We start from the raw sequence: 275,192 nt of genomic DNA, 5'->3' as shown, positions 1-275,192 counted from the left end.
TTAGATGATTTGGGGGAAGCCCACTCCTCTTCCCCTGCAGGGCCCTGGGGCTTTTTCTTGGTGAGGTGCGTGGCTGCGCCCCCAGTCACCCTGGCCCGCTGTCTAGGCCGCGTCTTCACTGGCTCAGTGTGTCTTCTCCCAAAGGCCTTTGACTACAACCTCCACAGTCCTGAGGGGGCGCTCAGCTTCACACTACCCCCTGCTCAGTTGCAAGTGAAGCCAGATCCTGTGGGAAGAAACTGGGAGCCACCCACTTCACAGCCCGGCCAAATCTCAGCTGGGGCAGGCAGGCTTGGGAGAGACGCCCTCAGTGTGGGAGCTGAGCCCTCAGCGGACGGGGGACGGCAGCCTCTTCTGGTGTGGAACCACGGCCTCGAGGGGCTGCCGGGCCCAAGGGAGGGTCTCCCTCCCACACGCGGAGGCTAAAGGGAGGAGGAGCCACCTGGGTCACACTGGCCTGGGACTCCTGCCCCACCCCTGCAGCAGGTGGCGCCTCTGGCCAGGAAGTGCTGGGGGACCGGGGGCCCTGTGCTCCTCGGCCAGGTCAGGTGCATTCTCTGCCTTGAAGAGCAGGAGCTCGCGCCCTTCGGTTCCACTCCACTCGCGCCCCACTGAGGACTTGGCACTCAGTGTCTTGAACAGCTATTTCATTTGCGCATCAGACCCTTTCTGGAAGCTTTAACTGTTGGCCATAAGATCTCCACCGGTGTCACAGGGAGGTTGGCCGGTGGAGCCCCTCGTGCTTCCGTTCTGGAAGTCTGTCTGCTTTGCCTTCTTCTTTTGCCCCGTTGCAGGGTTAGGATCTGCGGCCTCGTGTTGAAAACGGGCACAGCAGCGGAGGCCCTTGTCCTGGCCCGGCCTTAGCGTTCAGTCTTCCGGCTCCCGGCCCGGCATCGGCTTAAGGTTTTTTGCGAATGATTTTTATGGAGGTAATTTTAACTTGCTGAGAAATCTTTTACAATCGGAACGGCTGTCGGATTATGCGATTGACACAATCGCATAATTTCTCTTCTCCAGCTTGTGGGCTTGACGGGTTCCGCTGAATGATTCTCACGTGCTGAGCCGCCCGTGCACACCTGGTCAGAGGTGTGTGATTGTTCTGTACATTGTTGGATTGGATTTGCCAATATTTGATTGAGAATTTTTGTGCCTAAGTTCATGGGAGAGATTGGGCTGTAGTTTTTTGTTTGTATTTGGTGCTGTCCTTGCCTTGCTTTGGTAATAGTATTTAACTCTGTCTCGTGGTACACCTGGGTGGCTCAGTCTTTAAGTGTCTGACTCTTGCTTTGGGCTCAGGTCATGACCCCAAGGTTGTGATCGAGCCCCAAGTCGGGCTCCATGCTCAGCATGGAGCCTGCTTAATATTCTCCGCCTTTCCCCCCCCCCGCCTCTCTCCCTCTCTGCCCTTGTCCCCAGCTCATTCTTTCTCTCTCACAAATAAAAATAATAATAAAATAAATTTGTCTCAGGAAACGAGTTAAGAGGCATTCCCTCCTCTTCTGTTTTCTGGCAGAAATTGCTTTATTATTTTTTTTTATTTTTAGTTTATTTTTTGAGAGAGAAAGAGAGAGAGCAGGGGATGGGGCAGAGAGAGAGGGAGAGAGAGAATCCCAGGCAAGCGCTGCATCAGCACAGAGCCCGATGTGGGGCTCCAACCCACAAACCATGAGATCATGACCTGTGCCGAATGAAGAGTCAGATGCTTAACCGACTGAGCCACTGAGGCGCCCTGGGCAGAGATTGCTTTAAGTTGATGTTAATTCTACTTTAGGGGTGCCTGGGGGGGCTCAGTCGGGTAGGCATCTGACTTCATCTCAGGTCACGATCTCACAGTCTGTGAGTTCAAGTCCCATGTTGGTCTCTATGCTGACAGCTCAGATCCTGGAGCCTGCTTCGGATTCTGTGTCTCCCTCTCTTTCTGCCCCTCCCCTGCTCACATTCTGCCCCCCTCTCTCTCTCAAAAATAAATAAACATTAAAAAAAATTTTTTTAATACTTGGTAGAATTCCCCAGTGAAATCATCTGGGCCTGAAAGTTTCTTTGGGTGAACTTTTAAATTAAAAAGTAATTTCTTTCGTGGTTACAGGACTGTTCAGATTATCCATTTCATCTTGCTTGCTCGAATTTGGTGGATTTTAATGTTTCTCATGCCTCTGGGATTTCATGCGTCACTCTGGCGCTCCCAGAACATCTCACCTGCCACCCGGGCTTCCTGCGGCCCCCTTGGGCTGACATGGAACTAACCATCCAGCCCCCAGTGTGCTCCTGGCCCTGGTCATCTGTGTCTGCTCTTTTAATGTTGGCAGCCTCGTTAGAGGTTTATCTATCTTACCAATTCTTCAAAGAACCTTTTCTTGGTGTCATTGATGCCCTCTCTTTTCCTGTTTTCCATTTCACTGATTTCTGCTCCTGACTTTATTATTTCCTTCTTTCTGCTTGTGTTGGTTTTATTTTGCTCTTTCTTCCCAAGTTTCACAAGGTAGGACCTACGATGACTTTGAGGCCTTGATGACTCTTGGCACTCGCAGACCACACACTTTGATGTTCCGTATTTTTATTTTTATCCTGTTGAGTTCTGTGTTTTTTTTTTTTATTTTTTTGACGTTTATTTATTTTTGAGACAGACACACGCACGCAGAATCTGAAGCAGACTCCAGGCTCTGAGCTGTCAGCACAGAGCCTGACTCTGGGCTCGAACCCACGAACCACGAGATCATGACCTGAGCCGAAGTCAGATGCTTAACCAGTTCTGTGTTTTTAAAAATGCCCTGGAGCACTTGCAGTTTGAGCAGGATCATTTATAAGAGTGTGGTTTTCTTCCCAGTGTTTGGAGATTTTCCTCTTGCTGATTGACTTTGTGGGAGTCCATTGCAGTCTGAGTACAAACCCTGTGATTTCAGGTATTTTAGACATGTTGACGTTTGCCTTACGGTCTGGGGTTTGATCTGTCTTGGGGAACGTTTCCCACGTTGAACACAGGGTCACTCTGCGCTGCTGGGAGGACCACCCCGCAGACCGCTGCGGGCAGGTGACGTGACTCCCTTACATCCGGCTGCTTTTCTGTCTAGAGGTCCTGACAGTCAAGTCCAGTCCTCCACCGTTCCTGCAGACCCACCCCCTCCTCTCAGCTCGGTCAGCCTCGGCCTCATGTGTTCCGAGGTTCCGAGAGCCGGCGTGTGTGGCTCCATTACCCATAACGTGGGTCAGTCTGTCACCGCCTACCCCTTTACCCCAAAGTGCACTTTCTCACATATTGACCTAGCCACCCCTGCTTGTGGTTGTGTGCTGTGTGTGTTTGGTTACTATTCATGTCATTTTCTGTTATTTTCTTCCAGCACAGCTGTCACTGGACTTGAAGTGAGTTTATTATAAACAGCATGTAGTTGTCTGGCTTTTTTTTAATGATTATTTAACTTGAGAGAGAGAGAGAGAGAGCGCGCATGCGCACAAACGCACACACAAGTGGGGGAGGGGCAGAGAGAGGTAGACACAGTCCCCAGCAGGCTCCACGCTGTCAGCACAGAGCCCACATAGGGCTCGGTCTCACCGACCCTGAGATCATGACCCGAGCCGAAATCGAGAGTTGGCCGCTTAACCAGCTGAGCCCCCAGGCACCCCCAGTCTTGCTTTTCTATCCACTCTGCAAATCTTTGCCTCCTGATTTGTGAATTTATTTTTATTTATTTATTTATTTATTTGAGAAAGAGCACGAGGAGGGGAAGGGCAGAGTGAGAGGGAGAGAAGAGAATCCCAAGCAGGCTCCACACTGAGTACTCGGTACAGAGCCCCACTCAGGGCTCAGTCTCACTAACGCGGTGAGATCATGACCTGAGCCGAAACCGGGTCAAAACGAAGTCTTGGATGGACGCCTAACTGACTGGGCCACCCCGGAGGCAGCAGGGTTCTCAAGCGTTGAAAGAAAGTGTCGCTGGAGAAGGAAGGCGCTTTAGCCACAGGTACACACCCCACCTGCCTGGAAAAGCATGCCTGTTGACAAAGGAAGGACAGGACAAGTGAGCACCTGGAGGGAGGAGGGGTGGGGCCTGGGAAAGGCAGAAATGCTGCATGACAGGGGCTGGCTTGAGGGGAGAAGTGCACGGGGGCTCTCTTCGGTGCTCCCTTGGGTCTCTCAGCCGCTTCCCTGATTTTGTCTTCAGCGCTAGACGTCACAGGTCAGGCGTCCCGACGTGGGTTGCCTTAGGGTTTGAGATTTGCTCAGCTGCTTGAAGATATGTTTCTATTCTTTGCCTACAAGCTTCAGCTATCATTTCTTTGAATACTCTTTTTCCTTAGTTTTTATTTTATTTTTTCCTTATTTATTTTTGAGAGAGAGACAGGGCATGGGCAGGGGAGGGGCAGAGAGAGAGGGAGACACAGAATCCGAAGCAGGTTCCAGGCTCCGAGCTGTCAGCACAGAGCCCGACACAGGGCTAGAACTCATGGACCGTGAGATCGTGACCTGAGCCAAAGCTGGACACTCAACCGACTGAGCCACCCAGGTGACCCCCTCCCTCTTTTTTTAATGTTTTTTATTTTGAGAGAGAAAGAGAATCTCAAGCAGGCTCTGCACTATCAGTGCAGAGCCCAACGTGGGGCTTGAGATCATGACCTGAGTGGAGATCAAGAGTTGGTCACTTAAGTGACCGTGCTGCCCAGGCACCCCTGTTTTGGTTGTCTCTTATTCCCTGCATTTCTTGTTAGATTAATCAGGAGGAACGGAGAGACCAGCCTATGTCCAGACTGGAAGCCCCTCGGGACTGCTGAAGGACTTTGGGTTTCTGGAAAATCTGTGTTGTCCAGATGGTAGGGGGTCTGCAGGGCAGTGGGAGCTAGGAGGGGGTCTGCCAAGGCAAAGGGTGAAGGGCCCTAGAAGGAGGCAACTTAGGAAAGCCTGGGAGGTGTGGATGAAGGGTGTGGGGGAGGAGAGGAAGAGAAGGGGAGCCCATGGTGGGGGGGAGAGGGAGGGGGACGAGGGGACGGGTCGCCGGCATTGCCAGCAGGTGACAGGGTGCAGGACGCAGAGAGCCAGCCCCACGCTGCGTCTGGGGTCGCGCCAGCAGCAGACAAGGTGGGGGACACTCCCCCCACCCCCACCCGCGACAACCGCCGCTCTGATTCCCTGCCGGCACCCAGCTCAGGGGTGGTGACAATGGTCATCTGTGTCCCCGGGTCGGAGCCTGGCACTGGGCGGGTGCGAGCGCGGGAGGGCCTGGGTGGGAGTGAGGGCACAGATCAGGGAGGCTCGAGAGCGCTGTCGCCCCTGGGGTGTGGCCCGGGCGGCCTCCGGGGCGAGGAAGGCGTGTCTCCTCTTCCTCCGCCCGAGAGCCCAGCGGCGGGGGGCAGGGGGACCGGGGCGGGAACTGGGGTTGGCCTCGGCTCCCCCTCCCCCGGGGCCGCCCGCCCCGCGGCGCTCCCACCGGTTTCCCTGCCCTCCGGTTTCCATGGAGCCGGGAGGCGGTTGCCACGGAGACCGACGGCGAGGACCAGCCAATCAGCGTGGAGCTGCGGCTCCAGCTCACCTCCGGGATGGAGGCAAGGGGTGGGGGGCGCAGGAGGCCGGGCACCAGGACTGCGCCGCCGCCTCCCCCAGAGCGCCCAGGCCCCCGCAGCCCGAGTTCTGGCGACCGTTCCCGCCCCCGCCCCTGCCAGTTCCCGGCTTAGGGGTGATGCTCCATGGGGTCGGGCTCCTCCCGTTAAAGACGGAGATGCTGCGGGAAAGGCGGGGCCGCGCGGCGCGGAAGGAGGGCGCAGCCTGGGTCGGGGGGAGGGAGGGAGGCTGCACCCCCACCCGGCGCCTCCCCCCAGCACGGCCCTCCGCAGTGCTCGGAGCGCACGCGCACGCTCACTCGGGGCGCCAGCGGGCGGGGCGCCTCTGACATCATCCGCTGACCCCCACCCCCCGGCCGAGGGGCGGTGGCCGCGCAGGCTCGCCCTGACGGACACACGGACAGACCGGGCACGGAGGGAAGGGCGCGCGGTCAGGCCATGCCCGGGGAAGCTGCCCGCGCCGAGTTGCTGCTGCCGGAGGCGGGCGGGCCCGGGCCCCGCACAGGTGAGGTATCGCTCCTGCGTGCGTCTCGGCCGCCCTCCGCCTCTCCCCGCCTGTCCCTCTCCGTCCTTCTCTAGCGAGCCCCCTCCCCGTCCCCTCCCGGGTCCTTTTGGCGTCCTGCCCTTTTGAGCACCTGAATCCTGACCCCCCCCCCCCCGCCCTCACCCAATGCCCCGCAAGTCCCAACTCAGGACTGCGAGGAAGGGCGGGGGGGAACCCGGGTGTCCTCCAGGAGCCAGAAGAGACTCGAGGGGCCTCGTGGGGATCATCCCCCAGCTCTGGGGCTCGCGGGCCCACCGCCCGCCCTCTGGGCCGCCGCCCCATTGTCTTCGAGGAGCCCAGGGTCAGGCAGTCCTGGGCGGCTCAGGTCTCAGCTGAACCCTCAGATGCCTGAAGGCCGCCCCAGCGCCGGTGACTGGTCGGGCCTGGGTCTGCGGAGCAGGACTGGAGCTGGAGCCTGGGGAAGGCAGAGGGGCCGCTGTGAGCCGGGGTGCCCTGGGGGAGCAGAGTCTGGGGAACTAGGGCCGGGGCGCAGGCCCACATCCTCGGAGAGGCCGGGCCAGCACTGCTGGTGGAGGCTGAGGGGGTCTGCCTGGGTCTGGGAGGACCAGCCAGGGTGACCAGCCGGAGGTCAGCCATGTGTGGGTCCTGGAGGGCCATGGGCACCTTGCTGTGGATAGAAGTCACCCAGCAATGTGACCAGTCCTGGGCCCAGGGGCCCGGTCTCCCTCTGGGGTCCCGTAAAGTGGATGGAGGCTAGGACTCCCCAGACCTAGGGTCTCAGGCTGGCTCTGCTCAGGCCGCTTGATGACCTTGATGGTTACAAAAACCTTTGACCTTTGGCTTCCCTTCCCCTCCCCCCTTGGCCCAGCTCTGCCCTCTCCCTGCCCCAGTGCGGGTTGGTAAGGGCACCACACTGGCTCGGTGCCAAGAGCCCCGACTCCACCCGACCCCGCCCACCACACCCACCTCCAGGCCCTGGGTGTCTGTCACACTGCAGCCAGCTCATGGACCCGCTTCTCAGGGTCCCCCCCCACCTGAGAATCCCAGTGGTGTGGCCCAAGGGCCCCGGGCTCAGCCACGGCTGCAGGCCCGAGGGTAGGCCCGGGAGGGGGCTGCCCCTTCGTGAAAGTTTCCTCTCTAGTCCTGGCAGATACTCTACTTTGCAGACAGAAAGCCAGGGCACAGAGGTACTTGGGGGGTGATCGCAGGTGAGCGTCATAGAGCAGGACCCCCAGAGGCAGCCTCCCTAACACCGCCAGGGGACCCACTCGTGTGTTCCTGGGTAGGGGGGGGAGCCCTTCCAGCCCCCCGTGACCCCCCAGGGCCCGTCCCCACTGCAGCGCTGCCTCCACCGTGTGCTCCAGCCCAGGGCCTGTCCCGTCAGCTCTGGGAGCAGGTACGGGGCGGGGCCGGCTACGAGCAGGCAGGCTGGCCTCAGGTGCCCACGGGGCAGCGAGGAGAGGGATGAGGAAGAGGGCCCGGGCCCCCGCGTCACAGGAGCTGTGAGGCCTTCATTGTCCCAGGGCAGTTGAATGCGGAGGCCTCTCCCTAGAGGTCACGAGAGGTCACAGACTGAGGGCAGGGGGCCAGCCAGCCAGCACCCAAGGAGACGGGTACCAGCCTCACCCCTGCGGAGCCTCAGAGAGAAGCCCATTAGTGTGTTCGGCTGACCTCCTGCCACTCCCCATCCCCCTGTCGCTGCTGCGCTGCGCCCCACGCCCCACGCCAGATGGTGCGGCCCCAGGTCACTCTCCCGCCCGCCCTGCACTCCACACCCTGTACCCTCCTCACGCCCTTCTCTTCCCACAGAGTCATCCTGTGATGTGGCCTCGGCCTCCACCCCTAGAGGGGACCGGCTGGAGCACTGTGCCCTGAGCCCGGGTCCTGGCGGCCTGGCCCTCGAGTTCCTACCCAGCAAGCCGGGCGCCCGGCCCCCGCCGGAGGGAGCCAGCTGGGATGCGGGGCCACGCGGCACCCCCTCGGCCTGGGCGGTCCCCGCAGAAGGCAGCCCCAGCCCTGGGCCACCCGAAGCCCGGCCCGCCGGGGGTCCCCCTCCAGCCACCCTGGAGCCCCGGATCGTGATGGGCGAGGAGACCCACCGGGTGCCCCCGCCACCCAGGGCAGCCCTGCCAGAGCTCAGGGACCACGAAGGTGGGCATCCCAGCCTGAACCCACCCTCCGAGTTGTGTTCTCAGGGTGACCCTCCTGTGCCTTGCCCTGCCCCAGACCCCGACTCCTACTTCACGCCTCCCTCCACCCCCACCGAGACCACCTGTGCCCTGCTCCTCGGCGCGGGGCCCCGCAGGGACGCCCGGGACACCCAGGCTGAGCTGGGGGACTCGCCGCCAGCCTCGCCCTCGGGCTCTTACATCACAGCGGACGGCGACAGCTGGGCCTCGTCCCCGTCCTGTTCCCTGAGCCTGCTGGTCCCGGCCGAAGGGCTGGACGTCCCCTCAGGCTGGGGCTTCTCCCCGCCGGGGTCTGTGGCGGACGAGCAGGAGCCATCCCCTGCCGGGCCCCCAGGGCCCCCGTCCCCGGAGTCCAGCATCTCGGCAGACAGCAGCTCTTCCTGGGGCCAGGATGGCCACTTCTTCGAGCTGGACTTCCTGGCCAACGACCCAATGATCCCCGCCTCCCTCCTGCCTTTCCGGGGCAGCCTCCTCTTCCAGGTGGAGGCCGTGGAGGTGACGCCGAGGGCCCCTGAGGAGGAGGAAGAGGAGGAGGAAGAGGAGGAGGAGGAGGAGGACGGCTGGGACTCTGCAGGGGACCCAGCCGGGGAGGGCGAGGACGACAGCACGTTCGCCTCCTCCCTGCAGTCACTGTCCGACCTCTCCATCACCGAGGGCATGGACGAGGCCTTCGCCTTCCGGGACGACACCTCAGCGGCCTCGTCCGACCCCGACTCTGCCTCCTACGCGGGGGCAGATGACGAGAGGCTGTACAGCGGGGAGCCCCATGCGCAGCCCGCCGCCCTGCTCCAGGACGGCCCTGGGGGGCCGCCCGCTCCTGGGATCTCTGAGGGAGAGGCCGGCCAGGCTATGGAGGGCCACGAACCGGGTGCCCAGGAGACAGGGGCAGTCCCTGCTCCTGCCCTGCAGGAAGCCCCAGGCCGCCCCTGGGTGACCTTGCAGGCCTGGGGGGAGGAGGCGGGCTCCGTCCTGGGCCCAGCGCCTGTTGCCACAGACACACTTCAGCCCCTGCAGTTGGAGGACGGCGCTGCCATAGGCCTGGCCCCTTGCACTGCCCCGGAAGAGGGGGACCTCACACCAAGCCCAGACTCTCCGCAGACCCTGAAGCAAGAAGCAGGCCAGGACCCTGACTCTGTGGCCCCAGCCCGGCCCCCACAGGACACAGGCCTCCCCTTGGGCCGGGCGCCTGCCGCTGCGGCCAGGCTTCAGAAGCTGCACGTACACACCCCAAGGATCAAGCCTGTGGTCACCGCAGCCCAGCAGGAAGGACAAACAACCTTGGAACCGAGGCCGGCACCTGAGGAGAGGGACACAAGACACGCTGGAGGCCCGGAGCCTTCGGCCTGGAACCAAGCCCAGCTGGAAGGCGTGGAGCCAGCTGCAGACACTGGTACACTCTGGGCCTCAAGGGGAACTGCAGGCACCCCCAAGTCTGCCACGGAGGCTGCACAACCCCCACAGCCTGCCACGAAGACCCCAGAATGCCCCAAGGTTGCCACGGAAGCCCTGGAGTACCCCAAGACTACCACAGAGGCCCCAGAACACCCTGAGCCTGTCCCAGAGGCCCCAGAACACCCTGAGCCTGTCACTGAGACCCCAGGACACCCTGAGTCTGTCCCAGAGGCCCCAGAACACCCTGAGACTGCCATGGAGACCCCAGAACATCCTGGGCTTGCCACAGAAGCCCCAGAACATCCTGGGTCTGTCATGGAGACCCCAGAACACCCTGAGTCTGTCACTGAGACCCCAGGACACCCTGAGTCTGTCCCAGAGGCCCCAGAACACCCTGAGCCTGCCACAGAGACTCCAGAACATCCTGGTTCTGCCACGGAGACCCCAGAACACCCTGAGGCTGTCACAGAGGCCCCAGAACATCCTGAGCCTGCCACAGAGGCCCCGGAACATCCTGGGTCTGCCATGGAGACCCCAGAACACCCTGAGTCTGTCACTGAGACCCCAGAACACCCTGAGCCTGTCCCAGAGGCCCCAGAACACCCTGAGCCTGTCCCAGAGGCCCCAGAACATCCTGAGTCTGTCATGGAGACCCCAGAACACCCTGAGTCTGTCACTGAGACCCCAGGACACCCTGAGTCTGTCCCAGAGGCCCCAGAACACCCTGAGCCTACCATGGAGACCCCAGAACATCCTGGGCCTGCCACAGAGACTCCAGAACATCCTGGGCCTGCCACAGAAGCCCCAGAACATCCTGGGTCTGTCACGGAGACCCCAGAACACCCTGAGTCTGTCACTGAGACCCCAGGACACCCTGAGTCTGTCACAGAGGCCCCAGAACATCCTGGGCCTGTCACCGAGATCCCAGGACACCCTGAGTCTGTCACAGAGGCTCCGGAACATCCTGGGCCCGTCACTGAGACCCCAGAACACTCTGAGCCTGTCACAGAGGCTCTGGATCATTCTGAGCCTGTCATAGAGGCCCCAGAACGCTCTGAGCTTGCCACAGAAGCCCCAGAACACTCTGAGCCTGTCACAGAGGCTCCAGAACACCCTGAGCCTGTCACAGAGACCCCGGAACATGCTGGGCCTGTCACCGAGAGCCCAGACCACTCTGAGCCTGTCACAGATGCCCTGGAACATTCTGAGCCTGTCACAGAGATCCTGGAACATCCTGGGCCTGCCATGGAGGCCCCAGAATACCCTGAGGCTGTCACAGAGGCCCTGGAACATCCTGGGCCTGTCACCAAGACCCCAGAACACTCTGAGCCTGTCAAAGAGGCCCTGGAACATTCTGAGCCTGCCACAGAGGCTCTAGAACTTCCTGAACCTGCTACGGAGGCCCTGGAGCACCCCAAGACTACCACAGAGGCCCTAGAACACCCTGAGTCCATCCCAGACACCCCGGAACATCCTGGGCCTGCCACAGAGGCCCTAGAACATTCTGAGCCTGCCACGGAGACCACAGAATGCCCTGAGGCTGCAACTGAGACCCGGGAACAGCCTGAGCCTGCCACGGAGACCCTGGAACACCCTGAGCCTGCCACGGAGGCCCCGGAACACCCAGAGCCTTCCACGGAGGCCCTGGAACACCCAGAGCCTGCCAGGGAGGCCCCAGAACACTCAGAGCCTGCTATGGAGGCTCTGGAGCACCCCAAGACTACCACAGAGGCCCCAGAACACCCTGAGTCCATCCCAGAGACCCCGGACCATCCTGGGCCTGCCACAGAGGCCCCAGAATACCCAGAGCCTACCACAGAGGCCCTGGAACATTCTGAGCCTACCACAGAGACCACAGAATGCCCTGAGGCTGCAACTGAGACCCGGGAACAGCCTGAGCTTGCCACGGAGGCCCCGGAACAGCCTGAGCCTGGCACGGAGGCCCTGGAACAGCCTGAGCCTGCCACGGAGGCCCCGGAACACACTGAGCCTGCCACGGAGGCCCCAGGACACCCTGAGCCTGCCAAGGAGGCCCCGAAACACCCAGAGCCTGCCACAGAGGCATCGGAACACCCTGAGCCTGCCAAGGAGGTCCCGAAACACCCAGAGCCTGCCACAGAGGCATCAGAACACCCAGAGCCTGCCAAGGAGGCCCCGAAACACCCAGAGCCTGCCACGGAGGCCGCGGAACACCCTGAGCCTGCCACGGAGGCCCCGGAACACGCTGAGCCTGCCAAGGAGGCCCCGGAACACGCTGAGCCTGCCACGGAGGCCCCGGAACACCCTGAGCCTGCCACGGAGGCCCCGGAACACCCTGAGCCTGCCAAGGAGGCCCCGGAACACCCAGAGCCTGCCACGGAGGCCCCGGAACACCCTGAGCCTGCCACGGAGGCCCCGGAACACCCAGAGCCTGCCACGGAGGCCCCGGAACACCCTGAGCCTGCCACGGAGGCCCCGGAACACCCTGAGCCTGCCACGGAGGCCCCGGAACACCCTGAGCCTGCCACGGAGGCCCCGGAACACCCTGAGCCTGCCACGGAGGCCCCGGTACACCAAGAGCCTGCCACGGAGGCCCCGGAACACCCTGAGCCTGCCACGGAGGCCCCGGAACACCCTGAGCCTGCCACGGAGGCCCCGGAACACCCAGAGCCTGCCACGGAGGCCCCGGAACACCCTGAGCCTGCCACGGAGGCCCCGGAACACCCTGAGCCTGCCACGGAGGCCCCGGAACACCCTGAGCCTGCCACGGAGGCCCCGGTACACCAAGAGCCTGCCACTGAGGCCCCGGAACACCAAGAGCCTGCCACGGAGGCCCCGGAACACCCTGAGCCTGCCACGGAGGCCCCGGAACACCCAGAGCCTGCCACGGAGGCCCCGGAACACCCTGAGCCTGCCACGGAGGCCCCGGAACACCCAGAGCCTGCCATGGAGGCTCTGGAACATTCTGAGCCTGCCACAGAGGTCCTGGAACTCCCTCGGCCTATCGTAGCAGCCCCAGAACCTCCAGAACCTGCCAGAGAGGCCCTAGAACGCCCTGAGCCTGCCGGGGAGGCCATGGCCCCACCCACTCCTGTCTCTGCTGGAGAGGAAGCAGTGGCGGTCCTGTTGGCACCTGAGCAGGGAACCCATCCCGGGGCCCGTGTGCGCACTGCCCACACAGCTGGGCCCTGCTCAACCCCGAAGGAGGCCCTAGGGGGTGAGAATTGCCGGGCTGGGGGCCTTGAGCCAGCACCCCAGGGGGCTAGGAGGGCACATCCTGCCGCTCACCCTGAGGTAGGCCAAAGAGCAAACCAGGGGCTTGGGTTTCCCCTTGCTGTGACCTCGGAGGCCGGGCTGGGCTCCCGTGCAGAGTCCCCACTGAGGTCCGCACCCAGGCCAGGCAGGGGCTGCCCCAAAGAGCCTACCCCACACGCACCAGCACCCTGTCTGCAGCGGGAGCCCATGCCAGGCCCAGGAAGTGGCACGTGGGCGCAGGTAGCACCAGGAGCCCCCAGCTCGTCCCCAGCACAGTTCCTGGAGAGCCCTGCCGGAGGCCCGCCCAGCGTGCCCCGGGACAGGGTCCTCGGCCCCGAGCCCTCTGCTCCCCATGTCCCCACAGAGGCACTCCTTGCTCCCTGCCCTTGCCAGGGCCCCAGGGAAGACTCAGTGGAGGGCAAGGAGCCCTCGGGCTCTCCGGGCCTCCAGCCACCACGGGCAGGAGCCCAGCGGGCAGCAGCTGCCTTATCAGGAACCACAAAGCCTCCGGGGGCCGGGCATCGTGTAGGCCTCCCGCCCCACTGCCCCCTCCTCAGCCCCAAAACGGCCCCTGTGGGGGACACCCATGCCAAAGACCAGGCCTGGAGGCTCTCGCCCCCCTGCCAAGTGCCTCCTGGCCCTCGAGGGCTCCCTGCCGCCGAGCAGCAGGATGACCAGGACAGCCTGGAGGAAGGTGAGTGGGGGGCAGGGGAGGACACGGCAGGAGCGCAGTCCTGAGCGGGGCACCAGAGTGGGTGGGTGGGCGGGCCATGGGGCCAAGTCAGAAGGCAGAGACCTTCTTCACACCTCCCCCCTCCCCAGACTCACCACCCAGGGCCCCGGGATCCGGCCAGGGATCGGCCCAGCACTCTGACAGCCATGGGGAGTCGTCAGCAGAACCAGAGGAGCAGGAACTGTCGGGAGCGCAGGGCGCACAGTGCCCGGCTCAGGTGCCCGGCCAGGGGGGAGGGCGCACCCCTGGAAGGGCACCCCCCACTCAGGGGCTCAGACCCTGTCCTCCCCAGGCCCCGGCCAGCGGTGGCAGCGAGGAGACCGTCGCCAAAGCCAAGCAGAGTCGCAGTGAGAAGAAGGCCCGAAAGGTGGGTGGGGGAGCCGGCCACTTAAGGGGACCCCTCAGAGCCAATGGCCGACGAGCCATCGAGTAAACGCAGTCCCGGACACCGGTGCGCAGCTGGGGCCCCATGTACGCCCGGGGCAGGGTGGGCCCAAAGCCCACAGAGGGTCCCCCAGAGTCGGCGGCAGAGCCCCCCTTCCCCCGTCGGCGTGCCGCCCCCCCACCCCAGCCTAGGACCCCCCCCCCCCCGGCCGATGCCCGGGTCTGAGCCCACTGTGCCCCCAGGCAATGTCCAAGCTGGGCCTGCGGCAAATCCAGGGGGTCACCAGGATCACCATCCAGAAGTCCAAGAACATCCTCTTTGTCATCGCCAAGCCTGACGTCTTCAAGAGCCCGGCCTCGGACACCTACGTGGTCTTCGGGGAAGCCAAGGTCTGGCCGGCCCGGGGTGGGGGCGGGGACTCGGGGCGGGGGCCTGGCTGACAGCCGTGCCCCCTGCTGCAGATCGAGGACCTGTCCCAGCAGGTGCACAGAGCTGCCGCCGAGAAGTTCAAAGTGCCCACGGAGCCTTCCGCCCTGGTTCCCGAATCCACGCCGGGGCCGCTAGTGAGGCCCGAGTGTGAGGAGGAGGAGGAGGAGGAAGAGGAGGAGGAGGTGAGGCCCAGGGACACAGAGGGGCCAGGGGCTCTCGGGGCTCTTCTTGGGGAGGGGGCAGCCCCAGAACCTGCCTGCTCACCTCCCCCCACCCTGCCCAGGTGGACGAGGCAGGGCTGGAGCTCCGGGACATCGAGCTGGTGATGGCGCAGGCCAACGTGTCGAGGGCCAGGGCCGTGCGGGCCCTGAGGGACAACCAGAGTGACATCGTCAACGCCATCATGGTGAGTGGCCGGCCCCTTCCCAGACCCCTGTCGCTGGCCCTGCCGGGCACCTCCCCAGCCTGCCCTGTCTTTCTGCATTTCCCACAGGAGCTCACCATGTAGCTGCCGACCGCCACCCGCCCGCCACGGATCCATCCCCACCCCCAGCTGTGCTGCTCAATAAATGGGTGTCTCCTCAGAGCCTCTGCTCTTGCTCCAAAGTCCCGGGCAGGCTGCGGCCACATGGCATTTGTGAAGGGGAGACACTTCCTGGACCCATGCAGAGCCCCAGGAGAGGGGAGCGTCTCCCCTCCCAAGTCCTACAGGGTAGAGATCTGTCCCCTGTGTTCGTAAAGGCTGGTGTGACCACCCGCTCATGTCCCAGAAATGGTGGCCTCCCCGTGCCCCTGGAGGGTGGGTGTCCTCTCCCTCTGTCCCCAGAGGGCAGGGCTCTGTTCCCACATACCCCAGAAGGTGGGGGTCTTCCCCTCATGTCCCCAGAGGACAGGGATCTTTGCCTACACATCCCAGAGGACGGGGTCTATCCCTTATCCCCAGAGAATGAGGGTGCCGTGACCCTAGAAGGTGGGGCTTTGTTTCTGTGTCCCGGAGGGTGGGGGTCCTCCCCCAGTGACCCAGAGATGGAGGTCTATCCCCTGTGTTCCTGAAGGGTGATGGTCCTACCTGCTCATGTCCCAGAGGTGGTGGCTTCCTTGTGTCCCTAGAGGGTGGGTGTCTTCTCCCTGTGTCCTCAGAGGTCAGGGCTCTGTTCCCACATGTCCCACAGAATGGGGGTCCTGTGTCCACCCCCAAGTGGGGCTCTGTCCCCACGTGTCTCTGGAGGGTGGGAGTCCTCCCCCGTCTCCCAGGGGGGAGGCCCATCTATGTCCAGGGTGCCTCACTTGCCCAGAGAATGTGGGCAGTCACGAAGGCGTGGGCCTGGGGATGGGAGTTTCGGGAAGGAACCCCCAGACCCAGGGGCTCTGGAGGATCAGCTGCGGAAAGGCATTTGCTGGGGCAGTGGGTCCCCAAAGTCCTTGGCCCCTCACTGCGCCCAGAATGGCCATGCAGCCTCTCCACATTTTCTCCAAAGTCCAGGGACCCGCTGAGTGGGGCCACATGGGAGTGGGGCCCGCAGAGGGGAGGGAGCCGTTCCTGCCGTCCACACAGGACATTTAGGGCAGGGCCTGTCATGTGGCCACCTCCCCCACTCCCGCTATGGCCACTCAGACCCATAGTGGGCTGGGGAGAGGCTGGACCCGACTGGATGTCCCCTTAGCTCTGCCTGCCCGGGCCCACGACCAGCTCCCAGACAGCCCAGACCAGAGCCAAGAATGAGACCCCTCTTCGCATCCCAACCTGCTGCTGGGACCCCTGCCTCCCTGGAAGCTGAGGGCCCTCTCCTCCCTCCTTGGGGACCCAGCACCCACCCAGCTCAGCCTGGAGCTTCTTGCACATGCTGCCAGGGGTCTCCCCCGGCAGAGGCATCTCCTGGGTGAGGGGCTCTCCACCTGACCCTCCTGCACTACAATCTCCAGGCCCCGACCCCAGGGTGGGTCACCCCTGCTGCCTCCCCATGTGCCAAGGATACAGGAGGGGCCCAGCCAAGAAAGACCTAGGATGCAGTGCCGATGGCCCCCTGAAAACCAGGATCCTGGGCTCTCAGGGTGGAGAAAGGGGGACAGGTTTGGGGTGGGACCACCTGTGACAGCAGGGAAACCAAGGAACCGGGGACTCAGGTGAGGGGTCACACCAGCACCTGCTGCCCCAAGAGCCAAAGGGCAGCCACCCCAGGCCCCCAGCCCCGCACCCACCAGATCACAAGCACACCAAGACCACGGATGAATCGTTCACATCGCAGTAAACTTCTTTGAAGGTCTCTGAGGGTTTCGACAGGAACGTCGTGTGCAAAACCGAAGGGACCCCCAGGATCCCTCCAGGGACAGGCCCGTGCACCGGCGCCCCAGGGCGCGTCCTTCACAGTAGAGGGTCAGGCCGAGTCCCGGTCCATGCTGCAGCCCAGAGCCTCGATGTCGTTGCTGATGTCCGAAATCATGCGGTCCCACTCGTCCCCTTCCGAGGGCGCAGACTGGTCATCCGAGCTGCCCGTGGCCCTGTTCCCAGGGCAGGTGCAGGTGGAGGTGGAGCTCAGCGCCCGCCGGTACCTGCCAAAGCTGTCGGTGATGATGCCCCGGCCGTCCTTCACCCCGATGGTCTCGAGAAAGTTCTCGAAGTGCTGGCTGTCCTTCTCCGGGATAAAGGGCCGCAAACCTGTGGACACAGGGTTCGCCTGAGGCTCCTGCCCCACGTCCAGCCCCGCCCCCCTGGCCCAACAGACGCAGGGGGAGCGCCCGCAGGTCCTGGCTCTGCAGCAGGTGGCTGGCCTCCCATCCCTGCCTGGTTCTGGCTGCGGCTGCTCACAGGCCTCTGAGTGCAGAACAGAGAGGGTGGGCGGACCTCCCCCGGCACCACCCACTCCTCCGTGCGAGGACCAGACACAAAAGAACATGGGGGTGGGGGGGTTGTGGGTAACTGACCCCGGCGGGGAGGCTGGGGGTCGGCGAGAGCTCGGGCTGGATGTGCCAGGTGGCAGCCTGAACAAGTGCACCCTCCCTGGACAGTGGGGGGCAGAGCCCACATCACCGGCTGCCTTCTCCAGGCTCAGGGTTCAGAAGACACAGCCGAGGCCGTCATCCCACAGGGTGTGCATAGTAGGCGTGTAGGGCTACATGTCACCCACCCACCGCCTGAGCTCAGGGCCAGCGTCTCAACAAAGGCAGGTCCTTCTACCTGGAAGTGGTGCCTTCGCTTCTCCGCCCAGCGAACTCCTAGTCACCCGCCAAAACCCACTCAAGTGTCACCTTCTTGGAGGAAGCCCCCCCACCCCCAGCAGTTGCTCTGACCACGCACACAGTCCCGGCTTCCTCAGTCTGGCTCCCGTGGGCAGGTCCTGCCAGTCAACGGAAAGAGCCCTCCGGGCCGACCCACCCTGAGCCCATCCTCAATGGAGCCTCCCACACTCCAGCCGCACGCCTGCGGGACTCACCCAGCAATAGGAACTTGCGGCTGTCCCCATACAGCTGGCGCAGATTGATGCAGAACTCATGCACTGAGGCCCCATCCCGGTACTCGTGCAGCAGCGCCGCGAACTGCTGGATCTCCTGTGAGGACAGCTTGGTGCGCAGCTGCCGGGGGAGGAGGGCGGGGATGAGCGGCACCGCCACAAACCCCGCAGCCCCTTTCCCTCCACACTCGGCCGCGATCCTCCCACACACAAGGCCATGGTCCTCCCCCCTGCAGACGCCATCCTCCCACACACACGGCTGTGATCCACACACACAGCCGCGATCCTCCCCCACGCAGCCACGATCCTCCCCAGCACACGGCCACGGTCCTTCCCCTGTAGCCGCTGTCACCCCACACTCGGCTGTGCTCCTCCCCACAGCAGCCACTGTCCTCTCTCACACACAGCTGCAGTCCTCCCCCCTACAGCCGTGGTCCTCCCTCCCACAGCCACAATCCTCCCCACACACACGGCTGACTTCCTCCACACAGCCGCGGTCCTACCCCACACACAGCTGTGGTCGTCCCACACGCACACGACCGCATTCCTCCCCCCTGCAGCCTCTGTCCTCCCACACTCAGCTGCGGTCCTCCTCCCTGCAGCCGCTGTCCTCCCCCACAGTCATGGTCCTCCCCCCTGCAGCCTCTGTCCCCCCCACACACACAGCCGTGGTTCTCCCCCTCTGTAGCTGCTCTCCTTCACCCCCCCTGCAGCCAATGTCCACCCCCGCAGCCACTGTCCTCCCCCCGCCCCCGCAGCTGCTGATCCTCCCCCCTGCCCCGCAGCTGCCGTCCTCCTACAGGGAGGGGAACGCTGACTGAGAACCACGAGGAGCCCACCCGGCAGCCCTCCTCTGACCATGAGTGCGCCCTAAGGGTGTGGGCACACAGAGAAGTACATGAGGTCACCAGCAGGGTCCCCTGTCCCTGCTCCCTGCATCCCCCCCCCCCGCCCCCTTAGGCGCACCGTGAGCATGTAGTCCTGCAGCAGCTCAGTGGCAGTGGCGCTCAGCTCGCTCTCACTGACCGTCTTGGAGTGGGGCGCCGTCTGCATACAGAAGGACAAGGGCGACACGCCACCTGCGTGCGCGCACTCGGGGAAGGAGCTGCAAGGACAGGGGCCATGGGCACGCGGCTCCCCGCCTCTGCCCCGCCGCGCCCCACGGGGGCCCAATGATGGCCAGGGGGCGCCCAGCATGGCAGTCCAGGCAGCTGACAGGAGCGAGGGGCAGTGGGCGGGGTACTCACAACGTGCCGACTTCCGTCTCATACGGCTCCTTCACGTCCACCTTGGTGGAAGAGTCGTCTGCAGGGAGTGCGGAAGAGACTGCCGGTTACATGGGGAGGGGGCACGGAGACCGGCGGCCCAGTACCTGGCAGAAGACGCAGGCCCCTCCTGGGGGGTCCTGAGCCATACCACCTGCTGCAGGTCTGGGCCTGAGCGCAAGGCTCTGGCCTCGGAGGACGCACCAAGCGGGCGCCTGAAGAGTGCTCCCCAGTGGCCAAGGATAAGGGAAACGCAACTTGGGGGCGCCAGCAGCGTCCTCGAGGCTGTGTTGCCCCCTTTGGGTGAGGAATTGAATCCCAGAGGTCGGACGACCTGCCCCACATCTCACGGCCGCAGTGGGCGGGGGGGGGGGGGGGGGGGCGGGGGTGCAGAAGCCACAATCAGAGGTGGGTCTGACCCTCAGCCTGGACCCAAGGAGCTCCATGCGGGGACAGCTACTCGCCGAGGACAGAGGCGGCCCCCGGGGGCCTGAGACCCTCACACCGGCAGAGCCTGGTGCACAGCAGCTCCTCGGGAAACACTGGACAGATGACCTCAGGTCCGTGTGATGCAGATCATGAGGAACACGGACACCATTGTGTGCAGCTGGTGAGCTCTGAGAGGGGCGGGTGGGACAAGCAAGGGGCATCCCTGGCAGTGGGAACCAATGGACACCCTTGGCGTGCAAAACACAGATATAGTGACCCAGCCGTGTGCAGGTGAAGCCCGTCCCGTGCTCTAGCGCACCTGAAAATGCTCCACAGATACCAGAGGACGTGGCGGCTTCCAAGTGCCCACCACCCAGGCAGCCTTGGTCCTGGAAGAAGCCCTCACCCCGAGAGCAGCAAGGCCTGGGGGTCCTGCCCCATACCCACCCTCCAGCCCCCTGTGCTCCGAGCCCCTCCTGGCCCTCTGTTCAGAGGTCAGTGAAGCAACTGGCTGAGAGAGCGTTCCCTGGTCCCCAGTCATGCAGGACGCCACCAGGCTAGCCAAGGCGGGGGACCTGGCTGCCTTGTCAGGCCACGGATCAACGCCCGACGGCATGGCTGTTCGCCTAGGCCCACGTACCGCTGTGGAGAGACAGGTGGTGGGTGGGTGTCGAGGCCCCGTCAAATATGGCTCGGTCCAGAAAGTCGATGGTGGACTCTGTGTACACAATCTGGAAGACCTGCCCGAGCAGGGAGCACAGCTCCTCAGCAGCGACCTGCAACAAAGCTGGACCCTCCTGGGCGGCTTGCCGGGCACCTGCTTCTCGGGCCCTGGGCCCCCCACCTCTCAGCGGGTCCCCAAGGGGACCAGCCCACATCCAGAAGGCTCTCTGGACCCGAGGGGCCAGGTGCGTCAGCCGCCAGCCCCCATCTGCTGCCCGGGGCTGCCCAGGTCCCCTCTGCTGCCCAGAGTTCGGGGAGAGCACACAGCTTCACAGGCGTGTGGGTCCCGTCGGGGGCAGTTCTACCCCCGGTCACAGGGTGGTGTCTAGAGGGACCTGCAGTGGGGACAGGCCAGGGACACAGCCCCCTGAGAGCTGCCTGGCTGAAAGGCAGGCAGAGCTGAGGAAGGGCACTGATCAGAGGCTCCCGCGGCACCGCGGTCCCCACTAGTCTTACAGACATAAACTAAACTGATGACTACTAAAGAGCTCTCCTAGGCTGCCAGGTCTGAGGCAGCTGGGGGGCCCCAAGCCCACACTCGCCCCTCTCAGGGCACAGCTTGGGGTACGGGAGACCACTGCCCCCATAGGTCTTAGAGAAAAAGGGGTGAGGCCCCTGAAATAAAAAAGCAGCACAGCCTGAAGGCACCAGACTCAGTGTAGCTGGCAGGAGCCTAAGCAGGGCAGTGCGCCGGCATGTGGGAGGAGCCTGGACTGGGATGTGGGAGGGGCCTGGGTCATGGATGTAGGCAGGTTGTGGGAGGGACCAGGGCAGGTTGTGGGAAGGGCGTGGGCCGGCATGTGGGAGAAGCCTGGATTGGGATGTGGGAGGGGCCTAGGTCATGGATGTAGGTAGGACCTGGGCAGGTTGTGGGAGGGGCCTGGGCCGGCACGTGGGAGGAGCCTGGGTCAGGGTGTGGGCGGGGTCTAGACAGGGGTATGAGCGGAATCTGGATCAGGGTGTGGGCGGACCCTAGGTTGCAGCGTGGGAAGAGTCTAAGTCAGGGTGTGGGCAGAGCCTGCTCAGGGTGTGTGAGGAGCCCCCGGGGTCGGAGGAGTGTAGGGGAAGCCTGGGTCAGGGTGTGGACAGGGTCTGGGTGGGGGGCATCTGGGAGGAGCCTGGTTGGGGTGTGGGAGGGGTCAGAGTCTGGGTTGGAGGTTGGGGCGGGGCCTGGGTTGTGGGCGGGGCCTGGGTTGTGGGCGGGGCCTGGCCAGCTCTAGGAAGCTCAGGGACCTGGTGGGGATGGGTCTGAGTGCCAGGGCCCATCCTCTACCCACCTTGCTCTCGGTCGCCAGGATGACCAGGCAGCACGCCTCCACAGGCCCCACTCCACTCTCTGACAGGGAGACTGTGGTGAGGCCTCTGGAACTTTCTGCACACAGACTCTGGCTGGGGGAGATACCAGGGTCCTGGGCTGGGAAGCAACGTTGCAGCAGGTTAGGGCAGGTGTGGAAGCTCAAGAGCAGGCTCTGGGCAGCCCCTACCTGGCTCAGGTAAGGGACAGGCCTGCCCCGGGTATGCCCCTCCCTCACCCCCTCTAAACAAAGCGGGGAACAGGTGAGACACGCCTTCACCCTGGGCCGTTGCTCGGCCGCTGCTCACTGAGAATCAGCACCCTGCAGGACCTCCTGGCATCCCCGCTACCGATGACGCAAGCACCTTAGGCTGAGACACGAAATTGCCGATATTCGGCTGCTTTGGATCCACACAGAAGAAGGTATTCCCGGGGTTCCATTCACAGCATCACTGAACCATGGGCATGAACACAATTCCGACAGGAGACAGGGAAACTGAGGCACGGGGGCCGGAAGGGCCGGGCCCAAGGGCATGAGAGGAGCAGAGGCCAGGAGGGGGCCCGGCCTGTACACGCTCCCGCCCACATTTCTAACACCCCACACAGCACCTCCCCAAAGGTGCCCTGGGGCAGACGCAGTGGGGAGGCCCCCGTTGGGCGGCCCGGGAGCAGGAATGGGAGGTGGAGCCTCCCTGATGCTGGGGTGTCTGGGGGCAAGCCCACCTCACCACGGAGGACACCCAAGACTCACACATGGCCTGACACGGGAACCAGGCAGGAGCCACAGTCGGGACACCTGTGCCCACAGAGACCGGGGCCCTGTAGGGCGGGCAGCACCCCATGCGGGGCCAAGACCCACAAACGCCGCAGTGAGACCCCAGGGCTGCACAGCCCCACGTCGGCACCAGGCACTGCACATGTCCAATGTGACAAGTCCACCCTGTGGTGCGCACGGAGTGTGAACAACACACAGGGTCTCGGGAAGTACGGAGAAGAACACGTGACGTCTTAACGATGGTTGAACTGGTGACATGCCAGCACCATATCTGGGACACAAAGGACACCTATTTCCCTTGCTTGCTGTCACTGCTGTGACTACGAGGACAGTCTAAGTAGCTCCATGGCCGTTCCCAGGGACACAGGGTGTGCGGCCCCACAGTCAGGTCCAGTGCGCGTGTGCGGTCTCCGACAAGCCCACGTCCGGCCACCAGCAGCGTCCCCACCAGCCGTCCCGCAGCTGCTGCCTCAGATCCCCACCCGCCCTCACACATCCATGGAAACCCCTCCACGAGACTGCGCAGTCCGCTCCAGCCCGGTGAGCCTGGACGTCTGGCCCCCGCCCTCCGAGCCGGGCCTGCCACGCGCGGAAGCCCCCGCAGCCAGACGTGACCCCCACGCGCCCCTCCCAGCACCTGCGAACCCTGGACCCAAAGAGGCATCCAGGGGCGCTACACGCGGTAGGCACTTAACAAATGTCAGCTGCCCGTGCCAGCGTGCTGAGGGCCGCTCTGCTCAGGACCTCATACACAGCACACCTGGCGCACACAGGAGCCTCGCGGACGTGCAGGCTCACGGTCTTGGGCCTTCGCTGCAGGGCCAGCCGCTAAAATGACGAAGATGCCCGGGACACACAGACTCATTCTCTTCCTTCAACTCGAAAGCTCTCAAGTTTTCGTCTCACTTTGCCAAGTGTCTCCTATGGAGTTCGCTCTCTCCCTTTAGAAAAATCCATTCCCCATTTCCTAGCAATTGGCTCTAATGATGAACGCAGAGGAATGTCCCGCAACACAAGAAACCAGGGGGGCCCGGCTGCCCACCCAGCAGGCTCAACACTGGCAGGCGCTGCTCAGAGGCCGGTCTTCCCACCGCTTGTTGTCCCTCAGGATGCCGCAGACCTCGGGCCTCCTGCGGGACTGTCTGTCCCCAGGCAGGGAAATGGGCGGCCACAGCGGCACCAGGCAGCAGTGGCGGGAGCACTTCTAGCACCATTTCCTAGGCCGGCCAGCACCCCCATCTCCCTCCTGGCCCTCCGCCAGTCCCTCAACCTCTGTGCTCTGGTGGTTCATCTGTGAAGCGGGAGAACGGGACCTTCCTCACAGCTTATGTGGAGAGTGCATGAGATGATCCGGGGCCCACACTTTCTACTAGTTTGAGCCACACCAAACTGCCATTTTTATAAATTAAAATGGTTACGTATGGTTAAGTTTTGCATCATTCAACCTGAAATAATGCCCATCATTAAACATCAGACGCTCAGCTAAGGCAAGAATAAGCAGATGACAGAGGGGACCTCGATGCACAGTGTGTCAGATCAGGGGTGTGAGTATGAATGTGCCTGATGTGTGGGGTGTGTGGTGTGAACCTGTAAGGTGTCTGTGACATGTTTGGTGTGTGTGTGTCGTGTGAACGTGTCTGGTGTGTGCGAGTATATGTAGTGTGTGAGTGTGTGGTGTGAACATGTCTGGTGTGAACGTGTGTGACGTGAACATGGTATGTGTGGTGTGAACGTGTGTGGGAATGTCTGTGGTGTGGATGTGCATGGTGTGAATGTAGTGTGAATGTGTGTGGTGTGAACGTGTGTAGGAGTGTGTGGTGTGAATGTGTGGTGGGAACGTGTGTGATGTGCAGTGTGTGCAGGAGTGCTAAGCCACAGCCGCACAAGCAGAGGGCCTGTCTGTCACTCCCAGGGCACCCCCCACAAGCCGCTGCAGGTACCGTGTGGTGGCCCCACAGTAGGCCTCCTGGATTCATGGCGGTAACCTCCCGACTGTCCTCGAGAGCCGCCTACACTCAGGGGCATGTGTGAGAAGCCTCACCAGGATCCGGTCTCCTAAGAAAATCTCTCAGATGCCCCACGAACCACCAACCTCGGGTAGAAAAACAACGTTCCGCCCGCACTGCCTAAAGTGTACTCTGGGTGAACCACCTGGCCCCCCGCAGGCCCTGCCCCCAGGCGGCCTGGAAATGAATGGCTTCAGGACCCCACCGGCCCCCAGAGCACCCAAAGGAGCCCAGGACATCGGTACCGCGGCGCCAACCTCAGATTTCCCCGAGGGGCACAGCTCAAGCAAGACCGTGACTTTTTCCTCATGTCTCAGGGACTGGGTACCAGGCAGAGGCTGTGGCCCCTGGTGGGCGGCCCATGGGGAGAGCCCAGCAGGCGACACTGGGCGCCCATCCCCAGAAGAGGGGTGGGCTAGGTGCAGGGGGCGGGGGGCCCACCCCCTGGGGGCGGGTCTTAGGGCCCTCCTGACTCCTACAAGGACACGCACAGAACGTCTCAAGGACCAGGAGCTCCGTGATGGTGCGGTCTCACCTCTGCACCCAGCTTTGAGAAGCCATGGTCAAAGGCAGAGCCCAAATATTTGGAGGGCTGAGCTGAGGCGCACTTTGTGGCTGTACCACGCCCGCACACCTAGAGGACACTCCAGCGTCCCAGAGGGGGCAGCACCAGGCACAGAGGCAGGCCCACGGACCCCCAGGGAGAGGGGCCGGCTCAGCACCTCTTTCTCCTGGCCTCCCAGGTCACTGACCTCCGGCCAAGGCTGACCTCAGAGCTAGCAGGGCGGGCCGGAACAGCGACCCGACGCTGGAGGCACCGTCTCCAGGGCTCCATCAGATTCCCAGACTCACTACCGAGGACCAGGCCGCGGGCTGCGCCCAACAAGGACCCCTTGGCCCCACCTCCCAGGTCCATACCTGTCTTCAGGACCACCAGGTGTGAGGCGTCGTCCCGCACATAGGACACGGCGGCGATGTCATGGATGGGGACCCTGAGGATGGTGTCTTCCCCGTCCCGCCAGGCCAGCTTGACATTGTAGGCAGACAGGCTGATCACAGCATCGTGCTCCTGGGTCAGGTGTCCGGGGAGCTGGTGGGCTCTCTGGAAGGTACCACAGCATCAGAAGCGCAGGCCCGGCTGTGGCCCCGGGAGCCCCACGGCGTGTAGAGGCCGGGACTCGCCCTACGGCATAGCCACGCTTGCTCCAGGAGCTCTGTGGCTTCTGGAGCTGCCTGGGTTCAGATTACAGCGTGTGCTTTACCTATCTTGGAAACGTGATTTCCAGAAACAGCCCCAGGCCACAAGGAAGAATAAAGTTCATGTTCGGACAGAAACAGTCTTTATGGCCAAGAGCCAAGCGCACCCATAACATGACGGGACAGGGCCATCGCCCACGGCCACGGAGGCCCAGTGTCAGAGGACCAAGAGCTGGTGTCACAGTATGAGGGTCAGAGGCCAGAGCTAGGAGCTGGAGCAAAGGGAGGGTCAGAGGTCAGGGTCAGGGGGATGGGGTTACCTTTGCATTGTCTATGAAATGCAGGATTTCGGTCCTACTGGAGGGATTCAGGTATCCTGGTATGGACGTTAACTGACCTAAGTACTGAGAGAAAGCGAGGAGAGAAGCTGCTGTGAGGAAGGGAAAGGAAGGGAAGATCAGCCGGCGTGGGTATGCAGAGGGCAGAGCCCGGCCTCCGCCTTCCGCCACCAGGCCTGCTGGCCCGGCTCGGGGCGGAGGCCCCCCGAGGAAGCACACTCTGAGCTCCTGGGGAAACCCTGTTGGCGGAGGAGACGCTCCCACACTCCCCGCCGTCCTGCACTCTGAGCAGAGCGTTCTGTTCTCCGTGACAAGGGCCTTCCCACAAGGAGAACTCGCTTCCTAGCACCGGAGCCACCAGGGACGGGAACCCCCGACTCCGGCCCCCAGTCTTCTCTCCGGAAGAGGAAGCAAAGTGAGAGGCATGTGTGGCCGTGGCAGCACAGGGGCACAGGCTCGCGGGAGGGTGCAGGCAGACCAGCCACGGGATGAGAGTGCACCCCGCCCCCACACGTCGACCTCCAGCCAGATCAACACGCAACCTCACATGCATGGCGTGTCTACCTCCGTTCCTTCTACCTGATACATCCTGTCCAGCTTCCAACAAAAAGTCACAGGGCACGCTGAGAGGCAGAAACCCTGTTTGAACGGACAGGGCAAGCATCAGAGCCAGATGCAGACACGCCAGGGCTGTTCTCAGGAACCGCCAGACCCAGAGCTCAAAGCAGTGTGCCTGGTACGCTAAGGGCTCCGACAGAAAAAGTGGACATCGCTCATCATGGGTGATGTGAGCAGAGACACAGAAATTCCAAATATACATCAGTGGGAAACACGGACGATCAAAAACACCACAACAGAGATGAGGACCAAAGAGCGCCTTTGACAGATGCGTCAGCAGGCTGGACACGGCCACGGGAAGAATCGGTGAGCGTGGAGGCGTGTCAGCTAGAACGCAGAAAAAGAGGCCGAAGCATGAAGAAGATGGGACAGGATATCAAAAAACGGTACGAAAATGACAAGAGGTGCACCATACATGTCGCGGGACCACCAGGAGAAGAAGAGAAAGAAGAAATATCTGACGCCGGAACGACCCCCACACCAAACCACGGACTCGGAAAGCTCAGGGAACACCAAGCAGGACGTAGAAGGAGAAGAGAGGAGCGAGAAAAAGGAAAAACCCTACACCTCGGCATTTCATATTCACCCCATAAAAAATCAAGGCAAAGAGAAGAACTTAAAGTAAGCCATGGGAGAATAGTACATCCCTACCGAGGAACAGGCCGAGGAAGGACATCAGACTTCTCCAGACACCAGGCCCACAGGAGAGGAATGAAACACTCAGGTGTGGAAAGAATACCATCAACCTGCAACTCTGTATCCACTGAGCCTGTCCCTTGAAGCAAAGGGGAAAAAAAAAAACCTGTCTCCAACAAACAAAATTGGAGGGATGTAATGGTTACCCGGCAAGAGACGTTAAAAGAATGTATTCACAGAGTTCAAATAAAATCAGAGAAGGCAGAAAAAGAATAGAAGGCCAAAAACCAAAACAGAGAAAAGAAGCAAAGAACAAGGGCAGTGAATATATACAGCTACAAATATGATAGACACGAATCCAAGTGTCTGAATCATCACTTTAAATGTGGCAGTTTGCATATACCGATTAAAAGACAAAGACTGTCAGACTCAATACAAAATTCAAGACCCAGGAATGCCTGGCTGGCTCCGTTGGTAGAGCATGTAACTCTTGATCTTGGGGTCGTGAGTTCAAGCCCCAACTGGACACAGAGCTTGCTAAAAATAAAATTTTAATTCAAGACCCAACTCTAAGTTGACTACAAGAAACCCCCTTTAAAGAGGGGCCTTAGGGGGTGCCTGGGTGGCTCAGTCAGTTGGGTGTCCGACTTCAGTTCAGGGTCATGATCTCGCAGTCTGGTCTGTGAGTTCAGGCCCCGCGTCGGGCTCTGTGCTGACAGCTCGGAGCCTGGAGCCTGCTTCTGATTCTGTGTCTCCCTCTCTCTCTGCCCCTCCCCTGCTCTATCTCTCTCTCAAAAATAAACATTAAAAAAAAAAATTTAAGAGGGGCCTTGGGGGGGCTTCAGGGTAGCTCAGTCAGTTAAGTGACCGACTTCAGCTTGAGTCATGATCTCACGGTACATGGGTTCAAGTCCCACATCAGGTTTTGTGCTGACAGCACAGAGTCTGCTTCACTCCTTCTCTCTTCCTCTCTCTCTGCCCCACCCCAGCTTGTGCTCTCTCAAAAAAAAAAAAAAAAAAAAAAAAGTAAAACACAAAGGGGCCTTGGGTGGCTCAGTTGGTTGGGCATCCAACACTTGATTTTGGCTCAGGTCATGATCCCAGGGTCATGGGATCAAGCTCCATGCCTTAAGATCCTCTCCCTGCCCACCCCCTACCCCCCACCACTCCTCTCCCTGGTTTGTGCGCACACAGTCTCTCTCTCTAAAAAAAAAAAAATTTTTTTAAGTGGGGCCTTACATAATGAAAACAGTTCTCTAAGAAGATGTGGCAATCCTTAACATATACGTACCCAACAACAGAGCATCAAAATACACAGGGCAAAAACTAATAGAACTGCAAGGAGAAATAAATGAATCTACAACTGTAACCAGAGGCTTCAACCCCCTCTCTATCAGAAATGGAAAGACTCAGCAGGCAGAAAATCAGTGAGGACACAGGTGAACTCAACACCCTCAATCAACAGGATATAACTGGTATCTACAGACGACTTCAATGGACAGCTGTAGAGCACACATTTTTCTTAAGCTCACGTGAACATTCACCAAGGGGCAGCACATTCTGGGCCATCAAATACACCTTAAATTTAAAAGACTACAAACCGCACACAGTATGTTCTCAAATCACAATGAAATTCTTTGCAAGACCCAACTATCAAAATTCACATAAAGAGAAATGGATAATCTGAATAGGCATAATAGATCTATTACAGTAATTGATTCAATTTAAAACCTTCCAAAACAGAAAGCACCAGCCCCAGACACGTTCACGAGTGAATCCTAGCACACGCTGAAGGAAGAAATGATACCAATACTCTATAATCTCTTCTGGAAAATAAAACCAGAGAAAACATTTCCTAACCCATTCTATGAGGTGGCATTACCCTAGTATCAAAATCAAAGATCCTACAAGAAAAGAAAAACTACACATCAGTATTTCTCATAAACATAAATGCAAAAATCCTCAATAAAATATTAGCAAATTGAATCCAACAAGGCATAAAGATAATTACGCACAATGACTAAGTGGCATTTATCCAAGGTAGGCAAGGCTGATTCCAAATTCAGAAATAAATTAATGTAATCCATCACACATCAACAGACTAAAACAGAAAATCATATGATCATATCAACAGACACAGAAAAAACCTTTGGCAACATCCAACACCCATTCGTGACAAAAACACTCATCAAAGGAGGAACAGAAAGAAACTTCCTCAACCTGATACAGAGCATCAACAAAAACCCTACAGCTATCATCGTAACTAATGGTGACGTGCTTGAACATCACTTACATCAGGAAAAAGACACGGATGTCCCCTCTCACCACTGCTTTTCAACGCTGTATTGGAAGTCCTAGCTAAGGCAACGAGACAAGAAAAGGAAATTGGAGGTACAGACTGGGAAAGAAAAAATCAAACTGTGTTTATATGCAGAGCCCTCTCCGACTGGGGAACCGAGCAGGTAGGTTACTCTGAAGATCACCGAGCGCGAGCAAGGTAAACACGGAGTCGCCGAGCACAAGCAAGATAAACATGGAGGCTCAGGCTGGTCTGCCCAGGGCTATGCCAGGCAATCACCTGCTCACCTCCCCTCGAGGAGGAAACTGGTGGAAATGCACACCGCACACAGCAGCAGGTGCAAGTCGAGCGGAATAAACTTCAGAAAAGCTGCTTTCAACAGCTGTCCGTGGGTGCCGGGCAGCTCTGCAGGGAGACACACACTCGTTCTAAAATGTTTTAGGGGAGACCGGGCGGCTCAGCCGATTAAGGGTCCGACTTCGGCTCAGGTCATGATCTCACGGTTCGTGAGTTCGAGCCCCGCGTCGGGCTCTGTGCTGACAGCTCCAAGCCTGGAGCCTGCTTTGGATTCTGCCTCCTCTCTCTGCCCCTCCCCCACTCGTGCTCTGTCTCTCAAAAATAAACAAACATTTAAAAAAATTTAAAAACAAAACAATGCTGTGCTGGCAAGGACGTGCAGGACTGGAGCCCTGTGCACTGTTGGTGGGAAATGGTGTGGCTGCTGGGGAAAACTGTGTGTTGGCTCCTCAAGAAATGAAAAATCGAATCATAGTATTCCACTCCTGGGTCTACACCCACAAGACTGGAGAGCAGGATCTCAAAGAGATACGCACACCCACGTCCACAGGAGCACGAACCACAGAGCTTCAGGCTGGAAGCAACACGGGGTCTATCCACGCAACGGAAAGTGAGTTAGCCTAAGAAGGAAGGTGCACCCCGGGGCACCTGGGGGCTTGGTCAGTTAGCATCCGACTCGTTTTTGGCTCAGGTCATCATCTCAGGGTTTTGTGAGTTCGAGCCCCGTGTCAGACTTTGTGCTGACAGCGCAGGGCCTGCTTGGCATTCTCTGCCCCCCTCTCTCTCTGCCCCTCCCCTGATCATGCTCTCTCTCTCTCAAAAATAAATAAACAACAACAAAAGAAAACAAAACAAGGAAGGAAATCCTGCCATAAGGTGCAGGGTGGACTGTGAGGACACTACGCCAGGTGACATAAGCCAGTCACAAAAAGACAAACGCTGTGTGATGCCACTTAGATGAGGCACTCGGAGCAGTCAGAACCACAGAGACAGAAGACACAACGGGGGCTCCCTGGGGCTGGGGCAGGGGAGCGGGGAGGTGGCATGCGGGGACAGCTTCAGGTTTATGAGAGGACAGAGTGACGGAGCCGGACGGTGGCGGCAGCTGCGGAGCGGCATGGACGTACTCAATCCTCTGAACTGTGTGCTCACAGACGGCTGAGGTGGAAGACTTCGTTATGTGCATTTTAACACAACGGAGCCACAGCAGAGACTTGAGCAGACATTTGTCCCCAAGTTCACAGCAGCGCTATTCACAACGGTCAGACGAGACGGACACCACCCACCGCCCTGCTGAATGAGGGGTAATAAGTAAAATGTGCGTATACATGCCGGCACGCACCCAGCCATGAGGAGAGACTCTGACACTTCCAACAACACAGCCACAACTGGGGGACATGGCGCCAGGTGGACCGAGCCAGACACAGAGGGACACACACTGCGTGGTTCCACGTGTCGGAGGTCCCACAGCAGAATGGGGGGTGCCGGAGGCCGGGACGCTGGGGTTCCACAGGGACGGAGCTTCAGTTTGGGGAGATGAGAACGTTCCGGACACAGACGGTGGCAGGGGCTGCACATAAACGTGAGTGTCCTTTGTGCCACCAAAACACACACTCAAACGTGGTTAATGTGACAAATTTTGTCGTGTGTGTTTTACCAGGATAAAAAATGACCGCGTTAACTTTACTCACTTCATTTGCTAGAAATGTCTCGAATCACCATCAACATGATACTGGGTGTTAACTAGCACTCCTAGCTTCAGTGCTTGGCTGAAGTGAACGTGTCCCAGTTCCGCGTGTGCGGGATATCGCGGGGACTGCCCTGCCTCCCTGCAGCCGCGGGGGGGGGGGTGGGGGGGGCAAGGACAACGCTGCCCATATCCTCCCTTCCTCTTAGTGCCACCAAGCTTCAGACTCAGGCCAGCGGATCTCCAAAGAGAAGTCTACTTCCTTCCTAGGTGAGTCCTCATTCGAGATCTTCTTCGCGGTCGAGTGGGTCTTGGTGAAACAGGGTGGCCTGGCCAGTTCTCACCACACCCTTCCCAAGGTCCTGCAAGGTCCCTGGCCACCCCTGCAGGCCCGGCAGCTGGCCCATACCCACAGCACGCCCAGAGTGCCACCACAGCAGGGCCAAGATGATGAAGCGTGACAGACCGAGGGGACGTCTGACTGGCAGTCATGTGCCCGGTGGCCTGGCACCAGCGAGGGGCAAGATGATAGAGCCAGGCCGTGTCAGGCACCGCTGACCCCACTGCCTTCCCACCGCCCTCACGGGGACCACAGCGGTGTGTGCTGGCAAGCTCATGCTCCAGACACGGAAGGTGCTTCCAAAACTCCCTGCCGACGGGACACAATACAAGTCCATTTGCAGCTGACCCCAGGCTGGCCTCTTGACAACGTCCACCCCGTGCGGGACTCGATCGGCAATACCCCATGTCAGGCGGGGCCAGCCTGGCGGGAGGGCAGGGCTTTCACACGGGGAGGGGGACACAGGGAGGTGCACGTGGGGACCTAAATGTCTTCTCGATGCCCCAGGCCTGCAGAAGTGGCCCATCCCCACTTGTCGGAAGACAGACAACCCCCGCCCCCCACACACACACATGCACACACAGGCATGTACACACCCCTTGCTGGGCAACAACACTCAGGCCTCAAATGGGATGGGCACGTTTCACGACCCTTCACCCTCCCCGGGGTTTGGCCTCGGTCAGATCTCAACAGAACACGTCTGGAGACTGAACGCTGATGGGCTATGGGCCTCTCCCCATGGCATAAACGCCACTGGTCCGGCTGTCAGCAGCTCAGCAAGAGTGAGGGCCGCACTCAATAAAGGGGACGTTGCACTGTGGCTGTGGTGGCCAGGGCCCCCCGTGTAAGAGGGACCCCCAGGCTGCTGCTATCCCCGCCCCTTGGGAGGGCCAGATGGACACCCAGCTTTGGAAGGTGCGCTGGAATGGAGGCAGCGGCACCACGAGGGGCTCCGTGAAGGTGCAGGTGACCGCATGAGACACCCCGGAGAGAGGGGACGACAGGACTCAGGGAGCAGAGTCAGATGGCACCAAGCAGCCGGGGATATAAAGCCAGGGCACCACCTAGCGCGCATGCACAGCACACAGACACGGACCACACAGAGGACGTGAGCCGCTTCCAGACCAGAAGCGGGGCCAGAGGAGACGCAGTCCCAGGAGAAGGCACCCACAGTACAGGCAGACTCGCCGCACCCCGGGGCACCCTGGGACACCCTGGGGAACGGGAAACCCTTCACAGGTTTGGAAAGGCAGGTCTGGGACAACGCGCAGGGGCCAGGCCCAGGTGAGCACAGGGCGCGACCTCAGGGTCCAGACCCACGTCCCCTGTGCCGCGGGCAAGCAGGAGCTGCTGGCACACAAACGGCCGCGCAGAAGCCCCTGGAATTCATCCCACAGCTGTCCCTGGCCACAGTACCAAAGTAAGAACAGGTCGCTGCCACTCGCAAAAGCAGAGAAGTGCTGCCCTCCAGGCCCTACATGGCTCCAGGATACCGGGCCCCGCCTTGTGCCCAGCTCCTGCAAAACCACTGGTGCCTCGTACGTGGCTATGGCCGTGGCCCGCACAAGTGAACCAGACAGACTCTCTGTGAGAGCTGAGCCCAGCTCGGCACCAGCTGGCAGCTGCTCTTTGGGCAAACACATCCCACGCCCAAGCACGATCACGGTCTTACCGCAGAGCCCCAGGACCCCATAGATGCGCGGGGCTCCCCTTAGCTCACCCTATGGCCTCGCGATGCCCGCATGGAGCTGACGGAAGGCAGAGGCTCTAGCTTGGCTCGAGTATCCGGGAACATGCCAGCACACAGCAGTCCTCATCACGGCAGCAGACTCTGTGGTCCCGAAAGGCACCGTCCCACGAGGGAGCCAAGTCAGCCCTGGCATGTGGCCCAGGGACAGGTTTGTGTCAGCCGGCCCTGCCTGTTCCAAGTGACATTTCGTACATACAGGTGCGGGCTCGGGCTGTGGCTCCCTTGGAAAACTGAGCCAGCCCCTCGTCCCTTCACAAAGGAAGTTGTCCCCTTCATTCTTCCCGGGAGACACCGTGTGGAACTGGTGTCGATTCTCCAAACGCCGGAGAGAGCGCTCCAGGGAGAGCACGGGGGCCTGGAGGCTTCTGGATGGAAGGTTCTGGATGGGCCGCTGAGCATGGTCACCAGCTACAGCGCGATTCAAACCACCCTGTCCTCCTGCTACATGTGGCGGGGCTCAAGGAGGCGGTCCACCTGCTGGCCGCCATCTTTTCCACTTTGACCCTGGGCCCCGTGGCTGCTGTCCTCCGTTCTCCCTGTGGACAACGTGGTCCTCCCTGTCCCTGCTCATCAGAAGTTCCCTGATGACGTGTGGGTGTGAACCACTCGTGCTGTGTTAGGCTTCTCAAATCTCTAGGTTTGTCTTTTGCCCCAAACAGCTTCTCGGCGCCCCCTCCAGAACTCTAACGACACCCACACTGGGAGTGTGCTCTGGTCCCACAGCGGCCGTCCAGGGCGCTCCTCTTTCCCACTGGGCAATGAAGGACGCTCCGGCTCCCCCAGGGCCCCCAGACACCCTAGTGTCCCCCGGGTTCATCGGGGGCGAAAGTCCCTGTTCCCAGGGAGGGCGCGGGCCCCCATTCACCCTTTTTCGGTGACGGGGCAGAGCTGGGGCCTCAGGCTTTCCCACCATGTTTGTTCTTAGGTATTGTCTGTCCTGCTAGACCATCGCCTTCCTGGTCTTCGGGCCAGAGGGAGCGGCTTCTGTTGGGGTGTGTCCGCACCCGTGGGTGTCTCTGGGTTGCCAGCCTCTTCGGCTCCAAGCCTGGGATTCAGGTGGAGAGAGAGATACCAGGGGCCTCCTGTCGGGCCCACAGGCCGCTGAGGCTCTGCCCTCTGCCAACCTCGCAGAGCTTTCTTACTGTCACTGCAGGGATGACGCCCAGGACTTCGGTCGTCATGGTAAGAGGGACAAGGACATGCGGCAGAAATCCCCAACCTTACTCTGTGGTTTAATGCAGGCCACCTTCCCCAGCACCTGCTCTGCCCTCCTCACGTGGCTCCGACTCTTCCCAGTTCTTCCTGCAACCACACAAAACCAGCCTGTCCCTTGTCCTGGTGCTGCCGCGGCCAGTCCACACACTCTCACAGGGGTGTGGGCTCCTGCCTGGGCTGGAGCCTAGGCTCTGGGCCCACATCTCCACCCTCACATTGTGTCCCCTCCCAACGGGGGCCCGTGTCCCACGAGGTCACACTGGTGGCTGGCACGGGTCCCACCTCACGGTCTGGAGGCCACCTCTCCTCCACCACACCTGATGGGCCTCCTGGACCGACCTCTCATCTCCTCTGGCTCCCTTTCCGTCTCCTGTTGACAAACTTCCTATCTCTTCATCTTCCCATTATTCTTTCCTGGTGCCTCTCCTGATTTTCGTCCACAAGACACACACTGACATCCTTTTGTCCCAAAGGCTCTGGTCTTCAGCCCTTTATTTAAAAGTGGATCCTGTCGCCTCACAGTTCGCAGTATCTCCTCTTACCTCTTCCAGAACATTCCGCTTTCCCACTGTGTCCTGCACGGCTGCTGTCACATCCACGTTTGCTTGTGCCTGTCTCGGGCTCCATCCTGAGGTCACCTTTCCTCGAATGTATACGAACCTCAGAGCCCCTGACAGAAGCCGTGCATGGGCGGCGGGGCGGTAACCGGGTCAGCACGCAGACAGCAGACCGCGGGGACGCACCTTCCACTCTGTGCATAGGCCGGCTTGACTCCCCGTCTTCACTCTGGGTCGCCCAAACCCTCCTCCATGCCAGGTGTCCCCACGTCTGAGCCTCCCCAGTCCCATGTGTCTGCCGGGGACACTGCCCACCTCCCTGGTGACCTGACGGCCCGGCCAGAGTGGAACCCCCTCTAGGGACACACGTTGGCCCAAGGCCTTTCTGACCTGGGGGTCAGGCTGGACCGCCATGCATCCCCTCCGCACACCGTGCTCCCTCTCTGAGCACGGGGGCCATGGTCCTGGAGGAGCCCCCTCCACACCTCCCTGACCTTGAGGCCGCGGCCCCCCTCTGGCTTGTGTCCACCCAGCGAGCACGGGATTTGACAAGGTTCAGGCCGTGACCATGACACACAGAACACGCATGCCCGCCCGCCCTCGAGAGAAAGGAGGCGGCTGCTCTGGTGGAAAGAGCTGGAAATGGGGCCGGAAGGCAGGAGGCTGGAGCGTGGGCACAGTCCCCACAGGCCACCGAGGCGGAACAGCGGGCAGAGCAGCGTGGTGTGAGCGCTGGGCAGCACGTCCTGTGGCCGGACTTACCTTCACCTCCTTCTCGATGTAGTCGCTCAGCAGTCTGTCAGGCTCCACGCGCTCAGGCAGGGACAGAGCCACAGTGTGCAGAGGGCGCCTCTCTGTCACCTTCTCATGGGCTTTCTTATCTCTACTCTTTTCACCTTTTAGGAATACTCGTTTAAACGGCGACACAATCCCGGGCTGCGGGCAGAAACGGCAAGGATTGGAGTTCGTTATTCCTGAAGGCTTTGCGTTGCCCCCACAGCTAACAAGCTGAAGCCACCAAGCACGGTCCCCACGCATAGGGGCCACCCTCGTGGGCCTGGAATGCACAGGCCGAGGGCCAGTGCACACCGGGGTGGGGGCCCATCCCTCACCCTCTCAGAGACACGCAGGTGCACAGGGGGGCCATCCCTAATCCATCACAGACACGCAGGTGCACGCAGGCCCGTCCCTTACCCGCTCACAGACACCCAGAAGGACAAGGGCCCATTGTCCAGGTAAGTGACCTCATGGCTAAGAAGAGAACGGGAAGGGGGCCCCCCAGAAGACAGGAATGTAGTGCCACCCAACCCCCTGACACCAGCAGGTCACTTCACCCCAGGACCCCGAGCAGGTGTCATGGCCTCACAAAGGCTGCAGCACAACAGCCCCTTGCCCGCCCGCCTCTTCTCGACACGTGCACTCTGCGTTCCCTTCCCTCGTCCAGGGCCTCGCTGACCCCGGGTACTGACCAGCATGGGGCGACCCACACGCCAATCGGGGTCTCCCCTGGAGCCCAACCCTACGACCAAAGTCAACCCACAGAGCATGAGCAAGGGGGGTGCGGCCAACAAGTCAGCCTGACCTGGCAGCCCCAGGAACAGGCCTGGGGTCCCCTCCCTGTGACTCTGCAGGAAAGCCCCTCAACGCCTGGGCACAGATGCTCACTCAGTCACTGTGTCCAGCCAGCCCGAAGGAACGCAAACCAGAGAAAACCCACGCACAGCCTCATTGGGAAGCAACGTCCCATCAGTCCGAGAGGGCAACTCGCCAGCCTATGCGGCCTGGTGCCCAAATGCAGCCGGGACCCAAGGCCCAGCCTAGACCCACACTCACGGAAACAGCTGGAGGCCGACGCCACAGAACATTCCTCACAAGCTCTTGCTTCTGTGTCCGCTGTGCACGGGATAGGGCCGTAGGACAAATCCCACACAAATCCCACCACCATGACCTCTGAAGCTGTGAGGCTCCTCCCCAGCCTGTCAGCCTCACGGGCAAAGGTGAAGAGGGGCAAGGACCACCCCCCAGCAAAGGCAGGCAAGGCCTTGGTGCCTCTCAGCACACCTGCACCCACCAGCACATTCTGCTATGCAGCCTCACCCCCTCCCTGGAGCACCTCCCCCTTGCCCTGGAGCACTCCCTCCCTGCCCTGGAGCACCTCCTCCTACCCCGGAGCACCCCCTCCCTGCTCCGGAGCACCTCCTCCTCCCCGGGAGCACCTCCCCCTCCCCTGAAGTACCCCCTCCCTGCCCTGGAGCACCTCCCCCCTGCCCTGGAGCACTTCCCCCTCCCCTGGAGCACCTCCTCCTCCCCTGGAGCATCCCCTCCATGCCCTGGAGCACCTCCCCCTCCCCTGGAGCACCTCCTCCCCTGGAGCACCTCCTTCCTGCCCTGGAACACCCCCTCCCTGCCCTGGAGCACCTCCTCCTACCCTGGAGCACCTCCTCCTACCCTGGAGCTCCTCTCCCCTGACCTAGAGTACCTCCCCCTCCCTGCCCTGGAGCACCTCCCCCCTGCCCTGGAGCACCTCCCCCTCCCCTGGAGCACCTACTCCCTGCCCTGTAGCATGTCCTCCCTCCCTGGAGCACCTCCCCCCTCCCCTGGAACACCCCCTCCCCTGGAGCACCTCCCCCTTGCCCTGGAACACCCCCTCCCTGCCCTGGAGCACCTCCCCCACACCCGGGAGCACCTCCCCCACACCCTGGAGCAACTCCTCCTCTCCTGAGCACCTCATCCCCCACCCTGGAGCACCTCCCCCCTGCCCTGGAGCAGCTCCTCCTCCCCTGGAGCATCTCCCCCCTGCCCTGGAGCACCCCTCTCCTCCCACTCCCCATGCCCCCTCCATGGAAGGCCTCAGCGCTCTTGACAAGGGTGAGTAGAATAAGGAAGGAGGCCCACAGGGCTACCATGGAAGCTGGATGATGTCCACGCAGAGCTTCACGTACTTGTCTCTACTCTCATCTATATTTCGAACCTTCCATCTCACTAAGTGTCTTACATAAGGACAAGCACAGCTCCTGCCAGTGATTCAGCTGAGACAAGATAGATGCCTGGTGTCACCGGAACACAGCCACCACAGGCACATGACGGACTGAAAAGAGACAGAGCATCTCCAAGGAGCCCACCTGCTCCTGGGGTCTGGGCAGACCCCAGGGGGTTCCAGCCCCACACAGTTTTGGGGAGTGGCCGAGAGTGGGGGTGCTCTGGGTGAAAGCCTGGGGGCATCAGAGCAGGTGGGCACTGTGTGCAACTCCCACAGGGAACGGTGGGAAACAGTCACCCACAATTGGCCCGACACCAACAGTAAACTTCAAGTTGAAAACGACCCTGGAAATTTAGTAGAGCGAACACCACGTCTCACCAGCCCCACTCCAGGCGGGCCACACTGGACTGTGGCCACCGCCCTGGCCCGCACCCTCGTCATCAGGGCCCTTCCTGATCACTGGCTTCTGAACACAGAGCACCTCCCAGGCCCTGTGACAGGTGTGCACTGCCCCAGGGCTGCGGAAAAACTGAGGCAGCACACAAAAACCTCAACCTTCTTGAAACCTACAATCTGCACAGATGCTGACGTCTGTCCCCATACCACCTCCACTTGGCAGCCCCACAGAGCTCACACTCCTGGATCACAACCAGCTGCGGCACCTGGGAGCAACGGGAACTGACCTCTGAGAGGAGAGGTTTGCCAAGGTCAGCTTCTTGCCACGAAGCCCAGGCCAGATCACCAGGTGCACTGATCACACATGACCCACAGTGTTACTTTCAGGTTGAGACACAGCTCATAGAGTTAGTCTGCGCACATGGTCTGTGCCGCGAGGGACCCCGGGCCTCCCCCTGCAGCCCGCTCTCAGGGCAGGCCCTCTGCAGGTCGATAAACAGCACCTGTCTGGCCCCTGCAGGCAGAGGAAACCAGGACAGCCACATCCTACTGCCCAGGGGCCACCGTCCCCCTACTGAGCCCCACACCATCAGCCTCTGCTGCACGGGACCCCGCACAGGACCTCAGCACTTGGGGAAGCAGAAAGTACTAGCTGGTGAACACTCAGTGCCTGTGCTGACCAGCCAACAGGCAGGCCCCATGGGTAGATGACACAATTCTTACATCGAGAAGGCGCAGTCAGGCAGGGGAGTCAGCCCAGAGCAGGTGAACAGGCATTAAATCCACAATAAAAAATGTATGCCTGCTGTGTATCTCTGACAGAACCAGGGGACAGTGGTCTCTACTGGGAACCTACATTAATCTTAAGGTAACACATATCACCTGGCCGCGTGTGCACAACTCGGAGCTCAGTGTGCTCTGCACAAAGTCCCCAGCAGCACCGGAAGGGAGGGGACGCGCTGAGAACCGGGGGCGCCTCCATGCAGGTGCAGGCATTCTCAAGGACATATTGTATTTCATCCTTTACCTAATGATACAGAACCCGCCCCAAGTGCAAGGCCATGGCATCCTTAAGTTCAGCACTGAGCAAATGTGTAATGAGTACCTCGTTCGTGCCCGGCACTGGGGCAGCTGTGCACGGTGGTAGGGGCCATGCGGGGCTGTGGTCGACACTGGAGGAGGCACTGGAGCCAGAGTGGGAGTCAGGCAGAAGGCCCCGAGGCTACACTTCCGTCCAGCTGGGCACGTCAGCGGCTCCTGCCCGATAGACTCACATCTGCCCCAGGCGCATGCGGCTGAGTGGAAACCCCCTGCGGTGAGCGTCCAGACACACACACACAGCACCTTCATCTCACACCTGTGCTGCAACACTGCTCATCTTTTTTTTTTTTTAAGATTTTATTTTTCAGCCCCAATGTGGGGCTCAAACTAATGACCCCGACAGCAAGAGCCGCCCACCCTTCCGACTGAGCGAACTGGGCACCCCAACAGATAAGCTTTCTAAATCATCTTCAGTACTAAGTTCCTGCCAATAGGACACAGCCCATGCCCTCAGGCCTCCCGCAGGCTTGGGTCCCCATGGCTGCAGACATGCAGGCCACCCACGGACGTCACCCACAAGATCCTGGCCGCGCATGTACATGTGCTTTCTCTTCATCCTTTCCCTGATTCGCTTTCCAGCTCAGATCCTGGGTCCCAGCCGACCACCGTCCCCTGCACATGGGACACCTGAGGCCTCCTGCCTCTTGAGTTATGATGACGGCCCCTCCTCATCACTCACCATCCGCTACCAGCCACCACTTCTCAGACCCGGAAGCCACAGGAACCCTCCTCCCCTCTTCCCGAAGCAGGGGTGGGGGGGCCCGGGGCGGCCCAGGCCCACACCATCGTCCTTGCTGGCTCCAGCCCCACCGGGCAGACACCTACCTCGTTCTCCATGGGACACGGACCGGCCAGCAGGTGTGTCCGAACAGGGACTTCGGGGAGGAACTTTAGGGAGGGACTTGGGAAGAGCGCTGGTTCCTCCCTGCACTGGCCATTTGCTCCTCCCTCCTCTGCTCACTCCTGATCGTGATGAAAACACGCTCGGATGGCAGCCCTCCCCCCGAAAGACACATATGAGAAACAGGAAGATGGAGACCACAGCTTCCTTCTGCAAACCCACTGAAGCCGTTCAGCTCCGTCAACAGCATGAGAGGTGGGCAGCACGTCTAAGTGCCCGCAAAGCCTGAGAACAGCCACGGGCACGGACAGACGGGAGCGGAGCCACACCCTCACCGCCTCAGCGTGTCCAGCAGGGCACACGGGCGGCCTCCCCACGCTTCCAGCCGGGGCCGCAGCTTGACCGAACCGCATGACTGCAATCCTGCACCAGCGCGAACAAGAGTGAGTGAGCAAACCCAGGGCCCCATGGGGCTCCCCCCTCCACCGCTGGGGGGTGCCTCCTGGCCCTCAGCCTCCCCGCCCCCTGGGCTCCTGAGCTGGGGCCCCCACTGTGACCCTGAAGAGCGTGTCTCTGAGCAAGTTCCCGTCAACGTCTTCGGGGTCAAAGCCGCTCATGTGGAAAAGCGGAAGCCCATGAGCTGCCGGTGAAGGCCCTTGCACAGAACATTCCAGAACAGCCTGCCGACAGGGAAGGCTAGCAACTAAGCGTCTGGTGACAGTGAGCACGTATGCTCATTGGTCAACAGTCAAACTCAACAATTACAACAGGTTTGTTATTAGCATGAACCCAATCCACGTGCTGACTTTCAACAGCCTTTTGCCCATGAAAGTGGCCATTTCCTGTGATTCCATTTAGACTGTGGCAAAGTTCAGTACTTCCCGATTCCGAGAAGACCAAAGCTCCAAGGCGATCACTCTGTGCCTCAGTTACCACCCGTGCACCCCGGATGGAGAAGGTGCCACAGCACATGAAGGCTGCCGGATCAGACTGGCTGGAAGAAGACCTGGTCCTGGCTGGAAGGAGACCCGGTCCTGGCTGGACTGTCCCTTTATCTCCTTAGGAACTTGTGGCCGCACGCTGCCTAACCTCGGATTTCTCCTTCTTCCTCAAAGCCGCCCCCGCGAAGCAGGACCTCGTGGCCCTGGTCCCCACCTGGCTGATGAGAGCAGATGCGGGCTGGCCCCTTGACCCAGGCACAACTCCAGGAAGCCCTGGGAAGTGCCTACCTGCCAGGTGGCCTGCTCCCACACATACCACGGTTGCCTGCTGGATGAGAAAGAAACAGGCCAGTGAACACCTAGCAGACGCTGCAGAGAGACAAGGACAGACACATGCCCCTTGCAGGTGTCTGGGGAGGGCGTGGATGGAACCAGCCCACTAGTGGACCGTCCGGCCAATGTGCCCATGGCGCTAACGCTGAACCCCAATTAAACAACACACACCAGCCCCCAAAACAATTCCATTCTCGGTAGGGCTGTGACACAAAAACACCGTACTCAACGATCATCGTACTTTGAACTTCATCCATGAAGATCTTGTGGGAATCCGTTCCCTCTCCGTGTCCCTGATTTTCCCTCTTGGGCCACAAAACCAAACATATGCACTACCAGTCCCTTTTTACTGAAGTTTGCTTGCCCTGTCCTAGAACACAAAGCAAAACATGAAAAACAAGACAAGAAAGAAACACTACAGGCCACGGACGCCAGACCCATAGCCTGTAGGTGATCCAGAAGGGGACAAGGGCAAGCATAGGGTCAAGGGCAGGTATGGCGACCCAGAAGGGGTCGGGAGGGGCATGACAACCCAGGAGGGAGGGATCAAGGGGGGGCAGACTGGAAGGGACTCAAATTCTGAAGACAGTGCTAAGACACTGGCTCTACAGACTTGGAAAAGACCTTGTACGAAGGCCGACTGGGACAGATGGACCCCAGACACGCAGACCCAACATCATAAAACTGCAGGGCTCCAACAGGGGACTTAAAGCGTTCCGACAAGAAAACGTGGAAGGGCTTCCCGTTCTGGAAGGAGCTCAGAAGCATCCCTGTCAAGCTCTGTGGAGCAATTATTTTGAACCTAGAAGTTCATACGAGGTCAAACTGTCCAAGTTCAGGCAGAGCAAGGTCAAGTTCATATGTGCAGTGCTGGGGAATGTTTATACCCCAAAACCTCTTGGGGAGAGGAGAGGAGGGGGATGAGGAAAGGAGGGGATGAGGAGAGAAGGGGAAGGGGGGGTGGGGAGGGGAAGGGGGGAGGAGGAGGAGGAGGGGAGGGAAAAGGAGGGGAGGGGGAGGAGAGGACGAGGGGAGGGGGGAGGAGGAGGAGGGGAGGGGGGAGAAGGAGGGGAGGGGGATGAGGAGAGGAGGGGATGAGGAGAGAAGGGGATGAGGAGAGGAGGGGAAGGGATGGGAGGGGAAGGGGGAGAAGGAGGAGGAGGACATGTGAGAGGAGGAAGGTGGACACCAATGTCTGACCAGGTCCTAGCACTTTGGGGCTCATCACAGCGACCACAGAGCACCTGGCATACCCCGCCCTCCCCGCCCCCATGACAGAAGCTGAGCACAAAGCTAAAGGAAACAGGCTGCTCCGGAGTTTGCTCCGGTCATCCTCCCTTCTCTCTGGTCACAGCAGCCACAGCAATGCTGATCCTTTACCATCACCCAACGTAATTGAGGACAATCCATGGCCATCGCCTTGCGGATGCTCATGTAGCCCACCCTCTGGCCAGTGGCAGGGGACAGCTTGGGGGAGACCCTGGGGACAGCTCAGGGGACAGCTTGGGGGATGGCTCAGGGGAGAGCTTAGGGGAGAGCTCAGGGGACAGCTTGGGGGGAGAGATCAGGGGAGAGCTTGGGGGACAGCTCAGGGGACAGCTTGGGGGGAGAGATCAGGGGAGAGCTTGGGGGACAGCTCAGGGGACAGCTCGGGGGAGAATTTGGGGGACAGCTCGGGGGATGGCTTGGGGGAGAGCTCGGGGGAGAACTCAGGGGACAGCTCAGGGGAGCAGCTTGGGGGACAGCTCAGGGGAGAGCTCAGGGGATGGCTCAGGGACAGCTTGGTGGAGAGCTCAGGAGACAGCTCGGGGACAGCTTGGAGGACAGTTCGGAGCACAGTTCAGGGACAGCTCAGACCGGGGAGGAGCCACCAGGAGCACTACTGCCCCTGCAGGAAAGCACTGAGGTGTTCGCTGGCGCTCGTTCTGGGGACTTGGTGACAGAGAGCGAGGAGATGAGCTTTTTGCATTTAAAGACCTTAGGAGCTCAGAGTGACAGTTCCAAATCCATCTGGTCACGGGTCACAGATCAGCTTCCTGGGAAGGCTGTGCCCCAGCCTCCATGACGAGAGTCCACACGTAACGATGCGAATGCAAGCACACTGCCACTTTATCCTCAAACACACACAGCAGGTGCAAAATGACACCAGGGTTATTACCAATAAGACGATCATAGAAAACAACTTGTTTAGGGCTTTTTTTGTAGGTCTCGTCCTTGGTGCAGAGCCCACTGGGGGCATGCGTCAAATGTCCATGGTTTAATTACCTCAAATAACTCTTCCCTGAGAGGTTATCCTTTTTGTTGGTTTACACCCGTTTTTTTAAGTTTATTTATTTATTTTGAGAGAAGGTGGGGGCAGAAAGACAGGGAGGGGCACAGAGACAAACAGAGAGAGACAGAGAGAGAGATGTCCCAAGCAGGCTCTGCACTGCCAGCCCAGAGCACACAGGGCTCCATCCCACAAACCGTGAGACCATGACCTGAGCCAAAACCAAGAGTCAGACGCTTAACCGACTGAGCCACCCAGGTGCCCCTACATCATTTTTGATACACATTTTGCTTTTCGTTTCCAAGTGACATTTTAAGAAGCTTTTACTCAATTTGTAGTATTACAGAACATTGGATGGTTGCGGTCATGAGGCTTATGCTAAGCAGTCCCACTCTCCTTGCCTCCAGGTGACCACTTACAAACTATCAGAGTGAGTACACCCACACGCACGTCCTGGGGCCCGCTCACAGGGCTCTCTGGTCATGCTGCCCTGACAGCCGGCGTGTGGGCGCAGCGCAGTTTGGGGAATGCGCACCTACACATGGCACGTGGCCACGATGCACGGCTCAGGGCACAAACTGCTCCCCACTGCTGCCAGCAGGTCCCTGGGCGGTCCCCGGAAGTGGGATGCTGGCTCAGTCAATGCCACGGCGCCCTGTCAGCTGGGAGGTTTCCGCGGACCTGGGGGGGAGGGACTGATGGCCAGAGGTGCTCTCGGTTTGCATTTCTGTTCTAAGGAGTCTGAGCTGTGTCTTCACACATCAAAACCCTTTTGCGTTTCTCTTTCCATGAGCTGTCTGTTCCCACGTCTTGCCTGTTTCTCCTCTCAGCCCCGGGCCTCTGCTCTGCCTTCCATGTGTTATTTACGAGATGTTCACCTTCCCTGTTAGAAGTCGCAGGTCTTGTCCTCTCCACCTGTTTGACTTTTTACTCTGCTTATGCGTATGTTACGGCTCAACTAGTTTGTTTCTCACTTCAGTCTCTGTCCATCTGCTGTTCGTCGGCACAGAGTACGAAGGACGCACGCGTTTTACCCTTCTGTGTGCGGCCCCGCGCCTGCGGCAACTCCTCGGGGGAGCGTGAAGTTGAGTCATTGGGCTCCAGAGAAGAGACGGGTGGCATCTTCGCGGGGTCCCGGGGGGACCAACACAGTCACGGGGCCGCCATCCCGTCCAATCACGAGACGGGTCCTGTTTCCGCCAGCGTTGGTCTGTTTCAGGAGTCTGTCTCGCGGACAATTTCGGCCAGGTCTGCTCTCAGCCCAGAGCACCCATGGGCGGGGCCCCCTCTATTACAGGCCAGCGGGCCGAGCAGAGCCAGCGACACAGGCCCCCCACCGCCCACAAGTGCCCGTGCTGACGTGAGCGCTGGTGCTGGGGTGCTTGGCAGACAAGGCTTAGGGCACCAATGCCGCCACACGGTAAGGCCGTCACCCCTAGAGGGGCCAAGACACACGACGGAGCCCAAGTCGGGCAGAAGCCACGGTGCATGGAGCCCCCAAACGGCAGGGCTGTTGCCCCCACGCCACCCGGCTAAGTAACTGGGCCTGAACGTGCCGCCACCACTGCTGGCCCCTCATGCGCCCTCTGAGGAGACAAGGAGCAGCCCGTCACCGTCTGACCTCTCCATTGGCTGCACGACGCCCGCACGTGCCAAGTGACGGTCGGCCTCATTCTGGGGGGAGTCCTGGCTGATTGATAGCCTCCAGAGAGCACAACCTGCAAGGGTACCAGGCGTTTCCGCACTTCTGCCTAAAGGGCAGGTCGTGACAAAGGCGAAGGCAATGGCCCAGCTTCCCCAGGTCACCCCGAGCCACCTGGACAGGACCACGGACAGCCCCACACAGGCGGGCCCCACGGCCACCAACAGCAGAGGGGACACCCAACATCGCACAGCCTCTTGGGAGACACAGGAGGCTTCGTCCACGTGTGGGTTTTCCACAGCTTCCTCCCAGTGTGGCTGGAGGTGAGCAGCTCCCCACCACCCACCAGGAACCAGTCCCCCCGTTTCCACCCCCCTCGTTCCCTCCCTATGCGTGGCCCTCATGACCTCTTGTCTCTGCCCCTGATGATGCCAAGTTCAGGGTCACTTGGAGGCGAGGGTGTCACTGTCTCCTGCCTGATCCCCCTCTTTCTCTGGCCCGGCGTCAGCCTCAGCTCACCCTCCCTTCTCATTCTGCCTCAGGCAGCAAGTCCCCAAAGGACCAGAGCACCTTCCAGAAGCTGCTGCACATCAGCGCCACCGCCCAGCTGGAGCACCCTGAGTACACGGGCTCCCTCCTGCCAGCCTCAGACTGGGCGCCCGGGCTCTTGGCCTGTGATGGGAAGGCCACAACCCTGCAGAAGGAACTGTGGGACACCCTGCGGGGGCTGCTGGGGAGCCCCAGCAGGGGCAGCTTCGCGGTGGCCACATGGTACGTCTGGGTTCTGGGTGAGGCCCTCCCCGCAATCCCCTGGTGGTGGGCATGGGGCTCGTTCTGTCCAGGACAAGGGACCAATAAGGGGTGCCACTCCTTCCGTGGCCAAACCCCAACAACGGATGAAGCAAACCAGGGGGTCAGACAACCATGTCCCACAGCTGAAGGCAGGCACTGGGGACACGAGGCGGGCCAGGCGTCCAGGACCTCCCTGTAAAAGTCAAATCATGCCCCTTCCAAAATGCTGTGGCACTGAGGAGATAAGCACGAGTTTCTTATGATGTGTAGGATCCAGACACTCAGGAAGAGCTCTGGAAATGAGGGTTCCCAAGCAGGATGCTCCGGGAGATCCGTGGCTGTCGCATGGTGTCTTCTCTGCATGCCCCAGGTGATAAAACACCGCTGACAGGGTGTGCTGCAACCGGGTTTTCTCCCTCTGGTAATTACAGCAAAACTTCAGCTATAGGAGCAAATTTACGAGAACACTTCACACAGACGCAGAAGGGTCACCCCAGAAACAGGGTCCGCGGATGTCTCTTTGTAACAGGCATTAAAACACAACAGAATCTTCAAGGGATGCCCACAACCAGTTACCCTGACGCCTCCACCTTCTTCCAGGACAAGTAACTCCTCACAGGTGAGCTCCACCTCCTGCTTGTCTCTACACAGGCCAGATGTAGCTACAGAAATCTGTGCTGGTCACCAAGGAGCAGCCCAGCAGGGGCAGGCAGGGTGGGCCCTACTTGTCCAGCAACAAAAGGACCACGTGACAAGGTGAAGATAGCAAGGAGATGGAAGAAGGGCCCTTCAGAGAATCCACTCATTTTGCAAAGTGCACATCCTGACCCACCGCCCTGTGCTCCTTCTAACAGCACTCTCTCTATTTCATGGCACTAAAAGCTCCCCCAGCAGATGGTGAAGGAGTTCTGGGAAGGCAGTGACAGTTCCCCAGAAAGCCCTGCACTCAGTGAGCACTAAACCAATGTTTGCAATGAATGAAACCAAAGAAATACAACTGTGCACAAACACAGAAAAGAACGCACATGTAAGAAAGCCACCTGAAAAGCTCTAATGGTTGTTTCTAGAAGATGGGATTTTTTTTCCATTTATTTCTTAAATATATTTTGCTACTTTTTCTCAGCTGTGCGTTTTTCATTTAAGTTCATTTTGGAAAATAAATCCCCAAATTATTAGCAAATACCATTTCCACCTATCGGCTTGACAAGCATTCAACAGTCTGATCCAGAATCAAAACCTGTACTGCTGTAGGGAACAACTTACAGGTACCTACTAAAATTACAAATGTACGTAAGTAAGCCTTCCTGACGATTGCATTTTGGGGAACTAATCCATGGAGACAGTACACACGTGTGAAAGGTTAGTAGACAGCCAATCTCTGCATTTTCTGTTGGAGCAAAATGACAACGTAAAATTCTATAAATAGGCTACTGTTCAATTATGAATCCTATTAATCCAAGGGAAAATGCCACCGAGCCCCAAAGAGGAGTAACAAATGCATAATGAAAGCTCTCCAAAAATACACTGTCAAGAAAAATAATCCACAAGAGGTTACTAGTCCCCTCATAGAAGTAACAACACCCCCACAGCAGTGAACACATCCACTGACCAGATCTTGGTTTCTAGAAACCACCTCCACTGAGAACAACCAGGCCCCTGGACAAATGTCTGGTTCTGGGCTGGGGCAGGAAAGCTGCAGATTAGCCCAGAACATCTTGTAGCAAATGTAAGCGAGAGCTCATAGAATACTGGGGACTGGTCAAAAGCCACCAGCCATGCAACAATGTGAACACACTTAACATGACCAGACTGGCGGGGCACGTGGATGGCACGGGCGGTTAAGTGTCTGCCTTCAGCTCAGATCATGATCTCACGGTTCTTGGGTTTGAGCCCTGTGTCAGGCTCTGAGCTGTCAGCACGGAGTCTGTTTGGGATTTTCTGTCTCATCTCTCTCTGCCCCTCCCCTGCTCATGCTCTTTCTCTCTCAAAAATAAATAAAGATTTAAAAAAATGGTTAAGGGGCGCCTGGGTGGCTCAGTCAGTTGAGCATCCGACTTCAGCTCGGGTCATGATCTAATGAACAGTGGGTTCGAGTCCCGTGTCAGGCTCTGTGCTGACAGCTCGGAGCCTGGAGCCTGCTTCAGATTCTGTGTCTCCCTCTCTCTCTGTCCCTCTCCTGCTCTCACATTGTGTCTCTCTCAAAATTAAATAAAGATTTTTTAAAAAATTAACAATAAGTAAATAAATAAATAAATAAATAAATAAACAAATAAAGTTAAAATGGTAAAAGGTAGGTGATGGGTTTTTTACCACAATTAAAACTAAAATGACACCAGGGGCACATGGGCGGCTCAGTCAGTTTAGTATCCGGACTCTTGATTTCAGTTCGGGTCATGATCTCATGGTGTGTGGGCTCAAGCCCCACATCAGACTCTGCACTGACAATGCGGAGTTCCTTTGGATTCTCTCTCTCTCTCTCTCCCTCTCTCTCTCTGTCCCTCATGCTCTCTTTCGCTCTCAAATCCACAAACTCTGATAAATAAATAGACACCAGAGCCAGCCTAAAGTGGCAGCTAAAGTGGCTCAGCTCCCTTTGGCTGAGTTTGGGACAATTTGAACTTAAAAGTAAATAATGATAATAAAAGATTATAGCCTTGTGAGTAAAATAAGAACAGACTTTAAGATGCAGAAACCTGGCAAGTGATGGGTCAGTGTCACCAGAGAGCAAATCAGCGTCAGTTAGCAAGTGTGGATGGGGTCTGAGAACCAGGCAGCAATACTGGACTGATGCTAATTTTCCTGATCACAACAGTCTGACTGACGTTGGAGCGTCCTTGCACCTGGGAAACACACATTGAGGGCAACAGGGTCATGGGGCATCACGTCAGCAATCAATTCTTAAACGATTTAGAAATGTTAACAGCCGGGGAGTTTGGGGGGAAGGTATACAGGGACTCTGTGTGCTAGTTATGCAATTTCACACACAATTAAAATTATTTCAATATAAAAAAGCAAAAATCAATTGTTTTGTTTTTAATTTTTTTTAACATTTATTTATTTTTGAGCGACAGAGACAGAGCATGAACGGAGGAGGGGCAGAGAGAGAGGGAGACACAGAATCCAAAGCAGGCTCCAGGCTCCGAGCTGTCAGCGCAGAGCCCGACGCGGGGCTCTATCCCACAAATCGCGACACCATGACCTGAGCCAAAATCAAGAGTTGGATGCTCAACCGACTGAGCCACCCAGGCACCCTGAAAAAATCAATTGTTTAAAGCAAAAATGATAATGCTGGCTTTACAACACGTACAGGAATAAATCAGGAGCTAGACTGTTGACAGTCTCCCGCAGCAGGACAAGAAAGAACATGGCAGGGAGCCTGGGGGCTTGGTCGGTCAAGCATCTGCTGCTTGATCTCAGCTCAGGTCTCAACCTCAGGGTCATGAGTTCAAGTCCTGTGTTGGGCTTCACGCCAGGCAAGAAACCCACTTAAAAAAGGGGGGGGGGGGGGGCAGGGAGAGCATGGCAGTGATTTGTGGCTGTCTGTGCACCCTACAGCCCCCACAGCAGGCCAAACTAGAGTGGTTAGCAATACAACAGAACCCTAAAAATACTCGATCCCAAAAAAGACTAGAAGGGAGGATCAAAGCACAGAAGAGAAACAGGAAATGAACAGTGAAATGGCTATCAATAATTACATTACCTGTGAAGGCAAAATTAAAAGGCACAAGTTGTTAGACTAGATTAAAAAGGCGTAACAACCACACAAGCAGTACGTGGATTGTAACAGATGCAGTTTAGATACAAAGCTATAGACACGCTGGGGGACACAGTATGCCCACGTGCAGTCGAAGGAAGCTGGTGTGGTTCAACGGCACAGAACATGAAAAGTTTATGACAGTGCTTTCCAACTGCACATTGTGACTAGCCATTAGGAGACCACCATTTGTTGAGTTTTGGTATAGTATCGATAACAAGCCGGGGCACCTGGGGGCTCAGTCAGTTATGTGTCCGACTCTTGATTTCAGCTCAGGTCATGATCTCACAGTTCATGAGTGTGAGCCCCACCTGGGGCTCTGTGCTGACAGCTCAGAGCCTGCTTGGAATTCTCTCTCTCCCTCTCTCTGCCCCTCTCCCACTTGCTGTCTCTCAAAAATAAGTAAACATATTTATAAAAAAAAAAAAAAAAAAAGGAAAAACCACCAATGGGGCACCTGGCTGGCTCACTCAGTACAGCATATGACTCTTTTTTTTTTTTTTTTTTTTAATTTTTTTTTCTCCACGTTTTTATTTATTTTTGGGACAGAGAGAGACAGAGCATGAACGGGGGAGGGGCAGAGAGAGAGGGAGACATAGAATCGGAAACAGGCTCCAGGCTCTGAGCCATCAGCCCAGAGCCCGACGCGGGGCTCGAACTCACGGACCGCGAGATCGTGACCTGGCTGAAGTCGGACGCTTAACCGACTGCGCCACCCAGGCGCCCCTACAGCATATGACTCTTGATCCTAGGAGCTGGAGTTCGAGCCCAACCCTGGGTGTGGAGCCCTTTAAAAAACTAATAAAGCAATGATTTTTAAAAAAAGAATCAAAAAAATTAAAAAAAAAAAAAGAATCCACCATTATCTGAAAAGGCTATTAAAATATTTCTTCCTTTTCCAGCTACATATCCGTGTGAGGCCAGATTTTCTTCATACTTTTCAACCAAAACCACATATAGCAACAGACTGAATGCAGAAGCAGATATGAGAATCTAGCACCCTTCTATTTACCTAGACAATAAAAAGATTTTCAGAAACGCAAAAAAAAAAAAAAAAAAAAAAAAACCAAGCTGGTGTGCCTATGTTAACATCAGGCAAAGTAGATTTCAAAACGAGAAATAATACCAGAAATAAAGATGGTTGTTTCACAATGAAAAAGAGTCATTTCCACGACACAATGATCCTGAATGTGTACGTCCTTTAGAAAAAAGATTGAAGCCAAAATGAACGGAACTACAGAAAACAAACCCAGGATGATCGCCCGAGATCTGAGCGCCCAAGTCTTGCAGTAGCTGCCACAATTAGGTGACAAAGATACTGGGAAGCCGTGGGGCGGTGTCTCAAAGTTAAAACGTGGTTACCATATACTTGGCAATGCCAGCATTTGGTATCTGCCCAAAAGAAACGACAAGATACATCCACGCACTGACTTGTTCGCAAACTTTCTGAGCTCCTCCTAAGAGCCTGAAGCTGGAACGGACCCGAAGGGCCGGCGGCAGACGAACGCATCAACATGCTGTGCTCTCTGCGCACAACAGAGCGCCACTTGACACGACGGAGGAGTCTCAGAGCCGTGATGCTGAGTAATGGGGTCCAAGCACACAAGAACGTGTACTGCGTGAACCCACGCGTGAGGTTTGAGAACAGAAAGTAACCCCGCAGAACTCTTCCAGAGTGGACACGATTGGCACGGCACCCGCCCCGGGGATGGCACGAGGGACCTTTCTGAGTGAGGGAAATGGCCTACATCTTGGCAGGGGTTTGGGCTGTATGTATGCACAACTGTCAAAATTTAGCTGACACGCACACTTCGCCCTATATCGGTTGCACAGAGAACTGCAAAAAAAACCTGTAAACAGCACTGAACTCTAGCTAATGATGTGCACGTTGCCATACTCAGATAGAAGCGAATGATGTCTCAAGTGCATCAGGAGGACAAAGGGAGTTGATGGGGGTCCAGACAGAAGCAGAGGAGTAGGTACGGGACAAGACAAGCACAGCAAACGTTCACGGTAGAATCTAGGGGGTGGGCGGACAGGTATTTACTGTAAAATCTTTCAACTTCAGTGTATTCAAAAACGTTCATAATAAAATACTGGGGGGTGGACTGTACACTCTCCCTCCACGGAGGGGGCTGAAGATTCAGTGCTGGGGGAAAGGAGCCTCGTAACAGGGCCGGAAATGGGTCTGACATCAGGGCACACAAGGGCAGGTCGGCTCCAGCCACTGCTCCCCCGCCAAATGTGAACTGGTTAGAGCCATGTATGGTGACGTGTCTACTGGCACTTAGACCTGGGACGTTTCATGACATGTGACACACAGGATGACAGACCTGACACATAGGCATGAAATCAGTGAACTGTGTCCCCACCAGGTCTACAGCAAGGGATTCTGAACCACACCTGAGTGCAGGGAGGCTGTAACAATAGCCAGGAGGCATAGTGGATTTGGGGAAAGACACCGCGTGCAACTCTAACCGTAGGACGGACCGTAAAGACTCAAAGACAGAAGTCTCCTTCTCAGAGTCACATGGGACAGCAGGTCGAGCAGTCCACCACGCACGAGTGCGTGGCGCCACACCCGTCCACACCAGCCGCTCTTTGAGAAGTCCACTGTTCTTCCCGCCTCCCGAGTTACAGAACACCCAGCACCCTAAGCCTCAGACAAAAGCTCCAGTTCCGACTGCCTGCTGCACCTGGCGAAGGGGATGGTTTCCACTGCTCGGATCCAATGCCCACAATCAGGTGCCCCAGTTCTTGGCAGCCTGGCCAGAAACTGCTACTTTTACAGTGCCAAGAGGAAACAGTGTAACATTTCTGGCACTGGCTGGGGTGGGAGGGGGGGGATTTCCTTTTTATTTGTCCACTGACAAATCCAAAGCGGAGCTCCCTGCGGAACCATTAAAACCAAGCTGCCGTTCCTGGGCTGAGAGATGGGGAAGGGCAGAGACATGTACCTGTGCAGACCACGGGGCAGGACGAACACCCTCAGCCCGCCCCCCGCTGCAGACCTCCAGGCACCGAGCCTGTCATGGGCTACACATCCCGAGTGTGCGACGCATCATCCTGCCACTGAGTGGCTCATCCGTGTCTGAGGGGTCAGCAGGGACAATCAGAACCCCTGGGCTACATTGAAACCACTCCCCCCAAGAGAGTTCGAGCACAGACTCTGGCCACATCACCCTGACGTCTCGAATGGCCTTGACAAAGCACCAGACCAGGTGGCTCAGACAACACAGTTATTCTTTCCCAATCCTGCTCGTCCCAGATCCAGGCGCAGCCAGGCTGGTCCCTCCCGAGGCCTCTCTAGGGGGTGCAGATGGCCGTGTCATCTCCGTATCCTCACGTGGTTGTCCCTCCGTGCATGTCTGTGTCCCAGCTGTCTTTCTATAGGGACACCAGTCACATTGGAGTAGAACCCACAATCGTGACCTTGTTTTACCTCCATCACCTCCTCAAAGACCCGTCTGCACCTACACACCAGCTCTGGGGTGCCGGGGGTCCAGGCTTCCCCATGAGGACTGGGGGGCCCTGGTCCAGCCCATCACAGCTGGGGAACAGGCTGGATGAGGAGAAGACCAATGATGTTTGCACTCAGGGCACAGGAACTCTAGTACAAGATTGTCTCCATGCCTGCACCTGACGTCTTCATAACAACAGGGGTCTTGCGCACACTCATCAAAGCTTCCTCCGACTTCACTCTCATCTGCCCTTTGAGCCGCATCTCCAGCTCAGTGGCCACAGAGCTCACATGTCCCCTAGCGTCCAGTCCAGCACATGGTCAGTGCCAACAAACAGTTCTTAAAGGCGTACAAAAACCTCCGGGGTCTTCTGCTGCATCTAGGACCCAAATACCCCCGCCCCACTGGGCCCAGGCTGTCCCTGCACCTCCCCTGCTGCTGAGCGTCATGAACTGGTGCCCACGTGAGACAGACTGCTGCCCACCGTGTCTCTCCCGACGCAGTGGCGCTGGCCCCCTCCTTCTCCAATGACGTGTGAGAGGTGATGGCCCCAACAAGTGCAGTGTCCTTAGCCCTTCTCCTCACTGTACGTGGCAGGTCAAAGGCGCTGGGATGAATAAACTGGAAGATGCTGTGTGTTAAACCTACAGTCTGACTCCCACCACAGAGCCGGACTGCCGACAGAAATGAAGAAACGTGAGACCAGCAGTCACTGCAGTGACCAAGCGCACTGGGACAAAAAGCACTTGTCCCTGACCTCACGGGCAGAGGGCTGACGGCATTCTCACCTCAGAGCCGCGCCCATCACGGTACCGTTGCTGAAAGAGATGTTTTCCTCCACACGACATTCCTCCGAATGATGCTCAGAGCAGTAACAGCCAAGCCCTGCAAGGTTCTGGCGCCTTCGGACTCTAAAGCACGGTAGCCAGTGGATCACGGAATCTGACTGAAGGTGGCAGGGATTCCACGTTCCTCATGTTGAAAATTAATAAATACAGGATACTATCTCAGGGCACCTGGGTAGCTCGGTGGGTTGAGGGCTGGACTCTTGACCCTCAGCTCAGGTCCTGATCTCATGGTCGGTCGTGAGTTCAAGCCCCACGACAGGCTCCGCGCTGGGCGCGGAGTGTGTGTAACACTCTCCGATTCAGAGAGGAATGAGCCTCACAGTTGCTGGTCTCCCTGGACTCACCTACTGGCCGCCTGACCTACAGTCTCTGCCAGGCACGTCGTGCACTGCTCTTCCCGCCTCCTTGCTCAGGGCGCCACATGGTCACACAAGAATCACCGTGAAAACCACCCAAGAGGAAAGATGAAACAAGGCATTCACCCCAAGTGCCTTTGGCTAATTCACCTCAGCAGTTCCGGCTGCGACAAGGCGTGACTGGCAGTTTTTTAATGGGAGGGAGGGGAGAACAGAATAAAAAAATCAGAGTGTATTGCTTATATTAAGCACCATTTCTTTAAAGTTTCATTTCAGGTATACAAATATTTGCACACACACACACACACACACGCCCGTGGAGAAGGCTCTCTGACGGCTGGAGAGACGAACATATAAAGGCATTGGTCCAGGGGCACGTGGGCAGCTCAGTCAGTTAAGTGTCCAACTCTTGATTTCAGCTCAGGTCGCGATCTCACAGTTCACGAGTTTGAGCCCTGCGTCGGGCTCTGTGCTGACAGCTCAGAACCTGGAGCCTGTTTCAGATTCTCTGTCTCTCTCTCTCTCTCTCCCAAAAGAGTAAACATAAAAAAAATTTTTTTTAATAAAAAAAAAAAGAAAGGACAGGGCTGTACCTGGGGCCACTCTGTATGAAACCCACTCTGTTCTATTTATTCTCTGGCAGCTCACAGATTCCCATCCCGAGGAAATAAACAGGCCACGTTAGAACAAGCCTGAATAACTGCTTGACTGGGGTCTGAAGACCTGAAAAAGCCTATCAATCCATGTGTTTAAAGGTTAAATCTGGGGGTGCCTGGCTGGCTTCGCCAGTAGAGCATGCAACTCGTGATCTCAGGGTTATGAGTTCAAGCCCCACGATGGGCCTAAGGGTTACCTTAAAAACCTTTAAATAAAAATTAAAAATAAAGGTCAAATCTGCATTTTTTGAGGGAGCTAACTTGAAGATAGAATTTATGTTAAATTTTTTAAACATTTACTTTTTTTTTCTTTTTTTTTTCTTTTTTTTTTAATGTTTTACTTATTTTTGAGACAGAGAGAGAGACAGAGCATGAGCAGGGGAGGGGCAGAGAGAGAGGGAGTCACAGAATCGGAAGCAGGCTCCAGGCTCTGAGCTGTCAGCACAGAGCCCGATGCGGGGCTCGAACTCACGAACTGTGAGATCATGACCTGAGCCGAAGTCGGATGCTCAACCGACTGAACCACCCAGGTGCCCCAAACATTTACTTTTAAGAAAGAGACAGAACACGAGCAGAGGAGGGCAGAGAGAAAAGGAGACACAGAATCCAAAGCAGGCTCCGGGCTTTGAGCTGTCAGCACAGAGCCCGATGCAGGGCTCGAACTCACAAACCGTGTGATCACGATCTGAGCCGAAGCTGGATGCTTAGCCAACAGAGCCACCCAGGCGCCCCTGAAGAGAGAATTTACATGCCCAAATTGTACTTTCATAAAATGATGAGGTCATTACTTCTGCTATTTTAGCTATTGAGTTCTGTGTATCAGGTTTTAATTTAATGTTTATTTCCTTTTAAGAGAGACAGAGTGCGAGTGGGGGAGGGACAGAGAGGCAGACACAGAATTCAAAGCAGGCTCCAGGCTCCGAGCTGTCAGCACAGAGCCCGATGCGGGGCTTGAACTCACAAACCGTGAGATCAGGATCTGGGCTGAAGTCAGACTCTTAACCGGCTGAGCCACCCAGGTGCCCCACTTTGTGTATCAGTTTTAAAATAGATTAATCTGGTTAGTTTACCCCAACGAGAACAACATAAGCACCAAATTTCGTGAGTTGGAAGTGACCTCACACTGAATGGAGGAGCAGAGCAGTTATGCCTGGCAGACAGCAACAGAGAAAGTGTGCTAAGTGGTGGCCTGGATGGGAACTCGTGTCCCAGAGCCGGCTGGGACCAGCACCACCACCCCACCCCACCCCCACCCCCGCCCCCGTGGGAAAAAGAGGTAGGGCAGTGGCAGGATACAGAGAAACACTGAAGCCTGACTTGGACAACTATGTAACAAGAGATTATCTTCTCTAACAGAGACAATGAAATTCATCTTTAACCTTCTCTCTAGCCTGAATCTCAACACCGCCCCAACTCCAAAACTCTTGAGTTTTGCTGGCTTGTCACTTCTATTTCAAAAGCTCAGGAATGCCTCACTGATTTCCCGTCTCTCTCAACACTGCTGAATATTTTACTGTTTCTACCAAACCTGCTAGAAGGAAGGCTCTAGAAAGAATTCAGCCTACCCTATGCTTCCCCATCACAGACAGGTTAGCATCCATTCAAAGGGAGTGACTCTCCTTAGCCAGCACCATCTGGCCTGGGTGTGAAATATACCTGGAGGCCAAGACTGGTGCTGTGCTGGGACACAGCTCCTCTGGCAGCCATGCACTGGGGACAGGCCCTGTCCTGGGCGTCCCGGCCCACCTGCTGCCTACCTGCAGCACAGCAGAATGGAGTGCACTGACTCTTCTGGAGCTTTCCCCCCAGGTGGGCAGCCTCCCTCTGCAGTCTGGCGCTTGCAGGCTGAATCACTTTCTTGGGCTGTTTTCCAGACTTAACCATCTCTGTAGGGAACTGCAAAACTAGAAGCGAGAGTGCTCACAACACAGCCCGGAGAGAAAGTGAGGACAAGCTGGGCACGACCCCCTGAAGACCCCGGCCACTGGACCTCAAATACAGCCTTTTTAAAACGGGGCGCCTGGTAAAGCACGGTGCTGCAGAGGGGTCATGGAAGGTCATGGCCGGGGCCAGCTCCCGCTGCGAAGCTCGGAGGACCCACCAAGGTCTGTGTTAAGCTCGCGCACGGAGTGCACACTAGCGAAACTCTGCAGAAGACAAATCCTTTAGCACTAAGATCCATTTTCCAGCTTACCCCGCTGAGCGTACCAACGACTCCAGCCTATAATTAAAGCCACACTTTTAAAACTGCAGGAACTAAGTACGGCGCCTCCTGAACTATGTCCGAGACACAACTGCCAAATGTAGCGTCACTGAAATCGTTCGGCTACACTCGGGCAGAGCAAACCTCGGCCGGCGAGCGGCTGCCCCGTGGGGTGCAGCCTCTGCTCCCACCCGGGTCCGCTGAGCAGCCCTTGTTGGGGCTGGCCGAACCCCCATTGTCCCCAGGGCTGCGGCCCCGGAAAACTTTGGGACCCGCTCCGCGGCAGCCCCCGGTCGCTGACCCGCGGGGATGGCCATGTGCAGAGCCCGGTTTGGGGGCGAAGGGGGGGTGGTGCACTGGCCGGAAGGAGAGGAAAGGCGTGGCCCCTTCCTCCCCCGCCGCGCGGGCCGGGCCCAGGACCACCTAACCGCATTGTCCGGGGGCGCGCCGCCCACCCCCGGCCGCGCGCACCGACCCCCGCGGCCCTGTCCCGGGCCCGGCCGCGCGCGCTCCAGCTCCCGCCTGCCCGCCCGCCGACCGCGCTCCCCCCGACCTCTCCACGCCTGACCTCCAACCAGACCTCCCGAACCCCGCGCCGGCCGGCCAAAGCGCGACCCCGGGGGACCTTCCCGGTCCACCCCCGGCGCCGGCCCTTCCGCCCGGCCCCGGGGTCCAGCTCGCCCCCCGCCCGGCCCCCGGGGGGCGCGCGCCCGCGCACGCTCACCTTTTTGCCCTTCTTGCCCTCCTCGTCCATGTCGCCGCGAGCGGCCCCCGCGGCCCGGCCCGCCCCGGGAGCCCCGCGCCGCCCGTGGCCGCTACATGCTCGCCCGGCCCCGCGGCCGCCGCCGCCGCCGCTCCTGCGCCTCCCGCCCGCGCGGCCGCAGTTTCCGGCCGCGGCCGCCAGGGGACGTCCGCGCCCCGCACCCCGCACCCCGCACTTCCGGGCCGAGGCGCGGCCCCGCCCCGCGCCCCGCCCCGCCCCCACCCCTCGGGGCTGCCGGGGACGCTCCCGGCGCGCCCCGCCCCTTCGCGGCCGCGGGAGCGCGCCTGCCGCGCCCCTTTTCCGCCCCATTGCCCTTCGGAGGGGCTGAGAGCGCGCCTGCCCCGCCCCAGCCCGGCCCCCAGCCCGGGCCCCGCCCCTCAGGGCCGCAGGAGTGGTTCCAACTTTTCAATTCTGCCGCCATCTTTAGGGCAGCCAATTTCCCGGCCTGCCTCGCGCTCGGGAAAGCCGCGCTCCGGCCCAATGGAAACAGGAGGCGGGGCCGGGGAAAGGGGAGGGGCTAGCCATAAGAGCAGGGCGTGGCTGGGGGAGGGGTCGGGCCTGCGAGAAGGGGCGGGCTACCAGGAGGAGGGTGGGCCGGTAGCAAGGTAAAGGCCAGGTATGGAGAAGAGGCTGGCCTGGTGGGAGGAGCGGGGCTCTAGGGAAGGTGCGTAGCCGGTAGGAAAGTCGGGACGAGAAGGCAAAGGAGGTGGAGTTAGCAGGACGGGGAGGGCGTGGCCTGTGAGATGAAGGCGGGACAGGCGGGGATAGGAGGGGCTAGCTGGAAGGGGCGTGGCTTGCAGGAAGGTGAGAGCGGGGCCTGTAGGGAAGGGACGAGGCAAGAAAGTGGAGAGGGGAGAATGGGAAGGAGGCGGGGCTGGCACGAAGAGAAGGGTGGGGCCTATGAGATGGCGGCGAGGCCGGAGGGGTGGTGTGGGGCTAGCGGGAAGGGTGGGCGTGGCTGGCAGGAAGGCGGGGGTGGGCCATGTGAGTTGAGTGCGAGCCGCCGGGTGGGGCGGGGCTAGCGGGGAGGGAGGGCGTGGCTGGCAGGAAGGGGAGAGGCCGGCCGGAAGGTGAGGACAGGAAGGGGAAGGGGGCAGGGCTGGTAGGATACCCAGGACTGGGCCTGCCGGATGGGTGGGCGGGGCCAACGGGAATAGGAAGGCGTGGCTGGCGGGAAGGGAGATTGGGGGCTGGGGGCGGGGCCATCGGAAGGCTTGGGCGGGGCCAACGGGGCGAAGCCGCTTCCTTTATCTTTCTCAATCTGCGCCTAAATTCCGTCTGCCTCAGCCGTGCCCTTTTCCGCGACTTCCTCTGTTGCAGTCCCTGTGTTGCTCAGACAAGCCCTCAGGAAGGTGGGGATGCAGTAACTAGCAACGCCTGGGTCCTATCAGAACAGTCACCGTAACAGTCAATGACCTTAAGGGTCACCAGGGTAACTGCCGCCTTTTACAGACGAGTCTGGAGAGTCTGGTGGTTTGCCCGCCACGCTGCAAGTGGGAGCCAGCAACAGGAGGACACTATTTTGCCACTAAGCCAAGCTGCTAGCAAGAAAGAGCCTTGCAGCACAGGGGTTCCTGGGTGGCTCTGTCAGTAAAGCGCCCACCTTAGGCTCAGGTCATGATCTCACAGCTCGTGGGTGGCTCGTGGGTTACAGCTCCGGATCTGGCTGTGTGCTGCCAGCGTAGAGCCTCTTTGGATCCTCTCTGTCCCTCCGAGCTCACGCCCTCTCGCAAAAAAAAAAAAAAAAAAAAAAAAAAAAAAAGTTTAAAAAATGTTTTCAGAACCTTGCAGCACAGCTAGAATGTAAACTGATACCAAACAAACCATTACTTGTCTCCACTGATGTTTTACAATGTTGCTTGCTGCGCCGGTTGTCAGGGTATTATCTCTAGCTCCGCGTTCACTCTCATTCCATGCACTGCAGGATGGAGCTGGGCCCTCTGAGCGCTCTTCCCCTGCCAGGTGGGCCATTGCAGAGGTGTGCCGGGGAAGAAACCCCCTGGGAGGCAGTGCGGGAGGAAGGGGCTTTGCTGCCCGGCTCCAGTGAGTTCCCTTGACAGCTGCAGAACGAGAGGCGTCCCCGGAGCCCACCTTCCCGCACCAAGGACGGCTTCTTCTAGCTCCAGGTTCCGCGAGCACCCGACTCCGCGGTGCAGGCTGCCAGCATGCTGCTCCAGCTCCTGCCCTATAGCCGCAAAGGCGCGCCCCTGAACAGCTTTCCTGGCACTCCGGAGGGACTGCCAGACGTCCTGCCAGCGCTTCTCCGCCATTTGGTGAGCTGTAGCTAGGCTATCTCCAAGCAAGTTGGACCTCAGCCCTGGGGGTAAGGAGGTCTCTTCCCCCAGGGGCTTTATCCCAGCCCTCAGAATAGCGGCTCCTTCTTACCTCTACTATTCTCCCATTCTTCAGAGCTCTCTTTACTTTTACTGGCCTATCCCTTGGGACCCTATTTGAGACAGATACCAAATAAATAGCTGGTCCCTAGCACTCCCAAAGGTATTCCAGGCCCTTTGGCATATAGAGCAGAGGTGGGGGAAATGATCTTTCAGTCTTCCATCTGCGTCGTTTGGCACCCACCCCCGCAAATATGAGCAGTGCAGCCCAGGGCTCCCACCCCAGCAAGGAGGTCTGGTCTTCTGGGTCTCCCACTAACGTACCTTTTTCTATACTCTCAGTGGGTGGTGCAGCCCATAACACTACTACAGCTTGCGGTAGCCCATGTTTTAGGAAAAACCACTCTCCTCCTGTGTCTCCTTTACTCTTAACAGCTACCGCTCCTGCAGCGATTCTGACACCAGCTGTGTGACACCAGATCCTGACACCCAGCAATTCTGTGACATCGGCTGGGTATCCCACTGTAACTCACTCTGGCACCATCCACCTGGAGACGGCATCAGATCCACAGGTGGAGGGCTTCATCCTGCAAGAACCCCTACACTTCAGACGCCAACCGCGAGTCCAAAGTGGTATCTGTGCTTCTGACCAATTGGCTATGAATATGAATTAGGGTTCCCATGACCCTCCCTCAGGTGCAATTAACTTGTTAGAGCGGCTCACAGAACTCAGAGAAAGAGTTCACAGACTGTTTACCAACTTATTATAAAAGGATATGACAAAAGCTACAGGTAAGCTTCCAGATGAAAGAGATGTCTGGACCAAGGTATAGGGACGGACACACGGGGGTTCCATGTCTCTCCAGGTCACCAATCCACCAGCACCACCATGTGCTCACCAACCCAGGAGCTCTTTGAACCCAGGGAAATAATGAGGACCCACCAAATGAGAACAAGAAAAGGCTATTTGTTCAGAGCCTGCGATAGTGAGGGAGTCACTCCATCACCTGGCCTGGTAGAGGCCCAGAGGCAGCAAGGGAGGGGGAGAGCTTCCTGGTGGAAAAGGGGGACTCAGGGGTGCCCTGATGGGGGCTGTGTGCCTGAGGGAGCCAGAGATGAACTCTAGAGAAGTGGGGCATCTCCTGTGTTCGATTTTCTCTGGTTGGTCCTGAGTTGGACCCGGGAACAAAAATTAGGTAAGATGTCAGTTATTGACCGAGTCCTGGCCATCTGGCTTATTTGGACTGTCAGAGGGTATTGTATGGCTTTCTGGGTTGTCACCAGAGCCAGCAGTCTGAATTGCCCCAAGTCTGACTTCGAGCAGCCGGCTTCCTGGGCGGGCTTCTGCAGAGGAGGCATTGGTTTTGGGCGGGCTGCTGCAGGCCATGGGCCTATTTTCATAAATGGTCTGGCCACTGGCCACTTGTATATTCAGTTTCTCATAATAGGCACTGATGAGCCAGTGCAGTGTTAACAGAAAACATTTCTCCCAAGGTCACAACTCAGCTGTGAAGTGTCCTGACAGCCTCTTCCTTCTTACCGGTAACCTCCATAGCCCGCTCTGTGGCCCCACCTCATGAACAAAAATACCTAAGACCCAGCTACTAAGTGGTCCACACTTCGTGACAGCAACCATCTGAAGATGGCCCTCACTTCCCCTCTTCCCTCCTCAGAATTATTCAGTGCAACCCCAAACCTTACAAAATTCCCTCTCCAGTCTCCTCATGAGACACAATGCAGAAATCTCTAGGGTTCTCTCTTTGCAACAGGTTAATAAACCAGACCTGGTCTATTAGGTTTATCCCTAGTGGACTTGACTGTTGGGCATTTTCACCCAGCTCAAGTATCTTCTCCTCCACTCAATCTTTGGATGCAGTTTTTCCCTCCTCCAGCCCCAGAATACTTTGTGTGTCCTGGTGCTAGAGTTAATTAGCTAGAGTTAATGTTAGGACATTTCCTCTACTAGACTGTAAGGCCCTTTAGAGACTGTGTGGGATTCCTCTTTGTGTCCGAGTTCTAATGAGACAAATGATGTGCACCTGGCCAGACAAAGATGGACACAGTCTCCCCTGGCTAAGCTCTCGAGTGTTCAAGAAAGCCCTGAACAAGTGAAGATTTATCTTCAACTGACCCTCTCAAAGACAGTTTTCTATGGACTCATGTCTTGGCTAGATTCCAGCTAATTGGTGTGGGTTTTGTTTGTTTGAAGTTTATTTTGACAAAGAGAAAGAGAGAGCGTGTGCACACACACACACGCACACACATGCACACACAGCACTTGAGCAGGGGAGAAGCAGAGAGAGAGGGAGAGCGATAATCCCAAGCAGGCTCTGCACTGTCAGTGCAGAGCCCGACTGGGGGCTCAAACTCACGAACTGTGAGATTGTGACCTGAGCCCAAACCGAGAGTTAGATGCTCAACAGAGCCACCCAGGTGCCCCCCCCCTTTTTTTAGTGAATCTTTTCACTGTTCCGAAGGCTGACTTCAGTGTTTTCTTTCTTGTCCCTCTCCCCCATCCAGGATCTCCCCCATGAGACTAAAGAGCACATAACTAACGAGAGGTCTCCAAATTGTCCTTGGACACATGCACCTCATACCATGCTGTGCCCATGACAAATCCAGTGGGTTGATTTACTCAGCAAAGAAAAGAATTTCAACTCACTTCGAGTGAATTCTCTTTGTAATTTCAAGTTTCCAGGCCTGTAAATGATAAAGGACCAAACCAACTCTAGATTGTGACAGTCCCTGTGGAGTACAGCCACCCTGCGTGGCCTCCTGTGGAAGAGACCCCGCCAGCTCCCCGTTGACATTTCCTTGGCTGTAACTCCTTATGTATTCTTCCAGAGCCAAATTGGTAATATTCTTTTCCAGGCATATATCCCAGTTGGCTTGGAAGAATAGTGGAGTTATTCTTTGGAGATGTGGATTTGAAGAAAGTTCTTTTCGATAGTCTGTTAAGTCGTTAAAATGATGCTGAGAGGTCTGTCTCCCTTTGTGCCTGTCTCATGCACCCTCCCTGTACAACTCAAGTGAGCTTTGGTTCTATGGTAGTTAATGTTTTGGCACCCTTTTTGTTTTAGGTGTATTTATTTATTTGGAGGGGGGCAGAGATAGAAAGAATCCCAAGTAGGCTTAGAGCCATCCGTGCAGAGCCCAATATGGATCTCAAACTCACTAACTGGGAGGTCATGACCTGAACCGAAGTCAGATGCTTAACTGACTGAGCCACCCAGAAGCCACTGGCACTTTCTTATTCTTTGGAAAACAGTTTCCATAGAGCATCGTCTCCTCTCTAGTGAATTTTGTTATGATTTTAGAAAGCAGCTCTTCTCTTTCCGTCCTGGGGAGAGCCCACCTTTTTTGGTCACACATATACACCCACACCCTTACACCGTTTCTCTATCTCGTGGCAGACTCACGGAAGGCAAACAGCACCAAACTCTTGAGCTAGAAAAACCTAGCCTTCCAGGAGATCATGAGCAAGCCTCCTAACTTCTTTCGGTAAATGTTATTTTCCATGTGAGCAATCTGGAAGTAAAACTCCTGCTCCGTCTCATGAGATTTAATAAAATACATAATGGGATTCGTATACGCTGAAGTGCTTGAATGGAATTAGCAGGTGCCATAAGTAAAATGAGTTTCGAGCACTGCTCAGCTCTTTACTTACAGAACTCCGTTCTCGCCTTGCGAGCCTGATCCCTGATCCCAGACCCCCGAACGTGCAGTCCGTGCCCCCGGTCCCCTCGGAGAAGGCCCTACAATCTCCGACCAGCCGCACCCTTTCCGGCTTCAGTACCTTCCCCGGCGCGGCCCTCCCAACCCAGTCAAGCGCTCCACAAAAGCAGAAGAGAAGGAAATACTTTTATTTCAGCGAAAGAATAGACCGGGACGGGCTGCGCACCACGGGCAAACCACTCACGGGAGGCGACGACAAAGAAAGCGCTCTCGCGCTCAGCCCAGCGGGACCGGCCCTGCCTGCCGGCCGTGCGCCCTCCCCGCGCCGGGACCCCGGGCGCCGGGATCCCTGAGCCGTCAGGGACACCACTCGAGCGGAGAGGGCCGTGAGGCGGAAAGGGGGGTGCGCACCCCGATGGGAGCGGACAGGACGCGGGCCCCCCCACCCCACGCCCCCGCGGCCCCGGACAGCCGTTACCCGACTTCCGCCCGCGTCCTCCCGGTGGCCGACTTCTGGCGCGTTGCGTGACGTCATTGCGGCCGGCTTCCGGCGCGCTGACTTGTGCTCGGCGCTGCCATGTGTCGCTGGCGACAGGAGGCTGCCAGGCGGCCTGGGCATCCGAGGCCATCGCGGGTACCCGGCGGCGCTCGCGCCCTGCTAAGGCCAGGGGAGGATCGGCCGTGGGGGCAGCGCCGCGGGGATGGGGTCGCGGCCGGGGGCGGTGTCCCGGCGCCGGCTGACCGCGTGTCCTCCTCGCGGCGCTGCCTCGGGGAAGTGACGCCGCTCACGCAGCTGCTCCCCGGCCGACGGCGCCCGCCACCCCGCTTTCACCGGAAGCCCTTGCAGAATCCGCCGAGTGTGCCCGGGGGTCTCGGCCCGCCGTTCCGGAGACTGATCGTAGCTGGGGAGTACTTGCCGGGAAGACTGGCAGGAGGGCAGCTCTGGGTAATGACCGGTTGTACGGCTGTTTCTCTGTTCTTGGAAGTTGAGGGAGTTCCGCTCAGGAGCTCCAGGGTCGTGGGGGACAGCGTTGAAGGTAGCCCCTCCCGTCTGGTCTGCAGGCCGGGCCGGTGCCCCAGGCCTAGGGGCTTCCGGGCAGGTGGGCGGCAAGCCTCCAGCGTGCCTGGGTCTGGGGTGGCCCCGTGCATTCCTGCAGTGCTTGCAAGAACATTGGGAAACGGTTTGAGGCCTTGCCCTGCTCCATCCAGAGCAAGGTTATAGAAATTTCGAACAGATGACCGCGTTTTTTCCATTTCTGAAGTGCTGCACGTTGTAAACATCTGCAGTTGCCACATGAGTTTAGAGGAAGTAAAGTTTCAAATCCGGGTTTTTATTCCCTGCTCACCTGGCAGGTGCTCAGGAGACACACTTTTGGCAAGTGGCTACTGTTGGAGACCATGCAGCTCACAGAACGTTTCCATCTACAGAAGTTATTGTGGATTTGGGGGTGTTTGCTGTGTTCACGCTCGCTGCAGATTTTATTTTATTGTCCTTAAAAGCCTTGCAAAAGTTGGAAATGAAGTTTAGGGGGAGTGGTAAAGGGGGAGCCTCGGGGAATGATGAGTGGAAAACAGTGCCAGACGAGCCCGGTGGGATGGATGGATGGATGGATGGGATATCACAAGTTGTAGGAAAAAAACGGTGAAATTCTGCAGCGGGGCTGCTGGAGGGTGAAGCCAGCGTGTGCTCGTCTTAAAGGAGGGCACCCCTGTTGGTCTTTGTTCTTCCCCCAGTTCAAATCCTTGGGGACCCCCGAGAGGTGGTCTTGGGTCCAGTATGGAACAGGGGCCCACGTCCAGGGTTGCCCAGCCAGAAACTGGCAGATCGCGATTGCACAGCAGGCCTCTCCCACACTACTTACTGTCTGCCCTTTTCCAGATGGCAGACCCAGAGGGAGGAGTGGAATCTGGAAGCGGGTGGGAAGCTTAGGTGGGGTGTCCTGGCCTTGGTGGGAGGGCTGTTGGGTGCTGTCAGGGATGGGCCAGTGTGGTCATGGCAGGGCAGCATAGCTCCTCTGGGTGGCCGGGTCACACCACCTCTCCTCTGAAGGTTGAGGCTTTCAGCAGACTTGGGATCTGCCTCTTCAGTCCACGTGCAGACGCTGACCACACCGGCCTTGAGGACACACTCAGTCTCATGTTTCTGCGGTCTTGTGAGCAAGGCGTTGACTGAACTCTGGCGCATCTTCAGATGTTCAAATAGCAGCCAGCCTTGGGACATACAAGGGAGTGCCTCCCTCTGGGGCAGAGAGCAGGTAAAAGGCTTGGCTTTCCTGTAACACGCAGCCCTCCCTGTGTGTGGGTGTCTTCCGGCTCCCCTGGTGGGAATTGGGGCTGGGGGAAGATGCCAACGCCCTGACTGCTGCTGCTGAGAAGGGTCAGCTCTGTAATCAAAGGGCCTTGTGTTTCCTACCAGCATGCTTGAAACTGGCGGGCCACCTTGTCACCCTGCCCAGCACATGACAGTACTGTCCGCGGTCCCCCAGTGTGTCAGCCACCGCAATCCCAAGACGCAAGAGCCCTGAGAGATGGCCTCGTTGGTGGCTGCCAAGCCATTCCTGGCATCTGCAGTGGTGAGTGTGCTGGAGAGGTGTGTCTTCACTTCACCTCTACTAATTTCCCTAAGTCCCCTGCCCAAGAAGTTCAAAACCATCAACTTATTCTGATCTTCCCATATTGAAAATCAGATAATGGAGTCCCAGAAAGATTAATTGCTTTCAAGCTCACAAGACTATTTTTGGACGATAGTGGTCTAATACCTGGACTCCTCAGGCCCTGATTCTTTGGCAAGGTGTTGATTGCCTTGGTGGTTTTGGATTCGACCTGCAGCCTTTTCCCCAGGAACCTCCGGGGTTGGTGGTGTGCTGGCCTGGGAAGGCCAGGCTGCTGCTGAGTCCCGTCACAGGGCTGGTTAGCTCACGGTGTGGCCAGGGGTGTGGATCCTGGTCCAGTTCTGTCCCTGCCTCTATGGAAACTGACATTTGGGAGTCCCTGGCTGTGCTCAAGTTACTTGATTTTTCACAGCAGGCCTCCAAGTCCCTCCTCCTCCTGCCTGAAGGTGTGGCCTCACCACAGACATGCCCTTGTGCTGCTCCCATTCTCAAAGCAGGAGTCCTGGCATGCTCCCCTTCATGGAGGCAGCTGGAATTTTTTGTTTTCTGCCCAGGCTGGGGTCAGGGTGGCCTGGGGCCTGGTGTGCGACTCTAACTGGCGTTCTCTGATCTCAGGTTTGGATGCCACTGCGCTGTCTGCTTCCAAAACAAGGCTCGTCGCTGTCATTGTGACCCCGGCCCCTCTGACAGCTCCTGTGTGGGAAGATGGGGATAGTTAATAAAATCTTTTCAGTGTGTGGTTCAGCCTGGAGGGGTCTCCTTTCTTGTCACTCCTGTCTTTGCAAATGGCTGTGTAGGTGATGGGGCCCCAGCCCCCTACCATCAGGAGCTTTACCTGGAGCCTCAGAGCAGCCTCTGCTGCCTTGACAGACTTCCTTCCCTCTAGTCCTCACCAGCGCGGTGAGACCTGGGTGTGGGGCACATCTTCACACCTGCACACACATGCAGGTGGCCAGGCCCATGTGTGGGCTGACACTCAGTGTGAGCGATGCACACGCAGTTGACTTGTTGGAAAACTGACGCCGGCCCTCTGGTGGACTACACCTGCCCACTCCCAGGTTTAGGGGTTTATTTAGCTCATGTTGGTGAGGCTATTGGCAAGGAATGTCAGCAGGCCCAGCTTGCATCAGAAAACATGTGTGGTCATGCATGCGGTCAGTCTGTTAACTGATAGTGTGAATGCACAGTGCCCACAGGTGTAACTCCAGGCCACACCAGAAGTGTACTTTCTGGGAGGAAACCCCCGGGGTGGAGGGGGAAGAGTGGGCGGTGGCTGACGAGGTGCCCTCCCTGGTGGGGCCTTCCCTGCAGCAGCCTGCGGTTCGGTATGCCCTCCCCAGTCAGGTGGGTGTAAATCTTTTTTTTTTTTTTTTTTTTAACGTTTATTCTATTGAGAGACAGAGCATGAGTATGGGAGGGGCACAGAGAGGAGGAGACTGGGAATCTGAAGCAGGCTTCAGGCTCCGAGCTGTCAGCACAGAGCCTGACACAGGGCTCAAGCTCACAAACCACGAGATCAGGACCTGAGCCAGAACTCGGACACTTAACCGACTGAGCCACCCAGACACCCTAGATGGACGTAAATCTTGAGTGATCCGGGAACCTGCCAGGGAGAAACCAAAAAGGTTAAGGGCATCAGCAGGGGCCAGGGTGGGGCCGGGAAGGAGAGGGACCTGGCTGAGGGAGGCATCTTGGAACTTCCGCTGACCTCATGAGGTCAGAAGAGTGAAACACCCCCTGTGCTCCTGCTCAGTGCCCCAGCTGAAATCCCGCAAGGGGTTTGTCGTGCCCCCCAAGATGGGGAGGCAACCAGGAAGGGAAAGGACTTGGTGTGATGTCATCCCCATCTCCAGATAAGACTGGTTAGGCCCGAGGTCACGCTGACAGCCCATAAAGCCCATAGCAAGCTCCGCCCAGGGTCCAAATCCCCAAGCTCAGGATGGTCTTGACATTTCTACCAGGAAAAACCCAAAGAGAACTATCCAGTGATGTGAAAATGGATTCCGTTCAGGTTTTTGTGTCCCTGGAATTTCAGACCTCACCTGAGTTCCTCTAGTGTTAATGCATGCTGGGGGACGGGGGACCCCATGGGTTGGAGATTGGGGAAGTGACATCCTGGGTCAAGATTCTCCCGAGCACTGGTGTGGAAAAGCCCTTCAAAAGCACCAGGCCTGTCTTGATGGAAGGGCCAGGCCAACAGCTCCCAAGAGAAGAGGGTGTGCAAGGGTGCCTGCCCAGTTTAATCGGGCATTTAAATAAGCATTTCCCAGTCTTACTAGGTTGTATTCATCTTAATGAATTTGAGGGGCAAAAAAAATCCCTTAACTTGCATGTCAGTTACTGCAGAGTTCAAAAAGTGGGTTCATTGAAAGGCAGTTATTAAACAGACTAGTTTTTGAGTACAGGCCCCCAAAAGCATCCCACAGATGACTCAATTTTGGCCGATACTCCGACCTCCGCATGACCCAGCGGGTGGAGACAGAACTGTCCGCCTGGAGGATGCCATGGGGTCAAGGAGGCTGGAGACAAATCTGAGCCAGCCGGTCTGCCCATTGTAGAGAGCTCTCTACTATTCCTAGATACTTACTACTGAAGGGATAGGCCGGGGGAGGGGGGGACAGGCTTCCTGTGGCACGACTCTCCCGAGCCTCAGCCTCAGCGTGAGGATCCCAGGCCACCAGCCCTGTGGTGTGGTGCAGTCTGACCTGGAGCAGGGTTTGTCATTCGCATCCTGGTGTGGCCTTGCACAATTACAAGAATGTTACTCTAGACCCCGGCCCCAAGCTCTGGGCTTCAGCATTCCCCACTCTTAATCAAGATACAAGGTACCCACCCTAAAACGCACCTAGTGTTGAGCTCTGAGAGTTCACACACATGGGGTTGGCAGCCATGACCACGTCAAGCCACACGAGTGACCCTCCCCCCTGCTTGGGCCAAGGCGTGGGCATAGAGACCACAGAGGGTCCAAGCTTACTGAGGCAGTCAGCAGAAACCTTCCAGAGCCCCCAGTGCCTCCACCATCGGGAGTCCGCCCTCTGGGTGGGGGAACCAGGAAGCAAGGGTGAAAGCCCCTCTCGGGAGGGAGCGGCAAGGGGGGAGGGCAGCCCCTCCCCAGGGCCAGAACCCACTTCCTCCTTTACCACACGCGCTCAGGGAGACAGGCCCAGAGGGCTGGGCCTACTCCCAGCACCCTCCCCTCCCCTCTGTCCCTCTGCACAGGAAGGTCGGGGCCACCTGGCCCGGGTGCCTCCCGCCAGCAGGATGGATGAGGAAGGCCCTGACTGCGGCAAAGCCGACTTTGTGCTTTTGGACCAAGTGACCATGGAGGACTTCATGGAAAACCTAAAGCTCAGGTGAACGCAGGGCACCGGGCCCCCTCCCCCACCCCCAAGCTCCCTGGTCCCTGTCAGCCCAGGTTGGGGAGGTGGTGCTTACACACACACACACACACACACACACACACACACACACCCGGACCGCTGTCTGGGTGACTACAGGGGGACCTGGCCGGGCACAAAGGACAGTCCTCCCAGGGCGAGGGTGGCCAGCCAGTGATGGGCCGGCTTCCCAGACCCCCGCCTTCCACACAGTCTGGCTGCCTTCTGCCCCCTCCTGCCCAGCAGGGACCAGGAGGGACCGGCAGGTGCCAGCCCCGACAGGGCACACAGTCTCTCTCTGGCCGGCCAGGGATCGTGCTGGGCCCTGTCCCCCCCCCCCCCCCGCCGAGGGAAGTGAGCAGGCCCTGTCCCGGGGTGTAGCTGAGATGATGCTCAGAGGGGCGCATGGGGTGCTGCAGGGCGTGGCTGCTAGAAGTGACATGGGGTCTGATTTGCCCTGCAGGAGCCAGGGGATAGGGAGATGGGGTGGCCGCCAGGACCCGGACAGCTGGATGGCCAGGGGGAACAGAAGGCGGCTGTGGAGTTGGGGTGCACCACCCACCCGGCACACGTTGTTGAAGGAGGAGGACAGGAGAAGAGCTATTTTGTCCAGGGCTAAGCATAACCTCACTTCATTCTGACAATCTAGCCCATGAGACGGGAGGGCATCCCCAGCTCCATTTTCACGATGGAGCACTGAACCCGGCCACATGGTTCGCAGGGGGCAGATCGGGCGACAAGAGGGTGTGTGGAGGGAGCTGAGCTGGGGGACTCCCTCTACTGAGGCGGCAGCAGAGGAAGAGGAACCCCTGACAGGGACCGGCCACAAGCTGCTGGGGCAGGGCGGGTCCCAGACCGCTGGGGAGCAGGCAGCCCCGGGTGCCTCCCAGGGCAGAAAGGTCAAGAGGGGGAGGGATGTAGGTCCTGGTGGGGGGTCCTGAAAGGAAGGGCTGAGAGGTCTGAGGACGTGCAGGGGGAGGGGCCGCAGCCCTAGGCCCCCTCCCTGCACTCCTCCCCAGTCCCAGCCATCTGGGTGGGGCTGGGCGGGGGCCTCAGGACGGAAGCAGCCCGAGTCTCCTCCCACTGCCTCCCAGCCCCTTTCTCCTCTCCGACCTCGACCACCTGGCTCCACCTTTCCCAGTGTGGCCTTGGCAAATCGGCCTTTCATGAAGTGGGTGGTCCTGATTCCTGGTACCCCCGTGGAGAGCAGCGTGGACCCCAACGTGACCCTGCAGCAGGGGTGGGGTTCCAGCAGGATGGCACCGGGAAGTCTCAGATCACCCCGCACCCGCTTCCCACTCTCAGCCCTGGGGTGGTCTAGGGCCCCTCCAAGGCTCCCCACAGCAGCCCACGGCCCCAGCACCTGGGTGTACAACCCCAGTCCTGAGCGCTGAGGCCCGGCCCCTCCTGTGCCAGGTTCGAGAAGGGCCGCATCTACACCTACATCGGCGAGGTGCTGGTGTCCGTGAACCCCTACCAGGAGCTGCCCCTGTACGGGCCTGAGGCCATCGCCAAGTACCAGGGCCGTGAGCTCTATGAGCGGCCGCCCCACCTCTACGCTGTAGCCAATGCCGCCTACAGGGCGATGAAGCGGCGGTCCAGGGACACCTGCATTGTTATCTCAGGTACGTGCCCTGTCGCCAGGGCCCAGGTAGCCTAGCCTCCCCGGACCCAGTGGAGGGGGGTGCACAGGGAACCGGTCAAGGGGAGCAGCCGCTAATTCTGTCTGACTGTCCGTCTGCCCGGCAGGGGAGAGTGGGGCAGGGAAGACAGAAGCCAGCAAGCACATCATGCAGTACATCGCTGCCGTCACCAACCCCAGCCAGAGGGCAGAAGTGGAGAGGTGAGAGCAGGGAGAGCTGGCCAAGGGGTGGCTCTGGGTGTAACGCCTAGAGGGGAAGACCCATAAGAGTTCAGTGGGCTCATCTGTCAGGAGGGCTCCAGGTGACCCGCGCAGGCCCTCTCAACCCCGGGGGAGGCAGGCCCAGTGCCAGGGGGACCCACCGCCAGGAACATGAAGAGGCAAGGTGCACAGGGCCGACAGACAGGCGCTGGGCCCTCAGGCTGACCCCACAGAAGGGAGTAGTTGCCCGGACGGTCAGGAAGGGCCTGGCCTGGATGAGGGCCCGCCTGTCCACCTCCTTGCCCGCTGCTTACCGGCTGTGACTGGTGGGGCCACGTGGGAGCAGCTTCCTGTGTGAGAGCCCCAGTTCTTCCTGGGCCCTTCCTGTCGAGAGGGCCAAGGTGGAGTTCCGGAGGCTGGGGGCCCAGTGCTGGAAATTCTGGGCCACCCCGGGACTAGAGGTGCATGGAGGTGCAGGGCGGGGTGTGCTGTCCTCCCTGCAGGCTGCAGGTGCCTGGGAGGCAAGGAGGTGCACTTCCGAGAGCACCTGGCAGGTGGCCTTCCCAGCCCACAAGATGGGAGGCGGCAGGCAGGGGTGCCGGGTCTGCGGCCTCCAGCCTGGCCCCCCTGCCCCACCAGGGTCAAGGATGTGCTGCTCAAGTCCACGTGCGTGCTGGAGGCCTTCGGGAACGCACGCACCAACCGAAACAACAACTCCAGCCGCTTCGGCAAGTACATGGACATCAACTTCGACTTCAAAGGAGATCCTGTCGGGGGGCACATCCACAGCTACCTGCTGGAGAAGGTGGGCCCTGCTGCCTGGGGTCCGGGGGCAGGACGCACTTTCTGGGAGGTGCCAGGCTCTGAGGGGGCCCCCTCTGCACCAGGCCTGCCTCACCCACTCTGTCCGCACCACCCTGGGGGCTCTGGGAGGGGTCCCCTGCGTGGGGCCAGGGCCCAGCTGCCCTTCTCTCCTCAGTCTCGGGTCCTCAAGCAGCACGTGGGCGAACGGAACTTCCACGCCTTCTACCAGGTGAGCCAAAGCAGGGGTGTGGTGGCGCCCAGGAAGGCATTCTGACTGCCCCACCCACAGCCCATTTCCCTCCCGGTCTCCCCTCTGCTGTGATACCGCCAGTTCCCTACCCACCCTGCGGCTGGGGAGCTCCCTGGACACCATTCGGGGCGGTGTCTACACTGGGTGAGGCCCCCTGGATAGGATCTTCCTGGACTCTGGTGGTGTTTATATCATGCCTGACTGCTGAAGCGGGATCTCTCTGTACTCCCGTGGTGTCTACAGCATGTCTGACCGCTGGACTCAGGCAGTGTCCACACTGTCAATGAACTCCCTCAGTTTTGTCCTCCTGCACGTTTGCGGGGGGGAGTCCTTGGAGTTCGGAGGGCCTGACGAAGGGGTGTGCCTGACCTCCAGGTCCTGCGGGGCTGTGAGGACTCACAGCTGGAAGACTTGCACCTGCAGAGGAACCCCGCCCTGTACAGCTTCACCCGGCAGGGAGCGGGGCTCAATGTGAGTGGGGGTGGGGCTCCGCAGGAGCACCAGGGTGCCCAGGCTCCATGGCGCCAGGTGCCAGGGCACTGGGTATAGGCAGGCGGCAGGACCACAGAGGCCCCGATTTGACGGGGATCCACGGGGAGGAATTGGGGGCTTTGCGTGGGGAGGGGTGCAGCAGGTGAGCAGGCAGGACAGGTCAGAGGCATCACGGGCTCAGCGTGGCACCGGGAGGCTGAGCCCCTCCGTCTGCAGCCCTTGGACAGTGACGAGAGGAGCCACCACCAGGCAGTGATGGAAGCCATGCGGGTGATCGGCTTCAGTCCCAAGGAGGTGGACTCCGTGCGCCGGATCCTGGCCGCCATTCTGCACCTGGTGAGCCCGGCTAGGGGCTGAGGGGCCGTGGTGTCCTAGGGCCACCCCTAGAGGAGGAGACTGGCCTCTGGCAGTCCAGCCCCATAGCCAGCCCTCTCCTGGAGGCCGCCCCGAGCTGGGGGTTTTGTGTGCCCACATACGGGTCAGGCCTGCAACATGCCACGTCCGTGTCTGGCAGGTGAGCCTGCACTCAGCAGGCTCAACAAAGCTGAGCATCCTGCGGATGCCTCTTGCACCTGTCATTTGAGGTCTGTGTGGCTTTAGGCAGTTGCTCCACCCCTCTGAGCCTCTCTGTGAGGTGGCTTGAAGAGCAGGGAAAACATAGAGGGTGCAGGAGGACGCAGCAGGACCACGGATGTAATGTTCTGGGTGGGAAGCCTTGGAGAAGGCTCTACTGTGCGCTGTGGGCCACTCCCTCATCTGGGGCCACTCCCCTGGCAGAAGCCAGGCCCCCCCACACCCCTATCCCTGCCTGTCCTTTCTTCTCCCGGGGTAGAGGTGTGCAGGCAGGCTCCTCTGGGACCTGGGATGGGGAGCCTGACTGTCATGGCTCGCTGTCACCAGGGAAACATCGAGTTTGTGGAGATGGAGGAGGGCGGGCTGGAGCAGGGGCACGTGGCCGTGGCCGAGGAGGTGTTGGTGGACCACGTGGCCGAGCTGACGGCCACGCCCCGGGAGTCGGTGATGCGCTGCCTCTTGTCTCGAACTGTGGCCTCAGGAGGCAGGGAGCTCATTGAGAAGGGGCACACGGCTGCAGAGGCCAGCTATGCCCGGGACGCTTGTGCCAAGGTACTCTGGGGGCAGGCTGTGGGGAGGGAGGCGGGGACACCCAGGAGGCCTTCCCAGAGGAGGCAAGGACAGACGCAGCTCAAAGCAGCTGGCTCCTGGCCTCCCCCCAGGCAGTGTACCAGCGGCTGTTTGAGTGGGTGGTGAACCGGATCAACTGTGTCATGGAACCCCGCGGCCGGGACCCCCGGCGTGACGGCAAGGACACAGTTATCGGCGTGCTGGACATCTATGGCTTTGAAGTGTTCCCTGTGAACAGGTGGGCGGCCCAACCACCGCATCCCACACTCTGACTCCAACCTCTAGGGCCGCCTTAGTCCCACAGAGCTCCGCAAGGCTAGGGAGCAGGATGTGCGGCATCTGTCTGTCTCAGCTGGTCCCTAGCCCCAGGCTCATGCCCCCGAGTGTGCCTCAACTGTGCTTCCCATCCAGTGGTGCCCAAGAAGGCAAGATTTGGGGCTCACTTCCCCTGGCCATGACTCCCAAATCCACTCTGGAGCATTGGCGGGGGTGGGGGGGGGTGGTCTGGAGCGGGAGATGCTCCCCCACAGTGGGGCGTCTCGGGGGAACTTCAGGGGAGCTATTCCGGGAGGGGCCGCCGTGGGTGCATGGGCTCTACACAGAGCGAACAGCCCCAGACGGGCCGGCCGGGCAAGTGCAGGGCGTAACCGCAGGCCCCTCCACTGCCCGCAGCTTCGAGCAGTTCTGCATCAACTATTGCAACGAGAAGCTGCAGCAACTGTTCATCCAGCTTATCCTGAAGCAGGAGCAGGAGGAGTACGAGCGGGAGGGCATTGCCTGGCAGAGCGTGAGTGCCGGCAAGGGTGTGCGGGGGCCACGGGGGGCGGTGCGCACGGGGGCCCTGGGGCATGGAGTGGCCCAGGCTCATGGGCACACTTGGAGACACCAGCCGCTCTGCAGGTGGACTACTTCAACAACGCCACCATCGTGGACCTGGTGGAGCGGCCCCACCGTGGCGTGCTGGCCGTGCTGGATGAGGCCTGCAGTGCCGCGGGCACCATCACTGACCGGATCTTCCTGCAGAGCCTGGACACGCACCACCGCCACCATGCACACTACACCAGCCGCCAGGTGCTCCTCTGCCCCCTGCGGCCGCCCCCGCCCCACCTGTCCCCAGCTGGTCCCTGTCTGAGCCCCACAGGCACTGTGCTGCCTGTCTTGGTGGGACCTTGGTGGCCGGGCCTCCCCTCAAGGACGGTCTTCTGTGCCAACCCCTGCCCTGTGCCTTTACCCTGGCCCGCCCCCTCCCCAGCTCTGCCCCACAGACAAGACCATGGAGTTTGGCCGAGACTTCCGGATCAAGCACTATGCAGGGGATGTCACGTAAGGCCCTCTCAACATTTTTTTTTTTTTTTACTTTTTCTTAGTTTATTTATTTAGTTTGCGAGAGAGAGTACAGCAGGGGAGGGGCAGAGAGAAGGAGAGACACATTCCCAAGCAGGCTGTCAGCACAGAGCCAAGTGTGGAGCTTGAACTCATGAACCTTGAGATCATGGCCTGAGCTGAGATTGAGAGTCGGACACCTAACCGACTGAGCCACCCAGGCACCCCATCTCCCCTTCTTGCACGCTTGAGACGTGCCTGTCAGCAGGTACACAAGTGAAACGCATGAAATGGAGGTTTTAAGATCAGAGCTCTCAGTCCTGCCTGCACCATAGAATCCTCTGGAAGCTTTAAAAGGTGCTCTCATCTAGGCCCCACCCCATGCTGGTGCTGGGGGAGGGACACGCTATTATGGAGGCGTCCTCCCTGGAGGTGCAGGTTGGGAGCTGGGGGTGGGGCGCAAAGGGGCCAAAGTCAGTGTTTCCAACAAGCTCAGTACCAATGCCCGCGGAGTCCTTCGGAAATCTCTGTGCTATTTTTACAAATTTACCTGTTGCTCACCTCATCCTGACTGGGACTTGAGGTGGCCCACAGGGAGAGGCACAAGTGTCTACTTATCCCTCACAAGGACAAGAGGCAGAGAAGACAGTGCAGCCAGAGGTCAGACCCCATGCCCGCAGCCTTTGCCGGAGCCCCAGGTGGAGCCAAGAGTTTGGCCCTGAGCGATTTCTAGCCTTTGTCATCAAAGGGCAAGACAAGGAATCTGAGGTTCTTGGTGCCACAGTCAAAACAGACCAATGAGTCAGGAGTTCCTCGTTTAATTGCTGCTACTGATACTTACAGAAACTCAGTAGGCGCTGTTCTGAGCATGTGATGTGTATCAGGGCACAGACGGGTTGTCACTGGTCCCAGGCCACACAGCACGTATGCACTAGAGCCAGGGTTCAGTGCTGTGGGCACAACCACCGACTCATATTCCTGGAGGGAGGCTCTCAGACAGGGGAGTCTTATGTGGGTGTTGGAGGGGGGAAGGGGGGAGGCTGGTGGGGACTTCCTGGGGCTGTCAGAGGCCCCTCACCAGCCCTGCCTCTGCAGGTACTCAGTGGAGGGCTTCATTGACAAGAACAGGGACCACCTGTTCCAGGACTTCAAGCGGCTGCTGTACAACAGGTGTGTGGGCCAGAGGTGCAGGCCGAGCCCCAGGGCTTCAAGCACAACATGCTTTCAGACGCCCAGGTCTGACACCCGCCTCATGGGCTGACAGCCTGAGGTTTAACACAGAGGCCACAAAGCTTACCAGTGGCAGAGCTGGGGCGGGGCTGCCCTCCAGAGGGTGGCTGGGGATGTGGCCTGTGTTTGCAGCTCAGACCCCACCCTGCGGGCCATGTGGCCAGACGGGCAGCAGGACATCACAGAGGTGACCAAGCGCCCCCTGACAGCCGGCACCCTCTTCAAGAACTCCATGGTGGCCCTGGTGGAAAACCTGGCCTCCAAGGTACTGCCTCCTGCCCCTGCCCCCACCTTGGATCTTTCCAGGTCCTTCTGTCTGTGCCTGTGCATCAAACTGCACCCCACCTCCCCCACCCCGCCGACTTCTGCACATCTTGGGAAAGGTGGTGTTCACCTCCTGCAGTGAGCTGCACCCCACCCCCATGCCCACCCCCACCAGCCAGCAGGAACCCGCCACAGTGCCAATGACATGTCCTGGGCTGGGCTGAAGCCTGAGTAAATTCGTGGTTTGAAGCCTCTTTCCTGTCCCCACCGCCTAGTGCATGGGCGGGACTCACAGAGACAGGAAAGCAGCTTCTTGGGGAGCTCAAAGTCAAAAGGGACCTCAGGAAGACCCCAGAGCCCGCTTAGCCACAGAACATCTGGACATTCAGCCTGGCCTCTGCGGAGGCAAGAGGGAGGCCGGCACAGCCCCTCAGCCTCCCCTTTCCCCTGCAAGAGCCCCTTCCCATACACACAGTGAGGGAGTGGGGCAGGGGACACACCTGCCAGGTGGCCGGGTGGGGGGGCTGACGCTGGTCTCCCTGAGTATCCTCTGTCGTGGCAGGAGCCTTTCTACGTCCGCTGCATCAAGCCCAATGAGGACAAGGTGGCCGCAAAGCTGGACGAGGGCCACTGTCGCCACCAGGTCGAGTACCTGGGGCTGCTGGAGAATGTGCGTGTCCGGAGGGCCGGCTTTGCTTCCCGCCAGCCCTACCCTCGGTTCCTGCTCAGGTACCACTCCCTGTGACTAGGAGCCCCATCCCCCCAGTGTCTGTCCCCCACGGGCTCCAGTGAAGAGTCTGAGGGGTAGGCAGAGGGTCCCAGACGCGGCCAGGGCCCCTCAGACGCAGACACGCAGGACACTGGCAGCGAGGACCCTTGCAGGACAGGGGACAGGGTGGCCGTGGGCTGGAGTGAGTGGCATGTGGGGCGGTGGCATGGGCCAGGTGTGACAGGCCAGCGTGGGGCAGCTCCACACCTGTCCCTAGAGCATGGCGCCCACCGCCCCGTCCTGAATCACAGGTACAAGATGACCTGTGAGTACACGTGGCCCAACCACCTCCTGGGCTCCGACAGGGCAGCCGCGAGTGCCCTCCTGGAGCAGCACGGGCTGCAGGGCGATGTGGCCTTTGGCCACACCAAGCTTTTCATCCGCTCACCCCAGACTTTGGTCACACTGGAGCAGAGCCGCGCGCGCCTCATTCCCATCATCGTGCTGCTGCTGCAGAAGGTGTGCCCGGCTGGGTGCCCACCATGGAGACTGTGGGGAGAAGGGTGTTCACCTTGGGGGGAGGCGGGAATGGGTGTGCACCTTGGGGGGAGGGGGGAGGGGTGTGCACCTGGAGGGGGGAGGGATGTGCACCTGGAGGGGGGAGGGGTGGGTGTGCACCACCTGGAGTTGGGGGTGTGCGTGCACCAACGGGCCCACAGGCACACCTCCAGGCACCACAGGAATCCCCTTTAGCCAAAGACAGACCAGGACTAAAACTGACTTAATCAAAAAGTATGGCTGTGGTTCAGTTCACCTCAGTCCTGAGGCTGTTGGTTCCAGGCTGGGGTGGATCCAGGTGCTCAGAACAAGATTTTTAGGAATCTGGCTGCCATCTTTTTACCTTCCTTTTTTTTTTTTTTTTTTTAATTTTTTTCTTCTTTATTCTAAAAGTCTTGGGACCTGGACAAAACCATGCATGCTGGTGCTCCAAACTCCCCCACCTACTCCCCGTAATCAGTTGTGTCACCCTGTGACCAGTGTGATTTTCTGCAGACACCTGCACCCCACTTCAGTTCTGTTCAAGCAAATCATTTTGTTTAGAGTCGTTTCAGGATGTGTTTCCAAAGGATGGGGATGCCGCCGTGTCTCTCCCTGTTTAACATTTTAAACCTACTGAAAAGTTAACAGATTTCTCTGATTACTTACTGTCCACCTGGACTGCTACATCCTGTGCCCCCTACCCCACCTCTGTGCGTCTGTCCCCACACCCACATTCAGACACTCATACACGTGTATTTCTGTTTTCCTGAATTCTATAAAGTAACGACACCCCCAAATTTCTCAGCACACATGTCCTAAGAACAAGGATGTCAAACCATGCTGACCTTAGCAGACAAGAAACCTAAGGCTGATAAAACATCATCCGTATATCTGAATCACACGCAGCCTGTGTTCAGGTTTCCACAAATGTCCCACTATTACTTCTCACATCTTTTACAAACCCAGCCAGTGACAACACACTGCATTTAATAATTGTTAGCTTTGCTCTCTCTCCTAACACATAGGGACCGTTTTTAGGAACAGGACACAATACCTCTGTCACAGAAACAGGACTCAGGAGGCTCACACTGGGTCCTTGTGGCCCCATGTTTCCAGGGCTGTCCACAGTGCCATCCATCCTGTCCTCCATCTGTTTGAGTCTGGGCTGCCTGCTGTGGGGCTCCAGTCTGGGTTTTCATGGTTGTATTCTTGGGGTGCCCCCCATCTTGGGGCCTCCTGGGGTTGGAGGTCAGACCTGGGCCAGCTCAGCTCAGCCCCTTGTGGGGGGGGAAGCACCCACACCTGCGGGTGTCGGATCTTCCGTCTAAGGGTGTGCAGCGGGAGCTCTCCCGGGGTCAGGCAGAGGCCCCGACAGGCAGGGCCGTGTGCCCACCTGGGAAGCAGCCTGCCGCCAGGTGGAGGTGGCCCCTGGGCGACACAGACAGGTCAGCCTTGCCCAGCAGCAGGCTGTGGGTGGAGGGGGTGGGGGCCTGGCCGGGCCTGATGAGAGCCTGGCTGGCCCCCCAGGCATGGCGCGGCACGTTGGCTAGGTGGCGCTGCCGGCGTCTCCGGGCCGTCTACACCATCATGCGCTGGTTCCGGAAGCACAAAGTGCGCGCTCACCTGGCGGAGCTGCACAGGCGCTTCCAAGCCGCGAGGCAGCCCCCCTTGTACGGCCGGGACCTGGTCTGGCCGACCCCCCCTGCTGTGCTGCAGCCCTTCCAGGACACCTGCCGGTTGCTGTTCTGCAGGTGCGAGCCCTCGGCCCCACCCCTGCGCTCTCCCCCATGCAGCTAGCGCCCAGTGAACTCCCGGTGCCAGTCACCTGCACCTCGCAAGCCCCATTTCATAAGCGGGAAAACAGGAGGCTGTGCACATTAGCTGGGTCCCCACACCCCCACGGTCATCAGCAGAGCCCCGAGGTCTCCTTGCTGGAAGCCTGCAGAGGACGGTGGCTGGCTGGGGCCAGGCAGTGGGGGAAACAGCATCTGAGTAGAGCTCTGAAGGTTGGGCAGGAGTTCTCCGGGAGGGAGCCCCAGCAACTGCTGTGCTCAGACCAGGGAGGCTGAAACACAGGGCGGCCAGGGCCAGGCTGAGAGGCTGGGCCTTGTCCCATGGGGGAAGGGAGTAGAGGCCATGCATGTGAGTTCTGGGGGCAGGACCTGGGATGGGGTCCATCTGACCACCAGGTTCCCTTCAGGTGGCGGGCCCGGCAGCTGGTGAAGAACATCCCACCTTCAGACATGGCCCAGATCAAGGCCAAGGTGGCTGCCATGGGGATCCTGCAAGAGCTGCGGCAGGACTGGGGCTGCCGACGGGCCTGGGCCCGGGACTACTTGTCTTCTGTGAGTGCTGGGGCAGTGAAGGCTGGGCACCAAGGAAAGGCTCAAGGCTAGACCTTGCCGGTGTCCACCCCCAGTGTCCTCTCCCAGGGCTTGGCTGTCCAGCCGGCTTGGAGGCCATGCCCCTCTGCCAGCCCCTTGCCTCTGAAGTTTCAGCTTTCCACCCAGAACCAGCTGGCCTGGGCTTTACTGAACATGGTCTCCTCCACCCTCTGTCCCCCACCCACCCCCTTCTCGGGCTCATGCACCCCTATGCCATGGCTCCCCTTGGCCCTCACACAGGCACCGGGAGCTGTGCCCCTGGCCCCATTCTATAGGGGATGAAGGCCAGGGGCTCAAAGTTTTCCCTGGTCCCGTCTGGCCCCTGCCATCCCAGCTTCTGGGCTGGTGGGCAGCAGTGGAGGGCACAGGCCTGTAGAACCTGGGGCTGCACCGGTCCGTGCAGGGGGGCCCCCAGAGAACCCAGGGGAGGCTGCACAAGGCCTCACTCAGCTTGGCTTCCAAAGCGAAGGGTAGCCGTGTGGATTCACCAGACTTGCTGCTGGTCAAGCAAGGACCTCCCTCAGGCAGGCCCCATCTGTCCTCAGGCCACCGACAACCCCACAGCCTCTGGCCTGTTCGCCCAGCGACTGAACGCTCTCCGCGAGAAGGACGGCTTTGGGACTGTGCTCTTCTCCAGCCACGTACGTAAGGTGAGAAGTGGGGCCGGAGAGCCGCAGCCCAGCCCAGCCCAGGGTGGAGGTTTCGGGAGCTGTCAGCTCCACCCCAGTCCGTGAAAACCCGGGCCCAGGGAGAGGAGGCCCTGGGGTGCGACAGGACCCCCAAAGCACCTGTCCCGCAGGTGAATCGCTTCAACAAGAGACAGGACCGGGCGCTCCTGCTCACTGACCGGCACCTTTACAAGCTGGACCCGGGCCGTCAGTACCGGGTGATGCGGACCGTGCCCTTGGCCTTGGTGAGCCCCGTGGGGGTGAGGTGGGGGCTTCTGCGGGGCCCCGCCCCTCGAGCCTACCTGGGAAGACCTGAGCTTTCTAGAACTCAGCATCAGCTTGGGGTGGCGGGAAAGGCAGGGACTGAGCCGCGGGGCCCTCTTCCCCGCACCCCTGTCTCCTGCCCCACCACGCTCTTGCCCCTGTGGGGGAGGGGGTGCTGTAACTGCGTGGGGTCCCACCTGGTGCGTTGGCCACGCCGCTGGCGCCGGTTAGACATTAATGGGTGGAGGGCAGAAGGTTCAGCGTCCCACCACGCCAGCACACTCAGGGTGAGAGCCGCAGGGCCGTGGTGGCACCGGGTTAGAGGCGCCCTTCGAGAACATTCCACCCTGTCCTGGAGCAAGTTCTCGGGAGCAGCGCCTGGGCCAGTCCTCCCCTTTGGGGCGGACCCAGGCGGGGAGCTCGCAGGGGCCGCGGGGACAGCCGGGTGGGGAGGGGGTGGGCGGCTGAACCTAGCTAGCCCTCGCTGAGCAGGTGACCGGGCTGAGCGTGACCAGTGGGCGGGACCAGCTGGTGGTGCTGCACGCGCGGGGCCAGGACGACCTAGTCGTGTGTCTGCACCGCTCCCAGCCGCCGCTGGACAACCGCGTCGGGGAGCTGGTGGGGGTGCTGGCGGCGCACTGCCAGGGGTGAGTCAGGGGCGCGCGGGGGTGGGGGGGGGCTCTGCCAGGGGTGAGTCCGGGGCGCGGGGGTGGGGGGGGTGCACTGTTAGGTATGAATCCGGGGCGCGCGGGGGTAGGGGGCACTGCCAGGGGTGAGTCCGGGGCGCGCGGGGGTAGGGAGGCACTGCCAGGGGTGAGTCCGGGGCGCGCAGTGGGGGGAGCACTGCCAGGGGTGAGTCCTGGGGCGCGGGGGGCTGGGCACTGCCAGGGGTGAGTCCTGGGGCACGGGGACAGGGGGCGCACTGCCAGGGGTGAGTCCCGGAGCGCACAAGGTAGGGTGCTGCGCCGCGGATCCCGCCCCGCCCCTGACGGCCCTCCCACCCGGATTCAGGGAGGGGTGCGCCCTGGAGGTCCGTGTCTCCGACTGCATCCCGCTGAGCCAGCGCGGGGCCCGGCGCCTGGTGTCAGTGGAGCCGAAGCCCGAGCAGCCGGAGCCAGATTTCCGCTGCAGCCGTGGGGCCTACACCCTCCTCTGGCCGAGCCGCTGACCGGCCGAGCCGCTGACCCGCCGGCCGTGCCTTGCACCCCCCCACCCAACGCCAGCCCCGCAACGCACAATAAAGGAAGCGTGTCTCTGCCCTTCCAGACTTGCATCTGTGGGTGGACGTCCGCACAACAGCCAACAACTTGGGAAACGTCACTCCAGCATCCTCCGCTGACCCCGTGCGGTCATGGGAAGGGGAGGAAGAGGCCTGGGGGCCCAGTTCGGTGGGGCAGCAAGACCCAGTTCTTCCAGGGACCCAGACTGGACCCGCTGGATATGCTGCCCACAGTCCGGGAGGAAACGTGCCCTTTATGTTCCAGGGCCAGGGTCTCTTTTCCTGTTCCCCTCCCATAAGGCTCCTCGCCTTATCCCTACTGAGCCATGGGGAAGCTCGGGCCTCCCAGGGCCACCTCAGGGCAGGGCTGTGGCTAAGCGCAGCAGACACTGTCCCAGCTGCTGTGTCTCTGCTGAGTGCGGGCATTCCAGGCCCCAGGAACCCTCCCTCTGGGACACAAAGGACCTTGAGTCCGGGGCTGTTCAGAAACCACCCAGAGGAAGATGGATACGCCTCCCCTCTCTCTGGCCAGTATAGCGGGTCCCCAGCCCCTCTGTCCCTCAGTGTCCCAGCCCTGCCATCCCCACCCCCAGAAATCTCTGTCCGTAGGTGGCTCCTTCCTCCTGGGACTCACTAAATTTGGGTAGCATCCTTGCCTTGTTGTTCCCAGTTGATATGGAAGGACGTGGCATGTGTCCACCACAGCCACCTGGAAGGGCTCACAACTTCTGAGGCCTCGGGGTGCGGCAGGTCGCCACCTGCTGGGTGGGTGGCTGTGTTAGGCTGTTCCTGCCCTGGGAGCCCAGCCCGGAGGCCCATGGAGACTCCCACATAGCCCGCTCCCACGTCTGTCCCCAGCTCTGGTGGCCTTGGGACAAGCCAGCCCTTCTCTAAAGAGCAAGCTGACGGTGAAGGGTGCTCAGATCCCCTGGGATCTGGAGAGTCGGCTGCTCTGCACAGCGGGTGGTCCTGGCCAAGGCCAGTAGGACAGCCTCCTTCCTTTCTGGGTTCTCTGCGGCTTTGTGAGGGAGAAAACACTTCCTGGCCACATTTGGGGGTCCAGCCCTGCTGGGGGTGCTCAGTGCTGCAGGCCCAGAGCCAAAAGTGGTTTCTCCAGCCTCCAGACAGGAGCGTCATGGCTGCCGGGCAGGTTCCCCGGGCTGCAGGGTCTGGACACCAGCAGAGGGGTCAGGAGACAGGCCAGGAAGAGGAAGGTCTGGACCCCCTGTATTCAACCTCACATCAGTCTACAAATCCCCCAATTTGTCACATAAGGAGCGCTTTGCAAATGACACTCAGCCCCGTACCTGCCGAGGTCAGAGGTCAGTGTGAGCTTTATCTTGCTCTGTGACGGGGGGGAGGGGACAGGTTCTGTGACCAGCCATCATGTGCTGAGTGGGGCAGATCCAGGCACACACGCCCCACAGCACACCAGCCGAGGCACTGGCTTTGCTGAGTCACGAGACTCAGCCTTTGCTGCCCCTCACGGGGCAGGGCCTCGGTGCCCTCTGGCCTCGGGTGGATGTCCGCGCCCAAGCAGGATCCCCCAGACTCCAGGCTGGCCCTGAGAAGAGGTGGGGGCGTCTCCGGGCCCGGGCCTTGAGAAGCCAGAGACACGTGGCAAGGGGCCACGTCACAAGGGGCCACGTCGGGAAGAGCATGAGACACAGAGAGAGACAGAGGTGGGGCGGAGGCGGCCAGACCAGCAGTTTTGCGCAGTGGTGGTTTTAAGCCACTACATCCAGTGGTGATGTTTTTTGCACTGTGATAGGTAATGGAAACAAAGATTAAGCTTTCTGACCCATGTCTGCATATCTTTCCGTGTCCCCAAGTCTAGCCAATGAGCTGTCATAAGTTGTCTGAGCTTCTCTGCAATAGTCTTGCACATCTTTATCACATGAATTCGTGGGACCACTGGATTTGGGTGCTGTCGTAAATGATAACTTTTTATTTTTTTTTTTTAACTTTTTAAAAAATGTTATTTATAAAGAATAATAGGGGCACCTGAGTGGCTCAGTCGTTTAAGCGTCCAACTTCGGCTTAGGTTGTGATCTCACGGTTCATGAGTTCAAGCTCTATGTCCGGCTCTGTGCAGACAGCTCAGAGCCTGGAGCTGCTTCAGATTCTGTCTCCCTTTCTCTCTGCCCCCCCTCCCCACCCCCCACTCGTGCTCTGTCTCTCTCAAAAATAAAATTAGAAAAATATAATAAAAAATCGGGGCGCCTGGGTGGCGCAGTCGGTTAAGCGTCCGACTTCAGCCAGGTCACGATCTCGCGGTCCGTGAGTTCGAGCCCCGCGTCGGGCTCTGGGCTGATGGCTCAGAGCCTGGAGCCTGTTTCCGATTCTGTGTCTCCCTCTCTCTCTGCCCCTCCCCCGTTCATGCTCTGTCTCTCTCTGTCCCAAAAATAAATAAACGTTGAAAAAAAAATTAAAAAAAAAAAAGAAAAATATAATAAAAAATAAAAGAATAATACAATAACTATATATCCAATACTAAGAGTGAACCGTGAACATTTTGCCACGTTTGGTTCAATTTTTCCTGAAATATTTTCAGGTTAATTGTAGATACCACACCATTTCATCCCTAAATATATCGATACGCACCTCTCAAAATGAAGCATGTTATCTTACATGACCAAAAGATGGGATCAAAACCAACAAAACGTGTAATAATTCCCTTATGTCGCTGAACACTTGGTCAACGCTCAGTTTTCTCCAAATGCCCTTTTACAGTTGGTTTGTAAGAACTGTTATCAAAATAAAATCCACATATTTGTCTCAATCCTTATCCAAGCAAGGGTCCCACATGGTAAGCCTCTTTGTCCTGTGAAGTTCTCAGAATCCACTTGTGTGGTCAGCATTGTGGACCCCAAGTTTATAGACGAGGGGCTTGGCCATGGAGAGGGGTTGTCAGGAGCGGCCCAGGAGCTGGGTGAAGACCCCTCCTCCCACAGAAGGAGCCAGTTGTGCAGTCTTGGGTCCTGACCCACTGAGCCGTCCCACTGAGGGTGGGAATTGCTCACGTAGAGGGTGTCCATGCCTGAAGCATACACACTCCTGCAGAAGGGCCCCAAAATGTGCCCACGGAATGCCCCTGCTGGCTCCTGAGGGGACAAGAGGGGAGTGGTGTGGGGGCCTGGGGAGGCCAAGCAGCTTGGGGCTTGTCTGGAAAGGGTGTTCACAGGAGAGGGTGGTCTGCCCATGGTCTTGGAAAGACCTGAAACAACGAGAGCGCCTGGCTCACCAGCTGCCCATTGGATGGGCTCAAACCTCCTGGCTGAGGGGAGTCGTCGGACCTCATCATGGGGCCACACCAGGTGGGCCCTCGGGATGCACTTGAGGCAGGAGGAAAGGGCCCCCCAGGGCGCGGCCAGCCCAAGGGAGGGTCACCAAAAGGAGGCAGGAGCCTTTTATGGGAGAAGACCTCCCCCAGACACCCCCAGCCAAGGCCAGACCTGGTGCTGTGCCTGAGCTGTCAGCACAGAGCCCAATGCGGGGCTCAAACTCATGAACCATGAGATCATGACCTGAGCCGAAGTCAGATGCTTAACCGACTGAGCCTCCCAGGTGCCCCAGTGCTACAATTTTCACTTATACGTCTGAGTCTGTGATCTGTCTGGAATTAGTTTTTGCGTCCAGTGTAAAGTAAATGTACATGTTCATTGGTTTTCCCACATGGACATTCAGTATCCAGCACCATTCGGTGACAGTATCTTCCCTCCCGTAGACCTGAATCCTACTTTCATTTACCGATGGTGTTTTTGAGTCTACCTCTCCGTGTGTCTGTGTGTTTAGAGGTGGCTCTGAGTATTACCGTGTGCCTATGTGACCCATCACAGGCCCCCTGCATTGACGTGCCACGTTCCTGTGATCCCCACCCTCCCGTGTTTTCCTAGTGCAAAGCCTTATCTTGTGAGAACGGAACTCTCTTCGTCCTCTTCTTTGTGATTTTAATACCTGGATTTCATTTATCTCCTGCATTTTTATTCTCAAGACTTCTAGAATAGTTCCTGCAGGGAAAAAAAAAAAAAAACTTAAATAATACGCAGGTCAGTGAAAGTCACTATCGCCTTCTTGATCGAGGGGATGCCTGGATCGTGCTCCCATGTGGGGGATTTTGGCTTTCAACCTGAGATTATTCAGGAAATAGATGCATTTCTTTTTTTATGCTTTTTTTTAATATGTATTTTTGAGAGGCAGAGACATAGAGCAGGAGCAGGGGAGGGAGTAGAGAGAGAGGGAGGCACAGAATCTGAAGCAGGCTCCAGGCTCTGAGCTGTCCGCACAGAGCCCGAGGCGGGGCTCGAACCCATGAACTGTGAGATCATGACCTGAGCCGAAATTGGGTGCTTAACCAACTGAGCCACCCAGGCGCCCCTACACACATTTCTTATTGAGTTTTTAATTGTAAATGCACTTGACTTTTATCAGCTCTCTCTGTAGGGTCATGAAGAGGCTTGTCACATAGCATATAAATTACATTAAATACAAGCATTATATTATCATGTTTTAAAATCATCCAGAAAAAATAACACATGGAAATAGCCAGAGAGGCGCACAGTTACCACACAATCAGGAGGACACGCCCTCCTACCTTCGAGGCCCCTTGATACCCACAGACAGGAAGAACAGACCAATGCAAGACAGGGAGCCCACAGCACAATTCCATTCTAAGGTTATGAAATATGGTAAGAACAGCAACAAAAACTGCTGCCCTCCCAATAAGTGTTCTTGGGGTAAATTACTAGGTATCTGGGAGATGTTACTAAAATTAATCTAGGTTGATAAAAGTATCAAATGTAAAAGAAAACTTGATTAATATACATCTAAATAGTTATATTACCTTAGCGATGGGAAATCTTTGTTTTTTAATGTTTGTTTGTTTTTGAGAGAGAGAGCTCTCAGGAGGGGCAGAGAAGGTAGAGTAGAGGACCTGAAGTGGGCTCTGAGCTGCCAGCACATATCCCAACCTGGGTCTCAAACTCACGAACTGTGAGATCACAACCTGAGCCGGAGTCCGACACTTAACCGACTGAGCCCCCCAGGTCCCCCAATGGAAAATCTTTGTAAGCATGAGAGCAAGGCATAGAATGTGACAGAAAAATGTACATGTATGCATATATGTGTGTCGTATGTCTGTACAGAGCTATGTGAAAAGCAAAATGCTCTCATAAAAAAGAAAAAAAAAAACCCATACGTGAAATAACATGGCAACTGATGAAATGGGAAATCGTAGCATACAGGGGAAGAGTTTTTTGTTTTCTTTTTTTTTTTAATTTATTTTTCAAACAAGGTCTACATGGGGCTCGAACTCGTGACCCTGAAATCGAGTTGCAGGCTCCTTCCGCTGAGCCATCCGGGGGAGGGCGGCGTACCTGTGTCACGCGTGGTGCTCTGGCAGCCGCGTCCTCATGGTGGCAGGCAGGAAGGCTCTGAGGTGCTGAAGCAGTCCACGCAGGCTCCCAGGGGGGAGTGAAGTGCGGGAGGACGGCGGCGGGGGCAGACCGGCTGCGGGCCAGCGGCTCTGACAGCACCTCAGGGAGCCACACGCGCCCCACAACTGGCCAGCACAGATGGCCCAGAGCCGGGGCAATGCGCAGGCGCAGGGATGTGAGCTGCGTGCGGCAGGCCACCACGCAGGGAGCACCGGGCCACCCTCAGGACCGTGATGGAAACGTAATGCTAAGGAAGGAGGGTCACCTGCACAAACGAGAGGAGTCATACAGAGCAGTTGTAGCTTCCTTACAGTTTTGGGGAGCCAGGAGGGGGACCTCCCTGTGGTGCACTGTGTCCATTTCCTGTTACTCACCCCTGCCCCGGAGCTCATGTCTGAGCGTGGGCTGTGCATCTTAGGGCGAATCTTGTGAGCCCAAACCACAGCCCTGACTATGCTCGGCGGCAGCCTGTGCTGTGGGTCTGGAAACACATGGGCTGTGGGGGTCACGGTCAATGCCGGGACTGCGCCGCTCAGGACCCAGGTCTCCCGACTGAGCCTGTCCTGCCGGGCATGGATTCCAGCCACCTGGGCATCCATTGTGTCCACACCTGCCTCACACGCCTCTAACGGGTACTGGACACCCACAGCCCAACGATCGCCACCTGGGGCCACAGCTGCTTGCAGGGCACCTGCACACTCTGTGGGCACCGAGAAGAGAGACCAGCGTCCACAGGGAAGCAAGAAAGTGCATCAGTGGCAGTGGAGAGTGGCTCACTGTTCTCTACTCTTTTTGTTTATTTATTTTGAAAGAGAGAGAGAGACCCAGTGGGGGCGGGGGGGAGGGGGACAGAGGATCCAAAGCATGCTCTACACCGACAGCTGAGAGCTTGATGCCGAGCTTGAACTCGTGAACCATGAGATCATGACCTGAACCGAAGTCCAACACTTAGCTGACTGAGCTCCCCAGGCGCCCCTCGCATTTTCTACTCTGACCACGCTTACACCTCTCGGCAGGCAGGATGCCTGTCTTCTGCCAGCAGTGCTTACGTAGCAAAGCAGAAAGCCAGTGGTCAGACCCGGGGGACTTGGCTTGCCCTGGAAACCCCAAAGCCTGGGAGCTGACAGTGCAGAACACAGTCCAACGGCAAGAGGGGTCAAGACACAGATGGCATGTTCAGTCTTCCAGTAGCCACTTTAGAGGAGAGAAAATGAGAGGCGCCTGGGGGGCTCAGTCCGTTAAGTGTCCGACTTCGGCTCAGGTCATGATCTCACGGTTCATGAGTTCGAGCCCCCCATCGGGCTCTGTGCTGACAGCTCAGAGCCTGGAGCCTGCTTCGGATTCTGTGTCTCCTTCTCTCTCTGCCTCTCCCCTGTTCATGCTCTCTCTCTCAAAAATAAATATTTAAAAAGAGAGAGAGAGAAAATGAGCAGGTGAAGTGGATTTCAATCATGTTTTATTTAACACAATCTATCGAAAACATTATAATTTCAACAGGTAACCAGTATAAACATGATTAAAGTTTTTACCCTTTTCGGTACTATCCAACACCCACTGTGTGTTTCCACCGGATGCGCATCTCAGTTTGGACTCCCAGAGCCGCGTGGCTGGTGGAGGAGAGCATGGCCTCGGAGCTCTGGGCCACAGACACCTAGCAGATCATTCAGGAGGGACTCGAGAGAACCGGAGCAGCAGGGGTGGGAGGGGGAGAGGTGGGGCTGGGTCGGGGGCTGGATCCCCTCTGGGACGGCGCAAGGCCGCCAGGGGGCGGGCAGGAGGCCCTGCTGAAGCGACCGGTTTCTCTGTCTCCTCCTCAACCTGCACTCAGCTGCTGGACTCACCTACAGCTCTGGCCCTCCTAAAGGTCACAGGCCTCTCCTGGACCCCCCTTAGCAGGTTGTCAGTAGACAGTGTGACCTAACAATGCCACACTTGCGGGGAGGCCACAGGCCCCCTGGGAGGAATGAAGGATCCCGTGCCCACTCCTTCCACATCTGACACATCAGGCCCAATCTGAGTATTTGACCCCAAGTGTAGGTTTACAAGTTATTTCAGAGGCGCCTGAGTGGCTCAGACGGTTAAGCATCCGACCCTTGACCTTGGCTCAGGTCATCTCACTGTTTCCGAGTTCAAGCCCCACATCAGGCTGTCCGCTGTCAGTGCAGAGCCCACTCCAGGTCCTCTGTCTCCCTCTCTCTCTGCCCTCCCCTGCTGGTTCTCGTTCTCTCTCAAAGTTAATAAACTTTAAAAACTAAAAAAAAGGACGTTATTTCAGATATTAAATTAACAAAAATTCCTTCAAGGACATTTGAAGACCTAATTGGCTTTATTCAATGATTCACGAATCAGGCAGCAACCCATCCAGCAAATACAAAGGAGTCCCAAGGAGGGAGCTGCACAGGACATCGGTATCTAAAGGCAGAGCGGGGGCAGAAAGAAGGAAATTATTAGCAAGGAAGGCGTCACTTCCGGCAAGGTGGCACTCCTCAGGGGAAGGGAAGGGGTGTATCGGCAGATTAGCGCCTGGTGCTGACAAGAAATCCCAGGTCGGCTAGTGAGAGGTCACATTTCTGGGGGGGCTGGGAGTGTGGGCAGGTCAAGGTATTGGGTCCAAGAGTGCTGGCATGGGCCTCAGCACAGGTGGCTCTGTCGGGGGCCTGCTGTCTTAAACACACCCCAAGGTGACTCTCATTTCTCACCTGGGGGAAACAGCCTCTTTGCACCAAAGACCCTAGGGAGACAGGAAGGGCAATGAGCCTCTTCCCTGAGGCCACTCTCAGATTGTAGTTCCCCACAGGGAGATGCCAAGGCCCTGTGGTCACCAAAGGAATCCGGCACAGCTGACGCCAGACCTGGAAGGGGCCACAGGCCTTCTCATCTGGGGGAAGGTTCTGGTGGCGGGCAGGGGCTTCTCCCAGTGTGGTGGGTGGGCCCTGCAGTGGGGTACCCGGTCCTACTCAGGCCACGTCAGGAGACCCGCTGTGCCACATGGGTCAAAGCCCAAATGCAGAGAAAGTTTTCTTTCTTGCTGAGCTGAAATCAGACTTTGTGGCAGCTAAGTTCCACACGTCACCCACCATGGAAGCCCCTTCCACATGAGCGTCCTTCCGTGTCTGGGACTACCTCAGTCTGCCATCCTTCCCCAGCCTCCCACCCCACCCAGCCCCAAATTCTGGCAAAAATGCCTGAGTTCCTTTAAAGTTCCAAGCCCTCTTCCAGCCTCATCAAACTCCTCGAACGTGGCCTCGAACATGGCCTCAGGGCTCTGGTCACCCAACGTGTCCCTGCATTCTGAGCAGCACGGCACTTGGGCTTTGCCTTTCTTCTTTCTTTTTTGTAAATTTTTAAAAATATTTTAGAGAGAGAGAGAGAGAGAAAGAGAGCAGGAGAGGGGCAGAGAGAGAGAGCGAGCGAATCTCGAGCAAGCTACATGCTGAGCTTGGAGCCTGACGTGGGGTTCAATCCCACGAACCATAAGATCACAACCTGAGCCAAAACCCAGAGTCAGACACACAACCGACTGAGCCCCCAGGCGCCCCTGCTTCTTCTCTTTTTTAAATCATGGTAAAATACACATAATATAAAATCACCATCGTAACCGTGAAGCGTGCAGCCTTGTGGCACCGACCACATTCAACTGTGGTGCAGCCACCGCCGTCCAGCCACTGAACCTTCTCATCCTCTTGCAGTGATACTGTGCCCTTGAAGCGCTAACTCCCCGCCCCTCTCCAGCCCCCGGGACTCACCGTTTCAATCTCTGTTCTTTCACAACTGGCTTATTTCAGCTGGCATAGTGTCCTCAAGGTCCGTCCATGCCTTAGCGAATGGCAGGCTCCCCTTGTAAAGGCCAGATCACGTCCGTTGTGTGGACGACCAGTGACGAGCCACGCATCCCTGGCCCAGCACGGCACCGTGGTGCTCCCGCCTGCAGGCTAGCATAATGCTATTGTGAACACAGTGTTTGGGTGTGCAAATGCCTCTTCATGCTTTCAGTGCTTTGGGGCACGTAGCTCAGAGTGGACTTGCTGCGCCACACGGTCACTCTATGTTTGCTTCTTTGAGGAAGTGCCACGCTCTTCCCGTCCCCAGCAGCCCGCACCCCGTTTCCTTCTTTTTGTAACAGCCATCCTGCCGGGTGTGACAGGTTCAATTTGCATTTCCCAGATGATCAGTGATGCTGATCATCTTTCCAGGTGCATAACGGCCATTTGCGTGTCCTCTTTTTGTTAAAATTTTTTAATGTTTATTTATTTTCTAGAGAAAGAGACACAGTGTGAACAGGGGAGGGGCAGAGAGAGGGAGACACAGAATCCGAAGCAGGCTCCAGGCTCCAATCTGTCAGCACCGAGCTCGACACGGGGCTCGAACCCACAAACCATGAGATCATGACCTGAGCTGAAGCCGGATGCCCAACCAACTGAGCCACCCAGGTGCCCCGAGATTTTTTAAAAATAACCTCTAAACCCAATGTTGGACTCGAACTCACAACCCCAAAATCAAGAGGCATATATTCCACTGACTGAGCTAACCAGGAGCCCCTAAGAATTTAAAATAAAAGGAAAAATCACCCACAATTTTACCATGCCTGAATCCAGTGAAATAAAATTATACATTTTCCTTTTTTTTTTAATTTATTTATTTTGGGAGGGGTGGGGGAGAACATGAGTGGGGTGGGGGCAGAGAGAGAGAGAGAATCTCAAGCAGGCTCCAGGCTCCGAACTTTCAGCACAGAGCCTGACGCGGGGCTCTATCTCATGAGCTGTGACACGAGATCATGACCTGAGTTGAAATCAAGAGTCAGACACTTAACAGACTCAGCCACCCAGGCCCCCTATTTTTTTTTTTATTTTAGAGAGAAAGCACACACACAAGCGAGAAAGGGGGTGGGGGAGGGAGAAGAAGAGAGAATCCCAATCAGGCTCCACACTCCACTCACAGCATGGAGCCCAACTAGGGGCCCAACCCCACGAACCAGGAGGTCAGACACTTAACAGACTGAACCACCCAGGTGCCCCAATTTTTTTCATTTTTAAATTTCCTGTAATATTTTAGTGAGGCTTTAATAAATGCTACTTTAAAAAGACTTCATTTCTATCTCCTGGATTGTAAGTTGACTTAAGCCTGGAAGCAGTCATCTGGAGGACGTGGGGTGGCATCTGGCTGGTACCCCAGCGGGCAGGCAGGAAAACACTAAAGTGATTGGAAAGAGAGAGAGGGAAAGTGTGATCCCCTGGACCCAGAGGAGTTTGCCCTTTTGTCCTGTGAAGACAGGAGAGTGTCCGGGCTTTGGAAATGAAGGCATTTTCAAGGCTCTGGGCTGCGACTCTGACCCGCGGTGTCGGGCTCCATTTTGGGGTAAGTTCAGCCACAGCACATGCCTCAGGGGCAGATGGTGTAGCCGAGCCTCCAGCAGTGGGGACAGCAGGGCCAGGCCTGAGGGGACCTGGGGGGCGGGTCTCAGTCACATGGAGTCTGAGGTGGAGGCAGGACGGCCAGCTAGAGCCACACAGCACTTGAAGGCACCTGACGGCGACCAGAAGGGTCAGCCTGGGGCAAAGCGGTTAGAGCTCAGAGAGCCATCAGTGCCCCCAAGGAATATGTGAGGGGCTGTCAGGATCCCCGGGGGGGTGGGGCAAGGGGAGGTGACCAGGTTCCAGGATCCCCAGGGGGCAGCAGGGAGTGGGGCGGGAGGCGGGGGGGGGGGGGCAGGTGATGGCTGATGGCTGGGCTCTTGGGATCCCAGGGGGGAGGCAGGGAGAGGTGCCCAGGGTGGAGAAGAGATGCAGGGCTGGGGTGTGGGGACAGCTTTGTGGGACTCCAGGCAGCGAAAGCCCAGGCCACCGTCCACCACAAGGTCCACAAGCTGTCCCTGAGGCCCAGGGTAGGGGTGGCAGTGTGAATGAGGTGCAGGCAGCATTGGGCGCCCTCCGAGAGTGACCTCCCCAGTGAGAAAGGATCCATTTACTGCTCACTTAACTGAAAAGACACTCATTGCCCCTCGGCATCTGGGGGATGTGTGGGCAAACACAGGTGTGCGGTGACTGCTGCCAAGGAGCTGGCCGACCTCCACCTAGACCCTGAGGCACTGAGCACACAGAGGGGGCCCAGGGCCCACTTCCCTCACCAGTGACCCTCAGATCCAAACGTAGTGTGTGTGGAAGCCCAGAAGCTCCCCCAGCCCATCCTCTACTCCTGCTCCTTCCTGCTGGGATGGCCCTGTGCTGTCTTCATAAACTCACTCTCTTTATTCCCCATTCAGATCCAGCAGCCTCTAGATACTGGGGAGTGACAGGAGGTTCTCTGCCCCACTCAGTTAGAATTGGGGTGGGTCTCATCCCAGACTAATTCCATCAGGACACATGGATCCTGGACTCCAGTGTGCAGCCAGGCTGATGGCCACGGGCCAGGAGACACTACAGCATTTGCCACACGCTCGTATATCAGCACACAGGCCATCGCTAAGAGCACCCAAGGAAAAGGAAAGATGAATTGCAAACAGGAAAAGAGAGCACAGTTGCACTGAGGACACACACAGAGTTCCCCGCCTGACAGAAACATGGGCAAGAGCCATGAACAGGCAGTTTCCCTGCAAGGAGATACCTAGAGCTGGCACACATGAAGACAGACATCTGCCCCTTGTACATCAGGGAAACGCCAACCAAGGCAGCAAAGAGGAAGTGTGTCTCATCCATTCCAGGGCAGACCTGAAGCATCTGGCAACACCAAGGGCTGGAGAGGCTGAGGGCCAGGGGTGCAGACATGGCAAGGGGCAAAATCAGATCAGAGGCTGAGAAGATCACTCAGCCTCTCATGGGCCCAACAGCTCAGGAAACCACTCCTGGGTGTTTACCTAAGCCCCAGCCCCAGTGTGTACCCCAGAAAAACAAACCCCAGAGCACCCAGCCTGTTTGTGACAGCAACCATGGCCCTGATGCCACGTCATGGTGGCATTTCCCTACAATGGAATATTATACAGCAGTGAATATGAGTTGACTCTAACTAGATGAAAGATGGTGTGTGAATCTTCACACCATCATGGGGAGTGAAAAAATTCAAGTCCAGGAGACCACTTATGTGATGGTTAATTTTATGTGTCATCTTGGCCAGGCCATGGTGCCAAGATATTTGGTCAAACGCCAGTCTAGATGTCATGGTGAAAGTGTCGTTTAGATGAGATTAACATTTACATCAGAGGACTTTGAGTAAAGCAGATCACCCTCCATAACATGGGTGGGCCTCATCCAATCAGTGGAAGGCCTTAAGAGAAAAGGACTGAGGTCACCCAAGGAGGAAGGGAATTCTGCCTTCAGGGGGCCTCTAGACTTGGGATGCAACCTGGGTCTCCAGCTGCCCCCTGTCCTGCAGACTGGACTTATGAATACCCACAATAGTATGAGTGATTCCTTAAAATAATCTGTCCTACTCTCTCCCTCTCTGCAACACAGGCACACCTCATTTAAATGCACTTTGCTTTGTTGCATTTCACAGATGTTGTGTTTTTTTGTTTTGTTTTGTTTTGTTTACAAATCTTAGGTCTAGAGCAAGCCTGCACTGAAGAAGTCTATCAGCACCATTACAGCATCTGCTCATTTCGTGTCTGCATCGCATTTTGATAATTTTCATAAGATTTCAAGCTTTTTTAATTACTATTTTTATCTATTATGGTGAAATGTGATCGGTGACTGTAACTCACTGAAAACTCAAATAACAATCAGTATACTTTAGTAATAAAGTATGTTATAGGGGTGCCTGGGTGGCTCAGTCAGTTAAGCATCTGACTTCAATTCAGGTCATGATCTCACCATTTGTGAGTTCAAGCTCCGTGTCAGGCTCTGTGCTGACAGCTCAGAGCCTGGAGCCTGCTTCAGATTCTGTGTCTCCCTCTCTCTCAGCCTCTCCCCTGCTTGCACATGCATGCTCTTCTCTCTCAAATTTAAATAAACAGTAAAAGTAATAATAATAAAGTATGTTTTAATTAGGCCGTGTATGTCCTTCTCATGCATAACGCTACTGCACACTTAACAGACTGCAGTCCAGTACAAACATAAATTTTCGAATGTTTATTTTTGAGAGAGAGCACGTACACATGCAAATGAGAGGGGCAGAGAGAGAGGAAGAGAGAATCCTAAGCAAGCTTCACGCTCAGTGCAGAGCCCGACACCAGACTCGATCCCAAGACTCTGGGATCATGACCTGAGCCAAAATCAAAAGGCAGATGCTTAACTGACTGAGCCACCCAGGCACCCCCATTTTGGATCACTTAAAATTTTTGATCACTTAAAATTTTGACAACTAGAATTTTTTTTTTTTTTTTTACTTTTTATCTTGATATAATTTTAGACCTGTAGGAAAGCTGGCAGGCAAGCATGTGTCCCATTCATCGTCTAACTGCCTGCTACCATCGTCCTACGTCGGCTCTATCACTGTGCACGTACGTGTCTCTTTCTGAATCGTCTGAGCATAAACTGCATCCACAATGCCCCTTTTACGTATAAATGTTGCAGGTGTATTTTCTAAACACAAGGATATTCCCTTATATAGCTATGGCACAGCGATCAAAGTCAGGAAATTAACACAATACTGTTATCTGATCTATGGGCCTATTCAGACCCCCCAGTAATTTACAGTGAAGAAGCACCCAAACCACAGGTTTTCACATCCCGTCTCCTTTTCTCTGAAGCAGCTCTGTGTCAGCCGTGCACACCCTGTGTCCATGTGGTTAGCTTGCAGCACGTTGTGGGGTTCACTTGAACCTCGCGGCTCCTCCTGCAGTGTGGGCTCATCTGCTGTTCCCTCAAGCCCAGACACAGGGTCTGCATTCTTGGTGGGGACCCCACAGGGACACGTCCTCTCAGTGACCACAACAGTTGGCCCCGAAGTCGAGGGGCCCTGTTCCCCGGGATGCCACCCGTGGCCCCTTGTCACGCTACTCTGGGACCAGGCATGCATTCACTTCACTCAGTGAGCCTTCCTCCGCTGGTGATGTGTGACTCAATCATCACGATGGCTTAATGGCGCTTTTCAGAGTCCGTCTTCTCTGCTTTATCACTGGGCTTTCCTTTCTCTTGTGTGTTTGTCTCAGGAGGTATACACACATTCTTGTCTCACCCAGCATCTTATCATCTGTAGCTGTCATTACTTAGGTGGTGCTTACGTTGCCCCAGATGGAGCCGGCAGGAGTGTCCTTTTGACATGTTCCCCCCACCCCCACCCCTCGTACTCTGAGCAAGTGCTGCCTGGCACAAGATACTCCAGGCTCAGCCTGCGCTTTCTCTCCTCTAGCCCTGGGGCCAGACATCTCTCTGAACAGCTCTGGTTCCTCTCAGTAGAGAATGGAATTAAGAAACCAAGATCAGGGGGCACCTGGGCGGCTCAGTCGGTTAAGCATCTGACTCTTGATCTCAGCTCAGGTCTCACAGTTCATGAGTTTGAGCCCGGCATCCAGCTCTGTGCTGAGCATGGAGCCTGCTTGGGATTCTCTCTCTCCCACTCTCTCTCTGCCCCTCCCCTGCTCACACTCTCTCAAAATAAATAAACATCAAAAGAAAGAAAGAAAGAAAGAAAGAAAGAAAGAAAGAAAGAAAGAAAGAAAGAAAGAAAGAAAGAAAGAAAGAAACCAAGATCTGTGTGCTGGGTGTGCTCACTGCTGCTGGGATGTCCTTGATTTTAGGAAACACGTGTAAGTACATTTGCCCACACCTACGTGTCTGCGTGCGTAGATTTCCGCATCCGTCTGTGTCTGCATCTGTGTGTGCTTGTATGTGTGTGCATGTGCACACACTTGTGTGATGAAAGCACGAGCTCATACTGCTACCTCAAATCTGAATCTCCTCCTGCCCATGTTTGTAGCTTGCTTCGGGCTGTCAGTGTTACCGCAGGGCCAGAAACCATCCTCTCCTGATCGGGCCACCTTGCGTGGTGCTCAGGCTTCGGCATCACCAGCCTGCAGGAGGCCCTCATCTGGCTGAACAAAGGACAGATGGAGTCACCAGGCAGGGGCCTGGTGCTGAGCCAGACGGCCTTCTGGAAGGTGCCAGGGAGGCAGAAGCAAAATCCCCAGGAAGCTCTGGGGCGAGGGCAAAACCCTAGGATTTTCTGGATGAGATGAGAAGCCAGAACAGACGGCTGCTGTCCAGCTCTGTGGAAAGACCACAGGGGGCGAAGGGTCGCTGGGAAAGGGCAGACGGGTCCCCAAGCAGCTGGGACGGGGCTCCTCACACCCTGCTGTCCCCCAGGAGAGGCCACCCTCCCTTGAGGGCATGAGTGACTGGGTTCAAACACGAGTGACCCTGCTTATGCCCGCCCCCCCCCCCCCCGCTTATTCATAACCAGCGAATACAATCTCCAGGTGTCCTATTTCTGGGGATCTTGCTCCTTTTCCTTTTTTTTTTTAAGGATTTATTTAATTTTATTTTAAGTAGGCTCCAGGCCCAATGTGGGGCTACAACTCACCACCCTGAGATGAAGAGTCACATGCCCTACCGACTGAGCCACTCGGGTGCTGCGGGGTCCTGTTCTGTTCCCCTCAAGTTTCTTCTGTTGGGGGTTTCATCTGTCTTGTCCCACAAACATAGTTCCCCCCACAGGCAAAAGTACTTCTGGGGTTGATGTGCGCATGCTCTCGACTCAACGCTGGCCCCAACAGAACGGGGAGCCTGCAGAACGGGTCTGCACACAACCAGGAAGAGCACCAGCAGGGGCAAGGCCATTCTGGAGCTCATGGGCCGGTGCACGAGGCCTCCTCCCTGCCCAGGGTGGCGCACTCAGGGCCAGGAAGCAGGAGTGAGGCCGCTCATCCCTCCAGCTCCTCCTAGTGCCAGGCAGTGGAGGCTGGGGTGCTCTGAGGAGGAGCCTAGGCTCCCCAGGCCGCATGGCAGGGCCCGGTGAGCGCGGGATCAGCAGGGCTTGGCGAGTGCGTTCCGAGCTGTGCCGGCCTCCGGGAGCGCCCTGAGAGCTGCATTTTCCAGGCCAAGAGGAGCTACAAACCCTGGAGAGCTACTGTATTGACTGATACGCCCCAAGGCTAGAAACTGTGCCTGGAACTCAACACCAGGGCGGGGAATCACAGAAGACAGGTGTCCCCAGAATGACAGCAGGTGCAGGCCTCTACCCAGCAGCATGAGGCAATCTCCATGGCTGGCACAGGAAGATGTCACTGGAGGCTACGACGCAAGCCGGCTGGATGCCGTAACCAGAGCATCAAGCCAAGATGCAGGTGCACATGGGGTGCCAGCCGAAATCTTGGCGCCCACAGGAATGGCACCCCCAACACCGGGGCATCGTGCCTGCACCTTACTCTCAAATGGTTCGGGGGTGAGAAAGAACAGAGAGAGATGAAGGAAAAGTGAGAAAATATTGACATTTGGGGGATCTGCATCAAAAGTATTATTCCTGAGTGGTTCTGTTCCAACTGTAAGCTTAATAGGAAAAACAACGGGGGGTGGGGGTGGGCGGGGAAGGAACCAGGAGAAGGGCCGGTCATCTGAGGCCACAGACCCTGGTCCCCAGTTCCTCGCGTGTGTCCTCAGCCCTGGCAAGGCCCGCTGCCATCTGCGCCTCCCACCCAGCGCCAGCTGCTCACAGTGGCTGCAGGAAGCAGCGTGCTTTGGCCCCAGCCTCAGCCAGACCAGCTGCTCAGGGGGGACTCTAGTTGAGCCCAAGCCTCCCACCCAGCAGGCGGCCCCCACTCGGGCCCTGGAGCAGGTGCAACCTTTGGCCCAATGCCCCATCTCCTCTCCCAGAAGCTCCTGTGTCTCTTACCCACTCTCCCTGGTCGCAGAAGAAAAAGGACGCCTCCTCACCCACCAGGGCTGAGCCATTCCCTCTATGCCCAGCTCCTGGCAGCTGCAGGCCCTCACTTCATAACCGCCCCACGTCCCCCAGCCTCAGAGCCAGCTCGGACCTCTGGAAGCAGCCTGATGCCTCCCTTGACTTGCCTCCTTCTCCACCTGCACTCCTCCTTAGCTCAGTGACGTCTGGCTTCCACTCCCCCCAGATGGGGCATGAGAGACAGGATTTAGAACTGCCACGAGCCATCTCTGCTCCACCTCTTAGAGCCATAGCATTCTCGCCACCCTCGGCCAGGGCTTGTGGGAAGCCAACATACAGGCTCAAGTATGAAATGTGACATTGACTCCTCAGCCTTTCAACCCCCATCTGGTCTGTCTGCCCCTGCCCCCCCCCCCACAGCCTCCTGGGGGCTCAAGTCAGACCCACCCTGTCTGCCTGTGGCTCCCCAACCTGTGCCCCTCTGCTCGACTTAGCTTGTCTGGGTCCCACAGCTGCCTAGAGGTCTCCCTTCGGGCAGCCGGCCAGCTCCTCAAATTTAACATGCCGACCGACACTTGGGCCCGCTCTCATTTGTGCCGGATTTGCCAAAAGGCAGTCGCAGCAGGTGCTTAAGGCCACTAAGAAGAAACAAACTTCTGGGGAAAGAATTTGACATTCCAAAGATGCATCAAAGTGGCCCATCTAGTGTACCAGTCACTGTGACTTGCATGGGGCAGGACCCCAAGGTCTCTGTTCGGTTCTCCCCATCAGCCCCCGAGCTGGCCCTCCCCAGCAGCCCTGGGCACTCTAAACTCAACTTTACTCCTGTTACATGTCCCCATATCTGGTTTTTAATCCTGACTCTTCTCTTGCCCCAAAGGCACGTCCCATCTCCGCTCCCTTGGGTCTGCAACAGTCGTTGCCTCCCATTCGAGCCGTCTTGCTGTCCTGTGCCATGGGTCACCTCCTAGACATACAGAGCAGACATGTCACACTCCTGTTCACACAGCTCTGGGGCTCCCCTTTGACCGAAGCCCAAGCCTTTGCCTACAGGTCAAGGCACTCCCACTGCGGTGTGCACCACCCCCTCCTCACAGACCGGGCCCGGCTTCAGTCAAACCAGACTTCTCGCCATCTGGGAACATATGTTCCCTCTGCCCCAAATAATCTCCATCCATCTCCACCTGTCAAGATCTGTTCTTGTTCAATAAATAGCACTGGGACAATTGGCCATTGAAAGGACATTTTTTAGATTCTCTGCTTCAGAGTATACGCCAACACTTATTACAAACTAGAATTAAACATAAAATATATACAATGTAATCACATGTATTACACAACCAAACTGTAAAACGTCTGAAAAATATGAGGTTATCAAACACATGAAAGGGAACAGCATAAGCTTAATGAAATTCCAGAGTAAACAGGCAATAGATGTAATTCCGGGGACAGAACCTCAGTCATCAGAGGCAAGCTGACATAAGTGGGCAGAGGCAGCGCGCCCTCCGCGCCGCCAACAGAACGGGCCCGGGCAGCGCGGGCAGCGCGGGAACTCGGTGGCTCGGTCAGCAGGAACTCAGACAAGGAACCGCGCGCACGTCTTCGACCAGGGTCTTGCACGAGGGCCGGGTGAGGTCTGGACTTTCATTCCTTCCCTAGCTCTTGGGCGTCGTGCCCTCTCCAAGCCTGAACCTTTCCGAGCCCCAAACCTGATGTTTTTGGGCTCTCCCGTGTTTGTTTGATAGCGATCACCGTGATTTTATTTTTGATTGGGTCTTTTTAACGAACGGAGAAGGGCTGATTACTACGCAGCGCGCGGTTTGGTGCTTTGCACGCGTTATATCACGTACTTATCGCTCCCGCTTAGCACGCGGAGGAACCCGTCACCGTGGCGACGCTCATTTCCCCAAGGAGCTCCCGCGCCCGGCCCGCCGCAGCCCGGGGACACCCGCGCCCCAGGCAACGAGCCGGGGGCCGGCAGGGACCGATCCTCAATTCCGCTCCCCTTCCGCCCTCGCAGCGTCGGGATGACGACACCGCGCGCCCACGTGATGCGAGCGCCTGCCACTCCCTGGCCGTTGCCCAGCAACACCACCAGGTGGGCTTTGTTCTGAGTACGGATGGCCCGGGCATTCCCGCACCCCGCCCCCCCGCCATGTCCTTTACTTCCTCTACCTTTAAAAGTAATAACAATCAAAACCGCGGCACTGAAGCACCCCTGAGACACGCAACCGCAAAAGGGGTGCACAACACCGCCGCCCGCGGCCTCCCGCGCCCTCCCCAACCCAGGATGTCCTCCCCTTCCCAGTGCGCCGTGCGCCGCTACGTCACTGCCTCGCGCCCCGCCGCTGCGGGCGCGGCGCTTCCGGCCGCGAGGACGTGTGGGCGGGGGCGGGTGGCGTCAGGGGGCGCGCGCCGGAAGCTGGCGGGAGCCGGGCGGAAGTGGCTGGGCGGAGCGCGGGGCGATGGGGGGCGGCGGCGGCGGCCGGCTATGAGCGGCGGGAGCGCGTGAGCGGCCGGCGGGCGAGGCTGGGGGCCCGGGAGAGCGAGCCGCAGGGCGGAGGGCGGGCGCGAGCGCGGCGGGCGGCGGCGGCGGCCGAGGCGCGGCGGCGGCGGCGGCGGCCGAGAAGATGGCGGACGGCGACAGCGGCAGCGAACGCGGCGGCGGCGGCGGGCCCGGCGGCTTCCAGCCTGCGGCCCGCGGCGGCGAGCAGGAGACGCAGGAGCTGGCCTCAAAGCGGCTGGACATCCAGAACAAGCGCTTCTACTTGGACGTGAAGCAGAACGCCAAGGGCCGCTTCCTCAAGATCGCCGAGGTGGGCGCGGGAGGCTCCAAGAGCCGCCTCACGCTGTCTATGGCGGTCGCCGCCGAGTTCCGCGACTACCTGGGCGACTTCATCGAGCACTACGCGCAGCTGGGCCCCAGCAGCCCCGAGCAGGTGGCGGCGGCGGCGGCGGGCGCCGAGGAGGGCGGCGGACCGCGGCGCGCGCTCAAGAGCGAGTTCCTAGTGCGCGAGAATCGCAAGTACTACCTGGACCTCAAGGAGAACCAGCGCGGCCGCTTCCTGCGCATCCGCCAGACGGTCAACCGCGGCGGCGGCGGCGGCCCGGGGCCTGGCGGCCTGCAGAGCGGCCAGACCATCGCGCTGCCCGCGCAGGGCCTCATCGAGTTCCGGGACGCGCTGGCCAAGCTCATCGACGACTACGGCGGCGACGACGACGAGCTGGCGGGCGGCGCGGGCGGCGGCGCGGGGGGTCCGGGCGGCAGCCTGTACGGCGAGCTCCCGGAGGGCACCTCCATCACGGTGGACTCCAAGCGCTTCTTCTTCGACGTGGGCTGCAACAAGTACGGCGTGTTCCTGCGTGTGAGCGAGGTGAAGCCGTCCTACCGCAACGCCATCACCGTCCCCTTCAAGGCTTGGGGCAAGTTCGGGGGCGCCTTTTGCCGGTATGCGGACGAGATGAAGGAGATCCAGGAGCGGCAGCGGGACAAGCTGTACGAGCGACGCGGCGGGGAGGAGTCCGAGGGCGAGGAGGTGGACGAGGACTGACGCGAAGCGCGCTTCCTCCCCGATGGGCCCCCCGCCCCACCACCGTCCCCTTGGCCGGAGAGCCCCTTTCCCGCTCATCCCCAGGGAGCCAGTGGAGGCGGAGCCAGGGGGGGCCCCATCGGGAGAACACACAATGAAAAATAATACAGTTAATTAAGAGAAATAACCACAAAAGAACAGTCGCGAACAATTAAAAGCAGCAAAGTTCCAAGGAGCTGACAGCAATCTGCAAAAAGAGGACAACCTGAGCAAAATCGTTTCGGCTTCTGTTGTTTCCAGCTGAGGTTTCTGAACTTGCCAGAGTAGCCCTGGAGGGGTCAGAGCTTCCCATGCCCAGGCCGTTGATGACAGCTGAATTGGTGTCACGCCTGGGTGTCCTGGCCTGACCATCTCTCCAGACCTCACTGTCATGGTGTCGATCCCTTCACATTCACTGAAATCAGCATATTGGATCTGGGTCTTCATGGAATTCTTGAGAAGGGAGAGGCCTTTGTCTTTATCCGATTCTGAGAGTACAGGTTTCACGCAAAGGAACGCGGCTCCAAATAATCATGGACAGGGCAAAAGAGCAAATCAGGAAGCCACCAGGGAACATAGAAACCCATTGGGTTCTGTCTAAAATGGCTTTGCGTGGAACCTGGACCAGTGGCTGTCTCTTTGTGGAATTGTTTTTCTGGATGCAGATGGAGTCAGACGTCAGTCCTTCAACTAGAATCTGTTACTAAAGGATTTTAAAAGTTGGCAGAATTTCTCCGAAGATCAGAGCAGTTTTACACTGGGGATTGCTGAGGCAGACGCAGGAAGAAATCTGGCATCAAGCACAAGGAGGACGGAGTGGATGGGCTGCCGCTCACTTTAGTCCACTCCAGGTCTGCAGACACCGAGGTCCTTACCCAGAGATGGTTTAGGGGTGAATGAGAGCCAGGTGCACGTGGCTGCACCGTGCGAGGCCAACGAATTATGGCTACTTCGGCTGTTTGGGCCACTGGTTGGCTGGATTTTAAACCGTAAAACTTGAAGATCCCTGCAAAAGGAACCGTGTGGCTACGAGCCTGAGCTTTAATGGAATGTACGTCCTCCCGGGAAAGTTGGGGATAACCAAAACTGAAGTCTTTATCTACCTTCAGTTGAATCTGTGGATTTGCTCAAACACTAAAGATCCTCAGGTCCAGAATTCCAGCATCATCTATTCTTTTAAAGTAGATTTGTAAGAACTTGATTCATTGTTTCAGTACCTCACAATCGAAGTTGGCAAATGATGGATGAGTGATTCGAGCCGTGTGCCCTTCGGAAGCTGAGATCCATCTGCATGGGGATGAAGAACGTGAAAACGCTATGTCCTGGAAGCATTTTTATACCATCTTGAAATTTCCACAAACTGGCCCTTGGCCAGTTGACCCAGCTGTTTTCCAAGAATAAAAGTTGGGGTTTTCAAGGATCGCCTCTTCTATATTTTAAATGGATTTTCAGTAAAAATGATTTTTACTAATCAAGTTAATCCCACCCCATCAAAAGGTATTTCTAGAAGTGTCACAGACCTAGGTGACTTTGAATTGAACGGGAGCTAACGTTCTTTCCAAAGTTTGTAGGTCTTCCTGTGCGACACCTTCTCAACCAGGAGGCAGGTAACCCCCACCTCCACGATCTTAGTATTTTTTTTTTAACTGCATGCCTGCCCTTTATTTGAGCTGCCTTTTAATTTATTGCGTACCCTTTTTATTATCTTATTTTGGTATTATTCAATCTATACAATCTTTTTGTATTTATTGGGAAATAAGTGATCTACAGAAAGGTCGTTTTCACGCATTGTGGCCGAGAGGGAGAGCAAGAACTGTACATAAAATTAGGCTTTTTTAAAAATTAGACTGATTCAGAATACTGTCGATATTAGATTTTTTTTTTTAAAGTGGAAGAGCCACAAACAATGGTGCCCTTTTCAGACTATTTCTCTACTCTCATCATCCACAGTAGACTTTTTAAACAGATTTTTTTTAAAGCTTTTCCTTTTTTTAAAAAAAACTTTCTCCGTTGCAAAGAATGTTTCCTAAATTGTATGGGAGCAATAGTATTTTTGATGTTTTAATGACATCCGTATACTTGTACTGTATTTTGTACTACAAGGCAGCTGTTTTCAATAATGTCCTGCTGTATTTACCTATGTGTTTTGAGTGTTTATTTCTTTGCTGCGGAGAACAAATCCCTGCATAGTTTTGGTAAGGGCGCCGAGAAGCTGGCATGAGGTTTGCAGAAACTGTTTTGGTTTCAGACTTCAAGGCAGCGATGGAAAGTAAGGTTGCAGCTCTCAGTTCATTGCTGTGACTTTTTCCTTTTCAAACCATGTACGATTCCCATGCAGACCGATGCGTCTGCTCACTTCCGCGAGGGTTCCCGTCGCCCAGCTGCAGTGAGCCAGTTCAGTTCTGCAAGGGTGCAGCGCCTCTCCTTTCTAAGGGGCGGGTTGTCTTTTCTTTTCTTTTCGTTCGGCTGAATTGCAGTCCTAGCCTTGCCTTTCTATTCTGTAGAAATGACAGGGTCTTCGCAGTCCTTCACCAGTGGCTACTAAGCTATAATTAGCTGAATAGAAAGAATGTGGAAGTGGTCTGAGGCATATAGACTATATGCCAGGAGCACTACCATATACGGCATCAGCTTTGGTTACCAGAGAAATTTTCTTAGTCATTAGACCATGTAACAGTAATATATCATATGTAAATCTTTAGATATCAATTTGAGAATCCTCCAAAAACAGGAGCAAAGAATGCATAAGCTATGTGTTGGAAAAAGTAATTTATATTAAAATTTTGACCTGCCTATGTAAGATTAAGTGGTAAATGTCATAGTGGTGGGTTTTTAAGTCTTAGCCGATCTTAGAGGTTGGTTCCTCCTGCAGGGGTGGCTCGGGGCCTCCCTCCTCCCTGCAGGAAGATTACGGGAGGGAGGGCGTTGATTAGCTGTGGCGTTTCACCGACCCTCATTCCGCTCACTGATCTGGGGCAGTAGAAAGCCTAGAAGCATGGAGGCCGTTCCTTTGATGTGCGGTGGGTCCGAAAAGGCTGTGTTTTGGAACTCGTTCATAAACCGTGCTCATTAAGGAAAATCTTGGTTGATTCTGGCCACCACATGGCCTTACAGATGGGGAGACACCCACTTTTTTTTATCTTGTGTTTCGTCGTCTCCTACGAACAGTGATTTTTAGGGCTCATTTTTTTAACTTTGGCAAACATCCCAGCGAATCACATGTTCCAAGTAGTCCTGTTTCTGAGAAGCAGAGAACTAAAATCCCCTTTCAGACAATTGCTAAATCGTTTCTCAAACTACTGCTGTTAGAAACGTGAGAAGTCAAATTTTAGGCACAGGATCAAGAGAGCAAAAGTCTATGACGAGATCCTACGACTCCCTTTTTGGTTTCTATCGTCCCTGCTGTCGTTCAAGCAGGACGGCCATCCTCGGCAGCACAGAAAGGCCCCCGTGCACGCGCTCTGCCCAGGGCGCAATGTCCATCGGCACAGCACCCCAAATCCAAGTGGAAACCAAACGGAAAACCCAGACACCCTATGTTGCTGCGGGAGGCATGTAGATGGTATAAGGGACTGTGGCCGCGGCGCACACGCGGCCACCTGTCAAGTCACTTTCCATAACTTTACTGCAAAACGATGGAGAAGCTTCGGGTGCGGGCAGCCCGTCGCCTCCCGCCGCCTCTGTTCCCTCCGTCGTTCTGCGGTAGTCGCAGGTCTTTTAAGAGACGCGAGCTTCAGTTTTCTCAAAACAAAACAATTCTCCTGTCTTATCCGAAAATGCAGGGTTGTGGGCAAAAGAGGCTGGTTATAATAATGCCCTCATATTGAGTGGTGTGAAAACGGCTGCACACTGCAGGCACCGTGGTTGCCGAGGACGCTTTGTTACGCGTGACCTTGACTGGCTCTACTGGAGGGTAGTCACCCACGCAAGGTGTGGCAAGGTAACCAATCGTTGGCGTCTGCCTTGCTCTGAGGTGGATGAGCTGGAGGAGAAGCTTGAGTGTGTAAGCCGTGCACATGAGTATTCTTCACTGTAAATTGTGTTTTCATTTTTAACCCAGTTGACGGTACTTTGTCCAATGCACAACTGATCTCTCAGTAGATATTCATTTGCAAATAGTGTGGCCTTGATCAGTGAGGGAAGGGGAGAAGTGACTCTGCGTGCGGGCAGGTGGTCCCTTTACCAGGGGGCCACTTGCAACACGCTTAGTGGCGAATGCGCTTGCGGTTCGTCTCCTTTCTGACTGGGGAAAGTTCATGGTTTTGACCCTGGAGGTATGAATTCAATTGAGTTGTCTTCTATTTTTAGGAAGTATCAGAATTGCGCTGATAAGTAACAAAGTTGACTGCTTTGGTGTCCAATCTCAGGTTTTAGAATATATATAGTGGTGTGAAAACCCCACTGTTAACTCTTAAAACAATTTTAATTTAATACACCCTAAGAGTCCCATGCACGAGGCCTGCTCAGAGAGTAAGACCTCACCCGTTTCGCTCCTTTTCCACTTTGTACTTCACTTGAGAAAGTGTCGATGATTTACATTGTATATTTCCATTGGAACCCCGACATATTTCTCAAAGCTAAAGCACTTTTTGATAATGAGATACATGGGATCTTTGTGTGATGTGGGTCACGGTTTCTCAGGCTCCCTTAGATAATCTGCTTATGAATATTGTTCTGTGTAAGAAGAGTGAAAATCTTAGCTGATGTTAGAAAGTTTGTATTCTTGATCCAGAATGCGTTTTGCTAGCTTCCAATGCGCGGGAGAGTAGACAATGCTGCGTTCACGAGGTAATACGTTACTTTCCCTTAAGCCTTAAGGTAACTTTTTGTTTTTTTTCCTGTCAACAACAGCACTGAAGTTCTAGTAAGTGAATGAGATGATCAGTTTCCAGGGTTGCTTTTAGAGTACTGTAAATCAGCTAGTTGTCTTCCTAAACAGTTACCATCCCCCTTCAGTAAACTGGATGGTGGGCGTGTGGGTGGGCTGGGGAGATCATTTGTAGAAAAAAGAAAAGAAAAAAAGAACCACGTTTACCTTAAGAAAAATACAGACACAAAGTTAAAACCGTGCATGTCAGGGCCCTGTGTGAAATTCCAGACATACGTCATGTCCCCGGTTGTTAATCCAGAAAAGCAAACTCCTTGATTTTCAAGTCTGTGCCCAGAAGTTTCCAGAACTCAAGCTCGGAAACGGGGAATGGTGGGCTCCCTTCCTGTATCTCAGTTCACTCAAGTCACTGTTCCCAGCTCTTGGGCTTAAAACGTTTTCATTACTGTTATTTTGCTAACTGTGGTCCAGTTGTCAGTATGGAAATTGGACTTGGGGAAAACAAAAAAAAACAATCCACTTGTACCGTGAAGACTTACTACTCTGGAGGTTTCCAGTTAACACCTGTTTCCCTGATCCAAGTAAGACTTTTATGAATGTATTCTGTATTTCCTGATGAAACAGGGAATATGCCATCAGTGTGATCACCCTTGCTCACCCCCCATCTCTTAGGTTTCATTTGAAAATCTGCCTCCTCCTTCCTCAGATTAGACATTCCGACTGGGACTGGGAAAGCTGGGTTCAGACGGCAGCAGACACCATATTGGTAGTTTCACCGCTCGGTGGGGCTTCTGATAACAGGAGGGCAGAGCTTTATTTGAAGCAAAAAAAAAAAATTTTTTTTCTCCCCCCCCCCCCCCAGAGGTGATTCTGACAAATGGTTTTTTGAAAGGGTCTGACTGTACTTGTGATTAGCATGAAGGTTTGAGTCTAGGAGCAGATGTCATTCCCTACATGTAACGTGTCCGCTGATGTGGATGAGGGGGAGGGTTGGTTCTGTGTTTAGGAGTGATGAATTGTGGGGCCACCGTATCCCGAGAGAGTGGTAGATCTATCCGTGCTCCTTGTGCACGAGTATACTGTAGGCGACATGAGGACATGAGCCTGTCTCTTTTTTTTCCTGCCTTCAGTAACTTCAACACCTAACTCAAGAAAAGTGAGTTAGACTAGACCTCGTTTCCTATAGGCAGCTGTCCATCCCCAGCCTCACACTGTGTTGTAACATCAGGCGAGGTCAAAAGAACTCTGTTTGGAAACAGAATGGCAAGTAGTGGACATAACAGCAGCAGGGAGGGTCCCAAGAGAATTGAAAAAGAGGACTGTATCACTAAGCACACTTGTGTTGTAGGGATTGGTTACAATTTCATTGTAAACAGCTCAGATGTGGGGCACACACCCTTTCCTCCCAGCCCACGTGTCTTCACATCCCAAAACTCTCTGGATTTCTAGAAATTAATAGGTGCAGCAAAAGTCCAAAAACTGAAGTTGAGTCAGTACAGAGCTTACTTGTAGAGTCTGTATTTTACACGTTGTGGTCGCAGGTGAGTCTATTTGGTTGTTTTTCAGTGATTATCAATATTTGAGTAATAACTAAGAATATCGGTGCATTTGAACAGTTAGTGGGGATTTACTCTTCCTTTTGCTCCTTCATGCAAGTGTTTTTCTAGGATCACTTCTAGAAGTCCATTTGTCTTCTGATAGGTCTCCAGGTAACACACTGTCCGTTCTGTAGGCACCTTCACTGCCAGTCATGATCACCAGGGGCTTCCTTAGACCCGAGTCTCCACTCCAAAGTTGGGACTGATGTCCTACCGGTAGAGAATCTGCAGAAGTTGTTCAAATGAGTTAAAACCAAATCTTGACAGCAAGAGACGGAGCTTCCCTGATCTAGACGGACATCTAGGTATTTTATTGGGGGGATGGCTCCGGTCTCTGTGTAAATACCCACATGCTTGTGCATTGTGCACCAAGTGTGTGTTCCTGTGTATGGATTTGTAGAACTGATTTCTGCTTCAAGAGAAGCGGCACCTTTAATTTTATAAGGTCCCCTCCACCTGTAACCCTATAAATATTTGTAAATAGAACACTAAAATCTGTAGCGTTAGGATCAATTTGGGAATATCTGCTGAGAGACCAAAAAGTTCATTTTTTTAAGTACCTTGGTTAAAGAGTAAAGATTATTCCTCTTATTTTTCAAAAGAAGAATGCACTTTAACAAACAGCTGCACGGGCGATTCTGACAAACCCGTGGAGCGCAGTGCGGTTCAGAAATCACACTTCCTGGAAACCGTTCAAAAGCAGAGTGTAGACGGGCTGCTGAGCTCACTGCCTGGAGACCAGCGACTCCGGTGCCAGTCGGTCTCCAGACAAGCAGGGCTGCTACAAAGGCGCAGCGAGAGCACAGCCAGAAGCTTCCGGCAGGCCTGTGACAGGCGGGTCCCGTATTTACCACTAACTAGCAAAACTGACAGAAAAGCAGAGAGAAAAAAAAGTGTAAGAATCCTTACTGCTGGTGTGCACTCCTTACAATAGCGGATTTTGCAAATGGAGTTTTACAGTCTATATTTAAAAATTGTATGTTTGTAACAAATAAAGTATGCAGAAAAGTGAATGACAGTCTTGTGCTGGTGTCTGATTTAAGGAATCAGGTGGGGAGCGGGAGGGAAAGACCACTGACCGTCTGGGGCTCGTAAGTGGGTCTGGAACCGGGTGCGTTGCCACCCGAAATGACCTAAAAGCCAGTGCAGCTTGCATCCGGGAGGCGGCTGGGGAGGCCCGAGCCCCTGGGTTGGTGGCGGGGCCCCCTCCTCAGTCAGCAGTCTGTGGCAAGCCAAGGCTGCAGATTAGTTTCGGCTTTGGTTCATATTCCAGACAGGCTACTACTTGCTTCCCTACCAGATTCCCAGTCCACTGGCTGCTGGGCCCTGTCCCTTCCAGTGGTGGCCAGAAGCCGCTCCCACGTGTACCTCACTGTCCATCGTAGCTGAAGGCAGGGGGGTGGGGAGCAGCCTTACCCCACCTTAAAGGAAAAAGACCAATGCTCAGTCCCTAGATCCCAGTCATGCTTCCTAAACCTTTGGTCTGAGGAAGCCCCTGTACACTTACCAGAGGCTCCCCCAGGAGCTTTTATCTGGGAGGCCTGGGTCAGCTGATATCCATCGTATTAGAAGTTGGATTCTTGTCCAAGCAAAAGTAAAAGTACACATCCCACTGGCTGCCAGCAGCGGCGCCTCGAGAAAAGGCCAGCGGGTGACAAGGTGAGGCGGGTGAGCACCAGTGTGGCGGGGAAGTGGTCTTGACCCCGATGGCCGTCTTGTTGGATGTGAGGGATGGGGTCAAGGGACTAGCAGGGCGTGTCATCCCCCAGCGCCCCGGGTTCTTCCGGATGAGTTAGAGGCCCCGGCCACGAGATGGCCCCTGCACCCACCCACACAGTGTCCCTGGGACTTGAGTCCCTGGCCGTGTCCCCGAGCCACAGAACCGCTGGGGGAGCAGAGCACTGATGCCCAGGCACCACCCGGGACCCCTGCATCAGAGTCTCGGGGACACGCACGTGGTGTTCTGTGAGCTTTGCTCTACCTCTGTAAGTGCCCCAAGGGACCCTCCTGAGTCGGGGATGGGAACCAGTGGCCTGCGGTATCGCGGGGCACAGAGAGAAGGTGGGTGAAGGGCCGGGAATGTCCGCTGCAGGAAAACAAAAGACACCCAGGATGGCGGAGGAGGTCCCAGACTGGCTTTACCCTGTAACCCTGTGCCTCGACTGCCCGCAGCTCCACCCACACCCGCTCGCAGCGTCCGCAGCCCTTCCCGGGGAGGCCGGGTCCCCCGCCTTTGCCCAGGGTCCCGGGCCACTTCCCAGGAGCTGCCGCAGGTGCAAGGCCGCACTCTGACCCCTCGGGGGCGCCTCCGCGGGCGCGCAGGTGCCGCCGCCGCCCCGCGAGCTGCTTTTCGGGAACCCTGAGCTGGCTTCTGTCCCTGCCTGTGTCACACACTAACAGTGTGGCCCTGGGCAAGTATCGGACACAAACTTGAGGCCCCGCGACAGTCTGGTGTCCAGAGAAGCCCCCTGGCGGCCGCAGCCGGAATCTTAGCGCTCGACAGACAGCGAGCCCCACGCGCTAAGCTAGCGCACCGGCTGCGGAGCACAAGGTCCGCGGCGCCCCCGGACGGGCAGCCAGAAGACTGGGGGGCTTCGGGAGACGTGGGGGAGCCAAGTCCCGCGCCCTGCTCTCCGGAGGCCAGGCCGCGAGGCCGCGCGGGGGCGCAGGAGCACCTCCCTCCTCGGGGACCAACCGCTCTACCTCAGATCCCCAGGCGCCTGTCCCCAGAGCCCAGCGGGGGCGGCAGAGGCGGGAAGCCGCTGGGAACCCATTCCGCCCGTCCTCCTGCGCCGCTCTTCGCGCCCTGGGTTCCGGGAGGGCGCGAGCGCACCTGCTCCGGGCCTCCGGCAGGTGGACCGGGTGCCGAGGCTCCTCGCCCGCGCTTCCCGCTTCGGAGGCTATGGAGGGGCGCCCCTGGGGGCCGAGCGCCCCAGTCTCCGCAGCTAGGAACCAGACATCAGCCAAAGCAGGCTTCACTCCTCGCAGGAGGCCGTATTCCCCACGCAGGAGGAAAGTTCGCGTAGACCTCACCGGTGATCGGTATACACCTCAGCGGGCCCAGGTACGGCCTCTAAGCTAGTCCGCGGCGGGAATGAGTCCACATCTACACCGGTTCTCTTCGCTGCGGTCCCACTCCCATGCCAGGAGCCCGCGCGTGCTCCACTGAGCCTTCCAGAACTTCGTAGGGCTCCTGCAGAAAGGCAGGCGGACGTAGAAGGGCCGGGTCACACTCACCAATGCCTTCAGGGTATGGTATCTCAGAACAAAATTAAAATATTTCCCTAAAGTTAAAAAGAGAAAGGTGCCGATTTGGTTCATTTCTATCAGTGGCCAAGAAATAAAATGCTGTGGTCTTGGATCAGGCTGAGCCCCACTCAACCGGGAGCATCTGCAGCACCCTGTGTGAAAATCGGGTTTCCCTGGCGGGGACACAGATGGGCCCAGAGTCACACTGCAGGAGTGGACTGGGGCCAGACAGGTACTTCCTACCAACCCAGTGAGACGAGCTAGTGGACTTGAAAATAGCCCGTTTATGCTATTTTATGGTTTTTGCATCCTAGGTGTCAAACTAAGAAATAGCCAAGTTAAGTAAGAAAGGGCAGTGGTCTGTTACTTGGGTGTCCATCAGGATTCCCGGGGCTGCTCCACAAGCCAGAAGCTGGGGAGGATGGACTGAAGTTGTAGGAGAGGGCTTGGCCCCCACTGGGGCCTTTTCCCGGCTTCCCTACCTTCCTACTCCCCAGACTGCCAGGAAGCCCCCCTGGACGGTCCCACCCTCAAAATTGCCCTGCCATTTGCCCATTTACTAAGCGCCTCTTAATCTGTGGGCATCTTTTTAGCGATTATAACCTCTACACTTTCTTACACTTTGTTTTATTATAAACATTAATTCATACTCTGTTTGACACATGTGAACAGTGGAGAATCACTGTAAAGAAACAGAAATGAAATGTTCTCTCTTTCTCCAAACCCAATACTGTTAAAGAATATACTACCTTTTGAAAAAACTTGATAATTTAAAAACTTTTTTGAAGTTTATTTATTTGGAAAGAGAGAAAGAGAGAGGGGGAGAGAGAGCACATGCAAGCAGGAGAGGGGCAGAGAGCAAGGGAGAGAATCCCAAGCAGGCTTTGCGCTGTCAGCACAGAGCCCAATGCGGGGCTCCAACTCCTGAACCGTGAGATCATGACCTGAGCTGACGTTGGACGCTCAACTGAGCCTCCCAGGTGCCCTAATTTTTTTTAAATCTCAGCAGTTAAGTGCCTACCACATTTATGTATATATTGAAAAAAGTGTTCAATGATAAAAAAAAATCCATGTTAGGTATGTGGAATTTGAGATACAAAACAGATGAACATAGGGGAAGGGAAGGAAAAATAAGATAAAAACAGATAGGGAAACAAACAGTAAGAGACTCTTAAATACAGAGAACTGTTGCTGGGGGGAGGTGGGGGGGATAGGCTAGATGGGTGAGGTGCACCTGTTGGGATGAGCACTGGGTGTTGTGTGTAAGTGATGAATCACTGCATTCTATTCCTGCAATCGTTATTACACTACATGTCAACTAACTGGGATTTAAATTAACACGTTATTATTACATTGTGCCACCAAGCCAACAGCCCCCATGCAGAAATGGAATTGAAAACTAATGTTTCATTACTTTAGGCTTGATTCAGACTCAGGCAAATGCATCCTCCCTGGTGGTAAAACAAAACCTTTTGAGCCTCTGAAGTTGAGAGAAGAGTGTCTCTATTTCGTGAACTCTGATAAATGGAGAGATTGCTGCATTTCTGATCCATTTCATATTTCCTTTCAGGCAAACAACTTGCCTTTCCAAGTAAGTCATTAAATGAAGGAATGCTCACCCTGGGGGATCTAGTTGCCCTTCGATTTTGATTTCGTGTTATGAGACTCTTGTTCAGTTTAGGAACATGAAAATTTTTTGTTTTTTTTTGTTTGTTTTTGTGTGTGTTTGTGTTTGATTCTGTGACATACAGTGTTTCCCCGACCGTAACAACAGGAAGCAAAGGTAGTTGTTTCCTACCTTTAAGCTTTGGCTTGGAGCTCAGAGCAAGCCTTGATGAATATATACATTGTGTCCCTAGAATGCACACACAGTTCAGAATACAAAGGCAGGCTCCCCACCCTCAAGAATAAATAATGCAAGAAGAACGCACGTTAGGTTCTCAGAAAGACAGGCAGACGGCAGTCCTCCAAGGCCAGGAGAGCTGCTGTCAGCAATGTGGAATGTTCTAGTGCGGCAGCTGCTATTCCCTGGCTATGAAAACCCAGCTGGGGATATCACTCAGGCTAGTGACTCATCAGGGCAGGAGGGCTCTCATTTGTCTGCCCAGCTGACACCACACCTTTTGGGGGTGGGGGTGCTACAAACTTGCTTTGGATGTACGTGCTTCACTCTGCCAAACCCTCTGGCAGCTCAGGTGTTCTCTTGTGGATGGGACCCAGGATGAAACAAGTCTGTGGGGAACTCACTGCTGTGTTTCTGCACTGCACCTGCCAGTGAGCCTTTGGAGGCTACACTTGGCGGGAGCCAGCTCTTGCTTCCCCTAAAAGCTGTTCTCACCCACCCGCCAAGGGCCAGGGCCTGACATCGAATCGAGGGCGCATTCTAGAGTAGGGCTGTGGGCACAGTCATTCTTACGGTCATTAAGCCCACAGTGGACCTTGCCAAGCACCCGCCAAGGCCACACTCCAGGCCTTCCCAGGAGAATTTGGCTGTCCTTTCCAAGAGTGGCCAAAAGAAGATTTCTTGATAATATTTTGGAGAGTATCTCCATGTTAAAGTGAATTTAAGATTGAACACAGGGGTAAAACTCCTGGAATCTGTGTAGTAATCATGTAATCATGAAGGCTTTCTACTCGAGAAGCTAAAACACGGTCATTTCCCTGGCAACATTGGGGAAATGGATGTCTGGTATAGGAGGACCCTGTCCGTGTAAATGTATTGTTGACTCAAAAAATTACAATTTTGCGAAGAAGAGCCATTGTGTGGAGTCAGGTGTCCCAGGAAACAGACTTGGACATGGGGATTTGCCTTCATGGGGTTCACTGTGGGTGGCTCCTGGTGACATTACTATGAGAAAATGAAGAAAGCATTAAATATAATGGCGATGTTGAACAGCAATGCAGTTCAAGCGGGTCGGTGTCAATCACACAGCAGACTCTGAAATGGAAAGGCTCTTCAGAGTCGAGTCAGAGTAAGGCAAAAAAGCCAGGCACCATTACCTCACACCCACTGGTGGCTGGTGATTGGCTGCCCCCACAGCACTGATCCCTGGGCCGTGCTGTTCCCTCTGGCCAAGCACAATTCCCTAGAAGACTGCTGAGCAGCGACCAGTCAACACTCAGCTGCTGATGCAAAGGTGCCTCTGTGACTATGCGTGAAGCTTATTCTCAAATTGTAGGGCACACAGATCCCCTGGGGGGCCTGATGGGCCCACCCACAGTTTCCCACTCAGTGGGTATGGGTTGGGCATCAGAACCTGCACTTGCAACAATTCCAGGGGACCCCAATGCTGCTGTGTAGGGACCACACTTTGAGAACCATATACTGTTATCTGACCAGGTTAAATCCTGCAGGTTGAATAACACGACATGTGTGGTAGTTTATCACTTGTAGATGCTAATTCCTACAGTTCCCTGGTTAGGCTGGTCTTTGTGAGCCCATGCCACCCGCTCTGCAGCCCTGGTTCACTGGAAACCAGACTTGATTCGCCGACACACGTCCTTTATAAAATTGGTAATAGGCAGGTTTTCTTTTTACAAATGCGGTAAAGTTCCCACCCGATTTTCTTCTGTCTGTGGGCCTCAATCTCCATCTAGTTCTCCCAGCTCTAAACAGGATGCAGAGATGGGGAGGCGAATCACTACTGTTTGTGATGAGCACCAGTGTCTGTCACCCTAACTGCACTGTCCTCCACTCTGAATCAAGGACTTGAGAGCCGAGGGGCGACGGAATGAACTGGCGGTTAAGGAAAGAAGTGACCTAAGTGACCGTGTATCGGACATGACCCCGTGCTAGGAACAGGACGCTTCCTCCTAGGTTGCTGAATGAGCGCTCACCCCAACGCTGCGCGGTGGGCACTCTTGCGGACAGATTTAATGACCACACAGGCGTGGGCATACGCGGTGCCCTGCGCGGACCACGCAGCCAGGGAGCGAGGGCTCGAGGTCAGGTGTCCCCACGGGCCGCACCGCCCGAGCCAGCGCTCAGAGCTGCGCGAGTTTGCGTTCCCCCCGTCCCCCCCGGCGTGTTGGAAGGCCAGGGTCTGCAGGTGAGCGCTGGGGGTGGGGGTGGGGGAACGGCCAAGATCTCAGTTGAGCTCGGAGAGCAAGGGAGTCACCGAGGGCGCAGGGAGAACCGGGGTCTGCAGGTGAGCGCTGAGGGTGGGCCGGGGGCGCGGGGAGGGCGCCCGGGCGCGGCGGGAACATGCTCTGGAGCCGGACTCGGGGTTGCAGGATGCCCTCCTCTCCGCCACCCCCGCCCGCACCGGGACCACCCGGACTGCATGAGGAAGCCCCCACGGGAATCTGTGGGGTCCCGACCGGCGGTGCGGGCGCTCCCCCTCCCCTCCGCTCGCCCCACGTCCCTGCCCTGCGCGCACGCACGAACCCCGGGCGGGAGCGCCGGGAAGAGGGCGCCTGCGGCTTCGGAGAGGGCGGCGAGGGGACAAAGGCTGATGCCGGACGCGGCAGAAGGAAAAGACAGGAACATCCCTGCGGGGCCCGTCCTGAGAAGGTCGACCGCTTCCCCTAGTCTCGGCGCTTGGACGCCCCTGAGAGCCACAGGCTCGCGAGAAGGCGCGCGCGCGGGCGACGCCCACCGCCACTTCCGCCCAGAGCGCAACTCAGAGACTACTCCCCGCAGAGAACGCGCGGGAAAGCGGCCACCACCTCCAGTCACCCCACACATTGGCTAACCCCGCTGTCGTTCCCGGCAACCCGCCTCCCCTGCTCGCGGGCAAGGTTCTCATTGGCTGAGTTCTGCCAGCCGTCCGTCCTCATTGGTCCGCCCCTCCATTCATCTGGCCCGAGCCTTGGAGACAGGCGGAGAGCGGCGCGTGGCCCCGCCCCCGCTCGCACGAAGGGCGGTCCTTGTCGGGGCTGGAGGCCCCGCCCCCGTGTGCCGTGTGCAAAAACAAACAGCCGTTAGGGAGGTGGTGCCGGGGGCGGGGCCTGACTAGAAGGGGGCGTGCGATTGGGCGGCCGCCGGGGTTCAAATTAGCAAGGAGAGTGGGGATTGGTCGGGGCGGCGCGAAGCGGGTCCCGGTTATTGTCCGGGCTCCGGCGGCGGCTGCGGCGGCGGCGGCGGCGGCGGTGGTCGGTGCTGCGGGGCGGCGGCTCGGCGGCGGCTCGGCGGGAGCGAGGGCGGGAGCGGCCGAGACCATGGTGAGGGCAGCGACCGGGCGGGCGGCGGCGAGTGGCGCTACCTGTTGAGGCTGCGCGGTGCCGCCTCGCCCGCTGTGGCGCCGGCGTGGAGCGCGGGGAGAGGGCCCTGCGGCCGGCCTGCGTCCCGGGTGGGTGGGCGCTCCCTGTGTCCCCCGGCGCGGTGCCTCAGACCTGCGTCCCTCCACCAAGCAGCTAAAATTACGGGTTGGACGCGGGATCTAAAAATAGCGGCGGCAGAGACTTGTCAGCTAGTTGTTGGGATGCTGACGTCGGGGCTCCGGGAGCAGGTGCCCTGCTGGAAGGAGACCCGGTGTCCGGCTGGGAGGGACCCCCGTCCGGCGCTCCCTCGTTCTCCGGGGCGCGGACCCCAAGCCGATGTTCCCTCGGCCCCCGGGACGCGGACCACCGGCCGGGCCCCTTCCTCCCCGAGACGCGGACCCCCGACAGGTGTCCCTTATGCCCCCGGGACGCGGACCCCCGACATGTGCCCCCTCCCTTCCCGGGATGCGGACCCCGGCCGGTGACCTCTCCGCCCCCGGGATGCGGACCCGCGGCAGCTGCGGGGAGTGGACGTGCCCAATTCGGGGCCGAATCGTCCGCTGGCTTCTCGAGTGCGAGCTGACCCGGGCGGAGCGCCGGGCAACTTGGTGGCTGGTGTCCGGAAGGTGACCGCGGCCCCCACACCTGGCAGAGTCATGACGTCTGTTGTTCTTAAAACCGTGATTTCACGCCTGCCTCCTTAAAAAGCAAATCAGACAGTAAACAGGATGGATTGGACACAGGCTGAAGTTGCCTATGAAGAGTCAATTCGGGCTTTTGCGGTTTGGTGGCTTTGGATTGGTAACTAGTTCTTATTTCCTGATTCGGCCCTGGAGGCACGGTGATTGTGATTTTAGATTCCGGCGCCTGTTGAAAGGTTTTTACATTTTATTCCGGGACAGATAGAGCTGAAACAATTTCTGTACTTGAGGAAGAAGTGGGAATGTGTTATGTAAGCCAAATTCAGAAATCAAAAAATTCTACAAAAACCTTTTTATCGTATATCCGTGTGATCAGAAATTATTAAAACATACAAGGCATCCTGTAGAAACCTAGAGCTTCTCAGTCCCCTCTGTTAAACTTAAATCACTGTCTCCTGCTAAAGTGCTAAATGTGAAAAACATAGGAATTTGTTCTTAAACTTTTTTCCTGCTTCTAATACGTGCCAAGACCTGTATTTTTTTTTTTTTTTTTTATGTCGTTCCGGGAAATAAACATTAAATCACCTGAGGCGTGCAATTGGGGGGGGGGGGGGGGGGGCTATGTGCAGTTGATTTTTTTTTAGCTTAAAAATTTTAAGAAAAACATTATAAAGGGGATATGCCATTTCATTGCTTATCCTCTGCTTCGAAAATGTAGATCCTTGAACAGCTTGTCCGTCTTGTAAACCAGTTTTTTTTTTTTTTTTTTAAACAGGGAAGCCATAATAGACTTAAATGGTAAAATTAAACAGTCCAAAGAAAACAGTAGTTTCTCTCTCAAGTCAGATTCTTGGTATTCCCCCGCCCCCCCCCGCCAGAGGCAAATAGCTTTTCTAACATATTGTGTGTTCTTCTGGAAATCTGTGTGCACACATACTCTGCATAGAAGACCCCATGTTTATGTAAGGAAAAGCTCCCTGCACTGGTACATACTTTGCCTTTTCCACTTAAGAGTTTTGTGGGTGTTTATGACACATATCTTTGTCTCATTTGTTGAAATGGCTGCATAATATTTTCCTTTTTTTATGTGAAAGAATTTTTAATATTTATTTTTTTAATTTTTAATTTTTTTTAACGTTTTATTTTTATTTTTGAGAGACAGTGTGTGTGGAGGAGGGGCAGAGAGAGAGGGAGACACAGAATCCAAAGCAGGCTCCAGGCTCTGAGCTGTCGGCACAGTGTCCAACGCGGGGCTTGAACCCACAAACCCCGAGATCATGACCTGAGTGGAAGTCAGACGCTTAACTGACTAAGCCACCCAGGTGCCCGTTGAGTATTTTTTTTTTTTTTAATGTTTATTTATTTATTTTGAGAGAGAGAGAATCCCAGGCAGGCTCCGTGCTCAGCACAGGTTCATGGGGCTTGAACCCATGAACCATGAGCCAAAATCAAAAGTTGGATGTCCAGCCGAACCACCGAGGCATCCAGCAAGTTTGGTTTACTTTTCATTCATTGATTGACCTTACCAACAAAAAATGATTTTATTCAGGAATAAAAGAGAATTGCAGTGTGGGAAAAACAAGCTGTGAGCAAAACCGTAGGCAAGTCCTGGCAGGATTACTTTTTTGTTTTTCTTGTTTTAAACCTCAACCAGCCAAGTATTTATCTATCTATCAATCAATATGAGAGAATACTAACACACACACACACACACACACACACACACACACACACACACACACACACACACGAGGGGGGTGGTGGGGGAAGGGCAGAGAGAATCCTAAGCGGGCTCTGCACGGTCAGTGCAGAGCCCAGCATGAGGCTCAGTCTCACAAACTGAGATCATGACCTGAGCCAAAAATCAAGAGCAGGACGTTTAATTGACTGAGTCACCCAGGTGCTCCTATTTAATTAGTTATTTGAGACAGAGTGAGTACAGTTGAGGGAGGGGGAGAGAGAGAGAGATAGAGACCCAAGTAAGCTTCATGCTCAGAGCAGAGCCCCCCGCTTGGGGCTTGATCCCATGACCCTGGGAGCTGAAATCAAGAGTTGGCCCCTTCCCCCTGCCCATCCCTTGCTTACGTACTCCCTTTCAAAAATAAACATATTTTTAAAAATTAAGAGAAAAAAAAGTTGCTCCCTCGACTGACCCACTCAGGTGCCTGAGGTTTTTTGTTTTTTTTTTGTTTTGTTTTGTTTTTTACTATCTATTGATAGTAGGATTTGTTTAACCCTTTTAGTGTAAGTGGTTCTTTTTTTTTTTAAATATACATACTAAAACTTGCCGTTTTAGCCATCTTTAATGTGCAATTACTGATGTTAAGGACATTTAACACTGTTATGCAGCCGTCACTGCCAGTCACCTCCAAAACTTCTTCCCAAAGTGAGTAACTCTCCATTCCAACCCTGTCTCCAGTCTCCTGCAACTACCATTGTACTTTCTCCCCCTCTGATTTTTTTTTTTTTTTTAATTTTTTAATGTTCGTCTATTCTTGAGAGAGTGAGACAGAGCGTGAGTGGGAAAAGGGCAAAGTGAGAGAGGGACACAGAATTCAAAGCAGGTTCCAGGCTCTGAGTTGTCAGCACAGACAGAGCCCGATGTGGGGCTGCAACTCCCCAGCTGGGAGATCATGACCTGGGCCGAAGTCACCGCTTAACGACTGAGCCCCCCAGCTGCCCCCCCACTTCTGATTTTTTTTTTTTTTTAATTTTTTTTTAACGTTTCTTTATTTTTGAGACAGAGAGAGACAGAGCATGAACGGGGGAGGGTCAGAGAGAGGGAGACACAGAATCTGAAACAGGCTCCAGGCTCTGAGCGGTCAGCACAGAGCCCGACGTGGGGCTCGAACTCACGGACCGCAAGATCGTGACCTGAGCCGAAGTCGGGCGCTTAACCGACTGAGCCACCCAGGCGCCCCTCCACTTCTGATTTTTGACTAGGTACCTCATTTAAGAGGAATCCTACAACATGTGTCCTTTTGGGACTGGTTTATTTCACTTAGCATCACATCTTCAGTTTATCTGGCATAGGGCGTACCACAATTTCCTTTATATAGCCAAATGCTGTTCCATGGTGTGTGTACACCCCCTTTTGTTGATCATTAGTTCCTCAGTAGGCCCTGGAGCCCTTTCTGTCCTGAGGCTGTTGTGGACTTGCCTGTGTGTTGCTGCATTGAGTCCTCTGCCGGTTTCAGTTCTTTGGGTAGAGACCCCAAAGTGCAGTTGGTGGGCCGGATGTTAATTCTGCGTTTAATTTTTGGGTTTCTTCTAAGGTGCTTTTTTCTCTCCCAAAAGAGCTAACTTCTTTTTTTTTTCTTAAGTTTCTGCAGTTTTTTTAATGCTTATTTATTTTTGAGAGAGAGAAAGTGTGGTGGGAGAGGGAAGGAAAGAGGGACAGGATCCCAAGCAGGCTCCACACTGACAGCAGAGAGCCCGCCATGGGGCTCGAACTCACGAACCATGAGATCAGGACCTGAACTGGTCAGAAGCTTAACCGACTGAGCTTACCCGGGCTCCCTGATATGTTAATATTTTTAAAAATCACTACGTTATGAAATATTTCGAGCATGAAAGTTACATTTACTTGATGAAGATTCTTCGGTGTGAAATTCAAGAAAAATAGGCAAACTTATAGAAAACTCAATTTAAGAATTTAAGGTTTGACATCATATTTACATAAATTAGTAAATAATGATATAACACACGTATATTTGAAATTGAAGAAAGGGATCACTTACAAATGTATATTTTTTAACTACCTGAAGTAAAAGTGGAGAAAATTGTTTCCCAAATGTTTTTGAAACAGCATTTTCGAGTCTTCATCTGGAGGTTTTTTTTTTTTTTTTTTTTTTTTTTCTTTTCTCTTTCACTTAGGCTGGAGGGAAAGCCGGAAAGGACAGCGGGAAGGCCAAGGCTAAGGCAGTGTCTCGCTCGCAGAGAGCTGGGCTCCAGGTAATTGATGCCGTCATAATTCACGACTGGGTTATTTTCTTCATTGTTGTAATTTAGGACCCATAAATGTTTCATTACTTGCAAAATTATACTTGTACCGCTGACCTTTTAATGAGAGTGAGTGGTCAAAAATTAAAATCCCAATGCAACAGTCTTTTACTTTGGATTCTTCCAAATGAGAACAAGTTATGAAGCGGTGTTAAATGAGCTCTTAAAATCTGTTATTTCTAGATTATCATTATGTTCCTGTTTTTGTTATAAATTGGCCCCCATGAAAGTAAGTATGCCGTGATTTGTCTTCCGGGGACGGTCCGCGCCATGTGTGTTCACCCTGAGGCAGACACAGAGCTTGGGGGAGGACTGGGCAGTGCACCCGTCCCCTGGATGTCTCCCCTTGAGCTTCCTTCAGTTTGAGCCAGAGTGATACACTTGAAACACTAAATACTTTCAAACTTCACACATTTGAGTTGTTGCAACTTTGATCCACAAACTCCAGTGTTTCTGAATGAGTGAGAACCGCTCCTACCTAGAGGAGGAGACTTTGAAACAGGACGGTTTGCAGGCCAGACTGTAAGGTTTGGGTTTTCTTCTTGGCGGTGGTGGGGAGCCACTGAACATTGTGGAGCGGGAGAGTGACGTGAGCCAGGGGCACCGAGGGGAGGTGGAGGGAACTCCCCCTAGAGGGTGACTAGCTGGGCTCTCCCTGAGCATTGCCAGGGGCAGGGGCGTCAGTGACCGACAGTGACCCTTGTCCGCGAGAGGGCAGGTGATGAGGGCAGGTGACGGAGGCTGTGCCGCGCTTTAGGACTGAGGTAGGCACACCTAAACCCCGTGCAGCAGAAGGAATAGAAGGCACATGTGCCTCCCGAGAATGGACAGGGAGGCACGGGGGTTCTATAAGGCTTAGAAGCACAGCATCAGAGGAGTTTATGTTGTAGCAAGAACGCGTCAGGAGAGAAGTTGAAGGTGAGTCATTTGAAGTTCCACCAAAACATTCTCAGGAAAATGTCTCCAAGTTGTAGATTTGAATCCTCTTTCCAAGAGGAGTGATGAAAAGAATTACAAAGTTGAGATCACATGTGTAAATTTGGGAGCTCGTGCCGCAGTGAGTCTGGTCACAGAGGACGAGAGGGGAACAGGGGGCCTTGGGCGGACCCCACATGCAGCCTGGGAGTCCCGGGAAGGCTGGGGACCAGCCCGAGGGCACAGAGAGGCTCGAGTCCTTGAGGATTGGATCTAGAAATGGCTACTGGATTTGGCAGTTAAAGTGCCACCACCTACCTTTAAGAGCAATGGCAAAAGCCAAGGTTGGGTTAGAATAGAACAGGTGACAGGACTTGGGGTGCCTGGGTGGTTCAATCGGTTGAGCATCTGATTTCAGCTCAGGTCATGATCTCGCAGTTTGTGAGTTTGAGCCCCGCATGAGGCTCTGTGCTGACAGCCTGGAGCCTGCTTCGGATTCTGTGTCTCCCTCTCTCTCTGCCCCTCCCCCACTCGTGCTCTGTCTCTCTGTCTCTCTCTCTCTCTCTCTCTCTCAAAAATAAACATTACAAAAAAATTGAAAAAAAAAAAAAAAACAGGTGACAGGACAGTTAGGTGTCCGGGATTTGCTTTTAAGTTTTGCCTTTGGAAAGGAGAGCGGGGAACGGGCTGGAGTGGGGTTGTTTGCTGTGAGGCTCCGAGGACAGGTGCAGGGGGGAAGGCTTGGGGGTGGGGGTTGAGCTGTTGTGGTGCTGGCATGGTGAAGGGTCACAGAAAGTGCGTGAGAAGGGGGCCATGGGGGCGACATGCCTGAGGACACATTGGAGAAAGTTCTGTCCTCGGAGAGTCCCCAGGAGAGTTAGCATAGCTGTCAGCCGCAGGGAGGGAGCCGGGAGCTGGCCACCCCACCCCCCCCCCACTCCCACCCCCATCCCCTGGCTGCGAGGCTGCCCCAGAGGGCAGAGGGGTCAAGGGTCAAGTCTGGCACCAGCACACACCTGGCCCCTCCTTGGGCTGTGCTGTGCCGGCTGCCCGTCTTCAGAAGCTAGTTCCTCAGACCCCCCCCCCCACCCCCACCCCAACTGGGTCTCTCCTCAGGAGGGCAGAGGTGGGACCTCTAGGCCCTTACTGCGACACACAGGTGCTAGCAACCGTTCCTTGTTAAGTGGGTCTGACTTCTCTGATCCGTGTGAGTTCACGGTCCGCCTTTGGTCTCGCTCGGTAGCGCGCTGGTAAGGCCATGCCTCCCACCTGGATGCTCTGTCTTTCAGTTTCCCGTGGGCCGCATCCACAGACACTTGAAGACCCGCACCACGAGCCACGGGAGGGTCGGCGCCACGGCCGCGGTGTACAGCGCCGCGATCCTGGAGTACCTCACGGCCGAGGTCAGTCGTGCACGGTCCCGGCAGGTGCGCCGGGTGCGGAGTGGTAGAGCCCACGGGGGAGGGGGCGCCTCCTCGGCACCCAGCCTGGTGGCACCCAGCCCCGTGTGGGAAGGACCTTGATGCGCTCATGCTGAGTTAAGGCAGGGTCCGTAGCCCCACGTCTACGGGAGGTGATGGGTGTCTGGTGCCTGCAGTACTCCGCTACTAAGGAAGTGAACCTTCAGCGGGAGGTTGTGAACTGAAATCATGATCTCTTCCTGAAGATGGGGTGGGGGGGGCAGAGTTTGCCAGGGTGATGTACATTACACATCCATTCTGATGGTGGAATCTGGTGGAAGAGCAGACGAACCCTCTTCTCTGCGTGGTTGCCTGCGTAGACTGCCTGCCAAGACTGCGTAGTCTTGGCCAGTGTGACATTGCAGGAAGATGGGCTGATTGGGTGAAATTCTTAACACCTGGGTGATGGACCAGCCACTTGTAAGGAGAACCCCCTGAAGACCGCCCCCCATCCCTGCACTATCCGCCCCAGTCAGGGCAGGATGAGTAGCAAGCAGGTCAGGCGGTTAGAAACAGAGGGAAGTTCTTCCCCACGATCGTGTGGTGGGGACCTGGACTGAAAGGTGGGAGTTTGGGGTGTGTGTGAATTGTTAATGCTGTCATCTCATTAACTTCATCTGGTCCCTGCACTCCAGGCAGTTTCTACGGTGTTAGGTCCTGAGACAGGGACACGGGGCCTCCCCCCACCCCACCTTCTCCTTCAGCCTTACACCAGTTTGTGTTTGGTGAGCGGCAGACTTTTCAGGAAGGTACACGTTTCATTCATCACGTGGAGGCATATTCTTCTGACTCAGAATGTTCCAGGTCTCATCCAGACTCCCATTTTCTTTATTCCCGGGAACTTTGAGTACAAGTTTTTAGGTTAAGATTAGGCCATGAGCATTTATGTAAGCAGTCAACATATTTTCAGGTATTTGTGTTTGGGGTGTTAGTCATAGTGGGATGCAAAGAAAATACTGAAATCTAAAGTCAGTAGCTTCACATTAGGGTCACTTGGAGCTTCCAAAAGATACTGGTGCCCAGATGGGTCAGAGTCTTGGGAGGAAGAAGCAGGGGTCCCCGCTGCTTCTGACATACATGGGGACTTCCCACCGCTCTGTTTAAGCGAGGCTCTGTGGAGTTTTTTTTTGTAGGACTTCCATCAAAGGTTTTATAATGCCAGTATAGTCTGTAGAGGCAAAACAAAACAAATTAGAAATGCAGTTTTTATGGCCAGCTGGGACTTTGGAATTGTTTTAGTTGAAAATTCCCATTCTAGAATAAAGGGCTTCTGGTATATTGCCTCTAGATTAGAGGACCCAGTGATGTTAAAAACTCTGAATAAGAAATTATTTTTTAAACTTTTCTACAAGTACTAAGAAATAAGTTCCGTCCATTAAGGGCTGGACAAAAATAGACTATGGGGCCATACTGAAATCACGATTTTCCTCGATGTTTGCATTTGGAATCTTGGCTAGGGAAATAGTGTTATCCCTTGCCCTTCTTTCTGGAGAAGTGGGTTCTTGCTCAGGGGTCTAGCTCTCCTGCAGAAAATGAATATAAGAGACCCTAGCGAAGTAACAAGATTCCTATGAAAGCATCAGAAATGTGAAAAAGAAACCCGCATTACCGGCTCATATGCATTGCGTGTCTTCTGTGCAGATACCGTACAGGTCTGTGTAGCTATAACTGCAGGTCTGCGCTGAGCCTCACGCACTTGAGCCTCTGATGCACCGTCTCACGGTGCTTTGCAGGTGCTGGAGCTGGCGGGTAACGCCTCCAAGGACCTCAAGGTAAAGCGGATCACCCCGCGCCACCTGCAGCTCGCAATCCGCGGCGATGAAGAGTTGGACTCCCTCATCAAGGCAACCATCGCCGGGGGTGGTACGTAGGATCCCCACTCCCGCCCACGTGGCCGTTGGCCGTTCCGACATCATTCGATCAGTGACCCTAGAACTCATACAGACCTCGACTCCAGGATTCCAGGACTCCAGGAGTGTTGAGTCTGTTATGTTACAGTAAAGGCTCCTTTATATTCTGATCCCAATAAATGCTATCGCCAGATACAGCACTGCTTTAGTTTGGCACATTCCTTGTCTAAATCTCATAAATGATTCTTAAAACCTGGGGTTTTAAATATTTCCCATACCCTTGTAGTGGTGTCTTAAAGATGATCCTGAGAACCTGCTCTGTGTGATGCCCTTGAAAGTCAGGGCTGAGGTGATTGAGTGAGTCAGGGTCAGTGAAGGTGAGATGAACACCTGAATCCCTTCCGGGTCACCTTTGGAGAAGCTCTTGAAAGCTATGCTTCCTCTTCCCCAAAGTCCATAAAAGCGGTGTTTTATGTAGTTTTAGGGGGGTTCCCAGACCTCAAGAGAGGGAGGCCTTGGCATGGGTGGGTGGGTGAAGAGGGCCATCGGCAGACTTCATGTCTGGGGAGTTGCTCTCCAGGGAGGCCCCGAAGTGGAGAGAGTGCCCGTGGAGAGTCGTTCATATGTTTCTGTTCCCTTCCAGGTGTGATCCCGCACATCCACAAGTCTCTGATCGGAAAGAAGGGACAGCAGAAAACCGCGTAGAGCATCGTTTTAACCAGCCCCTTCCTCCCGTCATTGTACTGTAACCGAGACAGAAGAAATAATGGGGACATGGGGGGTTTTTAAAAGAGGCAGATGGAAAAGCTTAGACAATTACTGTAGACACGATAAGAGACATTTGTACGTTCTTAGGCTCAAAGTTTGATAAAGTACCTTTCCACGCGGCAGCGCTTGTGTGGTGATTGGCTAGGTTTCTCCCGTTGTGTTTTATACAAAAACGGAATTGATAAACCATTTTTTACAAAAAGAATTGGTCTCAAAACTGTTCTGTTCGTGACGTGTTGGAAATATTTTGCTCATACTTTGAAATTTTTTAGATTTCAAATCGGTTATTCTATATTCAGGATAATCTGAGAACATATTGGGAATCTAGATTTACCAGGATTGATACCATATCACCGTGTGCTACCATATAGTAGGTGCCATCCACTTGTGGTACAAACCGTCGTGTTACACACCCCAAAAGAAGGAAAAACGGCCAAGTAAACCGTGGGGCGCCATCAGCTGTGGGACGCTCCCCGATCCAGAGATGCCGGAATAGGAAAACGCATGCGTTTAGGATTGATGACCTAGGGTAGTGGACTCGTCCACTGAGCACTTACCATGGCAGGCCCTGAACTGAGTGCCTTAGTGATCCAGACTTTACTCCCCCCCGCTTTTAAAGATGTAGAAACCAAGGTGCCCAGAAGTTACTTGTTGGAAGACATTTATCTAGTAGGTAGGACTCGCAGGGCTGGGAGACAGGCCTCGATTCGGCGAACTCCGGAGCCCACACTCTTACCTGGATCAAAGTTCAGTCTATAAGTTTTCTGCTTTTACTTAAACCTCCAGCTTTTAGTGGTCTTCTGTTGACATAGTAATATCCAGCAGTTGGTGCCATATTTAAAAAAATATTTTACTTTGTCAGCTTTTAAGTAACTTGTAAGGTTTAATGTACCAACTAATAGTCCATCACAAACTCTCTTTTTCCACTTGGAAGTCTTCATTAAAAAAAGATCTTTCAATGTTTTATAATCTAGCTCTATCAAAACAAAGCTCTCATTTTAAAAAAACTTATTTTATTATGGAAATTTTCAAAAATACAGAACAATAAAGAGAAGAGTATAATGAAACCCCGTGTACTTACCCTCCACCTTCCAACAACCCTCCTGCGGTCAGCGTTGTTTCACCTGTCGGCTCCCTGGTGGGTTGGTTTGAATCCTGTTTCAGGCATGACTTCCTGCCTTATATCTATGCTTAAGTGTGAGTCTCTAAAGATGAGGCATAATCGCAATCTTAAAACAGCATTTAATGTTTTATTTTTTAAGATTTTTTTTAAACTTTATTTGGCGGGGGAGGGACACAGAGAAAGAGGGAGACAGAACCCAAGCAGGTTACAAGCTGTCCGTGAAGAGCCTGATGTGGGGTGCAAACTGTGAGATCATGACCCGAGCTGAAGTCAGACACTTAACCAACTGAGCCACCCAGGTGCCCTGACAGCATTTTATAGTGTCTGACCTATTTGGTGTTCACACTTTCCTATCAATTTGTTTATGGTTGGTTTGAATCAAGATCCAGACGTGTTCTGGATCTTTTTTTTATTTTTGAGAGAGGGAGACAGGATCCGAAACAGGCTCCAAGCTGTCAGCAGCACAGAGCCAACATGGGGCTCGAACTCACAAACTGTGAGATCGTGACCTGAGCCAAAGTTGGACACTGAACCAAGTGAGCCACCGGGTGCCCCTTTTTTTTAAGTTTGTTTAATAATCCCTGCAGCCAGCATGGGGCTCGAACTCACAACCCCAAGAACGAGTTGCATGCTCTACCGACTGAGCCGGCCAGGTGCCTAGCTTGTTCTATATCCTAGATTTTGTTGATCCCTCTTGTTTCTTTTCTATTTTTTTTTTTTAATTTTTTTAAATGTTTATATTCATTTTTGAGACAGAGACAGAGCATGAGCGGGGGAGGGCAGAGAGAGAGGGAGACACAGAATCCGAAGCAGGCTCCAGGCTCCGAGCGGTCAGTGCAGAGCCCGATGCGGGGCTCGAACCCACAAACTGCGAGATCATGACCTGAGCCTAAGTCGGACGCTCAACCGAGTCCTGCAGGCGCCTCCCCCCACCTTGTTTCTTTTTAATCCATGGGTTTCTCCTCCCTTTTCCTTACAATTTTTAAAGAAACGGGGTTGTGGAATTTTCTCAGTTTTACTGAATGCATCCTGCTGGTATTTGAGATGTCTTTCCCCTAAATTTCCCGTAAGCCGACAGATCTTGAGGGGTTGGCTTTTGTTGCGTTTTGCTTTTTCACAAAAATAATTCCCAGGTGACACTGTACTCCCTGCGGTACCTCGTCGGGGGGCACCTGGCACCTGCCATGTGAAAACTGCCGGTTGGGCTGTGCCAGCCGCTCTCCCGGAAGGGGCCTGTCTCAGCATTCCACGGGGGGCGCCGATGGGGGACACGCTTGCCATCCTTATGCATCCAGAATTCCTGCCGAACTGCTCTTTGATTTACAAGGCAGGAATAAGAAAGAACATTTCAATTTTGGATTCAGTTAGCACGTATTTTGAGGTTTCTGTGTTGAGTGGGCCTGCGATTATCCTGTGAAATTTTAGTAGTTTCCGGAAGCCAAAGTAACAATAGCAAAGAAGGCAAAATAGAGAAGAGTGACTTTTACTAGAGTTTTCTAGGTAATTGCTTCAGATACCGGCCTCCCTTTGGCAGTTGCTTGTGGTGTTCCTAGAATTGTTTTCAGTTTTTTAAAGAGGAATTTTTTTTTTTAAGATTATTTTGAGAGAGAGTGAGTAGGGAAGGGACAGAGAGAGGGAGAATTCTAAGCAGGCTCCACGCTGTCAGCACAGAGCCCAACGTGGGCTCAAACTCACAAGCCCGAAGATCATGACCTGAGCTGGCCACCCAGGTGCCCCTTGTTTTGTTTTCTAATGGAGAGGAAGTCAAACAGCTGGGCCCCGCCCTCCACCCCCATGGGTGGTCCTTGTTGCCCTGCATGTACCTGTCCCCCACCACCCCCCCCACCCCGCTCACGGGCCTGGGCCTGTGTTGAAGTCCGTCCCCTCCCAGACTTTGTGTTCCCTCTGTGGTGCCTTAACAGGTGTCTCCAACAGAAAACTTTTTTTTTTTTTTTTTTGAGAGAGAAAGAGTGTGTGTGCGCTCACGCGCCCTTGGGAGCAGGGGAGGGGCAGAGGAGACAGAATCTGAAGCAGGCTCCAGGTGCTGAGCTGACATCACAGAGCCTGCTTAGGATTCTCTCTCTCTTTCTCTTGCCTCTCTCCTGCTCACACTTTTTGTCTCTCCAAATAAATTTAAAAAAATATTTTACCATATTTATCACATAATTATTTTATCACACCATATTTTATCACATAAATATTCATCAATGGCCCTTATTTGCCTGATGTTTTATGCTCTTTATTTATTGAGAGAGAGAGAGAACGTGAGTGGGGGAGGTGTGGGGGGGCATGAAGCAGGGTCTGAGCTGTTGATGTAGAGCCCGACACAGGGCTCGATCTCATAAACCCTGGGATCATGACCTGAGCCAAAATCAAGAGTTGGATGCTCAACCGACTGTACTACCCAGGCGCCCAGGAATCATTATTTTAGGTGCAAATAGTGGTATTTTGGTTATGTTAAAAATGCAAATTCGTATCTTTTAGAGACAAACTATTTACTAGAATATTTGTGCCTATGATACGTCTGGAATTTGCTTCGAAACAATCCAGTCAGAGAACAGGGAGGAGGAGGGGAGGACACGAAACAAGGTTGGGTCTCAGGCAGCAAAAATATACATGCAGACACAGGTGTCCTCAAGTGCCTGCATGTGACATGCGCCAAGTCAAATAGTTAATAGTTAAACGAGTACAAGCTGGGAGCTCACAGGTGAACTGTATGGTTGTGAAAACGAAGACTGTTCCCCCCGAGTTAGGTGGCCAATTGCATGGATGCGTCGACCTCTGCTGCCCCCAGACCCTCTTATAACTGCAGCTCACAAGGAAGGGCTCACAGACCCCTGGGACCACCATGTCCAAGCAACACAGGGCAGCTCAGAGGGGCTCCTGCTGGTCAGACGGGGGGTGGTTTGAGTGTCAAAAATTGTATTGTTTGTAACAGGTTCAGTAAAAATTCGTGAGCCCTTAGTAACTGGAAGAGGGAGAGATTTGAAATTGTTTTTACAACTACAGAATAATCATTGATCGAGGCAAAGATCGTTCACGGGTGCGAAGGCAGAGCCATCAGGCGAAAGGTCTGGGAACGGGGTTCAGACCGAGGCAAAGTATCGCCCACAGATTGCCTCCTCGCTGGGAAGAGGACACAGTGCCTCCCAGGGGGCTGTCTGGTGAGTCGGCCTGAGGTCGCGTGCACCCCCCAGGAGGCAGGATCGCGTACACAGTCACCCACAAAGTCTTCCTGCTACGAATGTGGAGCTTGTGTCTAAATTGAGATTCTCGGCCTAGCTTCCAGTTTACAGAGAATCCAGGAGCCAGACAAGTGGGGGACAGGAATGGGTGGCAGTGGGCAGCTCCAGAATCAAGCACGTTCCTTGAAGTCAACGTCCTGAACCACTTGAGGAGCCAATGACATAGAAAAAAGTGGAGGCCAAAGATCTTACATATTTTTAGTATTTATTTTTGAGAGAGCACGAGCAGGGGAGGGGCAGAGAGAGGGGGACAGAAGATCCAAAGCAGGCTCTGTGCTGACAGCAGCGAGCCCAATGCCGGGCTTGAACCCATGAACCACAAGATCATGACCTGAGGCGAAGTCAAACGTTCAACTTACTGAGCCGCCCAGGTGTCCCTAAAGAGTTAAAAAAAAAAAAAAAAAAGTACATTTATAGTGTATAATTATAATCTCCATACAATTATTTTTTTAATGTTTACTTATTGAAAAAGAGTGGGTGCATGCATGCTCCTGAGAGCAGGGGAGGGGCAGAGAGAGACAGAGACAGAGACAGAATGCCAAGCAAGCTCCATGCTGCCAGCACAGAGCTCCACATGGGGCTCGACCTCAGGAACAGTGAGATCATGACCTGAGCCAAGATCAAGAGTTGGATGCTTATCTGAGCCACCCAGGTGCCCCTCCATAGTTATGTTAATAATAGAAGTGACAGTGCGAAGGTCGCCTGATGGCTCTCTCCGGCTCTCTCCCGCCTGGCGGCTCTCTCCTGCCTGGCGACAGCCTGAAACAGGCGGAAACCGATGCACAGAGCAGGGGAAGCGCGGCCTTTGCACTTGCAAGTTCTTGGCTTGGGCCTTTCTTTCCCTCACTTGGTAAACTCTCCAGGAAAGCCACTCGGGACCGATGAGGTCTTATTACACACGCTAACACCACGTTACCAACTCTTGGCAGCTGGCCTGCCTGCCCCTTGGAAAGCTAAGTCGGGCACCACTCTACTTTGGTTACCTTTTTTTCCAGTACCCAGCGCGGCGCATTGGTGTCAGACACTCGGCGGCGGAATACACACAATCAGTGACTAGGCAGGTGTGATCGCGTGCTCGAGGACAACTCTAAGTGAGGTTGGGTTGATGAAAGGCTATCACCACCTGGACACAAGCCATCCATGGACATTAAAGGTCACTGCAGTCACCCAGGGAGCAGGGGAAACGGGACACACCCAGAGGCACAAGCATTTGGTGAAGGAAGCAGCCAGCAGCCCGACAAATAACAAATTGCAAACATTCTCACACCCTCAGGACAGAAATGGCTCTGGGTCAAGAGCCCCGGTGGGGAGGGGCCCTGCAGGGAGAGGAGGGTGTCCCGGGCTCTAGGCAGACAGGTGCCCCTCAGCCTGTGCAACTAGCTCTGGTCACTAGTTTGCAGCCCAGTTAAGGGGGAAGGGCCTATCCTTTGCCAAATCCTACAGCTTGTGACCGTTAGATCTGTGTGACTGAGTGACTGTGGGACCTTGAGGGGGCCAGGAGGGGATCACTGGTCGGGGAGAGCAAGGACCGTGGGTCACAGTACCAGGGACCCCCACAGGCCAGGGTCTACCAGACTTTGTCAACAATTCCAGAATTGGGACTTTACTGCACACCTTTTGCCCCGATTCTATACCCCCAGACTAAACCGGATCCGAAGACCCTTCCCCAGAGCCTGAGGCCCAACACTCAAGTTTTCCCTGCTGATAAACAGCACAATTAGCATCTCCTGACACCTTTTCAAACTTCATCAAAACCAAGAAATAATGGGATCTTAGAAGAGCGAGTGACGCACTCATTCTCCAGTGTTAGAGGGATTCTCCACTTACTGTGGTGCCAGTCCACGTGCCAAGTGCAAATTTGTCCCCGCTCCCCTTAAAGGAGCACCTGTCCCGCCTGCCCGTGGTCACCACCTCCCTCCCAAAATCCTGGCTCTTTCCTTCCTTGCCCCCACCCACATCTTCAACACCCCCCAACCCAGGACCTTTGGGCCAGGGAAGCAGAAATGGCAGCTGTGGAATCCAGCAAACTGCAGTGTTGCCAAAAATGCGAGCTGCAGGACCCCCGCGCCACACAAGGACAGACAAGTGTTGTTTAGCTTTTATTTCATGATCATAAACTTCACTCTGCAATCCAGCTAAACTTGGAGGGGAGTAAGGAGGACACAGGACCCGTGGAACTGCGGCAGGAACACAGGGACTCTAGATTTCGAGCAGATGGGGACAGAAGGGCGCTCTCCCGAGCTACAGAAGGAATGGTCTGGTAGTTAAGATAAAACACGAGTCAAATTTATTAGATTTGTCCACAGTCAGCAATGGTGATTTTCTTGCTGGTCTTGCCGTTCCGGGACCCAAAGCGCTCCATGGCTTCCACGATGTTCATGCCTTCCTTCACCTTGCCAAACACCACGTGCTTGCCATCCAACCTGTAAACGAGATGGAGCGTCAGCACTGGTGCCCAGGGGCCACTGAGCCTGCGCCACACCCCGAGAACAGAGACCCACAGAGCAGTACTGCACCCCCGGAAGAACAGCTGGAGGCCGGGTTACACAGTTGTCAGTACCAGTTAATGTGGATCAACACTGAACACCTCATCCTTCTAACAGAAACAGCAACACCATAGGTCACCAGGAGTCAGAAGATTCTCCAACTCCTGTCAAAACTCCCGAATTTACAATGGACCCCTAAAAAAGGACCAACACCCACAGGCCAAGGAGATCTAAGTACTACTCTTTTGTAGTTTGTGTTCACTTGCTTTTTAAGTCTATTGTTGTTAATTACCTCCACCCCCAACCTGGACACAAAGGGGTGCATGCTCTGCAGACCGAGCCAGTGGGCACCCCACAAGTACTGGTCTTAACTACTCAGCTCAGCGCCCCGTTGTGCTATGCTCAGTATCTTGCTTTCTCCACGGACCCCCGTTTCGGCTTTCTCACATCCTCCCACGCTAGAAACAAGGCCAGGCTGAAGCGGGCAGCGCTCCTTGCTGCAGGGATCTGCCCTTACCAATCGGTCTTGGCGGTGCAGATGAAAAACTGGGAACCGTTCGTGTTGGGTCCGGCGTTCGCCATGGACAGGATGCCAGGACCTGTGTGCTTCAGGATGAAATTCTCGTCGTCAAACTTCTCCCCGTAGATGGACTTGCCTCCAGTGCCATTATGGCGTGTGAAGTCACCACCCTGTGGAGTGAGCAAAACCTGTCACTTCTGGCAACAGCGTCAGAAAACAAGCCAAGTCTGCAGAGACCTAGCTTCAAACTCAAGTTTAAATGGACTAGAAGGTGAAGCCGGACCAGACTGGCAGAAAACAGCTCCCATGCACTCATGCTGCGTTCTCCTAGCTCTAGCTCAAGCTCAAGGACCATCACCCAAACCAGAGTCCATGAATTTCATACCTGGCACATAAATCCCGGGATAATCCTGTGAAAGCAGGAACCTTTGTAACCAAATCCTTTCTCCCCAGTGCTGAGAGCACGAAAATTCTCTATTAAGAGAGAAAAACATTGGTCACACACAACTAAAATCCGAACAGGTAACAGTGAATTAGACAAGAAAACTAACCTGCTGTCTTGGGAACTTTGTCTGCAAACAGCTGTAAGACAAGACGGAGCGTCACTTCACCACGTCTGCCCCCCACTGCGGCTCACGGAGTCTCGGGGGGGGGGGGGGGGGAAGCTCCCGAGCACGAGCCCACTTTCTCACCCTAAAAGAATGCTTCTACAAGAACCACTGGCCCCAAACCTGAGCCGCTACCTGAAGCCTCGGGGCCCTGTGGGGTCGCGCAGAGTAACAGAGACCACCACCCCCCCCCCCCACACACAAATCCAGCACCAGCCAGGACTCCACCCCCGGCCGTGCAGCCCGTGGGGCGTCTCCCACGTGCCCCCGTCCCCCACCCCCACCCGAGCACGACCCCGGGAAACCGGCGAGGCTCCCGCAGAACCCCTCCCGCGCGTGAGGGGCGCGTCCTGGCCACACACGAGGGGACGAAGCCCGTCCGCGAGGACAGCTGTCCAGGCCTCCACGAACCGTTTCGAACACGTGCGACCGAACCCTCCCTCCGGCTGCGGAGCAGGCGCCGCCATCTCAGGGCCGGGAGTTCGGGCCGCGCGCGGGCGTACAGCCCACTCAACACAGTAATCCGCGGGCGTCCGTCTCAGCCCGCACCCTTTCCGCGCGTGAACGCCACCCCCTCCCGGCCGCCCCGCCCCCGCCCTTCTCGCGGGGCCGCCCGAGCCCCCGGAGGAGAGCGGGGACGCGCACCCCGAGGGCCGCAGGCTCCCGGGAGGCGGCCGAAGGGGACCGTTAGGCGCGGGCGGGGCCGGCGTCGTCTGCGCAGGGCGGGGGCGCCGCTGGCTTCCGCCGGGCGGGGCCGGGCCCGCTTCCGCAGTGCGCCCGCCACCGCCCCCCGCCGCCCGCACACCCTCGCGGCCGCGCCTGCGGGCATCGCCCTCACCCAGCCCCCACCGCGACCCCGCGCGGCCTAAACACGTGCGCGCCGCCCCGCCTTTGTCCGCCGCCGCCCCTCCCCCGCCGCCCCCGGCCTCCCAAAATGGCCCCTCATCAGGAAATGGCGCCACCCGCCCGCCCGCGCCCCCCGCCCGCCGCCGCCCCGGAGCCGCCCGCGCCCGCCCGGCACACCCCGCCCGCCCGCCCGCCGACCTCGAAGGAGACGCGGCCCAAGGGCTCGCCGTCCACAGCGATGTCAAAGAACACGGTGGGGTTGACCATGGCTAAGAGGCGCGGGCGACTCCGGGGCGGCGGCGTCTGCAAGGCGGCACGAGCTCCGCCGCGGCCTCTTTTATAGCCGCCCGGGCCCCGCCCACGGCCGGTCGCGCGCCCGGACCCTGGCCAATCGCTACCGCTGGCCGGTCGGAGTGATGGTGTGGCTGGCCTATGAGCTGAGACGGCGCCGGCGGGGCGGGCCGGCGGCGCGCGTGCGCGTTGGCGGCGCAGGCAGGTTCCCGCCCGCGGGCTCCGTCGCGGTACTGCGGCGTGGGGACTGGGACGGGGGCCGGGCGCGGGGACGGAGGCCCGGGGGACCGGCGGAGCCCGAGGGCGCGCGGGGAGAGGGGTCTGCGGCGCGGGCGGACCCACGCAGCCCGGCGGTCAGGGCGTGTCCCCATTGCGCAGAGGGGGCAACTGAGGCGAACGCAGGCCTCAAGGTCGCGCCGCCCCGCCAAGGTCGCCCGGTCCCGGGTGACCCCGCTACCCCGCGTATGTCTGGGGGCTCGGGGGGGGGAGGGGGCTGGGACATCGCCTCTTCCGCGCACGGGAGGTGCCGTCGTCCCCGTCTGAGAAGTTACGAAATGCTTCCAAAATGCCCTACTTTCCATAAATATCTTGCTCACTCCGTCTGAATTTTCTCCAGCAGGAAGACGTTGACTCGAGAGCCTGGCAGACTCGTACCTGCAAAGGCGCTGTGTGCTCTTCCGCCCTCCTTCTCCGTCCTTCTGCGCCTCTGCGCTCCCGCACGTGGGGGCAGGACTGGGCCGCGACCCCGGGCGCCCGGGAGCGCGTCCTGGTCAGCCCTCAGGCTCGCACGCCAGCGGTGACCCGGTTCTCTGTGCGTGCGGAGCCCGGAGGAGGGACTTGACAGGTTCTCGTCCGCCCCTGAGTTGCAGTATCCAGAGCATCATCTGGTTTCCAACTCACTTTCTTCTCCGCACTACCGGGGAAGCCTTGGGATGTGCCGGGTGTCGGGCGTCCTGCATCCCAAGGGTCGCTAGCTGCCACCAGAGCGCACCTGAGCTGGGACTTCGTGCCCCCACTGACACACGTGCCTGAGGAGGCTCCGCCGTGGGAGGAGCCCGCCCCGGGTGTCCCCAAAGCCAGAAACTGCTCCCCCCCCCCCCCCCCCGCGCCCTTCTCACCTGGTGCTTTGTGACCTTGAAGCTGCTCGTTCCCCTGTGACTGAAAACAAACGCCCAAGGCCCTGAGATACAAGTGCCCTGCACTCCGGTCCTTCCTCCACGCTGACCCTTGCAGCAGCTAGGGACCCCTCCTAAGAAAGGAACGAGTGTGTGGATGAGAAAAGAAATCAGCCGGTGTGACTTACCTGGCGCCATTGAGAGTCCTGTCCTCTTGTAACCGGCAGCATCAGCAAGGCCACTGCCTAATTCTAGAAAACTAACCGCTGGTGATTTGTTTCTGGGGGAGCCGGTGTTGTAGGGAATCCTTCATTATTACCCTTACCTGTTGAACTGGACTTTCTAACTAGCAAAGGAGGGGCAGGCCCAGAACCTCAGGAATGTAGGGCTGTCCCTACGGTGCTGGGATGAACCAGACTGAACTCAGCAGGGCCCAAAGGGACGGGCATCCTGGGTTCTGTACCCACAAGCGCAGTGCTGTGGCTTCACTCCTACAGCGGGTTGTAAACAAAACTTCTGTCCAGAGCGTCTCTGAGCAAGAGGAGGTAATGGGGAAATCAGGGCATTGAAACATCCAGAAAACAGACAGCTTTGGAAGAGGGTGACTCGCCTCCCTTGTGCCTCTTGCCCAGGGGCGGGCGTGGTCACCTTGCATCTTCTGGGACCACTGGTGACTTCACAGCCCGCCGTCTCAGGGCTTCATCCAGGGTGAACTTTCCGTGAGGACACCCTCCATCAGGCAGGTGTCCGCCCCCCTACTGCTCCCTCAAGGCATTCTCCAGCCCTGCCTTTCCCTGTGAACTCCTCCACAGATTACTCCCATGTCAAAGTTCCGTGTTTGATCCTGTGGGGTTCCTTGCACACGCGCCATGACCAACCTCCTCCGTTCCCAAGGCTCAGATCATCAGGAGGCTTCTAAACCTGCCCCCAGACCCACAGCTCACTCCACAGTTCCTACAGATCCTCCCTGCTCACCGGGTCCTCCCCATGGATGAGTCCCTCACAGAGCTCTTCCAGTTCCCTCTCCAGGCCACAGCCTAGGCCGCTATGCTACCCTCCTCCTCCTCTCCCTCCTCCTCCCTCCTCCTTTCCCTCCTCTCCCTCTTCCTCCCCCTCCCTCCTCCTTCCCCTCTTGCACCTCCTGCTCCTCCCCATCCCCCCTTCTCTCCTTCCACCTTCCCTTCTTCCTCCCCCTCCCCTTCCTCCTCCCCCTCCCCTTCCTCCTCCCCCTCCCCCCCTCCTCCTCTACCTCTCCCTCCTCCTCCTCCTCCCCCTCCTCTTCCTCCTCCACAGGCTTGGTCTCTGTGCCCACAGCTACAGCTCCTGCTTGGCCTTGTTTGCAGCAGCCTCCTGACTGATTACTGGACCCCAGTTTTTCCAGGGACTTCCAGGATGCTTATTCTCAAAACCCTCTGCAATTGTAACTCCTGTGCTGGACGGCCTCTCCCGGGTTCCTGGTTGCCTACACTACAGAGCGTGGCCCACAGCAGCCCTGTCTCAGCTGGCTCGCCTTCCACTCTTCTCCGGCCGCGCTGAATTTCCCCACACTGCTCCCTGTGTGTGCAAGGCTCACCCCTGGGCTGTGCAGGGCCTCCCTGCTCCCCGCCAGCAAAGCTCCCCACTGTGCTTGGTCCTTTCTGGGAAGCTTTCCTGAGCTCTCCCAGAACTGGTTGCTTGAGAACACCGTGCAGAATCAAAACTCAGCAAAGATGCACTGAGCTAACACATACACAAGGTCAGCCCTGGTGCGTGTGGTGAGAGCCTGGCACTGAGGTGTCACCCCAGAGGGCTAGTCAGTGAGTTTGCATACCCCTCGGTCACTCGCCCCCCAAGCTGTCCCTGCTCAGGCTCCAGGATCTCGGATTCAGAAGCCGCAAGGACTCGTGCTCTGTGGTGGCTGGCATTGACCCCATGGAGGAGGCAGGGCGCCCAGCTCGGGGCTGCAGTGCCCAGCCCCACCGCTCAGGTCAGGGCACAGCAGCAGCAGGTGGGGAAACCCCACCACAGTGGGTCCCATGGGAATTTATCTCCGTGCTGAAGGTCATGGGCAGAGCACAGCTCCCGGTGCCCTCAGTCAGGAGAGCTGTGCAGGGGACACCTCTCAGCAGGCATGCCTGCCCCCCAGAGCAGCTGGGCCCAGGAAGGCCGCGAAGGCACCATGGGGCAAGGTTGACCCGATACGGAGAAGATGTTTATGGATCTGACTGCGGCATCATGCGTAAGTGTGCTTTGGGAGAGAGGAAACAAACACGTGGTCCGTGCATCCCCTTCCAGTGAGGACAGGGGGCCCTGAGTGGGCTGCGGGCAGGAGCCAGGCCCGGGACAGGCATGCTGGGGTGGCCACAGGCCGTTGTCGCTGGCACCGACCTTGGTTAGGTGTTAGAGTATGCACTTGTTTTTCTCTTTGATTTATGTACCTACATGGAATTCACTTGTGTTAAACATACAGTTCAGTGAATTGTAGAAACCAGAGCTGTGGGGCGCCTGGGGGGGCTCAGTCAGTTGAGTGTCCGACTCTTGGCGTCAGCTCAGGTCATGATCTCTCTGTTCCTGATTTCCAGCCCCGTGCTGTCAGGGCAGAGCCTGCTTGGGATTTTCTTCCTCCCTCTCTCTCCGTCCTTCCCCTGCTCCGCCTGCTTGCGTGCTCTGTCTCTTTCTCTCTCTCAAAATAAATAAATAAAATTAAAAAAAAGAGAGAGAAATCAGAGCTGTGCAGATCCCGCCACAATCTAAGATTAGAACATTCTCTTGGCTCCAAAAAGGACCTTGTGCCCGTTTTTAGTAACTCCCTGTTCCCGTCCCAAAACTGCATTTTCAAATGTAAAGTTAAAAATTGACTGAGGGGCACCTGGGTGGCTCAGTTGGTTAAGAGTCAGACTTTGGCTCGGGTCATGATCTCATGGTTCATGGGTTCAAGCCCCACATCAGGCTCTGTGCTGACAGTGTGGAGCCCACTTTGGATCCTCTGTCCCCTTCTCTCTGCCCCTCCCCTGCATGCTCTCTCTGTCTCTGTATCCAAAAAAAAAAAAAAAACCACATTAAAAAAAGGAAATATTTGAAAATTATTAAAAACAAGTTCAAATCTGCTATACTCACAAAGATACTAACATGGTTTCTAAGCTAAAGAGTTATGTTTTAAGATGACAACTTTAATAAATGAGATATCAGCTGTTAAGGTAAAACAAAATAACCCCGAGTCCTTTTCCTACATAAAGAAACCCCAGGTCCCAAATCGCCAGACAGGGGCCCCGGGGACTCTGCTCTTCCCGCGTCCCTCAGGCTCAGGCCAGTCACCTCAGGGGCCTCTCCGCAGCCCCCAAGTTCACGTTCTTCATCCGACTGCCTGCCGGAAGACTAGGAAGGGGAGAGAAGGAAGAGGCCAGAAGGCAGGGAGTGACGCCACCAGTCAGGCCTGTTCTCGGCGGCTTCCCCAGGAGCCCGCCCAGCTGCTTGCACCCTGGTGCAGGAATCCGGGAAGATGAATGTGTGGGTCCGGGCACGCTGCCACCCCCATCCCCCCCCCACCCCCGCCTCCTGCTGGTGAGGAGGGAGCAGGAGCAACGCCTTGGGTAGCTGGCCGGCCGGCGGCAGAAGGGGGCACAGGCCGGGAAGTAGCAGGCGATCAGAGCCAGGAAAGCAGCACCCGCCGCCGGGGGAGACGCCCCAGCCCAAGACGGCCCCGGCGGGAGGTGGGGCGGGGCGCGGGGTGGGGTGGGGTGGGGAATGCAGCTGCTGCCTCGGCCTCCAGAATCGTCAACGCGATGGCGGGGCGGGGGCGGTCCATCTGCCAGTGGAGCCCGGATCACGCAGATCTCTGGAGGCTGCTGCTGTCTGGAGTGTGCACACAGCCTCCCCTGGGACTCGCCAGGTGGGAAATGTCCCCGGCACAGAAAGGGGCGCAGTACCCGAAGCAGGGCAACGAGGCCCAGTTCCTTCAGAATTCTGGGGACTGTCAGGGCCCCTCAGCCCCGTGACGCTGCTGTTTTCCCCAAGGGCAGAGAAAGCTCAGGGAGGATGAGAAATTTCCTGAAGACTGCACAGCCAGCCAAAGGTAGAGCCAGGGTGGACGCCCATTCTCCCTGACTCTCTGCTCGGTGCTCATCAGCAGGGCTTGGCTTGAAATTAAAACAAACAAAAAAACCGTGGTGGGGCGTCTGGGTGGCTCAGTAGGTTAAGAGACTTCAGCTCGGGTCATAATCTCCCAGTTCAGGAGTTCGAGCCCCGTGTCAGGTTCTGTGCTGACAGCTCGGAGCCTGAAGCTGCTTCAGATTCTGTGTCTCCCTCTCTGTCTCTGTCCTTCCATTGCTCACACCGTCTCTCTCAAAAGTAAATAAACATTACAAAAAAAAATTTTTTAATAAATACAATTAAAAAAATTTATCAAGGATTTCGAGACAGGGACAGCAGAGTGTTAAAGCAAACGCAAGTCCTCTCTGAGAACCCCTGGGCCACACGCACTGGCACTGCCTTTGGCGACAACCTGTCAGTCCCCGGGGGGCTCCAGACACACATAGCTCAGCTCTCTTCCAAGAGCCGTCACTAAGTGCTCATAAGACGGTGGGGGGTCCAGGGGACCAAGGAGCTCCCTGAGGCACAGGTGCTCAGGGCCTGCCAGAGTCTGAGGGAAGACCCGGGCCCTGAGAGACCCTCCAGGACAGGGGCTTCCCAGTAAGATCCTAGGAGTGACCGTGCATCTGCTGCGGGGAGCCGTGAGTGGGGCCCCGGCCTGAGGCTACCAGAGCCTGAGACTGGAGCAGGAGGCCTGGAAGAAACCAGCCAGGCGGGCCTCACACCAGGTAGCACCTGGGATTCGACCAAGAGCCAAGTCCACGAAGAGGCTCAGGTCCCAGAGACTCGTGGTGCTCTGGGGGCAGGGGGGCACCAAGGGAAACATGGGGTGTGTCGATTGCCATCTGGTGGCCCTCTACCGTTTGGGGAGATGAAAGAGAACAGAGGGCCACCGGCCAGCACAGGGCCACCTGGCCTGCTGCAGCAGACCCCGACCCACTCAGATGCCACCCCTGCCCCACTCCACCCAGAGGAAGGTATGATCCTTCTGCCCGCAGGCCACACAGCCGAGCCCAGAACCAACAGCCAGCACCAGAAGGGGCAGGCCGTCCTGGGCACATGGCCGCTGACCTGTCACACAATGCCTGGCATTCAGTCACGAATCTGTCCCACCTTCCTCCTGCCTCCTGCCTGGAACTTACCCCATCACTTGTCCCGGGGCCCTGGCTGCCAGTTCACCTTGCAGACCTTGGGATGTGTCAGCCTCTGTATTCATGCGAGTTAATTCCTTGTGATAAATATCTTTATATTAATTCTATTAATTCCTTTATGTGTGTGTGTCTTTTATTGGCTCTATTTCTTTGGAGAACTTTAATACAGACACCCCAAAAAAGCAAGCTGATGTGGCCCATCGTCCAGGGAGGCGACAGTCGATAGAAGCAGACCCAGGCATGGCCTGCAGCAGTGTGGGAAGACAGTCTTTAATCCCGGGGAGCGTGTGATAGGGTGTAGTGCTAAGGGTGGACAGCATGCGCGAAGACATGGGGGTTTCAGCGGAAAGAGAGAACAATAAAGAAGACCTGAGCAGAGCTGCCGCAAAGGGAAATTATGAAATTAGAAGGAAATAGGACATTGGAGATGAAGGCCTCTTGCAAGGACGGAGAGTGGACTGGACTCACAGAGGGAGGTCCCGGCGGGTTTGAGGGCAGCTGTGGACTGGACGTCTGTCCCTCTCAACAGGTCATGTGTTGAAGCCCTTAGCCCCAGCGTGACTCTGTTGGAGATGGGGTCTCCACGGAAGTAACTCAGGTTGAATGAGGTCACGAGGGTAGGCCCAGATCACATAGGACTATGCCCTCCTCACGTCTGGCTCTCCCTCGCTCAGCGCACACATGAAGGAAAGACTGCGGGACCGAGAAGGAAGCTTCCTGAGGGTCAAGAAGAGAGGCCTCACCAGAAAGCAGATCAGCCGGAAGCTCGACCTTGGACGTCCAGCCTCCAGAACCGTGAGAAAATACACATTTGCTGTTGAACCACCCAAATTGTGATGTTTTGTTGTGGACACCCAAGTCGACTAAGACAACAGGGCAAAAAAAATGATCCAATCAGATATATGAAGATAAAGAAAAATCAGGAGAAATAAAGCAGCAGCCAGCACTGCAGATGTGTGAGACGATGTCTGACTGTGCGACCTGCCTGCAACTAGCATTTCCTGAAGGTAATGAAACGTGTCAACTGATCCCAGAAATCCCAAAATGGATTTAAAAACAAACAAAGAGGGGCGCCTGGGTGGCTCAGTCAGCTGGGTGTCTGACTTCTGCTCAGGTCATGATTTCACGGTTTGTGAGTTCAAGCCCCACGTCAGGCTCTGCGCTGACAGCTCAGAGCCCAGAGCCTGCTTTGCATTCTGTGGCTCCCTCTCTCTGCACCTCCCCTGCTCTCTCTCTCTCTCTCTCTCTCTCTCTCTCTCTCTTTCTCAGAAATAAATAAATGTTAAAAGACATGCATTAAAAAATTTTTTTTGAAATGGTCAGTAAAACCCTTGAATGGCCTTAAAATTCTGAATACTATTTAAAAAAATAAGACATTTAAAAGAACCAGATATAAAGTATGAGGTGTTATTTTTTATAATCTCGGAGAAGAGAGGCGGCCAGGAGACGCGGACTAGATTCATAGGTCAGTAATAATAAAATTAAAAACTACTCCAGCCAAAGGCTATAAACAAGGTTAAGATAAGCAAGATTCAGGCACAGACAGAAGGTGAATATCTGTAATATTTGAAGTGTTCTTTTAACTAGAAAAAGACACTAGAGAAGAAAACCAAAAAAGGAACATTCGGTATGAAAAACGGGATGCAGCCCACCGATCATCAAAGAAGCATAAAGCATGACATAAGACCGTCCATGGTGTCTGCTCTGGCAGAGATGGAAAAGCAAATTATGCCAGGCTTCTCTCTAGGCTTGAGTTGGACACACGGAATACGCAGCTGTTTGTACGTCATACCTCAGTAGAGTGCCTTAATAAAAGAGAGAGAGAAAGAACGAGAGGGAGGAAGAAGGACAGGAAGACAGCCTGGGTCTGGCAGGGAAGTTGTGGGGGAGAGCGTGGGGAGGCGGGAAGGTCATCCCATCGCTAGACCTGTGGCCCGGCCCGTGTCCAAGCCCCAGGCGAGGCGGGTGGGCCTGGACAGCTCACCCGGGGCCGCAGCTGCTGGGACGCAGTGGGGGGGGGGGGGCACAGGCATGGGAGTCCTCCTCCGGCCGTGAGGTCGCCAGGGAGCCACGTTCCATCAGAGTCGAGCTGCTGACTTGTGTGGACAGTGGACGGCTGTGCTGGGTGAGCACCTGCTCCCGTCAGTGCCCCGACACCCTCGGGGGGCCCCCTCACTGCACTGCCCGTACCAGGAAATGTGATGGCATTTGGTTTAGACCAAATTTGGTTTAGGCCCGGCCAGCATGGGCCTCCCCAGAGCTTTCCCACGGACATGGGGTTGGAGGCTCCCTTTCTGGCGGCCGTGCTGGGAGGTGGCCCTCACTCCTCCCTTCGTGGCGGCGTCCCTGGGCCATGTCCCTGCCCCAGGACCACTTCTCAAGTCTTGGCTCAGCACCCCCACCCCCAGCAGCTGTCCGTCTGGCCCCTCATCTCGCTCTGGCTCTGCCGGGACTTCATACACAAACTCTGGAGCCCAGGACAAAATGAATACTTGGGGCCGCTTCTTGTGAAGTTATGAAGAGTTTCAAGACAGGGACGGTGCTTCTGAGCACAGGTCCTGTGTGACTCTGCAGTGGCCTGACCTGAAGCCACCGCTCGCCATGCAAGTGCAGCTAGAGGTGCAGCCAAGACCCAGCGGGGCCATCGGAGTCCCCGAGCTGCCTCTCTGCAGGGTCCTCTCTGGACTTGACCCCAGGCCCTGCTGCTGGGGCAGGGTTTCCTCAGTCCCGGGGCCCTGCTCTCTGTGGGTCTGCTTTCCTGGCCTGGTCTGGCTGGTGCCACGGGGAATGTGGGACGTGCCCCAGGCCCCTTGCTTCTCCCAGAGACCACGGCCCGACTGTCTGGCGGCTGAGAGCTGTTGTCTCTTGCGTCCAGTGCTGACGGGATGGGGTGAGGGGAGTGAGTTCTTCTGCGGTGACTAAACCAGAAGTCCAAGGTTGTTTTTTAAAGATGTGTGTATCTGGGCGCCTGGGTGGCTCAGCGGGTTAAGCATCCAACTCTTGATGTCAGCTCAGGTCACGATCTCACGGTTCATGGGTTTGAGCCCTGTGTTGGGCTCTTTGCTGACAGTGTGGAGCCTGCTTGGGATTCTCTATCTCTCTCTGCCCTCTCCCCCACCCCCCAATAAATGAATAGACTTAAAAAAAATAAATGAATAAACTTAAAAAATATGTATCAACCAGCCAAAAATCGTGTGCCTATCAGCAGAAACCAGTCCCGGCTGAGTTAGGCCGATCTGGTCACACTCATGCACAGTGGAGGGCTGGGGCCGCAGGCTCAGAAAATGGGCAGGAACTAGGAGCCTACATGGCCCCAGCATCTGGAAGGATGCCGCCCAGTGCCTTGGTGCTCCAACTGGCCCTGTGCCTGTGGCAGCCCAGGCCTCACCCGCTGGGGGACCTGTGTAGTCAGGGCATACATGTGCTTACAGGAGTCCTGCCTGCTTCCCACCCGTTTAGGCCATTTTGTTTGTTTTAAAGTCAATGATGGGGCGCCTGGGTGGCTCAGTCAGTTAAGCGTCTGACTTCGGCTCAGGTCATGGTCTCGCAGTTTGTGGGTTCAAGCCCCGTGTGGGGCTCTATGCTGACAGCTCAGAGCCTGGAGTCTGCTTCAGATTCTGTGTCTCCCTCTCTCTCTGCCCCTCCCTTGCTCATGCTCTGTCAAAAATGAATAAATGTTAAAAAAAATAAAAATAAAGTCAATGACAATGATTAAGAATTTGTATCTGGTATTTAAAAATAATATGTAAAACGCCGAATTTTTAACAGACTTTGTGAATAGACATTTTTAGAACAGTTGTAGGTTTACAGCAAAACTGAGTGGAAGCTTCGTACAGAGATTTCCCCCCACGTCCTCCACATCCCCCCACCATCACCACCCCCACGATTTGGTGTGCTGGTTACAACCGACAAGCCCACGCTGATGCGTCATCATCCGAAGTCCACGTTTGATGTGAGGACTCCCTCCTGTTGGGCATTCTCCGGGTTTGGACAAGTGTCCCGCATGTACCCACTGTTGTCGTGTCACACGGGGCTAAACCCTGCACTCTGCCTGTTCATTGCTCCCCGCAAAACCCTGGCAACCAGCAACCTCCGTACTGTCTCCGTACTTGTGTCTTTTCCGGAAGGTCAGAGAATTGGGACCAGTGCGTAGCCCTGGCTTCCTTCACTGGGCAATAAGGTTTACGTTTCCTCCGCATCTCTCCATGGCTCAAAGGCTCATTTCTTTCTAGCGCTGAGTAATACTCCACTGTGTGACTGGACCGCCGTGTAGTATCCGTTCACCTGCTGAGGGACACTCCTCAGCAATCCTGGTTGCTCCCAGGTCGTGGCAGCTATAAGTGAGGCTGCTGACACCGGTGTGTGGGCTTCTGTGTGGACACAAGTTTTGAGCTCCTTTGGGGAAAATACCAAGGAGCTCGCTAGCCGGACTGTATGGTGAGAATATGTTCAGTTTTACAACACCCCCCCAACTGTCCTGCAAAGCGGCTGCACCATTTTGTATTCCCACCACCACCCGGTGAGCCCTCCGGCTGCTCTATTATTTCTTTCACCACGCATGTGTGTTTGCAGCACAGAAGCAGCCTTTCCTGCCCACGCAGGGAGCTCTGGGGACCGTGGCCCCCGTGGCTGACCGCCGGCTCTTCTTACTTTGAGCTCCCATGGGGAGGGTCAAAGGACACAGAGGCGGATGGCCAGTCGCTGGCGAGACGACTGGAAACCAGGGGCCTCCGGCTCTGTGGTCTTGGGCAGCCTCGGTCAGGATAAGGTTTGGCTTTGAGACAGAAGCCACCACAAGCCAGGCTCAGACTGCACGGCTGCCAACCTGCGCACACGAGTGAAGGCCCCGGGGTCTGGGTGCCGCGTCCTGCCCGCTCAGGAGAGAGGAGCAGCGTCCTGCAGGCCGGGTGTGGGAAGCCGGTTCAGTCCAGCCGGAGAGCAGGGCGGCCGCTCCTGAGGCGGGGGGAGGAGGGGAGGTACCCCCATCACGTTGTTGGAGGGGCTCCTAGCGTAGGCCTGTGCTGGGACCCCGGCCATCAGGGCTCACCCTGCCCTCAATCCTCATCGGAGCACATGCTCGCCGGACACCTGCCGGCCATCCCACAGTGCACCTGCAGGGCACAGGGCCTCAGCCGGGACAGCGGCAGGCTGGTTGGAGAGACGCAAGTGGGCGACAGTAGGGGTGCTGGGTGCTTAGCCGGCCATGGGGTGGGGGGGCTCGTTCCGGGCACCGGGGCCTCGTCCCTGCTTAAGCTCTCGGACAAACATTGCTGGCTTGGGGATAAATCGCGACACAGAAGTTGGTCCTCGCCCCCATGGAGCTCACGGTCTGGAGGGTGGACACTTAAAAACCAAGGCTTGTCTGACCAGGAGCATTCAGTCAAGCTCTAGACGTCCCTTCTAGGGGACAGGACACACAGGGCAAAGCACTGAGTGTTGCCAGGACCATATGTACAGGTGAACGTGGGCCTTTCTGTGAGGCAACTGGCCCAAATTGTTCAGAAAATCAGCGTGAGGGAAAAAAGCCAAGGGCTCTTCTCTCTTAGAGGGAGCAGAGACACAGCCACCAGTCGCAAAATGTGAGCCTTGACAGAGTCTTGGTTGGTAAAAGTTATAAAAGGCATTGGGACACTGAAATGTGATGGAGGACGCAGTGGGACTGGATGTGCTCACGTAAGGGAACATTTTTGTTTCTCCAAGACGCAAGCTGAGGTGTTTAGAGACCAAAGGTCCATCTGCAACTGACTTTCCAAAGTTGGCAACAACTGTGTGCACATAAAAAACACAGCTACACGAAAAGATGGTGGGAGGAAAGAGGCGGCAAAATGCTCAGTCCGCAAACCTGAGGGTTGTGCAGATGCTCCCTGTGCTGTTTAACTTTGCAAAGATGGAAGTGTTTTTGAATAAAACATCGGGGGGCCTCTGGGGTGCTCAGTTGGTTAAAGCGTCTGACTTTGGCTCAGGTCATGATCTTGTGGTTCATGGGTTCGAGCCCCACGTCGGGCTCTGTGCTGACAGCTCAGAGCCCGGGGTCTGCTTCTGGTTCTGCGTCTCCCTCTCTCTGCCCCTCCCCTGCTCACTCTCTCTCTCTCAAAAAAAAAAAAAAAAATAAATAAATAAATAAAAAATAAAATAAATTTTTAAAAATTGTGAATAATACATGTGGGAATGATCACTACCAAGTTGTCTGTGATCAGCTGCACGGGGGCCACGGAGGCAGCCATGGAGAGAGCAGTGGCCACAGCAGGCGCCCCGACTTGTTCTGGAGGAGGGCCCCCTGGGGCAGGGGCAGGTCAGGCGAAGCCTGGATTTGGGAGAAGCCTGTGTGTCTCTGGCAGGTGGCCTGTGACAGGTCAGCAGGGGCCGTGGTACTTCTGGTACCTGTTCCCTGTGGTGGGGAGCTCTCCTGACCCTACCCTGGTCTCGACCCCCTAGCCAGCCAGCCAGAGCCCCCCCACTGCAAAGCAGGTGGCTGAAGCCTTGGTGGGGTGTCGGCGAGAGCAGGCAGGGCTTGGAAAGGCAGGTCTCTTGCTCCCTGGCAGCCGCTGCTCTGGAGAATGAGGCCCTCAACGGGGGCAGGCCGTTCCGGGGCTGTGCCTGCCAGAGTCCGGCTGTCCCCAAGGCACTGGGTGGCCCTTTCAGGATGGCTAGCTTCCATCCTTCCCTTCCAAGCTGGTCCCAGTCACTCGCAGCCTGAGCCATGGCGAACGCACACGGAAAGGGCACAAGTGGAGGGGGCCTGGCCGGAGATGTGGAGGCGGGAGTGGTGTCAGCTCGTCTCCCACACCCGTCACAGACAAGGAGGTGCCAGCCTGGGTGGCCAGCAGCTAACAAGGGGGCGCAGCCCCGTGACCCCACTGACAGGCTCAAGACCATGCTAAGTCATTGTCTGCTGACAGACGCAGAGTAGTGGTGGGTGGCCGCACAACAGGGACAGTGACGGTGCGTCACCTCACATGAGCCCACTGCACTTAGCATCTGGGCAATTCATAGACGCCAACTTTAAAAACTGGATTGGGAAGAAAAGAAAAAAAAAAAACTGGATTGGGCAAGTGGCCAGTGATTCCTAACCTCAAATGTAAACTAAAACAAGTGATCCTGTCCAGGGACCCTCCCTCCAAAAGGGGCCTGGTGTCCCGACTTGTGTCATGATGCCCATCCTGGTCCCCGTGGCTGGCCCAGCTTGGGAGGGGGTGAGGCAGGGGCCGCGCTGCAGGGAAGGGGCTCCTGAGGCTAAAGATGGGGGATTCCTCAATGTCAGGTAAACGAACCCGAGCTGCATGGGGTCCCAGCTTGTGTGTGTGTGCTTGGGGGGCAGGTTGACCAGGGGCTCCGCGACCATGCTAGAGTGTGCACTCTGTGGTCCCCTCGCCTCCCGGGACCTGCACACTGGGTTGTCTGTCTTCTCCTCTCTGTGACGGTGGCCGCAGTTTCTGGCCCCATTGCTGACCTTAGTCACTCAGTCAGACTCCAGGTCGGATCATTCTGTCGCTTCTTAGAGATGCGCGTTTACCTGGTCTCCTCTGCATGGGCCTTGATTTCCTCCTCTCTGCGGCTTTGGACTGTTTCCCTAGTTCCTTCAGGTGCAGAGTTGGGGTGTTGAGAGCTGTTGGCAGCTAGAAAATTCCCTCCTGTCACTGCTTTCACTGTTGCCTCTTAATGCCTGCTTGGCTGCAAAGTATCTTGTAATTCGGCTCCGTACTCCTCTGCGCTTTGGAACGTAGCGGTTGTTTGACCTCCACGCTCGTTACTGTTCCATGGAAGGTTACGGTGTCCCACCTGAATGCTGTTGGTAACACGCAGCCTTGTCCCACTGGGCTCAGAGAAGGTACCTCGTAGGATTTCTGTCTCTTTAATTTATGGAGACTTGTCCTGTGGCCTCAGGCAAGGGGTGTCCCCCCGGGGCATTTGAGAAGAGCTGGTGGGTGGTGGTCAGTGCTCTGAGTCCTGCCGGCTTGTTTTCATATTGCACACATGGCAGACATGAGGACATGATGAAGCACGAGGACAGCTGCCACTCACCTGGAGGTCATCACCGGTACCCCCCATGGTGAAGCACTGGTCGGTGTGCCCTCGCTGTCCCCCGGAACTATAGCGCATACATAGGAGTCCCGTGAAAGGTAGATTTGGTGTTGTGCTTTACTAAAATGGCACGTCCTATGTGAATGATCGCACTTTGCTGTCACCCCACGTTGTTCGAGGGGAGTCCCCATGTGGCCCCGCCCATCCCTTGGGAAGACTGCCTCAGCTCAGGTCTAGAGTTCTCCGTTCCACCTAGAAGCACCCAGAACACGCTGACGGTGCACGGATGTCCAGTGAGACCACACCCCGCATGGCACCCTGCTCTGCCCACCCCCCCACAGTGGGACAGCACTCTGGACGGGCCCCTCATCCCCTGCCGTGCTGGGTGGCACTTCCCATTCCCTCAGCAAGGAACAGGCTGCAGGCAGACACTAAGGCTCACACCCGGGGTCCCGAGATGTCAACAGCTAAAGCCACCTGGGGCTGGGACACCTTCCACCCGAGCTTTCAGCACCCCACCACACGGTTCAGACCTGCTGTACAGGAAGACCCTCGGGGCCAGGAGGAAAGGGCCACCCAAGCAGCTGGCAGACAGAGGGGCCTGCAAGACCCGGGAGCCCAGGACCACCCTCCAGGAGCCGCCTGGGGCTGGTGTCTAAGGCCCCTCCGGAGGCCCCTGTCTCCCTACCCCAGGCACGTCCACGCACAGTGACATGGTGGCAGATGTGTCTCCTGGCCCTGGTGACACCTCACAAAATAGTTCTCCAGCTGAGGCCAACTTGGAAAATTCCAGAGACCAGGAAATTTACCGTGAGGCAGGAACAGCCGGGTCTTGGCTTGGAATGGAGCCCTGCCCACGTGAGGAACACGGGCAGGGCACAAAGGAGGGACTGGCCAGGCCCACCTTGAGGGAGTCCTTTAATAGAGACTGGCAGACAGGGGACACGACTGGCCCCCCCTCCCCCACCCGGCCTGGCCCCGGGGTGGACGTGGGAGAGGCAGTTTTAAAAAACACAGCGGGACCAATTCTTCACGTTCACGGAAAAGGGGTACTCGGGCAGCCCGCTGGAGTCTGTACACAGAGCTGGGTCTGGGCACCCACCCCCGGGAGACCGAAGCTCATGGCCATCTGCCCCGCTGTCTGCACCCAGGAGGGGCAGGAGCCCGCAGGGTCCCCGGCTGCTTGCCCAGAGCTCTTAGTGTTTCTACACTATGTACATTGTTGTGCTTTGGACCTCCTACCCCATGGCCCTGGCCTGAGGCTTCGGGTGGGAAGACGGACCCGCTCCCACTGCGAGCTCAGGCTCAGGACAGGGCCGCCCTGCTCCTCGCCAGGGAGCCACAGGGTCACTGCAACAGAAGGGTCAACGCTGGAAAAGATGCAGGCTGGTGGGAGCAGGCGGGGTTGGGTCCAGGGGCGAGGTTGGGGACACAGGTGTGTATGGACGGGGCCCAGCTGGGGTTGGGGGCAGCAGGTGGTGGATGGGGTGGGGCTGAGCTGGGCGGGGGCGGGGTGTCTGAGGTCCCCTCCCACCCAGCGCAGCTGCCTCCAAGGTCCGAGGGGGGTGGTGGGCAGGTGGCTGGGGCAGGGTGTGGTGGCATCTGCGGGTGTGTCCCCGCCAGCTGGGCGGGGGCGACAGGATCAGTTGTTCTCGAAGAGAGAGAGAAGGTCGTCATTGCTGTTTGTGGGGAGGTCAGGTGGGCCAAGGTAGGACAGCAGTTCTTCGGGGTTGGTCAGTTCTGGGAGCAGCTGGGGACAAAGCAAAGCCATCAGCAGCTTTGGCCTCAGGCCCACCACACCCCTGCAGGGAACCCTGTGCCTGAGCCCCTCAGCCTGCACAGGCCTCTCCCTGCCGAAGGCTGCTCTTTGACCAGGAATCACTCCATACAAGTTGTCCAAGGACAACCTGGGACACAGAGCGCCTGCCCCAGGGGGCACGCATGGGGCCATGTGGGGACCTCGATGTGAACAGAGCAAATGCAAGAAGTGGGGTTTCCAGTGTCTGGGATATTCTGCTTTGAGCTGCTCTAATTTTCTCCCGCTGAACTTCAGGGTGTTCGGTTTATTAGAGAGAAAGACCGTTACCTGCAGTGCACGCACTGATTTTGGCTCACGCGACACCTGTGGGTCAGCTCAAACCACACCGAGGCCAGTGTGGTCCTCTGCAAGCCCAATCTTCTTGGGGACTCTACACAGGTTCCTGTAGCCAACTGCCTGGACAGAGTCATCCCGCGGCTACTCAGGTACCTGACACTCATCATCAAAAGAGCTGACGCTATCTGACCAGCTGTCCTGGCTTCGAGGTCACTAGGGCGTCAGCGTCCTCCCTTCTATGAAGCATGTGGACCCTGGGGACGACGGACACACCGTCCCCAGCCCCAGCTCCCATGCGCTCCCTGGCATAGGGCCTGTACTCACGTCCAGGGCTGGTTCCGGGGCCTCCCCCGCCCCAGACATGGGGGGCCCCATCACGCCTGTGGCAGTGCTGAAGGCCAACTCGCCGATGGGGCCTGAGCTCACTGGGCCCAGGGGCTGCCGGGATGCTGGGGGAGGGTTTGGATGGTGCAGCTGGGGCCCTGGGGCCCCTCCAAGGCTGGGGGCGAGCAGCCCTGGAGCCCCTGGGTTGTGGGCAGGGTCCAGGTGACCCGCTGGCGGCATCTGGAGAAGGAGAGAACCACCAGGTAGAACAGCTCCTGGCCCCCTGGAGCTGGCCCTCCGCCCCACAGCTTGCACTGACCTGGCCTGGGAGGCAGGGAACAGACTTCTCAGGTGTCAGGAGGCTGCTAGGAATGTCAGACTGGTAGGAGCTGGGGGGTGGCCCCGGGGTGAACTCAGGAAGGGCCGGGGTGCTGGGCGTGGCAGGCGGGAAGGACTCAGGGAAGGTCCCGGGTCCCAGGAAGCTGGAACCTGAGAGCAGAGCCCATGTTGGGTGAGGCCTGGGAGCTGGCACTGGGGAGAAGCCAGGGGGTGAGGGGGGCTGGCGGCCCAGGCTCCCAGCGCTCTCCGCAGGTAGCTCTGGGTTTTACAGAAAAGAGCATTTCCTTTCATCACAGGGGAGCGGGCCTCACCCAGGCACACCCACACATGGGGTCAGGTGGGGCCGGGCCCCCAGCGGGCCAGCAGAGAGCCTCCGTTCCCAAATGCCGGGCCCCCCTGCCCGTCCCCATGGCGTGGCCACACCTATCCCACCAGGTCCCCAGGAGGCCCCCCCAGGCACAGGGCCCGCAGCAGACTGGTCTGGAGAGAGCAAATCACTGGCCCGTGGCACTCACCCTGGCCGGGGTAGTCACCAGGGGCTGGGGCCGGGGCCGAGGGGGGCTGCAGGGGGGCGAAGGGGGCGGCGGCGGGGCCCAGGGCTGCTATCATCTCCATCACGCTGGGCATGAGCATGTGTGCAGGGCTCACGGTGCGACAGCGCTTCAGCACTGGCCCGTCCGGCTCTTCCTTGACGTGAACGTCGGGCTTTACGGGCACCGGCTTCCAGCTGCACGTGGGGTCGATGGTGATCTCCTCGTAGTCAGAACTGGGCAGGGACACATGGCTGGTCACCAGCTGTCCTTGCCGTCTCTCTCAGCCCCTGGCCCGCTTCTAAGCAGACCTCCACTCCAACGCCTGTAGCCGCACGGCCCATCACACAGGCCCCGTGGGCGGCCGGGCCCGGTTGGATGTGGGTTCCATCTGCGGCCGGAATCAGCCCGCCCCGTGGCCGAGCTGTCATAGGGCCGCCGGCGGCGGGAAGGCATGAAGACACTTACTTCTGAATGTGAACGAGGACACCCAGCACATACTGGTCCACCTGCAGGCCCTCCAGCAGCGCCGTCTTGCTGTAGGAAACCAAAGGCATGTGGCTCAGGGGCCTAGCCCGACCTCGCCCCGGCACACTTCTCGGCTCTCTCACCCTGCTTGAGGCCACATGGCATGAAGTGACCCCGCATGCGATGACCCTGTGTACACGGACCCCACGTAAAGCTATTCTATGAGATGATCTCAGAGATGACCTCGCACAAAGCGACTGTGTGCGTGAGACTTGTGCCCTGAGCTGCACCGTCCTCGTCTGCTCTGTGACCCCCTAAACCTGGGGTTTTGTTGGTCCCCGTGCCTGGGATCCCAGGAGGACTGTCTGGGAGACACTCACTTGCACACAGGGCACCGCCAGGTCCCCCGCTCACAGTTGAGCTGCAGGTAGGACTCCAGGTCGAAACACTGCGGGGAGCAGGAGAGATGGCTTCTCACGCGGGTGCCGGGGGCAACCGGGCCGCACTTTGCGATTGAGCCTTGTGGTTTCGGGCTGAGTTACGTGAATGTTGAGAAGCCACGTGGGCCAGGCTTGCCCAGGGCACCATGCTAAGTGCTTGGCCCTGGGGGCAGCCGGGAGAGCACAGCCCTAGTGGGACTAGAGTGCCTGTGGCCAAAGAATAGGGTATCTGTGCTGGCAAAGACCCGCCTCCGGGACACGGTGCTGAAGGGAAACTAGGGCCGGGGTCTGTGCGTGCTGCTCCGGTCCAGGGCAGGAAGACCCCACCCGCCACCCTGACGCCTCTTGAGATGTGACACGAGAACGCAGGAAACCATGGGGTGCGCTCCAAGAAACCAATGCCTGGTCTGGGGAGCACGTGGGGGACGGTCTGGTGAGTGCGTGGGGGCTGGTCTGGGAAGCACGTGGGGGAGCCGGCTACCCGCCCGCTGGCTGGTCACCTGCTGGTGGAGGGTCCGCGGGAAACTGCTGCACATCACAAGTTCTGGACCACCCACCTGTATGTGGCGACAGTCATGGCCTCGGGCGGGGAGCTGGATCCTGCGGAATGTGATGGGGCACCTGAGGGACACCTTGATGGCTGTCTGCTCCACCCCGTCCTCACCGTTGGGCCCAGGGGTGCCGGGGACGGTGCCGCTGCTGAAGTTGCGTTTTACTGGCGTGCACGGGGAGAGGACTCGAGTGAGGGGCCGCCAGCTGGGCCGGCCGCTGCCCCTACCCCCCGAGTCCCCAGCCCCGGCAGATGTGGGGGTGTGCCATGTGGTGGCTGGTCACCGGGCGGCCACTCACTCTTGGTGATACAGTGCTCCGCGGGCAGGAGGCGCTTCCTGAGGAGGCCCTGCAGCACCGAGCGGACGGACGGCCGGTGCACCAGCTGCAGCACGAACAGGTGGGACTGCGGGAGGTGAGGAGGGTCAGGGGCGCGGCCCACACCCCCACATCCCGCACTAGCTGTCTGTCTGCGGCCTGTCAGAGCACCGACCCCCAAGAGCCCCCCTGCACGCCCTGCAAACTGCACCTCGAGTCTGTGCAGGGCCTGGGCCTGCCTGGAGTCCCCAGCCGGGGAGGGTTCAGGTCAGCCTCCCCCTGGGGAAGGACAGGCCGCCGTCTTGTAGGGAGTAAGCGAGAGCGCCAGGCCCCGGTGAGCAGGCCTCACCAGGGAGGAGGGAGGTCCCCTCTCTCGGCAGGGGCTGGGGTCCAGGAGGCACTCACGCAGCAGCAGGCTGTGACCGTGATCTGGATGGTGTTGCGGCCCGGCTGGCACACGTGCTTCAGGTACAGCGGCTTGTGGGAAGTCTTGTTGTCGCCGCGCTCGATGGTGAGCGGGGTGGCGTTGACGCTGACCTGCACCGACGCTGGCCAGTTGGTGTTGGTCTGCCGGTCCTCATGGTGATAGCACTTGAACTGCAGCTCCAGGTCTGGCCTGTGAGGGGTGGGCCGGTGAGCAGGGGATGCAGGGCGGGGCTCGGTACAGAGCCACAGTGGGGATGGGGCAAGAGGGCGGGGCCCTAGAAAGGGGCCGTTGGGTGGGACCACTGAGAAGCCTCAGGCAGCCAGAGCAGGCTGCCTCCGTGCAGCTAGGCAGGGCCACAGGGCGGGGCGGGACCTCTGGGAAGGGGGCTGCAGGGAAGGGTCACACTGTGTGGCGGAGCCGGGCTCCAGGCCGCTGAGATGTGGCCGAGGGGCAGGACTTCATGGAGTGGGGTGTGGGTGGGAGGGAATATCTTGGGGTGGAGGCACTGAACAGGGGTCTCTAGGCGGGGCCATGCTGGGGGCGGGGCTTCCGGAGGGGCGGGGCCTCTGAGAAGTGTCAGGCGCTGGAGGGGGCTGCGCAGCTAGGCGGGGCCGCAGGGCCCCGCTCACCTCAGCATCAAGGTCTTGTAGACAGAGTCCCGGAGCTGGAACGCGTGGTTGCTCACAGCCAGGTTGTGCTGCAGGCGGAAGGGCTCCAGCACTACCCCGTCCCGCACCGGGAAGGTCAGCCGCAGCTCATCACCCGGGCCGCTGCCTGCGACACGCTGCTATGAGCCGGCCACCCCTGTGGCAGGGCCCCGGGGTGGGGGGTGGGGAGGGTGGGCAGGTCCCCTCATCCTCCCGCTCGGGCTGGTGTGGGCGGCATCTCCCCCGGGGTCCTGGGCCCGGCCATCACCCCCAATGGGAATAGGATCTTGGTTCTGTCCTGGTTCTCCCGCTGTTCTGTCCTGCCTCAGTCACCTGGCCCCATGTCCCCTAAGTTATGACTGGAGAACGTGCCCCAAACCCAGAAAAGAGGGTGCTCCTGTGCTTTCAGAAGGGGTGCAAGGCTAAGAAGGTGTGAACGGACCACCTGCCATCATCCTAGCGCTTGAGCTAGGGTTCTAGGACCCCAGCTTCTGTGTGGTGGTCTCCCCCAGAGCATGGGTCTCTTAACCAGGAGTGGACCTCAGGAAGCCCATAAATCCCCTGAAATTATACACAGAACTTCGTGTGTGGGGGTATTTTTCTAGGGAGGAGATCAACACCTTGAACGGATGTGCAGAGTTCTAGGAGCACAAAATGAAACTGAGAGCCCCCCACCCCCACATTCCCTGCAGAACTCCAGGGTCCTGGGATCCCCGCCCAACCGTCTTAAGAGCAGGTGACACTCACTGGGGGATGATGGGTGCAAGGAGCTCACGCTGGGCTTGAGGTCTGGCAGGAAGGGCGATTTGACCTCCTGGCTGGTGGACATGTAGGGGACGCTGCTGCCGGGGGTCATGGGTGGCGTGGGGCTCCCAGGCAGTGGGGAGCTGGGGTAGCCAGGGATGGAACGGGTGGGCTGTGGGGTTGAGCAAATAGTCAAGGTGGGATGGTGGGGGGTGGAGTTTGTTCTTGAAGCACCCGCTGGGACCAGTCACAACAGAAACGGGCAGGGGTATCCGGCTGGCCACCCGCACTTCCTCCTGCTTGGGTGCCCTCTGTCCACGTGCCCACCCTGAGAGCCGCCCACCCATGTGCCCGTACCCCACTCAGGCCGGGCTGGCTGTAGCTGACGCTTCCCCCGTTGAAGTTGGCACCCTGCCCGTTGAACTGCTCTGTGGGCTGTAGGGAAAACACGGTGTGCGCCCGGGGCCCCAGCCTGCCCGTCGCCGGGCCCCTGAACCTGACTCAAGGAGTGGGCTGGGGGCAGGGAGCCCACCACACACATGGCACTAGCCTGTTTTCTTTGTACACTTTTGAAGTTTACCATGTGATCTGCAGGGAGCACGTATCATTGTGTAATTAAAAAAAAATTGCTACTATAGAGAACAAGATGACCCCATGTGTCAGAGGGGTTTTGGGAGAGCCACAGAGAGGCTGAAAAAACAGCCCCCCCCCCCCCCCCCCCCGCCTCCAGGCCTTGCTGGGCTTCTCCATGGTGAGTGGAGGGAGTGGAGACACTTTTCCACAATGAAATTCAAGTGACTTGGGGGCCTGCCTACTGCTCCCTACACCCAATTTCCAACAAGATATATGAATTTCAGAGGGTCCTTTCAGAGCTGGATCCCTGCCCTGGTCAGGAACCCTGTGAAGCTCCTGGCTTCTTGGTCACCCTGAGTGCACAGGGCCCAGCAGGAGCTGTGTCGGGCCCGGAGGAGCCATGCCTACCTTGTAGTGCAGTCCTGCTGGGCCAGAGGCAGACAGGGACTGGCCCACACCCTGCTGCAGGGGCAGCCGGTGCCCAGGGTAGGAGGACGGGGCAGGGGGCGGCCCGGCACCGGACGTGTACTGGGTAGCACTGGGTCCGTACTGGCTTCCTGGCAGGTACTGCTGTCCTGGATAAACCTGAAAGAGGCACCATGCCAGGGGAACAGGTGTCGGGGAAGCCAGGTCCCAGGGAGGATGTGGTGCCCGCTCCATGAGGCGTGGCCGCTTCTCTCACACAGAGGCCCAACCTCACCATGGGTCTGGGTGGAGCTCAGGATGAGGGAGGAATGGACACTCACCTCGCTGGAGTAGGCTCTCTTGACCCCCTGTCGGGGCAGTGGCTGGGCCTGGGGAGGCCCAGGGTACCCGTGCTGGGGCAGGCGCTGCCCTGCATAGAGGGGTGCCATGCCTGCTGCCCGGGTGGGGTTCATGCCCATGGGGTTCATGCCAGAGGGGCCCAGCAGCCCTCCCATGCTGGTGGGGTTCATGCTGCCAGGGACGCTGGGCCCCCGGGGACCTCCGTGCTGCAGGAACTGGCTGTTAAAAGCCTGCCCGGCCCCCATCTGGGGAGAAAAGAGAGGAGCCATTCAGTACCCCCACCACTGTGGGTGCTGCCCAGTTCCCCCCTGCCCCCCTCAACCCCCTCGTCTCTCTGTGTGCACATCCCCAGTCCCCAACCCCAGCTGCCCGACTGGTCCCTGCCTTCCAGACCAGCACATGTGGGCTGCACAGGAGGAGCGGCTGGGCCTCACCGCTCCGTACTGGCTCAGCTCCTGGCTCTGCTTCTCCTGGAGGGCGGCCACGGTGGCCGTGGCGGTGGCCGTGGCAGTGGCCGCAGCAGCAGCCACTGCAGCTGCTGCTGCCGCCTGAGTAAAATCGGTGGAGGGTCGTGGGGCATGTGAGGGCAGACCCAGGCCCCCTGGCCCCCCCGGGCCGCCCGCATACCTGTGAGAGACACAGATGGCTTGGCTCAGAAGTGCTTCCCTGCCTGTCACCCGGGGGCCACATAGCACCTGCCGGGGCCCCCTTCTTGTCTAGATGCTCCAGCATCAGCCGTGGGAGCCCGCAAGAGCATCACACTCACAACAGTCAACAGACTGGTTCACATGGTCCCAGGCACCTGCCAAACCAGAAGCTTTGCACCTGGAGGACTCCCAGCACACCTCACAGGTCAGGGGTCCTGCTTACCCAGCCGTGAAGCCAGGGCCCCCTGGGTAGCCCCCGCGGCCATACACTCCTTGCTGCACGAAGCCCTTATTGGCAGCGCCCTCGCCAAATGCCTGCTGTCCGAGGCACTGTGCGGAGTTCAGGGCAGGGCCACCACTTGCCACACCAGGCATTACAGAGCTGCCGGGGGGGCTCCCTGCAGGGCCCATGGGGTTCCCCAAAACCTGCGAGGAAGCAAGAATTGCCAATGGGAATCATCCAAACAACTCACTTCCTGCAGTTGCTCTAAAGGGCTACAAAGGAGAGGCCTGCCAGTGAGGGGCTGGGGGCAGAGGTGAGGGAGGAAGGAGGGGAAGAGAGGAGGGGTGCAGAGGCCCAAAGACGGGGGAAGAAGTCCCACATAACATGTGGTGGGGGGACTTGCCTACAAGGATGGGGCAGACTCGGGGAGCCCAACTCCATTTCTGTCTAAGGTCTAGGGGGGCCCTGGCAGCTCTCAGGGGTGGCCCCACTGCAGGCTCACCTGACTCTGTGCCGCGTTGCCGACGCCCCACACGGTCGTGACGACAGACAGCGACCCTGCTGGCTGAGTGGCGCTCTGCTGCCAAGGCACCGGCTCATAAGCAAATGGACCATCACTGCAAGTAGACAGGTGGGTGGGGAGGCCCAGGTCAGGAGGCCACGGGTGTCGAGACCCCTGGCTGGGGAGGCTGGCAACTGGGGGTGGAGAGGTCCTGCCCTGCCACCCTGCCCGTACCCGAGGCCTGAGAAGGGAGGGCGGCAGGAGACCCACTCACCCGTGCGGTGTGGGGGGCAGGGCGGGTTTTACGGGGTGCATGGGGTTCATTGGCCTCGGGCAGCCTAAAGGCCGGGTCTGCGGGTGGCAGGAAGTAGTCCTCACAGCTGTTTACGTGGGACTCGGCTGGTCTGGCTGTGGGGACAGAGGAGGACGTCAGTGGAGATGCAGTGGCCGGGGGCTGTCGGTGGGGTGCTGGGAACCCCCAGCACCAGGCCCCCTTGCTCTGCTCTGACTGATGGAGGGCCGGGCGACAGCGGGGTCTGAGGGCCACTGTGGGGGTGGGGGCAGCCTCAGCCTGAATTGCCCACCCTGACAAACCTCTGTCCTCTGCACCCCTAAAGCCAGCCTGGAAGCCAGCATTAACCCTTTCAGGCCAGGCCCTGCTACTCACAGCCCCTGAAATAGAGCAGGCTTTCTGACCCAGATCCTTTTCACACGCCCCTCCCTCAAGAAGGCCTGGATATCCATTAAAGTCAGGGAACTCCCAGGACCCAAGTGCCAGAATCCCCCAGGTAGGCCCCAGGGTGGAGGCCAAGGCCAGAGCCAGCAGAGAAGAACAGAGGAGGACCAGCTGGCGGCCACCTTCTGCTCAGGCTCTGAGACTTGCCCACTCTGGGGAGGGGGCTCTGCTAAACAGGGCTGAGCAAGGTCAGCTAGCTGCCGGCTTCACCCTGGCCTGGGGAAGGGAGTACGGGTCACCTGCGTGCTCCTGGCTGACAGCCCCTCTAGGGCTGACGTGGGCACAGGGCCAGGCGGACCTGACCCCCCACGGGCCACGGTGACACCCACTGAGAGGTCCCCAAAGGGGAGGGACGCACACACGGAGCAATGGGCAGGGGGTTGGTGCGAGCCCAAGGGCATGTCAAGGGGCCAAGGGGAACACGGCGGCAGTGGCTTAGCAAACTTTCTTGGGACCCATGTGCCTGTGCAGGGGGCGTCCTCCTACTGTGTGAGGCTCACCACCCCTTCCAACTGCTGTCTCAGAAAAATGAGGGAGGGATGGCCAGGCACTCACATCCTCCAACACCCCCAAAAGCAAGTCCAAGCCCTTGTTGGCACCCCCAGGGGCATGCTGCACACCTAGGTCTGCCTGACCCACCACAGAAGCGCACTGGCTGTGGTTCTCAGGGGTCCCCGGGAATCCCGGGTGGGGGGACTCTGCCCTCCTGGTGTCCAGGTTCTGTCCTGGAGCACCAGTGCCTTTTAGGGGCTGCAAGCCCCCCCCACCGAACATGCACACATGCCACCCTGGACAAGCTAATGTATGGTGGCTCAACCCAGACACCCCAGCACTCACAGCACCTCCCTCTGGCCTAGGAGTGAGAAAGTCGCCCCAGAACCCACCCAAGCCCGTGACTCACATTCCTGAGTGCTGACCAAGGACCTCAACGTTACCATGTCGTCTGTAAATAGTCCTGGAGGTGCATGTGGGGGGACCCTCATCAGGGACCCAGAGCAGGGAAGGGGTACAGTGGGAACTGTGACACGGGTGGTTCTGCCTTCGGCCCTTCGTGCCACTGAGCACTGAGGTAAGTGGGTCCCGGAGCCGCAGCAGAGCCGGGGCTGGGGCAGAACAGTTGGCAGGTCTGCCTCCTACCTGGCTCTGCTTCCCCTCTGAACGCTGTTCTCCCCTGCCACCCAGACCAGGTCCCACTCTGGAAACAGAGGCCAGAAAATGCAGGAGTCAGTGGGTCCAGAAGGCTGTGGCCCCAGGAATCTGGGTAGACACAGGCCTGCGAGCCAGGATCACCCAGCCAGACTGGTGTCCTCGGTCCCTACCGTCCAACTCCAGGACGGTGATGCGGCCACCGTGGATATGGATGGGTGGACCTGCCAACCAATGGACCAGACCACAGAGGGCACAGACCAGGCACCGGAGGAAACCGGCATTGCAACGCGGGGCTCCCACAAGCGAAACCAAAAGTTCTAAACTTCACATCTTGTGCAAAAATTAACTTGAAATGGGCCACGGATGTAAATGAACAACAGAAAATGATAAAACCTTTGGAGAAACTCTTCGGGACCTGGAACCAAGAAAAGAGCCCTTATATGTGACACCAGTGCAGTCCTCACAAGGGAGAGGGGGAGTCATCTCAGAAAGGCCCTGCTGATGCAGAGCGACAGGTATGCCCGCAAGTCGCATCTCTGACGAAGGACTAGTATCTAGGATATATAAAGAATTCTCAAAACTCAAAAGAAAAATAAACACCCTAGATAGAAAATGGGCAGAGAACACAAAGAGACATTTTAGCGAGGAGGTCGTCCGGACGGCATGCCGGCTCAGGAAGAGACAGACATCCGACGTCATGGCCACCGGGGACGTGCAAACTAAGACCACACGGAGGCATCGCTATGCACCTATCAGAGTGGCTACAACAGTGACACCACCAAGTTCCGGGGCTGGGGGGACTGGGGGGACTGGATCTCCTACCCACGGCGGGTAGGACTGGAAAATGGCGCGGTCACTCTGGAAAACAGTCTGGCAGCGTCTTGTGAAAGTCAGCACACAGCTACCAGGCAACCGGGCGACCGCACTCCTCTTCGAGACATGCAAGCTGAGGTTCACAGAAAACTATGCGTGTGTCTACACCAGCTTCCTCCTAGCAGCTCAAGAGCGGCCACCCAGACGCCCTTCGGGTGAAGTTAGCCAGCCGTGGGGCGTCCACAGCCCGCGGGCATGAAAAGGAAGAGCGAGCAGGAATCCCCAGAGGATCGAGCCGTGGAAAAAGCCAGTCCCCGAAGGTTACACGCGGTATGATTCCCTTTATGTAATGTTCCTGAAATGATGAAATCACAGAAGCGAGGAGCAGAGCCCAGCTGCCAGGTGGGGAGGAGGGAAGCAGGTGCGAACAGAAGAAGGTGCGGAAGGAGAGATGTGCATCTGGCCCGTATTCCCGGAGCATCCCGGTGTGACGTGCCCGTCGTCTGGTGAGACGTCACCGCCAGGGGAGCCAGGAAAAGGATACGAGGGTGATTTCTCACAGCTGCACGTGAATCCGGAATTCTCTCAGAATACAAGTTGACTTGAAAAACCACCACCACCACCCGTGGTCTCCACAGACAAGCCCCCGGCAATGCTCCCTTAGCCCAGGCTGGTTGGGCTGGCCGGGCCCACTCAGCTGTCCCAGAAGCAGGGGGGAGACCAGCCCCCTGCCCGGTGCAGAGCCCCAAGACTGCAGGTGCTCCACTCTGCTCCGGGCCTCCTGTCTGGCACATCACACTCACCTGGAGGGCGGGGGCCGGAAGACTCCTGTTTCTAAAGAGCTTGTGGGTCAGGGTCAGGCTGCTGCTGACGCAGGGACCCCAGTCTGAGAGCCCCGGAGATCCGGGGAGGAGGGGGCAGGGCAGGGGCCCCAGGAGGCCTCCTACATCGCCCCCGAGACTTCTCTGCCACGGAGACCACAGACGGTTCCAGTTCCCCCTAAGGCTCCTGCACGCCTGGGTGCTTGGGTGTATGTGTGACTTCCTGCCAAACTGAGTCTGCTCTCCTCCCTGAGAAGACCCAGACTCTCCGAGTGGGGCACCCCACAACCCGCTGCTCCCCACAAATGGACAGGTGCTCTCTGAGTGCAGACCCTCCTCCCACTTCCTGGCCTTGAAGACAGAGCCAGGAAAACCGGTGCGGGCCCATGGGGCTTGTGCCCCAGTGCCAGCTGGAAGCCGGGACCCCTCGGCAGAACTGCCCTGCTTCTGTGCCCCATCTTTCTCCAGAAAACTCACCACTCAGGCCCCCTGCCCCAGGGCCTCAGAGCAGCTGCGCCCAGGCTCCTGTGTGCCAACCAAAGGCAGACGTTAATGTGGGTCAACCTCTTCCACTCCACCCTGTCCAGGCCGCCTGGTCACCCAGGGGCAGCACGCCCCATGACAAGCCACCTGACCCTAGGAGGGCAGGCCTACTCCACGGTCACAGAGCAGGGAGCCCATGGTTCCAGGGCGAGTCCCCAACCGGAGGGACACCAGGGTCAAATGGGCTTAGAGGAGGTAGAAATGACGGCTCCAGTGAGCACGACGGCACAAGGTGAGGACTCAGGTTCTGGTGTCTGCAGGTCCTACCGCTCTACATGTGAGGCCCCAACACTGACCAGCTAACTAGAGTCGTCCAAACACCCAGAAAGGAGCATTTGTGAATGACCCAGACACCGGACACATCAGAGACCAGCTACAGGGTTTCGCTACTCTGAGCCTCGGTTTACAATGTGTAAAATGGGTACGTGGTAGCCACCCCAGGACTGAGGAAAGAGGAAGACACATGACTGCATTTATGCCAGCAGCCCTGACTGCTGTAGTGGAGGCAGCCACCAGTGGACACGCCATGGGGAAGCCTGGCTGCCCTTGGAGTTCTCCCCAGGCACACCCTGCCTGTCCTTCATCATCTCCTCCTCCTCCCCCCCCCCCCCCCACTTCTATTCCCAGCCAGTAACCAGCCCCTGGGCATGGCAGGTCCTCAAGGCCAGTATCCCACCAGGTGAGGCTAAGACCCCGCACGGATCCTGGCACCTCCCTTGAGCCTGGAGAGGCCCCCGCTGCTAGCAAGCCAGGGTCTGGTTGGTGAGTCTGTGCTCACTCTCTCTACATCCACCACCGGCTTACAGATCAAGTCACGTGTTCTGTGTAGGTCCCTGCGAAATCTTGAGATAAAACAAACGACTTACAGACGTGGCCATAGATGTTCTGCAACTATCAGGAAGAGAGCAGGGCAGGGAGGAAGCAAGTGTGGGGGGGTAGGAGGGAGTAAAGGGGAGCAGGGCTGTGGGGAAAGGGGACCAGGGCAGGGAGGAAGCAGGTCATGAGGGGGAGAAAGGAGGATGGCTGGGAGCAGCTCAGAGGGGGAAAGCGGAGGAGGAAGGGAGCAGGTCGGGGGAGCAATACACCCTCCCGCCTCAGCTTCGTGCGTCCCGTTTGGAAAGGGGTGTCCCCACGGAAGCCGCGGCCGGAGGCTGAAAGGTCGGCCAGTGTCGCCGGCCCGAAGCAGACCTGCGTGGGTCCCACGTCGCTGGACGGTGGGCGCGCACGGCCCAAGACAAGCCCGGAAGGCGAGCCCGCCGGCCAGAGCGCGGGGCGGAGGCGGCGGAGCCAGGTGGGGCGAGGGCCGGGGGTCACCCTCCCCGCTCAGGAGGTCGCCGGGGCCGCACACACCCGTCGGGCGCTCGGCCGGCTACCAGCCCCAACAAAGGCTCAGGTGAGGGTCTCCCGGCGCGCACGGGGTCGCTGGGCCCAAAACCGCGACGCGCATGCGGCAGGTGGGCAGGTGGGCGCCGGGGCCGCCCCCAGCGCGGCCGGAGCCCCGGGGCAGAGGCGCCGAAGGGCCGGGCCCGGGGCGCCGCACCTGCCCACCGCGCGCACCTGCCGCACCTGCCGCCCCCGCCGCCCGCACCTGCCCGCCCGGCCCGCTCACCTCCGCCCGGCCCGGCCCGGCCCCTCGCCGCCGCGGCCCCCGGCCCGCGCCGCTCCATGCGCTCAGCCCGCCCTCCGCGCCGCCCGCTGCCCCGGGGCTGCGGCCGCCACCACCCGCGCCATCGTGCCGCCGCCCGCTCCGAGGGCACAATGGAGCCGCCGCGCCGCTCATGCATATGCATGACGCCGCGCGCCGGCCCCGCCCCCCCAGGCCAGAGCAGTGGAGCCCCGAGCCGGCGCTCGGGCGGGGCTGCCGCGGGGCTGCCGCGGGCCTGCGCGGGCCGGGGTGGCTGACCGAGTCGGGCCGAGCCGGGAGCGGGCGGGCAGCGCGGGCGGCGGGGGACCACGACCGGCGACCCGCGCTCCCTCCACACCTTTCCGAACGCCGCGCCTGCGGAGCCTCCAAAGCTTCCTGCTCGCTGTCCGCCGGGGCGTGGCCAGATGGAGGGGCGGGGCCTGATGGAGTGGATGGGCCCGGGCGGCGGCGGGGACGGCTGATGGGCGGGGCCTGTCAGAGGGGTGTCAGAGCCTGGCTAGGGGGCGGGGCCTGGTGGAGGTGGCCCAGCGGAGGGGCGGGGTCCAGCCGGAGGGGCGGGGCCTTGCAGAGTGGGGTGTCAGAACCAGACTGGAGGGAGGGGCCTGGTGGAGAGGGCACAGCGGAATGGAGAGCGCTGCCGATAGGCGGGGCCTGTCAGAGGGAAGGGGTCCGGCAGGAGAGGCGGGGCCTGGTAGAGGGGGTTCAGAACCGGGCTGGGGTCGGGGCCTTGCTGAGAGCCGGGCCAGTCAGATGGGGGGGCAGGGCTGAGGGCGGGGCCTGGGCCTGTCAGAAGCGGGGTATCATAGTCTGGCTGGGGGGCGGGGCCTGGCGGAGGGGGCCGGTGGAGGGGCGGGGCCTGGCTGGGGGCAGGGCCTGTCTTGAAGGGCGGAGGCGGGAGGTGAACGGGGTCTCTTCAGGGGCGGGGCCTGGAGGGAAAGAGGGCCCGCCCACGCTGGACGGGTAGCTGTAGCGCTTTAGCCGATGAAGCGCCTTCTCTGATCTGCCTCTGATCTGATCTGATCTACCTTCCAAGAACTGTTCTCACTCTTTCAGTTGTCCGCTTTTTCCTATCCTTGCTTTAGGGACACCTCGTTCTCCTGAGTACTCATAATTAATCTTTTTTTTATCGGGGGAGGGCCAGAGAGAGAGGGAGACACGGAATCCGAAGCAGGCTCCACGCTCCGAGCTGTCAACACAGAGCCCGACGCGGGGCTCGAACTGCCCCACCGCGAGATCATGACCTGAGCCAAAGCCGAACACTCAACCGACTGAGCCACCCAGGTGCCCCTCATCTTAGCTATTTTAAAAAGTATTTTTGAACAATTACTATGCACTGGGCAGTTCTTTATTTTAAAGTTTTAATTTATTTTGAGAGAGAGAGGAGCACAAGCAGAGAGGGGCAGAGAAGGAGGGAGAGAGAGGGTCTCAAGCAGGCTCTGCACTCCCAGCCAGAGCCTGTCATGGGTGGGGCTCGAACTCACAAACCGTGAGATTATGACCTGAGCCAAAACCAACAGTCAGATGCTTAACTAACTTATCCAGTCGGGTGCCCCAGAATTTCCTTCCTCTTTAAGACTGATAATATTTCATTGTATGGATGTTTGGCAATTTGTTTATTCATCCTTTGGTGGATGTGCCATGGCTTTTAACGTTCTTCCCTCTAGACTGTCTGAACCCTGTGCTGTTTTTCTTCTTCTGTTTATTTAAAAACAATTTTTTTTGGTTAACGTTTATTCATTTTTGAGAGAGAGAGTGCGAGTGGGAGAGGGGCAGAGAGAGAGGGAGACACAGAATCAAAAGCAGGCTCCCCCCTGGTGTGGGGTTCAAACCCACGAGCCATGAGATCATGATCCGAGCCGAAGTCAGATGCTCAACTGACTGAGCCATCCAGGCGCCCCTTTCTTCTTCTTCTTTTAAATGTTTATTTGTTTTGAGAGAGAGAGAGAGAGTGGGCCAGTAGGTGAGGGGCAAAGAGAGAGGGACAGAGAAAGAACCCCACGTGGACTCTGTGCTTTCAGCACAGAGCTGGGTGTGGGGCTCGATCTCAAGAACATGAAGTCATGACCTGAGCCCAAATCAAGAGTAAGATGCCAGACCACCTGAGCTGCCCAGGCACCCTGGTGCTCTGTTTCTTCAGAGAACCATTTGTCAAATGGTGGCTCTGTTTTGTGCCAGGCACTCATCTGGGCTCTGAACACTGGTCTGTCGACAGTGACCATGACAGCAAGGACTCTCCAGCCCCAGTAGAGGGGACAAAAAGAAGCAGGTGACTCACCAAGTAACAATGTGTCCTTCAGGGAGAGGGTTAGGAAGAAAAATAAGGCCAGAGCAGGGGATGGGGAGTGCGATAGAATGGGGGAAGATTCTATGGAGAGTTGGCCCACATGAAGGGGGAGGCAGGCACCAAAGGACCTGACCCTCTTCTGCCTCCAGGAGGCCATGGGTTTGGGGGAGCTGCAGGCAGGTGTCTGGAGGAGGCCAGAAGGGCTGTACCAGGCCTCTGGGCCTGAGACTGGCATCTCTGTCATCTCCCCAGGGCAACAGCCGCCCCCCTCATCCTGGGAGATGCCATTTGGTGGCCACTCCCTTCTACATCGTGTTTTCATCTCTGACCATATGAACTGTTAAAAGAGTCTTCCTTATTTGCTGGGAAAAATATGCCCTCCCCAAACTTTTCTTCTGTGACTGCATAAAATGACAGTCTTCACTTTGGTATGTGACAGCTCTTCAGGGATTAGAAGAAACTTCTCATTGCCCCTGAATCTTGGGCTGGAGGACACATGTAACTGATCCCTTAAGTGTTTCAGAGCCGATACAACAGGCCACTCCCTCCCTCCACTCCCTCCGCTGGGCAATGCCCTTTTTAAATGTGACACCAAGTGGGGGACACAATACTCTAAGTGTGGCCTAAAGCTACATTTGCTTTTTAACTTGGGCCCTCGGTCTTTATGAATGGCTGCTAAACACACATAGCTTCACCTGTTCTTGACTTGCAAAACTGACTTTGAAAAGAAAAAACCTACCACTTCTTTGCATACGAGTATTTTATTCTGATTGTAGAAAATACAGAGGAACTTTTTTTTTTTTTTAATGTTTATTTATTTTTGAGAGAGAGACAGAGCGCAAACGGGGGAGGGGCAGAGAGAGAGGGAGACAGAATCCGAAGCAGGCTCCAGGCTCTGAGCTGTCAGCACAGAGCCTGACGCGGGGCTCAAACTCACAGAGCATGAGATCATGACCTGAGCCCAAGTCAGACACTTAACCAGTTGAGCCACTCAGGTGCTCCTAGAGGAACTTTCATAATAAATCGAAACCTTTCACCATCCAAATGTTCAGCGTTAATCCCTGTTGATTTTTTTGGTCTATTTTCTCTCAGATGGTTCTCCACATATCTGAGCACACGTGTGACTTTGCAGCCTTATTTTTCACTCCATCAACAGAAATGTTTCCCTTCTCATAAATGTTTGAGCCTCCTAAAATCAATGCGAAGGTTTGTGCGCCAGGATGTTGCACACAGGCAATTCCTGTAATATTGGACGACTGGATTCAAGCTGAGTTCGACCTTTCAAAACTTTTTACTGAGCTCCTGCTACTTGCCATACATTGTTCTCAGCTGAAATACGTCAGCAAGCGAGCCCAGGAAAACGTGCGGTGGCCAAGCGTCCATCTGTAAGCCCGGAGTCATGCTCATTAAGTACAGTACCCCTGCAGGCTGCAATTTAGGGAGCGCCCAAATCATGCTGTTGGAGCTGTTTAATTGTATGAGAAGACATTCACAATTCAATCTGCTAAGTAAAAAACCAGGATACAAAGTTGTGTATGATGACAGCATAGTTTCTTAAAACCGTTCATGGAGCAGAAGATCTTCCCCAGGTGTAGAAAAGTACTTTGCAATAAAGATGTGGCTTAAACACCCCCTTAACCAAATGAGTGACCAAGTCCGCAAGGCTGGGCGCGGGGCCGCTGACATCCGTGTGACTCGCGACCAGAAATGTTTAACCTGAACCTAATCATGACAAGGCCACGCGGGGGTCAGCCCCCAGCGCTGGTCTGACTCGGAAAACTCCAGAAAATCAGCCTGGGGAAATGGCCGGCAGAAGCCCCGGGGCCGGGACCCCCGCCGCGACCTTGGGTGGGTGGGGAAGGCATGCGGCGACGCTGGGGCTCCCAGGGCGCGGGCTACAGGCGGGAAGGAAGGGGCTTGGCTGCGGACGGCCCTGGGGGACCCCGGCGGGACCTGGGGACCGGAGGCCGGCCTAGAGGCCCCGGTGAGACCCGCCGAGAGGTGTGCAGCCGGAAGTGGAGGCACGTGGCAGAACCGTGGCGGGGCGCGGGGGCAGGAGAGACACAGGCAGGAAGTGGATGGAGGGCGTGTTTGTAAGCGGTGCGCGCACTCCTCAAACCCCCGATGCTGTAGCTGGCTGCCTCCGCCCAGGGCAGGGAACCCAGAGCCTCGGGGCACGCTGGGCCGCGCACAGCGGCTTCCGGGAGTCCCGGCAGACCCGCGGGGTGACGGCAGGAGCTGCCGAGGTGGGCGGTGGCGCAGGACGGCGGTGTCTCCCAGGGACTCGGAGACGGGGACAGGGGACCGAACTTTTTCTCAAGGGTGTCCTTGGCCGCTGGCGAGGAGCTGCAGGCCGCGCTGGGTGACCGGTCCTGGCGCCGGCACGGCAGGGTCACTGCGACGCGGCAGGTCGGCGCTCAGGGACTGCTCCCGGGGCACCGTCCTGTTTTCTTCTTGGAAGGGGTGCTGGCGAGGAAACCCGCCCAGGCCCCACCCAGGCCTCCCGGCCCCCATCCCCAGACCCTGCCCACCCCACACCCCGTTCCACCCCACCCAGACCCCGCCAGACCTTGGACCCGGCCCAGGCCCTACCCCAGGCATCCCCAGACCCCACCCCACCCAGACCCCACCCAATCCCCAGGCCCTACCCCACCCCAGAGCTCACCTCACTCCAGACCCCATCCAAGCCTCACCCCAGGCCTCAGGGTCCCCGCCCCAGACCCCGCCCCACCCCGCCCCTGCTCCACCCCACCCAGACCCCGCCCCACCCAGGCCTCACCCCGGGCCTCGGGGTTGGGCCCCCATCTCGACTCCACCCCACCCCAGACTCCACCCCAGCCTCAGGCCCCGCCCCACCCGAGGCACCCTGGCCTCACCCCAGACCCCACCCCCAGGCTTAGCAAATTGTATTAGTTTTTAAAATAACTTAAATTTTTTTGTCATAAAAGTAATACATATTCATGTAAAAAATTAAAAATAAGCAAATAGAATAAATTTTACTGCAACTTCGTCTCCCCGAACAAAAATTATTTTTGGTGTACCTCCTTCCAGTATTCCATGTGTAAACTCTCTCGGGCAGCAGCAGAGACCACACGCACTTGTTCCCTACCCAGAGCTGGGCCTGACTCCGCCTTCTCCTGGGTCCCTGGGGTCACCCGCCTCCGCCTCCACCTACCTGCCCCAGCGTTCCTGTGTCTCAGCGGGGGCTGCCCCGTTGGCACAGGCAGGGTCTCCTGGGGGCTCCTGTGACCCATGACCAGCAAGACTCTCACTGTTACTGTTTGCTTCCCAAGCCCCTGACCCTTGGGGTCCGGCAAGGGGTGGACATCTGGAAGGTGAGGACAAAAGTCAGCTGCGTCCCTGTCTCTGCCGGCCACGGAGGCTCCCACGCCCACAGGGCAACACTCCAGCCCTGAGCCTCAGTGGGGGCGGGTGGGCAGTGGAGAGAAGGCAGTGTCCACACTGTGTCCTCCAAGAGCCTGTGACACAGGACGCACCCCCACCAAGGTAGCACCTCTGGTGGCATCCACATCCTCCCGAAGCGTCTGCTCCTGGGCTCTTCAAACCTGTCTCCATTCGCACATGCAGCCTGGCACCCGCCCCCTCTGCCTGTTTTCCTTCCCCACCATTGTCTACAGTGTACCTGTTCTTGGTCAATTCACCCAGCTCTGCCAGACATAGACCACTGTCCCCAGCTTCCTGCACGCTCTCCAGAGGGCCTGCTCGGGATTTCAGGAGCTAATCGAACTAACAGGGGACACAACCCGCGTCCCTGTCCAGCTGCACCTGCTACTGACCCAGTCCTCTCTTCCCTGGAGGTTGCTGCTTGCAGTGGGCAGATTAGTGGTCCCCAAAGACATGTCCATGTCCTCGTCCCCAGAGTTTGTGGACATCACTTCCTAGGACAAGAGGTGTAACCAGGGACTGGGAAAGGATTAGCCAGGTGGTCCTGAGAGGGTCAGGGAGAGACAAGGCGACTTTAGAGACAGACCCACAAACGGCGATGCAGCCATGGGCAGAGACGGGAGGTATGCGGCCAGCAGTCAAGGAAGTTGGAGGTGCCCGGAAGGGTGCTACCCCAGAGCCCCAGAGGGAGTGTGGCCCCGCACACTCTGATTTCAGACTTCGGCCTCCAGACTGGGGAGAATGAACTGCTGTGATTTGGGGCCCCTGGTTTGTGGTCCTCTGTTAGGGTGTCTGCGGGGCCCGCTTCCTCTGTCTCCTCCCCTGCATCAGGTCCCTCAGCGCCTCCCACCAAAAACCAGGGACTGCCAGCCCTCGGGGACCTGTCTCCCTGCAGCCACCCCACTTTCTCCAGACTTGCTGTCCCCCACCGTCCCCGGGCAGTGGCCAGCCTGGGCTCAGTCCTCAGGGCTGCCCTCTGCGGTGACACGTGTGGCCCTGGAGCTTTGTGTTTCACGAATCTCCTGCCACCCTCGTCTGTCTCTTTTTGATTCCGGCCTCGGCATGTGCACAGGTGGTACTCCGGATCCTGCCCCAGGCCCACTGATCCCACTCCTCTGGCAGGTCCTCTCCCACAGCCACCACCGTCCAAACCCCAGTTCTCAACATCATTTTAGTGGAGATACTGTTCAGCCGCTTGAAGTATACAATTTGGTGGCACTATGTGTATTCGGAATAGTGCCGCCATCGGCACAAGTTGAGGACATCTGCATCCTCCGGGGAGAAATCCCGCTCCCGGGCGCTCACACCCCAAGCCTCCCCCAGCCCCTGGCAACCAGCCGTCTACTTTCTGTCCCCTTGAATTTGACTGCTCTGGACATTTCCTACCTATGGTATCACATGGCACGCGGTCTTTCCTATCTGGCCGCCTCACTTACCGTTCCTGGGTTCGGCCGCGCTGTTGCAAGACCGCACTCCTGTTTGAGGCCGAGGACTGCTTGTCACGTGGATGGACAGGCCTTTGTACCCATCAGTTAAGGGGCATTTGGATTGTTTCTGCCTTTTGGCTATTATGAGTAATGCATATACACGTTTCTGTGTGGACATGTTGTGGGTCATACGAGAACTCTAGGTTTAGCACTTGAGGTGCCACTGGATTGTCTTCCACAGTATCTTACGTTCCCACCAGTGCACGAGGGGTCCAGTTTTTCCACATCCTGTGTCTTACTCACTATAGTCATACTAGTGAATGTGAAGTGGCATCTCATTGTGTTTTTTTTCTTTGTAATTTTTTAAAATGTTTTATTTATTTTTGAGAGAGAGAGAGAGAGAGAGAGAGAGAGACAGACAGAGAGAGCACGAGTGGGGGAGGAACAGAGAGAGAGGGAGACACAGAATCTGAAACAGGCTCCAGGCTCTGAGCTGTCAGCACAGAGCCCGATGCAGGGCTCAAACTCAGACCATGAGCTCATGAACTAAGCTGAAGCTGGACGCTCAACCGACTGAGCCACCCAGGCGCCCCTCATTGTGTGTGTGTGTGTTTTTTTAAAGTAACCTCTATGCCCAATATGGGGCTTAAACTCATGACCTCTGAGACCAAGAGTCACAAGCTCTTCCAACGGTGCCAGCCAGGTGGTTGGCTGTGGTTTTGACTTGCGTTTCCCTGATGACTAATGATGTTTTGAACATCTTTAATGTGCCCATTACCTATTTCTATACTTTAATTAGTTGCCTTATCGAGTTGTAGGAATACTTTATATATTCTAGACACAAGTCCTTTATCAGATAGATGATGTGTAAATATTTTCTTTCACTCTGAGTTGCCTTTTTACTTTCTTGATGGTGTCTATTGACTTACAATTTTTAAAATGATGTCTAATATATATTTGTTATTTATGCTTTTTGTATCATATATAAAAAACCCATTGCCTAATTCAGGGTCACAAAGGTTTATACTAACGTTTTCTTCTAACAGTTGATAACTTTAGCTCTTACATTTATGTCTCTTTTTTTAAAAAATATTCACTTACTGGGGCGCCTGGGTGGCTCAGTCAGTTAAGCGTCCGACTTCGGCTCAGGTCATGATCTTACGGTCTATGAGTTCAAGCCCCATGTCGGGCTCTGTGCTGACAGCTTGGAGCCTGGAGCCTGCTTCGGATTCTGTGTCTCCCTCTCTCTGCCCCTCCCCTGCTCATGCTCTGTCTCTCTCTGTCTCAAAAATAAATAAAAAAAACATAAAAAAAATTAAAAATATTTAGTTATTTATTTATTTAGAGAATGAGCAGGGCGGGGGCGGGGGGCAGAGAGAGAGGGAGACAGAGAGAATCTCAAGCAGGATCCACACTGTCAGCTTGATGCAGAGCTGGAACTCACAAACCATGAGATCATGACATGACCTGAGCTGAAGTCAGATGCTTAACCAACTGAGCTACCCAGGCGCCCTGGTGTTTATTTACTTTTCAGAGAGAGAGAGAGGGAGACCGTGAGCAGGGGAGGGGCAGAGAGAGAGGGGAGCAGAGGATCTAAAGTGGGCTCTGCACTGATAGAGAGCCTGATGTGGGGCTCGGTCTCATGAACTTCATATTTAAGAAGACAATAGATGCTAACGCCAAAGTGAAAGAAATGTTAGAATTATCTGACAGAGATTTTAAAGACGCTGTCGAACATGCTTCAACACGCACTTATGAACACTCTTAGAACAAATTTAAGAAACAGCCTCAATAAATAGAAAGTATGAAGAAGAGCCAAGTGGAAAATTTACAAGTACAAACACCATAACTGAAATTTAAAAACTCAATGGGTGGGCCTGCCGGCAGAATGGAGAGGGCAGAGGATGGCACAGCTGGAAGGAAGAACAACAGAAATGAACCCAGTCTGAACAACAGAGAGAAACTGATGGGAAAAACGAAACAAAACCGAGCTCAGGGACTTGTGGGACAAGAACAAAGGATCTAACGTTTGTTTTTATCAGTGTCCTGGAAGGAGAGGAGAAAGAGGGCAGCTGGAAGAGCACCTAAAGAAATAGTGTCTGAAAACACTCCAAATATGACGAAAGGCAAACACATACAGCTTCAAGAAGGTGAGCAAGTCCTAGAGTGGATAAACCCAAAGAGACCTATGCCGAGACATATCATAAGCAAACTTCTAAAAACTAAAGACTGAGAAACACTGTTCCATGCAGCAGGACAATTAATGTGACAGGATTTCTCATTGGAAACCAGGGAAGCCAGAAGGAAGTGACACATTTCCAAACACTAAAAGAAAAGAACTGCAAAAACAGCAAAAATATCCTCAAGGAATGAAGAGGCAGCCAATACATTCTCAGATGTAGGGAAAGTAAGAGATTTGTCAGTAGCAGACCTACCCTAAAAGAATAGCTGAAACACGTTCTCTAAACAGAAGGGAAATGATAAAAGAAAGCACGTCTGACCATCAGAAAGGAAAAAAACAACATAGACAGCAAACCATGGTTTTAAGTAAAATAGAACTGGGTCTTCTAAATTGTGTTTGGTGGTTGAAGCAGAACTTATAACACTGTCTGATGTGGTTCTAAATGTACAAAAAGGAAATATTTAGGGTGATTATATTTTAAGTGGAAAGGGTAAAGGGATGTACAGGGAACTACATTTTCTAAAAAAATTTTTTTTACCATTTTAATTTATTTTTGAGAGAGATAGAGCACAAGTGGGGGAGGGACAGAGAGAGAGAGAGAGGAAGACACAGAATCCAAAGCAGGCTCCAGGCTCTGAGCTGTCAGCACAGAGCTCGACGTGGGGCTCGAACCCACAAACTGTGAGATCATGACCTGAGCTGAAGTCGGACGCTCAACCGACTAGCCACCCAGGCACCCCTGGAAATACATTTTCTGCACTTTACTTGAACTGTTAAAATGATGACTCCAATAGACTGTGACAAGTAACATACACATTATGTCATACCTACAGCAACCACTAAGAAGCTATACCATAGACAAATACCAGTGGTCAAAAACACCACAGATAAATAAAAATGGAATTATAAAAAACATGGTAGTTCACAGAAAGGCAAGAAAAAAAGGATAGAAATTAAAAACAGGAAGAACAAACAGAAATTAAAAATAACATGGCATACTTAAGCTCTGACATAGTAACAATTACACTAAATGTAAATGGTCTGAATATACCAATTAAAAGATAAAGATTGGAAGAATGGATAAATATTACATGCTGTCTACCAGACTCTCACTTAAAAAATAACTTATAAGTAAAAGAATGGAAAAAGATAAAGATATGCATATACCTGGAGATATTAAGCAAAGAAAAGCAGAGGTGGCTCTATTATCATCAGATAAAGTAGACTTCAGAGTAGAGAGAATTAATGGAGTCATAATGAAAAAAGAGCCAATCTACCAAGAAGACACAGCAATCCTAAATGTCCATGTACCAAACAACAAAGCTACAAAATAAGTGAACAAAAAACTAAGAACGAAAGAAGAAAATGAGAAACCACAGCTGTACTTGAAGATTTCACCATCTCTCTCTCAACAACTATGGAAAACTAGAGAGAAAATCCATCATGATGTAGAAGGAGTCAACAACCATCAACCAACAGGATCTAATAGACATTGACGAGACACTTCACCTAATGCACATTCTTTCCAAGTGCCAATGGAACACACACCAAGATGGACCATATCATGGGCCATAAAACAAATCTCAGTGAATTTGACACAACTGAAGTCATATAGAGTGCCTTTCTCTAGGGACAATGGAATCAACGCAATCAATAACAGAAAGAGAACAGGAAGCAACACATGTTTTAGAGAGGGAGTCTCAAGGGAAAACTTTTTCAATGTACCAAATTCAATGAAAATGAAAAAATAAAACATATCAGAATTTGTGAGCCACAGCTAACAGCAGTGCTGACAGGGAAATCTATGGAAGTAAATGCATTAATTAGAGATGAAGAAAAGTCTCAATTTAATAACCTACACTCTCACCCAAGAACCTAGAAAAAGAAGAGCAAGATAAACCCAAAGCAAGTAGAGGAATAAATAATAAAGACTATAAATCAGTGAATCAGAAACAGAAAAGCTAAGTAGAGAAAATTAATGAAACAAAAATCTGGTTTCTCGAAAAGATCAATAATGTTGGCCAATCCCTAGCAAGACTGGTAAAGAATGCAGAACGCACTCAAAGAAGCTATAGATTGATAGCTGCATAGAGAATAGAATCCTCATGGAAGAGCGTCTGTAACAAAATATTATCAATGTATAAAAGACATCACACATTGTGACCAAGCAGAGGTTCATCCAGGGATCCAAGGACAGTTCAATGTTCAAAAACCAACCAACATGACAGACTAATGAAGGAAAAGACTAATGAAGGTCACATGATTGTGACCATCACTGTCGGTAAAGCATTTGACAGAATTCAACACCATTTAGGATAAAAACTCCCAGAAAAATAAAAACAGAGGGGAACTTCCTAACCAGATAAAGTAGTCTACAAAGCACCTGCGGCTAACATCATACTTAATGCTGAAAGACTGAGCTCTTTCTCCCTGACTGAAAGCAAAGCAAGCCATCTGCCGTCACGGCCCTCGTCCAGCATGGTGACGTGACTCCGGCCTGTGTGACAAGGCAAGAAAAGGGAATAAAAACCATGTCTATTGGAAAGGAAGAAATAAATGTCCCTATTTGGGGCTGCCAAACCCCGTTCTTAAGGCTAATCGTGATCTGGAGCCAAGGAGGCAGCAGGAAATCTGAACCCCCTCGTTCCCAAGGTGAAGAAGGTCCCAGCGCGGAGGGGAGAGCACAGCCCTAGAGACTCCCTCAGGTGGCCACAGCCGACCAGGGAGACGGCAGGAACACCCTGGGGCCGTGTGTCCAAGCCAAGGGCCACCAAAGGCAGGGGGACCCTGGGCTGGGGAGACGGGGCCTCTGCCTGCCCATCTGACCCCAGCAGACGGGGGGACGGGGAGAGGGAGGGCTTGAGGCCGGGTGGTTATCCCAGGCACACAGGGGCTAACAGGCTGGGGCAGTGAAAGGGGGGCCCTGGGCACAGGGGGTCACAAGGGACACATTTCCTTACACCGTGAGCAAGCTCTGGGGTACAGCGCGCAGCACAGTGGTTGTAGTTAATGCGTATTTGAAAGTTTCTAAGGGAGTAAGTTTGAAAAGTTCTCGTCGTAAGAAAAACTATTTGTAAATATGTATGGTACAGATGCTAGTAACATGGAACCACGTCGTACACCTGGACTATAACGGCATGTATCAATTACCTCTCAATTAAGAAAAGGGCCCTGTTGGGGCGCCTGGGGGGCTCAGTCAGTTGAGCGTCCAACTTCAGCTCAGGTCATGATCTCGTGATTTGTGGGTTTGAGCCCCGCGTGAGGCTCTGTGCTGACAGCTCGGAGCCTGGAGCCTGCTTCTGATTCTGTGTCTCCCTCTCGTTCTCCTTTCCCGCTCACACTGTCTTTTGCTTTCTCAAAAGTAAATAAACATTAAAAGAAAGAAAAGAAAAAGAAAAGGACCCTGAGGTGATGAAGTCGTCAGGGCTGGGAGATGGGGGGTTATGTGACATGGGCTCTGAAGGGACAGTGGGAGCTTGAGGTGGGGGTGTGGGCAGTGTGGCCCCAGACCGTTTTCTATCGTTCTGCTGGGTCTGGGCCCAACTGAATACTAGCTGACGGTGGGGGGTGGGGGAGGGCGGAGCTCACTGCCCCACCTAATTTAGGGCAGAAATAGGTTCCACATTGATTCCAATTCCCTCTATTTCCACTGGAGAAGTTGGGTGGGCACCTCACCCCATACCTGCCTAAGATGGATCAGGCGTCAGCTGCACCTGGGCCACCCCCCCCCCAACCTCCTCCTTGCCCAGGTCACCTGTCCTGGGGCTGCAGCCCCCTCGGGTCCAGGCCCCCCAGCACAGCAAGGTTTCAAGCTGGTGCGGGTGTCCGAAGGGCCTCTCTGTCCAGAAACACCCCTCAGCAGGTGCATGCTCACACTCGCCCTCCCCAAAGCCCTGTCGGAGCAGGCAGGATGCTCTTTCGCGCAGAGGTAGGGGCGACCGAAGGGTGAGCAGACAGCTGCTCAGCGAGGTCTAAGCAGCGCCTCGTCAAAGCGCCCCCCAGCGGCTCTCGCTCTACGCGCCAACCACAAGGTGGTGGCATCGAGAGGCGACATTCCTTCACCGCAGGCCTCCCAGGCTGCAGCAAGTGGAGAGGGGACCCCAGGGAAGGGAAGGGGCTCCTGCCTCTCATTTTTTTGCCTCCTTTAACCCTGATCCACCCTGCGGACTCCATCAGATGCAGCACCCTGCTGGTCCTGTTGTCCTGACCCCACACCCAGCTCCGCCTGTGTGTGGCCAGTCACATCAGGGCTGGAGGACCCACAGCCAAGCCACAGGGAGCACACGGGACAACATGAAGAGATTCCAAGAGGCTTCAAGAACAAGGGACCCAAGTGTGTCCTAGAAGATGGGGTGGCTGTTAGCCCGTGTCCACACTCAGGTCTTTCCCTGAGCTCGCTCAGTGCTGGAACCTGCTGACCCCCCAGGAGGCAGAGGATGGTGTGCTGTGAGCCCAAGATGGTGGGGCTCTTGTCAAGAGGGGACACCAGGCCCCGGGGGTTCTGCACGCGTGGCTGGTTCCCCTGCAGAGGTTGTCCAGGGGCACAAACTCGTCGGGGAGCAGGCCGACCAGCCCGGGGTCTAAGGAGGGACCACCGGGCACAATCTGTACCTGTGACACAGGGCCATGCAGTGAGAGGCTGCTTCCGCGGCAGGATGGGGGTGGGGGGGGGGTGTGGGTAACAGAATCACACACAGACGGCCTGAGGGTAACTTCGTTTATGGGTCAAGCCAAATGCAATGCAAAGTTGTTTTTGTTTTTGTTTTTTTAACCAAAATAAATAAATCAGATTTGTCCCTGTGATGGGTGAGGGGAGCCGCCCCTGGCCCCGGACCTCCTGTACCCCCTGACCGGCTACGGCACGGCCCAGACAAGACCGCTTCCGTCTCCACAGCGTTGGCGTCGGGAGAAGCGGGACACGAGGGTGGGCTGAGGGGGCGGGTGTGTGTGTGGGGGGGCAGGCAGTGGCCACGCCCTGGCCTGGTCCTGAGCCCCGCATCCTGTGGCCTGGCCTCAGGTGGGTGCAGTGTGCACGGGCCCCACGAGTGGCCCAGGCCCCTCTCGAGGGCCAGAAGTGGATGCCGTAGAGAGCGGACCCGCCTTCTCTGTGCCAGGCCAGATGCAGGCCACCTCCCGCCCGCAGCCCCACCCAGCGCCTCGGTTCACCACGCAGTGGGGGCCCCAGTGGAGCCTGCCCTCTCCCGCCGCTCTGGGGGTTGGGGTGGGTGATGTGAGGCTGGGCCTGCAGTGCGAGAGGGCCGGGGCACGGCAGACCCTCCTGGGACACCCGCAAGGGCCCCTCTCCACGCGGGATGCTCAGCCGGACAGAAGTCGCGGCGCCTGGGGGCATCTGGCCTGGGGGGTGGCCAAGCACTGGGGGTATAGCAGCCTAACGTTAAGCGGGACAGGGTGTGCGGTGCGGTGGACAGCAGAGGTGCGGACAGCGCTGAGGCACTATTCTTTAGTGGAGAAGCGAGGGGCAGCCGTGGCGTGGAGGGTGGCGGCTCAGGCGGCCTGGGCAGCGTCTACGAGAAGTTCTTGAAGGCGTCCAGGTCGAAGGCCGTGTCCAGGAGGCGCTGCAGCTCTGTCAGGTGGGTCTTCTTGTTGCCAGTGGCCGGAGCCGCGGCTGGATCCCGGCCAGCGTACCTACGGGGGGGAGGCAGGGTACCGTGGGGGCACAGTGAACCCAGAGCCTCAGCCCCCGCTGAGCCAGCTCCCAGGCCCCGCCCCCATTGCCCCCAAGGCAGCCAGTTCCCAGGGCCGCCCCCAGCCCCTGCTCACCACACTGGCTTGGCACGGCTGATGGTGGTGCGCAGCCGCGGCTTCACGTAGTCGTAGTAGCCCTGGTTCTTGTGCTCCTCCTGGCACCAGGCCAGCTCAGCATTGGGGTACTTGCGCACCTCCTGCAGCAGCAGGTCGAAGGGGAACGGGGACAACTGCAGAATGAGGGGTTCCCGTCAGAGGGGATGGGGCCTCGGGCAAGGAGGGATGCTGGCCCTCACCGCAGTGCCATCTGCCCCCACCTGTTCAATCCTGGTGATGGCCACCTGCTCGGCCATGCCCCGGGCCTTCCGCTCGCGGGTGAGGTCATAGTACACCTTGCCGGTGCAGAAGAGAAGTCTCCGGACGTTTGCTGGGTTCTGAGCCGCCAGGCCGTCTTCTGGGATCACCCGCTGGAAGTGGGTTCCTACAAGAGAATCCCCACGGCCGGGGGTCCTCTCAGGACCTGGCTGAGGGCACCCAGGGCCCGCTGCTGCTGCTCGTGCAGGAGCCGGGCCCCCGGGGCAGCCACGCGAGAACACCAGCTCCGAACACCAGCTCTGAACGAGCACCAGCCTGGGGGAGGGGGCCCTGGAATCGCTCCGGACCCAGAGAGCCTTGAGAAGCACATCGTGTGCAGTGCATAGTAGGCAAGGCCAGCCCCAGACAGCAAGCAACACCGGTTCCTTCCTCCCAACAGGAGGGCAACGAACTCTGCTCACTCGGCTCAGATTCCCCACGAGGTACAAACACCGAACCTTCCGCACAGCTGGAACACATACTCAGCTTTCCAGCGCTGGCCCGGCCAGGAGAACCAGACTGCCCTCTGGAAGGGGCATCCAGAAAAGGGTCTCACTTAGTGATACACACATGACACATGCACAATCGTGCTACAGGAACTTTGCCTGTGGAATATAGGCCAGAAACAAAAAGCCCACCACGAGCACCAGACTTGGGGGTGACAGAGCTCTTCCTCTAAGATCAGGAAGAAGACAGGGACGCCCACGGCCACCACTCCTGCCCAACCTCATGCTGGAAGTCTCAGCCAGACCAGTGAGGGGAGAAAGGAAAATGAGAGGCCTCTGAACTGGAAAAGGAAAAGGTAAAACAATCGGTGTGTAGATGGCCAAAACCCTAGAGATTAGAATAAACCAACCCAGCAAAGTTGCAGGATAAAAACGTCCATACTCAGTGCTCAGTTGCATTTCTGCAGACTAACAACGACTAATCCAAACACGAACAAGAAAGCCCATGTGCACCAGCATCAACAGGATAACCGGAGACGGTGAGGACTTGGGATAAAAACTGTAAGGTGCTGCTGAAAAGCACTGAAGACACAAGTGAACGAAGACGCGTGTCCTGGGGGGTCAGGCTTATTGCTATTCTGTAGTGACATACCTGATGCTGGATTAGTAACCTCCACACACCAAGAACCACAATTCAACAAGGCAAACAGCCTAACTCAAACTCAGGTGAAACCACGCACAGATGCTTGTCCAAAGCGGACACCCAGATAGCCAGCAGACGTGCGTGAGGGGGCTCAGCATCACTGTCACACAAGTGTAGAGATGAGCTCTGGCGGGCTGAACGTGAGATGGCATGGCCGCCATGGACAACAGTTCCTCAAAATCCCACGAACAGAATTACGTGGGTCCCCGCCTCAGGGATGCACCCGAGTGAGTGGAAAGCAGACTCCAGAAGAGGCGTCTGTACACCCACGTCCACGGAAGTGTCACTCTCAACTGCTCGAACGTGGGAGCAACACCATGTGCACCAAAGGATGAACAGTCCACTCGAGCGGACCGCCCAGACAGGGTAGGTCAACAGCCACACGGTGGAAACGGTCCCGGCACCTGCTCTGTGACGTCTGCGGGGCAGGACGGGAGCACAAATGGCCAGACACAGGAGGACATGAGCTGCACGGCTGCACCTGTGTGCAGGGCCCCTACCGGGTGACCCAGGCACAGCAGCAGGGTGGTAGCCACTGGGTCTGGGGGGGTTCAAACAGACTGGGGAGGCTTCACCTCGACTGAAGATGAAGGCAGCTGCCCGGCCCAGGGGCCTGGGGTCTCTGTGGGTCTCACGGCAGGCCCCCCTCCTCAGAGTGGGGGAGATCTTAGCTGACTTGCTCTGCCACCTCTGAAGGAGGCCTGGGGTGCCCAGGCGAAGGCTGCAGACGGGGGCGGGGGCACAACACCCAAGCGCAAACTCTGGCTTCTGGGCCGTCGCGTTCACTGGTGTGTGTGCAACGACCGCAGGAGACCGTCACCACCCCACCCCCCGCACACCCACCTGAGAGCATCTCGTCGAAGCTGGTTCTGGCCTCGGGATGCCGCAGCAGGGACTTGGGGGTGAAGATGATGAGCTGGAATGGAGGAGCACAGGCCCGTGATGGGTCAGGCCCCATGGGGTCCAGAGGGAGGCCCACTGTGTGGCCAGGAGCCCCGCATCCACTCTCCCAGCTGCGCTGAGTGCCGGCACCCTGGCCCTGGGCCCCCAGCCTCTCCTCGGGGTCCCCACCCACAGCCAGGCTCTGTGGACTGTGGGTCCTTCACACCCACTTCCCCTTTAACGTCCCGCCCAGGAGCCTGCTCACTGGGACCCTGCCTGGTGTAGCACCCACTATCCCCCACCCACAGGTCCATCCCCCTGCTGGGCAGAGGCCCTGGACTCCTGAGGCCCGGCCTCTGGGCAGGGATGCCCTGACTGACCGGCTTCCGGAAGGGCAGGAGGATCTGCCGCCGCAGCACATGGAAGAAGTTGCCAGGCGTGGAGCAGTTGACGACGATCCAGTTGCAGTCGTACAGCTGGTTTATGTCGAAGTTGGCCTCCTCCAGGTTCTGCAGCATGAGGGAGAGGCCCCAGCCCTGCCTCAGGTACCATGGCTGCCCTGGCAGGGTGCGCGCACGAGTGGACCCCACCAGGAGCTCTGGCAGCAGCCACACGCTCTCGTTGAGGTTCTGTGTCCTGTTCCCTCCCTCCTCCCTCCGTCAGTCCTGAAATCGCCAGAACTTTCCTCTACAGCATCTGCCTGAACCCATCTGCGCACAGCTGCTCCTTGCAGGCCCCCGAGGCAGCACCCACAGCAGCAGGACAGAGCCTCTCACTCCGGGGTGGGGGTGGGGGGAGGGTGCTCTACTCACCGGTAGGACGTCCGGGTCGTCATTGCACATCTGCAGGAACCGCTCTGGCCGGGCAGAGGAATGTTCTGGACCCTGGAACCAGACACACAAGTTACAGGCAGAAGGTGTATTTGCAATGTCTCTTCCTTAACGGACTTGGGTCATTTCTGGTCTGAAAAACACCAACTTCCATCGACCTGCTGGCATTTCGACCCCTTTCCTGCCCCCAGAGCATGGAGGGGTGCTTCTGTGTCAGGACAGGGCCCACAGCCTGGCTCCACACGGCTCCTCCCGTGGGGCCTCGGCAGTGAGGACAGTCCTCCTAGGCCCAGGGCGGGGACAGGGAGGTGGCAGGGCGTTTGAGCCGCTGTGACCCGCACTGGCACCCCTGCTTCCCTCCAGAGGTGGAGTGGGACCTACCACCTGCCCTGGGGGGCGGGGGGAAGCAGACCGCACCCTGGGCAGGAGGGAGGGCGGGGACTCACCATGCCCTCCATGCCGTGGGGCAGCAGCAGCACGATGCCGTTCTGCCGCACCCACTTGGCCTGTCCTGGGCAGATGAACTGGTCGATGATGCACTGGGCTGTGTTGTGGAAGTCACCAAACTGTGCCTCCCAGAGGACCAGGGCGTTGGGACTGGCCATGGCAAAACCCAGCTCGAAACCTGCAGAGCGCGGAGGAGGAGGGAGGAAGGAGGAGAGTGGACCTGAGCCTACAGGTGGGCGGGCAGGGGCAGCAAGGGCTGGGCCTGAGGGACGTGGCACTCACCCAGGACCCCGTACTCAGACAGCGAGCTGTTGCACACAGTGTAGGGAGCCTGGTTGGGCCAGAGGTGGTTCATGGGGATGCAGGTCTTCTTGTCCACGTTCTGGTCATGGAGCACGTGGTGGCGGTGGCTGGGGTGGAACAGCACAGGGTAGATGAGGGAGTTGCAGGGCGTTGGACCGACGAGGAGACCCAGGCAGTAACCTGTTCTCAGCCGAAGTGCCCCCATCGGAGCAGGGAAGGGGTGTGTCTGGGCCAACAACGGGACTGCATGGCTGCTTCCCAGCAGTGATTTTCTTCTCAGGATAAATGCCAGGGCCCTCCCTTTCCGTCCCCTGCACTTCACTGGGGCCACGAGATCACGCAGTTACCTAAAGGTGCCTCGCTCCACATCCTGGCCGCTCAGTCGGATGTGGATACCCTCCTTCAGGAGGGAGCCGAAAGCCATGTACTCCGCCAGGGCCCAGTCCACGGTCCTGTTCTTCACCAGCTCCCCGCGTGTCTTCAGGATGCGGCTCAGCCCTGTAGAGACGACGCTCACCAGCTGCCCGTCACACCCCCTCGTGATGAGAGCTTGTGGTGTCTCCTCTGGCCCAGCCCCTGGGGTCCTGACTCGCCTCCCGGGGGGCAGAGGCTTCCTCACCTCCATGAATGGTGAAGTTCTCCACGGGCACGGAACTGGCCACGTTCCCGATGTGCGTCAGAATGTCCTCTGTCAGGCCCGTGGGTGGGCAGGTCATGCTCCTCGGCTGCCCGTCCAGGGTGAAGAAGCCTATGATGGGAGGCCCAGCTGACGCACAGCCACCACCATCCCGGAACCAAACTGTGGGCCCTGGGGGCGCTGTGGGGGTGGGTGAGGGGCGCATGGTGACGTCCCCGCTGCTCACCAGGCCAGGGGGAGTCCAGCCAGTGCTTGATGTGCAGGATCTTCTCGTCCTTGGACCTGGTGAAGGCCTCCTCGCAGATCTTGTCATACTTGGAGATCTCCTCCTGGAGGGCGGGGCACAGCACAGCTGTTGGGGGTGCTGCGCAACAGGCTCCAGGGTCCCCGTGTGCACAACCACTCAGAGGCCAGTGAGGAGCTGCCGTCCTTTTCTATGCCCAGCACCTTCTTCTCCAAGTCTGGGGAGCCCCCACCCCTACCCCACTGGCTTCCTTGCAAACTGGCCCAGTTCATATGACTCCTAGCACCACTGGGAGAGGGGAGGCCTGCAGCGCCACCCCATCGCCAACCCTGACCTCCACAGGGCCACCAAGGCCAGCCCTTCCTGCCTCTGTGCCCTGAGCATGGGCACGGGCCTCTCTTAACCTGTCAGGAGTGACCAGATCCACAACAGGCCCTTTACCTGCCCCCACCCGCCCCCGGGCTCTCAGGACCCACCTCTTTTGTGAGCTCCCTGCAGCTGCAGGACAGTCAAGAAGTGACAGTTGTAAATATTGCGCACGCTCTCACTTGGGGCCTCCGGCCGGCCGCACCTCATACTCACCTCGTACTCAGGCTGGTTGACCACGCCCTGGGACACCAGCAACTCCGCGTACTTCTGAAGCACTGGCTTCTGCTTGCGGATCTGCTTGTACATGAGCGGCTGCGTGAACATGGGCTCGTCCATCTCGTTGTGGCCATTGCGCCGGTAGCACACCTGGACACAGCCCAAGATGCCAGCGTCAGAGACACACAAGCACCTGCCCCCAACTCCTGTGTGATGCCTCAGTGCACCTCCTCTAGAATTAGGGTCTATGTCTCCTTCACACCAGAGTTGCTCTGTCACAGGAGATGGAACAAGAGCGACCTGGGGACACCCTGGGATGAGACCCCAGCTACTTTCTTTCCCGGGCATGGCTCACCCAGACTGGAGCCTTGAGAGCTCTGGGGAGGGGCGGCAAGGCGAACCTGCGCCAGGGAGCCTGGCCTTTCTCTCCCTGGCGCAGACGGGGGTGGCTCACCAGGTCCACCACCACGTCCTTGTGGAATGTGCTCCTCCACTCGGCTGCCACCTTGCACACGTACATGACGGCCTCTGGGTCGTCCGCGTTCACGTGGAAAATGGGGGCATTCACGACGCGGGCCACGTCAGTGGGGTAGGGTGAGGAGCGGGCCATGCGCGGGTCTGTGGTGAAGCCGATCTGCAAGGGACACCCAGACAGGGTGGGCAGAGCGCCACCAGCTGGCGGCCACCCAGCTGCACCAGCCCCACCAGGTCCCCAAGTACCTGTTTAGGGTTACTTATTTATTTATTTGTAAATTTACATCATTATTTTTTTAATGTTTACTCATTTCTGAGAGAGAGAGAGAGAGAGGGAGCATGCGTGCGCAAGGGAGCGGGGGAGGGGCAGAGAGAGAGGGAGATACAGAATCCGAAGCAGGATCCAGGCTCCGAGTTGTCAGCACAGAGCCCAACCTGGAGCTCAAACTCACAAGCTGTGAGATCATGACCTGAGCCGAAGTCAGACACTCAACTGACTGAGCCCCCCAGGTGCCCCTAGGTCTTTAAAAAAATTTTTTGTTGTTTCTTATTCTATGAACAAAATTCATACATGTTCAATATACAGAGTTTGGAAAACAGTATAAAAAAATGAAAAGTTAAACAAAGTTGTGTACCTTTCCACCAGCCAGTGGAAATATCTTGATGTTTTTCTTTGTACATGTACACATGTAACCTATGTTTAAAATTCTGAGGGGCGCCTGGGTGGCGCAGTCGGTTAAGCGTCCGACTTCAGCCAGGTCACGATTTTGCGCTCCGTGAGTTCGAGCCCCGCGTCGGGCTCTGGGCTGATGGCTCAGAGCCTGGAGCCTGTTTCCGATTCTGTGTCTCCCTCTCTCTCTGCCCCTCCCCCGTTCATGCTCTGTCTCTCTCTGTCCCAAAAATAAATAAACGTTGAAAAAAAAAAAAATTAAAAAAAAAAATAAAATTCTGAATGCTATTCTCTAACAGCCTATAATAACTAACCCTAACTATACCGTAACCCCCACTTTTCCTCCTGAAGCACTCAGGGTTGAGTTGTAGAATCCCCATTTCCTAAAACAGGGACATGCCCTCACTAGCCTGAGCAGTTCCATGTCCCAAATACGTAACCTGACCCACGGTGTCCACACACACTGTGCCTGATGACCCACCTTTCTGCCCCTGGTCCAGCGTCCAATCCAGCACATCACCCTGTGCCAGTCTTGTCTCCCTTCATCTGGAAGGCTCCCCACCTCCTCGGTTTTCCGAGGCACTGGCATTTGTCTATGTTGGTGGCCTGTGGTCAATCCGCTGTTGCTGGACACATTCTTACACAGGGTTGGTCCAGCAACATGGACTTCATGTGCGAATTCTCCCAGCAGGGAGAACTGAGGCACAGGGCGAGCACTGTGGACATTTCCGAACAGCAGTAAACTGCTCTTCAAAAGTGTGAGCATGCGTGTCTGTGCCCCATGCTCCTGCCAGCACAAACGAGTGCCCTGTGCTTCCTCTCACTGCACGGGGACTCTTTCTCTAAGACATCAGATGTTCTAACACTTATACGGCACTGCCTCCTATGGCTCTGCCAAAAGTTATGCAAAGGCTTCTATCGTCAGGCATATAGCTTATTTCCCACTCTTGTGCCAACATGGTTTTGACACACACAGAAAAATATTTAGCTCCCGAAGGCTTCCTCAGGAGAGAATTTTAGAAGGTTGAACCTGAGGCACGTTCTTAGCGAGACAAGGGCCAGGACGGCAGCCACTTCTCCTGCTACAGATCTTATCGACCCCATGCACGCCATCAACTGTGGCATCAGAATCAGTGAAGAGATTAAAGAAAACCCTTGCTAAACTGAAGCTCTTACAGAAGACTGGGCATCATTTATCACACGTTGCTTTCACGTACTCTCCTTTATCACACTAGCTAAAGAGATGAGAAATAGAAACCGATGAGGATGTTAACTGATGACAGTTCTCATGGACACACACAGTCTCCTCGCCTGGGAAATGAGCACAGGGACTGGTGAGTTAGTGATCACAGCATGCGTGCCGTCTCTAGTGCCTCACAGAAAGGAAACTGCTCTGGAAGGTTAAGACCTCAGGCCCTCGGCTGCCCCCCACCCCAATGTCCGCCAGTTACCAGCTTCTGTGTCTTTAAGCACATACGGATGTGGGCACACACACGTGTGTGTGGAGACGGTGTGCTCTGTGGGTGTGCACGCACACAGACGTAGGGAGATAGGTGTTTACACACAATACCTTTCTGCACGTAACAGATCTTGTAGGTCATTTCAACAGTGTATGAAACAGTTGAAACAGTTTCACTGCGTGGTATTAATCACTTTGGTAACTTAGGTCAGTGCTTATTCGTGGGCTAGGCACTATTCTGAGCATTTCATGTATATTAATTTTCATGCGTTAATTCACGTAAGCCATATGACACACATGTGGGTACACCATATATTATGTAACCAGCTCCCCATTGATCTAGGGATGGAAATTTTCATGTCTGGTCTTGTTGCATTAGCGATGTCTTTTTTTTTTTTTTTTTTTTAAGTTTTTTTTTTTTCAACGTTTATTTATTTTTGGGACAGAGAGAGACAGAGCATGAACGGGGGAGGGGCAGAGAGAGAGGGAGACACAGAATCGGAAACAGGCTCCAGGCTCTGAGCCATCAGCCCAGAGCCCGACGCGGGGCTCGAACTCACGGAGCGCAAAATCGTGACCTGGCTGAAGTCGGACGCTTAACCGACTGCGCCACCCAGGCGCCCCTCATTAGCGATGTCTTTAAAGACATCGTGAGGGCACCAGTGGGAAGACCCCACTGACTGGAACTGCTGGTGTGAGAGCCAGAGACCCTGAGGTCAGCCCTGGCTGGAGCCCTGTCTCCCTCAGCCCTGCGGCTGGTCCCCAGCTGGAACAGAGCTGGTTGCTGAAGTTCTTCCTGTCATTCCACCGAGACCTGATTTCTGGTTGTTAGCACCCATGGTGCCGACTCTGCTGTCACACTCTTGCTGTGTGAATCATTCGCTCACAGGAAGGGAGCCTTCATGCTTCCTGGGCCTTCTATCTTCTGGGCTACACGGGCCCAGCTTCCTGGGAGGGTAGTTTTCAGACACCGCCATCCTAGGACACTCTCCCCTGGATCCGGCCTCAGGCAGGTGCAACCAGGATGCTTAGCTTTCTGTCACAAGAAGTCTGACACACCCAAGGCCTACCTGTACCGTTTTTGTGTAACGTGATTCTTAAATCGGAATGTTATTAAATGTTTCTATTGCAGAGAAGAAGGGTTTCACCCCGGTGATTTAAGAAACCAGGAAGAGAGGCTACATTAAATCCAAAGCAAATAGAAGGAAAGGAACAACAAAGAGCAGAAATCAATGAACTAGAAAAACAGGAAAATACAGAAAATGCAATGAAGCCAAAGCTGTCCCTTTGGAAACAACAACCAATCTACAGCCACAGCAATTGAAAACAGAAAGAGGAAAGACACGAATCATCAATATCAGGAATGAGATAAGGGATTCCAGGACAGATGCTAATAACAGAACATCACAAACTCTAAGGACACAAATTGTAATTGTACGACTTACATGAAAGAAATTACCATAGCTCACTCAAGAACAAACAGACCTGAAGAGTCTTATGTATACTAAAGAAACGGAATTTATACTTAAAAGAAATGTTCTCATAGGGACTTGCACTTCTGGAAGATGAAGGAGGTGAACCTTTCCCTATTCTTCCTACCAAGGACAACGGAAGCCCCAGGACATTATCTGTAGAGTAAACATAAAACTCTGAAGGTAGACAGAAGTCAGACTAGCCAGGGACCATAGGGCCTGAGGAGTGACTCAATGACAGGTCCCAGGACGTCTCCTCCTATACCCTGGGCTGGGTGCTGGAGCAGGTTGCTTGGCAACACCAGCAGGGGGTGCCTGGGTGGCTCAGTTGAGTAAGTGTCAGCCTTCTTGGTTTTGGCTCAGGTATGATCTGACGGTTCATGGGTTCGAGTCCCTCGCTGGGCTCTGTGTTGGCAGTGCAGAGCGTGCTTGGGATCCTCTCTCTCTTTCACTCTCTGCTCCTCCCTTGCTTGCATGGTCTCTTGTCTCTCAAAATAAATAAACTAACACCAGCAGGCACAGGCAGGAAAGCCAGAGGACCAAGACACTATTAGACAACTGTCACCCTGCTGCAGCCAGCCCACAGAAAACACCGTGGCCCTTCCCGACCCCCACCCAAGATGCCTAGGAGGTGAGCCTCACAGAAGATTTAAGTAAGATCGGAGTCTCACAACACAATGCTCAAAACATCCCAATGTCATTTGAAAACCAGTGGAATGTTACACCAACACCTGGGAAAACCTCATGGAGTGAGAGAAAGCAATCGGCAGTCAGCACCACGATGACACACGTTAGAATCACCTCACAAAGACATCACAAAAGATGTCAGGAAAACACTTTGATGAAATTACGAACATGCCTGGCATGCGTGAAAAAAATAAAAGCTCTCAGCAAAGACACAGGAGACATAAAGAGAACTAAGTGGAAGTTTAGAACTGAAAAGTAAAGGAAATTGGGGGAAAACCCTGAATGGAGGTCTGTATAGTGGAACAGGGCAGAGAGGAAAGAATCAGTGACCTTGGGATCACCCCAAATCTCATGAAATAGAGACTGAAGGTCACCATGAACAAAGCCTCAGGAAATGTGGGGTCTAACAACGTGTCTGACGTTGGTGCCGCTGGAGACCCAGAAAGAGGGGGTGGGGCTTAATAAATGTCTGAAGTAAGAGACACTGTCTGCAGAAATAAATATAAAAGAAGGGGTGAGAGACCTGTCCTCTGGAAACTGAGGACATTCTGATGAAAGAAACTGATTATGACACAAATAGATATACCATGCTCATGGATTGGCAACATAAATATTAAAATGCCCAAACTGCCCAAAGCCACCTACAAATTTAATTCAATCCCTATAGAAATACCAGTGGCATTTTTCACAGAAATAGAGCAACCAATCCTAAAATTTATATGGAACTACAAGACCACGAAGAGCCAAAACAGTATTGAGAAGGAAGAACCAAGCTAGAGGTGCCACATTTCCTGATTTCAAATGATACTACAAAGTGTAATGATCAAAACAATGGTCCTGTCATAAAAACAGACACATAGACCAATGACAGAATGGAGAGCCCAAAAATAAACCCACACCTCTATGGTCAATTAAGTTATGACAAAGGAGCCAAAAATATACAATGAGGAAAGGACAGTCTTTTCAACAAACGGCATTGGGAAAATTGGACGGCTACATGCAAAAGAATGAAACCAGACCACATTCTTCCATCACACACAAAATAAACTCAAAACAAAGACTTGAATGTAAGGCCTGAAAACCATAAAACTCCTGGAAGAAAACACAGGCTGCAAGCTCTTGGATGTTAGTCTTAGTGACTTTTTGGAAATGACACCAAAAGCAAAGAAAACAAAAGCAAAAATCAACAAGTGGGGCTCTATCAAACTAAAAGTTTCTGCACAGCGAAGGAAACCATTACCACAATGAGAAGGCAGCCATGGAATGGGAGAAAATATTTGCAAACTGTATATCAAATTGTATATATGGGATTCATACTCCAAATACATTAAGAACTGATACAACTCAGCAAAAAACAATCCAATTAAAAAACAGGCAGAGGATCTGCACAGATATTTCCCCAAAGAAGACATCCAGATGCCAACAGACACATGAAAACATGCTCCATATCACTCATCATCAGGGAAATACAAATCAAAACCACAATGAGATACCACCTCACACCTGTCTGAATGGCGAAAATCAACAACTCAGGAAGCAACAGGTGTTGGCGAGGATGCAGAGAAAGGGGAGCCCTCGTTCACTGCTGGTGGGAACGCAGACTGGTGCAGTCACTCCGGAAAACAGTACAGAGGTTCCTCAGAAAGTTAACAATGGAACTACCTTATGACCCAGTAATTCCACTTCTGGATATTTATCTGAAGAAAACAAAATCACTAATTCAAAAAGATACATGCACCCCTATGTTTACTGCAGATTTATTTACAATAGCCAAGACACGTAAACAATCCAGGTAGCCATCAACGGATGAATGGATAAAGAAGATGTAATATATATACAATGGAAAATTATTAGGAAATCAAAGAAGGAGGGGCGCCTGGGTGGCTCTGTCGGTTAAGCGTCCCACTTTGGCTCAGGTCATGATCTCGAGGTTCATGAATTTGAGCTCTGCATCAGGCTCTGTGCTGTCAGCACAGAGTCTGCTTCCTATCCTCTGATCCTCTGCCCATCCTCGTCTCTCTGCCCTCCTTCTCTCAAAAATAAATAAACACAAAAAAACCCCCAAAAACAAATCAAAGAAAGAAATCTTGTCATCTGTGACAACACGCATGGACCTTGAGGGCATTTCGCTAAGTGAAATAAGTTGAAGACAAATACTGTATGAACTCCTTTGTATGCGGAATTTAAAACAAAATCAAACCCAAACTCATAGAGAACGTTTTGGTGGTTGCCAGAGGTGGGAGTGGGGAGGAGCATGGGTAAAAGGAGTGAAGGTGGTTTGGAAAAAAAGATACAATGTTTGAAAATTCCCCAAATTTGTCAAAAGATACAAATCTACAGATTCAAGCAGCTGAATGATGCCAAGTCACGTGGGTGGGGGAAAGACGGTCTTCTTCACAGGTGGTGAGGTGTAAGGCAAGCCCCCCCTCCTTGCCTCACACGCAAAAGTTAACTCCAGGGGGTCACAGACATAAGAGCTTAGAGGGAAACAAAGGAGGAAAAGTACAAAATGTTCAAAAAACAACTCAAGAAAGTGAAAAAGCCATAAAGTAAGAGGAAACATTTGCAAATCATTTATCTGATAAAGGGCTTGTATCCACAATATATGAAAAATTCTCAAAACTCGTAACAAAGAATCCAATTTACAAATGGGCAGAAAATCTTTGTGGATATTTCTCCAAAGATCTACAAATGGCCAATAAACACATGTGAAAATGCTCAACATCGTCAGTCATTAGGGAAATGCAAAAACCAGTTCACACCCTCTTTGATGGCTGACAGAAGGGAGACAGTAAGAAGTGTGAGAGAAGACCGGGGAAAGTGGGAGCCCTCAGACACTGCGGACATGGGGGGAATGGCGGCCTCCTGGGAAAACAGTCTGTGGGGTCCTCCAGAGGGTACTCAGAGCTACCATGTGACCCCACAACCCCACTCCTGGTACGTGCCACACAGAAGCCTGCACCCGGAGCAGCGTTACGTGTATCAGCCAGGAGGTACGAACGGTCCAAATGTCCGTCAACAGACACGTGGGTGGACAGCACTTGACAAAGCCACAGGATAGCCATCCATGGCCATCACAAGGATGAAGTCCTATGATGTGGCTAATGGCTGTGTAGGCCTGGAGAGCACGGGGGGCAAGCATGTGACAGCTAAGAGACACAGAGTTTCTTCAGACAACGTAATGCTCTACAAGAGTGAGGACACCAGAAGCTCCTGTCCGTTGTGGGGATCCCAGCTCAGTAAAGCTGCTGAGACAGAGAAAACGTGGAGCAAAGCCCCAACAGGGTGGACGGGAAGAAATCAGGTGCCATGCAATTGAGCCCTGAACGCAAAGACAAGGGAAAGGCCTTCCCATGGCCAACACTCCAGGCCACCAAGCCTCCTGCTGGCAAATTCCACTCAGTGTTTACAGAGGAAGTTAACACCCACTCTACACAGGCTTTTCCAGAAAACAGAAGACGAGGGAGAAGTTCCCAGCTTACTTTATGAGGCCAGTGCTACCCTGGACAGCCAGACCAGGCTGACACGGCCAGAACACCACAGAGCCACGTGGTGTGTGAGCGGACACAAGAGTCCCACGCTCAGAGTGTATTCACTGTCCGCAAACCAGTTGACCATCTTCAGAGACGCAGAAAAGCATCTGCTAAGAAACACCAGCCCCTTGTGATAAATACTGCCTACAAACTGGGAACCGCCTGCAAAGGCACGGACAGAAAACCTACTGCAAGCACCACACTTAGCGGCCAAGACTGAGCGCTTTTGTCCTAAATGGGGAACAAGGAAGGGACGTCTTCCCTCCCCCTTCCACGCTCTGCTTACATCCTGGCCGCACAACAGGAAAGAGAAACACGAGGTGTTTATGTATGTAGGTTGGACATGAAGAAACAAAACTGTCGCCAAGACAGGGCTGTTAATACAGAAATTCCAAACTATCACAAAAAAATTAGTAAAAGCGAGTTTAATAAAGTTGTGGGATAAAAAACGCAAAACTGAACTCTATTTCTATATCCTAGTAACACTTGGATATTAAAGTGTTTAAAAAGTACCCTTTATGATAGCCCCCAAACAGTGAAATATTTAGGTGTCTCACAAAACACGTGCAGGATCTATACTTGGAAGATTACAAAATACCTAGACAGAAATTAAAAAGAATCAAAATAATGGAGAGATTTACGTATTCTCAGATCAGAAGGCTCAATGTTGTTGCAGCTGTGGCCCCTCCCTAGCGGACATACCTGCCAGCGCACTTCTAATCACAATACCAGAGCTTTGTGGAAACCGACAAGCTGCTTCTACAGTTTGGATGAAAAGGCTACCAACTTAGAAAAGCCAGAACAATGTGAAGAAGGAAGGAAGCCGGAGGACTCCCACGGCGGCCTCCAGACACACAGCAGAGCTACGTCATCAACGCGGTGTCAGCAGAAGGGACACATGCACATCAGTAGAAAAGAACAGAGGCAGAACACACCTGCAGTCACGTGGTTAATTCATTTGACAGTCCCTTCCACAGACTGTACCGGAACAAGTGGATATCTACACCCACCTCGAAACTCCAAATACATCACAGACTACACCCTATAGAAAAGATGAAACTGTAAAACTTCCAGATGGGGGAAAATCTTCGTGACCTCGGCAAGGCAAAGTTTCTTTAGATCTGACATCAAAAACATGATCCAGGGGCGCCTGGGTGGCTCAGTCGGTTGAGCGTCTGACTTTGGCTCAGGTCATGCTTTCACAGTTCATGGATTTGAGCCCAGCGTCAGCTCTGTGCTTTTGGTGCAGGGTCCTTGGTCCCCCCTTCCCCTCCCCTGCTTGCGCCCTCTCTCTCAAAAATAAACAAACATTAAAAAAAAAAAAAAAGAAAAAAGACAATGCATTGTCCACATTCTTATAAAAAGACATGTATTTTTATAATCAGAAAAGAGCAACTATGCTAAAAAACTGACACACGCCACCCTAGGTAAGACTAATATGAGCACAAGGGCCCTTGGGAGGGTCTGACCACAAACCCGATGCTGTGGCCTCAGTGGTCTCTGCCACCAAGATGCAGAGGCTGCCTGGAGCCCGGGTTACCTGGTTGTTGACGACCACGTGGACGGTGCCGTGAGTTGTGTAGGATGGCAGGTCGCTCAGATGGAAGGTCTCATACACGATGCCCTGGCCGGCGAAGGCAGCATCTCCATGCAGAAGGATGGACATGACCTATACACGTGCAGAGAACACCCCAAATCTGACAGAGCCCCGACCACCACGTCCACAAGGCACCCCAGAGACAGTCACTTGTCTGCTTTCCCAAAAATAATGTTTAAAAAAAAATTTTTTTTAAACGTTTATTTATTTTCGAGAGACAGAGACAGACCGTGAGGACAGGAGGGGCAGAAAGAGAGAAGGAGACACAGAATCCAAAGCAGGCACCAGGCTCTGAGCTGTCAGCACAGAGCCCGACGTGGGGCTGGAACTCACGAACCGAACCGTGAGATCATGACCTTAGCCAGTCAGTGGCTCAAATGACTGAGCCACCCAGGCACTCCCCAAAATAACGTGTTTTGAGACCATTTCAGACTTAGAAGAAGAAGTGGCAGAACACAAGACCCCCTAGACTCCTGCCAGTGTGTCTGCCCTGCATCACAGAGCCCACGGACCTCATGCTGAGCACAGCAGGTGGGACCCTCCACCAGGGCAGCAATGCAGGCCGGGCCTTGACCGGGAGCAGCCCATTGCCCCTCCTGTGTCCACAGCCCAGACAGGCCTGGGGTTCTGGGGTGCTTCATGAACAGGCTCAGGAATGGCGCCCTCTGTGCCAGGACACCTCAGCTGTGTCCCCCATTCACCCAGCCGTGTCCCCCGTTCATCCAACTGTGTCCCCCATTCACTCAGCATTTCCCGTGTCGTGAGAACGGCCTCTGTGAGGACCTCAGTACCCCACTCCTCATCAAACTCTGCCTGGCTGTGGTCGCTCCAGCATGTGTTTGCTGGGGTTCCAGAAGAGCCTTCCCTTCTCACCCTTTACGTGTGCTACTGCAGGTTCAGGAAGCCCTAGTCCGTCTGGGAAGCACCACGGGCTCACAGAGCCCTAGTCTGTCCAGGAGACTGTAAACGATTAGTGTGATAGTGACTCTGTGGCGCCCACCATCCCAGATTTGGCATGGGAGCCCCGTGCCGTCTAAATGGGCTCTGTGGCTCCCGCGCCTCCTGCTCTCTGGCCGGGCAAGGTTCAGCCTCACGCTGCGTGGCCCCCGCACAGCCTGGAACCACATTTCTCTGGGAGCCCGCGTCCTTGAGCAGAGCACGGGATCCAAGATTAGTATTTGCGCACAAGGGTGTCTCCTGGTGTCCGTGTCTCTGGCAGGATGGCAACACTGCCCCGTGCCCTCCTCCCTGAATGTCTGTGAACACCTCTTGCACCATGAGACACTGTTCCTGCCGCCTCGACATATCCCCAGCGCCCCTGATCCTGACAACCTCCCGTGTGTCTGTCCTCAGTGCCAGGAAGGGAAGGTCTGCGACGTCCTTCTTGGGGACGAAATCTAGATCTATTAAACAGAACCCTGCGTGTCCTGCCTCCGGATGCTCACGAGGACAGGGGAATGGCGGACATGGTGCTAGGTTTGTGCAGGGGCCTGCTTGGTGCAGCTGGGGGGAAGGTCATGGGAGCCCTCCTCCTGTCGTGCTGTCTCTCCTGAACTGGTAAAGCCACACGGCTGTCCCAGAGGCTCCTTTGGCGTGGTGCTGCTTGCTGACGCCACAGGTGCCCAGCGTTCCTGGTGTCTGACAGCCCCCGGTGTCCCACACGGACCCTGGCAGGAGCGGGTCTCAGGGCAGCCACCCCTCTACACCAGGGGCCGCTTTCCCACAAACACCCAAAGGGCCAATAGGGCCAGACTCTGCCTTGGTCACGCCTACAGAGGTTACATGACTGTTCTTAAACGCCGAGTGACGTGGTGTAACAGACCCCAGCCCGGCATCCTCAGTGGAACAGAAACTGCAGACGGTGGGGTCTAGGTTCACGGCCGAGGCGGGTGCGGGCTCACGCCTGGGCAGCAGCGCTCCCCAAGACCGGAGCCTCTCCTGGCCGCACATTGCACAGCAGGACCTATCAGTGCCGTCGCCTGGAGCACGTTAGCTGTGCCTGACAGCTTTTGCCGGTTTCCTCCCTCTCTAGGATGCTCCCAGCACTCCCACTGAGTGCTGCTTTGGGGACAAACGAGGACACCACATGGAGCTTCCTGCCATCTCGCTCCCTGCTCGGCTCCCAACGGCCCAGCGAGTGTCCTAGTCCAGGACAACGGAAATGCTGGAGGCAATGGTCATGCTGGCCTCCTCCCCATCCCTCCCTGGCCACCCTGTTCTTGCCGGTCCCAGGGGCTGCATGGGGTCCCTTTCCACCTGGAGTATGTACGGCACCGCCCAGGCCCCTAAGCCCCTGGGTGTGGCCTTCACATCCTGCCCCTTGTCTGCAGGGCATCTGTCAGCGCAGGAACCACTTCCTGTTGCCAATGCCTGGCCTAGACCCATCGCCGCTAACAATGTCCCTTGTCACCCTCTGCGTGTGGTACTAGTGAACCTATGGGATTTTGAATCACGGAACCCAGTAAATGAATGCTCGGCTCCACCTGTAATGAGCTTGACTCGTGTAAAGGTTGCCCTGGGCCAGCGGCCCCCTCTCCCCTCAGTGCCCCCGACAGGCCTCTACCCTAGCCCGTCTTCATCTCCAGAGAAGGTCCTTTTTTGGAAGACCAGCTTCACCACAGACGTGACAGCGGCAGCGGCCCCTCCAGCCCAGCCCTGTGCTCACCACCTGGAAGGGAGCACTCTGAAGGCAGGCCTGGGTCACCATATACAGGTCCCTTGAGGTCTGCTCAGAACACTTAGTTAAATGCCAGAAACTCGAGGTCTGAGATACGACTGGGCCTGTGAGCCCGTCCTGGCCGGCCCCCCACGGCCTTACCTTCTTGCCCTCTGTGTCCCCGCAGTAAAACTGCTCGGCCTTGGTTTTGCCCATCACCACGGGGTCTGCGGCCTCGAGGTGGGAGGGGTTGGCCACCAGTGACAGGGTGATGTTCCTGTCGGTCACGCGGTTGATGCGCCGGTGGTACATGCCCAGATGGTACTTCACGTCCCCGGAACCCTGACACACAAACAGCAGTCTTGGCTCTTGGAGGGAGGGGCTCAGGCTGCTGTGCTACATCCAGTCCTAGGACTCCCAACCTGCAAAGGTTCTTCCCAGGACGGCTCCCGCCCACGGCACCGGGAGGAGGTCCCCTGCCAAGGGGCACATCCTGGACCCCCAGCAGGAGGCCTGGGGGTTGTTGCTGGGCCTCTGACCTGTGGCCGTCCCTCTTTTCTCAGAGAGGACGGCCCCGGGCATGTCCTCTGTGAGTGGGGTGGAGTGGGGTGGAGCCCCCACCCCTGGAGGCCGTCCTGAGAAACACACAGAGAGGGGATCCCATGTGGGCCGAGCTGCGCCAGACGTTTCTGGGAGAAAGTGGGGGCCTCACCTCATCGGCAGCCTCCAGCTTTGAATCGAACTGGCAGAAGATCTGCTCCAGCTCCTTCCTGATGACATTGGCAAGTACGTTCAGCCGCCCCCTGGGACACAGAGACCGGTGAGCAGGGATCAGCTGCTCTGGGCACCTCAGGCCACGGTGTGGCAGGAGGCAGGAAGGTGGAAAACAGGCCGCTGCCCATGGGGAACGCTCCACTAGCCCCTTCGGCTGCGGCCCCACATGGTCGGGGATGGGGGAGGCTCATGGGGACGGTCACCGGGGCGGGCACCTGTGGGGCATCCCCATGATCACGTAGTCCACTCCATTCTCACTGGACTTGTCGATGATGGTCTTGAGCGCAGGAATCAGCACCTCGCACCCCTCCAGACCAAAGCGCTTCTCGGACGACCACTTTCGCTGCAGGAAATCCTCAAACCTGGACAGGGACCGAGTCACCCCGAAGAGCCAGGTCACCTGGGCCAGTGCGGCTCGCAGGGCCTGCAGCCCCGCCTCCTGCAGCGACCCCCTGCCCTGAGCGCAGCCCCCACCTGGTAGACCGCACGAGCCTGGCCAGCAAGGTCCGCTTCTCCTCGTTGGTGAACTGCATGATCCCCGGTGTCTCAAACTTCTGCCGGATCCACTGGCACTGCTCCAGGTCATTGATGAACATGAACTCCACCCCGATGTGCTGACAGTACGCCATCTGCTTCACACACACAGATCCCATCAAGGCTGCTTGCCCAGGGCTGTTGGCCGCCCACCCAGCCAGGAGGCCAGAACAGATGCAGCAGAGCCGGCTATGACCCAGGGCAGAGACCAGGGTGGCACCAGGCCTGGGTCCACGGCCCCCTCTCGCTGCCAGTGTGGCCGCGAGGTGCTTCCTTGGGGTCACGCTGTGCCCACTAAGCAGGGAGGGGCAGCGAGAACCATGGGGCCACAGTGCTTCCCTTTGTGGCAGGAGGACGGAGGCACCTGCCAGGGGACCGGACGACTCTGGGAAGATAGCCTCCCTGAGCCCAAGGTCAGACTGTGCCTGGTGCCAAAAGAAAGAAGGGACCACACTGTTGGCAGGTGATGGAGCTCAATGGCCACCTAAGATTTGCAGGTGCTTAGGTTTTAAATTCAACTTTTAATAACTGCCTCCTCCTGGGAAGGCCGGGTCCTACAGCAGCGTGCTTGCACACATTGCAAAGCAAAGGGCCCTGAACAGAGCGAACGCATCCCATCCACGGTGCGGACGCTGCCACTGGGAGGGAGGCCGTGTGTCCTGTGGGAAGCATGGGCTCCCTGGACAGGAAATGGTGGGGGGGACACAGGAAGGCCAGGAGGGCCCAGCCTCAGGGTGGGGGGCCTGGGCCCGGGCCCGTCTGTATCCTCTACCAGTTCAGGGTGAGAGCAAACCCCAAATCAACACATGAGCTAAAGAAGAAAAGCACCTGGTGTGGCAACAGGGCGATTTTATGAACCCCAAAACGTCTCCAACAGCCACACCGTCCAAGCACTCAGTACCAGGTTCTGTCTGTGCCCCATCGGTTTTTACAACAGATACGGAGCCTACTGGCACAGGGCAGGGCGGGGACATGCCCCAGGCCCTTTGATCCTGTCATCTGGAAGAGTGGGCGTCTCTGCACACTGCTCCATGATTGTGAAACAAAGGAAGGTTTGCCCTGAACTCAAAATAACAGCCAAGCACTACACATGCCATCATGCTAGCCAGGAGGAGGACGACCTTGTCTGGGGATGAAGAGGAAGCGAGCTGGGGAGGGCCTTGGTGCTTCGGATCGGTTCATCAGCCAGGTCAATGAGGGTGTCTCAGTGATAACAGAGGGTGCAAGAAGTCCGGGGCTGGGGCTGCTGGGCTGCCCTCCCTGACTGCACGGTTAGCACTAGCTTCACGGTGCCCAGGCTGACCCACAGAACATGTAACACAGCCCAGAGTGCCTCTGAACATGAACCCTCCTCCCTCAGCTTCAAAAAGGTCTTCCTGGGGTCTCAATACAATCTTCAAGGCCGAGAGAGAGGGGGAGTGAGATGGAGGGGAGATCAGGAGTTAAGAAGGGGGGGAGGGGAGAACAGGAAGGGAAAGGGGAAGGAAGGAGGGAAAGGGGAAGAGGGAGAGATGGAGAGGAAAGCAGAAGGGGGGAAAGGGGACAGGGAGAGGGAAGAGGGAGGGGAAGGAGAAGGGGAGGGAGAGAGGGGGGAGAGGAGGGGGAAGGGGGAAAGATGGAGGGGAAAGCAGAAGAAGGGGGGAAGGGGAGAGGGAGAGGGAAGAGGGAGAGGAAGGAGAGGCAGGGAGAAGGGGAAAGGAGGGGGAGGGAGGGGGAAGAGGGAGAGATGGAGGGGAAAGCAGAGGAGGGAAGGGGAAGGGAGAAGGGGAGGGTCAGGGAGAGGAAGAGGGAGTGACAGGAAGGAAGAAGGGGCTAGAGAGAACAGGAGGGGGACAAAGAGAGAAGAGGAAGGGGGACAGAGGGTGAGGGCAGGGGAGAGAAGGACGAGGGGGAGGAAGGGGGCAGGGAGAGAGGAGAAGGGATGGAGAAGGAAGAAGGGGGCAGGGGAGGGGAGGGGGAAGGAGGAGGCAGGGAAGCTCTGGGCACAGGTGGGAAGAGGGCAATGACAGGTGCCCCTGACACCTGCTCACACCTGTGGGGCATAATTTCCCTGAGGGAACACTTAGAAAATCAAAGGAAAGATCAGGCAGAAACTAGAAACGAGTGAGGTCAGTGTGGGTTGAGCTACTAACTGGGGCACGTGGTTACTGGGACCTGGACGCAGTTTTGTTTTTTCCCGTTCCTGGTTCCATCCCCAGGAAAAACAGCAGTGAGTTTCTCAGCCTCTCTCCCTAGAAACAGGTGCCAAGCGGCCCTGGCTGCAAGCAGATTGTATCGCCCTGGGGCCCCGGGCCTGGCCTGTGGTTCTGGCAGCGCACGTGCGCCAGCAACCTAGTGTGGACAGGCGTGCGTGAACGTCCACACCACCGGCAGGCAGGCAGGTCTGCCCAAATGCCTGGCCACCATGAGCACGGCACTGGGGTGGGGATGTGGGCACCCTGGGGTTGGGACACGCTATGGTCAAGGTCCCACACCTTAAGAGTGGGCTCCTGGGCTGAAAGAGAGCCATGGGGCTCTGCTCCCTCCCAACGCCGGGGTCAGGGCCACCGGGGACTCCAGCCTGAGGAGGTCAAGCACAGGGCTCTGAACATCTCCACTGTGCTCTGGCAGGGGAGGAGGGCTGAGCTCCCCACTGGAGACCATCTCTGTGAAGGGAAGCAGGGGCAGATGCACAGCATGAGCTCCTGTGCCGACTGGTCCAGTCCCTGCCTTCCGGAGAAAGTCAGCTCTGAGATGGCTGAGGTGCCTGCAGGCAGGGGTGCGGCGTGCACAGGCTCATCTGGATGAGGACAGGTCTACAAGGGTGCTGTTTCTGGGGTCTAGACCAGGAGAGCGCCTGGGTCAGGAATGTCCCAGAGAAACACAACATGAGCACACATGGAATTAAAATTTTTCTAATAGCGCTGAATGAGTCCTCAGACCATGTAGTGAAGTATCAACACGTCAGGTCTTTAATACTAAAAGGTTACTCAGATCCTCTGTACACTTCCAGTGCTCAACTGCCACAGGTGGCTGCTGGCCACGTGTGCACAGAGCGGGTCTATACACTGCAGTCAAGGTGCACACGGAGGAAGAGGAGGGACCAAAAGTCCATTGCCTTGGCCAATCCTGCCCACCCCTCCCTGATGTCCACCTTCCCTCACGCTTCCCCGTGCTCACCTGTCCCCCATGCCCACCCCTCCCTGATGCCTGCCTCACCCCAATGTCCACCCCTCCCTGCCATGCTCACCCCTCCCCCATGCCCACCCTCTCTGAGGTCTACCCTTCTCCCCCTCCCCACCCTTCCCTGTGCTCACCTGTCCCCCATGCCCACCCCTCCCTGATGCCTGCCTCACCCCAATGTCCACCCCTCCCTGCCATGCCCATCCCTCCCCCATGCCCACCCTCCCTGAGGTCTACCTTCCCCCCCTCCCCCCCTTCCCTGTGCTCACCTGTCCCCCATGCCCACCCCTCCCTGATGCCCACCCTGCCCCAATGTCCACCCCTCCCTGCCATGCTCACCCCTCCCCCATGCCCACCCTCCCTGATGTCTACCCTCCCCCCCCACCCTTCCCTCCCACACTCACCTGTCCCCCATGCCCACCCCTCCCTGATGCCCACCCCTCCCCATGTCCACACCCTCATGCTGGCACCAGGTCACCAAGTTTCTACATTTTACCCCACAGCCTAGAAGTGACAAAGACCAAACTGAGGTGCTGATGCCATAGGCCACTTGTCACAAGTTAGACAATGTCACCAATAGACACTCAGACCTTTCTAGGCCACCGTAGCCACATGTGGTACCACTGAAAGGAGCATTTTGATCAGACCCCACCAGCTGGAGTTGGGTCCCCATCGTCACACCTGAGTCACAGGGCTGGGGCTCTGGCTCAGTGGATGGAGGTGTCAGTGGTGGTTCTAGGGCCCAGCCTGGAGACCCGCTGCCCGGTGTCCTTCAGCTGGGGATTCCAGGAACGCCAGGTGCCACCCGTGATTCAGAGCGTGCGTGCCAGGCAGCACCCCAGAAGGCTGCACAAACCCGCGGGGAGCCCACTGCAGGGTAGTTTTTTTCTCTGTCTGAATGGGCAGTGTCTGCATATGGAGCCTCCCCCCACCCTGTGTAGACCGTGGGGCTGGACACCAGCAGCCAACAGCAGAGCCCTGTGTAGCCCCAGTGTGTTTGTGTGTGTGTGTGTGTGTGTGTGTGTGTGCAGCGCCCAGCAGGCTGTGAGGCCCAGCCCCAGAAAGGAGAAGGAAAAGAAGAAAACCACAGAAGGACCCTGTCTGGGGTGGGGACCTGCCGGGTGGCCCGGGGCTCGTTCCCAACGGGGCCCAGAAGGTGGAACTCGTGCTCTGGGGGACCTCACACTCCCGAAGCAAGCCACTGAGCTTGGGACGCACAGAAATGCTTTTTCTCTTCTATGGTTGATTGTAAAAATAAAAAGCATGAATCTTTATCTACAAAATAGCAAAAATGCTCCCTATTACATTAAAAAACAAACAAACAGAAAACAAGACAAACAACTGCCTCATCTGGAGACCCTCCCCCACCCCCTGCCTGCCCCCACTCCATCTGGAAGCCCCTGTCTGTTCAGGTTTGCAGCAGGTGCACTGGGTTTCTGTGGACGCACCCTGTGCCCCCTCACCTCCAGCCGCCGGATGATCTCCCGCAGAGGAAGCGCCGACTCCTGTCCCCCGATGAACGTGGTCGTGGGCAGGTGGAAGACCTTGTCCAAGTCAGACTCATCCAGCCCGTAGAATCCTGCATGGTGAGGAGAGAGGGGCACAGCCACACGGGGGCCATAGTTTATGGAAAGGGGAAGGGACTCCCCAGGGGAGAGAAAAGAGAAGAGCAAAGTCATAAAAACCTCTGATATATATGAAAATAAGTAATGTCTTATAGCTAGAAACACAAACTTTAGCAACAAACAGCTGTAAACATTACTGGTATGGTAGTTAAACAGGAAAAACGTCCATATTATGTGTGTACTAGTCCAGTGAACCAGTTTTTCATAATTTAGGAAGCACTGTACTTCAAGGTCCCAAGGACATAAATTTTGACTTAGAAAGGCACTGGGTAAGTTAATCAGAAAGCAAAAGAGAAGCAGTTAAGGGAGGAATTCAGGTAGACACTGAAGAACTGGTGTAGAATAGGGCTAGGACCTTGTGTGCGGAGGTGGCGGGCGGGGCTGGGGGGGGCTGGGGGACCGGGGGACTGGGGCTTGAGGGCATGGGCCGTGGCCGCCCTGGATGAAGGTGTCCCTCCCTTCTAGGAACCGCACATCTGCACCCATCCTGCAAGTGGAAGTGCACAGGTGCCCCCAGTACCACACCAGCAAGGACCTGCTGACTAACCACTAGTATTTTCTACGTTGCCAACCACACAAGGCGCCTCTGTATCTGAAAGTGTATTTCAAACTGACAAAAACGTGAAGGGAGGGCTCTTTCTCAGGCATGACGTGCTTGTTTCGTGTCAAGGTAAGTGTCACGGGAGGAGACCTGGCAGACTGTTGGGTGACACAGCAGGCAGGGTCACTTCACACCAGCATCCCAGATGCCAGGACGGACAGGGAAGCTCTACGCCAGCGCGCCGCGGTCTCTGTCACCTGGCTGTGCAAGGTTAGACTGTGTCCTGGTTTCTGCCTACCCGAGTGGCAACAAGACGCGACGGCCCAGTGTAGGACTCAGGCAGTTGCCGGCAAATACGGTTGTGTGTCTGAACTGTTTGTAAAATTGTATATTTCCAGGCCCCATCCCCAGAGCTGACTCACTGGCGGCACACAGGCCAGGAGTCCCCCGGTGTTCCCATTCAAGCTGCCATGGGAACCACAGCCTTTATGTCTTTAGCAATTCTGCACACGTTTTATAAGTCTTCAAAGCAAATTCTGTTTTTCAAACACTTTTTGCTGGCTTTTTCACATGGGGGTAGCAATGGCAGCAGTGGTGTGGGTGACCCCATACGTCTGTGTCCTGCCGCTATTCTACCAAGAATGAGGACAGGCCATCGCACAGGTCCAGGGAGGCTCTGGGCGTTCACAGTCCAGTGCGTGGCAGTCACGGGGGGCAGTCAAAGTCATTTGGGTGCAGGGAGAGGGGCATTCTCCCTAGCTGATGAAAACACCAGGCGTGGCTACTCTTGGGAACATTCTGACCCGGAGACCCTCAGCCTGCCATGACCTTTCAGCATAAAGTGCCCCTGGCCTCAGCACGGCTCTTTGCCTCCATCACCTTATCTGAACACTCCGGGGCTGTCCCAGTGAGTCTCTGCACGGCCAGCCCGGCTTCACGTGAGAAACGGAACCTCAGACACCTGTTTCCAGGAAGGTGGAGCAGACATCTTCATATCTCTTCCCCACTAACCGCAACTAGAACCCAGACATCCTACATAAAATGTAAGACAATGTCAAAGGGTGGAGAAGAAGGCTGACCAGCCAGTGAGGTCCCCGGATTTGCTTCTGGGCTCCCATACCCCAGATGTGGGGCAAAGAACCAGAGATCTGTGAACTCCTGCAAATGCAGACAAAAAAAAGCCCCAATCAGAGCCACTCTAAAGGGTCGGGAGAGGGGCAGCCGAGCAGGACAGAGAGCTTTGACAATGACGGCTCTATTCTACCCAAGCACACAGACCACGCCCTTGCCAGGCTGCCATGCATGCCGATCTCTGGCCCCGTCCCAAGGCTTCAGGCCCAGGATGGAGCTCAGGCTTCGCTCCCTCCGGGAGGTTGTGCACAAGCCCACTTCCCCATCCTAGTGTCAGCGGGGTCTGTGGGGACCGGGATGCGCACCCCAAGCTGGCAGTGAGGAGGCGGCCCCTCCCTGCCGCAGCAGTGTGCAGACAGGCCTGCTGTCACAGAGCTCCGAGTGAGACTCCAAGTCTGGTAACACCCGCACGTCCTGGTCTCAATAAAAGAATCCGTCACAACAAGAACACTGCAGACTGAATGAAGAAAGACAAGCAACAGACACCAGCATCCGGTGGCACGGACGCTGGGGATTACCTGGCGGGGGCTCCCTAGGAGCCGTCCTCAGACGACTTTGGTGAGCAATGAGAATGTGACAGAGACAGTGGGGAACCAAGTCTCTGCAAAGACTGGGGACGCCAAGAAGGACCAGATGGGAAATTCTGAAACTGCAAAATGCAATAGCCCTGAGTTAAAGCTGGCAGATAGGCTCAGGGGCAGAATTAGGGTCACAGGACTGGGGACCCTGAAAACAGAACAGTAGAAATGAAGTAATGTGAAAGAGAGAGAGAAAGCAGACTGGGGAATGAACGAAGAAAGCCTCGGAGACACGTGACATAAAACAAGAGACTGTGTTGTGCCCATGAATCCCAGAAGGGGAGGAGGGAGAGGGAAGCTGAAAAAAGGGACTTGGAAAATAATGGCTGAAATGCCCCAAACATGGCCACAGACTTCAACCCACAGATTGAAGACGTGGTACGAACTCACACAAGAAACCCAAGTACGACCACGCCAAAACACGGCATAAACTTCTCAAAATTAAAGATGAAGAAAGAGTCTCAAAAGTAGCAGTTGTCCAGGACACCTCACCTGGAGGGAAAAACCACTTGCATGACTGAGGGTTTTGCATCAGGAACAAGAGGGCAGAGTGGGGTCCGCACACTTTTCCAGAGCATGAGGAAAGAGCTGTCTCCCTAGAACCCCATGTGCCGGGTTTAACACGCTTTAGGAACGAAGGGGAAATGGAGATATCCTCAGTCACAGGGAATGAAGAGAGTCTGTCACCTAAGGAATGGCTATTGGAGGTGCTCTACAAAGAAAGGAGGTGATGTCAAAAGGGCTCTTAAACACTAGGAGGAAGTCAGGACATGGAAGGCAAAACACAGGCAAACAAACCAGATTTCCTTCTCCTCCTGGGTCTTCTAAGTTTGGTTTGATGTGATGCCAAACCTCTGACCTGCCTGATGTGATTCTAAATGTAGGCAGAGTAAGTATTCAAGACAATTTTACTTTAAATGGGGAAGCTAAAGGGACGTACAGGGAGGTGCACTTTCTACACTTCACTTGAACTTGTAACACAGCGACACCAGTAGGTTATAGTAAGTTCTATATATATAATATCATACCTAGACAACCACAAAAAAGGCAGAAAAAAACTACTAAAAACATGTAAATATGACCAAAAATACTATATATAAATAAAAGTGAAATTTTAAAATGTAGGCTTGGGGTACCTGGCTGGCTCAGTTAGAAGAACATATGACTCTAGGGGCGCCTGGGTGGCGCAGTCGGTTAAGCGTCCGACTTCAGCCAGGTCACAATCTCGCGGTCCGTCAGTTCGAGCCCCGCGTCAGGCTCTGGGCTGATGGCTCAGAGCCTGGAGCCTGTTTCCGATTCTGTGTCTCCCTCTCTCTCTGCCCCTCCCCCGTTCATGCTCTGTCTCTCTATGTCCCAAAAATAAATAAACGTTGAAAAAAAAAAAATTAAAAAAAAAAAAGAAGAACATATGACTCTTGATCTCAGAGTTGTGAGTTCGAGCTCTATATTGGGTGTAGAGATTACTAAAAAACGTAAGTAAATGTTAATAAATAAATAAATAAAATATAGGCTTAAAAACCCATATGAAGTCAGGAAAAAGAGCCAAGAAATGAAGAAGAAGACAAACAGAAAAGAAAGAATAGGAAGTTAGACTTAAGCTCTAGCATAACAATAATTACATTAAATATAAATGACCTAAATACACCAATTAGAAGACAGAGATTGGCAGGGTGGATTAAAAATCAAACAAACAAAAAAACAGGACCCAACTATATGCTTGTCTAAGAAATCCACTTCGACTATAATCTTACAGGCAGATTAAAAGTAAAAGGATGAAAAAAGATATATCATGTAAACCCAAGCAACAGCAGAAGTGGCTCTATTATTACCAGCTAAATTAGACATCACAAGAAAGTTAATAGACACAGAGGGAGCATGATATAACTATAGGTCAATCCACCTAGAAGATACAGCAATCCTAACTGCACATACACTCAACAGAGCTACAAAATATATGCACCAAAAACTGAGGACCAAAAGGAGAAACAGAAACTCACAACTATAGTTGGAGACTTCAACTCTTCTCTCTCAGTAATTCATTGAAAAAGTAAATAGACAAGGATGTAGAAGGACTCAACAACTATCGACCAACAGGATCTAATGGGCACTGACAGGACATTTCACCTATCAGTAGCAGAACACACGTTCTTTCTAAGTGCCCATGGAACTCAAGACAGACAACACCCTGGGCCATAAAAAATCCTCAACAAGTTTAGCGGAATTGAACAGAGTGCACCCTCTAACCACAAATGAGTCAAATTAGAAATCAGTAACAAAAAGACAAAAGGAATGTCTCCAAATTATTGAAAATGAAACAACATGACCCTAAATAATCCACAGAGCACAGAAGTATTAAAGGGTATCAATAAAATGACCTGAATGAAAAAGAAATACAACATATCAAAATGTGTGGGACAGCTAAATTTACAGTAGTAAACACACACATTAAAAAGAGAAAAAGTCTTAAGTCAGTAATAAAGCTCTAACCACAAAAACCTAGAAAAGGAGGGGGGAAACCCCACACAGAAAGCAGAAGGAAATAAAGATAAAAGCAGAAATCAATTGAAATCAACTGAAATTGAAAATAGCAAACAACAGAGAAGAATCAGTGCAACAAGGAGCTGGTTCTTTGAAAAGATCAATAGCACTGACAAACCTTTAATAAGACTAACAAAGAAAAAGACAGAAATTACCAATATCAGGAATAAAAGCGGCTATCAATACAGACCCTGCAGAAATAAAAAAGATACTTAGGGAATACTACGAACAACTCTATACATGTACAATGTATACTTGACAACTCATATGAAATGAACCAGTTCTAGAACAATACAAACTGCATTACTCACCTGATATGAAACAGATAATTTGCAATATCTCTACCACTATTAAGGATATTGAATTCATAAATAAAAAGTTTCTGAAAAAGAAATCTCCAAATCCGATGTTTTTTTTTTTTGAGAATTCTAGAAAATGTTTCAGCACTTTTAAAAAATGTTTATTTATTTTTGAGAGAGAGGGGAGAGAGAATCCTAATCAGGTTCTGTGCTGTCAGTGCAGAGCCTGATATGGGGCTTGATTCCACGAACTGGGAGATCATGACCTGAGCTGAAATCAAGAGTCAGATGCTTAACCCACTGGGCCACCCAGGTGCCCCTCTACCGAATGTTTAAAAAAGAATGAACACCAATATATGCAATCTGTTCCAAAACAGAAAACAGAAAAGAAAAAAAAAAAAAAAAAACCACCTCATTTTATGAGGCTAGAATTACCCTGACACAAAGAGCAGACAAAGACAGTTGAAAAAGAAAATTACAGATGAATCTCCCTCATTAATATAAATACAAGAAATGCACAGTTGCAGGAATATGTATAAAAAATTATAACCAAGAGAAGTTTGTTCTAGCAATGCATGCTGGGTTCAATATTTGAAAATCAATGAATGTGGGGCGCCTGGGTGGCGCAGTCGGTTAAGCGTCCGACTTCAGCCAGGTCACGATCTCGTGGTCCGTGAGTTCGAGCCCCGCGTCGGGCTCTGGGCTGATGGCTCAGAGCCTGGAGCCTGTTTCCGATTCTGTGTCTCCCTCTCTCTCTGCCCCTCCCCCGTTCATGCTCTGTCTCTCTCTGTCCCAAAAATAAATAAACGTTGAAAAAAAAAAAAATCAATGAATGTAATCTACCATACTCTCAGGTTAAAGAAGAAAAATCATACGATTATATCAACAGATACAGAAAATTTTCACTCTTCCTCATAAATAACAATAAGCAAAAATAGGAATAGAAAGGAACTTCCTCAACTTGATAAAGAGCATCTACAAAAAAATCCGTGGCTAATATTATACTTGGTGATGAAAGACTGAAGGCTTTCCCCCTAAGACCAGAAACAAGGCAAATATGTACATTCTCAGCACTCTTACTCAACACAGTGCTCTAAGTTCTAGCTAGGGCAATTAGGCACGAAAAGGAAATAAAAGACACACGGATTGGAAAGGAAAAAATAATTGTTCCTATTGTCAGGTGACATGATTATCTACACAGAAAATCCTAAATACTCTACAAAAAAAAAAAAAAAAAAAAAAAGTCCTAGAATAAGCGAGCTCAGAAAGGCCACAGGATACAACATAAATGCAAAAATCAATTCTATTTCTAGATATTGGTAATGATACGTAGACACTAACATTAACAAGAAAAAAAGTCTTGGGTATAAATCTAACACAACACATACAGAACTGGTAAGGTGAAAACTACAAAAAGCTGACGAAAGAAATAAAAAAAGATCTACATAAACGGAGAGGCATACAACGTTCATGGACTGGGAGACAATGGAGTAAAGACAGAACATCTCTTTAACCGAGCTGTAGGTTTAGCACCATCGTTACCAAAATGTCAGCAAGTCGCTCTGTAAACGCAGACAAGCCTTTTTTCAGATTTAAATGTAAAATGCAAACCTAGAAAAACCACTAGAAAAATACACAGGAGACAATCTTCAGGTTCGTAGGCTTGGCAACGAAAGCACAATCCATCAAAGGGAAAACTGACAAACCAGACCTCATCAGAATTTAAAATTGTGCCTCTCAAAAGACTCTATGAGCCAAAGAATGGGAACCACGTGAAGGTCCCTTAATGAGTAAGGAGTGGACACAACGGTGGGAGCCCACGGCAAGGGGTAGCGCTCAGCAAGGAGGGACAAGCTGGAGTGACAGAGCAGCCTGGATCAAACCCAGAAAAATCACGTTGACTGAAAAATGCCAAATCCAAAATGCGACGTATTATGACTGCATTTGCATAACACCCTGAAATGATGAATCACAGAAATAGAGACCAGGGTGGTGGCTGCCAGGGGTTCCACGGGGTGGGATGGAGGGGAAGCAGTTGGGGCTGAGAAGGGCAGCAGGAAGGACCCGAGGTGATGTGTGGCCACACCGGCACGGGGGACCCCTGTGAACTCTTAGAGCTGCTGTGAATCTACAGCGATCTCACAAGTGCAATCAGGATGAGAGTCACAGCTATGGGACGATGGAGGAAAAAGAGACCCTCTGAGCGCCAGCTGGCGTGGGTAAGACTGGCCACTGGTGGGGGGTGGGGGGGATGACGACAGGCAGATGGCCCCCAGCACCTCACTCTGGATTCCTCAAAGGCGCTTTGCCCAGAAGCACAGGTCACTGAGGATTTCTTACTCGATGAAGTACGTGTTTACAGTACTTCAGGTGTCCTTCACACACGGGAAGATCAAAGAGAGATCTTGTCCAAAACGCCCGGGAAGCAGAATCTGAAAGAATCCAGAGCCCCGTGGAAGGCACAGCACGGAAGGTGGTGGGAAGGAGGAGCCGACATGCACAACACCGTGTGGCGTCAGGCCCCGCTGGCCCCGGCAGGAGCCACAGGCCACCTGCACCGGACAAGCCCAGCGAAGCAGCGGCCACACACTCCAGGAGGTGAAAATGGACAGGGACAGAGACGACACAGAAGTGGCTTCCCCTGCTGGGTGACAGCCAAATGACGGGACAATCAACAGTCAACTTTCCCCAAATGGCATGCTGGGAAAAGTTGCACATCCTGCTGAAATGAAGTCCTCGGCTCAAGAAAGGGGAGAGGCTCGTTGTTTTCCTACCTCCTACGGTTAGCATTCGGAGTCGTTCCTTGAAAACTGCAAGGTCTGAGAGGCAGAGTGAGGTGGCATGGGTGAGCGCAGGAGGAAAAAGACAGCAAGAGTTAGTTGAGGACCCAGACACCCCAACCCTGCACCGTCACCACGGTCACGGGGAGCACAGACACCGTCACACAGACAGACACCAAAAGGGAACAGGGTGGGGCTTGGGGGCTGAGAGCTGCTGGGGTAAGTGTGGAAACCGCTCAGGAAGAGCAGGAGTGAGGGGATCCTGAGGGAGGGATGCGGGCCAGCCACCGCAGTAGCGGCAAGACATTCTCCCGACCCGTCCCGTCCTGTCTGGAAGAAGCGGCTGACACAGGCCTCTCCTGGGATGTCAGACCCACCCAACCCAGCTGGCTTCGGGAACAGAAAAGGAGAAGGCCTAATGTCTAGCATACCGTCCTCAGAATCGGGAGCACCAGGCAACAGACCAGACCTACACCTCCAGACTCTGATGGGTCCTAGAGGACACATGCAGGTCCTCGGTCCCCCCCTTGGCTAGACGGCAGAGCTGGGGGGGAGCCTGGCTGCAGAGAACCACCCAGGGGGCCTACACATGGCTCCCGCTGCAAGCTTTTCAGTGCCTGTACCGTTCCTGGCGCTTTTCGGGCCGCTGGTGAAAACCCACACGTTTGTCTGGATGCACAGAGCACTTTTCTGACCCTGGTCACCCAGCAGGGGGCATGAGCCCGGGGAGGTTCGTGGCAGCGGGGCACCCAGGCCTGACTGACGGTCACTGCAGCTGGTCCCTGCCCTGGGAGTGAAGAAGAAGGCCAGTGGATGCCGTCTTGGGGGCTGAGAGTGAAAACTCTGAGGCAGGGCAGGCAGGGACCCCTGCTCTGGGTGGTAAGCCCCCCTCCCCACCCACAGGGACAGCAGCACCCAGCAAAGACCACAGAGCTGGTGGCTCTTAAGACAACAGATCGTCGAGTTCTGCACAGAAGTGCGGATACTCGGCTTGAGGCAAGAATAAAGAATCTTCATTTTTCTCCTTCTATCCTCAGAATTAAGACACAGGGCCACACCAGGCGGCCACCCCCACCCAACAGGGAAATGTAGGGGGCCACATCTGTTAACAATCTACAGGCAACACACGAAATGTCCTGAAATGTTTACATTTGTTCACTCTGTACTGGTTATGTGGACGTGTTCAGTTTCATCTGTACTTCTTTGTCTTTTTAAAATAAAACGTGAACAAAGACACCAGCTGAAGGCGAGTGGAGCGGCAGTGGCATTCTGGCTGTCATTTACAGAAAGTGCATGGGGGCCCTAGCTATCCACACGCGACACCACGCTGGACATGGAGAGGCTGGGATTCGGCCACGGTGCCCTGGGGCGTCCAGCAGGACACCTCTGCAGGGCACGGCCCCTGTGGCCCTGGCTTGACTCCAGCCTGATTCCCAGCTCTTCACTCGGGTGTCTGGTGGCTCCGCACGCCACACATGGCAGTCCCTAAACGTTAAGTGAATTGTTCTCTGTTGCTCTGAAATTAGGAAAGTTGACTAAAAAATCAACTCTATTTTAGTTATTCTCCCCGGCCATCAAGGGAGCACAACTGGCCCTGGGGGACGTGGAGTGGTGGAGCAGGTGGGGAGGACCAAGAGGACCAGGAGGATGGGCAGAGAGGCCCCATTGCTGGAGCAGGTGGGGAGGACCAGGAGGATGGGCAGGGAAGCCCCACTGCTAGAGCAGGTGGGGAGGATTAGGAGGAACAGGAGTATGGGCAGGGAGGCCCCATCGCTGGAGCAGGTGGGGAGGACCAGGAGGACCAGGAAGATGGGCAGGGCGGCCCTGTCCCCCACTAATGCATTCAAGCATCAATGCTGCCGTGATCTTGCACTTCTGACTTGGCTTTGTAACTGCAGACACACCTTGCGTTGTTGGACTTCACAGACAGGATCGGTCTTACAAATTTTAGAAGTTGACACATTTGTGGCAACCTTGCACCAGCAAGTCTATGGCCCTGTTTGTCCAACCGTATTTGTGCACTCCGTCTCTGTGTCACATGGTGACTCTCACCGTTTCAAACTTTCCACTGTGACTGTGGTCTGGATGTGAGGAAGGCCGGACGGCACTTTTCAGCATAAAGTATTCCGAACTAAGGTGCGCACGTGGCCTTTACCCACAGTGCTCCACTGCACACTCACAGTGTGAATGCTTCTGTGCAAACGCGCAGGGAGCCAAAGCGCTCACGGGGCAGGCTTCAGCGTCACACCAGTTTTCCTGTGCAGGTCTGGAGCTGAGCTGGAGGGGTCTCCAGCCACGCCGCCCCCGCCCCACCCCAGCCCTGCACTGAACTCAAATGTGAACAATGGTGGCAAACAGGAGCAGCACCGTGAGGTTCTTCCCTGCTCTTTACAGATTTTGTCTCGGGCCCCCTTTAATTGTGTTTAAATCTCACACCATGGTAAACCACCCCTCCGAGGGTGCCCCAGACCATGCGAGGGTGACTCGGCTCCTTCCCCACCCAAAGGAAGGAAGCGAGGGCTGCGGGCATAGAACACCAGCCCCAAGGCAGAACCGCACACAGGCGAGGCAACGTGGCTGCGTCCACAGTCTGTAGCGAAGATGGCAATGCCCCGACTCCACAGGACTCTCTGTCTAGACCTTTCCATCTGTCACACCCTGATCCATCTTTCCCACCAAGCAGAAGAGGCCTCACTAGGAAACCCAATCCTGTATGCACCCCCCACAGCCTCCCCTGGGGTTCAAGGTGGAGCGTGTGCCGGGGCCTCTCAGGTCAGCGCTCCCGACTCTCCTCCACAGACGTGGGGTTGACGGTACAACCTGACACAGATGAAGATGCGTTACTGGGGCCCACCTGGGACACCTGGCTCCCCACAAAAGGTGGGAAAAGGTGCCCCATTCCCAGTAATCACCTACCCAACTGTGGCCTCATTCAGAAACTGTACCAACATTAGTATAAATTTAAAATCGTAGTTAAAATAATTATGTCCTCAACGTTCCTGCCACACTGGCGGTGTTCTGTGTGCGCCACATCCGACATAACCCTGGAGCCCTGGCTGTCCAGGAGCACTGCTGGCCACAGAGCCTACTGGGACGGGTATGAGCCTGGCTACTGGTATCTGTTTATTCAGGTGCTGGAAGGCACGAGATGGTAGGGTACAGACCCTAGGCCAGCATTTCCCCTTCTCAATACTGGCCAAGGGGCAAGAGCTTTGTGGAAACTATTTCACATAATCCACTTTCTTTAAAATAAAAAAACAACTCCGAGTGGACACGAGCCATGCCAGCACTGCACACGAGTTCAGCACGGGACAGCGCGTGCTGTCTGCCTCCGGAGCCCACGCCTGCCCAGCGCTGTGCCCCCTCCCACGTGATTCTTCAGCAGAACGTGCTCTCAAACGTGTGTGGAGCGAGCTTCTCCCCAGCCTCGGTTTCCCCATAAGAGGATGGACAAATTGTGCTCACCTCCACAAGGAGAGGTCAGCCTGGAGGAGGTGCGAAAGGGTCCCAGGCCCAGGGAAGCTGCCGTGTGACTGGGTGGTGTGTCCCTGAGACCTCCACATGGAATGTGCAGGCCACCCTACTCCGGCCGTGGCTCTGGGCTCCCTCACCACTACTGACTCCGGTGTGACCCCAGGCTGCCTGCCCCCTCAGTTGCTCTCATTGTGACCACGAGGTCTGACAGCTACTTATGTCAGAAGACTGCTAAGCACCGCACTAGCTCACACTCCCACGGAGCTCAGGAAGCTCCAGGCAGCATTCTAACGAGTTTATCTAATTCTGCAACAGCCTCACGGATGAGGAGACGGAGGTGCACAGCCGCTCCCACCAAGGGGGCTGGTGCTGAGGCCAGGCCCGTGGCCCAGAGGAGACCATGGGCACGTTAGCGCCTGTGCCTGGGTCCATGAGCAGCGGTCAGGCTGGACCGGCTGTTTTCCTGAAGACCTGCACGTGCCAAACTGACATTCCTGCAGATTTATTTCCAGTGTTTGCACCTGCAGATCCGCTATTTCCAGTGTTTGCACGTAAAGCAAGAACTCAGCACAACTACTCCGTGCTGACGCTCAACTTCACACAAGCACAAATGCCCAGGGACACTATTCTAAGATGGAATGTTAAGGGGAGGCCACAGCAGCCCAGAAAGAACTGGAAAGCATGATGCAAGCCCTGCCCTGACCCCTGCCTCTGCCCCGGGCCAGTGCTGTGAACAGACACTGAGGAGTCCACAGGCTTCCCACCCTGCACAGACCAGCCGGGGGACCTATAAGCATCCTGTGCTGGAGCCCGCAGGATGCAGCTCGGTCCTGGCCTGACAAGCCTCACATGGGGCAGAGCAGAGCTGCACGCCCCCCTCCCTGCAGTGCTAATGAGAGCCCATAACCAGCAGGAAAGGTCCACTTTAATACCAAGCACCCTGCCAGCACGGATGCCCCCAGATGCGATGCGGTGTCAGGTGGGAGATGGCAGCCCCCACCTCCTGCGTCTGGGAACACTAGCCTCCGACGCCCTCACTGGTCTCTGGGAGAGAGGCCCCAGGCCCCCAGCTGGCCCCGGGCGGCTCGCCTGCCTTCCACACCTGGAGGGGACTCCCTGGGGAGGACTGGAGGCACCAGCCAGGGCTTCAGGACAGGCAAGCATTGGTAGAGTGGGGCCTGAGTGCTGCAGGGTGGAGAGGAAAGGGAGGAAGCCCTGTACCCCCAGCAGCGTTTCTCCAGTGGAGATGGCAGCGATTCGGTCTGAAACCTAGCCTACGGGGTGCCGGGACACTACGGTGCGGGAGACCGTTATTCGAGGAGATGGGTTCCGTCCCCCCGATAGGGCAGCGTTAGGCAGGTAGGCAATCGTCAGTTTTAGTAGCATGCACGGTGTGTCTGTGGACGCCTGGCCATTTCGAGATCAGTCACGTCTCAGCACAGGTTAGTGGCACAGTGACCGAGAGCAGATTAACTGGAGGAAGCAGCTGCAGGGTGAACCCAGCGCCCTGTGCTGCGCGGTGGCAAAGGAAGGGTGGGGACGCGTGACAGCAAGTGCCCGAGCGCCACACACACGCCTCCCTGCACGCCGGGACACCTTCCAAAGTTTCCTCGGTGTGATCACCAGCATTTACGGATTGACAGCCAGCGCACAGCACGGACCCGCCCGCTACAGGCAGCCATGTCTCGTGCCCAAGAGCACAGCGTGTGCCCACGGCCCCGAGAAGAGTCCCTGGAGGGGTGGAGGCCGCACTGCACCGGGATCTGGACACCCAGCCAGCAGAGCTGGCCTCTGGCATGTCTTCTGACCTGCCTGCCCAGCGAGGCCATCTTTTCCTCTGTGCCACAAACCTTTTCTGCCCCAAATTTTACTCTCCAATTTTGAGACCCAGATAATTGAGCTCATACTGTCTGGCTGAAAAGCTGGGATAAACGTAACTCGTCCCAAACGCACTAAATATTGAGTGATCAGAACGAAGGAAACTTCAGAGTCTCTCCCTGGCGCCTGAAGACACCCTGGCCGCCACAGATGTGACACCGGGCGGCGGCGCGGCGCTGGCCGCCCCCAGACCCTCACCAAGTTTGTCTGTGGATGAGATAATGTCAGCGGGCACGGAGGAGTCCAGGTCGGCATCCAAAATTCCCAGGGGGTCCAGCTGCGCTACATGGTGCCCTCGTATCTACGAGCGGGCCAGCGAGGGAGGGGTCACACACAAGAGGACAGGAGAAAAAAAAGAGGGAAGGGGTAAAAAAAAGTAAAATTACATTAAAATTAGCGTTTACAGACGCATTCTCACCCACGTTTGAAGACACAGTTACCGGAGCACCATCAAAATTTACACAACTAATGCCGAGAGGATCAAGCTTTGCAATGTGGTGACCCCTGACCTGGAAGTAATAACACAGGCAGGCGTTAGCAGGACCCGGGCTGTGGGGGATGTTACACCTGGTCCGACCTGAACCCAAAACAACAAGATTAGTCGTCATCATGAAGCACACTTGTGCTCATGGATGAACCTGGCGGTTCAGAGATCAGTTTTGGGGAGCCCTGCTGCCCCCTGGGTAAGTGGAGCGGGACATGCTGGGTGCTCACTCCCACGTGAAGCCACACAGTTCAGCACCTCTGCACCCTGAGAGGGGATGAGCAGGTGCTGGCCCAGAGTTGGGGGGGGCAGTGGCCACTGGGGGTCTGCCCTACACCCGGCCGGGCCCGCCGAGAGGCACAGGGCCTTCCCATCTGATCCCAACTGCCAGAGGAGCAAGAGAAGGAAGAAAATCCCTCCCAGTTTTAAGTCTTGACTGTTTTGCCCACGATTGTGTGCTAGCTCTTTGCGAAGGGGCGGCTGCTGGAGGGACATGGGACCAGGTGACATTACTAAGGCTGCAGGAGGCAGGTGACAGTTAGAAGCCACCCAATATGCCTCTTTCAACTGAACAATGCTGGAGAGCATTGCTGGCCACTGGCTCAGAGTTTCTCCGTCTGCTCGCCAGGACCCACTACCCTCCCCCGTGCCACCTGCCCCAGCGTGCTGTCTCTTGGAGACAGAACACGGATGAGGAGACTGCAGCAAGCCCAGGTGCCAAGGACTCCCAGAGGGACACCCTGGGTGCTAAGAGGCCTTGGGAGGGATACCCTGGATGTCTAGGGACCCCCGGAGGGACACCCCAGGCCTGACTTCTCCTCCTATCCTTCTCGGGGCTACCCTCAGAACAGGTGCTCAGGTTTGAATTCTGGGCTCTTCCCCGTCAGGTGAAGAAATGTCAGGGGAGCCCCACTTGCCCTGACACTCCCTTCAGTGGTGCTGATCACCAACTGGAACATTCCTGGACACTGCTCCACCCTCACGTGTCTGCGGGCTCAGTTTCTGTCCCCAACTCTGCGGGTTCATTTTCTCTTGTCGTATCCGGGCACTGGCGACTGAGAAGGGGCAGACCCCTCCTGGTCACTGCTCCCTCCCGGTGGCTAGGACCCCGCCCCACCCCCCAGCCATGACCTTCTTTCCCTGCCCACAAGCTCTTCTTGCCAACTTATGGGAAGAAATGAGGAGCTGTTCACATCTGCAAACAGGGTCAAACTGTCCTGGCTCCTTCCGTCTTGGCACATCTCAGGTGTGTTCCCCAGGCCCCCGGGCAGGGAGGGTGTGTCTCAGGGTTGGTGGGGTGCTAGTTATAGGACAGTTCACGCGGAGCGCCCGGTGTCACAGATGTGCCACCGCCCGGCCGGCGCCCTACCTGGTAGGCTCTGATGAGCGACTGCACTGCCAGGTGGTCCTCCACCAGCTTGTCCACGTTGGGCTGGGCTTCCACCAGGGGCTGCACTCTGGCCACGGCGGACAGCGAGCCTGGGCTCAGGGGGAGCGGGCTCTGGTAGGCGGTGCCTGGGGGCGCTCCGGCATTGGTGTTTCGGAAAAAAATGTCCCATGACTAAAGACAAACAAAGAACTCACGTTATCCTGATCACTTAGGACACAGGACTCATCTTTAGCCCAAAGGAGCTCTGTTTTTGGCAGGCAAGTCCCATCCTGGGGGGGCTGATGTGCTCCTCCGCTGGACGGCCGGATCCCAGGCCTGAAGTACGGGGCCTTGCTCCCAGCATCCCCACAGGACACCCCTCCTCACCCCCACCCCAAGATGCAGAGGACTTGAGGCTGCCCTGCCATCAAAACCCCAAAGGCCCAACGTCTCCCAGCAATGCCACACCCCAGTGACATGCCGAGTGTCTCTATGGCAGGCTGCCCGGGGGGCAGGTGAACGCAAGCCTTCCCACCCCATCTGCCCCCAGTCCGATTATCGCCAAGACCAGAGCTCCTGGCCCCTGGCCTGCAGCTCTACAGCTGCCCCCACGAGACCCCTTGAGGGGGAAGGGGCATCCTAAGTGCGTCTCCAAACCCCAGAGACTGGGCACGGCCTTGGGGGCCCAGGCTGGCTTTGCTCATGCTCATGTCCCCAGGTGCAAAATGGAACCAGGGCCTGTAAGGAGCTGGGAGCTTGTACCGGGCGGCCTGCCGGGCTCCCTCACCGGACCCTAGACAAACAGTCTCGTTGGTAATTCAGGAGGGCGACTCTGGGGCTAAGGGCCCAGGGAGCGAGCTCAGAGAGGGGACCTGGTGTGTTGGCCCTGACATCCTGGTGAGCCTCCTGACTTGCTGGGCTCGGTTTATCTGTGAGCGGAAGACACAAGTACTTCTCACAAGTCTGCTGTAAAGATCAACTCACTCGGGGAAAGACGCTCACATGTGACCTGCAGGAAGTTTCCTCCAGGCCCACGTGAGCCACCTCATCTACTTCTTCCTCCTACATTAGCTTATCCCGTGTTTGGATGATCCAATTTCTGATCTGTGTAGATACCACGAACTAGAATAATTTATCATCTCATGCGAAGGTATGAAGTTTAAAGTAAATATCTTAGAGGTCAGGGAGATGAAAACTCAGTAAAATTCCTGTGGAGAAAAGAACACTATTGAAAAGTGGCAAATTCAGAAACACGAGAACACTGTCTTTCCTGTCGGCCACACGTACTCCAGTTTCCAAGATTCTTCCGTCAGTAAGCTCTGATTTAGACTCGTGGAAAGTCTGGACAGGAGGAATGTCGCTGGACTTTTGTGCTCGTCCGCCCAGGAAGAGCTACCAGGACCATTTCCGGAGTGGCTTGGCCGGGGCTCGGTGGGCAGCAAGTGGGTCTGTTGGGGTGCGGGCTGACACTGGTCCTCGCCGTCTTCTGGCTTTCTCAGAAGGACTCTTCAGTGCTGTTCAGGGCACAGACCTACTGAGTCCATGGCCCCTCAGTGGTCGCTCACAAGCTCATCACCGGTGTTACTGGCTCACTGTGCTGGCCCAGAGTACCGTCTCCTGCAGGACAGTCTGGCTTCTCCCTACAGCCACTTTTTGAGGGAGCTTTGAAGAATGTTTAAACCATTCTACAGTAAGAACATATTCCTTTTGTATTCAGAAAAATTGGTTTTTAGGGGCACCTGGGTGGCTCAGTAGGTTAAGTGTCTGACTCTTGACTTCGGCTCAGGTAATGATCTCAGGGTTCGTGGGTTCAAGCCCCGCATCGGGCTCTGTGCTGACAGTGTGGAGCCTGCTTGGGGTTTTCTCACTCTCTCTCTCAAAATAAACATACTTAAAATAAAAAAATTAATTAAAAAAAAAAATCAAACCAGAAACAAGATGACTGTCCAACACTGAGTTGTATACTTTATGTGATTTAGAACTTAGTAACAATTCTAAAACGCTTTAACTGTTTTTACCTTTCTGGTTAAGCTGGAGTGTGCCAGCTGACGGTGGGAGGGGAAGTGTGGCTCTCTGGGGGCACCTGCCTTAACACCGACACAAAAGCACCTTGTGGCATGAAACCTGAGGCCAGACACCCTGTGCAATCCAGGACTCAGAGGCCCAGGGCCACCCCCCTCCCCCTTCAAACATCGTCCTACTATGCTGGCCCTTCTGACACATGTCTACCAGAGAAGGCAGCTGCCTTAGTCTCTGGAGGGAAAGAGAGGCCACCTCAGTGTGGACTCCTTGGGGAAGATGAGGTTGCCCTCCCCACCCTCTCATCCCCGCTGCTTGGCACCCACTTGGTTCCTTACAAGGACACCCCCTCCAACTTCTGACCTCGTGGAGCTTTGCCAGCAGGTCTCAGGGAGCCCCTGCATTTGGGGAGTGGCTGTGGCCCAGGGCTCTCCTTGACCTGAAAGAAACCCCCTGCCTGAGACGGCAACAGCAGCCAGGCAAGAACCACCGGCACGCGGCCCTGAGCAGTGGGGACCCAGGTTGGCGGGCAACTCCAAGTACACGGCCCTGCTCACCCGTCCCCCCCCCCCCCCCCAGCAGATGACGAAATGAAAGGCCTCTCCAGCAGACACCGAGGGTGCAGCTGGGAGACAAGGGCTGTGGGGGCCTGTCCAGCCCGGGCCCTGAGAAAGGGGGCGATCACCATCATCGGGCCTCCTCTCTCTGACCTTCTTTTGTGCTCAGAATACAACTCCAGGTGACTTTCAACTGGCCGAGGACAAACGTATGGCCATGAACCCTGCTCGCGCTGGAGGCGGTCAGAAGAAACTGGTTGGTGGCAGTCCTGCAGAAAGCAGGGAGCCAGCACCCGCTCCCCTGGTGCTCACCCCTAACACCCAGCCAGGCTGGGCACCTGCCCTCATGTGACCCGCCCAAGGACAGCAGCCCGGGAGGCCGTGCACACCTACAAACCCGCTGCTGCGCTGCCACTCATGTCGGTCAGACCTCAGAAAAGTCTGCCTGAAAGTGGAGGGCGTGTTTTGTCCCTCTAGTGCTTTCTGTTCCCTTAGGAGCCTCTTCCTCTCTCTCTCTCACCTCCGCCTGCCCGTTCCAGACTGGGGCCCCTTGCTACCACCTGGAGAGAGAGCTTCCTATCTGACAACCACAGCCCTCACACGCACACACCTGGATGGCAGGTTTTACAGACCTGTGCGCAGACAGGTGACCACAAGGCTGCAGCACTGCTCAGGGGCGCCCCTCCCCTCCTTGAGGAGAAAGCTTCCAGAAGAGGACGCCTGTGCCTGCCCACAGGCTCCTTGAGCCTGAAGGTATGAGGCTGATGTGCCATCAAGGCAGGTGGCCCCAAGTTCTTGTCAAGAAAAACCCTGTAAATGTTGGCCACCTCAGTGAAGTTCTCTTTTTCTCTGAGCCAGACTCATCCCTAACGATCGCGTGCTCTTGTGTGGATGCCCCAGTCCACGGCGCAGGGACTTGTGCCTCCAGCAGTCACTCGGGTGACCCAGCAAGGAGTGAGGAGAAAGCACAGGTCTCTGAACACCTCGAGAAACAAGCCGAGCCGAACTGGCTTCTGTCTGGGGTCTGGAGAGTGGCCTCCGGTGGCCAGTAATGGATACCCAGTCCTCTGCCCACCGCTGGAGGAAGTGGTGGCCTGAGGGGGATACAAAAAGGTGCCAGCTTCTCCTCCTGCCAGGACCAGAGGGTTCTCATGACCTTCTCCCTGCACGCGAACACTCTTCCCAAAGGCACACGGGACGCACACACAAGGTGAGCACTTTACTCCAAAGTCTGGTCCCATGGTCACACCAAGGCAGCCTCATGCAGTGTCCCGGAAGCCTGGGGCCAGGGGGATGACTGTGGGAAGCCCTCCCTTCTCTTGGGAGCAGCAGGCACAGGTGCGGAGGTGAGAAGAGACGGTGCTTGGGGGACGGCTGGTATGAGGAGCCCAAGGAGAGGACCCGAGGGACCTGCCGGAGACAAGACCAGAGAAAGGGCTGGAGCCAGCAGAGGCTGCGTGGGAAGGGGGCATAGCCATCAGCGGAGCTGTGGGGCTGAGACCACCACCAAAACACGGTACATTCTGAATGTAAACGAGTGGAATATTCTGGTCAAAATGAACCCACGATTCTTAAATTTTAGGTAATTGAAGCTCTGTCCCAAAAGCCATGGCACCTGCATTCCCCCAATTTCCCATAGACCTGCCAGGCGCTCCCTGCAGTCCCAACGTTCTGAGAGCCAAGCAGAGGAAGCCCGTGCAAGGCTGCAAACAGGTCCCTGTTCCTCTGCAATGTCCCCGGGCTTTGCACACAGTAGGTGCTCAACTGAGATAAATCAGGTTCAGACTCCTTCACAGGCTGAGTCCGGCAAGTGTGCTGTTTAGCTGTGGCGCCAGGTGGGGGGTCAGGTGAGGTGCCAAGTGGGGGGTTAGATGGGGGGTCAGGTGTGGTGCCAGGTGAGTGCCAGGTGGGAGGTTAGATGGCGGTCAGGTGAGGTGCCAGGTGGGGGGTCAGGTGAGGTGCCAGGTGGGGGGTCAGCTGTAGACACCTGCAGCCTCCAGAGTCCAGAGGCCCCACCTCAGCTCAGAGAAGGTGCTGGCACTGGTCAGCATAGGACTGCTCACCAGCAACATGGGTGTGAGCAGGTCAGTGAGCCAAGTGGACTCTGCCCTAAATTATTCAGTCAGCAGATCACAAGCGCCTCTGGGCCTAGTTCCCGGCTGTGGAATTCATGCCAGAGGCCATTCAAGAAGCTTTGGTCTTGGAAGGGTGGCACACGTGCTACCTGGCACCCTTCTGCTGTTGGGAAGGAAGGCCCCCACAGCGTGTGACCGAAGGGCCCTGTGGCGACAAGCCTGTCTCAGGGAAGCGGCTTGAGCAGTGTGTGTGCCCGACGCCTCGCCTGCAAGTGTGAGGAGCATGTCTGGCACTTTCACACCTGCTCATGCTTTGAAAAGCAGCAGGATACTTGGATTTGTTGCAGAAGCTGTTGATCAACACTGACCACGGGTGCGACTGATGCTGATTCTGGACACCAAATTGTACGCCTCTGGGTTCTAGGGTGACCAGACCGTTTCCCCTTTTCCAAAGTCCCCTTCAGACGCTGCTCCACCAGGGGGCGCCATGTGCCTGCACGCCACACCCTGGTCTGGCACATGTTGTCACCTGACCCCACCACCACCCTCTGCTGGCATCCTGCCAAGGACCCTGCTGTAAAGCCAGCTTGGGGAGTGTGGGTGAGGCAGCCTCTGGCCACCTCGGAACGGACCGAACCCTAGGCTCAAAGGCCACCACGAGGCTGATGATCTAGTGACCCACAGTCATTGGGGTCGGACCCAGCACGTTCACAGACAACCGCGTTACTAAGTTCCAATGTTAACAATGTTTAGCTGCTACAAACATCAAACTTGGGGCATTAAGTGACCAGCGGTCATCCTGAAACAAGGGTTTGGCTGCTTCAGGCTAATCCCTACAGACATGCAGCAGCAGCTCCCCAAGCTAAGGGTGGCACTGGGGCCAGCAGCTGCTGCTCCCAGGCTCCTGTCCTCCCCAGCCCCCTGCACACGGGCTCTGTGGGCTCAGGAAGTGTGCTGGTGGCCCTGTGTTATTTCCTAAGCATCCAGGTGACTGTGCACGGCAGTCCAGCCATGGCGTGGGTGTACATGCAAAGGCTGCCCTTCGACGGTTCCCACACCCACCTTGAAGTGCTCTATCTGTGCCAAACACTGGGTCCCGGCCTTCCTCGAATACACCGTGTATGCCTGCCCTCCAGTGGGGCTCTGACCCCTCCATCCACGGACACTGTGTCTGGAAGGCAAGGACTGACCACGCACTGGGGTCGGGAACTGCCTTGCCACCGTGGAACGCTTCCTACTAGAAGCAGCTAAAAACTGGGGGTTCTGCTTGGGACTTCCTTGGTTACAGAGACTGAAAGAATTTACGTGCAGTCAGAGCACAGCACGGGGGAGGGAACATCTCTAGGCAGGCTCTGCCACCATTTCTCCAGAGGGCGCACGAGCAAAATGCCAGCAACCACCCAAGACCAGCCAAGGACAGTGGCCTCTGCTCTGCCCGTGGACTCCGCGGACGGTGACGGGCCTCTTCCTGAGGGACTAAAGGCGGCAGTCCCTCCAGACAGTGACGGTGGGTCCTCCTAGGCCTGCAGCACGTCCCCTCGTGGGCTCTGAGTCCCGGGCTCACTTCCAACCCCTGAGAGCCCGAGGATCTTCAGACCCCTCGGGGCTTCGCTCATCACAGCCCACCCAGGAGAGGCGGCACCTGGCCTGGGCACACAGGGCCCTAAAGGGTCCCGACAACTGCCCCCCGCTGTCCTTGGGCTGATGTACGCATAAGGGAAGGCGCTACTCCTGATTCTCACTCTTCACACGTGCTCACTTTGTCCTTGGACTGAACCATGCAGGTGGAAAGCCCCTTGAATACCAAGGTCAGGGAAAGCACTCCACCTGTTTGGTTAACTTAATACACAAAACCACTATGGCTGAGGCTTGCAGCCTCCCTCACCAAAATCCCACAAAGCGCTCCAAGGACCTTCAACATAGGTGTCCCCCCGCCCCCGGTTCTCCAAGCACAGCCCGGGATGGTTCAAAACCACAGAGCGAGCAGGCACATGTCACCATGAATTAGGGGTTTGTGTTTTTCCCTGCTGGTTTGGTTCACTCACAGAAAACGACAGGACTGTGTTTTATGAGCGTGGAAGAGGCAGAGCTATCCAGGCCAGAAGGGGGGCACGACCGAGCCCCGAGAGGTGGGACCGAGTCTGGAGACTCCACCTCGGGTGAGGTGACCGAACTGGACCAGAGCTGTCATTAAACTTGGAGCCGACCCAGGAATGGCGTAAGAAACGGATGCGGTTATGAAAAGAGGAAGACGGCATTTAGGAAGTGGGCCGAGGCCACCAGAAGGCCCGGTGGGGGAAGCAAGCTCCGAGGCTGTGGGGGGCCCAGGGAGCACAGGTCTGGCGGGTCTCCCGCCAGCACCAGGGCTGACGTCGTTCTGTGTGTGGGTGGGCACGTGCCTCCGTGCACAAATGGGGCCTGGCAAGGGCTCAGGGGCTCCCAATGCCTGCCTGTCTGACACATAAACGGGGCAATCTGCCTTTGATTCTATGCGTTTCTGAGACATAAACGAAAGATGCTGCCATCTGACTTGTCCCCAGAATGTCTGAGACCCCATGAGGGAGGCTTTGCAGGCTGACATCACAAGCCCCGGCTGGGGGTTCCTAGGGGGTCAGGCGGTGAGCTGTGCCTGGGAAGGTGTGGAGGACTGGAGGGGACAGTGGGGGAGGCCGCAGCAGGGGGCACAGGGGGGCTGGGAGCCCCTGCAGCCCGTACGGGCGCCATCGGGGCCAGCCACTGACCTGGGCACCAGCAGCATGAGGGGCTTGTGACTCCAAATTGCTCAATTACTTTACCAATTTCCACAATTAGACATTTCAAAATAGAAGTGTTCTTTAAAAACAGGGGTATGACAACCAACCGTAAGTTGGCCAGTTGGCAGCTGGCTGAGGCTGAGGATTAGGTGTTAGAGAATTATCTTGTTAACTTTGTTAGGTGTGGTTAGGAAGACATCCCTGTGTTGGTTAGAGCCGTGTGGAAATGACTCAGGTCTGGATCTGCCTTCAGGCTCTCCCAGCCACCCCCGCCCCCGCCCCCAAGAAACCAACCAGCACAAATGAGCGGGGAAGGAAGAGGTTTAAGGCCTAGCAAACTGTAGAGTGCCGTTGAAGGTGGATGTGGGTCTCCTCACAGAGGCTCACTTCATACTCTTCTCTCTACAGGAAATGTTACAGAAGTAATCAGAAAGCTAAGTGCAGTAGGGCAGGGAGGGGAGATGCTAAGCTTGTGCTGTTCCTGCCGAATACGAACAAGTTCTGTGCCAACGGAGGAGGGGACAGAAGCAGCCCTCAGGACAAGGAGGCCGCACCCCACAACAACGCACAAGTGGGGGATCAGAGGCACTCAGTCTAAACCTGAAAATCTAATCGTCATTTCTTCCTGAACCATGGGTTCTAAAACACGAGAACAAATGAGGCATTCTTAATGTAGTCAATTATTTCTGAGGACTTCTGTAGTCGCTGATGCCTCTAAAATCTGGTGAAAGTTCCAGATTGTGTCTCTGCAACTGCACGCACACAGGTATGGGGCCTCCAAGGAAACCTGGAGAAGTGATCAATTCCACAGGGTAGGGATGGTGGACGAGGACACACCCACTGACGTGCGCCCCCTGAAACACCCTGGCAACAGAAACTAGCATGTAAAATCGGACCCAGGGATGATAGCCTGTGCGTACTCTCTCATTAAACTGAAAAGTCCCTTTCTGGCGTCCTCCATGTCTCTGTGGCATCTCCATGTGGTGATCGCTCTGGCCTGCAGAGTCCAAGGGCCATGCCCCTCCTGAATTCCCCCCAAAACCCCGGCCCCACGGCACCTGTGCCTGTCAGTGGACCTGTTGGTGTGCTGTCCTTCCCAGGATGGACGGGCACCATGGCCACCCCTTCCCAGCCTAAGAACCTCTGAGGGGCTTCCTTGAAACCATGTGGTAAAAACACTTTCCAAGAACAGGTGGGGTGCAGAGGACTTTGAGGGCAGTAGAAACACTGGGAAAACATGGGAAACCATGACAGAGATACATGTCACTTGGCACCTGTCCCAACCCTCAGAATACATACCACCACGAGGGGCCTTTGGGCGAAGAAGATGTGTCAGCGTGGGTTCCCCAGCCTGATAAATGTCGTAACCCCAGCATGTGTGCTGATGGTAGGGGAGACCGGGCATGGGGGCCGGGGGTACATGGGGAATCCCTATACCTGACCCTCAATTTTTCTGCTGAACCAAAAGCTGGTCTAAAGAGTAAGTCCCAGGGGTCCACAGGGCCTCAGCTGGCCTAAGACCAGTCCTGTTACTGGTGATGATGAGTGGGAATGAAATCAGGGGGCTCCCCTACAGCCCAGACTGCACGCACTACTTCTTGGATTCTCAAAAAAGTCCTTAAAAAAAAACCCCAAAACTAGTAATAATCAAAGACGCCTGGGTGGCTCAGTCGGTTGAGTGTCTGACTTCAGCTCAGGTCATGATCTTGTGGTTGGTGAGTTCAAGCCCCGTGTCAGGCTCTGTGCTGACAGCTCAGAGCCTGGAGCTTGCTTCGGATTCTGTTTCTCTTTCTCTGTGCCCCTCCCCTGCTCACGCTATCAAAAATAAAGATTAAAAAGGATTTTGGAAAAAAAAACCCAGTAATAATAGTCATAATGATATTAACTCAAACTACTGACAACAATAGCAAACCTAATAGAAAAAAAATTTTTTTCAAGGAAAACTGGCCCCATTTAGGCGTCATGGTCTACAATCAGATCCCCATAAAAACCTTCTCAAGAAGCTTCCGGTAGGAGCCGTGGTGCCGTGTCAGCCCCACTTGTCTGTGCTCTGTGCCGGAGCCACGGTGCGCTTCCCAACCGCAACGCAGTTCGAGGCCAGGCACTGGTGTGGACGCTCCTGAGCCTGGGCCCGTCAGCACACATACAAGACGTGGCTAGTTCCACGAAGAGGTTGTGTTTGGGGAAAGGAAGGCAGAGGGACAGGCTGGGGCACCAGACGACTGTCCGACCTGACCCCTCCAGAGCGCACCGTGCACACCTGTCTGCAGAGTGCCTGCCAGCCGGCCAGGCACGGCCGTTCCTACAGCGCACTTGTGGGCAGTCTTTGTCTGCAGGCCAGGGAACACCTACTCTCACAGGAAACCAGGCTTCACCTTGTTCAGGGAGCCAGTGGCCTCCAGGTTGGTAGGGAATGACCGGCTGGGTGCCCTGAGCAGTGAGGTCAGACCAGAAGGGCATTCGCAACGAAACAGGGTCGGCAGCTCTGGCAGTCACATGAACGTATCCAACCTTACACACCACTACCATTTCAGGGTAAAGCGGATTCTCGGGGGCCTGATGGAAGCAGGCTGCCTTCTGGTGATGAGACCCTAAGATTCACAAGTGAGGAAGGGGCGAGGCCGGCAGCGCATGGCAGCCAGGCTCCGTCGGGCGCTTCCTCTGCACAGGCCCTGAGCACCTCACACGCACCGTCTCCGCCAAACCTCCCCCGGCCCGCGTCGGGGCACGATGGCAACCTGTGGACCCACCACCCTCTGGTTCCTACCGTGGGGCCGCCGCCCAATGTGAACACAAGAAATGGGTGTCAGAACCAGTCAAGTTTAGAGGCCAGGCCTGCCCTGTGGGCGGACTCATGCACACGGGTGACCGGAAGGACGTGCCTCACAGGCAACAGAAGTACATCAGAAAGAAGCCTGCAGGGAATTCACTTCCAGATACAGGAGGAAAAACACGGCACGCTAACTGGAAATGCCATTTGCGCAGAAACCAATGTGATGATTCTGAGGTGCTCCTGGCATGACGGGACTGGGGAGCATCCAACAGGGTCGCCGCTCTGGCCACAGCCTGTCTCCGCTGTCTGTATCCTGCAGCGTCCTTGGGGAGACGCTGGAGGTGGAGCACGTCCTTCTCACACCCTCGCAGGGCAGATGGGCCTTCTGTTCCCGGAAGCAAGTCTCAAGTGCGCGGCTTGTCAAGGGGAGGGAAGCGCTCCTCCGGTGGTGTGGCGGTCGTGGTCGGGCCGATGTGGAGGACTCCGGTCGGTGGGGCTCCCAGCCGCCTGCCTTCCCAAGGGCTCCTCAGCACACTGGCACTTACCTGGATGCCCAGCCAATGGCAGGCCGAGACACCAAACACAGGAAGACGTCTGCTCGGAGAGCCTTACCTTGTGTACGCTTTTGGGGTTTTCCAGCCACGCATAGTACATTTCCTCCACATAGTTGGAGCTAGTCCCGCTGAGGAAGGGCTCAGCAGCAACGGGGGCGGTATAGCCCCGAACCTGCCCGAACGTCCTAGCTGCGGCCGGTCTGTTTTGTGAAAACGTCCTCACAGTCTGGGAGGCCGTCAACGGCCTCAACTTAGCAGCACAAGTCCTTAAGTGAAACATTCTCGTCCCGAAGCCTCTCGCGAGCGTCTGCACAAGAAAGGGAAGAGAAGTCAGAAAGTGTTTTAGCGAACAAGGCCACCAGGAAAGACTGGCGGATACACCAGGGACCCTGCGCCCCGCCCCAGTGCCCAGGCCCGCACTTGACATGACACTGAAGGGGAGACGCAGCTTCGGTCTCATAGGAGGGAAACGAAGCGACGATCGACATGTGATACTTGTCAAGTCTGTGCATCGTGTGACACAATCACAGAAAAGGCAACAAGGATTATTCAATGGGATTAGATGAGGATTAATTACAAAGCGAGAAAGACATTTTCTTTTTTTGTTAAAAAATTTGTTTAGTGTTTATTTTTGAGAGAGAGAGAGACAGACAGAGAGAGTGTGAGTGGGGTAGGGTAGAGAGAGAGGGAGACACAGAATCTGGAGCAGGCTCTGGGCTGTGAGCTGTCAGCACAGAGCCTGACATGGGGCTCGAACTCACGGACTGTGAGATCATGACCTGAGCCAAAGTTGGACGCTCAACTGACTGAGCCACCCAGGTGCCCTGAGAAAAACATTTTCTAATCTATCCTGGAACTACTGAGCACCTGCTGGACCCAGAGTGCTCTGGAAAGTACAGAGAAACTAGAAAAACACTGTTCACCCTCAAATAATTTATCTTGAGGCAGAAGAGAAAACAATCATAAAAGAATCAGTAGAAGGAAAGACGGAGGTGGAAAAGTGTGGAAGGGGCCCAGAGGAAGAGCAAGAATTGTCTGATGAAAGACAGGGAGGGTGGGGTGAGCCAGGCAGGACCACACGGAGGATACTGACACCCCACACGCAGCAAGGCCATGTTTCACAAGCACTGGGTGGGGGGGGGAGGCAAGGGGGTTCTGCCAGGGGAGTGAGTGGCTCTAACAAAGGTTCAAAAGGAAAGTATGCACAGCCATGGTTAAAGAGATGTCTACCTGCCCTGTGCCGCTAGATGGTCAGCAATGAGACACGACAGGACTCCACGAACCCCACAAACCCCCTAGAAGCCAGGTGCCAGCTCCTCTATTTATGGACTGCCTTTCTGAGTTTCAGTTTCTTTCTTGAAAGAAAGTCCCCAAGGTCACAGGGCCGTCAACAGCAGAGCCAGGATGCAAACCCTGTCTTCCTGTTCTGCCTGGCCCTTCAGTGGCTGGAGAGGAAGGGAGAGGCCGGGGCGGGAGGGCAGGGACTCCGGGAGGGAGGGGGGAGAGGGGGCCACTTACTTGCTTCTGATCTGAGTGGACCTTGTGCTTGGCAGTCATAGTGCTTGATGGTCATAATTTTACTAAGCTTAACATGTATACCTGTCCAACACAGCCACACTACAAAAGAAGCGACTGTATCCACCAGACCATGCGAGAGCCAGACTGTTCCCAGGGTACCCTGAACCACTTGCAGCCGTGTCTAAGAACCCTGCGTGTCTGAGGGCAGGGGCCCTATGCCGTTCTCCTCCCAAGAATCCTAGCTGCCCAGGGGCACCTCTATTCAGACCCTGGGGACCCCAGGAGGGCGGGAGGCAAGGCTCACCGCAGACCCCCGCCCAGGGCTGCCCTGTGTGCTGCTGGCCTAACACATCACTCACGCCAGAGCCTCAAAGTAGGTGCCCTGGCTGGAGTCACGCACCACCCCCCACCTACCGGAGGGAGATCCAAGCTCTGAAATGTGCTGAGAATTCCCCAGAAATACATGTTGAGTAAACTACCCTCTGTACTGTTTACAAGAACTCTTCCTCTTGGCCCCAACACGATCAGAGTACACATAAGGCCTGTGATGGAGAGGGCACCCAGCCGGCTCTGTGGCTTGGAAGAGACAGGTCAACAAAAGGAAAAAGCAGGGGGGGTGCCTGGCTGGCTAAGCCAGTGGAGCATGTGACTCTTGATCTCGGGGTTGAGAGTTCAAGCTCCACGTTGAGTATAGGTATTAATTCAAAAAAAAAAAAAAAAAAAAAAAAAGGAAAAAGCAGAACATGTGCTCTGAAAACCAACAACAAATGAAAACTTGCCCATTGAAAATTAAAGATGGATGGGGGTGCGTGGGTGGCTCAGTCGGTTAAGCATCCGACTCTTGATCTCAGCTCAGGTCATGATCTCACAGTTTGTGGGATCGAGCCCTCTGTTGGGCTCTGTGCTGATAGACAGTGTGGAGCCTGCTTGGGATTCTCTCTCTCTGCCCCTTCCCCACTCATGTGCTCTCTCTGTAAAATAATTAAAAAAAAAAAAAAATTTAAAGATAGACAGGCCATGTATTTTGAACATGGCGCCAGAATGCAATCGTAGCCTGTGTTTTGTTTTCACTCAAGTCGCACGTTCCACATTCAGCCGGCGGGTCTCCCGGCCCCTCGCCCCTCGCTCATTCACAAACATGTCAAGGCAGACCAGCACCTTCACACACAGTGACGGCAGAAAGCATGCCTGCTGCTCTGGACATCAGTCTTCTTTCTCTTATTTACGTCCAGAGGAAAGTGCTCATGTCTCCCCTCTGGTGTTGCTGCCCTCTGGACCTCCAGAACCACGCAACCGTCTCTGAGTCGGGCTCTCCTCCAGGAACACAGCAGTCTCACCTCCATTCACTGTCATCATTCAGCTGCCGTGGTGCCCAATTATACAAGGACCACACTGACAATTACAAAACCACTTGTTTCTTCTGTTCCACCCAGAGTTGTCCTTCCAATCCCACATGCAAATGAACCGTGTTCTCTAGCTGTCTGCAGTCACAGAGTCTGCTGCCCAGCGCAATGACCGGGACAGATCGCAAGCATCAAACTTCCCTCGAGATGACTCATCACAAAGACTGTCTGTCAGCATATCGCTCGGGACCCCTTACCTCCACCCCAGGGTAACCAGGAGCAGCTGTTCTCTGTCCACTATCGGATGGATCCAGAGCAGACCCTGGGGTTACATTCAGACTTTGGAAGAATCAGTTTCCGTCCTTCCAATTCCAAAGTCAATTGTAAGAATAGCGTGTTCTTTGCTAGAGACATTCAATTGTTCAAACAGTTTCATGAAACCTTTGGGCTGTCCCAGAAGTCCAAGTGTTCTGACTTTCATTTGGATGAGTATTTCTATTTCACAAAGGTGCCAAAAAATTCTATGGGGAAAAGTAGTCTTTTCAACCAATGGTGTTGGGACAAGTGGGATTCCACAAATAAAAGAACAAAATTGGGCCCTATCTCACACCATATCCAAAATTAACTCAAAATGGATCAAAGACCCAAACGGAAGAACTAAAAAACTGTAAGACCTTTGGAAGTTTCATAATTTCCAAGTTAAAATGGAGTAAATCTTTGTGGCCTTGAGTCAAGTAATGGATTATTAGTTAGGATATCAAAAGTACAAACAAATGAAAAAACAGATAAATTGGACTTCATCAAAATAAAAGCCACGGTTTGTTGTCACAGGACACCAACAAGAGAGAGGAAACACAAACAGAATAGGAAAACATATGTACAAATCATATGATTATATACAGAATACGTGAAAAAAAAACCCTTTTTAAAAATGTTTATTTATTTTTGAGAGAAAGAGAGAGACAGAATGTGAGTGCAGGAGGGGCAGAGAGAGAGGGGGAGACACAGAATCTGAAGCGGGCTCCAGGCTCTGAGCTGTCAGCACAGAGTCTGATACGAGGCTCGAACCTACAGACCATGAGATCATGACTTGAGCCGAAGTCAGATGCTTAACCTCCTGAGCTGCCCAGGCAACCCCCAAAAAACACCTCTTGTAATTCAATAGTAAAAGGAAATATAACTAAATCAAAAATCTAACAAAGGATATGAACAATTTTCCAAAGAAGATATACAAATAGCCAATAAGCACATTAAAAGTTGTTCGAAATCATCATTCATTAGGAAACTTCACATCAAAACCGTAAGAGACCACTTCACGCAAGGAGACTAGGTACAATTAGAGAGAAAATCAGTGTTGAAGACGTGGAGGAACTGGAGCCCCCTGCACCGCTGGTGGGAACAGAAGCTGGTGTAGCCGTCGTGGAAAACAGTTTGGCAGGTCCTCAAAGAGTTAAACAGAAAGTCACCATATGACTCAGCAATTCCACTCCTAGATACATAATGGAGAGAAACGAAAACATATGTGTACACAAACATTTGTACGTGAGTGTTCACAGTGGCATTATTCATACTAGCCCCAAAATGTAATAGAGTGGGCAATAAAAAGGAAGGAAATACTGTTATGTGCTGCAACACAAACTTCGAGAATGTGAAGAAAATCATCCACAGAAAACATACTGTGTGATTTCACTCCTGTAAAACGTTCAGAAAGCCTGCGGGTGGCTGCCCAGGGCTGGGGGCCGGCGGGTGGGGCCGAGTGCACACACGGCTGCTGATGGGTGTGCAGTTTTTTAGTTTGGGGGGGTGGTGCGATGAAGATGCTCCATGACTAGATTATACTGATGGTTACACAACCTTCTAACATACTGGAGAATTCCCCATCGTAAAACTTCAACGGGTGAATTGTATGGTATATGAATTGTGCCAAAAGTTGTTTCAAAAAGAACTATGTCTGGGGCGCCTGGGTGGCTCAGTCAGTAAGCGTCCAACTTCAGCTCGGGTCATGATCTCGTGGTTCATGAGTTCGAGCCCCGCGTCGGGCTCTGTGCTGACAACTCAGAGCCTGGAGCCTGCTTCAGATTCTGGGTCTCCCTCTCTCTTTGCTCCTCCCCCACTCACACTCTGTCTCTCTCTCAAAAATAAACATTAAAAAAAAATTAAAAAAAAAAAGAACTATGTCTAAGAAAAAATAAAAGTGAGTCTACCAGTATCAAAGTGACACTACTTGTGACCCATAATTTCAAGACGTAGGTCTAAACCTGTCCACTTGAAAAAACTACATTTACGATAAACACAAACCAAAGCAAACTTTGTTTTTAAGGGTTCAATCTACTGCCCCTCAGAACCTACATGCTGATGTTAGACAGGACTTTATCTGTGCCTGGACCTTCCCCAGCTGGGCACACACTTTATCCAAGGCCACCTCCCCGTACACAGAGTGGAGAGATAAACTGACTCCTGATGCCTATCAGGGTCACGTCAGCTGGGCAGGGGTGCAATTAGAGAGGCAAGGTCTAACAAGCACAGGCTGGGCAGTTCCTCAGGAAAGGAGTCCCAGGAAAGGAGCACGCGATCACGATGTGATCGTTCCCTGTGTATGTTACCGGACAGCAGTTTTAAAAGCGTAACAACTTATCTTGAAAACGTTCCCCATTCTCTTCTGTTACAGTTTTGGATGCAGGAAGATTCAGGTAACGAATCAAGAAGACAACGCATGCTACGTGCCTGCACGGCCACCTTTACCATACTTCCCGCAGCTGGACACAGACAGAAACATGCACAGAGAGCACAGATATCAACTGTCCCCTCGCTGGCAGACAATCTCAAAGAACTCAAGTCTTTTACTTGGGAAGCCTTGTCCAGCAACAAACTGAAGGACAGGGAGGTAGTGAGGACCACTTTTCAGTGCAAAGGACTCTTGTCGGTACCAGGTAGAAACGATGGTCAGCCCACAGGACACACGGGCAAAGTGACCACGTTGCTGTGCAAGCCTCAGGCACATCGCAGGCTCTGCATTTAGGCTCTTCTGCCATCAGGTGTGCTCCCTGGCATCGCTTTTTGTGATTATGATGCAGAAGTGAAAATACTTTTGCACACTTTAAAAGTGTTCTATGACTAAAGAATTATGACTTACCGGCAGGAAAAAGACCAACTCATCTCTCTTAAAAACCAAGTTCCCAAGGTGCAAGGTTCCCAGATTACCATGGAGTGGGCAACTGACCAGGTTGCTGGGAGAGACTTCCACCTCCGAGGTCAGAACCCCCACCAGGTTTCGGGGCGCCTTCACCCAGACTGCCACTGTGCGGTGCTCTGGGGTGCGGCTAAGCAGGCATCCTTCAATGACCAGAGTATAAACGATTAAGTATTTATTAAAGCAAGGCTATTTGTCAATATTTATTAAACATTTTAAAGGCACATAAAGGACTTGTTTCTCACTAAATGCAGCTAAAGAAATAAGACGTTACACTTAAACCCAACAAAACAGGAGTGGAAAGGGATCTGGGGGCTCGAAAAGATACAGCATCAAGCCCTCAACTTTCTTTCTGCCTCACGTATCCCAGACTGGGTGCTGAAGAAGCTGGCAATCCAGAAATGCCGACCGATGGAAACAGAAGCCCCTGCTCTCTCTGATCAAAGGACAGACATTTCTAGACAATAACTGCTCTACTGCAGCCTGCAGCTAACCCCACAGAAAACACTGTGGCCCACCACTACCCCAACTGATGGTGTCAGAGAAGATCCGGGGCTTCCATCCCCACCGGATGACCCCCACCAGGTCCATGGAGGCCAGGAAGGGGCCTGCAGTCCACCTGTGCCCTCAGCAACAGGGCAGCACCCCTCCTTTACCACGCAGGGTTGAATCACAAAGGCCTACCGGGGAACGTTCACCCACACAGCAGTAACAAGGAGTCCCTCCCTGCAGACACCAAGGAGGCTGGGTGGGGAGCCTGGATTCCACCCTTGCCCAGCAGTAATGAGGCAGCACCCACTGACGCCCAACAGTGTCAGCAGAAGCCTGTGTTCAGACATTTAAGATCCAGAGTCTCACATACAGAACACCCAAAATGTCCAAAATTTAACCAAAGATCACTTATCACATCAAAAAGCAGGGTGATCTCAACCAAAACAAAAAAGAACAATCTATAGACACCAAGAAGACAGACCTGTTAGAAATATCTGGCAAAGGATTTAAAGGAGCCCAGCCTCAAAACACTTCCTTGAGCAACTATGAACAAGTTTGAAAACAAGTAAAAAAAAAAAAAAAAAATTAAAAGCCTCAACAAAGAAAGAGAAGACATAAAGAAGAACCAAATGGAAATTCAGAACTCAAAAATAACCAAAATAAAAATATCTGATGGGTTAAATTGCAGAATGAAAGGGACAGAAGAAACTCAGAGAACGTGAAGAAAGAACAAAAAAAAGTACTCAGGTTGAACAGTAAATACAGACTGAAAGAAAAATGAACAGCATCTCAGTGACATGTAGGACTATCATACAAGATTTAATGATGAATGTGAATGCCATCATATTAATGATGACATGAAAATGTCATCAGAATCTCAAGAGAAAAAGAAAAAGGGAGGGGTGGAAGGAGTATTCAAAGAAATAATGGCAAAAATTTCTCAAATTTGGCAAAAGACAACCACCTAAATATTTGAGAAGCTGGGTGAACCCCAAAAAGAATAAACCCAAAGAAATCCACTGTAAGACACACTATAATCAAACTTGATTAAAAAAAATTTTTTTTAGTGTTTATTTTTGACAGAGAGAGAGAGAGAGAGAGCGCGCGCGCGCATGAATGGGGGAGGGGCAGAGAGAGAGGGAGACACAGAATCTGAAGCGGGCTCCAGGCTCTGAGCTGTCAGCACAGAGCCCGACGTGGGGCTTGAACTCACAGACTGCGAGATCATGACCTGAGCCGAAGTCAGACGCTCAACCGACTGAGCCACCCAGTCGCCCCCCCAAAATTTTTTAATGTTTATTCTTGAAAGAGAGAGAGAGAGAGAGAGAGAGGCAGAGAGAGAGACACAGAATCAGAAGCAGGCTCCAGGCTGAGCTGTCAGTACAGAGCCTGACATGAGGCTCGAACTCACTAACTGTGAGATTATGATCTGAGCTGAAGTCGGACGCTTAACCCAGGCGCCCCCCTAATCAAACTTGAAAACTACAAACAATTTGAACAGCGTATTTCTCACCAGAAACTATGGAGGCTAAGAGAAAGTGGCACAATTCATTTCAAGTGCTGAAGGAAAATCATTGTCAACCCAGAATTCTGTGTCCAGTGAGAATATTCTTCAGGAATGAAAAGGGAATCAAGACATTCTCAGATGATGAAAAACTAAGAGACGATAGGCAGACCTACCTAAATGAATGGCTAAATGAAATTCTCTAAACAGAAATGAAATGATAAAATGAGGAATCCTCCTTTAACAAGACTATCTAACATCTAAGTGGTTAGGTCAGCTGACCAGAGCCTCATGCCTGCTTTTTTATCCAATCTTAAAATCTCCACCTTTTAATTACCTAATGAATCATGTTTTAGAACATTTACATTTGATGTGATTTTTGATATGGTTTAGGTTAAATCTATCATCTTCTTTTTTGTTTTTTATTTGTTCTATTTGTTCTCGTTTTCTTTTTGTTTTCTTTTGTGTTAAGTATGTTTTATCATTCCATTTTATCTCTCTTGTTGGCTTAGTGTATCTCTTTGCCTGTCAGTGATTGCTAGTGCAGTATCCTAAACTACACATACACATATGTACAGATGTACAGAAAGATCTACACCATACTATATAAAAAAAAAAGAATCCTCCAACATCATGAAATAACAAAGAATAACATATGGGTAAATATAATTTCTTTCTCCTCTTGAATCTTCTAATTCTGTATAATGGATGAAGCAAAAATTGCAATATGTCTGATGTGATTCTAAACATACGTAAAGGTAATACTTGAGACAATTTTAAATGAGGGAGGGCAAAGAAATGTAAATGGAGGCACGCTTTCTACACTTCACTCAAACTGATAAAATGGTAACACCAACAGACTGTGATAAATTGTGTACATATAATGCCCTGCCAATCACTAAGAAGGCCATATAAAGAGACATTCTCAAAATCAGCGTTTATAAGTAAAAGTAGAATTTTGACATGTGTTCAAATAATCTGCAAGAAGTCAGGAAAAAGAAAGCAGAGAAACAAAAAATAAAGAAGATTAAAAAAATGACAGGCTCGGGGCACCTGGGTGGCTCAGTTGGTTGAGCGTCCTACTTGGCCTCAGGTCATGACCTCACAGTCTGTGAGTTCAAGCCCCATCTCGGGCTCTGTGCTGACAGCTCAGAGCCTAGAGCCTGCTTCGGATTCTGTGTCTCCCTCTCTCTCTGCCCCTTCCCCACTCATGCTCTCTCTCTCTGTCAAAAATAAATAAACATTAAAAAAAAATGACAAGCTCAACTTCTAATATACCAACAATTACATAAAACGATCTAATTACAGCAATTAGAAGACACTAATTGGCAAAGTGAATAAAACAGGATCCACCTATATGCATGTCTACAAGAAACTCAACTCAATGGGGCGCCTGGGTGGCTCAGTCGGTTGGGCGTCCGACTTCAGCTCAGGTCGCGATCTCGCGGTCCGCGAGTTCGACCCCGCGTCGGGCTCTGGGCTGATGGCTTAGAGCCTGGAGCCTGCTTCTGATTCTGTGTCTCCCTCTGCCCCTCCCCCATTCATGCTGTGTCTCTCTCTGTCTCAAGAATGAATAAACGTTAAAAAAAAATTAAAAAAAAAAACTCAACTCAAACAAAATTATATAGAATAATTGAAAGCAAAGAGATGAAAAATTACATATCATGCAAATGTTAATCAAAGGAAAGCAGAAGTGCTATGTTGTCAAAGTAGACATCAGAGCCAAGAAAATCTGGAGACAGAGACATTATACGATGATAACAGGTCAATCTACTAAGAAGATACTGCATGCATCAAACAACGTAAGGGTAAAATATGTGAATCAAACTACTAAAAAGATGACAAACCCACAATTATAATTGGAGACTTCCAACTTCCAATGCCCTCTTTCAACAAGAGGTAGAACAGCTAGACATTAGATCACAAGTATATAGAGGAATTTGGCAGAAGTACAAACTACCACAATTAACCCAATATAAAATGATTTTACAACCCCACAACTATTGAAGAAATGTAATGTATAATTAAAAATCTTAAAAAAGTAATTTTCTGGCCTAGATGGTTTCACTGGGGAATCCTACCAAATGTTCAGAGATTAATTAATTCCAATCCTACACAATCTCCTCCAGAAAATATGAGAAACCAATTCATTTTATGAAACTGGTATTTCCCTGAAACCAAACCCAAAGACAGTACAAAAACAAAAATGCTTCAAAGTAATATTCCTCATGAGTACAGATGAAAAAGAAAATCCTTAACAAAATTCAGCAAATAGAATCAAGGAATGTATAAACACAATTATACTCCATGACCTAGTGGGGCTCATTCCAGGAATGTAAGGTTGGTTCCATATTCAGAAAACAACATAATCTATCATACTGACAAGCTAGAAAAGAAAAATCACAGGAGGGGCACCTGAGGGGCTCAGTCGGTTAAGCGATCAACTCCGGAGTTTGATCATGATCAAACTGTCATGATCTCACAGTTTGTGGGTTTGAGCCCCACGTCAGGCTCTGTGCTGACAGCTTGGAGCCTGGAGCCTACTTCAGATTCTGTGTCTCCCTCTCTCCCTGCCCTTTCCCCATTCACACTCTGTCTCTCTCTCTCAAAAATAAAATAAACATTAAAAAATTTTTAAATCATGTGATCATAACAATAGACGCAGATAAAACATTTCACAAAATTCAACAGCTACTTATGATAAAAACCCTCAGAACGGTAGCAGAAGGGAATGTCAATTTGATACAGCACATCCACAAAAGCCTACAACTGACATTATACATAACAGTGAAAGACTGAATACTTCTTTCTAAAGTTTTTTTTTAACGTTTATTTATTTTTTTGAGAAGAGACAGAGCATGAGCAGGGGAGGAGAAAGAGGGAGACAAAGAATCTGAAACAGGCTCCAGGCTCCGATCTGTCAGCACAGAGCCCGACGCAGGGCTCAAACTCACGGACCACGAGATCATGACCTGAGTCGAAGTCAGATGCTTAACCGACTGAGCCACCCAGGCGCCCCTCTGAATACTTCTTTCTAAAACCGGGAGCAACACCAGCGAGGACGTCTATGCTCATGCCTGCTACTCAGCACAGTACTGAGAACGGCAGCCAGAACAAAAACGCAAAACAAGAAACTAAAAAGCATACAGATTAGAGATTAGGGAAGAATACTACATCTGTTTGCATATGGACATGGTTGTCTTGATATAAAATTTCCAGGAATCTACAAAATCACAGAACCAACAAGTGAATTTGGCAGGATCATAAAATACTAGACGAACATACAAAAATCATTAACATTTCTATATGCTCTTAACACAAGAAAACCAAAACTTTTAAAAAAAGAAATATTAGGGGTGCCTGGGTGGCTCTATCAGTTTAGCATCCAAGTCTTGATTTTGGCTCAGGTTGTGGGATCGAGTCCCTCATCAGGCTCCAGGCTGAGCATGGAGCCTGAGATTCTTTCTCTCTCCTCCTCTGTCCCTCTCCCCCAATTCATATGCACATGTTCTCTCTCTAAAGAAAAAAAATAAATAAAATATTAGAAAGGATTATTTAGTGTAAGTCTAACAAAACAGGTGCAGGACCTGTATGCTGAACACTACAAAACACTGATGAAAGAAATAAAAAAATCTAAATAAATGGAAAGACACACTGTTCATAGATGGGAACACTGAACACGGGAAAGATTTTGATCATCTCCAAACTGATATATAGACACAACACAATTCCTATCAAAATCCCAATCCACCTAATTTCAAGATTTATTATATAGCTACAGTAATCATAAACCATGAGGTATCGATGGACCAAAAGTCCAATGGGACAGAACAGAGAACTCTTGAAACAGACCCACATAAACACAACAAATTTCTGACAAAAATGCCAAAGCAATTCAACAGAAGAAGTCTTTTCAACAAATGGTATTGGTTGGCAACCAATGAATGGTATTCACAGGCAACCAACCCCACCTGAAAAATAAAACAAAAAAACACCTCAAACTAGACTTCACATCTTATATGGAAATTAATTCAAAATGAATCAGAGATTTAAATGCACAACACAAAACTATGGAACTTACAGAAAAGTACCTAAGAGAAACCCTTCAGGAACTAGAGCTAAGTAGAGTCCTCAATTTTGACACCAAAAGCATGATCCATAAAATGCAAAATTGATAAACTGGACTGCATCAAAATGAAAAACTTTTCCTCTGCAAAAGATCCTGTTAAGAAAATAAAAAGATAAGCTACAGATTAGGAGAAAAATATCTGCAAATCACGTGTCTAACAAAGGACTGGAGTATATAAGGAATTCTCAAAACTCAACATTACAAAAAAAAAAAAAATCTATCATAAAATGGGTAAAAGACCCCAAAAAAGGCATAACTCAAGAAGATATACGGACGGCAAGGAAGCACATGGGAAAATGTATGACGTCACTAACCATCAGGGAATTGTAAATTAGAACCTCAATGACACATTACTACACGTCTATTAAAATGGCTAAAATAAAAAAACAGTATCATCCTGAAGTGCTGGCAAGGATGTGGAAAAAGTGGATCTCAAATACACTACTAGTGGGAAGGTAAAATGGTATAGCCACTTTGGAAAAACTTGGCTATTTCTTAAAACAGTAAAAACGCAAACACTCTATGTCCTAGTAATTGCACTCCTAGGCATTTGTCCCAGAGAAACAAAAACTTATGTTCACATGAAAACTTGCATATGAATGTTTATGGCAGCCGTGTTCATAACTGCCAGAGAATGGAAACAACTCAGATGTCCTTTATTGCATGAGTCAACTGTGGTACATCCACAGCCTGAAAGGAACTACCGATCCAGGCGACAAGCTGCATGCACCTGCAGAGAATCATGAGTAGGAAAAAATCAATCCCAAAAGGCTACATACTGTGATTCTCTTTACATAACATGCTTTGTTTGCCAAAATCATAGAAATGGAGAGATTAGTAGTTGCCAGGAGCTAAGGACACAGAGGCAGGAGGGAACAGGTGTGGCTGTAAGAAGGCAACAGGAGGGATCCTTGTTACTACGGAAATAGTCCATATCTTCACTGTTATCCGTGCCATTATCTGGCTGTGATATCATACTATAGTTGTTGCAAAATGTTATCACTCTAAGAACGGGATAAAGGAACACTGGGATCTCTCTGTACTATCTGTTATAACTGCATGTAATATGTTTATGTGTACATATCTCAATAATTATACGGTTATCCCCAAATAAAAAACTATCTACAAATTTAAAAGGTAGACGGTACATTTTTTTTTAATGGGGCAGTGAGACCAGTTAAAAGTAGATCTGATATGCACATAAGCACAGATACATGAACATATGATATACATGTGATATGCATTTAATAAATATGGCAAATATTTGCCATTTAATAAACTGTGCAAATTTAAATGAAACCAACAGAAATTCATGTTTCTGAAACTAGTTTTTTTTTTTTTAAATTTACTAATTTTGAGAGAGAAAGCGTGCACACATGGGGGAAGAGCAGAGAGAACCCTAAGCAGCCTCCATGCCGTCAGCGCAGAATCTGACCTGGCGCTGGATCCCATGACCGTGAGATCACAATGTGGGCTGAAATCAAGAGTCAGATGCTTAACTAATTGAGCCACCCAGGTACCCCTGAAATTAGGTTTTAAAAGTAACTGAACTGTGATGGTTGCGTAACTGCGAATACACTACAAATTGTTTAGTCATATACTTTAAATGAGTGAATTGCACAGTGCGTGTGAACTGTGTCTCCATAGAGGTGTGTGTAAAAGAAAAAACTGAAATGTGGAAAGCACTCTTAATCATCAGGAAACTCTGATCCTTCTCCAACGTTCCACAATCCTCAGCTAATTGGCAAAGCTAGAATAGTATTGCATGTTCTCATATGAAGTGTGTCCTCACAAAAACACCGGTTTGACTATTGTAGCTCCCGCCACTGTGCAAACAAGGTTTCATTCCAGGCCACTTGTCCTGAAGCTGCTCAGAGCTGTCAGCCTGGCAGCAAGCGTCCAGTCCCTGCTTCACAGGACAGGACTGCAGAACGAGGCACGGAGGAGCACCAAGACAGACATCACACCTCTCCCCCACATGCTGCAAGTTTTCTACTACATTCTGGTACAGCTTACACTTCTGTCAGGCAGCTTCGCAAAGGGGAGGTAGCACAGGACTAGCATGCTGCCTCAAGAAATGTGCATCACCTCAACACGGGCTATCAAACCTCCTGAAGAAGGATGAATACCAAGGGGTGCGGCAAGGAGATTCGCAGGGAATAGAATGGATGTGGTGGGGTGGTGATGCTGGGAGGTGTCACCCTGAGAGCACAGGGAGAAGGAGGGGTATTATGGAGTAATGAGTACAGGGTATGCTGTAGGGTGATCTCCCCAGGGTGTTACCTTAGTTAGGAGTGTAGGGAGAAGGATGGGTGTGGTGGGTGGGGTGCTAAGGACAGAGGGGTACTGAGTACACGGGTGTTGAGGGCAGAGGAGTACTGAGTACACGGGGTGATGTAGGGTGATCTCTCCAGGGTGTTACCTTAGGAGTGCAGGGAGGATGGGTGTGGCAGTGTGCTGAGGATGGAGGAGTACTGACTACACAGGGAGCTGAAGAAATTAAGGACTCAAGGGTGTCAACCCAGGAGCACAGGGAGAAAAATGGGTGTGGTGAGGTACTGCATAGGGCAAGTACTGAGTACAGGGTGCTGCAGGGTGCTCTGCTCGACTGTCACCCCAGGGGCTCAGGGAAGATAGGTGAGACAGGGTACTGAGTACACAGGGTGCTGCAAACATTAAATATGCTCAGAGATCTCCTCAGGAGTGCAAAGACAATGGGTTTGGCGGGGTACTGAGCACATAGGGTGCTGGTCCACTCGAGGACATCATCCTAGCCGTGCAAGGAAGATGGGTGTGGTGGGGTACTAAGATGGGTCCTGAATATACAGGGTGCCGGGGGAAGTCTGCTCAAGGGCGTCTCCCCAGGAACAGGGGAGGATGGGTGTGGCAGGGTACTAAGTCCGGAGGCGTACTGAGCACGAGGGGGGCTGAGCAGGGTAAACACACTCTAGGGCGTCTCCCCAGCGGCGCCCGCAGCCAGAACAGAGGCGGACCCCGCACAGGCTCTGGCGTGGAGCACGTGCCCGGCGCCCTCAAGCCGTCCCGTCAAGGGCGCGCCACCCTTCCGTCCGCGCAGAGGACAGAGACGGGAGGCTCCCTCGTGACGCCTCCTCGACCTTGGGGGTCACCCCGGCCTGGCGCCCGTTCCCTCACATCCGTCGCGCGTCCCGCCCCCCCGCCCGCCTCAGCCAATCGCGCGTCGCTCCGCGCCCCCCGCGACGCCCGCGCGCGCCCGCACCCGCCAATCTCTGCCTGTCAGGCGGCGCTCGCCGCTCCAATGGCTGTCACGCCCGTCCGTCAGGTCCCGTCCCGCCCACCTCCCTCCGTCAGCCCTGCTCCATCCGGCTTCACTCCCTGTCACCGCAGCGCCAGTGACAACGAGGACGCGGCGCCCTCTCCCTCTGCTGCAACCCCCGCCTCCTACCCAAGGGCACGGGTCTTCTCGCACCAGGCCAGGCCCGGGGGCAGCGCGCACTTACCTGTCCTCTGCTCAGCTCCACCCGAATGAGGCGCCGACACCCCACTCCGGGGCACCAAACTCTTGACCCCGCCCCGGCGTGTGGCGTCAGCACGCAGCCCCGCCCCTGGAGGAGAAGGCCCACCCCTGCCGCCTGGGCGTCATAGAGCCGCGCCGGCGTTGCTGCAGCGTGTGCCAGTGGCTTGTGGTGGGCGGGGAGGGTTCGGGTGCTGCTGAGCGCCGGGTTTTGCGCGTGCCCTGTAGTGTCGCCGGCGGTGGGCTCCCTGCCTGGGTTGGCGTGGTCGGAGCGGAAGGAGACGGTTGGACGGCAGGCCTCGGCACGTCGCGAGTGGATGTTGAGGCCGTCGTGGACGTGAAGGCTTCTCACAGGGGCGGCGGGGCGCTGGACTCTGCTCTGCGCCCCCCCAGAAGCCTTCCGCGGGGTCGTCGTCCTGGCAAGACAGGAAAAGTGCGTGCCCCTTCTCCCGAGCTGGAAGTCGTGCAGGGCTCCTCCTCGGAGGCCGCGGGCGGGGAACGTTGCCCGGTCTCGGAGCGGGATCCCGCGGACCTGCAGTACTGCTGAAGTGTGGCAGGGCGTGCAGACCCCCGGCTGGGAAGGTCAGCCCCTCGCAGCTCTGCGCGCTGACCGCTGCCAACGGGAAACCTCCTCTCCCGGGCACGGGTCTGCACGTCCCTCCCTCCCCCCCCCCCCTCGTCCCCGTGTCCACAGGTCGCGGACCTTAGGCCCAACACTTTTGGAGGGCAGAAATAGAGAGCTAGAGTATAAACGGCTTTGACCATAGCCCTGTGCAGTACGTTACGTCCCTATCGCCCCGTTAGCTTATAACCGAAAGTCTAGGTCTCCTAATCCCCTTCACCTACTGTGCCTGCTCCCCACCCCCCCTACACGGCTGGTAGCCAACAGCACCTTTCCCGTGCCTCGGTGATGTTGCACATCTTTTCAAGTGCCTGTTGGCTGGTTTTAGCTTTTATGTTTAGGTGGTTTATCCATTTTGAGTTAATTTTTGTGTTTGGTGTGTGGTAGGGGTCCAGCTTCTTAAGAACTCAGGCTGTTCCAGCACCGGCTGTTGAAAAGAGGATTCTTTTCTGTTGAATGGACTTGGCACCCTTTTTGAAAATAAGTTGGCCATATAAGTTGGGTTTGTTTCTGGACTCTTCAGTTCTATTCCGTGGGTCTGTCTTTATGCCACGGCCACGTTGTTTTGATTACTGTAGCTTTGTAGTATTGGACTCCTTAAGTGTGAGTTCTCCAACTTTATTCCATTTTTTCAAGATTGTTTTGGCTATTTGGGACCCCTTCTAATTCCATATAAATTTAAGGATTTTCTACTTCTGCAAAAAAAAAAAAAAAAACAAAAAAACCCAAAAACTTGGAATTTTGATAGGGACTGTGCTGAATTGGTGGACCACTTTGGGTAGTACTGAGATCCTAACTCGATTAAGTCTTGCAGTCCATGGGCTCTTGCCATTTATTTGTGTTAATTTCCTTTAGCTATATTTTTAGTTTTCTTCTTAAAAATTTTTGTTAAATGTTTGTTTATTTTTGAGAGAGAGAGAGAGCGTGAGCAGGGGAGGAACAGAGAGGAAGACAAAGAATCTGAAGAAGGCTCCAGGCTCCAAGCTGTCAGCACAGAGTGAACTCACTAACCCTGAGATCATGATCTGAGCTGAAGTTGGGGGGTTAGCGACTGAGCCACCCAGGTGCCCCTATTTTTAGTTTTCATCTGCAAGCCTTTTTTACCTTGGTTATTTCTAGTGTGTGTGTTTTTGGATGCATTTGTAGGTGGACTTGCCATCTTAGTCCCCTTTCCTGGTTGTTCATTACTGGCATGTTGATTTTTGTGTACTGATACTGTGGCCTGCAGCTTCACTGAATTCATTATTAGCTCTGGTAACTTTCTCTTGGATTCTTTGGGATTTTTTTCTTTTTTTTTTTTTTAATTTTTTTATTTTTTATAATATATGAAATTTATTGTCCAAATTGGTTTCCATAAAACACCCAGTGCTCATCCCAAAAGGTGCCCTCCTCAATACCCATCACCCACCCTCTCCTCCCTCCCACCCCCCATCAACCCTCAGTTTGTTCTCAGTTTTTAACAGTCTCTTATGCTTTGGCTCTCTCCCACTCTAACCTCTTTTTTTTTTTTTTTTTTCCTTTTTTCCTCCCCCTCCCCCATGGGTTCCTGTTACATTTCTCAGGATCCACATAAGAGTGAAACCATATGGTATCTGTCTTTCTCTGTATGGCTTATTTCACTTAGCATCACACTCTCCAGTTCCATCCACGTTGCTACAAAAGGCCATATTTCATTTTTTCTCATTGCCACGTAGTATTCCATTGTGTATATAAACCACAATTTCTTTATCCATTCATCAGTTGATGGACATTTAGGCTCTTTCCATAATTTGGCTATTGTTGAGAGTGCTGCTATGAACATTGGGGTACAAGTGCCCCTATGCATCAGTACTCCTGTATCCCTTGGATAAATTCCCAGCAGTGCTATTGCTGGGTCATAGGGTAGGTCTATTTTTAATTTTCTGAGGAACCTCCACACTGTTTTCCAGAGCGGCTGCACCAATTTGCATTCCCACCAACAGTGCAAGAGGGTTCCCGTTTCTCCACATCCTCGCCAGCATCTATAGTCTCCTGATTTGTTCATTTTGGCCACTCTGACTGGCGTGAGGTGATACCTGAGTGTGGTTTTGATTTGTATTTCCCTGATAAGGAGCGACGCTGAACATCTTTTCATGTGCCTGTTGGCCATCCGGATGTCTTCTTTCGAGAAGTGTCTATTCATGTTTTCTGCCCATTTCTTCACTGGGTTATTTGTTTTTCGGGTGTGGAGTTTGGTGAGCTCTTTATAGATTCTGGATACTAGCCCTTTGTCCGATATGTCATTTGCAAATATCTTTTCCCATTCCGTTGGTTGCCTTTTAGTTTTGTTGGTTGTTTCCTTTGCTGTGCAGAAGCTTTTTATCTTCATAAGGTCCCAGTAATTCACTTTTGCTTTTAATTCCCTTGCCTTTGGGGATGTGTCGAGTAAGAGATTGCTACGGCTAAGGTCAGAGAGGTCTTTTCCTGCTTTCTCCTCTAAGGTTTTGATGGTTTCCTGTCTCACATTCAGGTCCTTTATCCATTTTGAGTTTATTTTTGTGAATGGTGTGAGAAAGTGGTCTAGTTTCAACCTTCTGCATGTTGCTGTCCAGTTCTCCCAGCACCATTTGTTAAAGAGGCTGTCTTTTTTCCATTGGATGTTCTTTCCTGCTTTGTCAAAGATGAGTTGACCATACGTTTGTGGGTCTAGTTCTGGGGTTTCTATTCTATTCCATTGGTCTATGTGTCTGTTTTTGTGCCAATACCATGCTGTCTTGATGATGACAGCTTTGTAGTAGAGGCTAAAGTCTGGGATTGTGATGCCTCCTGCTTTGGTCTTCTTCTTCAAAATTCCTTTGGCTATTCGGGGCCTTTTGTGGTTCCATATGAATTTTAGGATTGCTTGTTCTAGTTTCGAGAAGAATGCTGGTGCAATTTTGATTGGGATTGCATTGAATGTGTAGATAGCTTTGGGTAGTATGGACATTTTGACAATATTTATTTTTCCAATCCATGAGCAGGGAATGTCTTTCCATTTCTTTAAATCTTCTTCAATTTCCTTCGTAAGCTTTCTATAGTTTTCAGCATACAGATCCTTTACATCTTTGGTTAGATTTATTCCTAGGTATTTTATGCTTCTTGGTGCAATTGTGAATGGGATCAGTTTCTTTATTTGTCTTTCTGTTGTTTCATTGTTAGTGTATAAGAATGCAACTGATTTCTGTACATTGATTTTGTATCCTGCAACTTTGCTGAATTCATGTATCAATTCTAGCAGACTTTTGGTGGAGTCTATCGGATTTTCCATGTATAATATCATGTCATCTGCAAAGAGCGAAAGCTTGACTTCATCTTTGCCAATTTTGATGCCTTTGATTTCCTTTTGTTGTCTGATTGCTGATGCTAGAACTTCCAGCACTATGTTAAACAACAGCGGTGAGAGTGGGCATCCCTGTCGTGTTCCTGATCTCAGGGAAAAAGCTCTCAGTTTTTCCCCGTTGAGGATGATGTTAGCTGTGGGCTTTTCATAAATGGCTTTTATGATCTTTAAGTATGTTCCTTCTATCCCGTGGGATTTTTTTCATATATAGGATCATGTCATCTGTGAACATACGTTTTCTTCCTTTCCAGCTTGCATGCCTTATGTTTCTTGTCTGATTGATCTGGCTGGAACACCCAGTACAATCTTGAATAGCAGCAGTGAAAGTGGGAATCCTTGTCTTGTTCTTGATCTTAGGGGGAGAGCTTTAAGTCTGTCGTCATTGAAAATGGTGTTTGCTGTGGGATTTCTGCAGATGTCCTTTATCATGTTGAGGAAGTTCCTTTCTATTCCTAGTTCTGAGTGTTTTTGATAATGAAAGGGTGTTTTATTTTGTTAAATGCCTTTTCTGCATCAGTGGAGGCAATCGTGTTTTTCTCCCTTTTATTTTATTACTGTGATTTATTACATTGGTTTTCTTATGTTGAACCACTCTCACATGCATGGGATAAATCCTACTTGGTCGTGATGTATAATCCTCTTAATATGTTGGATTTGCTAGTATTTTGTTGAAGTGTTTTCATTTATATTCCTAAGTGAAGTCGGTCTAATTTTCTATTATTGTGGTATTTTCTCTGTTTCAGTGTAATGCTGGCCTCATGGAATGAGTTAGGAAGTGTTCCCTCCTCAGTTTGTTGGGAGAGTTTAAGTAGGATTGGTGATAATTCTCTAAATATTTGGTAGAATTCAGCAGTGAGGCCATCTGGTCCTGGGCTGCTTCTTAATCTTGTGTGTTTCTAGGAGTTTCCTCTAAATCACCTTACTTGGTGTGACGTTGTTCAGTATTCTCTCCTTTTTATTTCTGAAAAGTCCTTGGAAATGTCTCTGCTTCCCGTTTCTGATTTTAGTGACTGAGGTCTTCTTTCTTTTTCTTTGTCAGTCTAACTAAAGGTTTGTCAATTTTGTTGATCTTTTCAAAGAACCGGCTTTTGCTTGCATTGACTATTGTTTTTCTATTCTCTGTTTTATCTCTATTTAAATTTTTATTCTTTTTGCTAGCTTTGGGTTTAGTGTTGTTTTTTTGTTTTTCCTTCTTTAGTTTCTCAGCGTTAGCTTAGGCTCTTGATTTGATGTCTTTGGTTTTAGTTTTTTTTTAATGTTTATTTATTTTTGAGGGGGGGGCAGGGGATCTGAAGCAGGCCCTGTGCTGACAGCCAAGAGCTTGATGCACTCAAGAGCTGTGAGGTCATGACCTGAGCCAAAGTGGGACGCTTAACCGACTGAGCCACCCAGGCGCCCCGCTTTGGTTTTAATGTAGACATTTACAGCTATAAATTTTTCCTCTGTGCACTGCCTTCACTGCATCCTCTGGCCTCTGCTCAGTGTGCTTTCTCATCAAGTATAATTCTGGCAGTCGTTCAACAGGTGTTTATACCAGTCTGGCCCTAGGTTCTGGGCATAAGAGGTGAACTCAGGAGAAAGGCAGGAACTGTGTTGTCACAGAGCTGACATTCTAGGACAAACCAACAAGCTAGCGATTGACAGCAGCTTAAATCCATGAAATGGATTGAGGGTGGTGGTAGCTGCAGTTTAGTTTTTAAATTCTATTGTATTATATAGGGGACGTACTCCTATGGTTCAGAAATGAGTAAGATATTAAAAGGTCCAATTTGCAAAGTCTCTCTTGCACCCTGTCACCATCCACTTCAATGCCTGCTGACCTGCCAGATCCCATCCCTGCCAGGGGTAGCTCTGTATTTGTTGGATTTATCATCTTGGGGTAGACACCAGAGGTGGAGGGAATCCAGGGGCTCGGGGAGTGGCCATTCAGCAACCCGGAAAGTGTTTCTATATTTTAACCTGTACATCCATACCAGTGTGTATTGGCCGAATACTCGTGTTACTCTAAGTGACTACTAATGCTGGAATCTTCTATGGAGTCTTCCAGTGTTTTCCAGCCACTCCCTACTCTCTTTGGCACCTTGCTTTCCTAACTTAGGAATACATCACAGGTGTCTTTCTGTATCAGCTCATAGAGCACATCCTCGCTTTGCCAGTTGCAAAACTGTGAAGCGTGGTTTTGGTGGGGATGGCGCATCTCTGTTCCATGTGGCATTGGCCAGGGCAGCCGCCCTGGGACGGGAGTATCCCAACACGGCGTCCTCCCAGTGACTGGTGGCTGCTTGGGGTGCGCTGAGCCTCATGCCTCCTGGGTTCCCAGGGAGGGGAAGCAGGAGCCGCAAGGCCTCTGAGGAGGGCTCAGGCCCAGGGCCCACACAGCTTCCCTGCACTGCTGCACGCACTGAGTCTGCAGGATAAGCCACCGGCCAGTGGAGGTCCCTGTGGGCGGAGATGCGTTCCACCTCTTCACAGGCAGAGCGGTGTGCAGACACGGGGGTGGGGGGTGGCGGGGAGGTTGGCACAGGTCACGGCAGATATGCTAGCACACGGGTCCCATGACGGCTTACACACCTTCTGTCATTGTGCATCTCTAGTTCTCTCCTTTCAGTAGTTTTCAAGTACGACACCCCCCCCCCCCGGCCCCACATTTCTATCTCCTCTTGACTTCGGTTGTTAGAAGGTAGACACCACTCGCTCCAGTCTGAACTTCCTTATTGTTTCCTCACACTGCCCTTGAACTCTTGAGTTTCCTGTGAACTGGAAGATAGGACAGAAGACCTGATTTAGATGAACCATTACTTACAACAACATTCTGATCCTTTGATCCATTGATGAGCCTGTGTTTGGCAGTGATCATTTGCTGCCTGGACAGGATGAAAATCTTAAAATAGGAATTAGATCAAGGTATTCTTCACTCAGAATCCCCTACAGGCTCTTGGTTCTTGTTTGCCAAAGTCCTTAAAGTGGCCTGACAGGCCCACCCGATTCTCCCACCCCCAGTTATGACCTCATTTTCTCATACCCCATCCCCCACACCTAATCCTCCTGCCACACTGGCCCCCTTAACCTTCTCACACCCCACACCAGCCTTGGGGCTCTTGCTCTTTCTTCAGGTATCCATGTGACCTGCCCCCGAGGGCCTCTCTCACATGGCGCCTTCTTGGTGATCCTTCTTTGTCCACTCCATTGTACCCCACCCTGCCTCTAACCAGACACCTTCTACGTTGGTCTCCTGTGGCTGCCATAACCAGTCACCACAAACATGGTGGTTTAAAACAACAGAAATTGGGGCGCCTGGATGGCACAGTGGGTTAAGCGTTCAATTTTTGATTTTGGCTCAGGTCCTGACCTCGCAGTTCGTGGGTTCCAGCCCTGCATTGAGCTCTGTGCTGACAATGCAGGTCCTCCTTGGGATTCTCTCTCTCCCTCTCTCTTTGCCCCTCCCCTGCTCATGTTCTCTCTCTCTCTCTCTCTCTCTCTCAAAAAAACAATAAATAAATAAATAAATGAATGAATGAATGAAGCAAACTGGAAACTTACTCTCACGATTCCAGAGAGCAGAAGTCCAAAATCAAGATAGCTGAGTTGTGCTCCCTCCAGAGGCTCTAGGACAGATTTTCTTGTTTCTCCCTCAGTTTCTGGTGGCTCCAGCCATTCCTTGGCTTGTGGCCACACCCCTGCGGCGTCTGCCTTTGTGATCACACGTCTGCTTCCTTTTCTCTGTGTAGCTCTCTCTTTTTAAGTGTGCAGTTCAGTGACATAGTGTTGTCAAACCATTCTCCAAAACTTTTCATCTTGCAAATCAGAATCTGTCCATCAGACAACTCCCCATCCTCCCCTGCCCCCAGCCCCAGCACCCAGCATTCTTCTCTGTCTCTACTAATTTGACTACTTTAGATAGCCTCTTGTAAGTGGAATCATACAGCATCCATCTTTTGTGACAGGCTTACCTAACATAACGTCCTCAACGTTCACCCATGTGGTAACATTGAAGAATTCCCTTCCTTTTTAAGGCTGAATGATATTTCATGGTGTGTATATACCATGTTTTCTCTCTCGTCTGCTTGTCCGTTGATGGACTTTTGGGTCGCCTCTACTCTTGGCCACTGTGAGCAGTGCTGCTGTGAGCCTGGGCGTGCCCAGTGCCTTTCCAAGATCCTGCCTTCATCACGTTTAGAGATCTACCCAGCAGGGGGATTGTTGGGTCATTGGGCAGTTCTGGTTTTAATTTCTTGAGGTACCTGCATATTATTTTCCATAGTGGTTGTACCATTCACAAAGCCACACAGAGCTCACAGGGGCTCTGATTTCTTCACATCCTCACCAACATTTATTTTGTTTTATAGCAGCCTTCCTACGGGTATGCGGGTATCTCTGTATCTTTTATAAAGACACTTGTCATTGGACTTAGGGTCCACATGAATAAGCATCAAGATCCTTAAGGACATTTGGAAAGACTCCCCAAGTAAGGTCACATTCATAGCTTCCAGGGATTCAAACACAGATGACATTCAGCCCCTGCATTCCTTAACAGCTTCCCTCCTTTATTTTTCCCCTTGACACTGACCTCCAGCTGACAGGCTATATGTTATTTATTGAAGGGCAATAATCAAAATAAATCCACAAGGACAAGGATTTTTGTTTTCACCGTTGTGTCCCCAGGGCTTAGAATAGTGTGTCTCCAGGGGTGCCTGGGTGGCTCAGTGAGTGAAGCGTCCAACTTCAGCTCAGGTCATGATCTCATGGTTCATGGGTTTGAGCCCCACATTGGGCTCTGTGCTGAAGCTCAGAGCCTGGAGTCTGCTTGGTATTCTGTGTCTCCCTCTTTGCCCTTCCCCAGCTTACACTGTCTCTCTCTCAAAAATAAACATAAAATTAAAAAAAAAAAGGTAAGTGCGTCTGGCACAATTAGCTGCTCTTAGATATTGGTTGAGTGAGGGGGTAGCTAGTTTAGGTAAATGTTGGCAGAAATTGCCACACCACCTTTGAGGAGAAGTTTTTGGGCCTGGGGATTTAGATTTAGATTACCTAACTTAGATTTTCTCCTGTGGGTAATGCTGTCTCTTTAAGATTACCCGTTACTTAGGACAAAGTTTAGGGTTTGTCTTTATGAAAAGAAAGCCCACAAGGGGTACCTGGAAGGCTCAATCCATTAAGCATCTGACTCTTGATTTCAGCTCAGGTCACGATTTCACGGTTCGGTTCGTGAACTTGAGCCCCACATTAGGCTCTGCGCTGACAGGGAGGAGTCTGCTTGGGATTCTCTCCCTCTCTCTGCTCCTCCCTTGTGTGAGCAAGTGTGCGCTCTCTCAAAATAAACTTTAAAAAATGCACAAAATTAGAAATGTAAATTCCATTTCTCACTCAAAATCAAAAGCGAGGAACCCACTTAAGACTACCAGAACTGTGTTAAAAGGGCTTAGAGAAACTGGATGTCTTATGAGGCGATTTGAGTATCTTACAAAAGGAGTAGTGATTGCCATGTATGCACACATTTAGTTTTACTGAAAATCCTCCCAGGTTCTGGATTTAATGGTTTACAGGATATAGCAGTGACAGACGCATGTCAAATGACATGTGAAGATGCAACCAGCCAAATCCACGATGTCCAACGATGCAGGTGCTTTAGTACATAAATGGCACCATCATCATCAACAGCAGAGACGGGAGGGGAGTTGTTACATATTAAAAGAGATTATCATGAATGCAGTGGGTTTACCTTGTTTGGATCCTGATTAAACAATCTCAAGTTTTCTGAGACAATGGGGAAACTTATCATACGCCAAGTATTAGAGGGCATTAAAGAATTGTGTTTAATTTTGTAAAGTCCTTGTCAGAGACACACCCTGAAGTACTGATGGGTGAAATAGATATGATGTCTGGAAAAAATACACAATATACTTCAGGGGAAAAGTGCAGGAAAAAATGAAACAAAGGCCAAAAATTGATTTTTGCTGAAGGCAGGTGATGAGTATATGAATGTTGCCTGTAACTTCTATGTTTATGTGTGTTTGGAAAGTATAAAAAATGTAGCACCCTCTGCTGTGATTGCGTGTCCAGTAATGGTGTGCTTTGGTTTCCGTCTTCCTCTGCCCCGCAGAAGGCGGTGTTACTAGATGGAAACACGCCTCATGGCCCTGCTCGTTCTGAGTTTTTCTCATTCTCTAGCCCAGATTCTCGCCAGTTTGCACCAGCTCGTTCAACGAAAGGACAAAGGAGAGCCGCAACAGCAGGCAGGGAGAGTCCTGTAACCCGAAGCCTGGCCCGAGATTTGACCGGAGGTCAGACTGCCCAACGTGGCCAGAGTGTGTTCACTGTCCGTTCCATTAGACAGAAGTGAGCCACATACTATATTTAAAAACCTGGAGGTTTCATGCCAAACCCAAATTTCCAGGTTCAGAAGAAGAGAGATTTAAAAAGAGGCTTTGGGTCCTCCCCCACTAAAGCTGCCTGGGAGGCCCTGCCTTGCCGACCGCATTCTTTAATCCCCAGGAGTGTTGCTGCCCAGCTCGGCAAGGACGGTATTGCAGGGTTTCTTTGTGTTTAGCAGGAAGGCGCTCTGCACAACCGCGCTAGGCCCCCGGTGTACCTCCCAGCGGCCCGACAGCCCGAATCCAGGTCACGCACGTCCCAAATCTTCACCTTGGGGACAGCGAGCAGTCCACAGGCTGAGAAAGCCACGGGGACTGCGGGTACAAAACGAGGCCGTCGCCACATCTCACCCCGCAGGCCCAGGGTCCAGTAAAATCTTGACTAAGGGACCCTTGTCGCCATCAGTCCCCGTACCGGTCAACGTGGTCTCTGTCCCCGCACCCGCTCAGCCAGTGTCTCCGACGCAAGGGTCGGGAAACGTTGGCACAACCGCGGGTCACGCCAGAGCCCCACTAGCTCCAGCCGCCCCTACCCTTTCCCCCGCGCGGGACGGGACCCCAGCTCCTTCCCCGGGGCCGGACCCTCGGCCAGTGCTCGCGACGCCCCTCACGCAGGCAGGACCTGACGCCAGGCGAAGAGTCGGGGAGCGAGCGAATCAGCGCGCGAGCGCTCCGACCCCGGCTGCGCAGCGTCTCTTGGAAGTGGGGCGCAGGAGTGCGCGTGCGCACAGGAGGGCGCGCTAGGTAGATGTCGAGGAGAGCAACATCTCCGGGGAAGCGGGAAGGGGCCCCGGGCGTCCCCCGCATGCGCATTCTCCTCTTCGGCCGTGCTGCACGGCCTGAAAGACCCGCGGACCCGGACGGACGCAGGGCCGGCGTCAAAGCGCATGCGCACTTTTCGTCTGGCCCCGCTGTGGCGCCGGGACTGGGGCGCAGGCGCGCGCATGCGCGGCGGGCCGAGCGCGTTCGTTGGCAGGTGTCGGGGCGGGTGGCGGCGGGCGATGGGACGACCGGCGCTGCTGCTGCTCGCGCTGTGCGCAGCTGGCGCCCGGGGCCTTTACTTCCACATTGGCGAGACCGAGAAGCGCTGCTTCATCGAGGAGATCCCCGACGAGACCATGGTCATCGGTCAGGCGGGGCGAGGGAGGACAGGGCCCTGCGTGTCCCCCAGACGCGGTCACGGCGCCCCGCGGAGCGTGGGAGTCGCGCGGAGCAGGCGGGTCGTGACGGCTCTGTCTGCTCCGCAGGGAACTACCGCACCCAGATGTGGGACAAGCAGAAGGAAGTCTTTCTGCCCTCGACCCCGGGCCTGGGCATGCACGTGGAGGTGAAGGATCCCGAAGGCAAGGTAGGGCCCCCGCTGGCCTTGCTCAGGCTGGGGCAGGGGCGCTTTGCAGACTCCGTCGGGCTTCCTTCGCTAGAGCTGTCTGGGACGCGCGGAGCTCAGAGGACGTGAGCGTGCCCTGGGACAGGTGACAGTACAGGTAGGGGCTCTCTCTGCCCTGTTGCAGGTGGTGCTGTCCCGGCAGTATGGCTCGGAGGGCCGCTTCACCTTTACTTCCCACACTCCTGGTGACCACCAGATCTGCCTGCATTCCAACTCCACCAGGATGTCCCTCTTTGCTGGCGGCAGACTGGTAAGAGAATGTTCTCTTTGGCCACAGCTCGGAATCTTGAGTTTGATTTTGTCAAGTTTTGAGTTCATGACCATTGTTGTTTGTGACACTTTGTGACACGGTCACAGAGAGACAGACGCAGCACTCCTGTCCCACAGCCAGGGACCAGAGGAGGTTCTGTAGCCTGGAACAGAGTCGGAGGCCCCCTGGGCTCAGACACTGTAACCTCAGAGGGTTTCTGACCTTAGGACCCTGGGGCGCTCACCCCGTGTCTTTGTAGCGTGTGCACCTAGACATCCAGGGTGGGGAGCATGCCAACAACTACCCCGAGATTGCCGCCAAGGATAAACTGACAGAACTGCAGCTCCGAGCTCGACAGCTGCTTGATCAGGTGGAGCAGATCCAGAAGGAGCAGGATTACCAGAGGGTAAGCATGCGACCGTACTGGGACATGGCTGCTGACCTTTGTACCCTCTGTGCCTACTGAAGTTTCTGCCTGGGGCCTCTCCTACCTGGGGGATCAGCTGACACAGGGGAGTATCGGTCTCCATAGCCATCTTCAAGCTTTGTAGACCAAGCGAAGAGAGGACAGTCCCCAGTCTAGCAGTAGCTGTTGCCCGCCCAGCAGGGGTGCTTGTGGAGGGCAGCATGCCACCCTGGGGCCACTGCCAGTGGGATCAGGGGCGGTATTTCAAAAGGCATTTGGTCCTGAAGTTCAATCCTGTGCAGGAGGGAGGAGCCTAACAATAGCCGGCGACGTTTCCCCTGTGCCTCTAACCCACCTCTGTTGTCTCGCGCAGTATCGTGAGGAGCGCTTCCGTCTTACCAGCGAGAGCACCAACCAGAGGGTCCTGTGGTGGTCAATTGCTCAGACGGTCATCCTCATCCTCACTGGAATCTGGCAGATGCGTCACCTCAAAAGCTTCTTTGAGGCCAAGAAGCTGGTGTAGTATCCTCTCCGTCCGATCCTCCCATCACATCAATTTTTGGTACTTTCCCCACCTGATAACTTCTCCACCTGGATTTTGAGGGAAAAAAAATGAAAAAAGACCACAAGCCACATTGTTTCCATGGCAACAAAGCATTCACGTCAGCCACTTGTGCACACTGGTTCTCAAGGACCCAGGACGTTGGGCTGAGTTTCCAAAGGTCCATTTGGGGTCTGTTTGGAGTCGGAACTGACCCGGGACTTAGTCTTGGGTCTTTCATATCCAGGGATTCCCCCCCATCCTGGCACAAAAAGAGCAAGTGAAAAAGTGTCTGCTACCCCTTTAATTTCTCTCTTTCTATTTCTGCAGTAGGCAGCTGAAACGCCCGGCCAGGGGCGGCCCTGCCTCCCTATTCCCTTGTTAGTCCTGGGTTTGCTCAGTGGCTTTGTGAATGTAAATAAGGGGCAGAGGCCTCAGAGAATTGCAATGTTTTTCTATATATTAGAACTATTTTTTGATAAATTATATATATTTTACTTCCTAGTTGAAGTGTTCCTGCCTGTGTTTGACTAGGTGAAAACACCCATGCAGCTTCCCCTATGCTGTTTCTCCGAACAGTTTTAAGGGCCGCAGCAGCTCACAGACATCATAGGTGCTCTCACGGCCTCCCCAGGCAGCTGGGCAGAGACTTCCCTGAGGCACCTGCGATTTCCATCACGCAGGGTCTCTGAGAGTGAGGCAGTCACAGAGCTAGCACCGGCGGGGCCCTCCTACCCTCTTCTTTTCACTTTGATTTAAGCCGTGGTAAATGTTTTTTTCGCAGGAGCCACGTTTGGTTCTTCACACAGATTTTTCCAGTGAAATAAAATGTGTTGTAGTAGCTGTGTTTGAAATGAAGTAAGAGGTGGTGAGCAGAGGGGAGGCACGAAAGGAAGTGGAAGAAAGGCCCTTGGCCTTGCTGGCTCCCATGCTGTCCCACAGTGGGCTTCAGTGTGGCCTCATTCTGCAGGGGTTTGGCCAGATGGGTGTCCATGGGTGTGGGACGGACAGGGCAGTTGCTCAGCCACTCACAGAGGTCGGCCACGCAGGCCCATCAGCAGGGAACCGCGCAAGCAGATGAACTACCTGTTTCTTAGCCCCTGGAATCTTTTACAGATCTTAGTACACTGTTCCCCTGTTGTAGTAAACTTGCCCATTCTTGGCTTTTTCTTTCATGGTTTTATTACATGCATTTGTTCATTTATTATTTGACCCACAGAACTAAATCTTTTTCTCTGCATCCCATACTATTCCACATGTGTTCATGTTTTTAATCATAAAAACACATGCAAGTTTGTTTTCTAGGCTTTGTCATTCAATATGTGTAAGCATATTTAAAATTAAGTGTTTCTCCTGTTTCTGATTCTGGATGGTTGTGTAACAGTCCAGTAAGTGAACTACTGTAACTGACTTCTCTAAAATTTCTTTGAATACTTAAAATTAGTTTTCAATTTTTAAAAAAATATTTACTTATTTTGGGGAGAGTGCCAGCAGGGGTGGAACAGGGAGAGGGACAGAGGATCCAAAGCGGGCTCTGTACTGATAGGCTGACAGCAGTGAGCCCAGTGTCGGGCTATAACTCACAAACTGCAAGATCATGTCCTGAGCCAAAGTCAGGTGCTCAACCAACTGAGCCCCCCAGGTGCTCCTAGTTTAAAATTTTCTTAGGTGAGAATTAACACAGGGAAAAAGAGGTGGCCCTGGAACTTGTTAGCCACGCGGACCTCTGGCTTGGGGTGCCTGGGGACTAAGGGCTGTGGCTGGGACTGTGGCTGTTCTGCTGGAGCCCGGGCTGAGGGAGGGCAGAAGACTACAGCTAAGAACCAGAGCAGGCTTCCAGTCTGTCCACTACAGACACAGTCAAGTGGATCTTGGTTATGCCAGTAGGTCTGTGAGTTCTGGGTTTCTTCTGTGAGGTTTTGAAAGGAAGGGGCATGGACCACTGATGGGGCAGGTCAATGAAAGATGATGGGCCAGCAAGTGGTGGCTGTGGAGAGGAGGATCTTCGTGCTGGTGTGTGACATTCACATACCTTGTGGTCTATGAAAGGTTTTTTGTTTCTTGGGGTTTTTTTTTTAGATAACAAGTTTGGCTAGATTCAGGGAAATCTGATTTTCTTCACAATACTACCCTGATTGCATTCTGAAATTCTTCCTTTCTTAGTATGACATCCTTAACCACAAAAAAACGGTAGGGGGAGAGGCCTGGTCTCCAGCTCTGGGCAAAGGAAAATGAAGGTTGCTATTAACTAGGGAGATTATTTTGGGTTATCTGGGTGAGTCCAGCGGCATCACAAGGTTCATTGAAAGTGGAGGCAAAAGACAGCCATGAGACGTGAGGACTCAACCCTCCATTGCTGGCGCTGAGGATGAAGGAAGTGGACCCCCAGGCAAGCAGGGCAAAGCAAATAATTATCTGAGTCTGCAGAAGCAAATGCAGTGTTGCCAAAGTTATTTCAGCCTGGTGAGACCTCGTAAGAGTGAACTACAGAACCATAGGACAATAGTTGTGTTGTTTTATGCTGCTAAGTTTATGCTGATTTGTTACAGCAGCAGTAGGGAATACAGGTGGCCACGGAGAATCCTTATTTTTAACCACGTCGTGCAGGTAACTGATGGGTAGCCACATTCGGGAACTCCAGGCCGGCCGACCTTCCTCTCTCTCATGCTAGTCGTTTTTCTAGCCCTCATCCCAGTACGGCCTAGGTGCTGCAGCCTGTCTGTCCTATGGAGTACCTCGGGGCCCTGAGCCCTTGTGCTGGTGCACGCAGGGTCACCTGTTTTCTCTGCAAGCCGCCACCCCCTGCTCGGTTCCCACTGCAGCCTGGACTCCACGGACGCCGCAGGTGCCGAGAAGGTGGCCTCAAGCGCGGCGGCCCGGGGGCGGGTTCGGGGGGTCCCCTCCCCGGCGGGGGGTGCACACAGGCAGGCCCCGACGCTAGTCTCCCGGTGGAGGCAGTGCGGACGGGACTCCTAGGGCGAGGCTGACAGAGGCAGCGCTAACTGAAGGTGGACCCACAGGCAACGACTGTGGACAGGAGGCGGGTCCGGGCCCTTGATGGGCGGGCGGAGGCGGGCACCGAGAAAACCCCACCGGCGTCCACGCAGCCCCGCCTCCGTCGCCGGAACACCCGCCCGGCCAGGCCTGAGGATGAGGCTCCGCCTGCGACCCCGGACCCTGCGCACGGCCGCAGCCGCACAGCCCAGCCGGAACGCCGGAAGCCCAGGCCGCAGCACTTCCGGGGTGTGTGGCCCATGCGCAGTCGCGCTCTGACTGCGGTGCGTTTGCGCTGGCGTCGCAGAGAGGCGGCATGGCGGACCCAGAGGTGCTGGGCTTCGAGCACATGGGTCTGGACCCCCGGCTCTTGCAGGTACCAGGGAGGGCTGAGGAGCTGGGTCGACGGGGCGGGGGCGGCCACAGCGCCGCGCGCCGCCTGAGCCGCGCCTCGTGTCTCCTAGGCCGTCGCCGACCTGGGCTGGTCGCGCCCCACGCTGATCCAGGAGAAGGCCATCCCGCTGGCCCTGGAGGGGAAGGACCTCCTGGCTCGGGCGCGCACGGGCTCGGGGAAGACGGCCGCTTACGCCATTCCGATGTTGCAGCTGCTGCTCCACAGGAAGGCGGTGGGTCGGGGCGGGAGCCCGGGGGGCGGGAGGGGCGAGCCTGGTGCTGGTCCGCGCACTGGGCTGCAACCGAGGTTGCCTGGCCCCGGCCCAGGCGCTGCCAGCGTTGTTCTTTGCGTAGAAATTGCATCACACTCCCTTCTCTGTGCCATGGAGAGCGGGTACCTTTCCCGGTTCTGCTTAACTCACGTGAACCTCTAGCGTTTAAGTAACTTTGTAACCGCAAAGTAAGTTGCCGTTCGTGAGGGTCGGCGCCTGCGGAAAGAGCATTCCGTTCTGAGAAGAATACAAGTGAGCGAGGGCTTGATGAGGACACAGCCAGGTGGTTATGGGGAAGCCCCCACGGTTGGGTCAGATTGCCCGGAAGAGATGGGGGAAAGGAAAGCAAAGCGTCCGATGGTTCTGCGGCCGCGGGCTGGCCCGCTGAAGTCCGACGTTTGTGCTCTTGCAGACTGGCCCCGCGGTAGAGCAGGCTGTGAGAGGGCTCGTGCTGGTGCCCACCAAGGAGCTGGCGCGGCAGGCCCGGTCCATGGTTCAGCAGCTGGCCGCCTACTGCGCTCGGGACATCCGGGTGGCGGATGTCTCCGCTGCTGAAGACTCAGCCTCTCAGAGGTAGGTGAGAGCAGCAGGGCCTTGGAGGAATGAAGGGCATGGGCCTGGGGGGGCTAAGGGGGCGGGGTTATGCAGTCATGAGGAGGAGCAGGCAGGGGTGAGGCTCCAGCTGCGCTCTTCTCCCCCATACTGACGTGTTGCTTGCCTGCAGAGCTGTGCTGATGGAGAAGCCCGATATAGTAGTGGGGACCCCGTCTCGCATCTTAAACCACTTGCAGCAAGACAGCTTGACCCTGCGAGACTCCCTGGAGCTGCTGGTGGTGGACGAGGCTGACCTTCTCTTCTCCTTTGGTTTTGAGGAGGAACTCAAGAGTCTGCTCTGGTAAGGAGGATGCGTGGGGTGGGAACAGGCTCCAGGGCCTGGAGCAGGGGGCCGGAGCTTCACCTGCTACACTTGGTGGCTCGGAGCTGGAGTCTGACAGGTTCTGCTTTGTTCCAGTCACTTGCCCCGGATTTATCAGGCTTTTCTGATGTCAGCTACTTTCAACGAGGACGTGCAGGCCCTCAAGGAGCTGGTATTGCATAACCCGGTAAGGGCCCTGCAGTATCAGCTGGAGCCGCTGATGTGAAACTCCCTTCTCGAAGGAGCTCTTTGGTATCTCGGGTGGGACGGTTGTTAGGGCGTGAGCCTCTCTGGTTCTGAGGCGCTAGAGGCCGGTGGTCGTTAACACGCTGTCTGCTACAGGCAACCACGCGGATGTCCACTGGGGTGGTTTAAGGTATGAGCAGGGACCCCTGAGGGTCAGAAAGGCTGCTTTGAGGGGCGCCTGGGTGGCGCAGTCGGTTAAGCGTCCGACTTCAGCCAGGTCACGATCTCGCGGTCCGTGAGTTCGAGCCCTGCGTCGGGCTCTGGGCTGATGGCTCAGAGCCTGGAGCCTGTTTCCGATTCTGTGTCTCCCTCTCTCTCTGCCCCTCCCCCGTTCATGCTCTGTCTCTCTCTGTCCCAAAAATAAATAAACGTTGAAAAAAAAATTAAAAAAAAAAAAAGAAAGGCTGCTTTGAGCAGCATGGCTGAAGCTCTCACCTTACGTGAGCTGGACTCTTCTGAAAGGTCACTGCCGTAGGGCTTTCCTCCTGAGGGCCATCCCTCATGTTGTGTTTCTCTGTCACGTGCCTCTAGCGCATCGTAGTCTTGTGTTCTCCACCCATACGACGGTTAGGGTGTGTTGAATTGTCATGGCGCCCAGATGAAGGGGACACAGGGTGCCCTGGCTCACACTTTTGTGCCCTGGTTGGCCAGCAGCTTGCGGTAGCTGACCTGACCGCGGGCCGCGGGGCCGTCTTCCCGTAGGTTACTCTCAAGCTGCAGGAGTCCCAGCTGCCAGGGCCAGACCAGTTAAAGCAGTTTCAGGTGGTCTGTGAGACCGAGGAGGACAAGTTCCTGCTGCTGTACGCCCTGCTCAAGCTCTCGCTGATCCGGGGCAAGTCCCTGCTGTTTGTCAACACGCTGGAGAGGAGTTACAGGCTGCGCCTGTTCCTGGAGCAGTTTGGCATCCCCGCCTGCGTGCTCAACGGGGAGCTGCCACTGCGCTCCAGGTAGGCCACGCCACCCCCCAGCTGAGATGCGCCCAAGGGGGTTGGTGGGGGTGGGCGCGGCTGGCATTCTCTCTTAAGCACAAAGTAGAGGCCTGGCTGTGGGCCTGACTGATCTTCGCTGACTTTCCCTGTCACAACTCCTGCCGTCGCTTTGTCTTCAGCTGAGGCTGTTGAGGCACGACGGTTGAGCGGGAACAGTTGGAGAGGAGGAAAGTGTCAGGGTGGTGGTTACGATGAAGTCAGGGTGGGAGGGGGACTCCAGCTGCCTCCTGGGCCCGACGCTTCCTCTGCCCTCGGGCCACAGGTGCCACATCATCTCACAGTTCAACCAAGGCTTCTATGACTGTGTCATAGCGACCGACACCGAAGTTCTGGGAGCCCCGGTTAAGGGCAAGCGTCGAGGCAAGGGCCCCAAGGGAGACAGGTGAGTGCTGGTCTCTCTTCCCAGCCCCTGCAGGGAGTCTGGTGTTCAGGCCTGTGGGTCCACAGAAGAGGGGTGAAGAGTGCACCTGCACGCGCCCTAGGGCAGCGGTAAGGGCCAAACTTGGCTTGTTGGTGGGCCGTCCTGTGCTGGGTGTGCGTCTGTGATGGGTGAGGAGCAGGTTCCCCAAGGGAACGTGAGCCTAACAGACTCCAGGTGTGGCTCTCGGATCGCTTTGTGATGCAGTGAGTCTGCTCCTTCCCCCCCCCCCCCCCCCCCCCCCCGCTGAGGTCAGGGTGAAAGGTTTGGCCGCCACCACTACCCCAGGTCCTGAAACAGTACCAATTCTAGGGTTTTAAACCCATTAGGGTTTTATGGTTTCTTATCAGGCTTTATTGAGAGATGTTGTAATTAAAAGGCTTGAGAGGCTGGAGATCGCTGGTCTGGAGGGAGGAGGAGGTCAGTCTGACGCTGGGATGTCTCCCCACAGGGCTTCTGATCCGGAGGCCGGCGTGGCCCGGGGCATAGACTTCCACCACGTGTGCGCTGTGCTCAACTTTGATCTGCCCCCTACCCCTGAAGCCTACATTCATCGGGCTGGCAGGTAGGAGAGCTGGGGGTGGCGGGCAGGCAGTGGGCCTGGGGCTGGAGATTGATGCCGGGCCACGTGTCCTTGCAGGACGGCTCGCGCCAACAACCCAGGCATGGTTTTGACCTTGGTGCTGCCCGCTGAGCAGTCGCACCTGGACACAATCGAGGAGCTTCTCTGTGGAGGTGAGAGCCCAGCCCTCCTCTCCAGCCACACCTCAGACGCAGTGGTGGGGATGGCAGCGGGGACACCAGCGTGGGCAGTAGCACCCCTGCTCGGCCCTGCTCTGCTCGGCCCTGCCCCTCCCTCCCGTTCCACCTTCTCACACTCAGGGTGGCAGGCGGCATCCCCCACAAATGATTAAGCCGAGGTCCAGAGCTGTCGGGCAGGTGGTCAGAGTCACATTTATTGTCTGATTCAAGGGGCAGAAGGGCCAAGGGAGGGGAGGGGGTTTGGAGAAAAGGGAGGGGGCTGGTGGTGTCCCAGGAGAGGACTTTGGGAGAGGAGGCTACGCGGGGTGTCCTTCCCTGACCCCCAGGTAGCCCAGCCGTGGTCTGGGCTCCTCTGTGTCTTCGAGGTTATGTTGCAGCAGCGTAGCTGGCATCTTCCCAGGCCGAGGGGCAGGCCATGCAAGGGGCGTGGCTGGGGCTGCGCTCCAGCCAGGAGGTTCTGGAAGGAGGTCCGGACAGGGCTTCTGTGCAGTCTCATTGCTGCCTGTGTTGGGGGTGCGGGAAAGACACCATTCACCACGTGGCATTAAGCCTGTGGGCTTGTGCAGAAGATGGGCTGGGGCACCACTTGGCAGGCGTGCGAGGGGTGCGTTGTGCCCTGGCTTCTTCAGCTGGGACGCTGGTTTGTCACGGACGCTGAGTGTCCCAGCGTGGCCATTCCTGCTCAGAACGGGGTGTGGCTGCAGGTGGTGGTGTTCTGTGCTGCCCTTTGCCGTACTTTTGCTGCTCTTATGGCGAGAGTGGGTAGGTGGGCAGGTTGTGAGGCTGAGGATGTGTCTGGCATCCAGGGGATGATGGGTTGCCCCAGCCACAGTGTCCTGGAGCAGCTGTCGTGGGCCATCCACAAGACTCCGGTTTCTCGCTGCACATGAACGTCACAGGGAAGCAGTGGGCTGGGCTCTGGGCTGCTTCACCCCAGGGAGGGGATACAAGGGGCTCTGAGCAGGTGACCCCCCAGTAGACCCACCCTGAACCTTCAGCCCAGGGGACCCTCTGTGCTGTTCTCTCCACAGAGAATGAGGCCCCTGTCCTGCTTCCCTACCAGTTCCGCATGGAGGAGATCGAGGCCTTCCGGTATCGCTGCAGGGTGAGTGGAACATGGGGTGGGGGGGAGGGGGGTCCGTTCCTCAGGGACCTGGGTCAGACCCCTGCTGCTGAACGCCGGGCACGAGGGAGGATTGGGCAGCCTCGCTGTCCTGACCTCTGGTGTGCACACCCAGGACGCCATGCGCTCAGTGACAAAACAGGCCATCCGAGAGGCAAGGTTGAAGGAGATCAAGGAGGAACTTCTGCATTCAGAGAGGCTCAAGGTGAGGGCCGGTGGGGGAGGGACTTGGCCTCTGTGGGGGACACATGTGGCTCTGAGCAGGGAGCACGTGGGGCGCAGCTGCTCACAGGAGGGCCTCAGAAGGAAGAGCGAGCCTGCTGTTCGCCCGTGTCCCCTGCAGACATACTTCGAAGACAACCCCCGGGACCTCCAGCTGCTGCGGCACGATCTGCCTTTGCACCCTGCTGTGGTGAAGCCCCACCTGGGACATGTCCCTGACTACCTAGGTGAGCGCGTACCCCTGTGTGGGCAGGGGCAGGGACCCCACGCTGCAGGCACTGGCAGAGGCCGCACCCAGGCCCAGCAGCACCATCCCAGCCGCTGGCTATGCAGCAGGGCCAGTGTGGAAGGGGGTCATGGCAGGAGGTGAAGTGGGGGTGGGGGATTGGGGAACAGGCCTGTCTGAGCCTCATGGGGACCAGAGATGCCCAGGTTACCGTCATGTCAGGAATGGACCACGAGTTCGGCTTCTGGGGTACAGTCAAGGCCAAAATTCAACCAAGTGGTCCAAGTGTCTGGTTTTCTTTGTGTAGCCGTAATCCTGGTAATGGTGTCCGGTGTGTGGTCTCTGGTAACAAGCACATGTGTTTTTGTGCTGAACTTGCTGAAGACGGGTTAAGGGGGAAGGGCGAGTAAGAGTTGGCCCTCTCAAGCCCATGGGTTTGCAGGAGAGGCTTGGGCCAGCAGCACAGAAGGATTCAGAACACGGGAAGGTGCCACAAAGACTGGTGGAGCGGGTTCCCCAGGACTGACCTGGAGGGACTGGTGGGGGCCAGGTTCTCTAAAGACCGGAGGGACTGGTGGGGGCCGAATTCCCCAGGACTGATCTGGAGGGATTGGTGGGGGCCGAGTTCCCCAGGACTGACCTTCAGGGATTGGTGGGGGCCAGGTTCCCCAAGGACTGACCTGGAGACGTTGGTGAAGGCCAGGTTCCCCAAGGACTGACCTGGAGAGATTGGTGGGGGCCAGGTTCCCCAAGGACTGAACTGGAAGGACCGAATTCCCCAGGCCTGATCTGGAGGGACTGGTGGGGGCCAGGTTCTCCAAAGACTGGAGGGACTGGTGGAGGCCGAATTCCCCAGGACTGATCTGGAGGGATTGGTGGGGGCCAAGTTCCCCAGGACTGACCTTCAGGGATTGGTGGGGGCCGGGTTCCCCAAGGACTGACCTGGAGGGATTGGTGGGGGCCAAGTGCCCCAAGGACTGACCTGGAGGGACTGGTGGCGGCCGGGCTCCCCAAGGACTGACTTGGAGAGATTGGTGGGGCCCGGGTTCCCAAGGACTGAACTGGAGGGATTGGTGGGGGCCAGGTTCCCCAGGACTGACCTGGAGGGATTGGTGGGGGCCGGGTTCCCCAAGGACTGACCTGGAGAGATTGGTGTGGTAGGGTTTCCCAGGACTGACCTGGAGGGATTGGTGGGGGCTGGGTTCCCCAGGACTGACCTGGAGGGACTGGTGAGGGCCAGGTCCCCAAGGACTGACCTGGAGAGACAGGGAGAAGGGGGTGAGGGAACCCTGTCCTGCATCCCACAGGAGCAAAGTCTTTGGTAAGAGTGTGTGGCGGGGAGCCTAGGGGGCCAGGTGAGGTGGGAGAGGGCGGCAGTGGGATGTGGAGGCCTGTGGGGATTGGGTGGGTGCCCTGCCAAGGTCAGGTGGTGGTGAGGTCAGAGGCCAAGGATCACAGCAGGTGGCAGCAGTGACCATGTGGCCTGGTGGGTGTAGGAAGGATGTGGGGGAAGGGTTCTCCTTGGGTATGAATTTGTAATAACAGACCACATGTGAAGAAGTTACACGTGGGCTTTTTTTCTGTTTCAGAAGTATCTTTTTTTGTCTTAAAAATGCATGTGATTTTATCTTTCTGCCACGTTCTTAACGCAGCAAACAAACACCGTCGGGGAGGGACTTAACCTGTGTCTTTGCAATCTCGCCCCAGAACACGGGCTCCTGGGCCCCTTGGACATAGGGGCAGATTGGAGCCAGCCCGCCGGTCACAGGGGGAGTGGGTGGGCAGGTGGGCTACATGCAGGGGTGGTGGCAGCCATGGGGTCTATGTGTCTTTTAGTCCCTCCTGCTCTGCGTGGTCTCGTCCACCCTCCCAAGAAGCGGAAGAAGCTGGCCTCTAAGAAGGCCAAGGTCAAGGTAAGTTTTCTGGGTCCTTGGTGATGCTGTAGGGCTCTGCTACCTCGTTCCGTTGTCCTAGGGGTGTGCATGTCCCTTGCCCTTGGGAGGTGGGGGAAGGGCCCTGAGAACTCGGCCCATGCTCTTGGGCTGCGGGTTAGTCGTGGGGGCAGACACTCCCTGGGCTGCTTGCCAGCGGCTTCAAGAACACATGAGGGTCTGCTCTGCCCCCGCTGCCCACCCTGTCTAGCGGGGACCACGCCTCCCATCTCTCCCAGTCTGTCTCCGCTGAACCCAATTTCCTGGCTAACCCGTGACTTTGCCCCGCAGAAGGCACGGACCCGGAACCCACTGCGCAGCTTCAGGCACAGAGAGGAGAGACGTAGGCCCACCGCTGTGCCTCCCTGAGGCTGTGTGTGCAGCCTCTGGTCTTGGGGATGCGTTCTGGGGCTGAGCAGGGAGCGGAGGCCAGCTTCCCGCCCTGGATGGTCTGGATGGTGGGGCAGGCAGTGCCGTGGTGGTGCTGGTTCCTGGTGCCACCAGGCTGGCACTTTGTTCCTCGACAGAATAAGGATTTGGCTGGCCTGGCCTGTGCTTCCTCTCTGTGTGAAGGTATGCTCATCCCTGGAAACCTTGGGAATTAAACCGCATCCAGGAGGCGGCGCCTGGCTCTCTGCCTGCTGCATGTGGTACCTGCCGGGCCAGCAGAGGTCAGCCGTGCGGCGCTGTGACCCACCTCGCCTGGGTCTCTGGCCCAACCACTGCCACGCCCAGGACTTGGGATGATCTTGCTCCCCTGGAGCACCACAAGGAGGCGGGCCTTCCCAGCCGTGAGCCCCACACCTCCCCCTCCAAGCCTGGGTGCGTCGTAAATGCCTCCTGGAGGCAGGGAGCCCAGGGAGTTGTCACGGGGTGTGTGCATGTGCAGCATTCCAGGCTCTCCACCCAGCCAGAAGGCCCCAGAAGGAGCAGATCCCAGCGTCTGCTGCTGTCCAAAGGCAGGGGTCTACCTCGTGCCGTGTCCTGGTGTGACTGTCACCTGCTGTGGGCCTTGTAAGGCCGGGCTGGTTGGGAGAGAACATAGGGCAGCGAGGAAGCTGTGTCTTTGCTTCCTGTGAGGGTGTGGTGGCGCTTGGGGTTGCTGGGGCTTGACCTTTCCTGCTGCTGTTGGCATTTGAGGGTTTCTGAGGTGTGCTGGTGGGGCTCTGTGAGTGAGCGTGGGGGGCCACTGGGGTTCCAACAGGCCTGAAGCTGCTTTATGAGGTGGGGAGGAGCCGAGGCCTGGCCCTGAGCACAGGAGGGCCCTGGGTGTTCTGGGCTGCCTACGAGGGCACAGCAGCCTTCTCCCCAAGGTTCCCTGTCCCTCTGACCCTACCACCTCCACATGCTCCTGGCCAGTGAGCTTGCAGCCTGGATCCAGGTGCAGGAGGGTTTGGGTCCAAGGGGACTGCCCTGGGCCTGGTCCCCACTTGGGGACAGAGCTGAGGCTGTACACCTGTTGTCTTCAACAAGCTCTGGAGAAGGCCAGTCCCCATTCCCGGGTGGGAAGCAGGGTTCAGAAGTTCCCGGCGCACTGAGCTCATGGGGCAAGTGAGGGCTGGTGGATGGGATGTGGGCCCTGTGCTGGCCCAGTGGCCACCCCAGTGGAGGAGCAGCTGGCCTGGCCAGCACTCTCACCACCATGGGGCAGGTGTCGTCTGAGGCACGTGCCGACGCACCCCTCCCTGAGCTAGAATGTCAGCCAGCTGGGGCAGTGGAGAGAGTGGGGCATCCCTGCACCCTGACGCCACAGAGGGTCATCTAGTCCCCACCCCACCCTGGGGATAGGCCTTGCTGTGTCCATTTACTTAATTTACATGTGGGGAAACTTAATTTACATTCTGGGGCTAGACTTGTCCATCCAATGTGTGTCCAAACCAGAGCCGGACAGGCCCTAGGGATGTGGGTGTGTGGGCTGACACCCTGGACCTAGAAGGGGTGGGGTGGGGTGGGGTGAGGTGAGCCTGCTATAATAGCCTGAAGCATAAGGCTCACAGCCGAAAGGTCGGCAGAGTGCAGGGACCATGTCACCCCAAGCCGGCAGAGTCACACCCACACGGCCGCCTGAGTGGGTGCTTCTGGGAGGTGGGAATCCGCTCTTCACTGCACCCGAGCTGCAAACCACACACTTGCTGGGACCTGCCAGGTGCAGGGGTGGGGTGGGGGGCTGGGCAGCACACTGACTGAGACAGACCTGACTGGAAACAGCCTGTGGGATCCTGACGCATCTGAGGGCGAAAAGAAAACAAAGTGGTGTCTTCCAAATAGGGAAAGGCTGAGGAAGTAATTTATTTCTGAGATAAGAGTCCTGTGCTAAGTGCTGAGAAGGTGGAGGGAGGAACAGGTGGTTTTGGAGCAGAGGAGCATCCGGATCAGATAGCCGAGGGGCCATGGAGATAAAGGACGGAAGAACACTGTGCTCCTAGAAACCTCTGGACCCAGAGTGTTTCCAGCTAACTGATACCCATCTGCCGCGGGCCAGTGACTCAGGGGAACGCGTTCCAGGCACTTTGGTCCCTAGGGGCAGGGTCCCTGAGAGGTAGGGGCAGTCCAGTGGGGTACGTGCAGGGAGGCGCCCCTGCCAAATGCTGGCCTCTGTCCTGCAGGAGGAAGTGCTGGGGTGCCCTGTTTCTGTCTGTCACAGCAATTTGTGCATGCACAAGGGGGTGGTGCTCATGCACCTGCATGGGGAGTGGGCCAGGCACCACTGGACAGATGCCTCTCGGGACATTAGAGTTCAGTGTCTGCTCGCCCACGAGCCCACCAGCAGTCTGTCCACTGAGCAGAGTGGGCACATGGGCAGGGGCTCTTTGTGACACTGTGGTTCGCCGGCCCAGCTGGCTTCCGGGGGGGACCTCGCCTCTCTTGGTTTCCCCCTGCGTCTCTGTGAGTGGAGTGAAGTGACCCATCCAAGTGTTCCTGTGTGGGACATGCCCACGGGGGCTCTGCTCACGGCACCCCTCCCCTCACTTCTGCGGACACCTGAGGCACAGGCTTCCCCTTATGATGCAGGGATGCAGGTCTGAGCCAGCAGGTCTCGGGCAGGGCCTGGGGCTCTGTGTTCCTCACGACCTTCCTGCCAGGGGAGGCTGATGGTGCTGGGCTCAAGACCCTTTGAGAGGTGAGCTTTCATGTCTATGCACCTATCCCATTCTACAGATGGGGAAACTGAGGCTCAGAGAAAAGCCAGGCCAGTGGCACCTGGCTGAGGGACAGACTGGGCTGGTGTTGGGATCTGCGGACCCCACTCTGGAACCCCAGGTGAGAGAGCTCAGGTTGAGGCCTGTCCCATCCCTTGTCGAGCCTGATCATCTGTAACATACGTGATGGGGGCTGTCACTTTTTAGCAGAAGTGTGTCCCATGCAATGTGTGTGATCTACAAAATTATCCATTGTCTGAAATTCAGATCTACCTGGCTGAC

General features: G+C 55.4%; 11 protein-coding genes, 3 long non-coding RNA genes and 1 other non-coding gene across 44 annotated transcripts; 7 read left to right on the top strand and 8 right to left on the bottom strand.

Annotated features, from left to right (window-relative positions):
• The first annotated feature begins 5,864 nt into the window (after nucleotides 1–5,864).
• Nucleotides 5,865–15,000, top strand: NACAD (NAC alpha domain containing). Of its 7 annotated transcripts, none has more exons than XM_045494195.1 (9): nucleotides 5,865–6,052; nucleotides 7,862–10,224; nucleotides 10,345–13,561; nucleotides 13,690–13,817; nucleotides 13,893–13,967; nucleotides 14,228–14,374; nucleotides 14,447–14,596; nucleotides 14,698–14,820; nucleotides 14,908–15,000. In XM_045494195.1, exons 1-9 carry the CDS (start codon nucleotides 5,986–5,988, stop codon nucleotides 14,920–14,922), a joined length of 6,285 nt encoding a protein of 2,094 aa, XP_045350151.1. In that variant the 5' UTR covers nucleotides 5,865–5,985; the 3' UTR covers nucleotides 14,923–15,000. The 7 variants fall into 7 exon arrangements, with proteins under 7 accessions (XP_045350151.1, XP_045350148.1, XP_045350152.1 ...); XM_045494192.1 differs by having other exon boundaries at nucleotides 10,255–13,561; XM_045494196.1 differs by having other exon boundaries at nucleotides 7,862–10,534; nucleotides 10,745–13,561.
• A 1,641-nt stretch (nucleotides 15,001–16,641) lies between these two features.
• CCM2 (CCM2 scaffold protein) lies at nucleotides 16,642–58,813 on the bottom strand. Of its 6 annotated transcripts, none has more exons than XM_045494198.1 (10): nucleotides 58,587–58,813; nucleotides 36,052–36,225; nucleotides 25,873–25,956; nucleotides 25,274–25,457; nucleotides 21,558–21,694; nucleotides 20,198–20,333; nucleotides 19,111–19,168; nucleotides 18,830–18,968; nucleotides 17,846–17,984; nucleotides 16,642–17,070 (listed from the first exon to the last, which is right to left on the bottom strand). In XM_045494198.1, the coding sequence occupies exons 1-10, from the start codon at nucleotides 58,614–58,616 to the stop codon at nucleotides 16,790–16,792; spliced, it is 1,362 nt and encodes a 453-aa protein (XP_045350154.1). In that variant the 5' UTR covers nucleotides 58,617–58,813; the 3' UTR covers nucleotides 16,642–16,789. The 6 variants fall into 6 exon arrangements, with proteins under 6 accessions (XP_045350154.1, XP_045350157.1, XP_045350155.1 ...); XM_045494201.1 differs by having other exon boundaries at nucleotides 20,198–20,297; XM_045494199.1 differs by lacking the exon at nucleotides 58,587–58,813 and adding an exon at nucleotides 40,592–40,730.
• Nucleotides 58,814–59,858: 1,045 nt separating this feature from the next.
• On the top strand, nucleotides 59,859–83,795 carry MYO1G (myosin IG). Of its 6 annotated transcripts, none has more exons than XM_045494185.1 (27): nucleotides 59,864–59,977; nucleotides 60,686–60,948; nucleotides 61,394–65,579; nucleotides 66,722–66,888; nucleotides 67,050–67,206; nucleotides 67,861–70,598; nucleotides 72,039–72,247; nucleotides 72,372–72,465; nucleotides 73,105–73,270; nucleotides 73,445–73,498; nucleotides 73,895–73,990; nucleotides 74,228–74,347; nucleotides 74,912–75,136; nucleotides 75,247–75,392; nucleotides 75,827–75,941; nucleotides 76,055–76,225; nucleotides 76,407–76,477; nucleotides 77,573–77,647; nucleotides 77,840–77,972; nucleotides 78,534–78,700; nucleotides 78,992–79,199; nucleotides 80,748–80,971; nucleotides 81,421–81,565; nucleotides 82,150–82,254; nucleotides 82,404–82,517; nucleotides 83,029–83,183; nucleotides 83,548–83,795. In XM_045494185.1, the coding sequence occupies exons 6-27, from the start codon at nucleotides 70,120–70,122 to the stop codon at nucleotides 83,702–83,704; spliced, it is 3,429 nt and encodes a 1,142-aa protein (XP_045350141.1). In that variant the 5' UTR covers nucleotides 59,864–59,977; nucleotides 60,686–60,948; nucleotides 61,394–65,579; nucleotides 66,722–66,888; nucleotides 67,050–67,206; nucleotides 67,861–70,119; the 3' UTR covers nucleotides 83,705–83,795. The 6 variants fall into 6 exon arrangements, with proteins under 6 accessions (XP_045350146.1, XP_045350141.1, XP_045350140.1 ...); XM_045494184.1 differs by having other exon boundaries at nucleotides 60,550–60,948; XM_045494189.1 differs by lacking the exons at nucleotides 59,864–59,977; nucleotides 60,686–60,948 and having other exon boundaries at nucleotides 63,332–63,987; nucleotides 64,372–64,459; nucleotides 64,628–65,579.
• LOC123607792 lies at nucleotides 65,739–65,870 on the top strand. Its single transcript, XR_006716930.1, has one exon. It is a non-coding gene; the product is annotated as a small nucleolar RNA SNORA9 (small nucleolar RNA).
• A 19,637-nt stretch (nucleotides 83,796–103,432) lies between the features above and the next one.
• On the top strand, nucleotides 103,433–111,967 carry PURB (purine rich element binding protein B). The gene has a single exon (XM_045494180.1). It carries the CDS (start codon nucleotides 103,590–103,592, stop codon nucleotides 104,508–104,510), a length of 921 nt encoding a protein of 306 aa, XP_045350136.1. The 5' UTR covers nucleotides 103,433–103,589; the 3' UTR covers nucleotides 104,511–111,967.
• A 4,832-nt stretch (nucleotides 111,968–116,799) lies between these two features.
• On the bottom strand, nucleotides 116,800–118,943 carry LOC123606160. Its single transcript, XR_006716130.1, has 2 exons — nucleotides 117,762–118,943; nucleotides 116,800–117,051 (listed from the first exon to the last, which is right to left on the bottom strand). It is a non-coding gene; the product is annotated as an uncharacterized LOC123606160 (long non-coding RNA).
• LOC123606159 (histone H2A.V) lies at nucleotides 117,087–129,246 on the top strand. Of its 3 annotated transcripts, none has more exons than XM_045494181.1 (5): nucleotides 117,087–117,164; nucleotides 123,923–124,000; nucleotides 126,253–126,366; nucleotides 128,157–128,286; nucleotides 128,917–129,246. In XM_045494181.1, exons 1-5 carry the CDS (start codon nucleotides 117,102–117,104, stop codon nucleotides 128,976–128,978), a joined length of 447 nt encoding a protein of 148 aa, XP_045350137.1. In that variant the 5' UTR covers nucleotides 117,087–117,101; the 3' UTR covers nucleotides 128,979–129,246. The 3 variants fall into 3 exon arrangements, with proteins under 3 accessions (XP_045350137.1, XP_045350139.1, XP_045350138.1); XM_045494182.1 differs by lacking the exon at nucleotides 117,087–117,164 and adding an exon at nucleotides 119,073–119,366; XM_045494183.1 differs by lacking the exon at nucleotides 126,253–126,366.
• A 6,249-nt stretch (nucleotides 129,247–135,495) lies between these two features.
• On the bottom strand, nucleotides 135,496–138,202 carry PPIA (peptidylprolyl isomerase A). Its single transcript, XM_045494178.1, has 5 exons — nucleotides 138,068–138,202; nucleotides 136,967–136,997; nucleotides 136,801–136,889; nucleotides 136,413–136,585; nucleotides 135,496–135,832 (listed from the first exon to the last, which is right to left on the bottom strand). The coding sequence occupies exons 1-5, from the start codon at nucleotides 138,134–138,136 to the stop codon at nucleotides 135,700–135,702; spliced, it is 495 nt and encodes a 164-aa protein (XP_045350134.1). The 5' UTR covers nucleotides 138,137–138,202; the 3' UTR covers nucleotides 135,496–135,699.
• A 198-nt stretch (nucleotides 138,203–138,400) lies between these two features.
• On the bottom strand, nucleotides 138,401–140,421 carry LOC123606157. Its single transcript, XR_006716129.1, has 3 exons — nucleotides 140,251–140,421; nucleotides 139,279–139,988; nucleotides 138,401–139,113 (listed from the first exon to the last, which is right to left on the bottom strand). It is a non-coding gene; the product is annotated as an uncharacterized LOC123606157 (long non-coding RNA).
• Nucleotides 140,422–153,421: 13,000 nt separating this feature from the next.
• Nucleotides 153,422–168,278, bottom strand: ZMIZ2 (zinc finger MIZ-type containing 2). 7 transcript variants are annotated; one of them, XM_045494172.1, is made up of 19 exons: nucleotides 168,152–168,278; nucleotides 162,382–162,515; nucleotides 162,108–162,222; nucleotides 161,606–161,808; nucleotides 161,170–161,362; nucleotides 160,717–160,980; nucleotides 160,379–160,555; nucleotides 159,755–159,832; nucleotides 159,401–159,569; nucleotides 158,636–158,780; nucleotides 157,985–158,195; nucleotides 157,562–157,667; nucleotides 157,270–157,427; nucleotides 156,653–156,720; nucleotides 156,273–156,341; nucleotides 155,790–156,040; nucleotides 155,255–155,466; nucleotides 154,936–155,175; nucleotides 153,422–154,266 (listed from the first exon to the last, which is right to left on the bottom strand). In XM_045494172.1, the coding sequence occupies exons 2-19, from the start codon at nucleotides 162,429–162,431 to the stop codon at nucleotides 154,159–154,161; spliced, it is 2,817 nt and encodes a 938-aa protein (XP_045350128.1). In that variant the 5' UTR covers nucleotides 162,432–162,515; nucleotides 168,152–168,278; the 3' UTR covers nucleotides 153,422–154,158. The 7 variants fall into 7 exon arrangements, with proteins under 7 accessions (XP_045350128.1, XP_045350130.1, XP_045350127.1 ...); XM_045494174.1 differs by having other exon boundaries at nucleotides 155,255–155,424; nucleotides 168,152–168,277; XM_045494171.1 differs by lacking the exon at nucleotides 168,152–168,278 and adding an exon at nucleotides 167,779–167,873.
• Nucleotides 168,279–168,391: 113 nt separating this feature from the next.
• LOC123607231 (vegetative cell wall protein gp1-like) lies at nucleotides 168,392–170,342 on the bottom strand. Its single transcript, XM_045496383.1, has 2 exons — nucleotides 170,232–170,342; nucleotides 168,392–168,691 (listed from the first exon to the last, which is right to left on the bottom strand). Exons 1-2 carry the CDS (start codon nucleotides 170,340–170,342, stop codon nucleotides 168,392–168,394), a joined length of 411 nt encoding a protein of 136 aa, XP_045352339.1.
• A 501-nt stretch (nucleotides 170,343–170,843) lies between these two features.
• LOC123606155 lies at nucleotides 170,844–172,831 on the bottom strand. The gene is made up of 2 exons (XR_006716128.1): nucleotides 172,764–172,831; nucleotides 170,844–172,493 (listed from the first exon to the last, which is right to left on the bottom strand). It is a non-coding gene; the product is annotated as an uncharacterized LOC123606155 (long non-coding RNA).
• An 8,984-nt stretch (nucleotides 172,832–181,815) lies between these two features.
• On the bottom strand, nucleotides 181,816–248,482 carry OGDH (oxoglutarate dehydrogenase). 5 transcript variants are annotated; one of them, XM_045494167.1, is made up of 24 exons: nucleotides 248,351–248,482; nucleotides 232,754–233,002; nucleotides 221,965–222,156; nucleotides 220,530–220,620; nucleotides 214,754–214,798; nucleotides 206,731–206,846; nucleotides 202,046–202,200; nucleotides 201,787–201,933; nucleotides 201,510–201,600; nucleotides 200,960–201,139; nucleotides 198,085–198,213; nucleotides 188,704–188,883; nucleotides 188,247–188,399; nucleotides 187,647–187,749; nucleotides 187,403–187,531; nucleotides 187,131–187,281; nucleotides 186,763–186,890; nucleotides 186,480–186,658; nucleotides 186,016–186,087; nucleotides 185,584–185,712; nucleotides 185,165–185,237; nucleotides 183,136–183,299; nucleotides 182,894–183,048; nucleotides 181,816–182,758 (listed from the first exon to the last, which is right to left on the bottom strand). In XM_045494167.1, exons 2-24 carry the CDS (start codon nucleotides 232,973–232,975, stop codon nucleotides 182,638–182,640), a joined length of 3,105 nt encoding a protein of 1,034 aa, XP_045350123.1. In that variant the 5' UTR covers nucleotides 232,976–233,002; nucleotides 248,351–248,482; the 3' UTR covers nucleotides 181,816–182,637. The 5 variants fall into 5 exon arrangements, with proteins under 5 accessions (XP_045350123.1, XP_045350121.1, XP_045350122.1 ...); XM_045494165.1 differs by lacking the exon at nucleotides 220,530–220,620 and adding an exon at nucleotides 220,310–220,412; XM_045494166.1 differs by lacking the exons at nucleotides 220,530–220,620; nucleotides 248,351–248,482 and adding exons at nucleotides 220,310–220,412; nucleotides 233,926–233,949.
• An 11,120-nt stretch (nucleotides 248,483–259,602) lies between these two features.
• Nucleotides 259,603–262,119, top strand: TMED4 (transmembrane p24 trafficking protein 4). The gene is made up of 5 exons (XM_045494164.1): nucleotides 259,603–259,822; nucleotides 259,942–260,042; nucleotides 260,206–260,331; nucleotides 260,591–260,737; nucleotides 261,111–262,119. Exons 1-5 carry the CDS (start codon nucleotides 259,639–259,641, stop codon nucleotides 261,258–261,260), a joined length of 708 nt encoding a protein of 235 aa, XP_045350120.1. The 5' UTR covers nucleotides 259,603–259,638; the 3' UTR covers nucleotides 261,261–262,119.
• Nucleotides 262,120–264,512: 2,393 nt separating this feature from the next.
• Nucleotides 264,513–272,393, top strand: DDX56 (DEAD-box helicase 56). 2 transcript variants are annotated; one of them, XM_045494163.1, is made up of 14 exons: nucleotides 264,513–264,648; nucleotides 264,737–264,898; nucleotides 265,350–265,510; nucleotides 265,662–265,832; nucleotides 265,950–266,040; nucleotides 266,802–267,046; nucleotides 267,351–267,470; nucleotides 267,958–268,071; nucleotides 268,147–268,241; nucleotides 269,300–269,373; nucleotides 269,507–269,596; nucleotides 269,735–269,840; nucleotides 271,676–271,752; nucleotides 272,062–272,393. In XM_045494163.1, the coding sequence occupies exons 1-14, from the start codon at nucleotides 264,589–264,591 to the stop codon at nucleotides 272,137–272,139; spliced, it is 1,644 nt and encodes a 547-aa protein (XP_045350119.1). In that variant the 5' UTR covers nucleotides 264,513–264,588; the 3' UTR covers nucleotides 272,140–272,393. The 2 variants fall into 2 exon arrangements, with proteins under 2 accessions (XP_045350119.1, XP_045350118.1); XM_045494162.1 differs by having other exon boundaries at nucleotides 269,507–269,840.
• Nucleotides 272,394–275,192: the final 2,799 nt, after the last annotated feature.

The sequence above is a fragment of the Leopardus geoffroyi genome, chromosome A2, assembly GCF_018350155.1.
Source record: "Leopardus geoffroyi isolate Oge1 chromosome A2, O.geoffroyi_Oge1_pat1.0, whole genome shotgun sequence".
Lineage (NCBI taxonomy): Eukaryota > Metazoa > Chordata > Mammalia > Carnivora > Felidae > Leopardus > Leopardus geoffroyi.
The sequence above is the reverse complement of the archived record's forward strand: the minus strand, read 5'-3'. Positions and strand labels throughout refer to the sequence as shown.

What these genes read in the sequence shown, in the direction of transcription:
- DDX56 (XM_045494162.1), top strand. Translation starts at nt 264,589, where the DNA reads ATGGCGGACCCAGAGGTGCTGGGCTTCGAGCACATGGGTCTGGACCCC. An exon ending in AGCTGGTATTGCATAACCCG is followed by an intron (nt 266,041 to 266,801) that starts GTAAGGGCCCTG and finishes GTCTTCCCGTAG; the next exon opens with GTTACTCTCAAGCTGCAGGA. An exon ending in GAGCTGCCACTGCGCTCCAG is followed by an intron (nt 267,047 to 267,350) that starts GTAGGCCACGCC and finishes CTCGGGCCACAG; the next exon opens with GTGCCACATCATCTCACAGT.
- NACAD (XM_045494191.1), top strand. Translation starts at nt 5,986, where the DNA reads ATGCCCGGGGAAGCTGCCCGCGCCGAGTTGCTGCTGCCGGAGGCGGGC. An exon ending in CCAGGACAGCCTGGAGGAAG is followed by an intron (nt 13,562 to 13,689) that starts GTGAGTGGGGGG and finishes CCCCCTCCCCAG; the next exon opens with ACTCACCACCCAGGGCCCCG. An exon ending in GTGAGAAGAAGGCCCGAAAG is followed by an intron (nt 13,968 to 14,227) that starts GTGGGTGGGGGA and finishes CTGTGCCCCCAG; the next exon opens with GCAATGTCCAAGCTGGGCCT.
- LOC123606159 (XM_045494181.1), top strand. Translation starts at nt 117,102, where the DNA reads ATGCAGTTCAAGCGGGTCGGTGTCAATCACACAGCAGACTCTGAAATG. An exon ending in AAATGGAAAGGCTCTTCAGA is followed by an intron (nt 117,165 to 123,922) that starts GTCGAGTCAGAG and finishes TCTTTCACTTAG; the next exon opens with GCTGGAGGGAAAGCCGGAAA. An exon ending in TGGAGTACCTCACGGCCGAG is followed by an intron (nt 126,367 to 128,156) that starts GTCAGTCGTGCA and finishes GGTGCTTTGCAG; the next exon opens with GTGCTGGAGCTGGCGGGTAA.
- PPIA (XM_045494178.1), bottom strand. Translation starts at nt 138,136, where the DNA reads ATGGTCAACCCCACCGTGTTCTTTGACATCGCTGTGGACGGCGAGCCC. An exon ending in TCCCGGGATTTATGTGCCAG is followed by an intron (nt 136,586 to 136,800) that starts GTATGAAATTCA and finishes CTCACTCCACAG; the next exon opens with GGTGGTGACTTCACACGCCA. An exon ending in TGCACCGCCAAGACCGATTG is followed by an intron (nt 135,833 to 136,412) that starts GTAAGGGCAGAT and finishes TCTCGTTTACAG; the next exon opens with GTTGGATGGCAAGCACGTGG.
- PURB (XM_045494180.1), top strand. Translation starts at nt 103,590, where the DNA reads ATGGCGGACGGCGACAGCGGCAGCGAACGCGGCGGCGGCGGCGGGCCC.
- TMED4 (XM_045494164.1), top strand. Translation starts at nt 259,639, where the DNA reads ATGCGCGGCGGGCCGAGCGCGTTCGTTGGCAGGTGTCGGGGCGGGTGG. An exon ending in TGAAGGATCCCGAAGGCAAG is followed by an intron (nt 260,043 to 260,205) that starts GTAGGGCCCCCG and finishes GCCCTGTTGCAG; the next exon opens with GTGGTGCTGTCCCGGCAGTA. An exon ending in TCTTTGCTGGCGGCAGACTG is followed by an intron (nt 260,332 to 260,590) that starts GTAAGAGAATGT and finishes GTGTCTTTGTAG; the next exon opens with CGTGTGCACCTAGACATCCA.
- LOC123607231 (XM_045496383.1), bottom strand. Translation starts at nt 170,342, where the DNA reads ATGACAGAGATGCCAGTCTCAGGCCCAGAGGCCTGGTACAGCCCTTCT. An exon ending in CCTCCTGGAGGCAGAAGAGG is followed by an intron (nt 168,692 to 170,231) that starts GTCAGGTCCTTT and finishes CCGCCCTTCAAG; the next exon opens with ACAGGCCCTGCCCCCAGCCA.
- OGDH (XM_045494165.1), bottom strand. Translation starts at nt 232,975, where the DNA reads ATGTTTCACTTAAGGACTTGTGCTGCTAAGTTGAGGCCGTTGACGGCC. An exon ending in GTCTGAGTACGGGGTCCTGG is followed by an intron (nt 186,659 to 186,762) that starts GTGAGTGCCACG and finishes CGCGCTCTGCAG; the next exon opens with GTTTCGAGCTGGGTTTTGCC. An exon ending in TCCTGCCCTTCCGGAAGCCG is followed by an intron (nt 185,238 to 185,583) that starts GTCAGTCAGGGC and finishes CCTCCATTCCAG; the next exon opens with CTCATCATCTTCACCCCCAA.
- ZMIZ2 (XM_045494172.1), bottom strand. Translation starts at nt 162,431, where the DNA reads ATGAACCCCATGCACCCCGTAAAACCCGCCCTGCCCCCCACACCGCAC. An exon ending in GCAACGCGGCACAGAGTCAG is followed by an intron (nt 161,809 to 162,107) that starts GTGAGCCTGCAG and finishes GCTTCCTCGCAG; the next exon opens with GTTTTGGGGAACCCCATGGG. An exon ending in CGGTCACAGCCTGCTGCTGC is followed by an intron (nt 157,668 to 157,984) that starts GTGAGTGCCTCC and finishes CACCTCCCGCAG; the next exon opens with TCCCACCTGTTCGTGCTGCA.
- CCM2 (XM_045494198.1), bottom strand. Translation starts at nt 58,616, where the DNA reads ATGGACGAGGAGGGCAAGAAGGGCAAAAAG. An exon ending in TCCTGGCGACCGAGAGCAAG is followed by an intron (nt 20,334 to 21,557) that starts GTGGGTAGAGGA and finishes GCTTTGTTGCAG; the next exon opens with GTCGCTGCTGAGGAGCTGTG. An exon ending in CCGCAAGTTCCTATTGCTGG is followed by an intron (nt 17,071 to 17,845) that starts GTGAGTCCCGCA and finishes CTGTGTCCACAG; the next exon opens with GTTTGCGGCCCTTTATCCCG.
- MYO1G (XM_045494185.1), top strand. Translation starts at nt 70,120, where the DNA reads ATGGGGTTGGCAGCCATGACCACGTCAAGCCACACGAGTGACCCTCCC. An exon ending in ACAGCTACCTGCTGGAGAAG is followed by an intron (nt 73,271 to 73,444) that starts GTGGGCCCTGCT and finishes TTCTCTCCTCAG; the next exon opens with TCTCGGGTCCTCAAGCAGCA. An exon ending in CACTATGCAGGGGATGTCAC is followed by an intron (nt 76,478 to 77,572) that starts GTAAGGCCCTCT and finishes CTGCCTCTGCAG; the next exon opens with GTACTCAGTGGAGGGCTTCA.